The sequence below is a fragment of the Scardinius erythrophthalmus genome, assembly GCF_964197995.2.
Source record: "Scardinius erythrophthalmus genome assembly, chromosome: 10".
In the NCBI taxonomy this organism is placed as follows: domain Eukaryota; kingdom Metazoa; phylum Chordata; class Actinopteri; order Cypriniformes; family Leuciscidae; genus Scardinius; species Scardinius erythrophthalmus.
Window position 1 is genome coordinate 8,254,164 of NC_138230.1, and position 288,358 is coordinate 8,542,521.

Genomic DNA, 288,358 nt, shown 5'->3' on the forward strand with positions numbered 1-288,358 from the left:
GAGAAGAGAAGAGAAGAGAAGAGAAGAGAAGAGAAGAGAAGAGAAGAGAAGAGAAGAGAAGAGAAGAGAAGAACGAGAAGAGAAGAGAAGAGAAGAGAAGAACGAGAAGAGAAGAGAAGAGAAGAGAAGAGAAGAGAAGAGAAGAGAAGAGAAGAGAAGAGAAGAGAAGAGAAGAGAAGAGAAGAGAAGAGAAGAGAAGAGAAGAGAAGAGAAGAGAAGAGTTTCCTCCTCATCTGCCTCCCCCTGCTGGACACTTGACACACTACACTAAACTGAGCTGGAGGTTAGAGCTTAAGTCATATATATAAGAATTTAAAAAAATAATATTAACTCATTTTGTACTAATTGCATTTAGAATGAAACTTTGGAGTCATTTCTGTTCCACATTGTAGGCTGTTTTTGTTTTACAGTTGAGTCATTAGCACAGGGGTTTTCTATCGTTTAGATGCCACACACAGTGGACCCCCGAACATGACCATCCTCATGTGAGGGACATTTAAAAGGCATCTATCTTTTATTAAAATAAATAAATAAATACATTGAAAAATGTATATTATTAATATAAAATAAGTTTCTATTGTCACACACACACATGCACACACACATATAAAATGGGCCATCAGGTAAAATGGGCCATTTAAGGTTTGGGGGTCCCAGCCCCTCTGGAATTTAGAGCCAATGACTGCAAAGGATTTCAAACTGTTGTCATGACTGTATTTGACAAGTAACAGGTGATTTAATTGGTTTATGGTTGCTGTGGTGGGCGGGGCAGTTATTCAAATCAAGACTGCACCAGAAAGCTGCATGGTAAGTAGCCTGGCATACCAAATCTAACTAAAATATTATAAGGATGATAAATCTATAAAAAAACAAACATGCACATAAAAAAACTATGCATAATATCTGTCTTGATGGCATCAATCAGAAATAATACTGTTAGTTTGGTATATGAACATATTTTTTGAAAACATTATGTTTTTCTTGGCGGCCCAATTTACCTTAACCCACTGAGGTAAAATGGGCCGCATGGTTTCAGCTAAAATGGGCCATCATCTGTGTCACTCACAAACACACACAAACATGTGATTGAGTGCATGTGTGTGAGTGTGTGTGTGAGGGTGTGTCTGTGTAACTAAATAACTATATTTAATTAAATAATAAGTATTAACATAGTCACATGTTTCCATTAATGTCCCATAATTTTATATATATATATATATATAATATATATATACACACACACACATATTGATACATCATCATCCTTTGCTAAACTCATCTTTAAATATGTTACAATTTAACAGCTAATGCTCACTGTTTTCGTGGCATCTTTCTACATCTTCTTACCCTGCTTAATGCATCTAAGGTATATATTTACATAGATATATGTAAAGCAACCCCAAAATGTATATTTTAATTAAATAGTTATATAGTTACTCACACACACACACCACTGACATTACCACACCAAAATGGACTTTTTTAATTGCACATTTGAATAAGTGGGTTTGCACCCAAAATGTTTTTTTTTTTATGGCACATATGAATATGTTTGTTTAATGCATTTTAAATGTTATGTGGCTATGAACACAATTGTGTTTTAAAATTAAAATTGATGATACATTACTATTTCCCTTTGCAGTTTGACAGGCCCATTTTACCTGAAACTGCTCATGCAAAAAAAGTTGGCACAGCTGATGTTTCAAGAACTGTAGGGCCTAAAAAATTATATTTTATTACATAATTTCAACACAAAATGATCAAAAACAGTCATTATTAATCATAAAAACACATGGAAAAGGCATATATGGTATTGTATTATTGTCCCAAACCATTTACCAAAAAGTGGCCCAATTTAGCTGATATCACCCTATATATAATATATATATATATATATATATATATATATATATATATATATATATATATATATATATATATATATATATATATATATATATATATATATATATATATATATATATATATATATATATATATATATATATACAGTGCTATGCGTAAGTTTAGACACCCATGCTAAAGTTGACTAAAAAGAGGAATAAAAAATCATCTTTTGGAAATTGAACTTAATGCCTTAATTAAAAAAAAAAATAGGAAAAATCCAACCTTTAAGGACACCAATTTTCTTTGTGAATGAATAATGTATCGTAAATAAATAAATGTTCTTCCTTAAAATACCAGGGTGCATAAGTTTGGACACCCCTATGTTAAATTCCCATAGAGGCAGGCAGATTTTTATTTTTAAAGGCCAGTTACTTCATGGATCCAGGATACTATGCATCCTGATAAAGTTCCCTTGGCCTTTGGAATTAAAATAGCCCCACATCATCACATAGCCTTCACCATACCTAGAGACTGGCATGGAGTACTTTCCATAAGATCATCTCTCAATGCAAATCAAACCAGCTATTAGGCTAACTGAAATAAAACCATGCCAATCTCTAGGTATGGTGAAGGCTATGTGATGATGTGGGGCTATTTTAATGGGAGTTTAACATAGGGGTGTCCAGACTTATGCACCCTGTATTTTAAGGAAGAACATTTATTTATTTACGATACATTATTCATTCACAAAGAAAATTGGTGTCCTTAAAGGTTGGATTTTTCCTATTTTTTTTTTAATTAAGGCATTAAGTTCAATTTCCAAAAGATGATTTTTTATTCCTCTTTTTATTTAACTTTAGCATGGGTGTCTAAACTTATGCATAGCACTGTATATGTAAGGAATAATTGACGACAGGCCGTTGAATTATTAGAAAAATAATGCACACCCGAGGTGGTAATGCGGTCACGACGCGAAGCGGAGCCCTGTAGTATATATATTCTACTCACTTCATTTAATTGTAATCTAATTCTTATTTATTTATATTCATCAAATTTTGAACTAATTTAATTTATTTATTAGATTAATAACAAATATTTTTTTTGTAATTTATTTATTTATTTTAATCTTTACATTTATTTTAATAATTCATTTATTTAATTCATTTATTTTCTTATTATTTATTGTTATAAAAAAAAATAAAAAATGATTTAGTTTTTTCCCCCGGGCCCTGATCTGCACACCCAGGGGTGACTCACATAACACACTTCAGCTTCTTCAAGAACATGATCTGCTAAGAAAAGAAGTGCTTCCTTTACAGAGCAGTTACAAATTACTGTCTGCAAGTAACAGGAAGCAAATAAATAGCCAACAAATAATCAAATAGATTTGAGGTAGCATGCACAGTGTGTTCTTCCACGTTCTTTTAAATGCTAATATAATTAAGCTAATAAATAAAGCTATTTACAGAATATTATGTCAAAAAAAAAACTTGACCTTGTGATTTTTCAGCTCTTGTCAAGAGTTCAACTTCACACAACCACCAGAGGGCATCAGTGGCAAACACTGACTCAGAGGACAGCACTACTGAAGAAGAAAAAGAAAACATATATATATATATTAAGGTGTTGTTCTATTACTTTGTTCACCCATTTTCCTAATTTGTATTGTCCTTGTGTTCCCCTCTGAAGGCTCATCATCACGCCCTGATCCTCCAGAGTCAGCACTTCGACGGGATGAAAACTCTTCCTGGGAATGCACTTCTGTGTCATCTTGCCTGCGCTAAGAATCATGGGAGCAAAGTGTCCATCAGTGGTAAATCATCCAATCTGAAGGGCCCTCTGAGCACTAACGCTAACTCATCTTTTTTATAACCTATCAAAACCACATTTATACATTTATGACATTATGAGGACCCACAGAAACCCTGAATTAAACGTATTAACAGAATAAACAGAAATATGATCCTAAAACGTGTGTGAATGTGTTAGGTAGCGCTTTAGCATTTCAGAATCAGAACAAACATTTCATTATAATGATTTCGCACGATTGTTTGAGACTGCAGGTGCGTCCCAGTTCACGTACTCGTGCACTATTCTGTGACGTTTCGTAGTATTAATAGTGCAAGTGTGTTCACACTGAATATTACAAATTGAAAAAGTGCACTTAAGAAACTCTAAATAACAGAAAATAACTACCAGACTCTGATGTTGATTGACAAATAACCTTATAAAGTTCATAAAGTGCATAAGTGCTAGTGTGTCATTTAGGACACAGCTTACATTTTTGTTTGAAAATCTAGTTTAAAATAAAATGAAAATTGGAAGACAGAAACTTTATGGCATCTAATAAAGAATCTGCTCTATTTCATGGTCAATAATCAAATGTCAGGTCAAGTCACCTTTATTTCTATAGCGTTTTATTCAATACAGATTGTTTCGAAGCAGCTTTATAGTGATAACAGGAAAATAACGAGTTCTTTTGGCCTGTAAAGCAGCTCTAAAACACAACAGTGAACAGTCATTAATCAGCTGAAATCAGTTCAGTTCAGATATAAAGCAGCTTTTCATCAGCTAAACTGAGTGCTCATCCAATAATGTCAGTGTAGTCAAATCTGCTGAATATTAAGTGTGAATATTAATGTAACCATATTGTGTCGTCAACCAGAACATCGTAATCATGTTTTGTTCATGTCCGCTCCAGTGCTGCTGTCAAGCAAAATAATAGATATTTTCAAATTCTTCTACAAGTTCCAGTCAACCAGAATACCCTAGCAACCGCCTAGCAACACCATAGCAACCACCCAGAACTCCTTAGCAAACGCCTAGCAACCGCCCAGAATACCCTAGCAACCGCCTAGCAACACCATAGCAACCACCCAGAACTCCCTAGCAACCGCCTAGCAACCACCCAGAATACCCCTAACAACCGCCTAGCAACACCATAGCAACCACTCAGAATACCCTAGCAACCGCCTAGCAACACAATAGCAACCACCCAGAACACCCTAACAACTGCCTAGCAACTCCCTAGCAACCGCCCAGAACACCATAGCAACCGCCTAGTAAAACCCTAGCAACCGTGCCGAATTTTGCCACTGCAAGCACCACTCACGTTTTCTTCAGGAAATGTACATTCTAGTTTAATTTGTAATTTCATTTACTGACATATATAGTGCTATGTATAAGTGAATACACCCATGCTAAAGTTGACTAAAAAGAGGAATAAAAAATCATATTTTGGAAATTGAACTTAATGCCTTAATTTAAAAAATTAGGAAAAATCCAACCTTTAAGGACACCAATTTTCTTTGTGAATGAATAATGTATCGTAAATAAATAAATGTTCTTCCTTAAAATACAGGGTGCATAAGTGAGTACACCCCTATGTTAAATTCCCATAGAGGCAGGCAGATTTTTATTTTTAAGTATTTTTTATTATTTTTTCTTTAGGATACTATGCATCCTGATAAGGTTCCCTTGGCCTCTGGAATTAAAATAGCCCCACATCATCACATAGCCTTCACCATACCTAGAGATTGGCATGGTTTTATTTCAGTTCGCCTAATAGCTAGTTTGATTTGCATTGAGAGATGATCTTATGGAAAGTACCTCATGCCAATCTCTAGGTATGGTGAAGGCTATGTGATGATGTGGGGCTATTTTAATTCCAAAGGCCAAGGGAACTTTATCAGGATGCATAGTATCCTAACATTTTCTTTTTTTAAATACTTAAAAATAAAAATCTGCCTGCCTCTATGGGAATTTAACATAGGGGTGTCCAAACTTATGCACCCTGTATTTTAAGGAAGAACATTTATTTATTTACGATACATTATTCATTCACAAAGAAAATTGGTGTCCTTAAAGGTTGGATTTTTCCTAATTTTTTAAATTAAGGCATTAAGTTCAATTTAAATAAAAATATGATTTTTTATTCCTCTTTTTAGTCAACTTTAGCATGGGTGTATTCACTTATGCATTGCACTGTATATACAACATAATATAAATAATAAGATTTTGACATAGAAGATCAGACCCAGTGGAGAAATAAGAGATAAAAGAAGATGGTGGCTGTAAAGACTGAACCTTTCACAGATTGTAAGAAATAATTCAAATATTCCACGTACATGTACATGAAAACTTAGAAATTGTATTAGTAAAGTAATTGCACTAAAGTTGTTATTGTTATCTAAGAAAATACCGTGTCTATATAAAAATATGCTGCAGGATCTTTTCTAACTTTTCATCATTCTCAGATTTAGCAGACAGAAACTTACAAATGAGGAACACAGTTATGCAGTTAATCAACAATATTTATAGGCTTGCTTTATTATCTTAGGAAACAAACTCAATGTGATGCTATATAAGCTATCGGATTGGATCAAATCTGGAAAAAAAGGATTCTGCAAACAGATTAGATCACAAAATCCAATCTTGGTTTTGATCTGATCAAATCATCAGTTTGTGTTGTTCAAAACTTCTTAGTATGATTGGAATATCAAGATTATGATCCCAGCAGAAGGGTGGATTTCAGGAACAAAAATGTAATAAAACTTTAAAACTTGTCCAAAAAAAACACATTTGCATCATTTAATAGACACACACACATTTCTTATTTTGCTCTTGATTAGTTTTCTTGATTACTTATATGAGAGAATGCAAAAGCATTGAAAAGTTCCACCCCATCTCATAAATTATCCCTCAAAACAAAATATGAACAAGATGTAGGTCACAAATCTAGATTTAGTAATCTGAAAAAGTATCTGGATCAAGGTGATCCAATCCAATTTTGCATTGATAAACCGGTGTTGTGCCGAATTTCAACTCCCTGCGTAATTATTACCCCCCTTGTTAAAGTCAGTACCTGATACTAATCACAACCCCTCCCCCACAACTAATCCTGAAACTACCAATAGGGGGGGAATAATTTGGCGGGGGTCAAAATTCGGCACAACACCGGCACAAAAGTAAGAGGGATTACCTGATCCTGGATAGCACAACATGGGATTTCCAACAACTGGGCCCATGATTTTATTGATTTTTAGTGTTTGTATGAAGTTCTTAAATTCACATAGATTTCATTTCATGTTATTTATATAGCACAAATAAACACAACAGAAGTTGACCACTGTGCTTTACAAGGTAAAAGTCCAGGAAACATGAAAGACGGAGCAAAATAAACCATTAACACGTAATGTAATAATTGAGATTTAGTGAAATGCCTGGTCAAAAAGATAAAACTTTAGCTTACATCTAAACTCATGTAAAGAGGACAGGGATCTCGAGGATAAGCGGAGGCTATTCCATAAACAAACAACATTTTAAAATCAACTCTATGACGCACCGGCAACCAGTTAGGAGACATTAAAATAGGAGTAATATGTTCATGTTTGTGAACCCCAGTTAGGAATCTGGCTGCAGCGTTTTGAACCATTTGAAGCCTTGTAATGGGAAAACTGGGATATTCCTGCATATTAAGATTTACAGTAATCCAGGCAGGATAGAACGAAAGCATGTGTGACTCTTTCAAGCTCTTTAGGTGATAGGAAAGACTTTCCTCTTGATAAAAGCTTCAGGTAAAAACTACTGTGTTTATGTGTTTATCCAGCTTAAGGGAGGAATCCAAAGTAACTCCCAGACTTTTAAACTGTGGGTTTGATGTAGGAGTACAGGTTTGCAATGTTAAAAGTGTTCCTTTCCATTTCCGTACAGAGGGCCCGAACACAATAGCCTCAGTTTTTTTATAATAGCCTTAAAAATGTAAGGACATCCAGGATTTTATGTCGTTTAAACAAGCAAATAAAGGGTTTCTGGGCCTTTTGTGTCTGTGCGCTTGAAAGGCAGATAGATTTAACTCTCCGTGCACTGATAAAAATTATTTTGTGGTGAAGTAAATACTACAGAAAAAAACAATGTAATTTACTAGAAAAAGTTAGTTCAGGCAAGAGTTAAAAAAAATAAGTAAATTCTATATTAGTACTCAATTCAAGCATGTAGAAATGAAAGTGTAAATATCAACTATAAAATTAAGTAAAATTACTCAACTTTTCTGATACTGGTGTTCCCATCATGCACTGGGCCTTAATTGAATAATTAATGAGGTTGATTTTTCACTGTTTTACAGCTGTATTTACACTGTTTTATCATTGCTTTTGTTGTTAGGATTAGTAACGTGCCATTTTGTGACATTTGGAGTTCATTCTCTACTCAAAATGACACATTCAAACACAAAAACGTTCCATCAAATGTTACCGTCATTGTGTATTGTCTAAGTATTGAGGTATCTGCGTTCACATGACGCCTAGGGGTTGCACGACTACTGATTTCTGCGAGTCGATTTCTTATCATAACAATATTCGAGTTACTCGACTACTCGTCCTTCATGCTACTGTAAATGAAAAGACATGAGATAGCTAGATCTTATTAATAAACATTTATTAATTCATAGCCTAATGCAACAATCATATAAGTAAACTCTCAAAACATTATAATTACGACATTTCATTTTTAAATTTGCAGGTAACAGTCTAAAGCCAAATAAATAGCCGTTCTTGCCTTTCATTTCAGACGTCTGCTTCTAGGGGCCGTTCACATATCGCGTCTTTTCCGCGCTCAAGGTCGTTATTTCATATGTAGGCGCGCGGCGAGCGCACTCATAATGAAAGCAACATGTGCGCTAGTTTTTCCAGGCGGGTTTTTCCTTCTCATCTCCAGAAATGTCTAGTAGTAAAGATAATGCAAGGGCTAGAAATAAATTAATCCTTTGCTGAATGATACTTCCTCGTCGTCATCATGCATAGCAACGACAGACGCCACGGGAGCGTGAGCGCTTGTAGGAGACAGCGGGACGGCCGCGCGCGCTTTCCACAAGTTTTTAGACACAATATGTGAACGGCCTCTTGCAGAGTTGGCCAATTACATTATTTTTGCCATCCTTGATGAAATACTTCCACACATCTGACGTGTGGTGTCTGTTGGTGACGTTCGCCATTTTTAATTCATTTATGGTTAATGGACGCTCGAGTAGTCGATTGTTTCCGACAGCGTCGACTAGTGGTTGAAGTAGTCGATCTATCGACTACTCGACTAGTCTATGCAAGCCCTGACGCCTAATGTCTGATCTGTAGATATGCTGTCTTACATATTATCTATTGTATAAATTACTTAAAAATACTTTAAAAGTGTGGTTTAATTCAATATTATATTGTTTGAGTGAAATGTATTGCAAAGGAAACTTCAACTAAATAAATATTACTCAACCTTTTATAGCCAAGTTAAAATGACTTATTTTCCTCGTTACTTTCACTTAACTTGAACTTTAAGTAGAGTTTACTTAATTCCATATGTGAAATTTACTTAAAAAATATGCGTGTGAAATTTACTTTAAAAATATTTGTGCAAAAACTCGCCAAAGAAAAATTAAGTAAATTTTACTTATTGTTTTTTTTCAGTGTGCCTCCTAAAAATGTATCCTAGCGGTAACATGTGTAGTGAAAACAGAGTAGGGGCCAAAATGGAGCCTTGAGGAACGCCACAGGCAAGAGGAGCTACAGATGAAAAAAACTAAGTAAAATGTAATTAATTTTTCTTTGGCAAGTTTTTGCACAAATATTTTTTAAGGAAATTTCACATATGGAATTAAGTAAACTCTACTAAAACAAGTTAAGTGAAAGTAACAAAGAAAATAAGTAATTTTAACTTGGCTAGTAAAAGGTTGAGTAATATTTATTTAGTTGAAGTTTCCTTTGCAATACACTTCACTTAAACAATATAATATTGAATAAAGCCATACTTTTAAAGTATATGCTTTACTTAAAAATACCTAAGTAATTAATGCAATAGATATTGTGTAAGACAGCATATCTACATATTAGACATTAAGCGTCATGTGAACGCAATACTTAGACAATACACAATGACGGTAACATTTGATGGATGTTTGAATGTGTCATTTTGAGTAGAGAATGAACTCCAAATGTCACAAAATGGCACGTTACTAATCCTGAGAACAAAAGCAATGATAAAACAGTGTAAATACAGCTGGAAAACAGTGTAAAATCAATCTCATTAATCACTCAAGGCCCAGTGCATGAACGCTTTCATTTCTACACGCTTGAATTGAGTACTAATATAGAATTTACTTAGTTTTTTTTATTTTATTCTTACCTGAACTTACTTTTTCATGTGAATTACATTGTAGTATTTCATTCAAAATATACAAAATATCATTCAAAACTCTTAATAAAGCAGATTCAGTTATTGTGGTTAATCCTAAAACCAGACTGGAATTTTTCAAGGATACTATTCGCATCAAGGAAACTCTGTAACTGCAGTAAACACAGTTTTCTCAAGGATCTTAGATATAAAAGATACATTTGAAATGGGTCTAAAATTTAATAAATCAGTAGTGTCCATATTTGGCCTTTTCAATATTGGTTTCACCATGGCATGTTCGCAGAGAGCTGGAACAAAACCTGAGAGAAGGCATTTGTTTATGATGGACAAGATCCATGACCCAGCATTGTGAAATATCTTTACCCACAGGGTTAAAAACAGAGTTTAAAATATTAAACAAGATCCCAGGATTGTTTGAGTTTTTAGCTGTTATCTTATTAAATAATGAGACTTAGCTGTTTTAACAGCTTTTTGATATTAAAGACTCCCGTAATATCTCATAGGACACCTAGCTTATCCTTTTCCCATCTGCGCTCTGCTCTTCTGCAAACTTGTCTTAAGTGGCGAGTGTTGCTATCCTGCCAAGGCTCAAATTTATTTTCAATGGTGCAACAGTGTCTAGAGCGTTGGTACACAGAGAATTTAATAAACTCAGTAGCTCATCAATATCTACTGCATTTGCTAGATGTTCAATAGAAAGCACCTGACATTGATGTTCATATTAACTGAATCACATTACAACATGATCCATAACGTTTCACAAATGCATAGACTATTCTGTAGACCCAAATAAGTTGGCAAGAAAATAAATAAATAGGCAAACAGTTGCATTTTTTTTTTTCATTTTTAAGTTTTAAATTCAAAGTTTAAGTAAGCAGAACAGGCAGATTTTTATTTTGTACTCATACATATTAATTTCTCTTAAATTGAAATATTAGAGTAAGCTAAGCTAACTCATACATTTCATTTAAAATGATCATGTAATCTCAATTTAAATATTTGTATTGGTGGAAACTTGGTTTAACTAGTTAATTCAGTGAATGCTAACTTGCTAATTGGTAAAACCACACTTTGAGAACATTATCATAGCATAGCAATTGATGAATAAGTAATGATATACCTGTTCTCCATGATGGTAACCCCCTAAAAAACCCAACATAAACACTTCTAAATTAGCATGGCCAAACATTAAACTCTACTAAATTCCCCACTTAGCATTGATCTTGCACACACACACACACACACACACACACACACACACACACACACACACACACACACACACAAAAACACATTACATAATACTTAATTTTAGCATTTACTCTCCCTTTAGATCATGGCAAAGCATGCTGGGAAATAGAAATCCTAGCCCAGTTTTAGTTCAATTTAAGTCTGTCTAAATTAAAAGAAACAAGTTCATGAGACTCAAAACAGTGAAACAATTCGGATTACTTAAACTCAAAAGAAAAAGAAAGTTATAGCTATACTCATAAATGTTAATTTGATTGAACTAATTTGCTTAATTTAAGTTTACCCTACTCAGGCAAATTATTTTGAACATTAGGGATTACAGTGTCACATTATATCATTGTAAAGCTAACAAGCTTCTTTTTGTTGTTAAATATTTAGCTACAAGCTATACTGGTGCTATATTTATATAAAATAATTGCCACATGGTGTAATATTGTTATGTAGGCTAATCAATGACATTCATGCATTTTTAAGTGTGACTGAAGTGTCTAAATAGTTTTTGGGGCCTGTAAGATCTTGCTACTGCAAATAAACAGACTGCAGTTATTCTAACGATGCGTTTATTTTATTTAACAGTCGTGATGGACTTCAGGGCGCGTATTTGCATTTGTATTTGTGTGTGTGTGTGTGTGTGTGTGTGTGTAGCCGAACTGGGCCGGTGTAGTCGTGTTTCTCCACCCGTTTCCATTCGCCCAACCCCCACATACCACAAGAGCCCGCCCTTCTTCATTCCGAACAACCGAACATGATTACACCCCCTTACGAAACGTCACTCGCGCCGGAGCCGAGCATCATGGGAGTTGTAGTCCCCAGCCGTTAGAAGTAACGGACGCTGCGCGCTTTTGGAACTACGAGCCCCAAACGTCACCACGCCCACAGACGGTCGCCATCCAATCTGAATATGTGGGAGGGGAGCATCCGCCCACAAAAGCCACAGCAATTTTAGTGTGCCTCAAATGCAATTGTGCATCAAAAAAGTGAATTTCGGGAAATGTCGTGAGTGTATTCCGCCGAATAATCTCATACAAATACTTCCGCGACAGATCAAAAAAGAGAGCGAAATAGCCAGGCATGCTGGTTTGGCATTCATAGATATTTAAATGGCAGTGGGTGGGCCCTCGCGCAGACGGAGCTCTCTGACAGACCTGCACATATATCCGCGGAGGGATATTAGTTAATTCCGGATCTAACAGCAGAGATAGGCCCGGTTTCAACGCACACGGGACCGCCGCTGCTCAACCCGATTCACGCGGACTCGCTTGGCATTTTGTGCTCCGTTATTGAAGGGTGTTTTTGCATTGGCACCGCCCTTCCTGGCGGGGTGGGTCCGTGCGTCAGAGCTGCGCCACAGTCCGCGGCCGCTGGAGCAAATAGGCCGTCCTTCTGCTGGGCTTGTTGCCTGCCTTCCACGGCGTCCGGCCTTTTTTCTCTTAAACAACTCCTCTCCGGGTTTTATTAATGCGGAATGAGTGGTACGTACCCTCCCCTCCTTATGCGTCTCCACCCCTTAATTCTCCATGCGTGCGTCTGTGCCATCCATCCATCGATGTCCCCCTACTTTTAAATGGGATCTGCTGTTTATTTGTGCCCATTGATCAGTTTTGGGTGTTGTGCAATGCTTGTAATGGATAGGAAACCTTGCTTTTGGAGATATTGGTGTGTTTAGATGTCCTGGAGGCTTTTGCATTATTATAAAACCTGATCTTTGCATCATGCTTTTTGGTAATGCTGGATGCTTGACAAGTGTAAAATGGCATTGCATTTATTTGAATTGCAACTCCAAAATAGATGTTTGCTTTGTTTTTGACATTTGACTTTTTGCAGATCAAAAGAAGGAAGCCATGGCCACAGATGAGGGGAAAGCCGGTGGAGGTGAAGGGGGTACGAAAGGGAAAAGTTCTGGATCACAGGTATCAGTAAAGTTTCAGTAAAGTGGCCTGTCATTTCTGCACCGAAAGCACTTCCTGATTATTGTAGGGCGCTTGGGTGCACAGTTACACGCACACACACACTGTTCCTGTCTTAACCTGTTATGCTGTGCAATTCTTTGATAAAACATTTGTGAACTGTGTTAGGTAACACTTTTAATCTTTAGTCGGAACAAACATTTCATTATAATGATTTTGCACAAACATACAGTGGAGTCCAAAAGTCTGAGACTGTATTTCTGGTTTGAAATGTAGTTTAAACCCACGAACAAACTGAAAGATGCAAGACATTATGGCATCAAATAATGAATAAAGATGTAAGAATCTGCTCTTATTTATTGGTCACCAATCGACAGCAAAGACATGATATATATATGCAAAAGATATTTTCAAATTCTCGTACATTTTTCACTCTCAAGTATAATATGATGTAATATAATATTCATAACTAAATAAATAATAACTTTTTGTGGAAACAAAGAGAACATGATAATCATGTTCTGATAATGTAAACACTGCTGTTATAATAAAAATAATAATATAAAGTAATTAATACAAATATTTTCAAATTCTTGTACATTTTCACTAAAATACATTTATTTAGTTAATATAAGTTAGATTGTGTATGTATATAATTTAATATACATATATATGTATATAAGTATAAATAAGAAATCACATTTTTGTGACAAAAGAACATGTTTTGTAATGTCAGCTCAAGTATTGCTGTAATTAAAGCAATAATAATAATATAAATAATATAAGCAAGAGATATTTTCAAATTCTTTTACATTTTTCACTCAAGTTTTTTTAAATAATATAAGATAATGTTATATAATGTACATAAATAAATATATTTCATATAATCAAAACATAATCATGTTTTGTTAGTCAGCACTGCTGTTATAATAATAATAATAATATAATATTATTAATATAAGCAAAAATATTTTTAAATTCTTGTATATTTTCACTAAAATATATTTATTTACGTTAACATAAGTAAGATTGTGTATATATATATATATATATATATGTGTGTGTGTATGTATATCTATCTATCTATCTATATATATATATATATATATATTAGTATTAATATGTATAAATAATAAAAAAAAATTGCCAACACAGAACATGGTAATCATGTTTTGTAATTTTACAGTGTTGCTGTAAATATAAATATAAAGCAATAATATAAATAATATTAGCAAAAGACATTTTCCAATTCTTTCCAATTCATTTATCACACACTTATATTTAATTTGTAAAAGTAATATATATATATATATATATATATATATATATAAGAAATATATTATTTGTAATGGAATTTTTTTAGAAGTATTTTCATTAGTGTTTACAGACTTTTGCAACCCACTGTACATTAAAAATTTGTTAGTATGATATGAATAAGTTGGTTTTAACAGAAAAGCCTTTTTGTCATGAAGAGTTTGTTTCTCGAGCCTTTGATCGGGAAGTGAAGAGACTGTGGTTCACACACCCACTTACTCTTCCTGTGAACCCGCCCACATCTGCTGACTCTGACATCTCACTGTGTGTGTTTGTGTGTGTGTGTGTAGGATGCACAACCGTCTCCTCTCGCATTGCTCGCAGCGACGTGCAGTAAAATAGGAGGTGTTGGCAGCGAGGGTCAGGCGAACACACAGCAGCAGATAATAATCGACCCGAACCAGGGTCTCCTTCAGCTCCAGAACCCCACGCAGCAGCTCGAGCTCGTTCCCGCACAGTTGACAGGAAACGGCTGGCAGATCATCGCAACTTCCCCTGCAACTGCAACCAAGGACAACGTTGGCACTAACGTCATCACCAATGAAGGCGCCGCGGGGCGAAAGATCAAGGCCGTCGGCTCGAATAACTCCCCTGGCGCACAGCAACAGCAACAGCAACAGTTTCAGATCATCCAGGTGCAGAATCTGCCGAACTCGTCGGGTGGGATTCAGTATCAGGTCATCCCGCACCTTCAGACCGCGGACGGACAGCAGATCCAAATAAGCCCCAGTAACCCCGCAGCTTTAAGCGTTCAGCCCGAACAGATCCAGCTCATTCCCACCGGAAACAACCAAGCTATTTTGGCCACGCCCCAAAGGACGGGATCCACCAGCATTGTCACTCAGAACCAGACGATCCCGCTTCAAATCAGGCCGTCGTTTCCTCTGCAACTGCAGACCATTCAGGGTACGCAAACGCCTATGGTGACCACGTTACCCATTAACCTTGGCGGTGTGACTTTGGCTCTGCCGGTTATCAATAACGTAGCGGGAGCGGGAGGTTCGGTTCAACTGGTCCAATCAGCCGACGGAAGTATTTCCAATGGAAACCAGCTGATCGCGACGACTGTCACTAGCGCAGCCGAATCCAGTGGAGTTACAACCTGCACGACGACTGCGACGGGCACCGATTCTGTCGTCGTGACCTCTACGGATGGCATGACGTTATCCTCAGCGTCCGTCGGAGCTCCCGAAACCCAGAAGGACAGTCAGTCGGGTGATGCAGACGCGCAGAACTTGGCTCAGTCCAACGGCCTCCAACCTGCATCCGATCAGACTGGCCAAATCCAGCAATTTCAAATCGTGGGGCATCCGGTTCTCCAGCAGATCCAGATCCAGTCGCCCCAGCAGCAGCAGTTAGTCCAGGGCTCCATACAGATCCAGCCCGGCCAGACGTTACAGCCGCTCCAGCAGAACCTCCAGCTTCAGGCCTTCCAGAACCCCACGCAGGTTCTGATCCGGACGCCCACGCTCACCCCGTCAGGGCAGATCAGCTGGCAGACCGTCCAGGTCCAGAATGCAGGGATGCCCCAGCAGCTGACGCTCGCCCCCATGGCGTCGAACGCAGGCGGCGGGACCTACGCTCAGATCGCCCCGCTGACGCTCGGAGGCTCGCCCATCACGCTCACCGCGGCCCAGCTGCCCTCCGGCACCGGCGTGCAGACGGTGAACATCGCAGGTTTGGGCACGGCTGGAGTCCAGGTGCAGGGCGTCCCGCTCACCATCACCGGCGTGCAAGGTAAGGCCCGCGCGTCATGTGACACCTGTTGAAAACAGTATTTGTTCATATTTGTGTATGATATTTGTGTATAATATGTGAAATAAGGAGTGTTTTGATTTAATAATTGGATTCATAATTATATTTGTGTATAATATGTGAAATCAGGAGTGTTTGATTTAATAATTGGATTCATAATTATATTTGTGTATAATATGTGAAATCAGGAGTGTTTGATTTAATAATTGGATTCATAATTATATTTGTGTATAATATGTGAAATCAGGAGTGTTTTGATTTAATAATTGGATTAATAATTATATTGTAATAATTCATATTTAAGTTATTTATTTGGAATTTATCAATTTTAATTTACATTTAAGTTGGAGAATCTCCTTAAAAAATGTTTCCACCCCCAAAACAAATGGAAAAACATATATATAACATATATGTAACGCAACATCTAACACGGAAGCAAGTGAAACCTGTTTTAGGACCGTTTTTTTGCATATATGATAACAAAGCATACTTTCCCTTAAGAATAATTTATATTTATTTATTTTATTATTTTTTTGCATTACAGTAATAAAAAATTAAATAAAATAAAATTTGGGGTGGGGGTGTGCTCTAATTGTCAAGGTAAGACCCGCCCACCTGTGGAGCAGCGCGTCACGTGACACCTTTTGAAAACAGTATTTGTTAATATTTGTGTATAATATGTGAAATCAGGAGTGTTTTTATTAATAATTGGATTAATAATTATATTATGATTAATATTTAAGCTATTTATTTGGAATTTATCGATTTTCATTTAAATTTACGTTGGAGAATCTCATTAAAAAAAAAGTTTCCACCCCAAAAGCAAAGGGAAAAACATACATATAACATATATGTGACGCAACATCTGCATGATATTTGTGTTATGATGTGAAATCAGGAGTGTTTTGATTAATAAATACAGTAGTCAACATTTGAAGTGGATCAAAAAAGTTCATCAAAGTTGTCCTAAGACAAGTACGAGTATTGTTCAAAATTCATGTATAACTTTGATGAAAGGTTTTGATCCACTTCAAATGTTGACTACTGTATATAAGCTATTTATTTGGATTTTTTACATTTTCATTTAAATTTAAGTAAAAAAAAAACGTTTCCACCCCAAACACCAAAAATAAAAATGAAAAATAAAAAATATATATTCTCAATTTGAATAAAAAAAATTAGGACTGTTTTTGCATATATGACAACAAAGCATATTTTCCCTTAAGAATAATTGATAATTATTTATTTATTATTTTTTGCATCACAGTAATAAAAAATAAAATAAAATGTGGGGTGGGGCTGTGCTCTAATTGTCCTAAAAAACAAACATTAAAGCAAAACATTTTTTAATTAAAAAAAAGGCCTAATTCAATTTTCAAAAATATAATTTCATATAATAAATGATCTGGAAATGATTCACGAGCACCAATCAATAAGTTTTGCTATAATTATCAATATGCTTTTAAACATATATCCAAAAAGTAAAATATTTTACTTTTAACTTTGAAGATATTTATACTTTTGTCCATTTTACTGTTTTTGATGTTTAATTTGAAAATGACAGACTCTGTAAACTAGTGGAACAGTAGCATGAAATGCAGTGGTGTGTTTTTCCATAGTCTCTTTATTACTCATGCATTAAAACGGCAAATTAAGGCAATTATGTTTTATAAGTCAGAGTCTGAATGCTGTTTCCAAATCCCCTGTACGGTGTCAGATTTCAGACTCTTTGTTACTGCCCTTTGCATGTTTGGTTCCACCCTGGAAAAGAAAGTTTCGACAGATTTCTCCTGGAAGTGTGTTTTACTCAGGTATCACTGGAACCACCGAGACTCACTCATTTTAGGACACTTGCTTTTTAAGGTCTAAATGAAATCCAAAGCTTCCTTTTTCACTATTTCCCAAACCTTGCAAGAGTTATTCGTATCCATTGACGTTTAGAACAGTTCTTGCAATCAAGCGTTCACAGAGTGATTTAATCAATAGTACTGTTTGTAAACTCCCACAGGTCAGCAGCAGGGTCAAGATGGGGTCAAAGTTCAGTCCACCCCAGTGACGGTCACTGTGGGCAACATCAGCAGCACGACCCTGAACGCTGTGAGCCCAGACCAGATGGGGCAGGTCCAAAGCCCGTCGGACCAGGAGGGTCAGCCCAGCAAGAGGCTGCGCAGGGTGGCCTGCTCCTGCCCGAACTGCAGGGATGGAGAGGGGAGGTACGGCTGGGAATAAAAACAGGGAACAAGGAAAGGAGTGTAAAATGAGAGGGTTAAACTGTAACTCTCGCCAAAATGCAACCTAGGGTCTTTTTGTGGATCTAACCGAGGCAAACTTTCGTTTAAAAGCATAATTAGGTTGGAAACACCACTTTTAAGATTGACCGTATCTTCGTTTTCGGTCAAAATGCCTTTTGAATGGGAGTAAATAGGACACTTCTATGATTGCATCGAAATCGCTATTTTTAAACACTAAGAAGGCTCGACACAACATGAAACTTTGCTCTCAGTGTCACCAGAGGCTCTACACATGAACTCCAGCATTGAGAACATTGTTTGTGTACACAGAGTTTACTAAAAATAAAGATTTTTCTTGTGGTTTCCGTCCGCCGGTATTTTGTCAGTCAAAAATAGTCGATTTCCGAATGCACCGTAACCGGGAGGATGAGTAAAGATGGAAAGCTCCTAAAGCTTAGTTCCATTTAAATTCATGGATAATTTGTAGTTTTGTCGTTTGTGAAAATCAATATTGACCTTGTATTTGAAAAAGGATCCTCATAAGAAGCAATACTAAAATTCTGAGTAAGTTCATTCACATTCGGAGATCGACTATTTTTGACTGACAAAATGCCGGCGGCCGGAAACCACAGCAGCTTCAGTGAGTTGTTCAAAATCTTTCTTTTTAGTAAACTGTGTACACAAACAATGTTCTCAATGCTGGAGTTCATGTGTAGAGCCCCTGGTGATACTTCCAGCACAGTTTCATGTTGTGTCGAGCCTTCTTAGTGTTTTAAAAATAGCGATTTTGATGCTGTCATAGTCGTGCCCCAAGCACTCCCATTCACAAGGCAATTTGAAAATGAAAATACGGTCAAACTTAAAAGTGGCGTTTCCATCCTAATTATGCTTTTAAACGAAAGTTTGCCTCGGTAGAATAGCAAAAAGACCCTAGGTTGCATTTTGGCGAGAGTTGCGCTTTAAAGCAGAGGAACCAAAAGAGATTAAACGGGAGGATTGAAAGAGTTTGAGTGGAAGGTTTTTACCACTCACAGAAAATGTAAAATGTCTTTTTTGGTAACACTTTACAATAAGGTTCATTAGTTAACTACCTTAACATGAACTAAGAATTAACAACACTTCTACAGCATTAATTATTCTTTGTTAATATTAATTTCAACATTTACTAATACATTATTAAAATCAAAGGTTGTAGTTGTTAACATTAGTTAATGGACTGTGAGCTAACATGAACAAATAATGAACAGCTGTATTTTTTTTTAACTAACATTAACAAAGATTAATAAATACTGTAACAAATGTAGTGCTCGTTGTTAGTTCATACATTGACTAATGTTAACTAATGAACCTTATTGTAAAGTGTTACCGTTTTTTTTAGTAGTAAGACTGTACAAAAATGCACACACAAACCTCAAGAGCCTTTTTCAATGGATAAAAAAGTACTTAACTTAATGTTTTTGTGGGTTTCGACAAGGTAACGCATTTTTGAGCATCAGTTCTGTGTATTCCTCTGTTGGGACAGAAACAACAGTGACCCCTCCAAGAAGAAACAGCACGTGTGTCACATGGAGGGTTGCGGGAAGGTGTACGGCAAGACGTCTCACCTGAGGGCTCACCTGCGCTGGCATACGGGAGAGAGACCGTTCGTCTGCAACTGGATCTTCTGCGGGAAACGCTTCACCAGGAGTGACGAGCTTCAGCGGCATCGCAGGACGCACACAGGTGCGCAAACAATCACACACAGGCTGAAACGCACTTCTGCACACACATGCACACAACAGGACGGAAAACATTCACAGCAAACTACAGGCTATATTTCAAAATACTCATCTGCCATCTTATATGGTCATATTTTTTAACTTTTCGTCCCTGTTCACACCTGGTATTAAGATGCGTGTTGGTCCCATACAGAAAAAAAAAATATTGAAATATATTTTAAAGTGTCAAAAATATATGTGGCATATATTCCAAATACATTGAAATATATTTGCCTTGTTGTTCACTTATATTTATCATTTTGAAATATATTCTGAAATATAACAAAAATATATGATGTTAAGTGTGAAATATATTTACATTTATAACATGTAATGTAAAATATATGACAAAATATATGGTCATAAAATGTTTAGCTTGCTAAAGAAGGGTCGAAAATGTGTTTTGATCATAATAATTCCTCTACCTTTTCCCCTATACACAACTGTAGGCTACCATATTTCACTACTGTATTATGACACACAGCTTTAATAAATACTGTGCTTACATTTAAATGACTGCAATGTAAAATGACAGATAGTTGCTTTCCTAGGACTATTAGGCCATATTAGGTGTCACGTACCTAACACTAAGTGCAATTATTAGATTTGTTGTATGAACATATATGTTGTTAATAAATATATTGACATATAAAAATATTCACATATTTAACTAAAATATATTTTCAAAAATATATATATAATATTTACATATATTTAACTAAAATATATTTATTGGGCCAATTTCGAATATTTGCATATATTCCAAAAATATATTTCAAAATATATTCTGAAAATATATTTCAAATATATTTCTTTTGTGTATGGGGTTGATTGGATCACAAGTGGACGACTCTAAATACAGGTGTAAACGGTGGCCTAAAACGTTTTGAGCTTGTCCACTTTCAGAGGTAGTGGAGAACACATTCAACCGGATTGCTTTCGTAGTGTAAACGATCATGTGATCGAATGTGTTCAAACAGCCACAAAAGGCTCTCCGTCTGCTGATCTAATGCGTGAACATTATGGGAAGAGCTTTAGCCAGACGGGATTTAAACTTTGTTGGCTGGAGACCCAAGTTTGGTTTGAAGATGAAAAACGTACCAAGCACAATGTTATCCCACCATTCCTGATTTCTAACACACACTCACTGCGTTCGGCTGGTCTTGCGTCTGTCAGGGCAGAAACGAAAGCTGATGCTCTCCTCATGTTTTTCCGTCATCTCCGGTTGCGCTCACGTGTAAATTGTTCGAGTTTATTTTGTCCATTTGATCAAAAGATCTGAAAAAGCCCATCCATTTACCCACCTGTAGACCCTTCCCTCAAAGAAATCAGGACAGAAGTGGTTGAAAGTGGATAAAAGAGACGCATTAAACACCAGGTGTAAACGGGAATGTCTCTCTCTTATCAACTTGTGATCCGATCGACCAAAACGTATCTTAATACCATGTGTAAACAGGGCCTAAGATGACTTTTAGATGAATTCATTCTGGTATTTGCCTTATTCGTGAAGTATACAGCACATGCTTACAATTTGGCCAAAGCAAGGTATTTTAGCAGGCAGTGGGCTATAATGTTGCTTCCTTTCGGAAAAACATTTGCATGGCAAGCACGAATATGAGGCCTTAAAATGCTGGGAAGGCAGCTCAGTAACAGCTGATATGAAAGTGGTTTATGCTTACAGTTTATGTCTCATTTGCCATAATATCAATATATATTGTAGGGTGGTCCTTATCAAGTCCAATTTTTTTGTGTGCAAAATGTTAGTGTCTTAACCTTTTAAACTGTTCCTTTTAACTTCAAAATTAGAAATATGCAAAAATGTTGACAAAAAACTGATATTTAGAGGTAGCTCAATCATGTGGAAGATTGCCTATGTTAAGCTGTGCGGCGTTATTGTGATATGCAAGTAATATTAAAAGTTGCTGCAAATGAACTACATTTTATTGAAATCAGAGCAACACTGACATGACAACAATGACAACAATCTCAAAAAAAGCACAAAGTTTTCAACAATCCCTCATTTCTGATGCTCAGCAGCCAGTCTGGATAGATCCGTCGGTGATCTTCCAGCACATGAAGGAGAAACTGCAATTGTTCTTCAGAGTGTGTGAGATAGCCATTGTATTCTTGAATCAGAGCCGGCGATCTCTCGGCGTGATCATTGACTACTTTCATTGCATGCATGGTTGCCTGTGCCTCCTGATAATCTGCTTGATTCGGACAAAGTTCCGGGTCAATTTCAAGGAACGTAATGTCATTTTTTAACCCCAAAAAATGTGCTCTAAACCCAAACAATAACCAAGGTGATCATCAATAGAAATATGTATTGACTCCACCAGGAAAGGTAAATCTGCTAAACCGGGTCATGGATGGATTAATTTGGATTTAGTTTCTACAATAAGTAAACTGAGATATGTATCTAAAATACATATTTAGGAATATATGGTGCATTAGATGCTTTTATGGAGATTTTTTGGGAATTTTACTAGCCATGTACAGTACCAAATCAAATGATCTGTTTTTACGAAAATCATGAAAAACTCAGAAAGTTTAAAGCTATTGAGCTACCAGTAATTATTATGTTACTGCCATAAAAATTGGCATGCTGTATTTTCTTATATAAAGGAACAATTTGAAGGGTTAAGAGCATGACAATTGGATACTTTAAAAATAAGGACCACCCTAATATATTGGCAATGAGCCACCCTGATCTAAAGCTATCTGTATTGTATTGCCCTTTTCTGAATAAACCAACGACTGTCTCCGTCCCGATCAGGTGAGAAGAGGTTCGAGTGTCCGGAATGTTCCAAGAGGTTCATGCGCAGCGACCACCTTTCAAAGCACATCAAAACCCACCAGAACAAAAAAGGTGGGGCGGCACTTACCATCATCACCACAGATGAAATGGAGGAAGAGGTGGACGAGGTCCTGGGCTCGCCGAGGATCGTCACCGTGGCGTCGCTCTCGCAGGATTCGAACCCGGCCACGCCCACGACTTCAAACAATTTAGAGGAGGAGTTCGAGTAGTTTTCCCTATCGTCTAAAAAGCACCACGATATTGTTTGTTCTTTTGTTGATATGTTGATTTGTTTATGTTCTTCATTCTTTTTCTATTGACGATGGACAGCTGTTTGAGCGTACTCGATTTTTCATATGGAAGTTTAATACTATCAAATAATCTAAAGAATAATCTAAAGGAAATATGGAAATAGTATGAGCTGTTAAGAGACATAACATGCGCGTTGAACGAAGACGCTTCGAGTAGCACAAGAAGTACTAAAGTTCCCAGACGCTCCTGAAGATGTCGCTATGCACAAAAATGATATTTATCTGTTTTCACAGTGGTTACGGATTAAATATACAGTCGGGGATGAGAATCTTGGAGCTTCACGCATTGGTCTGTGGTTTTGCGTACGATCAGGCTAGAAAGATGAGCAGTGAACAGACCTTTAGTACACGTTTAGAGCCTCAGCACAAGCTTGAAGAGCGACGGCGTCTGTGATTGGAGCGCGTTGCAGAGCGTCAGCCAATCACAGCCTCGCGTACAGAAGACGTGTGATTCAGCGTGTGTTGATTATCAGCAGTCAAACTTTTATGTAGGAGAAATGAGATTATAGAGACGAGCTATATAAAGAAAAGCACATTAGATTTACAAATAATGCATTCCAGTTACGATTTCTTTAGAAAAAAAAGAGAAAGGAAAAGAAGTAGAAGAAAAGAAAAAAAACAATCTAGCTTTCTAAGACATGCTATGTTAAATGAAGGCAATACTATAAAGACAATCTTTGTAAAACCATGTTTACATTACTGAGGGGTAGAAAAGGTTTAAGAAAAACACCTAGAGAAGTTCTCTCTTATCTCAAGTCATATAAACTGTACTCTGATGCCTTAAAAACACTGCAGTACCACTACGTTACGGCTGGGTAGGGGGACGTGGCGCTTCGACTGTGTTTTCAAACACATTCGACCATAGGTGACCGCGTTAATCTTTTTATACACAATGGCGAACACTGTGGCCAGGGAACGAGCGCGATGATCCGCTTCAGCCCTCGTCCGCCCAGGTAAAGATCCTCCCGACCCGTTAATGTGTCCTCCTGTCGCCCGATGACTTTAGTGCGCTCTCCAAAGAGATCTGACCCTGTTACGTGCGCCCAATCCCCTCCAAACCCTCCCTTTGGACCGGTACGGGACGTCTCCAGGTCACGGAAACCATGAAGCCACTTAGATGAGTTTGATGTTCAGAAATCTGTGGTGTGGCGTTCTTCTTCGTGAGGTTTATGTTCTCCCGCTCTCGTTTAGTTTGGTTTGTTTTCATTTCAAACCCATTTTTGGTTCTCACACAACACGAGTACATGCCACCTGTGTGAGTGTGTTTGTGTGTCTAATTTATTATTTATCCTTCTATTAGTATTTGCTAATGTGTATTGTGCGCTGTTAATGCAGTTATGACGTGCTGCATGGTTCATTTCCTCTAACGAGCTCTATTTAGTAACGATTTGCTATTTCTAAACGTGGTCCTTTTAGAAGTAAAACCATGGCTTTTAATTTATCTGAAGTTTCCCACCATGACGTGTTTCAAATGGAGAAAAAAAAAAAGTTTAAAAAGAAATGGTTGAAACCAAACAATTATAAATAGATGTTTTTGGTAATATTTTCTGTGGCGAGCGATTTTCTTTAATCTTTTCTAGTGACACCTCATTTGTAAATCATTTTTCTAAGATGTTCCTTTGTCCTCATGGCATTTGATAATGAATTTTTTTGCCAGGTTAGCCTGAAAGGCTGCAGTTTATTGATATTTTTAAAATAACTTTGTACAAACGTGTTATGTTAATGGGTAAAAAAACAAAAAAGAGGAAAAAGAAAAAAATCTTTGCCTGCATAACACTTGAAATTAAAGTGAGTAATTCTGTCTTAAATATTCCATGTCTATGTCAAATTCTTTATTTCAGTCTGTGGTTTTATTCACATCATGAGCTTTGACCGAATGTAACCTGACTTGCAGTCTTCCTTTCTTGGTAACACTTCACATCACACCAGGGTTAATATTAGCTAACTAAACAATTTCTTAGTTAATATTAAATTCAGCGTTTACTAATACATTATTATGTTAGGACCTGAGCTAACATGATGGATGATTGTATTTTAAAGCAACAAGACCCAAGAAGCTGTGGTTATTTCATAGCCAGAAAGGTTTCGTAAGATAATTCTAATAATAATAATGCTAATAATAACAGTTATTCCGACGTAATGACGTCACAAATGCGAGTATTCGAATTTCGAACTCTATATATTCGGCTTCGAACGCGGCTCGAGTACTCAGGATCAAGGACTGTACCTCCATTTTGTAATTATTGACTAGCATTATCAAAGATGAATAAATAGTCTAACAAGTGTACTGCTCGTTGTTTAGTTTATTAACTGGAAAAGTGTGACCTGTTTCTTTAATAAGTCGGTTAAGTTATAATGTTACTAGTGCTTTTATTTTGTATTAGACATTTGAATAAACTCGATTCAAAAACAGTTGTTTTAGCTAAAGTACGGCATGCCACGCAGCGGCAGCTGATTGACAGGTCATGTGACGCTATACCGATGTAATTCTGAATCTGATCACCGGCACCTGAAGTTCGTCTTTGAGGATCTGTCGAGTGGTGAGTGAAGTCGGTGACAGGAGGGCAGGAGTGAGGAGGAGGATGATGATGATGATGTGTGGAGGTGGTGTCAGGTGGGCGGATCTCTTGTTCTTTTCTTCATTTGATTGACAGCTCTACCTGCAGTGCGCCAGAAAAGGGGAGCTTTTATCCACTTCAACAGCTGCTGTGTGTGTGTGTGTGTGTGTGTGTGTGTGTGTCATACACTCACTCAGTCTGCATCGAGACAGTAACCTGTCTCTACAAAAAATGTTCATGACATGTCTCACCTGGTTTATGTTAATATTTCATACTGTAGGATAAACAAATAATGAGATTCATAGATTCTCTGGTTGGCAATTCATGCCTCTCAGCCTATGGACAGGTTTGCAAAAAAAAAAAATCCATCCATCCATAACAGATAATGTTGAATAGCCAAAGAAGGGCTTTAACAAAAATATATTTTTTAAATGAAAACTTTACATTTAACTTAGGATTTGCCCATTCATTTTGATGAATGGATTCATCTGTTGTATCTGTGCTTAATATAATTTGTCCATGTCAATTTTGGGCAAATATATGTTTATGATATTTAATGTAGGAAGTAAGGCTTTGGATGCCATCTATTATACACTTTACTCCATTCATATACACTCAAATTTCACAACATAAGAAAAAGAACATGTAAAATGTGAAATAAAAGGACCTTTATTAAAAACTCATTTCCAAAAAGTTTTCAGAGAGAAATTGTGCAAATAAGAGAACGTTCAGTAATGTTACAAGCTTTTATGATGTCTCTGTTTAATATGCAAGAGAACAGTGCGATTCATAAAATCAAAAATAAAATCAGAAAAAGCTCAGTATAACATCGTGAAGTATAAGAGAAACTCCTGATTTGCATATCCGTGCTGAACACGTGTTAAACCGTCAGTGTTTCCAGGCCAAACTTTAAAAGTGTCAGGAGTAAAACGTGGAGCAGATTCACATCTGATCAGTGCGTCTCCTTCACTCGGAGGCCAGACCATCCCGCCTCACTCGATGTCCTTCTGTAGACTGCAAGCAGAAACACAAAGCAACATTACCATCCTTCAGACTCACTGTCACTATCATCTGCTAACAGTGTTCTCTGCTATCTACTGTCATCACTGTTATCTGGAGCGACACATCAGACTAATGCTGATGCATAGAGGAAGATACTGATCAAACCACCATGATGAAGTCAGTATGAAATTGCATTCACATTTGACTTCTGCATTGTGAAAGGTCTCAAAGTGAAACAGGATATTCAATGAGGAAAAACACATGTACAGCAGCGCCTGATTTCATCTAGCAGGAATAAACTGCATAGTGAAAATCTGAAATACTGATAAACCAGACTTTCCCAAACTGGGTTAATGAGGGAATTGCAAGTGGTTTAATTTATAAATAATATCATTTATTTGTTTATTATTATATAAGATAATGATTGTTTAAATAAGGAAAATGTAAAGGTCTAAAAATGTATGAATAAACATTTATTAAAACAGAAAAATGTAGGATGGCATTTGATTTTTTAATTTTTTTATTAATTGTGAGGGCGGTTTGTAAGTTTACAAAAAAGCCAATAATTAATGCAGAAAAACGTAAAATCTCAAATTAATAATATTTTATTAAAAAGACGAATTTTTACTATAAATAGGTGTATAATGTGACCTTTAATCAACTTATTAATGCTGCTTATTGCACTTAAACAGTCAAATACACACAAAGTAATGTCAAAATGCAGATCTTGGCGAGTATTCACGTAAACACAGTCAGTTATGTTTTAAGGGAACGTAAACAGTTGAGAAAGAAAACACACGTGTAAAAGTATAATGTATCTGTGCGTCAGGTCTTAAAGTGACAGCAGCCTAATATTCCTGCTGCCAAATTATGAGATAATATTAAAAATATCTATACGGCAGTTTTCCCCATGGTATCAATGTCAAAATTGTGTCCAGTGAAAATTTTGAGTGGCTAATAACTTCCAATAACTGGAATATAATAACTTTTATAACTATAACTTTAAAGGTCCCGTATTATGCCCCTTTTCACAAGATGTAAAATAAGTCTCTGATGTCCCCAGAGTGTGTATGTGAAGTTTCAGCTCAAAATACCCAACAGATCATTTTTTACAGCATGTTTAAATTGTCATTTTTTGGGGCTCAGAAAACGCGCTGTTTTAGTGTGTGCCCTTTAAATGCAAATAAGCTGCTGCTGCTGCACGGCACAGGGGGCGGAGCTTCATGAGCTCGCGCTCAGTCTGTCAGGACAATTTCATCTCATGGAATGATGATAATATCAGAAACTCTCAGTAACGGCGTTCATTTCGAGTCGGACAATAATGCCTACAGAGTCAGAGTGCTGTATAGAGATGGAACAGGTATAGTTTAGTAGTTTAATTATGGTTATTATAACGTATTTGTCATCTGCTTGTATGTATCCATTATTTATTAATAGCCTACAAGTCTGCTGTCTGAATGATGATCAAACATATACTGATGAGTTTAATAAAGTTTATTGTACATCACACAAAAGATGAAGCGTCGGTTTTACTTCAGAAAATCACTGTAAGAGCTGAGTAAACACAGTAAGTTATAAGAAGTGCGCAAGTACATAAACGAATTTCGTTAGAGTTGAGGGAGCAGTCCTGTGGGCGGAGATTAGTCTAAACACGGTTCTAGTGACGTCATTAAAGAAGGAAGTAGAGGGATGTAGTCCAAACGGGCCGTTCGATGTAGTCAACTTCTGTTAAATAAAATATCTCGCTTGGCATTGAACTTTGAGCTTTATAATTTTACAGATATTATTTATACTCTAACAACAACAACATTACACACTAACTAAAGTTTGAAACATGGGATCACGAAGAACGGGACCTTTAATCTATATAACTTGTATAACTATAATAACTATAACTATAATCCAATAACTTTCAATAACTGGAAAACCTCTCGCCACAGTGGCTGGTGAGCAAAAAAGTTAAAGGGATAGTTCACCCAGAAATGAAAATTAGCCCGTGATTTACTCACCCTGAAGCCATCCTAGGTGTGTATGGCATTCTTCTTTCAGACGGACACAATCAGAGTTATATTAAAAATGTCCTGGCTCTTCAAAGCTTTATAATGGGAGTCAATGGATGTATTTTTCCATCAAACCCCATCCATCCGTGATTAAAGTGCTCCACACGGTTCAGGCGGGTTAATAAAGGCCTTCTGAAGTGAAGCGATGCGTTTGTGTAAGAAAAACATCCATATTTAAAAACTTTATCGCCAAAAATACCTAGCTTCCATCAGACGGCCGTACGCATCGATTTACGCCAAACGTACAACGTAATGAAGAACGCGGTTCCCCAGCCCTGTGCGTTTGAACCGCGAGAGGCGTCAATTGCCGTCATTACGTTGTGCATCAAGTTCAAGGGTTACTCTTTTGGCTTAAGTCGACTTGCCGGAAGCTAGTTATTTATGGAAGTAAAATAATGTCAAATGTTTTTGAAATAAAAAGCCTGTTGAATTGCACTACTTGGAAAAAAAATAGGCATTGCATTAACCATGCTTGCATTTTAATGCATTGTATTTTTAGGGCTTGCATTTTTATGGGCTGAAATTCAACATGGTTGAATATTTAAGCTGTGAATATTTCAATTAAAAACATTTCAAACGCATTTTCATTATTAAAAATTCAATAATCCATATTCACCTTTCATATTTCACTTCCAAAATATTCAAACTGTTTAAAAATACAACCTATAATATTCAACAGGCAATTTTCGGTCCATTTTATTTCGCTTTGCAAATTCGCTTCCACAAATTCAGTGGTTCAAATTCGACAGTAAATTCAACGGAACTGCAGGAAAAGCAGTAGATTACCGAGATACTCTCCAGATGCTGTTAGTCAACCTCACCAGCAGGTGGTGCAAAAGCGCTTGTTGTTGACGAAGACCAGCAACAGTTAGAAAAACATCCATATCTTCACTTCAGAAGGCCTTTATTAACCCCCGCAGAGCAGTTTCGAGCACTTTAATCACGGATGGATAGGGTTTGATGATCTTCCAAAAAAAAAAATCCATTGACTCCCATTATAAAGCTTGTATGAGCCAGGACATTTTTAATAGAACTCCGTCTAAAAGAAGAATGTCATACACCTAGGATGGCTTCAGGGTGAGTAAATCATGGGCTAATTTTCATTTTTGGGTGAATATTCCTTTAATGCCAAGCCCTGCTTACAAAATATGTAATAAGTGGATCCATGTGAAAAAACAACAAAACAAACCTCTCCAAGTACTCCTTAACGTTGTCGTGTCCGTAGAATTTGGCTAGTCTGGTGAGAGCCCCGGTGGCGCAGCGTCCGTCACGCTTCCTGCACAGACTGCAGTTACACACTCCTCGACAGATGGGACACTCCCACGTCTGCAGGAAACACAAGCTCATCATCATCATCATCATCATCATCAGCTCAGGCTGGGACAGGTCCAGTTTTTTGTTTTCAAAACGGGTTAATTATTCCATGGTTTCACCATCTGTTACCAAGAGTATTATCTACAGTTTTACATTTTATAAAGAAAGTGCATGCATAAATCTTTTTAATATTATTTGTAATAATTCGAATCAACAATACCACTGGTTCAAAAACTAGGACTTACAGGATCCAGCAGAGCCGTGCGGACGTCTTCTCCGTAGCGGTTTCGTAAGCAGGGGCCGCAGAACTGACCTTTGACCCCCTGGCAGTACATGCCCCTGCATTCCGTCTTGGTGTCGAGGGTCTTCTGACGGCACTGGTGACATGTGCTGCCCTGAGAACGCACGGGTCACATTAATGCATCAGAAACAGACGTGACAGAGGAACAAGGACACAGTGCTGCAACACTCACATTGTCTTTATCAAGGATTTTGTCTTTGGCGCGATCGGCCACGTTCTCCAGCTCTTCTTCGGTGATGTCGTCCGGCATGCGGATGGACTCGCGAGAGCGCCGCCGCTTCTTCTGCTTGGGCCGCACGTCTCCGAGACCCTCCTTCACCTGAAAACCAAACCACAAGACTTCACAAAAACTCAAAATGACAAACTGTGGGGGAGGTTTATGGGGGAATTTTTGGGATTCAGGGAATCACAATGCACCAAAAATACAAAATACACAATTTATCTTCAATGTTTTACCTTAATAATATAAGATACTACATAATAGATTTAAGACGAAATAATACATACAAATATTAGTAATAATAATAATAATTTCTTTTAAAGTGCCCCTATTATGCTTTATTAAAGGTTCCTAATGTTGTTTTGGAGTCTCCTACAACAGGTTTACATGCATCAAAGATCAACACTTCATTTTCTCATAACATATACACTGCAGCACAGTCTCTCTGAATCACGCCTTTCTACTCTGCTCTGATTGGTCAGACGGCCCAGTCTGTTGTGATTGGTCAGAAACATTACCATATCTGAATCTCAGCTCCAGATCTTCCTCAGCACTTGATACACAGAGATGCGAACAGTAACGATGGCGTTGGTTTTTCCGTATCATTTCCAGCACGAGTCTCATTCTGAAGTGCAGAAAGTGGATTCACAGCACAGAACACAGCGTCTTCTCAACATGTGGACAACACGATCCAAACCCTTCCAGTCTCAGCTACAACTGCAGTGTTTGAGGGTCAAAGTAGACGTTGATCGCCGTCAGCCAATGAAGATCATAGGCTGGCATTATGCAAATGTGTGACAGTGTTACGCATGTAACAGGAAGCGAGACTGGAATTACCATAGACAGTAAAAGAAATGGGCACAGCGACCCCATAGACTTCAACGGAGACAAGTGAAGTCAATTAGAAGCACTCACTTCCTGATGGCTGAGTGTCCTGCGCAGACTCAAACGGAGCTTGACGATGTAGATGTGACGTGAGCAACCCGTCTGTCTTCTAGTAGCTGTGCCGAGACAAATCTGAATCATTCCCTTCCGAAACTTGCAGAGACGGAGAGTGTGAGTAGGAGCTGTCCATGAGCAAGGAGCAGGAGCAACTTTATGACTCTATGGGCTTCTCCCTTGACTTTATCAGGCTTTATGCCTCCACGTCCCCCTGATTGCCTGCGAGCTTCTCCTCCTGTCTATACAGTAATCTCTCTACTGTGCGACAGAGAGTTGCGTGGTTATGACGCAATCGTTAGCCTATTTTTACAAAAACTGCTTCTACGGGGCCATATCGTAAGATACAAGGTAATGGAGCCTTTTATACATTTTCGTGTTTCTTTAGAAATAAACAATGGACAAATGGAGTCTTTAAACGCCTCAGATGTAAAGTTATTCGCTGTCAAAGTGACGCCAAAATTAATGGGAGTCAATGGAATGCTAACAGCAGGTGGGGGTCCGCTAATCAATGGCGGCGCCCGGGGAAGCTTCAGTGTTTTCTGAAAGATTACCCCCTTGGGAATTACCGACGACTCGTTTCAGCAGGTCAGAATCGATTCTTTCTTTAGGAGACAATACGTTTATTTATCTGCACTTTGATCTTTAAAACTTTGCAGATATTTTAAATTCACTAACAGCTCTATTACACTGCATGAAGAGTAATATTCGAAAAAGCATATAGGGGCACTTTAAAAGAAAGATAAGTATTATGATTGTTATGGTGCTACACTACATTTAGATGAGTCTGATGGGCTCAGTTGAGTGATTTGTGTCTTGCCTCCATCAGGCGCTTGATGTCGATTTGGACGCTCTGTCTCTTCTGAGGAGCCGGTTTGTCCTCCGCCTCAATCCCAAAATGCTCCGGGGGTCTGGCCTTGCGGCCCGGGTTCCGTCTCTCGCTCTGAACCTCTGAAAAACTGCGCTTTGGGGTGGATGGCTTCTTTTTCTTCTATTTAGGGCACAGAAAATCCATCATTACAAAAAAACAACACATTTTGTGCAGAGAGAATGTCATTTTAAAGCATTGTCTAGTATATTGTGTGCAGTCTGAGCTCGACGGAGGTGTTGCTGCAGGAGATCATGGCTCTTACTGTAGGTGTCGTCTTGGAAGGAAGTTCAGGCAAAGAACTCAAGTCTGCAAAAAGTTTTGCAAGCTGCAAGAAAAGATTGTTTTTAAGTTAACTTAAGATATTTAAAAAAGGTATACAAAAAGAAATTGCATTTATATAAACATTTTATTAAAATGATTAAATATGTTGCTATTTAAAAAAAATATAATTTATTTTATAAATAAATAATAAATAAATGCTACTATATATACAGTATATATATATATATATATATATAATATATAATTAATATTACAATAAAACAATATTACACATTTTAAAACTGCAAAAGAAAATACTTAAAATATTATTATATTAAATATTATGTTACATATACATACACACACACACACATATATATGTGTATGCATGTATATGTACATGTATATGTAACAATATTTAATAAAAAAGCTTTGCAAACTGCAAGAAAAGATTGTTTTTAAGTTAACTTAAGATATTTAAAAAAAGGTATACAAAAAGAAATAGCATTTATATAAACATTTTATATATGCATTTTATATAAACATTAACAATATTATTTATTTTAAATGATTAAATATTATGCTACAATATATATATGGTTTTGAATTTATATTACAATAAAACAATTTATACACTACATATATTTGTAACACTATTTAATATAATAATATTTTAAGTTTTAAAATGTATAATATTTTAAAGTTTTGCAAATGTTTTGAATTAATATAATATTTAAAAATATATATTATTATAAATGAATACCATTGCTTTATTTTCCTGAATGTTTTTGGCCCTTTTGCTCAGGATCTGCATCTCTTCATCTGTCAGTAGACTCTCCACATTGGTCATGTCACCAGAGGGTTTTGATTGGCTCTCTGCACGTTTACTCTCAAATAAAACAAGCTCTTTTGTTCGTTCCGCTTCACGCCGCTTCCTGTTTCCCCCTGAGGGCTTCCTGCTGGTGGGTGGGGTTGTGGGCGGGGCCTCTTTGTTGTCTTTTTTGGTCGTGTTGCGTTTGGGGGCGGGGCCTCTTTTGGGGGCGGGGCCTCTTTTGGCAGGAAACTTGAAAGCAACACACAGTCCAGAGCTGCGTCTCTTTTTAGACGACGGTTCCTCGCCGTCAGAATAAAAGCCGTTGTCGTCACTGTCTTCATCAGAGCTCTGACTCTGCATGTGAAGTGATTTTGTTAGGATTGAATCTGAATATTAATGTTTAAAGAGATGAAGCAAATATTCGGGATTACCACTGGTTTTCTCCAATCACACTCTTCCCTGGAGAAACCCTGGAATTCCCCCTCGCTGTCCGTGTCCATGAAGGCCTGCGCCAGCTCATCCGAGATGTTTTTGGCCCTGAAGCAAACATCCTGCGACGTGAGAGTGACAGAACACATTATTATTCCCGGATTGTGCGAAAACCAACTCAATTATTAATAGAGCTGTTTTGCTGCTACTGCCAAATCATAAGAGATAAACAGCAGGAAGGAGACCTGCCATTTTCTCTAGTAAATTTATATTTCTAATACAAATGCAAAATGCAGATGAATGAGAATTTCATCTAAATCAGACGAGACGTGAACACACAGGAGAAACTGTGTGTGCGAGGTAAAGGAAAGTCTTGGAGTCTAACCCTCGGGATTCCTCACAACAGATGGAGGGTGTCTTGAGACCCACAGCGGTTTATTGTGTTCTGCTTGTGTGAATCACAACAACTCAATTCCCCGGACCATTTGTACAATCAAATCTTGGAAAACTACGATCATCAGGGCGAGAAAAGAACCAGGGTACATATGAAGAGTGCCATCTGAAATTTTCTTCTAGAATGATCATTTTTATCAAGCTCGTATATTTAAGTTCAGTAATTTCACTTAAATGGCAATGAAAATGACCTATTAATTGAACTTAAATATACGAGCTTGATAAAAATGATCATTCTAGAAGAAAATTTCAGATGGGACTTAGAGGCTTTTGCATCTGAACTCTTCATATATTTGAAATGCATTGGTTTTCTAGCACTATATTTTGTTCTAGTCCAGCATTGAGTTGATGTAGGGTTAATTTCAGGGTTTGACCTGTTGCTGTCAGATTTGTAATATTTGAGGCACACACATACACTGTCCTACTTCTGTATTTGCTGCTGATTTCATCAAGTTACAGCCATAATTGTTCAGGTATTGGCGTTTAATTTCAATTAGCCGATTCATTTGGAGTGTTTGACATCAAAGTACAGCAAACTCTGTGCTTTTTTATAACATTAGAATAAAAATAATGTTCTCATAAAGCAAAAATCCCCCTGCAAATCCCCATTAATTGTGTAGGAGATACTAACGTTCTTCCAGGATCCCTTGAATTGGATGCTGTCCTCCGACAGGTCCGTCACATCCAGCTGCTTCGCCTGAAACAAGCATTTTAATGAAGATTAATCATATTATTATTATTATGCATAAAAATGTCAAAGAAGAAAAAATTAATTATTGCGGTTAATTTTACTATATATTACTACTACTAATAATAATAATGCATCAAAATAAGAATGTAATGACTTTGATAATTTGTATGAATATGATATTTGGCCTTGATTATTATAATATTAACTTAAATAAAGTAGACCCTAAGCAATGTAAAGTTCATTTTTTAGTGGTCAGCGCATGCAGTTTATAAACATCAACATCAGTTAAATCACAGTTTTTACTACATTTGCTGATGGTCTGACTCTATTAATATGCATTATGTTTATGTTTTAAATTTAAAGCGATGATCATTGCTACTAACTTTCTGCATGTCACGTTAGCTGTGTGTGTGCAATGCAGTTACTGAACTTTTGTTATCGTCGGTGTTTGTCAATAAGATTAGAAGCACATTTATAAATGGAATTAATCCTTCTCGCTCTTACCTTCAATGACGAACTGCGGGTTTTGATCATTTTAAGAGTGAAAGTGATTTTTCGTGCTTATCAGTGTGTGTGTGTGATTAAAACTCTTTAATGAATGAATGGTTTAAAAAACAACACGAGCGGAGAGGAGGCCGTTTGGAAACGGAGGGGAGACTGTGTGTGGAGTTCATCACTAAAGATACCAGAAGTTCACTTTGAAATCGATGTAGTGACAGAATACGTAATAGACGTTAAATATATAGACATTTAGTAGAGTATATTAAACAAACAAGTCTCCGTTATTTACGTCAATGTGAGAGTTAACTCTACCGCATCCCCCCGCGATCGCGCTTGCGTTCTGAATGGAACAGTCCAGAATGTTTCGCGGGAAATGCCTCATGTGGACACACACATCATTCACACAATGCGTGTGTGTGTGCCGCGGGCTATGAATACAGCTATAAAGTGCATATTGCACCTATGACTGCAGCTAAAGAGAGCATTCGAAGGTCTTTTGAAGATATTATTCTATTAAACATTAATCCAGAGAGCCAGAAAACTAGTCAGTCAGAATATATGGTTAATATGATATCAGCGTTTCTCAAGTCTGGTCGTTTAGCTCCAATCTTGATCAAACTCACCAGCCTAAAACTTTCTAAACTGTTTATGGTATACTGTCTGCAGCCATACATGCTACTTTTGATTGTGAAAATTCAACATTATAGTTTAGCTCACTGTTATAATGCCCAAACATTCTTATGCATATCACTTGATGGCCAAACAATTTGGGAACCTTGGTTATATACGCCCATATACCCAATGCATGTTCTTAAAGTCCCCATGAAATCAAAATTGACAATACTTATTCATACTGTGGTATTCAATATAAAATTTATTTGTGGACATCATTTTTTAAAAATTCATGTGTCCTCATAATCTTTAATTAAAATAACTTCACATATGGCGGGACAACCTGTCACTCATATGAGATCCTGCAATAGCAAATGACAAAGACCATACTTGTGGGGAAAGTGTTACATTTAAAAGGCAGCTATACATTTTTATGTATAAAGTTTTGGTTTCTGCGCATTACAAGTAGCCTAACACAAGTTACGTAATCAGATTATTTTTTAAAGTAGCCTAAAGTAAAGCATTACAAGGAACGCGAGTTAAGTAATCAGATTACTTTTTTTAAGTAGGCTAACTAAAGTAAAGCATTACTTTAAAATGTACTTTTTCAAATAAGTCATGCAAGTTACTTTGTTTTGCCATGTATTGACTGACAGCGATGCAGTAGAGAAATGTAGAGAAAGCGGGAGTAAAGGTGTTGTGTGCGCTGTGTGTGAACATGATGGACATCTCACTTGCACAAAAACAGATTCAATATTCCTCAAAATGAATAAAAAGACCTAGAATATTCTAGCCCTCAGAATATTCAAACCTTTCAATAAAAATGTTAAATAAAACAAATATACTTTATGTATTTAATCTCACTTTATTTACCAATGTCTTTGCTGCTGACATTTCATGATCCAATTCAACCAATAAGCAAAATTGACTTTAGTCAAAAAGACTTTTTTTATTAGCCTATGAAGTAGTGTTGAACTTTCTTCTCCTGCGTCCTAGTCTTCTGCAATCCAGAAAGACAGCACAGCTGGAAGGTTTGTTGAGCGGCGCCCTCTACTGTACAGGTGTGAATGTGCATTTCCTTCAGCCTGAAGCTTGTTCGTTTCACTTTTGGTGTGAAAGAGCCTTTAAATTTGTGTGTGTGTGTGTGTGTGTGTGTGTGTGTGTGTGTGTGTGTGTGTGTGTGTGTGTGTGTGTGTGTGTGTGTGTGTGTGTGTGTGTGTGTGTGTGTGTGAGAGAGAGAATTAATAAAAAAAATAAAAAAAGCAAGCCCATGTGATAAAAGTAATGCAAAAGTAACCTAATGCATTACTTTGCATAAAAAGTAGCCTAAGTAACGCAATTAGTTACTTTTTAGTGTGTAACGTAACCCACTACTTTTAAAAGTAATTTCCCCCAACACTGGTTTCTATTGCATAACATTATTAAGTATTTTAACTCACTATAATTCTGTACTGTTAGTTGTATTATTTATTTAAATCTGTTTTTGTTATTTTTTTAATTTGTTTTAAATATTTTTAATTTAGTTTTTAGTTCTATTTTTTTTTTTTTTATCATAGTTTTGCTTTGTGTTTTCATCCCGTCTCTTTTATCAGGAGTGTGCAGGAAGCTCGTTTTCTGTTGTAAATGAATGAAATGATTAATAAAGTCGTTGGAAGCTAAGCCTCATGTAATCCTGAGTGGTATTGTTGTATCTGACGTGTGATTGCTCTGGTTGGATGCGCGTGTCTCTTCGCCCACAGATAATGCACGTCTCATCCCCCCCACCCCCCATGTTTTCTACTCAATTAGTAGTTAGTGAAGCGCTTTTTCTCGTGTGTCAGCACAAACACCTGCATCCGCATCCGTCCCCCATCAATACTGCTTTATTCCGCAAACCTTCACTTATGCGCTCAGCAAACGGGCGCGCGGATGACAGCGAAATGATACGGTACCGGCGCAATGTGCGCGGGAAATCACAGTGCGCGCGGCCCACCCGCGCAGCGCGCCATCTCACAGTAGGTAGCGGCACATAAAGAAGGAAAATTACCAACAGCTGGTTAAGCTTTGTTTAGCTGCTTTCTTTTGTGTTTTCAAGCACTTGGCACACATAATCAAAGACAAACCAGTGTCTGTGTCACACATACAGCTTCTGCATGTGCGCGCGCTCATTAGTACTAGAGAGACAACAACAAATGAGCTTCTAGTGAGCTACCTACCTAGATAGCTTGAAAGACTGTGTCTCTAGTTGTATTTTGAGGGCAAGAAGCTAACCGAGCAAGCAAGGTTGCGCTGTGTATTATCATAGTGTGTCTCGATTGTTCTCCAGTCACTAACGCACGCTTTATGACTGTATTTCAGGGCCATGAAACCGTTCCTTTAAAAGAGGGGGGAAAAACATGGAATTATAATTCAGTGCAGATACACCTAAGAAAATAAACAACAAAATGAATTAAAAATAAAAATCCATAAAGTATAATACAACAAAAAAGAAAGCAGAGCCCATTAAAATTGAGTCGATGGCGACCCCTAGAGGCTGTTGCGGAGAACTGCTATTTCACAGTATCAAAGAAATATTATAATACTCCAATGGGGGAAATATTAAAATTACCCTACCGTATTATTCTCTTGATTGCCGTTGTTTTTACATTGCATTTGTATGATTTAAAGCACTTTTTATTTGTCTGTTCAAACTGTTGGTTAAATGACTTTAAATGAAAGTAGCACTTGTGTCATGATATAAGAATCTCTCTGTGGTTAAACGAGTTTGGAAAGATTGTATCTTTTGCAATGACTGGTTTGAGTGTGTGTGTGTGTGTGTGTGTGTGTGTGTGTGTGTGTGTGTGTGTGTGTGTGTGTGTGTGTGTGTGTGTGTGTGTGTGTGTGTGTGTGTGTGTGTGTGTGTGTGTGTGTGTGTGTGTGTGTGTCTGTACTTTAGCCTATTGAAAAAAAACAATACAGAACATTAACAATATAAAGCACAATTAGCTAAATAGACCCAGACCGACGAAGAGAAAGAAAACGATAAACATCTACACGCATTTCAATAGTCTCTTTCCCGCAGGTGAACTTCTGCACCTGTCCGTCGTGTGTGGAGCACATGACCGTGACGTCACGGCGAACGCACAGCTTTCAGTTTAATCGTGTTTATGGGAATGAAAACTCCTGCGCACTGAAAATGGGATGTTGTTGTTCCTCTCCCGGGGGAGACGGCGAGGTAAGATTTTATGGATAGGCCTGTTTTTATTTCGCAGGTAAAAAAAATAAGCTCGGAGCAAGACAGTCATGCAAGACAAAGACTTTGACGTTGTTCATTTTCACTGTTTTTAAGATAAGGAAAACTACAGTTGACTATATTAACTATTTCAGTGTCAGTCCAGTAGATTTGTCTTTTTCTTTCACGCCCCAGTTGTTCAGGACACAAGCCTTTCAACTCACTGTATAAGTAGGTCATCTGTGGAGCTTGTCGAAAGAGGAAAGTAAATATGATTATAGTAAACGAAAAGTATATGGAATTATGTCAGAAGGAAGAACGGGTCCCTTACGAAAATGAAGTTTATTCAAGTGTGCTATTAGTATAGGCCTACTTCTTTTAAACTACAAATAAGAAAGTATACTTTCAGTCTACTTTTCATGATGTGACTCCTTTCCCAGAAATATATACTACTTCTCCGAAATATAGGCTAAGATTTCACTGAAGGCTAGGCTGTCAGAAAGGTCCACGTAACCATTTGGCCTATAGCTACTTCCTACTTTATCTTTTGATCGAGATATAGATAAAAACTTATAAAAAGTATAATTAAGTTGCCTATATTCTAATACTTGGCTTGTAGTTGTGCTTACTCTTTTGATTGAGTAGCCTAGCCTATTAAATACTTTATTGATTTATAAAGAAAACAGATAGGCCTATGTCATTACTTCTGAGTAGTTGAATGTGTGCTAGTCCACTGATAGTGTATAGGAATTTACTTCAAATCTGCTGTACTCTTTCCCCGCCACTGACTGAATGTTCCGGCTGTCAGTGTTTTCACTGTTATATGGCAGGGGGCGCTGTTACATCTCTTCTGGAAGAGTACAGAAAACACGTACACAAATAAAATAATAATCAAATGATCATCAAACAACACATTAAAAATAAATACCTAACGTTACCGAATGAAAATATTGAAGATATGAAGTGGAACTGTGAAGCTGTGTGTGTGTTGATGAACTCGATCTACTCCATCTTCATTCTGAATCCCGGACGCAGCCTTTGACTAAAATGCTATTTTCTCAGCTTTATGTTTAAAATGTTTTTTTGTTGTTGTTGTTTTTTAAACGAAACTTACCCACATTCAGTTGTTGATTATGTATGCAAAAAAAAAATTATGCATGAAGCTAGAATAAAAATGTTTTTAAAATGGAAAGAATTAAAGTAGCCTACAGTTAAAGGAATATTTCAAGTATTAAAAATGAATACCCAAATAGGAACATGCTAGTATATTTCAAGTGCAAAACTAATATAGTATGCTGCTAGTTTACTAGTCAATATACTCTCACGTTTGATCGTTTAATAGGCTAGGCCTAAGTCTACTTGTAAGTTTTAGACTTACAAAACATAACATCATACTTATAGTTTACTATTATAAGTTCACTTGTAGACTAGTACAGCTGCAGATAGGACGAGAAACGTATGTGAACTAGTTGAATACTCGAAGTGAGCCAATTCTCTAAAAAGTGAGCCAATTTAGTCTCAAGTATTGAAATGGTACACTTACAAGTATACTTCTTGATATTAGTATACTTACTTAAAAATATTGCTACTTGAACTTTACTTAAGTATAAGCTACTTATTTTTTGTAAGGGGTGTTTATTTCTGTTTGTAATTTGTAACAGAGGTTTCTTAATTTAAGAGTCTTGATGCCATCATATAAGTCTTTCTTTAAGTTATGTACTGTATGTGTTCTCATTCTCTCTTATTTATTTATATATTTATTTATTTTTATTTATTTTTATGTCGTTTTTCCATAACTTACAGAGCGAACCTTTGCTCCAGTCAAACAGTAAAACACAAACAGAATCTGCAAGACAATCTCATCCAGCAGCTAATGGTCAGATCTATCTATCTATCTATCTATCTATCTATCTATCTATCTATCTATCTATCTATCTATCTATCTATCTATCTATCTATCTATCTATCTATCTATCTATCTATCTATCTATCTATCTATCTATCTATCTATCTATCTATCTATCTGTCTGTCTATAATCTCTCTATCTTATATCAGGTGCAGATCAGAAGACCGGCCGGTTTACGGCCCGACATGTTGGAGTGAATGAGCGTTTCAATGACGTTGTAAATATACTTTACTTTTCCGAAATATAGGCTATTGCACTGAAGGCTAGGCTATTTGACTTAAACTGACAGAAAGGTCTACCTAGCCATTTGGCCTATAGCTACAGTACTTGTACTCTATATTTTGTCTTTCTTCAAGTTATGTACGGTATCTGTTCTCATAATTTATTTATTTACTTTTTGTTTAATGTCGTTTTTCCATAACTTACAGAGCGAACCTTTGCTCCAGTCAAACAGTAAAACACAAACAGAATCTGCAAGACAATCATATCCAGCAGCTAATGGTCAGATCTATCTATCTATCTATCTATCTATCTATCTATCTATCTATCTATCTATCTATCTATCTGTCTATCTGTCTATCTGTCTGTCTGTCTGTCTGTCTGTCTGTCTGTCTGTCTGTCTGTCTGTCTATAATCTCTCTATCTTATATCAGGTGCAGATCAGAAGACCGGCCGGTTTACCGCCCGACATGTTGGAGTGAATAAGCTGGATGAGCGCTTCAGTGACGTTGCCGAAACGTTCAACAAACAGCAGGAACACTATGAAACTATGAAGAACATCCTTCAGACTGTTGCAAACCGCTACCAGTGCCCGACTAATGACAGTCTGACTCAGTGCCTGAAGAAGGTCAAGGAGGAACACGGTAAGACCCTCACACACACGGCCTGCAGGGGGCAGAGCACACACACACACACACACACACACACACACACACACACACACACACACACACACACACACACACACACACACACACACACACACACACACACACACACATCAGCATATGATGGAGAACTCATGCATTTCACAAAACACTTATTCATAGTGGACCATTACAAAGAGATTCTCTCTAGGATTAATATGATAATAAAAGTAGCGCATAAGGTTTATGTATTTTATTCATCATTCAGGATCCTGTTTTTGGATGCATGATATTTCACTGGTAATTTTGTATGTGTTACTATGGCTAATACCATGGTATTCTTTAAAGTACACTGGAATACCAAATAAACAGTACTTTTTGATTAAACTTTATGTATTGTATTTACTGTTTATAATTTATAAATGTCTTGTTTTTATTTTATAGTATAGTTATGCATTGAATTATGTATTGTAGTTAGTCATTCAGATTACTCCTTAAGTAAATATGATTTTGGTGTCTACATAACATATTTAATATGTTAATCATAAATGATATCATCATTCCTGTACCGGACACTGAATCTATAACCTTAATTTATAAAGTGACGTCCTTCACTGTTGTTTCCTTTATTATCGAGTACGCTCTTCATTTGAGTCTCACTTCCCCCCCGTTAGGGAACTGCTACATCAGTCTGGAGGTTAAAGGATATGACTTCACTCTGATGGTGAGGTCAGAGGCCGAAATCCCCACCGACCTGAAGATGACGAAAGACAACATCACCGAGCTGAGCAAAGCCACCAAAGCCATCATATCCGTGGCCACTAAACTCCAAGAGATGATCGACTGGCTTCTGAAGGATGAGGACTCCATGACCGCACAGCTGGAATCTACAGATCATAGTCACCAAGACAAGAAAAGGCTGCAGGACAACCTGAAGGAAAACCTCCGAGAGGCACGGAGAGCGAAAGAAACGAGTCCGAAGTACAGGAAGGAGGCCGGGAATCTTCTCAACGAGGCCGCTGTGCTGTCCGGGATCACACCGTGAAATATAGGAAGTATTCTTGTATACAATATGAAGAAACGGACACAATATGTGACCCTGGATCACAAAACCAGTCTCGCACGGGTATATTTGTGGCAATAGCCAACACATTGTATGGGTCAAAATTGTCCATTTTTCTTTTATGCCAAAAATCATTAGGATATTACGTAAAGATCAATTCCATGAAGATATAGTAAATTTCCTAGTGTAAATATATAAAACATTTATTTTTGTGAGTGAATGCAGCACAATGGTGAACATAAATGGACAACTTTAAAGGAGATTTTCTCAATGTATTGATTTTTTTGCTCCCTCAGATTGCAGATTTTCAATAGTTGTATCTCGGCCAAATATTGTCCTATCCTAACAAACCATACATCAATGAAACGCTTGTTTATGCAGCTTTTGTGTGATGTATAAATCTCAATTCTGAACAATTGACCCATGTGACTGGTTGTGTGGTCCAGGGTCACATATATGGTCGGAGGCTTTTGTAAATATTTCAATGTACTTGTGCATTAAGCAGCTGGTGCAGCCGGCTCCATATAAAAACTAAAAAACTAATTATAATCTGTATTGACCACTAAAGCTTACAAATGATTTGATCAGAGCGGTGAAATTAAATTCTAATTTTGAAACCCTGAGACCCTGAGATGTGTTTTCATGGAAGAACCTCATGAATGTAGGAAGATCCTCTTCTGGCTTCACTGCTGTACATGAGCACAGATTCTTCGGCCTGCAGGAAAAAAAAAACCCTGCATTAACACCAGTAAAAGGGGATCCACTTTTTTGAGTCTGAAAAAACTGAGTTTGCTCAAGCGAAGCCCAAACTGACCCGAGTAGCCACTGAAACCGGTTTCGTTCAACAGGCTTCGGTCGTTCTGGAGACCCTGAGATGACGTTCTCTCTTCTGCTGGAGCCATTATAGTTCATCTGGCCTAGAGATTATAAAATACAATACATTAGAAAAATTTAGCATTAAGCTTAGCTCAAGCTGACTTCGTAATTATTCAGTTTTGTGTTTCATAATTCATAAGCTTTTATGGCACTGGATTTTAAAGCAGTTTATCTGCATCACTTCAAAAAATGATTAAAACGTTTATTAAAGGAAAATTTGTTATTTTGAAAAATGTTTTTCTTTAGTCCACACAATGAAAGTCCAATGTTATTTTGCACCCATTGACTTCATTGCAATGACAAAAGAATAATTCAGTTCTGTAGAATAAAAGAAAGTCATACAGGTTTGAAACAACATGAGGGTGTCATTTTTAGGTGAACTACTTTAAATAGTTTTAAACATTTTGAACTTGCCATTTAACTCTTTGTGTGCCGTTCCTGCGCAGAAACACCATAAAAACACATTTAAAACTACCAGTATACAGCTGCCGTTACTGCCAAATCATGCCTTCTAGATTCTTCACTGCTATTAGTGCGCTTTTCATCTGTAGGAAAACAACAACAACAGTCTTTTTACAATTTTTATGAATTCATAACAACATGCAATGACAAAAAAAAATCTCCAAATTTAATTTGAGAAAATCTGACGGAGCTGCAATCACAAATACAGGTAAAGAGGTCACAAACTAAAGTTAACTTCTGACAGGACATACTCTCATATTTACCCCACTGTGTTATAAGTGTCTGTGTCAGACTGCTATGAGAGACGTGACACTCATAACTCTCTTCTTCTCTGTGAATCTCCACACTGATTCTCATCTGAAAGCTCTCGTCATCATTGGGTCTGACTCCAGTAGAGCTGAAGGGTTCAACGCTAGCGTTGTTCAATGTGATCTTCATCTCGATGTGTTTGGGGAAGAAGCCAGTGGCCAGACAGCTCAGATTCAGCTTGCTTCGGTCATGAGGAGCTTCAGAGGCAAACGTGTGAACATCTGGTGCATCTGCAATAAGAAACATCGTGAGCAAAGAATATTACTACATCTAAAAAAAGACACTTGATTCTGAATACAAAGACATGAAACACTAAGTTCAAAAGACTGAAGACATCAGATCAACACATACTGCTTATTGAATTATTAAACATGGATATCCAGTCCATGCAGGTCCTGAGGTATGACTGGACGACCAGTTTGCAAACTCTTTGATTGTTCCACTTCATTTTGGTTTCTTTTGCCTTTGGATTTTCTCCATCCACTGCATCGTGTCAGAATTCAAGGCAATAAAATCCTCTCCATCATATCCGTACTCATCAAACGCTTTTACATTCATCACTGGATCCAGCACACAGCCGACTCTCCTCTGTAGTGTATGGAGGCCTAAAAATCACAGCATATATACAGCAGTTGTATACTGGATAATCATTATCAAACTTTCAGTTTGCCTTATGTAGCACATAAATGTAGGTGTGATACCATGTATAAATAAATTATCATTTACATCATTTAGATTTCAGATGTAGTTGGGTTTATGGTTCACATTATAATTCTTGAATGTGACATACGTTGTAATAACGAATGGCCAACGTGGAGATGCAAGTTTCCCAGGTGCTCTTGATGGCAGAATTCATCACATTAACTAACAAACAAAGTCATTGTACTGTTTGTCATCATTTTTGTCTATAAACATTAGATCTAACAATCCTCTTTTTGTCAAATGTTTACTTGAAAGTGTGCTACCGCTTTTGAAGAAACACATTACACTTGATATAATATTTCATGTTATAGCATTCAGATATTTTATGTGTGACCTAAACGTCCAGTTATTTTGAGGGCCACAGTAAGTCCACACTCATATTACAGGTCTGATCACTGATAAAACAGCTGAACTCAGCAGACTCACCGTCACATTTGGATCTTGTGCAGTTTGCCAGAGTATAAACCAGATGTATAAACCAGTCTTTAGATTCATCAGGTTCTTCAGTGTCTCTCCAGATCTCTGAACTCTGGCGGTCTCTTTTCCAGGTTTGTTCTTCATTACTGTAGTGAGAGATCCGTCTGTCATCATACAGACCCACTGCACTGAACTCAGGACCGGAGGATCCAGCAGGTTTGGAGAGAGCGCTGTAAACATACTGGAGAAGATGTCTCTCTGGAGGAAAATAAAAGCAAGACAAATTATTCTGAAAAGATACTGACAAGCCACATTGATCACTAAGTTACATTGGGCTAAGTTCCCAACCACATTCCTGAAAAAAATATAGCACAGAAAGATAAAGTCGTATCAAACCCTAACGGATTTTCTCCTTCTTCTGTTTATTTTACGGTCCAATCCAGTTTCTCGTAGAAAATTAAACAGAAATGTTCTACCTTTTTCTCTATCTGTACATACCATAGACTGTAAAAAGATTTAAAAAAAGAAAAAGAAAAAGAAAAAAAGTAGGCTATGTACATCATGCACATACACATACACTCAGGGACGGATTGACAATCTGTGCGTTCTGGAAAAGTCCAGAACGGCCGTCCAACCGAGGGCCGTCGGCACAAAAAAAAAAAAAGTCTAATAAAGCAGTATTAACAGCCAACAGCAGGGGCACTAATATGATCACTTATGCTACGTGTAAAAAACAACAACTGAGGAAGAAGAGTCGGCCTATAGCCACTGACATTTTATAAGGCTGCACTTTTAAATTTGCTTACATTATATTTGAATAGCAGTGGTCTCCAACGTGGTGCCTGTGAGTTGCCCGCTAACACATTCTATAAATAGCCCCAACTTGCCGTCGGGGTTCCAGACTTCGAATAAATGGTATAATTTTGCAACCTTTTCAACTAAACGTTTCAATTTGAACTTTTGCCTCTACAAAATTACCCAACTCTCTTTGATTGTACGCTGTCATTTGCGTTGCGTATGAGAAAAATCAAATGGCAAACGCTTAAAAAGCGGAACAAAACTTGTTTGATCTGAGCAGCGCATTATCAGCTCGGCCCAAAAAACAGCGATCGCGGACAAAGCTGATCTCGATCACGCGAACATTATTACACAGAGCTGCGCGATCCACTGAGAAGCATTTCAATTCAGCGCAGAATTCTCTCTCTCTATTATAAACCACAAATGACTATGTGATTTAAGCTTGTAAAAAGCCAGATGAAACAGCGCTGATATTCTCAACATATTGACGCAAAAAATAAATAAATAAATAAATAAATAAAACAGGCGAAACATTGTTCCGAGAACAAACCAGTTAGAAGACATTACACACCAAAACCTATGAATTAACTATTAAAAATGCTGTTATATTAATACAGTTATGTATAAATGTATTAAATGTAATGCAGTAGCCTAATGTTTTTGTTTAGAAGTTATGGCAGTTTATTTTTTTATTTTTTTATTTTTTTCATTTATATTTATACTAAATGTTTGGGCTACTGTTTTTGATAACACGTTCAAGCTTCACCATGTTATGTATAATAAATATTGGAGTATAACAAATAAAAATTCCTTCTAGATGTAGCCCTTGCACACAAAAAGGTTGGAGATCCCTGGTATACAGTAGCCTAACTATATGTTTTATAATTACAAGTTTGTGTAATTTGGGTTACTGTAGCCAGTGACATTTCATTATTTGTATTTTATGGCATTGTACATTTTTTGTTTTTATTTGAAGGCTGAGGCTTCATTAATAAACACAACCCCAATTATCATCATTGGTTTTGAGATGTTACTTGCTGTGAATACCTGTCTGATAGGCTACAGTATTGTGGCATAGCATAGTATCAGGACATCCTGGCTAGTGTCTGTCGCACACGGCTAGAGGCGAATGGCCGGATGATGGGCCTATTTGGGAGAAAGTCCAGGGCTGTTTTTTAGCCCCAGTCCGTCCCTGCATACACTGAAGTAACGTACGCAGACATGTTCGATGTTTTATCCACACGGACCGCTCTGACATCACTCTCTGACATCACTCTCTGACATCACTGTAGTTCAGAGAGATTCAGAGAAAGTGAAACTAACTTGATCAACAACAATATGGACTCCTGAAACGATCAACCTCTTTAAACTACAGAATATTTATTGATCCGTTCAAAGAGTCTTGTGGACACATCTGATCCTCACAGGTAAGAGATAGAAATATAAGAGAGATTGTGCTGAACAGGTTTCTAATGGAAGTGAACTGGTTTAGTAGGTTTATGTCGAACTGGAATAAGGTCAGAACCAGATTTAAGCATATCAAATACTTAACTATTTTAGTTGTTCACTGCACTGAAATGGTATCAGAATTGTATTTAAATATGTCATTTGATTGTTTTTAAAGCAAAGTTTGACGTTTCTGTCATTTTGTCACATGGCAGAAAGACTAAAGAAACAGGAAGTAAATGACCTGCAGATTCACTGAACACAAACCTGCTAAACTGCAGATGAAAATCACATTTATAATAAACTAGATCAAAACTAAACTTGACTATAATGTATTTTGTGAAGAGATATGTATATATATAGCCTATGTTTTGTTGGAAAATATATCACTTGTAGTTAGGGTCAAAAGTTCAGTTGAGTTCTCAAAATAAAAGTTACCAAAAGAGCAGGTCAAAGTTCAGTTCTGTAAGTTAACAAACCAATTTGATATAAATTATAAATTTGACTTGAAATAATATTATGATGAATAAGTAAAACTAAGCCGGACTCGAGGTAAGATTTCATTTAAACCTCAGTGACTAAATACACATTAGGAGCAAATATAGGCTTAGATGTTTCTTATAAGTTCTTTGATCATTCAATAACATTTCTATTCTTGAAAACGAAGAGGGAAGAACAATGGCAGAATCTTCACCAACATCAACACAAGCAAGAAAAACCAGGAGACGGAGTATTGAGTCTACACCTCCATGTAAGTCAATCAACAAAAAATAAAAAAACAAGAAGAATGAATTAGTGCATGAATAACTTTCACTCTTCTCATATAATATTTAATATGTAGTTCAGGAGTGTACAGCAGCAGATAATAAAATCATTTCAAATCAAGATTTCAAATCAATATTGCTCCTTCGTGTATTTATTTATTTGGTACAGTAAGTGTGTGTGTAATGAGCTTCACATTAGGGTTCTGATCAGCTTGTCTGGGTTCATTTTGCAGTAATGACCAGCTGACTGTACATGATCTCTAATATATTTGAGTTTCCTCAAAGACGTCACTCTTTGTCTCTAGACATTCTTTACGTTCAACCAACTTCATGAGGTGCATCATGGGAGTCTTTATAAACAGTATTAAATGAGCCCATTAATAATAATAAGGCTAATAATAATAATAATAATTATTGTTATTTAAGTCCTTCAAGCAAAAGCCATTAAATCAAAAAGTCAAATGTGTTTCCAAACTTTAGACTAGAAGTGAAGGTGATTTATCTTCTTCATTTCTCTCTCCAGCGATGTCTTCCTCCAGCGGTCCACTGACTGAGGAGCTTCAGTGCTCTATATGTCTGGACGTGTTCACTGATCCAGTCAGCACTCCATGTGGACACAACTTCTGCAAGACCTGTCTGAATAAGTGCTGGGACAACAGCCAGACCTGCAACTGTCCATATTGTAAAGAAACATTCAAGCACAGACCTGATCTCAAGATTAACACCACACTCCGAGAGCTCGTAGATCACTATAAAAAGAAAAGTCCTAAGAAAAAAGCTGAAGTTCTGAAAAAAGCTGAAGTTCTGTGTGACTTCTGTGAGGAAAGAAAGCTGAAAGCCCTGAAGTCGTGTCTGGTGTGTCAGATTTCTTACTGTGAAACTCACCTGAAGCCTCATTCGAGAGTGGCAGGTTTAAAGAAACACAAACTGATCAATCCTGTGAGTAATCTGGAGGACTATATATGTCAGAAACATGAGAGACCTCTGGAGCTGTTCTGTAGAGATGATCAGACATGTGTGTGTCCGATCTGCACTCTAACAGACCACAAGAACCACAACACTGTTTCTTTAGAAGAGGAGAGTGAAGAGAAGAAGGTAGAAGTTACTGACAAACTGATTTTAAATGGCTCTTATCATGAGGAAACACATGTTCTTTAATATAAATGAATCAGATATGAAAACATATTGTGTGTTGTTCTCTGTCTGTAGACTCAACTGATGAAGACACAGAAAGACACACAGCAGAAGATCCAGGACAGAATCAAGAAGATTCAAGACGTCAAACACTCAGCAGAAGTCAGAAAAGTGAGTTTAAAATAATTAAATTAAATTAATTTTAATATCTTTCATTGTTTATTGAATTGTTGTATAAAAGCAATGTCACACTCACAGTCACACTGCTGGTCTGAATATTGACACGTCTGTGATTCCCTGATCACTTAGTAAAGTAATAACACATCTCTCCTCAACAACACACATGATTTGAGGAATCATTCAGTGCAAACGGGGCAGAATGAGGGATTTTGAAAACCGGCTAAAAACACTGAAGTATGAGAAATAATAACCCTGATTCTTCTCTTAACAAACGCCACTAATAATGTGTTGATTGTCCTGGTTGAGCAGAGAAACACAGAGAAGGAGAAAGCAGCCCGTGTGGAGCTCTTCACTGATCTCATCCGCTCCATTGAGAGATGTCAGACTGAACTGCTGGAGATGATGGAGGAGCAGCAGAAAGCAGCAGAGAAACAGGAGGAAGAGCTCATTGAAGAGCTGGAGCAGGAGATCACTGAGCTAAAGATGAGAAACACTGAGCTGGAGCAGCTCTCACACACTGAAGATCACCTCCACCTCCTACAGGTCAGTCAACATCTCTCTGATCAATGATAATGCAGTATATGACACCATAACACTCCCCATGCTGAAGGATTTCTCCTCTCTCCTGCTGTAGATTTACTCATCCCTGTGCAGCTCTAGAAACACCAGGAACTGGTCTGAGATCAGTGTGAAGACTGATGAGAGTCTGGAGACTCTGAGGAGAGCTCTGACTAAACTGCAGGACTCTCTACAGGAGAAACTCACACAAACTGGTACAGCAATATCAAACACACCGTACAGATACATATATTTATTATCTTTTAATATCAGTAATTAGGCATAAAAATATCTCAAGTAAAAATTTCATAAAATGTTCACGAAACATTCCCAAAGATGTTCTAAAAAGGAGGAATATTTCGAGCTCAAACACAATAGGAGTTCAGGGATTCTCTAAATATCAGCAGAGAAACATTGATCAGATAAAACATGATGTTGTTAACAATTCTTTAAATATAACCTTAAATCTTGTCTATAATTCACACACATAAACATGTCAAAGATCTGATGGTGTTTTATTGTCATTAGTCTCTACAGAACTGAAGAGGAGACAGCAGTATGCAGGTACAGTGTGCTGTCTGCACTACACTAGATTACATTCAGATACTCACAGCTTCATCACTGACCCACAGTATGATTAAACACTGATTATATATTACAGACATCATCACTAAATAAATGTATTATGAATTTGTGATTTATATTCTCTGTTTTCTCAGTGGATGTGACTCTGGATCCTGATACAGCTCATCCTGAACTCATCCTGTCTGATGATGGAAAACAAGTGAGATGTGGAGACATTAGACAGAAACTCCCAGACAAACCAGAGAGATTTGAACCATGTGTAAGTGTCCTGGGAAAGGAGGGATTCTCCTCAGAGAGATTTTATTTTGAGGTGCAGGTGAAGGGAAAGACTGAATGGGATTTAGGAGTGGTCAGAGAATCCATTAACAGGAAGGGATCGATCACAGCGACTCCCAGTGATGGATACTGGACTGTGTGGCTGATGAATGGGAATGAATATAAAGCCTGTGATGATCCTCTTGTCTCTCTGTGTGTGAGAGTGAAGCCGCAGCGGGTCGGTGTGTTTGTGGATTATGAGGAGGGTCTGGTCTCCTTTTATGATGTGGAGTCCAGCTCTCATCTCTACTCTTTCACTGATCAGTCTTTCACTGGAAAACTCTATCCATATTTTGGCCCGTGCCCTAATGATGGAGGTAAAAACTCAACTCCACTGATCATCACACCTGTCAATTACAATAAATGAATTTACAGCCGTAATATGAAATACACAATGAAAATGATTTATATAATTACAAATCTAAACATGTTTTGCTATATTTTCATAATTTGTTTTTCATTGTTAAAATCTATAATTCTAGCTATAATTGCAAATTATATTGTGAAAGTATAATGCTTGTTTAACTATTTTATTTTCAACTTTTCATAATTATTCATGCCATTGTTTTCTCCCATCTCATCCTGACAAAGTGAAAGTGTCTGTATTTTTTTTTTACATCAAAATCAACCATATTATGATAATATTAATAAATTATCAAAGCTGTGTATAATTGCTGTGATAAAAGCTGTGATAATTCTGTGGTAAATCAGATGGTAATACCTCAATATATATCAGAACTGCATGATTATCATATTCATACACTACACTATGGATCTTCAAAGTATACATAAAAAACACCATGATATTATGATCATGGTAATAACAAAAAAATTGAAAAAGGAGAAGAAGAAGAAGACATTGTAGGTCTATTACCAAGTTACCTGTCAAATGTTTAACCATAAGAATATAATAAAATAATAGACAAATTTCAACACACATCAGATTCATTTAAATGCTCATTTTTTATTGATACAGTTGAAATCATCTTCATATAAAATATAGGACTGTTTAATATCTGATGGTGCTGATATGAAGTAGAGATACAAATATGAAACTTTATAAAAGATATTTCCTTCTTTCAGGACATATAGAGATTATTCTATTAAAGATGCCTATTTATATTGCTGTTTATGTTTAATGTCTTTTGATCTGTATGAAAATTGAGCACAGCTTCTCTTTACAGTAGATAGTGATAATTGAGTGAGTGATTGTTAAGTTCTGATGGTTTTAACAGAGACGGCAAGACAAATGTTCTGTCCACTGAGGTTTAGGACACAAGATGAAACCAAAGACCCCAGAGAACGGCTTTAATGGGACCCGGAGTCTCTCCTGGGACAAAGACACAATTTTCATATTTCCATAAACAGAGTCACTGCATCTAACGGAAGAGTCATGAGAATTTCTTAAACCAATGGCTGCAGATTATGTTTAGAAAGGGGTTTGGAAAGATTATTTCTGCTTTGTGATGTTTTTAATCCTCTTCTTTTATGTAAAGTAGGTCTATTTGTACTTAAAATGTATATGGCTGTCATTAACAAAATGTCAAACCAAGCTGCATTATCATTAAACGTAATTTTAATGCAAAATATGAAAAGACAATGCAGAAAAGCAGAGCGCATGTGGCGGAAGACAAAACTTGTAGTCCATTATAACATCTACAAAGACAGCCTTCATGCTTTCAATATGGAACTAGGCAAAGCTAGAAAGACTTTCTTCTCAAATATTATAAACAGTAATTTAAACAACACACACACTCTTTTTGCTACTGTAGAGAGACTGACAAACCCCCCAAGCCAGATTCCCAGTGAAAGTGCAGTGAGTTTGCTTCTTTCTTCTCTGAGAAAATCAATAATATCAGAAAGGTGATCAGCACATCCTTGAGTTGCCCTGGGGTCAGACAGATCAAACCACCTGAGAAAGTAGTTACTATGTCTGATTTCAAAGAAATTGATGGCAAAATTTTAGAAGAAACCGTACAGCACCTTAAAACATCAACATGCGCTCTTGACACACTTCCCATCATTTTTCAAAAGTGTGTTAAACAGTTTAGAAGCAGATCTTCTAGAAGTGGTAAATGCTTCACTTCTCTCTGGTAGTTTTCCAAACTCCCTGAAAACTGCAGTTGTCAAGCCCCTCCTGAAAAAGAGCAATCTGGATAAGACCATATTAAGCAACTATAGGCCGATCTCAAATCTTCCTTTCATAGGCAAGATCATTGAAAAAGTTGTCTTCAATCAGCTGAACAAATTCTTATGCTCGAATGGATACTTTGACCATTTTCAGTCTGGTTTCCGACCGCACCACAGCACAGAGACAGCGCTCATAAAGATAATAAACGATATTCGCTTAAATACTGATTCAGGCAAACTATCAGTGCTGGTGCTACTCGACCTCAGTGCTGCATTTGACACTGTCGATCATAACATACTTCTGGACAGGCTGGAAAACTGGATGGGGCTTTCTGGGATAGTCCTAAAATGGTTCAGGTCATACTTAGATGGGAGAGGTTATTATGTGAGTATAGGTGACCATAAGTCTGAGTGGACATCCATGACATGCGGAGTCCCTCAAGGCTCAATTCTTGCGCCACTCCTGTTCAACCGGTGTATGCTCCCAATGAGCCAAATAATGAGAAAGAACCAGATCTCTTACCACAGCTATGCAGACGACACACAGCTCTACTTAGCCCGATCGCCTAACGATTACAGCCTCATTCACTCCCTGTGCCAATGCATTGACGAAGTCAGTTGGATGTGTCAAAACTTTCTTCAGTTAAACATAGACAAAACTGAAGTCATTGCATTTGGAAACAAAGATGAAGTTCTCAAGGTGAACGCATACCTTCACTCTAGGGGTCAAACAACTAAAAATCAAGTCAGGAATCTTGGTGTGACACTAGAGTCAGACCTTAGTTTCAGTAGTCATGTCAAAGCAATAACTAAATCAGCATACTATCATCTGAAAAATATTGCAAGAATTAGATGCTTTGTTTCCAGACAAGACTTAGAGAAACTTGTGCATGCTTTCATCACCAGCAGGGTGGATTATTGTAATGGACTCCTCACTGGCCTTCCCAAAAAGACCATAAGACAGTTGCAGCTCATACAGAACGCTGCCGCCAGGATTCTGAGCAGAACCAGAACATATGAACACATCACACCAGTCCTCAGGTCTTTACACTGGCTCCCAGTTAAATTTAGGATTGATTTTAAAGTATTATTACTGGTATATAAATCATTCAATGGCCTAGGACCTCAATATATTGCAGATATGCTCACTGAATATAAACCCAACAGATCACTCAGATCACTAGGATCATATCAGCTAGAAATACCAAGGGTTCACTCTAAGCATGGCGAGTCTGCTTTTAGCTATTATGCCAGCCGCAGCTGGAACCAGCTTCCAGAGGAGATCAGATGTGCTACATTAGTCACTTTCAAATCCAGACTCAAAACACTTCTGTTTAGCTATGCATTTAATGAATGAACACTGTGCCAATGTTCGTCCGACTGTTTGTACTGTTTAATTTTTCTGTTTGTTTTTCTCAACTGTTTTAATTATTCTTATGTCTTTTTATTATTTTAATTTCTTCTATAAAGCACTTTGAATTGCCATTGTGTATGAAATGTGCTATATAAATAAACTTGCCTTGCCTTGCCTTCATTATCACAGACCTTAGCTTTTAAGGAGCTCAGTGTCTCCATCAGCCATCTTTTCCTCTGGATGTGTGTGGAAAGTCTGATCACAGTGATTGTGTCGTTCTTCAAGTATTTTCCTGTTGGATTCAGCAAATCCACACTAAAATTCCTGAACTTCCTGATCTTTGTGCTTCAACATCCTGCAGTGAGAAACCTGGAGTAATTCTGCCATTAATCATTACAAATTACATGTTCCATCGTCATCTTTTAGTTTCACATGCCTTTATTTAAGGTAAAAAAAAAAAAAAACTCTCCGAAATTTGCCATCTGGTAAAAAAGAATAAATTTAAATTAAAATGTAAAAACTTCACATGAAGGGTTTATTCATGATTAGAGATATTAGGGTTGAGTTATATATGCAGGATTTCCATAACCTTATATTCTTATATTAAACTGCATATTTTATCAGACATTTTGTCTCAGAAATGTATATGTACAGTACATAGTTAAAAAAAAGAAAACATAATTTTACTGAACCTCAAATATTTGAAAGTTGTTGTTTATTATGTAACAAACATTTTATGAAAGGAAACACAACACAGGAGCAGTTTTAAAGAAGCCATTCATATGTAAAAATACATCAAACATTTAAAAACAAAGTTAAAATTATTCTTTTGAAAGCAACACAAATAGGAAGCCATCTGTTAAATCATAATTAATATGTGAATATTTCATGTGAGACTTATTAAAAATTAATGGATAAAACACTAATTAATGTGCATTAAAATAGTGCACTGTAAAATTCACTGTTTCATACAAACAACATTTTCTGTCCACATTCTAATGCATTATTACATGATTCAATCCTGTCTCGCTGAACACACACCTCACATATTAACACTCAGTGTGTGTTTTGTTCAAATGTAAGTTTTCATTGAGGAATGTTGCTGTTGGAGGGAATTTAAGGCCTGATGTTAATGCAAACACATGGAAAATTACTCAAACGTAAAATCAAAACTGAGTCACTTTGGCACGAAACACGTTCGGTTCAAATGATTTGAGTTTATCATTTAAACTGTGAAATACATTTACACAATCTAATGTGTTGTTCTAGTTTAGAGATTTTTAACATACAGATTAGGGAGAATGTAACACCTAAATGTATATCATGTATATCATACATGTATAAATGATGTCAAACGTTTCATAAATGTGTTTCTATCACACAGCGCTCTGTTCTTCAGCACATCTACAGAAGCAGTTTTGAATTATTTGGCATTGCAGTTTTTGCAGAGAATCTTTGTCCCGTCGGGGAAGAATCCAGCGCCGACCAGAGACACCGAACACTCAGAACACTTAAAGGGCACCTATGACTCTTTTCACAAGATTTAAAATAAGTCTCTGATGTCCCCAGAGTATGTATGTGAAGTTTTAGCTCAAAATACCCAACAGATAATTTTTTACAGCATGTTTAAATTGTCATTTTTTGGGGCACAGAAAAACACGCTGTTTTAGTGTGTGCCCTTTAAATGCAAATGAGCTGCTGCTGTCCGCACAGGGGGCGGAGCCTCACGAGCTTGCGCTCAGAGCCAGGACAATCTCATCTGATAATATCAGAACAGAAACTCTCAGTTGCGGTGTTCATTTCATTCGGAGTCAGACAATAATGCCCACAGAGCCAGAGAATATATGCTGTATAGAGATAGAACAGGTATAGTTTAGTTTAATTACGGTTAGGCTATAACTTATTTGTCATCTGCTTTTATCCACTATTAAGCCTGCTGTGGCAGACCCTGTCCAAATGATGACCAAAATATGCTGATGAGTTCAGTGAAGCTTATTGTACATCACACAAAAGATGAAGCGTTAGTTTTACTCCAGAGAATCACTATAAGAGCTGAATAAATACAGTATAAGAAGTGCGCATTAAAGTCTTATCCATAAACTCTATCTCTCTCCCTTTCATTGTCATCAACATACACAGCGAAGTACACAAAACACTCGTTACAACCAACCAACAGTAAACAAATATATACACACCTTTTCAGTGGGTGCTTATAAACTGGTAAACTTTATATCGGTAAAACTACTCGATGAGCTGTCATAAAGAGCGCGCTCTCACTTTCATTTCTGCCAGTAATGTTAGTCCTGTCACTCCTCCGGAGAGTGTAAGCTGGATCACAAACAGTACAGATCCATCCTCGAGTAACAACGGGATTAAATGAAGACTGCTTCTTACATCCAACAACAAAACACCTCAATCGCTTAGGAAACATTCTTGTATACAGCGGCTCTGGCGTCGGAGCAATGGCGGACTGTGTCCAGCTCACTCAAGGCGGGGCTATGCTCAAACTGCAGTGTCAATCAACAGTCGTGGGCGGGGCTTGTGCAATTCTACGTCACATTGCATAGATTTTGAGAACAGCTCATTCTGAGACACTTATGATTTATGGGTATTTAAAAAAAAAGCACTGTGTGGATTTTCATCATTATAGGTTGGTTGTGAACACACACTGCCAACACACGTTTATGTTCAAACACCATGTAAAAGTGAATTTGGTATAATAGGTGCCCTTTAAATGAGTAATGAAATACAGGCCAAATTACAGGCATTGTTTGTTAGCCTATAAACTAGCAAATTTTTTATTTTACTTTTTGTATTTGTATTTATACTAAATTTGACTAAACACAATAAAGCCATTCATCAGAAACCATGTGTGTGTAACTTTTTTATTTCACTGTTAATATACATTTAAGGCTGTTCTACAATTGTTTAAACAAGCGTTTCTAAAATAGCCTACATTAAAAAGGGTCTGTAAGGAGGTGATGGTTCAACCTTCCTGGTTCAAAAAAAAGTTTTTTATATATATATTTTTTTAGTATGGTAATTAATGATGCACTCTAACAACGATAACAGTAATTTTGGTGGCTATCATTTGGGGAGAGGCAGAGGGGTTTTGCCATTTAGTGGTCCGTGTACTCCTGGGAAGATGAATGGCATTGATTATGATGCTAACAGAGTACATTTTTCTACTCCAGTGTCTCACGATATGCCACTACTTGAAATGAGCTTATCAGAATCTACTGTAACACTATCTAATGAACAGGTAAAACAACTGAGCTCTGATCTTAAAAGTGAGGGCAGAACATTGCAAAATCGGGACATGGAGCTTGCAGGGTGGTACATTTAGGGAAACTCTCAGGGAAACTATTGAGCCTCCATCTGGAGGAGGGCGATGGTAGGCACATGAGTTCAACCTCCTTTGATAGTGATGACATTGAGTCTGTATATGCTTTCTTTTGTGAAAATGTCCCAAAGTCTAGCAAAGTAATCTTGCAAAACACCATGCACAGCTCAAAGTGAAAGTTTGTTCTACACTAATATTTTAGTGCAGGATAAAGTTGAGTTGAAAGGAATGATGGATACTGGGTCGATGGCGACTATATCAGTGCTGATATAATACCCATGTTAAAACAATCAGGCGTGATGACAGATGACATGCTGGGCCCTGCGGATATTGTTTTAGTGGGTTGTGGGGGTAAACAAACCAGTCCTTTAGGACTATGCGATTTGAAACTTGAAGTTTATGGGTACAAGTTTTTAATCCCAGTCCTGTTTGTTGAAGGACAGATTGATTCCATTGTCTTGGGTACAAATGTGCTTAAGCCACTTATACGACATTTCAAGTCAAAAAATCTGTTTGATGTTATTTAAAAGATTATTGAAGATCTAAAAATATAAGTAGACATAATAGGAAAAAATAACAATTTCAGAAAATGAGCAAATCGTTTTACTTTGGAAAGCATAAAGAATGCCGTTTGTTATTTTACATCCTCTTCAGTCCTTTTGTGTATTTCCTGATGGGTATTTTCCACTAATGAGCCAGTTTCGCAGAGCTAAAAGCACCGTCATGCTTGTGGAGAATCAGTCCGACTCCTCGTGGCTGTTTCTGCTGTGAATATGAATATGAGTGTGTATGAATATTGATCTACAGAGGAGAGGAAAAACAGTCTTGAACACTTTATAACATTTTCATCCATATTTTAAATTTGTAAGTTTTATTATGTAATTAAATCATTAATTTGTTTATGTTAGAATGATTTTGCCTGTTAAATAAATTTACCATTTACCCTTTTTCTAGTTATTATCTGAATGGTTTTTGTTGCAGCATAGAATATAAATAAAAGTTAAATATATGTTGATGATTATCTTAAACCATTTTAATTCTTAAATTGGACTATTGTTTTTTTATCATTGATAGTTTGATTAGAATTAATTATATTTCTGTTTTCTCTTTAATTTGAAAGTTTTAGTAATTTTGATGCCTTTTTGTTACATTTTTATTACAATTTTCTAAAAATGTTTTCCATATCATTTTTATTTATTTATTTTAGTTTAACTAAGTCAAACTAAATAAAAATGAGTAATGTTTAAATGTTTAATATATTTTATTTTATTTAAACCATCCGTTCTCCAGTCACTTTATCCTCTACAGGGCTGTGTGTATTTTATTTCAGTGAACATTTATTTTATTTATTTCTTCTCTTTTTTTTTCTTTTTTTTTAGTTAACTATGAATGAACATGGGTGAATTCAGGTTGATTGAGACACTATTTCCCAGTAAACTCAATGCCAAAAAGTGTCCAAGTCAACCTGAATTTACCCTATATATCATGTACAAGTACCATAGTCTTAATATCTGATACCATTCTCTGCACAATAGACCACCACAGTGTTTTTAGGGCAGAAATTACACGAATCCTTTATAATCCTGTAACAATTGTAGAGATATAGGCTACTTATATAATGCAATGTAGGACAAATCATGCAAAGTGAATTAAACATCACTAAAAAAACACTATGGTAAACCAAATATATCGTTAAAGTAACATGGGACTCAGTACCGTATATTAAAGTATAATATACCATGGTATGTACCGTGGTATCACTATTGTTGTTTGTATGACTGCAATGTTATTTTCCCTTATGATTCGACTCATTTGTATGCATTTTGATGTTTTTTTAAATACTTTAAATTACATTTATATACTTATATAATCTAATTTAGGACACAAAACATGCCTATTCCTTCATTAATTACTCATGGCACATTACTGAATACATTTAACAGTAGTTACAATAGACACAGTCTACCTCGCTAGTGGAAACCGTGTAGCTCCGCCTCCTGGATCATTTGATTGGCTGCTATTTGTGGACGCGACGCTGGGTTTTATATGCTCTTCCGCCATTGGCCCGTGGCGCTGTCAATCGGAAATCCTAACTCTCTCCATGTTAGACTGAAGTGTGTGAAAGTGCTGGTGAAGGTCTCGTATGTGTTCAGATATTTCAGCGCGTTAATGGACTAACTGAGACATAAACGAGACGAGCGGCAGACAGACTGTGCATATAGCATGATAAGTAAGTATGTTTAAAAACTGCCTTCGTTTAAGCTTTGAATGTGTCTCGTGTACATGCACCGATGGCGTGGCGGTTCATCTCATGTGTCTGACTAATCAAACTGACCTGAAAGAAGCAGCTCTGATGGTTAAACTCATTTATGTGTCTTTGCAAACTTCATACGAGCAAGCACAGATGTGGACATGTTAGATGAGAAGGGTTGATGAAGGACAGGCATTGCTTTTGCTGTTTTAAGCAGTTGGCATGCAACACAGTTATGCACGAGCTGTCATTGCTGAATTGTGTGTATGCGCGAGCGTGGAGGTATGCATATGTGTGTGTTTCTGAGTGTATGTATGTATGTATGTATGTGATTGCATGTTTAAATGCTTGTTTGTGTGTATTCATGCATGTATGTGAGTGTTAGTGCTTGCTTGAATGCTTGTGTAGCTTACATGTACATATGTACATAGGTTTGAGTGTCAATGTATGCATTTGAGTGTTTGTGTTACATGTTTGAGTGCTTTGTGTGTGTGTGTGTGTGTGTGTGTGTGTACATGCTCACCTCCATGGTTGTCTGTTACATTTGAGTGTGTATGCATGCATGAGAGTGCGTGAGAGTGTTTGAGTGCTTATTTGTATTTACAGTATGTGTGTGTGTGTGTGTGTGTGTGTGTGTGTGTGTGTGTGTGCATGGATGGATGTGAGCCTTATGCCTGTGCTTGCAGTCGTGTAATGTGAGTTGCACACTCAGCCGGTTTGCTTTCCTTCCCGTCACTGCAGGACAGATGATCAACCTGTTTTTAAAGGAATGAGATTATAAAAGGAAATGACCTCTGTCATATGAGAGAAGCCACTCGTGCAGAGATAAGAGTCCAGCGCGTGTGTGTATAAAACCACAGTCGTGTCCGCTCATTCTCTGACAGCAGATTAGATGCATGCAGATGAGGCTGGTGTTCTTCTGCCATGTACAGATGAGTTCTGCTGTTATCATGGCATGTTCTGTGATCAGATGGAGTAGATGTGAGCAGTGAACATCTCTTTAGTTTCAGGTTCAGTGGTCTCAGCCTCAGATTGCTCGGACACAGCCTGTTTTACTGACCGTCTGATGCGTATTGTGGCCAGAAATGACAAGAGCTGCAAGTGAAATCTCTGTTGAGTCACTGGATTTACTGAGTTTGTGGCATTAAAGATGCTTAGAGATTGAGTTTGAGGCTCTTAGTAGCAAATAAACTATATATTACAGTCTTGACAAAATGACGATTGATTAAAAAGCAAGAAATCTATGTTGATGAGCTGCATATCGATTTTTAAATCCCAAGATTGATCTTTTGGTCTGTGCTGGTTTCAGTTGATGTGTGAACAATTGTGTGAACAATTTAGCAATCGCAATATGCTTTGTGCTTTGTTGATTTTTATATCAAACAAAGTCTCAGCTTTAATGTTATCAAGAAATTCAAGCAATAATTGTTTTAAGAAACTGGAGTAACTGAAATGTCAGTCACATGTAGTCGCTTAGTCAGTGTTTCAACTGCGGAAAGACGTCAATAATACAGCTTGAATATTGCACGTAAAGTTACATTTACCTCAGCCAGTGACCATAAAACTGACAGTAAAATAACTCTAGAGAGGCGCATTTTGATAAATATAGCCTATTTCATATATTTTTACTTAACCTATTAGTGTTGTCTTGTAAATAATCCTTCCTGAAAGCTAGTTTTTATGTTTATATTTTCATATCTCATAGTATAGTTTCATAATATAGGCTAGTTTATATTTTAACAACGAACTGTATAGAAACATAATTTTATAACTAAATATTGATATGAAAACATGAAAATATGTTTGTGTACAACTCAGTGTTGATTATTAGTATATCAAAAAAAAAAATTTGAATAGTTTATTTAATCTTTAATATTACAGTAATGTACCAACTGACAGAGTTCCATAACTTTCCTGTATAGTTTAAAGCATTAGCTAAGAGATTGTTTTTCTTAAAATAATATTGACATTTAGCCCCCGTCCACACTACTGCGTTTTCGTTTAGAAACGGAGAATTAAAACGAATACGATCTCCGTCCACTCCAGCGTTTTAGCTGCGTATTAGAATTGATCTCAGTCCACATTAAAACGATTGAAAACGCGGATCACGTGACCATTCACCAACACTGGACATGCATGTGCGGTGTAAACACAACTTCATTGATAAAATGATCCCACCATGCGCTGGTTCTTCCCGGGTTAACCCAAAACCGACGCTCCATGTACGGTCGATACCGCCGCTGCACACGGGAATTGTCACAGATCGCTCGAATAATAGCTTGCCTCCAGCGCATGTAGGCAGTTTTAGCATTGTAAAATGCAGAATTTACTTGCACAACAGCTGCTAGCAAAGATATACGCCATGGCTGATGACATCCAATCATAGAGCCGAGCGTGAGCCTCTACTATGTCATCGTTTCTAAAGTCCTCCGTTTTGACCCGTCCCTAAAACGCCCTCCGGAGATTCAAAATGAAAAACGGGTCAGCAGCGTTTCTAAACTTCTCCGTTTTGGGTCTCCGTTTTAGCCGTTTTAGTGTGGACGGGAGGTGCAAACGTAGCAAAAGGTCTCCATTTTTAAACGAAAATGCAGTAGTGTGGATGGGGCCTTACTGTCCCTGATAGTATATCTAAACTAGGGCTGGGTGATATGGAAATGCTATTTTCTATTGCGGTTTGCTATGTATTTTCTACTTTTTTTCCCTATTTGGGACCTTTTCAGATATTTCAGTATCGATATTGAAATATTGATATTTTTGACAACAAACAGCCTACACTTTCAGTGCCTCTCCCTATTTTCTCCATGCCAGTCTATTTCTGTGCTATTATTAACCTTTGGATAAACCTGCTCAAAATGGTTCTCGGATTAAACAAACTGTTTAACAAAGTCTCTTCCTGAATTCTTGGGCAGGATAAGCTGTAAATGGGTCCAGGCTTAATGCCGACAGTCAAGAGTATAGCAGTGCGTCACTAGCGCGGAGTGATACTGATCATTGGTTCCTCTTTCACTGTTATCATTCCAGCCTCTGTGGTTTGGATTGTCCTCCCTCGTGCCAGCTCCACGTCTGGCCTTTAAATGGCACTTTATTAAGACTCACGGATGCTTATTAATGTGTGAAGGAGGTCTGGGAAGTTTCATTACTGGTGGATGTCCACTCTCTGGTCTACATGCGTGACCCACGGGCAGTTCATTAATCTGTGGTTCAAATCAATAGGATACAGGAAGTGCAAATATGTAAATGTCAGTGTTTGTAATGTGTTGGAGTGTGTGTGGTGTGATTGGCTCTGACAGCGTCTCCAGGATCCTCGGGGTCCATCGCTTTAGAGCACAAACCCAGAGCTGTCATTAAGAATAACAGCTTTATAAGTGTTTGCAGATATGACAGCTCGCTCGCTCACGGCTCTGAGGAAAATGAGAGATTTGTGCTGCTGCCTTAATAAAATTGACTTTTTCTTTTCCTTCAAGTGCCCCCAATATCTTAATTTCTCATGTGTTTTAGCTATTAACTTTCCAGCCAAGTGACCTAGAAATAATTCTTTTTTTCTCCTGATTAAATGCACGCTGTGATTGCAGTTTCCACTGTACGTGCTTTTATGAGCATTCATCTGATCAGGCTCACGTTTGAGTCAGATAAGGAACAGATGAAGCTAGTCACTGTTTGCGTTTAATATCAGCATAAAGGTGAGGATGCTAAATAAATAGGAAGTGAGTTTGTATCTTTGCAAAAGTTTTGCATGTTTAAATTTGTCATTGCCTATCTGACTTGGTATTCAGGCAATGGAATATATGAAGAGTTCAGATGCAAAAGTCTCTAAGTGCCATCTGAAATTTTCTTCTAGAATGATCATTTTTATCAAGCTTGTATATTTAAGTTCAGTAATTTCACTTAAATGGCAATTAATAGGTAATTTGCATTGCCATGGCATTTAAGTGAAATGACTGAACTTAAATATACAAGCTTGATAAGAATGATCATTCTAGAAGAAAATTTCAGATGGCACTTAGAGGCTTTTGCATCTAACTCTTCATGTGTAATATATATATTTCTCTGTGTGTGTGTATAGTATATAAACACATTTTTATACATATTTGTGTGTGTGTGTGTGTGTATATATATACACACACAAATATTAAGGCAGCAGCACAAATCTCTCATTTTCCTCAGAGCCGTGAGCGAGCGAGCTGTCATATCTGCGAAGAGTTTATAAAGCTGTTCTTCTTAATGACAGCTCTGGGTTTGTGTATGTATGTGCCTGTGTATGTATACACAGGCACACACACAAATAAATATAATATATATAAATATAATAATACACATATATTATGTAAACAGACTTTTATGTTAGATGCGATTAATCACGATTAATCGATTTTACACTCCTACATTTTCTGCTGTTTTGAATCAAGCCTATTGCTGAACCAATACTTCTCCTTATCCAATCATCATATTATTTGGCTCCGATCATCTTCAGACCAGTCTTCACAAAAGCCACAAATTGGATTTTTGGTGTTCGACGTCATTTTCTAGAAAACGTATGTTTACGTAACCTGACCTGCTGATAGGGTTGGGCCGATAGACATTACCATCGTCCATCGCGATGGCTGAAAGACACATTTTCCATGGTGACTGGTCATGCTTGGCACGTGATTCGCCACAGCCAAAATAGCGCTGTATGACAGATGTAGCGCTTTTATTTCTAAATATTAACAAACTTGCTTACCATGTCATCATCTATCTTCTGAGTTTGAAGTTTGTGAGTTTGTTTTGTCGTTTAAAAACCTTTATAAATGATCTTGATGTGTAACGTGAGATGTTTGTTTGGGCCGCATTTCAGAGATTCCTGTCTGTTGGATTTATTAAAGCACGTGAATTCATCAGTTTCTCCCGAAATACATGAAAGTTAGTGGCCGGTGAACTGGGAGAAGAATAGAGTAAACTTTATAGTTACTTACACTGTCTATCTGATATGAATGAAACACGTCGGCAAATAGGCCTATAATTTGAATGGATTGCTATTGCTGCTTCCATAGACACCATTGTGTATTTTACAAACTATAAATGTATTGTTTTGCTATAAATGATATGTATTTAAATGTCTGAAACCTAAAATAAACATTATGTGGTTAAAAACACTGAACAGTTGTGATATATAACAAGCGCTGAGCACGTCCGTCTCAAAATTGATGAGATGTAGAGGAAAATATCTAGTGGAAAATGATAAATGTTACGTTACAGCAACACTTGGACAGATAGCCTAATTACAAGATGACTTGTGTAAATGGACTGCATGGACTAGTTAAAGGGATGGTTGATTATGATTTCGCGTTTTTTTAACTTTAGTTAGCCTGTAATGTTGCTGTTTGAGCATAAACAACATCTGCAAAGTTACAACGCTCAAAATTCAAAGCAAAGGGAGATATTTGCTTTTAAAGAAATTGCTTTTTAAGGACTACAACAAAAGACTGGTAGAGACTACACCACATTCCTCCCGGGTTAGTGACATCACTAAGCCTAAAATTTACATAAACCCCGCCCCCTGAACACGATTTATAGATTATCAAGACAGAATATGTTAATCAATGACTAGAAGATAACTACACATTAGCTTCATAAATTCATCAACTAGCCTAACCATTCAGAAATGTCCTGTTGCTTCTACATGTTGTCACTTCTTCTTGAGTCTCTCCATCATTGTCTGACTCCGGTTTGAACATAAAAGGCTAAAAGTTCTTGAAATTTTCAATGCATGTGTGTGTGAGGTAAAAGGACACAAGCTGTTGAAGCTCCGCCCCCTGTGCCGGGAGCAGCAGCTCATTTGCATTTAAAGGGACAGACACAAAACGGTGCGTTTTTGCTCACCCTCAAAAAGTGACAATTTTAACATGCTATATAAAAATATCTGTGGGGTATTTTGAGCTAAAACTTCACACACACACTCTGGGGACATCAGAGAATTATTTTACATCTTGTGGAAAGGGCATTATACCAGCCCTTTAAAAGAACCGCTAATTTTTAAAAGAACTTTTAAACAAACAGTCAAGAGCGCTACATAAAAGAGTCATAGTCTTGAACTGAAAGCACTCATAGTGGGAGATTAAGGCCTGTGTCGTGGTGTTTCCCAGTTTCAGAGGATGTTGTGAATAATTAGTTTCTGCTTTTAAGCTAAATGCATAGAAACTGGAAGCGGAACATTGTTAGTGTTTGCAGGATTACTCAAGTCATGATGTTTTCCATATGTTCAGTCACATGCATTAGGTGTGGTGCAACCGTTCGTGATTGTCTTTCTTGTCTCATAATGCTTCTGACAGCACACGTTTGTTCTGGTATTACTCAGATGATGTCTGTGTCGTGTGTGAGTTGCATAATTTTCTAAATGGCGTCTGGAGTCCAGCAGCATTAGTGTTTCATAAATGGTGTGATTATATTCTTCTGTGCTATAAAGGTGGATATTGTGCGTCTGTCAGAGTGAATATCGCACAGGGAAAGGAACGTCTCGAGGGTGAGTGAAATGAGTATTTTCACACTTTGTGCAGCTCATTTTTGACGGTAAAATGTAGTTTTATTTTAATAACTGTCTTGAAATGAAAATCTTTTGTGAATTTGTCAGTCTATGAACAATTGACATGGGAGTTCAGTTCTGAAAAAATTACTAGGAAAAATGATTTTGTGTTTCATGGGGGAAAAAAAAATATATAATGTTTTTTTCTTTCTTTTTCCCCCCATGAAACAAAATATTTTTTTCTAGTAATAATTTTCTCAAAATTAACCTGTTAAGTGTGCAAATTTAACAAAAACAGAGAAAAAAGTCTGCATTGACTTGTACTCAACCCCCTTTTTTGTAATATAGTGTCTCAGATTACATTACATTATACATTTTAGGAAGCCATACAATTAGAAAATAATAATAATTTTAGATGATTATTATTATGATTAATGCTATGACAGTAATAGCCTATATATTGTAAAAAAAGCACTGTAAAATAAATGAATATTAGTCGAAATTAATCCATTAAATCTGATGATGTTACATAGAACTTAATAAATTATAATATATTGATATTTAATATTAATATATTTTCTGTCCAATTTAAGTTTTACTTTCAATAAAAGTGTGGTATTTTATTTTATTGGCTTTTTTTAAATTCAGTATCATTCAAATTATTGAATTTCAATAAAAAGTCTAATATACAATTATACAAAAAAAGCAAATTTAAAATAAGAAATAAATATATATTGTTTTACTCAAGTTTTTTTTTAAACTTTACAATCCAAAGTTCAGGCAGACATTTAATCAGTAAAGCAGGTTCAGATATCAGCTGATGCTAATACACCCACATTAACCACATGTGTGCTGATAAATCAGTCCCTTTCCTACTTCGTCTGTCGCCTTCTAGCAGATTATCCTGACTGATCTTTCTCAATTTACGTCAAACTGCAAAGAGGACAAAACTGTAGTGACACGTCTTCTTAAGTCATATGCCATCAGTGATTAATATTCTTGCCTTTGTGAACAGTTTCCATTATCCTTTAAGGTAATGACGCTGCTCTTGGTTTGTTCTGCTGTGGCACGACTGCCGCTGATGCCCTGGCCTAAGTACAACCCGTTTCTCTCTTTGTTGGCTGTCCATTAGTGTGGTACTTTGTATAAGCAGAATAAAAGCTTTTCTAAATGGCAGTAAAAATAATCAATATCCTTTTATCCTCCTCTTGATGTTCAAGGTGGATGAATCCTACCTGAACAACCATCACGACACCTTCTCCACATGAAGAGCGTCGCAGAATACAGTCGAATCAAGTGACAGAGCTAACATGTATTTGAGTTTAAAATAGATAAAAGTCCAGACGATGACTTTGATGCATCAAAGAAAGAAGAAAGAACTTGTCAAACTGTCATGGATTCACAAATTTGTAATGTCTGTAATGCACGAACAGGGTTTATTGGCGACATCTAAGTAATGATACGACGTGGCGTTGATGTAAACAATTTTTGCTTCATACATAGTGTTCAATGCATTTGAGATGGTGAGTCATTTGAAAAGGTTCGAGAAACATCTGATGCATGTTGCATGGAAAAATAGCCCCCTTCAACCTCTTTGAAAGGCTTCACTTCATCTCCAGAAGTCAGGCTGCACGGTTTTGTGAGTTGTGAGGTTCATGACATCCATATATTTGAAAACTGGTTTGAGCGAGAAACCGTTTTTTCTGACACTGTAGCAAGTAACCATTATGTCCTGTTGTGTTTGAAAGAGATTGAAAGTCAAGACAAAGCCGTGAAAACATAGGAGCAGTGTGTGTGTGCTCAGCGGATAGTCCGTTAGAGTGTGTGAGAGAGAGGAACAAACTTGTGTGGTGATGTTTCTTTTTCTTTCAAAATCGGTTAGTTGAGTTGTCTGAATGACTAGGGCTGCACGATTATGACAAAAATAATTGTCGATTATTCCCTTGAAATTGTAATTAATTACGATTATCATAATTTACATTGAATGACGTTTTGAATAGTTTGGCCATGGGACCCGCATGTCCTCATGGTCATCAAGCCGCGACCCACCTTTTTAGAAATTATATAGGCCTATTATAATACATTTGTTTACACACAAATTGTTGACACACACAAGTCCCCCTTTACTTAATATACAAATAAATTGTAAGAATGTGACTAATGCTAATAAATAAACAGTAGGCCTACGAGGTTAAGCTATTAAATAGCAGTCCCACACTAGTTTTTGTTAGCCACCACAGTCATATAAAAATATACTAAATAACCAATAAGTGGCATTTTGGGGTTATGGAAACAATAGTTACCATGGTGATACACAATACTTACAAGAACTGTTAAAGTGAGTGCCGGCTACGTATAACGACTGACAGGACATGAAATTTAGTTTTTCTGAGGTGAGAGACTTTTTATTTCGTATCAAGTTATGAAAATAATGATAGACTAATGAGACTGACATATAGCCTGACAACATCTGATCGTTTTTTTTCCGACATCGTAATCATGGCATCCGTAATCGTAATCGCGATTAGAAGTTTGATTAATTGTGCAGCCCTAGTCTGAGGGAAGTCATGTATAGTTAGCCTCAATATGACTGAACACTGATTGGACATGTTTCTTAATGATAAATGGATGCTAAAAAATTTAGTGTTTTTTTTTTAGTTTAGTTTAGGGTTTTATTTTTAAATTATATGAAAAATACTATAGATTTTTACTTTCGTCCATTTATTTTGTTATAATGCTGTTTAAAAGTTTGGGGTTGGTCATATTCTGTAAATTTTCAGAAAGTCTCTTCTGCACATCAACGCTACATTATCAAAAATACAGTAAAAACAGGAATATTGTGAAATAATATTATAATTTCAAGTAACTTTTCTATTTGAATACATTTGTAAAATGTAATTTATTCCAGTGATCAAAGCTGAATTTTCAGCATCATTACTCCAGTCTTCGGTGTCACATGACCCTTCAGAAATTAGTCTAATATGTTGATTTGCTGCTCATTTTATTATCAGTGTTGCTAACATTTGTGCTGCTTCATATTTTTGTGGATTTTTTTCAGGATTCTTTGGTGAACAGAAAGTTCAAAAGAACAGCATTTATTTGAAATAGTTTAGTGATGCACCGATATGACTTTTTCTTTTGGCCGATACCGATATTTCTTTATAATTGAAAGCCGATAACCGATATATTGGCCGATAACCATTAAAACCCACATCCCAAGATGGGATGTTATTTATTATTTACATACAATTATACACAATTATAATGTTCTTCTCATTATAATTTTATGTAGCCGATATGAAAGACTTGCGCTGCACATGTAGCACTTATCTGGATTTTCCCTCATATTTCAATCAATTTAAAACCATCATGTTGAACAGTGCGCATCTGAAGTGTCTCAGCTGAAGGATACTACTTTATTTATTGGTGTTAATATATTGGACAAATATTTTTATCAGGCCGATAACCATAACATAAAAAATAAACCGATACCAATATGGTTGCCGATAAATCATGCATCCCTAATAATTACTCCCGCCCCCACATTTTGAAAATTAAATAGACAATTTACCCCAAAATGCAAAATCTATCATCATTTACTCACCCAGATTAAATCATACGGGTTTGTACTGACATGAGGGCGAGTAAATGATGATGATTTTCATTTTGTCATTAATTTAAACCGCTAGTCAACCATGCTGACACGTCTATGAAACCCTGCTCAAAACTGGTCCTGGTCCTTGTCGTTCGGTTTCCCTCAATCATTTCCCTGTAGTCCATCAGCCCCCGGAGCTCAAAGTCCGACAAGCCGTGCGTTTCAGGCGGGGGTCCTGCCATTACTGTGGCGTGTGTAGGAGTGGAAGTGTTTTAATTGGCTCTTCTGTGTTTTCATTTAGGTCTGTGGATTTACTGAAGCCGTGTCCTCAGGGTTGTTTCTGATGGGTCACTGCGGGTCACGTTTGCTCTCAGAGGAGGAATCGTGTCAGATCCTGTTAATTCCTTGCTTGTTTCCCTCCCTCTGAAACCCTGCGGTTGTGAATTGTGTGTGTGTGTTTGGTTTAATTGTTTCAGTGGCATGCGTCTGGCAGCACTGGTCGAAGCTTTCCCACACACCCCTCCAAAACACAAACCTCCTGCGCTGTGATTGGCCGTCGTGCCGGCCGGGTCTGCGTGGGTGGGTTGGGCTTAGACGGTTTGAAGCAGGAAATGAAGAAACGTTTGTGCAATGAGAGGAGTCGCTCTGTGGGTGTGCTGGGATATTCCTCAGTCATTCGGACTTCGGACGGTAAGTGCACTCAATATAAAACATGCCGTCTGTCAGGAATTATGAGGAATGTTAGTGTCTATTGTGTGTGTGTTAATGTTTCGAGTCAGCGTATGTGCGGTCATGTGAGTCACACACACTCAACGGCAGACTGAAGTGTGTGCGTTGACTCGAGTTGGTGTTGTCTTGAGTGTTGGGACGTCAAACTAATCTATAGATCTTAATCTTCTCTTATGATTGACAGCTTTGGGTTTCTTCTTGTTAAGGGTCTGTGAAGTAGTGCACTTATCGGCAGGCTTCAAATTTAACATGTCTAAACCAAATACAAATGAGAACGGGTTTATTTCTGAGAACAAGTCACTTTTCATATTTTCTTTGCTGATTTTGTGGTAAAAATCAGGTAAATTTGTTAAACTGAGCTGATAGTACTTCAGTTTTTTTGTAAAAGAAATAAAATCTCAACTTGCTTTTTTCATTGTAAAATATATTTCGCCCAGCTCTAATCTGCTTAATGTGACTAAGGCATGAAGATATTATAAACACTAACATAAAGCTATGTGTATTGTGAAAAGCTCTATACAAATACATTTGAGTTGGTAGATTAAATCATAGTCGGATTATGCAAATGAAAGGGGCGGGGCATGTGAAGAACTCTGTGAATGAAAGTGAAAGGCGTCCCTATCCGGTGCAGTTTTGCGAGTTTCTGTTTGACCTGATCTTATGATTCAAGAGAAAAACTGGCTTAGCAAACACACTGAATCGGAGGATAGTGTTCATGTGCCCGGCCCACGTCATGTTCCTTCTTATGATTGTGAAACCTGTTAGCCGGCGGCTCGCTGTCAGATTTTCTGAGAATGGTGTTTTGTGATTAAATCCTCTTCTGTGAACATCTATCTTTATGCTCTATTGGTCTGTTTCTCTGTTCTGGTTATCGGTCTGAAATGATTTGATCTAGATTGATTCGATTTTAGGCCTGCAGTGGTTTGAGGTTTCTCTATAAATGAAAATCCACACAGCTCATCTTGCAGAAATCTGGGTTGTGGCCAGCGGGTGATGGATGTTTTTAGATCTGGCCATTTCGAAACAGACGCCGCTCTTGTTTTAGATTCTGCCACTCATACGTGCCAACAGAGCGTCTGTTTGATAGACGTGTCATGTGTTACTGTGTGATTTCACTTTTTTTATTTATTTTTAAGACAAACAATGTGACAAAGCAACACAAATAATGGTGAAAAAGTGTTCACACAAAGTGGTGCAAATCTTTGTTAAACTTTGCACTCCTAAATGAATTCATGTGCTTTAGTAAGTCTTACTAAGATGTATTTGATAATTTGCTGTATAATATGTAATATGTTGTTGATTATTATCATGATTCATGATAAACCCTAATATATGTTTAGACACACACACACACACACTCTCTCTCTCTCTCTCTCTCTCTCTCTCTCTCTCTCTCTCTCTCTCTCTCTCTCTCTCTTTATCTCTATCTCTATCTCTCACTCACACACACACACACACACACACACACACACACACACACACACACACACACACAATATTATATATATTTATTATTAACATGATTATTAAAATAAGTAGTTATTTATTTTTATATAGAATTATTATTTCTTTTTTCTTTCTGTTTTTTATTGTCCTCAAGAAAGTCACCTCATTTACTTAAAGGGTTCGTTCACCCAAAAATGAATATTGTAATAATTTGCTCACCCTCATTTCATTCCAAACCCGTATGACTTTCGTTCATCTGAATAAAAGCCTAAATAAAATCTGTGTTCATCTTCATATAAAGCGATCGAGTCTCTTTAGAACATTTGGACTAAACCGCTCAATTCACATGGATTAGTTTTACGATCTCTTTATGAACCTTTTGAAGCATCAAAGTGGTAGTTGCGTATCTGTCAATGGGGGACAGAAATCTTTCAGATTTCATCAAAACGATCTTCTTTTGAGTTCTGAAGATGAACGAAAGTCTTACGGGTTTGAAACGACATGAGGTTGAGTTATTAATCTCAGAATATTTAATTTTGGATGAACTATCCCTTAAACACACATTCCTGGTCTTAAAAAATCCACTGCAACCAAAATGAAGTATGGTATATTTCGCCTTTGAAACAACATTACTTTGCTGCTCATGTCATCAAGGCCTGTCATAACCCCTCCAGTCATTTAGCTCCACTTTTCATGATCCAGTCAGCTCCAGATAGAAAAAAAAATCAAGTTTAATTTCAATATACTGCAGTGCAGAAGTAAAACTGGCATTTTAACATCTCACTTTACTATGGCAGCAACTCTCTCTGAATCCTCCGCTGTTGGCGTGTGTGATGGCAGGTACCGTCTGCGGGACGTGTCGAGGGCTCTCATTAACGTCTCCACACCCCGTGTTCCTCCCTCAGCTCTCAGTGAGACGCAGCAGGGCGCCGTATTTACCTCTCCGTGGGCTTTAATCAGGCCCTGTGCAGTAATTCAAGCATCAACTCTCAGAATTGAGCTCTAATGATATGTTTGTCATGCTGCGGAGTCCAAAAAGCCTCATGTTTCCATCTAATCAGAGGTGTACGCCGACGTCTGTCGCTGGAAGTCCAGTATTTATTGTTTCCATTATGGAGCAATCAGAGTTTAATGCTCATGTAATGGTCTGATTGAGCTCTCTCGATCTCCGGTGCTTCTGCACGATATACTGAACACTGTGGCTGGGCTGAAAATACCCATTTCTTGATTATAATGGATTCTCATTTAGATGAACTGATATCGTTTCTAAAATCCCAAGAGTCGATCTTTTAGTCTATGCTGTTTTCTGTTGAGGGAGGCATTAACAAAACTTCACTAAACATAATTAGCAAATATTGAAAGTCTCGGCTGTCAATTTTAATGTGGCTTGTCAGACACTGTAGAGCCTCAGTTAAAGTGGCACAATGATCTCTTCCTCTTTAATACTAGTTAGTTTTAGAAATAAACATGAATGAACATCAGAAGGTATGTTGAAAGATACAGTACAACTTATTGAAATGTATCACGTCTCATGTAATTGCCCAATCAATGTTTCAATCGTGGAAAGACGTCAATAAAACAATTGTTATGTAACATTACATTTAACTCCGTAAAGCCATTTAATGACTAGTTTAACTCTTTCTCCGCCATTGATGAAATTTCAGTCATTTGTGAGAAAACGCTTCACCGCCATTGAAGGAAATTTTCGTCTTTCCATGTTTTATGCGGTAGGGGGCGCTATTACTCATCTTCTGGAAGAGTACAGAATCTCTGGATCAAAACACAGGCTAAGAAGAAGCAAAAACAAGCGATATCATAAGCAGATGCGTATGTAAAATAACACGATCATCTACATTAAACGGCATATAAATCAAAACTGCCTAATGTTACTGAATGAAACTGACCCAGGATGAGCTGTAGGACTGTGAAGCTTGAGGGGTGTTGATGGACTCCATCTTGCATGTTCAGATATTCATGCAACAGAATATTCTGGGGGTCATGAAACCTTTGTGGAAATTATTAAAAAAGCTGATGGTGGCTGGCAACTTTTTTCAAAAACTGTGGCGGGGAAAGAGTTAATAGTCAGCTATAAAAATAACTAGTGGAGCATTTTGATAAATAATAAATAACAACCTCTAAGAGAGGAAATGAAATATGTTGCACATGTGTCTTGCCAATAAATAGAGGTGTCAGTTCATGACACTTTCTCATCTCTAGTCTCATCTCAATTTTTTTTAAAACCTAAAACACATGGCCTATTATTTATTTCGGTGATCGTTATCTGTGAACGGTATTGGCCAATACTTCTTCCAGTGATGCGATCGAACCCAACACTTCTGATCGGAGCACCCTTACAAATGAAGAATGTTGTTTGGTAAATCACTCGGTTAGAGTCTCAAATGGAGATTTCTGGATCTCCTCTCTCGTCTGAGTCACCGAGTCTTCATGACGCGTCCTATAAATATGTTCCATGAGCGCGGCGCCGGGTCGCTGGCCTGTTCTTCTGTACTTTTAAGCTCTTGGCAGAGACTATTTTTGGTCTGGCTTTTGTAGATGTGCTCAGGGATGCGATGCGCTTGCTTCTGAACCCTCGAGTCTGGTTTGATGCAGGTAAACCAGTCCATTTTACTGTTTCATGATAAGTTCAGCTGGAGAAATAATCTAAAGCACCTTTTTACTGTTGATTATTAAAGGGTTAGTTCACCCAAAAGTTTTTTATGCACCGACGACACATTAAAGATTATGTTTAACTAAATGTCCTGAATCCTGGAAATGTCCTAATCTAAATAAAACCGATGTCACTGTAGTATGGCTTAGTGAGATTATCAAATTGAAAAAGGCTGCAATTTAATTTAATACAAATATGCACATGTATATATGCATTTTACACATTTTACAAACACATTTGTATAATACAATTATAATGTTTTTTTTTTTAAATGAAATATTTTTACAATATTAATATTTATCTGTTTACTATTTTTAATAACTTTTTATATTTATTATTATTATTATTATTATTATTATTATTAATCAGTTTTTTAGGCCAAATTTTGCAGCCCGACAAACAAATACCAGAAAAAAATGTTTTAGAAAATCAGTATTCAATGACTATTTTTGGGTGAACTGCCCTTTTGTTTCTGTGTTTTCAGGTTTAAGATTTTTTTAGCTGAAATTTGAGTTTTTTTTTCTCTGTTCTTGAGCCGGATGTTTGGTGGAAGCACCAGCGCTGGACTGAACCCGAGACGCAGGTCTAATTTCGACACTCAGGCTTGTGGTTTCAGTGGAGAACTGCTTCCTGTTTCCTGTTGCATGGGTAATTCTGCGAGTGGCATCCAGTCAACTTGCTGAAGTTGTTGACTCCTTCTCTTGATACATTATTGCGGGCGTTTTGTATTTGTAATTATTAATTTTGTGTAAATGAGTCCCATCCATCCATCCATCCATCCATCCATCCATCCATCCATCCATCCATCCATCCATCCATCCATCCATCCATCCATCCATCCATCCATCCATCCATCCATCCATCCATCCATCCATCCATCCATCCATCCATCCATCCATCCATCCATCCATCCATCAGCATAGATCCTTGCCGTCCATTTCACTTTTTCCATCCATCCCTTTCACTCTCTCTCTGCATCTCACGGACACACACTTCATTTCCCATCTGTTGGCTTCTAGACTAAATTAATCTGTTTGAATCTGGATTACAGTTCTAGGATCAGTCTAGTAACCGATATCGTCCCTCTGGCTCTACGAGGTCAAAGGTCGCCCATATTTAAATTCCTCAGATGACTCGTCAGGTGATAAACGAGGCCTGTTGATTTAATAATTAACCACTCAAACATTTACATTTCTCCTTTCGGCAGCATCAGCTGTTTCTCCGGCCAGAGTCGACTGTTTAAAATAACTCTTCGGATCATTCGGCCACCATAGAAGGAAACGAGGGTGAAATCCTGAAGCGGAAAGCCCTTCCTGGCACTGACCGCGGTTAATCCAATAGCTTGTGTTAGGGATAAGACATACACACACACGCGCACACACACACACACGCGCACACACACACACACACCCGCTGTGCAACACTTATTAATCCATGACCGGGGAAAGGATGGGTGATTCAGGCTAATCAATAAAGTGTTTACAAAGTGTCTCTCTCTCTCTCTCTCTCTCTCTCTCTCTCTCTCTCTCTCTCTCTCTCTCTCTCTCTCTCTCTCTCTCTCTCTCTCTCTCTCTCTCTCTCTCTCTCTCTCTCTCTCTCTCTCTCTCTCTCTCTCTCTCTCTCTCTCTCTCTCTCTCTCTCTCTCTCTCTCTCTCTCTCTCTGTCTCTCTGTCTCTCTCTGCTGTCGATTGCTCTCGGCACTAATTAAAGAGGTTTTGACTGGGCCGCAAGAGACCGAAGGGAGACACACTCACTGTGAGACGCAGTAGAGGTTTTAAACACACCCGAGTGACTCATGAATGATAAGATGAGGGAACGGACAGAACTTTTGGATAGAGAGACACAACATGAGGAAAAACTGATGACAGTAAGATTGTGTGTCAGAGAGAGAGAGTCCTAGTGGATGGATTTTGTAATCAGGCTCTCAAATCATATAAACTTGGATCGGTGCATCCCTATAAATAACACGTCTAATGCATTTTTCTACTAATCTCATGCCAGAAATGAAGATCACTGCACATATGCCTGTGAAATGTCTTTGGATCGGTCTGAATTCAGCACTTGTTTGTTAAACTTTTTTTAAAGACGTTTTTTCGTGACCATTTGACGTGGTTTTGTAAGGATTTTTTCTCGATAAAGCTGCTTTGAAACTGTACGTTTTGTGAAAAGCACTGTACAAATCAATCAAATATGTGTGTGTGTTTTTGCTTTGCTATATCTTAGCGGCTTAAAATTTCCCCAGAAGTAGATGTGTGTGATAGACCAGTTCAAACACCATTTTCAGCATTTATTTGATCAAAAATACAGTAAAAGCAGCAATATTGTGAAATATTATTACAATTCAAAATAACCATTTTCTGTGTGAATATATAGCAAAATGTCATTTATTCCTGTGATCAAATTAGAATTTTCAGCATAATTTCTCCAGTCTTCAGTGTTTCATTGTTTCTGATTATTATTGTGCTGCTCAATATTTTTGTGGAAACTGTGATAAATTATTTTCAGAATTCTTTTAACTGAGTTTGTGGGGATCCCTGAAGTAAAAACAGCGTCTCTGTGTCTAATTTTGTCCTTGCGTTACGCGTGTTAAACTGATGTTCCTCACCACACGCCGCAATTTCTCACTTCCTCGTTGAGAGCGAGCGAGCGAGCGGGTGAAAGGTTAAAGCCGGAGCAGCGAGACACTGGGGTCACCGTGTGTTCAAGGGTCATGCGTTGCACTTTTGTTGGTTCATTCCACCAAAAATATCATAATTTAGTTCTTCATGACTGTTTTCACTTTCTCTCTCTGACTCTCTTTGAGGTAAACAGGCTGTTTTTGCTACTGTACCGTTAAACTATGTAAATGACCTCTGTTATGATTGGCTAATGTTTGTCTACCACTTCCTCAAGTCTCAAGTTTCTGAATACTGAATGTTAATTATATAAATATGGGCGCTCATAAGTTAATGAACTCATAACTATGTCAAATATGGTGGCAATTATCTGTTTGCAGTTTAGTATCAGTGAATGTTCTGCCACAGCTGCAACATTTTTATTTTAGTATTTAGTATTTTAGTATGGTATTTATTAACTCTTTTTATTTGTATATTTTCAGCTGTCATTTTATTTTATTTTATTAGTTTCATTAGCCTAATTTTAGTACTTTAATTTAAACTTATTTCAGTTTTCTAATTTTCTTTTTTTAAGTTTCTTAATCTAAAATTAATATTTTATTTCAGCTTTATTTCAGTTAAATAAAACTAGTTTTAGTTAATAATAACGACGTTGAGGTGTGTCTACATACTAGTAGCACATCAATTCTGGTTCTTTCATTTCTAAAAAGCAAGACAAATCCTGTTTTTCATTAAACCCGTCGAGGTGTGAAGTGAAGATGTGAGTTTGACGGCTGCTGTTCCTGTGTTTCAGGTTGAGATCTCCTCGCACCAGATGAGGGAAGATGCTGGCCATGGATCAAGGCGTAGTGGAGGAGTGGCTGTCTGAGTATAAGGTACGTCATCTCTGTCTGTCTCTCCTCATCTGTATCACTTCTCTGCGTTTCCCTTGCTTTGACCCCTGTGTGTGTGTGTGTTTCAGACTCTTCCAGAGACGGCCGTCTCCAGCTATGCCGCCTCTCTGAAGGACAAGGGCTCTCTGGTTCCAGCGCTTTACAAAGTTATTCGGGAAAATTACAGTGATGTAAGGCAGTTTCTTCTCCTGTTTGTCCTCAGACTCTATCATTATTGAATGTGTTTTGATGCTTAATAACATATTCTGGGTTCTGTGCCACTTTTCACCATCCAATCAGTTACCAAAAAAGAGTGCTTTTTTTTTTTTTTTTTTTTTTTTTACTCAAAAATGCGTTCAATAATGGAAGCAAAATGCATTACGATCTCCTTTATGTGTTGATTTTAACGAGAGCTGAATGATTTTGGGGGAAAATGATTGGATTTGACAAAAATAAAAATTGCTATTGCTATTTAAAATGTGTTTTTAAGAGTTCTGAGTTTGCTCTGCTTGTACTGTATATAAAAAAATGTTATTACTATTATTATTATTATTAGTGTAAGTAATAGTAATAGTAGTAAATAAATGTAAGAAAATAAGAAGCATATTAATATTGCAATAATACTTTGGTACTGTAGCTTAAAAAATTGAGTATTTAATGAAAATACTAGTTTTATTTTACAATACCTGTAAAATTAATATTTATGTCTTAATTTCTTTATTTTTTGAACATTAATATAGTTAAAGAAAAGTACCTCAAAAGGACAATTTAGGCAACAAAAAATTGTGACAAATAATTTATGCTAGTGCTCGAACAAAAAAAAAAAATTGGGCTGCACAGTTTGACCAAAAAATAATATAGTGACTTATATATCAATGACTATAAAAACCATATTATTATTGTTTTTTTTTTGTAGTAGTTGTAAATAAAAATATTAAAGAAGATAAGAAATATTTTTATATTTCAATAATACTATTGTACTGTAAAATAAAAAAATAGAGTATTTGATTAAAAAAAAATAGTTTTATTTTACAGTCCACATGTAAAATTACAATAATAATATGTATGTCTTAATTTTAAGACAAACTTTAACTTAACTTTCAAACATTAATACAGAAGAAAAAGGTACCTCAAAAGGAGAATTTAGGCAAAAAGTGAGTGACATTTCTTTTTCTCTTGCCTGATTATAAGTGAATTTGTATAAACACATTTCCTGATCTCATATACAAACTCTGGTGCGACATGTTTAAAATAAAATTCACCTGAATATTCTTTTGAAATCAGTTGTGCCAGTGTCTGCCTCTGTGTTGCACAGCTAAAGATGTTTGGTATGGCGCTCGTTTCATTATCACAGTCACGCAGACTGTTGTCACGGCAGCGTCCACATTATGATGATGAGTGACGGAGGTGTTTTCCAGTCGGTTGGGTGTGTCTCCTTCAGGCACAACCGTCAGTCGATACAAGCGTCTTATTGTGTCAGTTCCTCTTTCTGGAAACAGTCCTGCTAATGACATAATCATAGAAACATCTTTTTTTAACCGCAATCAATAACATATTTTTAGACTTCACAAATGTCTGTATGATGTCTGAAAGTTCTAGATAAGAAACATTACATTGTCATTGTGTTTTTAGTTTTTTTTAGCTTTTTGTTCAATGTGCACCTTAGAGCTGCACGATTAATCGCTAAAAGTTTGTGATTTTGATTCACACATCCATCGCGATCTTATTCCTGAATGACAGCGATTCTCCTGTGTCTAATAAATCTCTGACAAAATCACATCATAACATTCAAATTAGTGTTTGCGAGAGCAGTTGTCGTGTGTAGATATGAAACAGCTTTTCAACCACACAGTATTGCTATTTCTGTGCATCTTGTTTTCCATCTTGTTTTCCTTTCTTGCTGGATTGTGATCGATCTGCACTCGTTTGAAGTTGAATAGTCAGGCGGATATCGTTTTTGTGCTTGATTGTAACTTTCGAGTGTCAGGAAACCAGATCCTGAGTCTGCTCTGCTGAAGCGTTACGGTGTTTAATTTCTGAAAATCAGCACCGTCACACCATGTCACAGAAATCTGTGTGTTTCTCTCAGTCCTGCAGATGTCTGAACACTGACTGAAGGACACTACTTTTAGAAACAGCATGACATGTTTTTGCTCTGTTTGTAATCTTTCATCAAAATCTAAAAACCTTCAGCTCTTGAAATGACTTTTTCTGCTGATGTAGTTCTGGGGCCGGTTTCACAAAGATAGACTTTGACTATGGCTTAGATATAGTAGATAGTCAGACTTCAGATAGACATCTAAATCAGACCGTTGCACAAAGCACTAAAGACTCTGACTATCTTAAGTAGGACTACACTACAATGCATTCTGGGTAAAATAAGACACTTTTCAAAACAAAAAACATGGAGGATCGAGTAAGCGCATTCAACCGCTCGCTCAGTGCAGTTTACCCCAGCGGAAAATATGTGTTTGTTGGAGGAGTATAACAGTTAAAAGGACATTTTACTTGGGAAATTTAGCAGAGAATGTAGTAACAAGAAGAAATGTTTAAATTGACCCTTCGCAGGGAGCTTGATTGACAGGTGATCTGACCAATCATACTTCGCCATCCGCCATTTTGTCCGACAAAGCAGTCAGGAGAGTTAGTAGATTAACATGGGAGGATTTGAACTTGAAAAACGGAGTGTACTGACGTCTTTCCGCGGTTAAATCAACATTCCTTCTTATGTTTGTTCATGTTTATTTGATGCTATAAATTAACTAGAAGGAAGAGACGATCGGTTCAAGAGCAGCGAACGGACAGATCTGTCACGACACATTAAAAAGCCACAAAACGGTATTTATTGTTTAAATTTCTTTTAAAAAATGACCAAATTTGAAAGGTGAGACTTTGTTTAATATGTTTAATATCAAACGTAACCGAAAAGTAACCTGGTCTGTCCTGTCTGTCAGCGTGTTGTCAGTCTCCTCTCTGCTCCGCGATGTATTTTTCACTGCGTGAGAACATGGTGTGGCGTGAAAACTGCGTAGCTTGTCGGACATAGCGACAGTAACTAAGGAGGGGCGGGTCTTTGCGAACGGTCAATTATGAGCCATTTTCCCTTTTCTTTTGGCTGTTTGTAATGTAACTGATTGTTTCTGCTGGTTGCCAAGGTAACATAGAGTCTTAGACCTCAGTTAGTCTGGGTGTCTAATTTTTTTGGTCTAAATTAAGTCAGTCTTTATTTGTGTGAAACAGTCTAACTTGCATTAGACTAGTCTATGAGCAAATTTTACACTTGTCTAACACTATAGACCGGTCTAAAATACCTTTGTGAAACCGGCCCCTGGACTACAAGTAGAATGCTCTTTTATGAAGTTACCTCGCTTAAAGGAACATGCAGACTTTTTGGGACTTTATCTTATTCACCGTATCCCCCAGTTAGATAAGTCCATACACACCCTTCTCATCTCCGTGCGTGCCGTAACTCTGTCTGACGCACCCACCGCTAGCCTAGCTTAGCACAAAGACTGGAGGTAAATGGCTCCAGCTAGCATACTGCTCCCAATAAGTGACAAATAACGCCAACATTTTCCTATTTACATGTTGTGATTTGTATAGTCACAGCGTGTACAAATAACAAGGTCACATGACACACAGCCATCTTCTAACCGTATACACACTGGGAACTATATTCTCGGAAGGCGAAGCACTGCTACTTCTGCGGAGTGATTTTTTTTTTTTTTATCATGTTAATTTAAAAATCTTGTATAATATGACTTGCTGTTTTTGTTTGTTTGGTTTTTATTGTATTTATATGATATTTGCATTTTTGTAATTTAATTTTTGCCCATAAAATAGCTTTGAATGCTGACATGGCACTAAATAAAACAATCTGAATCTGCTGATATAACCAAGGCTGTTGTAATATGGTGTATTAACCAGTAATATCATAACCTCTCTGTAGTGAACCAATCAAATGCCCAGTCTACATCATTTCACTCAGGAATGCCACAGTACAGAAGGTGAATACGAGTGCCATTTCATGTCGACTTAAACCCGTCAGCTACTTGCTAAAACTACATTCATTGTTTAATAAAGCTGTTTAATGTCAGTATCGTGTGTAAAACTGATATTCCCAAACCTTTTGGTCAGCTGAACCCTTTTGACCTCAAATATTTACTAGAAGAAGGAGAGTTTTAGGATGTTCACACTTGATTAAAACGAACTCTGGTGTGATTGCTCTGTTAGTGCGGTTCATTTGATTTAGTCCCAGTTTGCTTTTAGAAACATCTGGATCGCCCCTGGTTGTCTGGCTCAGTATAGGTCATAAACCCCGCCCTCTCCATGTAATCGAATGGGATGTGAGCCAAACAAAACAATCAAATTACACTTCAAAAGATGGTTTCTATCATTTCAGGCAGTTTTCATCATGCTGATGTAAGTTTAAGTGTTCCTTTTTTTAAATAAGTTTGGTTTTAGTTAGTTATTTGCTATAAAATGGGGGTGTGGCATCATGATTGACAGCTGTGATTGACAGCTCCTCTGAGTGAAGTAGTCACGGAGGCAACAATGGGCTTTTTTTCTGGATATTGCTATGTGGTTAGTTGTTGTATTTACCTTATTTTATCTTCAGCTGTTCTACAATCAGCAGACATCAAAATTGGAGCAGTCAGGTTGCTTAAAAAGCAGTTTAGCGATTTATTAAAATCTGGGTGAGAGATTTTGTATTTTTTTGCACTGATTTGTAATTGTAATGCATTTGTGTCTCTCAGCTGCTGGAGCCGGTGTGTCATCAGCTGTTCGAGTTTTACCGCAGTGGCGAGCCGCGTCTCCAGCGCTTCACTCTGCAGTTCTTGCCGGAGCTGGTGTGGAGTTACCTGTCCGTCACGGCGTGCCGAGACCCGCACTGCAGCGGCTGCATAGAGGCTCTCCTGCTCGGCATATACAACCTGGTCAGTGCTCCCCTAAACCAATGCATGTTTCACACAGAAACACTTAAAGTTCACTTTTATAAGGTGTTTCAACACAGATGTGTGTCTATACACAACCAGCCTATAATGGTAAAAATGCACCCCCTTTTATTTTTTGTAATCCCCATAAATCAGAAACAGTGTCTCCACATGAGTGGCTCCAGATTTCTCCGCCCATGACTGGTGATGATCTGGGCTACACTTTATTTTAAAGCAACAACATGGAACTTTTCCTCTGCGGTCGCCCTACAGGTTGGAAGCGGAATTGTCCATTACCGCTGTCGTAAAATGATTTACGGTTACTGTTTATGAAGCATGCAGGTTTTTTCATATGGGCAATGATAATATTATTAATCTTCCCCCTTTCATAATTTATACATGTTTAGTAGACTAAACATTTTAACTCAAACATTTGCGATTTGCATGTCGATTGCAATGCTCAAATCTGAACGAGAATGATAGCGATAGCATCCTAACCATCTAAAACTACCATGTTAGTGTTTACTAGCTACCAGATTGATAATTCGCTCATCTACTAGCTGATTCATGAAGATAAATAAATGGAGGACCAGATAGTTTCCGTAACGTAGCCAGGCAGACAACAGATTAGAAAAACTAAAGATAGTATGCAAGCGATTTACAGTTACTTACTAGTTCAACAGCATGACGGCCAAGTCAGCATCGGTCTGGTAACTCTCCTCCTCCATAAGCTAACGCCAGCGAGCAAACGCTCGACCCATATTGATCCTCGTCCTGCCTTTCAGTTTATCACTCTCCCTTTTCCTCTTCCGACTCTACTCCGACAAAACCTTGGACTTCTTACGTTTCGCTGCTGCTTCAGCCATGACGAAAACAGACTTACGAAAACAAACGCGCTGGTTGGCCACATTTGAGGAAGTGGTGGGCGAAGTGACGTATGCCGTAAAGCAGTCGAATTTTGTAGTTCTTTTTGAGCTCTGGTTACTACCCGCACCCCGAAGTTACATAGTGCCAGTAAAAGCGATACAGACCCCGTCAGGCTCTGGCAGACGTCTCATTCAACCTACTGTAAGTCGATGTACTATCACAAGGGTCTTGGAAATATATTATGAAGGTTGAAAAGTTACATGTTGTTACTTTAAGGTGTCATTGTTACAGTGTAATTATATATTTAAGTACTGAGTAATATTAATTAACAGCATGTACTTACTATAGGGTTAGGGTTTGGTTGAGGGTTAGTTGCATATAATTATGCATAATTTACTGTTATTGCTATGGTAAGTACATGTAACGTATGTAACAAGGACACTGTAAAATAAAGTGTTACCGTGATCTGCCCTATTAGCACAGATCCCGTCCTGAGTGAGCCACAGCAGTCCCACATTTCTCGCTGTAGCAGCTGGAGATAGACGATGTCTGTGCCAAAAAAAAAACATTACAAATGTTCTGTTATTGGATGTACCAAACAAACATAAGAGACTCTATTGACTCCCGGGATCTGAGCCACTGAGGACGCAGTGGATGAATTTAATTTATGAAGGAAATGTGCCAAGGAAAGTCGTTAAAGTTTTTTTTTTTTTTTTTTTTTGCGCAAATCATTTTACGCCAGACTGCTTCCAAATGAGGGTCAGTTCAACGCTGGATTTGTGCAAGTTGTTTCTGTGAGATTTTAGATTAACATACTGCAAGGTTTGTGAAATTAAATGTTTTAGATATTCAGAGATTTGTTTAAATAATGTAGATGCGCATTTTCTGAATGTTGACGGTAAATGAGAAAGTATTTTAGCCTGATTGTTTGCCTTTTCTGTTACATAAATAATATAAAAGCAATGCTTTACTTTTTCGCATACCATTTACTTTCTTTGTTTACCAGTTCTGTCTAACAAAGTATTAGATATGACTGACTGAGATCGTAAACTAATGAAGATGGAGAATGTGAGTGAGCGCTGTGTGATCAGGCACTGCCCGTCAAAATAAAAGTCTGGAGCCCGTCAAAATAAAAGTCCCGCTTTCAACACATCGGCCAGTCAGAAAAACTTATCGGCTGATGCTGATTTTTTAAAAAATGGCAAATCTCAGCTGATGTATCGGCCGTGGCGATATATCAGTCGACCACTATTGTTGTTGACGGAGTATCTGAAGCACGAGCTGTAAAGGGTCTGGATAAGGAAAGGTTGCTGGGAGCATCAGCTCATTTGCATATAAAGAGACAAAAATGGTGTGTTTTTGGCAAATTGTGTGTATGGCAAATTTGACAAGCTATAATACATGATCTGTGGGTTATTTTCAGGAGAAACTTCACACACATTCTGGGACATCATAGACTTATATTACATCTTGTGAAAAGAGGCATAATAGGTCACCTTTAATGATCAGTCATTTTATTGATTTGACTGCAATTTGATCTGTATTGTATAAAGGGCTTTAGAAATAAAGGTGACTTGACAGATATTTCAAGTTGAGACCGATTCCTGATTCACTCCCTTAAAGTCACATCAAAAATGGTGTTGTAAATGTCGGCCGGACAGCAACTTCCTCTGGCTTTTCCTGTGAACTTTAGCCATGGATTTTTCCTTAATCAGGAAGTGATGTTTTCCAGCCGGCTGTGAGAAGGGAAGCCAGGCTGTCGGCGAGGTCGGTGGTCTTTCATGGGTTTTACGCCCCGTGAACTCGCCCTCCCTCCTCACTTCGCCCTGAATACCAGAGTAGGTCATCTGTCAATCACAATGCCATCCGGGTGTCAGGGAGCGCTTAATCATCCTGACGCTATCGGCTCTGAAATCGACTGGGACGGCAGCAGGCCGGTGGGCGTCCTGTTTTAGAGACTAACACACACTGAAATCTCACTTGATCTGGTTTGTCTTTACACCTGAAGAACTCCTGAGTCTGGTACAACAGGAACAGTTCTGCAGTTTCATCATGATTCGCTTGCGAAATCTCGTCACATGTGTTTGCGCAAACTCTTGGCACATTCATAATCACTGTTGGAGAGTGTTGAACTTCATACCAACCTAACTACATTTTTTTGTATTGTGACAGTGGCTCTGTTGTTTTTAGAGCAGCTTTTCCAGTTACAAGATACTTTTTCCATCACGTGACATTGCTTTATCATGGTCTTTTTGTTGTTGTACGCAAGCACAGTTTTACAGAAACTGGATCAAGTGCACTAGAATCTCGGTCCCATTTTTAAACAACTTCGATTTTTTTTTTACATACAAATATTGCAAAAGCATCAATACAATACAATACATCAAAAATGTAATAGAATGTAATTTTAGAAATTCAGCTTAGCTTTACTTTTTGTGTACCAGGAAAAAACTATATATATATATATATATATATATATATATATATATATATATATATATATATATATATATATATATATATATATATATATATATATATATATATATATATATATATATATATATATATATATATATATATATATAGGATCAATGATATAAATAATTTTTTTGGGGGGGAAATATTTGTGCAATATACTTTTTTATATATATAAAATAGATACATTTTTAAAATGATCTACATTATTTTTTTGTTGTAAAATACTGCTTTTTATCTGTATCTTATTAAAATTAGATGAGTTTTAATTGAACCAAAACGGTCACTTTAGGCCATTGCAGATTTCTTTTTCGTTTCATTTTCCGACAAAGACAGGAAGCTTTTTTTCAGTGCTAATGTAACAAAATGAAAATGCGGAAGGAAATGCATTAGATGTGTAATTGATGCTTTGTCTGTGTGGTTTATTATTCTGCCAAAGAGACTGATGGGAAATGTTTTAAAGCCTGTTTCATAATCTTGCTAAATGAGTAGTGTTTTCTGGCAAGCTTTTATTGCTATTCTTCATCAACAGCACACAAAATACCAAACAAAAGAGTTTCTCATGATAAATGAACTCATCTATGTGAAATATGATTACTCATAGATGACTTGAAGCGTAATTTAGGTTATGGCCATGCATATATTCAATACGGAAACAATATATTTTTTAGCTTTTGTCATTATAACGCTGGATGTTTGTTTACATGTTCCCTCATGTCTCTGAATCGGATCAGTCCTCATTATTATGATCATGTTTGTTTCAGGAAATCGTTGATAAGGACGGGCAGAGTAAAGTGCTGTCGTTCACCATCCCTTCCTTATCCAAGCCATCAGTTTACCACGAGGTGAGTGAATCAAACGTCCCGATCCTGATCCTCAGATGTTCTCGCTCTGACCGTCTCTGTGTCCCGCCTCCAGCCGTCCTCGTTTGGCTCTCTGGCCTTGACGGAAGGAGCCTTAGCCAATCACGGCTTGAGTCGAGTGGTTTACAGCGGCCCGCACCTGCAGCGAGAGACCTTTACAGCACAGAACAGGTGCGGACGCATCAAATATTCATATTGCGCTCCATGCTTTTATTTTAGTCATCCATTTTTAATCAGCTAATGAGTGCTGGGGAGGGGGTTTAACCTTTAACCTTGGGAGGGGGTTAAAGTGGATTTAATTATGCATTTCTGCCTCTAATTTGATGATGATGATGGTGGTGGTGGTCATGTGTTTTGCAGGTTTGAAGTCCTGACGTTTCTGCTGCTGTGTTATAATGCGGCTCTGAGCTACATGACCAGTTCATCCCTGCAGTCTCTGTGTCAGCTCAGCTCCAGGTTTGACACGTGACACACACTGAGGAGTTAAAAAACAGTTTAGTCCTTAAAGGAGAACTCCGGTCAATGTTAACATTGAGCTCATTTTTTTGTACATTTGGAGTGTTGTCAATACAGAGAACAACGACAAAAATCGGTGTTGCCTACACCGAGTTATTCTATTTTTAAAATTTGCACCCTGTTGACTTCAATGGGGCAAGTACTAAATCACTCACATGACCTGTGCACTTGTAATGACACATCAAGGATGTTAAGAGGCTAAAAGCAGGTTTAGTACTTGCCCCATTGAAGTCAACAGGGTGCAAATTTTAAAAATAGAATAACTCGGTGTAGGCAACACCGATTTTTGTCGTTGTTCTCTGTACTGACAGCACTCCAAATGTACAAAAAAATGAGCTCAATGTTAAAATTGACCGGAGTTCTCCTTTAAAAAACACCATGATAACATTCAATCGGGTTTTATTTCATTATGGTCCCTGAGGGTTGTGATGGACTGAGACATGGGCACAGAGTTTGGTAGGAATGCGTCTGAAATGTCCTCATATACTTTTGAGCAATTTCCTTAACACCAACATTTCGAGTATGATCAAGATTATATGTTTCACTGCTTTAATTGGCAGGTTAATAATTTGGCTGATATTTGACATTGACACACGAATATCAACATTGGCCAATCTTAATTTAGCTGAATAAGTGAATCCGTTTTGTATCAGTTTCCAAATTTAACTCATTTAAATAATAATAATGTATCCATTACCAAGCCTGTTGGTAGACAGATAAATATTGATTTTTGTTTTTGTATTTTAACTTTTATGAAATTATGAAATTGTGAATTTTATTTTTTATTTAGTTAAATAATTTCACTTATTTATTTATTACCCATTGCCAAGGCTGTCGGTAAATATATGTTGGATATAAATAATGCATTTAAATAAATGAATACATACATGCATAAATAATGCATTTAAATAAATAAATACATATTTATTTATTTATTTATTTATTTAAATGCATTTTTTATATAAATATATTATATTATTGTTATATTATGTATTAAATATTTTATTTTTATTTATTTTGAATAAATACATCTGTAATTGTTAATATTTTTATTTATTTAAATAAATTATTATTATTCATGTTGGTAAATATATAATGCATATAAAATTGTATTTATTCATTTATTTGTTTAAATATATATTATTATTATTATAGTATATATTCAATATTTTTATTTTTGTTTTTATTAATAAATAAATTTATATATTTTTTCATTTGTAATAATTATATATTTTATTTAAGTACGTTTTTATTTATTATTCATGTATTATTTATTTATTTTTATTTGCATTATTTAAATGAATAAATATTAATTAATATAAGGGTTCATTTAATTTCACCTAGTTTACATTCAATTTATTTATTGCTGTTAATTTGTTTTTTATATATCATGTAAATCATATCGATTTCTAGATCCTCTCTAGATTTCCAAACCCCATTAGTCAAGTCAAGGAAGACCGCAGGCTTTCTCTCCTCGTTCAGTGTGGTCACAGTCTCTGTTGGCACGCTGTTCAGATCTGCTTTGGTCAGGCCCTCAGGTCAGGTGTTTGTGTGGATAATGCGTCTCTTCATCTCAAATCCTCCCATGATCCTCTCTGTTTCCAATCACCCTGATCCTCTTATAGACCTGAACCTGAGTGGACTCAGACCTGCGATTGGTCTTTTCCCACAGTGATTTAAGCCGCGTCATCCAGTGAGAGATGATCACATGACTGATTATTTAACCAATCAGCTAATGTTAACACAGATCCTTTCCCTGGACTGCAGGTCAAAGGTCTCGTCACATTCCCTCATGGGCCGGATCATCATAGTGATGAATCTAAGCCAGTGGTTGACCAACAGGGGCTTTTTATTGGCCGATAGAAAGCAGTGAGACCAACATAATGTTCATTTGAGTTAATTTGAGTCTGTTTGCTGATGTGTTCTTCTCTCTTCAGAGTGTCTATCTGTGGTTATCCAAGGCAACAGTTGCGGCGGTATAAAGGCATCAGCGCGCGGCTCATGGTCACGTCAGAGTTCCTGGTGCAGCTCATCACGGGGATCCATTTTGCACTGTGAGTGGTTCAAAGCTGAAGCCTGTGTCCTACCAAACCTGTTATCAGACAAGTGTTTCTGGGAGTGACCTCACGTCTCAGCTGACTACGCCCATGTCATCATCACGTTTGTCTAATGGGGCGTGGCATCTGCCAATTATCAGCTCAGTTTGGCTTAAGAATAAGGTGTTCCCTTTTGTATCAGTTCCAACATTCAGAAATAGTTATTTATACTTTTTTTTTTTAAAGTTATTTTTCCTACTTTATCATTTTGTTCCAGTCCTCTATACCTTGATATTGTTTCTTTTTTCTGAAGGATCTTTTTGAAGGATGTTTGGACTCTTGATTTCACTCTTGTTTAGAAAAATATTCTTCAAAAATGAATTGTCCAGTCAATAATCATTTGCATTTGGCTGATTTAAAAATAAAGTTTTCCCTTTTGTGTCAGTTCCCAAATTTTAGAAATAGTTATTTAAAATTTTTTTAATGTTATGTTTAAAAATAAAAAACTACTGTAATTTTGTTCCAACACTTTGATTTATTTATTATTATTTATTTATTTTTTCATAATTCTTTTCTTGGAAACATATAAAGAATTTTTTAAAGGCTCTTGACAGATGTGGTCACCCTTGTATGGATAAATATTCCATATATTACTTTTTCTGTATACAGTATTTGGCCATTATTTAGCCATTTTGAGATTGTCGACATCTGCCGATAATCATTTCCATTTGGCAGATTAAAAATAATAAATTATCCTCGTTTGTTCCGATGATGAAATAACAGCATATGGGTTTAGATTGAGATGAGGGTGAGTAGATGAGGACAGAGATGTTGTCTTTGATCGTGTGTGTGTGTGTGTGTGTGTGTGTGTGTGTGTGTGCAGGTGTAACGGTGAAGTGGACCTGGGCTCCAAGGCTCTGGATGATGTGCTGTACCGGTCTCAGCTGGAGCTCTTCCCAGAAGCCCTGCTGGTGGGTTTCAGATCCCTCACGCTTGAGCAAAGCTAATCCAGCTAAAGCTCCGCAGATTACCAACATTTCTGAAATTCATTCACTGATCCCGTTAGAAACAAACACTTACAACACCACAAAAACAGGCTATAGACCAGGAATTAGTTCTATTTAGGGAGTAAATATTTACTCTCACAGGGATTTGATAATGAGCCTTTACTAAAATTAAATGAAATATGTATTAAATAATATATATATATAATGTATATGCAAAATTGGAATGGATGGATAATTTGCAACTGTCTAAAATAAATGAAATCTGTCTTTATAATAAATTACATTTAAAAAAATTAAATTGTATATTTATTTAAAGTAATTTTATGATGATTTATAATAATTTAGAGTTTCTAATTACATAACATTTGCAATTTGCAAAATTGTATATTATATATATAATATATTCATATACATTTATTATATGTGATTCATAACAATGTTGCAACTGTTTTTTAATTTGCAACTATATCTAATTATCTATAGTTGTTATGAATCATATATTATAATTAATTTTAAACAAAAAACATAAAATTGTATATTTATAGTTTTATACATTTATTAAAAGTAATTTTATTATTTATAACAATTTACAGTTGCAATTTACTTAAGTTAACTAGCAAAATTGTCTATAATGTGTGTGTAAAACCAATATATATACCATGCATTACGTTATAATATATTGTTTTAGATAAAAAAAAATGAACATGTCACATTACACCGTTTTAATGGAATATCCAATAATGCATTGAATTGTCATTGATGCATCTGTGCATTTTTACGCCACTAATAATATGTACCGTAGAAGATCTGTGTGCATGGCTACATATAGAGAGATTTATCTTTCGTCCTTGATGTTTCTCAGGTGGGAAACGCCATCAAATCGTCTCTTCACGGCGCTACTCTGAAGTCCAATAAAGAGGGAACTCGGTCTATCCAGGTGGAGATCACTCCCACCGCCTCTCGGATCTCCAGGAACGCCGTGACCAGCCTGTCAATCCGAGGCCATCGCTGGAAACGCCACGGTGAGGATGAGTTGCCATGGTGACTCACACTTCCTGAAACCGCTGACGGATTCGATGCCCTAGTATTAAAACTCTCCGGGGGTTTTTCCCACACACCCTGATGTTTCGACGTCTCGGGCCGGAACGGGATTCCTGCTCACATGTCAGCGGGTCATAGATCGTAATAATGTGGTATTTGGCAGTTTTTCAGCTTCCTCATCCCGACGCCACGCCATCTGACTAATTAGTGCTCAGGCGTTTCAGAGTTAATGACGGCTTTCTGTTTGTCAGCCACAATTAAGCAGCAAACGCACTCATTAGTGCTGTTGGCCAAGGCAAGCGTCATCGCTGCTAGAGATTTGAAGCCCTAACCCTAAATTTGACACTTTTAGTGTTTTAAATCGCCCCGTCAAATCATTTGTGCCTCAAAGCATAATATGGCTTCTTTCTTAATTATTTCTTAAACTATAATATTAGTTTTACTGATTTGAGTCTCTTTGTTTTTAACTTGGATTAACATTTACAATAGCTGTGTATTAGAACTAGTATAAACTGATAGTTTATCTTAATAATAATATTAAAAGTATATATATATTAATAAATATGTTGTACTATAATGTACAATATATAATAACTGAATTTTAATTATTAAATATTAAAATTAAAAATGTATTTTATAATATAATTTATAAATATTTTTTCATGATTCATGATTATAAACTTAATTGTAATATTTTATTTTAAAAAATATTTAATTAAATAATTGTTTATAATATTTCAATTATTATCAAATAATATAATTAATATTTTAGTTAAATATAATAATTATAATTTATTATAACAATATCATTTAATTATAATTAATAATTAATGATAGTAGTTGTATATTTATATTATAACACTGTCATTTAATTATAAATTTATAATAATAATAATATAATTCAAAATGTGAAGTGCATTTTGAGAGTCGCTTTCATTTCATTGTCATGTGTCCATACTTATCATATTATTTTGAACTGTTTATGTTTGTCTTGAGATGTTTCAGATTTTATTTCCATGTACGTCTCATCACGTCACCCATCATGCATGTATCCGTGTGTGTGTGTGTGTGTGTGTGTCTCAGAGTCTCAGGAGGACAGTGTAGACTCCCCTGACTCCTGCCCGACGGGGCCCATCCCTGAGATTAGCGTAACGGGGGTCAGCGGGGAACGACTGGCCAACGGAGAGGCTCTTCGCTGCAGGACGGAGGGGGAGGCGCTAGGGGGCGCCACTGAGGTGGGGGTCGACCCTAGAGGTCAAGAGGTCAGGAGGCAGAAGTCCGTGCGGAAGCACCTAGAGGACGGGACGCCCTCCGCGGGGCGGGTTCAGCTCTAGAGCCCCACCCCCCCACCCCTCGTCCCACACACCCCCCCCTCTCCCCTCGGGCCCAGAGGTACTTGGTGTGGGAGGAGCGTCTTCATAAGCGTGTTCATTATTTAAGATATGTAAACCCTGAAGAGTATCAGCCAGCAACTTTTTCTGGAAGGAATGTGTCTGGGTCAAAGGTGAAGCTCGATCCACAGCATTAGTGGCATACTCTATTGTCTATTAATCTATAAAAAAAAAAAAAAAAAAAAAAAAATATATATATATATATGAAGAGTTCAGATGCAAAAGCCTCTAAGTGCCATCTGAAATCTTCTTCTAGAATGATCATTTTTATCAAGTTCGTATATTTAAGTTACCGGTAAGTAATTTCACTTAAATGACAATTAATAGGTAATTTGCATTGCCATTTAAGTGAAATTGCTGAACTTAAATATACAAGCTTGATAAAAATGATCAAGACGGCACTTAGAGGCTTTTGCATCTGAACTCTTCATATATATATATATATATATATATATATATATATATATATATATATATACAATTCTATATATTTTTATACATGCAATTTATTACTTGAAGAACTGTGTATTTACATTTTTGGTGCATTGCATATATATTTTCAAACAATATGCATGTAAAATAAAAAATGTATTTCTATATTATAATTTTTATTACAATTTTATATATGTATATGTGTATATATATATATATATATATATATATATATATATATATATATATATATATATATATATATATATATATATATATATATATATATATATATATATATATATATATATATATATATATATATATAATTTAACATTTATGTATTAAATTATATATTGTAATTAGATACAATTTTATAATTACATTTGTTATTATGAATTCATTATTTAAATACATTTTTATTATATTAAAACAAATTTTGTAATTAGATATAATTATAATTAGGTTTATTATTATTATTATTATTGATTTATTATAAAATGATATATAGTAATTAGGTACAATTATTATAAGTTAGTATATTTTTATTATTATTAATGTATTATTTAAATAAATATGTATTATGTACTACATTATATATTGTAAAGAGATACAGTTATACTTGTTTATTATAATTATTATAAAATGTATTATTAATTCAAATACATATTTATTATTGATTTATTAATTTATTTTTCACTTAGGGACAAATTAAAATGTGTTGTTGTGGTGACTGACATTACATCACAAGCGTTGTGGATCGTGCTTCTCTTGATCCTGGAATATTCCTGAAATCCTCTCCTCAACTTTGTGAATGTCCCTGTTTATTATGTTATGTCCTAACACTCTTAACGCTCTTGCGTCTGTTTCTGTCGCATTCACCAACTCGTCCCATATCTCTGCCTTATTCTCCATCCGATCAAACCTCCCGAACTCACAGCTAACCAGTCATGGAAATGACCCGCGCTGCTTCATCCCGCCCGGCTCACTCAATCTCTGCTGCTTTCAGAAAAGCCATTTATGAAACCTCCTTTTCCCACTTATCCACACTTATCCACTGGGTTGCCAAGGGAGACGACCTCCCTTTAGATGCCGAGAAACGAGACAAGACTGACAGGAAATGATGTGATATAACCATCAGTGGTTATATTTCATGGACATTAGAGCTGATAAGTGTGTCCATTATCAATATGGTTGCCATATATTGTGCATCCCAACAGAAAACATCGGAACTTCCTGTCAGTCTGTTCCTTCTCTTCTAGTCTTGTTGCACACTTCCTTCCTTCTCCCCGGTCCTGCCAACAGCTCCCTCTGCTGAAACACCTGCTCTTGTTTCCCTGAAGACTCTTGAAGAGGGACATGTGTAGAGTTTGAGCTCTAGTGTTGTGTTTCCTCATCCGTCTGTCCTGATAACACTCTGAAATCTGATTTCTTCCGGTAAAACGCATGTTCTGGAAACATTCATGTGCTTTCTACATCCCTCATATCTAATGCTATGTGATGTCTGATGATGATTACAGAGATTTCGCTTTACAAATCCTGAATCGTTGCTAAATTCATCCGGGTTAGTCTCATGAAAACTGTCTAGAATTATGTGGGTCATATTTCAAAGTTTTCTCCCTTTTAGTTAAGCACTTAATTAAGCAAATTACCCCCTAAATTCGCATTACTATTATATAATCTAATGCTTATTAGTGTAATGTGAAAAAAACATTTGTGAAGTAGAATTGTGCATGTAATAGTATTACAGTTACATAATTTTTTATTACATTAAGAATGAGTTTAGTGTTTCCTTATTACAGCAGGTTTTTCTGAGATTAAAAGTTGATATTTCAATAATTTAACAACACATTCGCATGTCTCTGATGTTGGTTAATGGTCACATGACATGCAGGGAAACTAAATATTTCATCTTTTCAAGTAGGTGTTTTGTATTGATTGAAATTAATTTAATTTCACATTTTTTTAATCTCCACGAACTGCACTTTAGGAAACGGTAATGTGAGTTTTAGGGGAAAATGAACTTAATTTTGACATATAAGTATATATTTAAGTATGTACTGTATGTTAGATTACATGTTACACATTTTTATTTGACTTTGACTTTGACTTGAATGAAAAATCTGGAGGATTTTTTTTCCTTTTGATTTTTGGGGTGAAATATGACCAAGATATTTCTTTGTGAGATTCAACCTATTATATATTGATAATATACACATGTATAATATAAAAATATAACATATATGTTAGTGTTTTAATTACGCAGCCCTGCATCTTAAAAAAAGAAATTCTGCTGATTTGCAATAAGGCCTAAAATTAGTTTAAAAATATCAATAAAAAGGTTCCATCACAGTTTTTTTTTTATAAAAATATGTAAAATATTAGTTTTACAAAACAAGAATTAAGATTATTATTTTTTTTTATTTTAGGGTAAAGGTTTCATTTGTTAACGTTAATGTATTACCTAACATGAACTAACCATGAGTAATACATTTGTTACTGTATTTCTTAATCTTTGTTAACGTTAGGTAATACAAATATAACTGTTCATTGTTTGTTCATGTTAATATAACTAATTTTAACACGTACAACTTTTGATTTTATTAGTAAATGTTGAAATTAACATTAACAGATGTCAAAAATCAGCTGAGAATTGAACAAATAGTTGTAGCTTGACTCATTTTTCTGGTGGTTAAGAGATAATCCAAGACGACTTCACTTCACAAATGCTAGTCGGAAGCAAAAATGCATATATTTTGTTATACAGAGCAAAAAAAAAACACTTTTTGCGATCAGCAGCACCTCAAAATGAGTAGGAAACAGTTGAATGAGATGCGGGGCAACTCTAGGAAGAGCTCTTCTAACTGTGTGTTGTGTTGCGGCGCAGACGCAGTGGATCTGGGTTCCCCGGATGAGCTGACGGAGATCGCGGAGGTGGACGAGGGAATCTGCACCCAGGCGGCGGGAGCTCAGGGCCAGGCCAGCCCCCCCACCATCGTCATCAGCAACAGCGGGGGCGGAGCCTCGGTCGCCAAGCCCACGGGGAAGGGTCTGCGTCGCCTGACGGGCAGATCCAGCAAAGACAAGGAGAAGGAGAAGGACATGGATCAGCTCACGCGCAAGCAGGCGGCCGTCCGCGCCATGAGCGAGAACCTGGAGCTCCTGTCACTCAAACGCCTGACGCTGACGGCCAGCCAATCGGTGCCCAAGAGCGGCTCGCTCAGCCTGTCGCGCACCGCCAGCGCCGTCTTCTCGCGCTCGTTCGAGCAGGTCAGCAACGTGTTCTCCGGCGGAAACCAGTCGTCCAGCCGCGCGTCCAGTCCCACGGCCAATCACGCTCCTGACGGGGACGAGGGCGTGGCCTATTCTGAGCACTTAAGCCCCGCCCACCAGCATCGGCAGCGCTCGCCCACCATCAGTATCCACGTGACCTCTGACCTGTGACCCTTTGACTACAGTAATGCGACTCTAACACACACAGGCACAAAACTGCACCTTACGGGAAAGTCGGTCTGTTTCTAGTTTTTTGTTGTTGTGTGTAATTACCAAAGTCATGTATTTTTGAAGTAAGTGTTTTTAAAGCAAACTTTAACTTTTTTCCCAGTTTGTTCTTCAAGGTATGAAGTGGATCCATGAAGTTTACATGCGATTACGAGCTGTGTTGTGTATTTTTTAAAATGCGTTTGAGATCACACACACTGAACCGTGTGTGGTTGGAATTTACGTGTGCGTTCGCAGCTCACACGTCTTCTGCAGTTTCCCCCCTGCTCTTGTATCCCAGCATGCACTGGGCTTGAACCGAAGCCATCATTTCACACTGTTTCCATGGGAATTTGGACGCTCGATTACAAAACCCAGAGTGGAAAATCTGGTGGAATAAGACACCGAAACAAAACTGTGGTCGTCTACATTCGTTTACATGGTTTTTCATGCGGTATTTGAAAAGCAATATGCTTATTGTTTGACTTGCTGTGTGTGAGGATGCGCGAGGCCATAAGAGATGCATTATGGGAGTTCAGCAACTGATGTCATGCTTTCAATGCAAAGCACTACGGCAGAGACCCATGAAACAGTGTGATTATAAGCCAGAAATCATTTCTTGATATAAAAATGAAAGAGAAATCAGTGTTTTTTTTATTTTCTTGGACTAATTATAGCATTGTTTTCTTTCTTTTTAATTGGTGCATCACCTGTGCTGTTGCATCAATATTTGTCTGGTTTTATTATGATTATATTTTGGAAGACATCTCACTGGAAGTGTTTTTGAAGACATATTTTTCTGGTCATAATGGTTTGTGCTTTTAATTTGAAGTGGGTCATCAATAACAGTGGTCGTGTCCGTATTCAGATTATTTTGAGAATGTGAATATTTTCTTGTGAACTGTAAATATTATTGTACTAAAGTCCTTTTTTTTTCGCCTTTCATCAACAAAATAACATGGTTTCAGTCTCTGAAAATAAAGATTTCTATTTCAGCATGCCTCTAGATTTTTATATAGTTAATGATGTTTTTTGAATCAACTTTTAATGACAATAGATTTATTCCTTCTGAACAGTTTTGAGATTAAATGATTGAACAAAAGTGATGTGTGAATTTATTTTGTATTCAAATTAAATGTCTGTTTGTTAACAACGGGTTGTGTACATAATTTAAATTTTTAGGGTTGGAAAGTTCATGTTTTGATTATTTAATTTGATACTTGTTATAATTCATGCATTTATTTAGTTCTTTGTATTTTTCCCCAAAAACATCTTAATCTTTCATCATAAATATATAGTCCAATTGATCTGAAACGTTCAATATAAATTCAAAATTGCTTTCAAATAATAGATAATCTGACTGGGATTCAGTTATTTTATTTATCTGTCATCAGTCAGTAATTCAACTAAATTATCAAAATGCGTATATTTACAATACATTATACAATTTAGCGTTTTTAAAATAAATAAATATGCCTAATAAAATCTCTAAACTCTCTTTACTGATGACCAAATTGCCAAACGGCAACACACAAGTGAACAATGATATTGAAATAATAGTATATCTTACAAAGTTACTTCACACAGCTCAAAACAATAATGTAAGCTGCATATAATTCACTTAGAACATGTCGATGTTAAGATAAATAAACAATCTAGCATCACAATTATGTCCCTCCAGTTACATTTAGCATATCACATGTAAATAGTTCTCAAACTGATCAAAATGCACATAATCTTGTACCTGCTGGTGTCTCGTTGTCCCTTGTGTGGCCACTAGGTGTCACTGTTCCGCCTTTTTGCGACTGTCGCAAATCAGTTACCACAGGAACGCCACCGCTGCGCACTTTACGGCATACACGTGGTTCCGGCGGTCTTCTGTGCCCTTCACTGCTCCACATCGGACCCAGAGACGATATTTGATCGAATCTGAGTGAAATCATGACCAAACTGAGCAAAGAGAGCAAGCAGCGGCTGCAGCAGGTGTTCCAGTGCGGCCAGTTCGTGATCCGCTGGGGCTTCATCCCCACTGTGCTTTATCTGGGTCAGTAAACTGCGCGAGCGCGCAAATCATGTGTGTTTAACTTACATACTGTATGTCAAGGGCTTATTCATCATTTGTGTTTATTTGAGGCATATGATAAGTTTTTGACACACACAAACACACAGTGTGAAGACTGGAGTAATGAAATGAAAAGTTCTAATTGTTATGCTTTTATAAGCGATACGATTTTACTTTACGGACCCTCTTCATATCTAGAAAAGATTAAGATAAAGATTTGACGGTGACTTGGACTAGCAGACAACACTGATCTCCCTAGCAACCGGCTGGAAAACCATAGCAACGCTCCCAGCACCGTAGCAACCACCTAGCAACGCCCTACACACTATTATACAACCTAGCAACCACATGTCAACGCTCTGTCCACAACCCTAGCTTTGTGGTGTTGAGTTGTAAGAAAGTCTTCATTGTGATTAATGTTTAATATTAAATGTTGGTAAATTTAAATGCTTATTTTCACATTATTTGTGGACCACAAAAGCAGTCACATGGGTCAATTTTTTTAAATTGAGATTTATACATAATCTGAAAGGTAAATAATAAGCTTTCCATTGATGTATGGTTTGTTAGGATAGGACAATATTGGTCGAGATACAACTATTTGTAAATCTGGAATCTGAGGGTGCAAAAAAATCTAAACATTGAGAAAATCTCCTTTAAAGTTGTCCATTTATGTTCGTGATTGTGCTGCATTCACTCACACAAATACATGTTTTATATATTTACGCTAGGAAATTTACAAAATATCTTCATGGAACATGATCTTTACTTAATATCCTAATGATTTTTGGCATAAAAGAAAAATCAATAATTTTGACCCATACAATGTATTGTTGGCTATTGCCACAAATATACCTATGCGACATGTGACAGGTTTTGTGATCCAGACAGAGTCACATTTATGCAAATTGAAACATTTGAAAACAGATGATGTGCATTTTACATTGACAAAGCTGATGGTAAATCTAGGGTGATTACAAAACACCACTTCTGTTGGCCAATCAGGTGTAGTTACAGGCCAGTGCTGATAATCCAAAAGAGTATGTTTTATTATATTTCTATATTGACCTATTAATTGGCCTTGCTGATTTATAATTAAATTTTTTCATGCTATTTTTCTGTTTTGAAAGCATTTGAGACAGTTTTGATATTTGCATGTCTGCAGATATCAGTTAATTAAAAAGAGATACAGTCTGCTCATTAATTAATTATAACTAATATTTGCAGATTTGTAAACTGAACATCTTACATCTGGAATTACTTATTGGTTTACCATGTGTTATGTTGATATAATGCTTATTAGCGATACCGATATCTCAGATAGACCAATTAATGGCTTGATTTTTGTCGGGTTTGAGATGATCGGCATTGGCAGATTTGGAAAGACGTGACGTTTTGGGTTGAACTTTCCCTTTAAATCTCATCATATATTGGGTGTATAGCATCCTACTATTTCCTGGAAATGTCATTAAGGAAGGTTTCACGTCGCTGCAGGACGGTTCAGTTCGTCAGGATAAAGGGCTTCTGGGATTTGTGTGTTGATAATACAGAGTGACTGCATCATTTCTGATAATAATGTATTTTTTTCATGTGTGGGGTCATTGAGTGCCAGAACACGCATCACTTCCTGCAGCTGTGATTGACAGTGTGTGATGCTCCGTCATGATTGTGTTCTTCAGCAGACGTGACGGGCGTTTGGGTCAGCAGGGTTCAGAGGGCGTCTTCGTCCTACAACTTCATCATGGTTAAATGTAAAATGAGGAAATGTTAATGAGGCTTTAGGGACTCTTTGATTGATTCGTGCACTTCTTGTTCCACAAAAATTTGCGTCTGTAATATTTTTGGCCTGATGGGAGACGTTTAGAGACAAATGAGATGCAAAAGGAAGTTGTAGCTTTCTGCGTGTCGGCTAAACTGCCTCGCACGGAAAAGCCCCACGAGTCTGAACATTAGCATTTTCAGAGGACATCATAAGCCTGCTAGATAAGACAGATTATACATAATATTACATATAATGGAATAAATATTTTTAGAATAAACAGCTATTGTAAAAAATAGTAACTTCACTTAAATGGCATTGAAAATTACCTTAAAGAACTTAAATATACAAGCTTGATAAAAATGACCATTCTAGAAGAAAATTTCAGATGGCACTTAGAGGCTTTTGCATCTGAACTCTTCACATATAAAGGTAACACTTTGTTTTACAGTGTCCTTGTTACATATGTTACATGTACTAGTAATAACAGTAGATTATGCATAATTACATAAAACTAACCCTAATCCAAACCCTAATCCTACCCGAACCCTATAGTACATACAGTGAGGAAAATAAGTATTTGAACACCCTGCTATTTTGCAAGTTCTCCCACTTAGAAATCATGGAGGGGTCTGAAATTGTCATCGTAGGTGCATGTCCACTATGAGAGACATAATCTAAAAAAAAAATCCAGAAATCACAATGTATGATTTTTTAACTATTTATTTGTATGAAACAGCTGCAAATAAGTATTTGAACACCTGAGGAAATCAATGTTAATATTTGGTACAGTAGCCTTTGTTTGCAATTACAGAGGTCAAATGTTTCCTGTAGTTTTTCACCAGGTTTGCACACACTGCAGGAGGGATTTTGGCCCACTCCTCCACACAGATCTTCTCTAGATCAGTCAGGTTTCTGGGCTGTCACTGAGAAACACGGAGTTTGAGTTCCCTCCAAAGATTCTCTATTGGGTTTAGGTCTGGAGACTGGCTAGGCCACGCCAGAACCTTGATATGCTTCTTACAGAGCCACTCCTTGGTTATCCTGGCTGTGTGCTTCGGGTCATTGTCATGTTGGAAGACCCAGCCTCGACCCATCTTCAATGCTCTAACTGAGGGAAGGAGGTTGTTCTCCAAAATCTCGCAATACATGGCCCCGGTCATCCTCTCCTTAATACAGTGCAGTCGCCCTGTCCCATGTGCAGAAAAACACCCCCAAAGCATGATGCTACCACCCCCATGCTTCACAGTAGGGATGGTGTTCTTGGGATGGTACTCATCATTCTTCTTCCTCCAAACACGTTTAGTGGAATTATGACCAAAAAGTTCTATTTTGGTCTCATCTGACCACATGACTTTCTCCCATGACTCCTCTGGATCATCCAAATGGTCATTGGCAAACTTAAGACGGGCCTTGACATGTGCTGGTTTAAGCAGGGGAACCTTCCGTGCCATGCATGATTTCAAACCATGACGTCTTAGTGTATTACCAACAGTAACCTTGGAAACGGTGGTCCCAGCTCTTTTCAGGTCATTGACCAGCTCCTCCCGTGTAGTTCTGGGCTGATTTCTCACCTTTCTTAGGATCATTGAGACCCCACGAGGTGAGATCTTGCATGGAGCCCCAGTCCGAGGGAGATTGACAGTCATGTTTAGCTTCTTCCATTTTCTAATGATTGCTCCAACAGTGGACCTTTTTTCACCAAGCTGCTTGGCAATTTCCCCGTAGCCCTTTCCAGCCTTGTGGAGGTGTACAATTTTGTCTCTAGTGTCTTTGGACAGCTCTTTGGTCTTGGCCATGTTAGTAGTTGGATTCTTACTGATTGTATGGGGTGGACAGGTGTCTTTATGCAGCTAACGACCTCAAACAGGTGCATCTAATTTAGGATAATAAATGGAGTGGAGGTGGACATTTTAAAGGCAGACTAACAGGTCTTTGAGGGTCAGAATTCTAGCTGATAGACAGGTGTTCAAATACTTATTTGCAGCTGTATCATACAAATAAATAGTTAAAAAATCATATATTGTGATATCTGGATTTTTTTTTTTGATTATGTCTCTCACAGTGGACATGCACCTACGATGAAAATTTCAGACCCCTCCATGATTTCCAAGTGGGAGAACTTGCAAAATAGCAGGGCGTTCAAATACTTATTTTACTCACTGTACATGTACTTGCTTAATATTACTCAGTCAGTACTTAAATATATAATTACACTGTAACAATGACACCTTAAAATAAAGTGTAACCTCACACACACATACAGGGGTTGGACAGTGAAACTAAAACACCTGGTTTTAGACCTCAGTAAAATGTTAGTACGGCGTAGGGTTTCCTTTTGCGGCCAGTACAGCATCGGTTCGTCTCTGGAACGACAGACACAAGTCCTTCACAGCGTCCAGAGGGATTTTGAGGAGGACCTGACCCGGGTGCATAAGTTTGGACACCCCTATGTTAAATTCCCATAGAGGCAGGCAGATTTTTATTTTTAAAGGCTAGTTACTTCATGGATCCAGGATACTATGCATCCTGATAAGTTCCCTTGGCCTCTGGAATTAAAATAGCCCCACATCATCACATAGCCTTCACCATACCTAGAGATTGGCATGGTTTTATTTCAGCTAGCCTAATAGCTGGTTTGATTTGCATTGAGAGATGATCTTATGGAAAGTACCTCATGCCAATCTCTAGGTATGGTGAAGGCTATGTGATGTGGGGCTATTTTAATATATCTGATCAGAAAGACACAATTAGGTCTCTATAATAAATAATAAACCACTTCACGATAACATAAGAGGTTCTTAAAGACCTCACAGTTGACCGATCAGAACTATCCAAGATAACTGTGTAATAATGAAATATGAAAAGCAAAAGAGGATGGACATTTTTCAAAAATATTGCATTCGAATATTCGGGCTCATAAAAATCGAATAATCGAATATTTGTTTATTTAAATTATGTTTATATATATATATATATATATTTTTTTTTTTAAAGTTTGTCACCATTTCCGAACAAGCTTACGATTAGGCAATATACACAACAAGCTGTTATTTCTTGATAACAGACCGCTGCAAAGTATAACCATAGACCGTAATAGAAATGGACTCAGCGACCCCATAGACTTCAACGGAGACAAGTGAAGTCAATTAGAAGCACTCACTTCCTGATGGCTGAGCGTACTGCGCAGACTCAAACTGAGCTTGATGACGTAGATGTGACGTGAGCAACCTGCCTGTCTTCTAGTAGCTGTGCCGAGACAAATCTGAATTATTCCCTTCCGAATCTTGCAGAGACGGAGAGCGTGAGTAGGAGCTGTCCATGAGCTAGGAGAGGGAGCAACTTTATGACTCTCTATGGGCTTCTCCCTTGACTTTATCGGACTTTATGCCTCCACGTCCCCCCAATTGCCTGCGAGCTTCTCCGCCTGTCTCTACGGTAAAGGCTGATTTATACTTCTGCGTCGGACCTACGCCGGAGCCTCTACGCTGTAGGCAACACGTTGGTTTTCACTTATACTTCTGTGTTGTTGTCCGCGTTGACGCGCGCAGATGGAGCATGTGAAACCCGAGGGAGCGGTCCAAGCAGACCAATCACAGCGCTTGCGTCCGATTAGAGTTGACGCGTTGTTACATTTTTGGAGAGGTGCACGTCAGGCTACGCCGAAGGGTACGCGCGCTACACACAGCCTACGACGTAGCTACGGCGTAAGTTCGATGCAGAAGTATAAATTGGGCTTAATTTCTCTACTGTGCGACAGAGAGTCGCGTGGTTATAACGCAGTCGTCAGCTTATTTTTACAAAAACTGCTTATGCGGGGCCATAGTGTAAGATACAAGGTAATGGAGCCTTTTATACATTGTCGTAGCCTGGCAAGCCAGACCTACATCAAGATGTTGGGTCTGGCAACTCACCATAGACACGACTCAATCCGAGGGGCGGGATAAACGGCTGTCTTTCAAATTCCCTCTGCACGCAATAGGACAGCGCTTCAACCAACCAAAGCGTTTTCCCAACAGCGGAGCTAACATCAGTTGATAGATTCAACTTTTGAATGTGGCCGGCAAAACTACGAACACATCTTCCTTTTTTAAGAATGACTTAAGTGACGTTCTATGCTCTTTTCTCAAAGAAAAACTTAACTCCAAGTTCTCCAGAGTTTCGCGGAGTTCGAAAGACTGTTTGCCAGCAGCAGCCGCCATTCTTTGTTTTCAAGTAGCAGGGAACCGTCGCAACTCTTTTGTCATTATGTTAAGCCCGCCCCGCCTACTCTATACACGATGTGATTGGCCTGACCCAATTTAGGTTTTTACAGCTCCGAAAGTCAACGGAGAGTTGCTAGACTACCCTGGCTGCAAAATACATTTAGGCTAACATTGTCGTGTTTCTTTAGAAATAAACAATGGACAAATGGAGTCTTTAAACGCCTCAGATGTAAAGTTATTCGCTGTCAAAGTGACGCCAAAATGAATGGGAGTCAATGGAATGCTAACAGCAGGTGATGGCTTGCTAACCAATGGCGGCGCCCGGGGATGGTACGCTTTTCTGGGTGCTGGATTACCCCCCTGAGTATAACCAGAGACAATTTATATAAGAGACATGCCACTTCCTCAATCCTCAATACAACTATATAAGGAAAACCCGTAACGGCAAAGATGGCGGTTGTATGCACATGTCACGCCCCTCCCGCTGGAAAGCCAATCATCTGCTTTTAACAGTCAAGCCGGGAAACATTTAAGCCTATCGTCTGGTTCCACTGACGCATGCGCACAGTTGAGGTTTTGCGACAGCGGAGACGAACCCTTGCGCATGCGTAGTAAAAGTATAACCTGTGGGGAAAAAGGCATTTTAAAACTTATTTTGGGGCAAAGTCATCAAACTTTTTCAGCAATTTTTTTTATTTATCATATTTTACTGCTGTTTCTATACATGCAGTTTTTATGTCCCGGTGACCAGTGAAAGTGCAGTTCTGACTCTCTGCCCATTCATTTAGATAGGAGCCTGGTCTTGTTAGTCCGAAATAGCTGCCCGGAGGCGTTGCCAAGATGGCGGCCGAGTGGCACGACTTGCCTAAAAGGACTTTGGTATAACACACCGTTGCCATGAAAAACAGAGCGTTGCTATGGACGCAGGATTCTAACCGTAGAGACAGACTATTTTCATTAACGGAAGCAATACAATCGTTTTTAAATCAATAAACTCCTTTTTATAACAACCGCCTCGCTCTACATTATCCCTTACATAACAGACCGCATTCTACATTAGAATTCAACCAAGCCATGTAATAAAGTAAGATAATTTTCATAATTCCAAACTTCGCGAGGCATAGACAACATTATGTGAGAAAACAAACAAATTGTTAAACTCGCTCCACAGCGCCACCCAGTGCATTTACTTATAACTGCGAGTTAGCGCTTGGGATCCACATAGATTTACTGCATTTAACTTTTACAGCCAGCAAAGCAACGTAGTAAAATTCGAGTAGTATTTTATTTTTCGAATAATAATTACAGATCGAATATTCGTACACACCCCTACAAAAGACTGCAGTGAAGATTGCATGCAGAGGTTTTGTCATTCTTTTTCCACACAGCTATTTCAAAGCGTGTTGCACAATAAAAGAAATGGAGATGAATCAGCTCTGACGTCTGAAATCTTTGGGATCGCGTATGTATGGATGATGCTTTTGTTGTGTCAGTCAGACCATTATTGAATGAAAATGGGAAGAAAGTTCCTGCAACCCAGGACTTTTAGTTCTCTCCGCTCCGGATCTCATACGGATGTGAGGTGGTTTCATGATGCCACTCGAGTCGACTCACTGAAGAGCTTCTCTGCGAGTTTCTGAGAACTGAGTAATCCAGACTTGCGAGAGAGAGAGAGTGCTGATGTCATCCTCAAACTCTAATGTAATGCCTTGAAAATATTGCCAAATATCGTCCTATTTATCAGCCTGCATTCTGTCATTTGATTTTTTCCATATACATGATGACACTGGTCACATCTCACTAGTTTGTCGAATCCAAAATCTACTGACGTCCATCTTGATAATGTCATTTTTTTTTTTAATTGAGTGATAATGTCATTTTTTCCCCCCAGCTATTTTGTGTATCTTTTGTCATTAAAGTACATTTTGCATATATCAGCATTATATCAAATGTCACCTGCTCTATAGATCAGTGATCTCGCAAGCTGTCACATTTTTTTTTTTGCATTTCACCCCAAAATTCTAAATAAATTGCTTTAAGAAATCCTTTTTCCTTTTTTTCTTTTCGTTGCATTGACAAACAAATTTTCTCCTCAAATTCTCATTATCTTGCAAATGTAAAACATTTAATTGTCGTTACTGTTATGCAAACTTGTATTAAATTGTAAATGATTCATACATAATTGTATAATTTTCTGCTCAATTGGTCTATATTATTTTTGCTTTTATGCTGATTAAAAAAAACAGTATTACAGTTAAGAGAATTATTATTGATGATAAAGGGAATTACAAAAACTAATTTTGTTGTGTGTGTATATATACCATTCTATGGAAGCTTGTTTCCGCCACTGAATAAAACATTTTAAAAGATAATTGCGACTTTTTATCTCACAATTGCGAGTTTACATCTCGCAATTCTGACTTTATTTCTCAGAATTGCGAGATATAAAGTCAGAATTGCGTGAAATAAAGTCAGAATTCTGAGATATAAAGTCAGAATTCTGAGATATAAATTCAGAATTGCGAGATATAAAGGCGCAATTGCGTCTTATAAAGTCAGAATTCTGACTTTTTTTCTCGCAATTGCGACTTTATAACACATAATTGCGAGTTTATATCTTGCAATTCTGACATCTTTTCTCAGAATTCTGAGATATAAAGTCAGAATTGCGTGATATAAAGTCCAATTCTAAGGGGAAAAAAAAGACGGACTTTTTTTTTTTTTACCTTAGAATAGTTTATATCTCACAATTCTGACTTTATAACACGCAATTGCGACTTTATATCATGCAATTCTGACTTTATATCTCCCAATTGCGTGATATAAAGTCAGAATTCTGAGATATAAAGTCAGAATTGCGTGATATAAAGTCGCAATTGCGAGAAAAAAAGTCTGAATTCTGACTTTATAACACGCAATTGTGACTTTATTTCACGCAATTCTGACTTTATATCTCGCAATTCTGAGAAATAAAGTCAGAATTGCGAGATGTAAACTCGCAATTGTGAGATAAAAAGTCGCAATTATCTTTTTTTTTTTTTTTTTTGTGGCGGAAACAAGCTTCCATACCATTCGTATATAAACACTACAGTTCAAAAATGTGGGATTGGTAAGATTTTTTTTTAATGTTTTTGAAAGAGTCTCTTCTGCTCAATCATTTTTAAAGCAATAAAATAATTACATTTAAAAAAACAACTCAATTTAATATTTTTTTCTTTTATTTGTATTTATTTGTGAAATGTGACCCGGAGCAGTTACCATGATATTCACTTGGAAGATCAGCGTTTACCACTGAGTGTTTACGCTAATGAATCTCTTCCATATTTCCATGGACACTTATTTACAGTTATTTACCGGCATTTCTTTATTTCCCAGGATTCAAACGGGGAGCCGATCCAGGGATGCCTGAACCCACAGTCCTGAGGTGAGTTGTGTGAGTCGGACACGTGAAGCTCGCAGTGTTTCGCCACAGAGAGCTGAAGAAGATGTTACTGTTTCTTTCAGTTTGCTTTGGGGATGAAGACGCTCCCGGCAGCCACTACAGACCACTCCGGATCCTCCCACTGGGGTCTCGGGACACTGACTGCTTGGATCAGAACGTTATGCTGGGATGTAAATACTCGGCTGTCTCATCCACCCTCTATTTTTCTTTTTTCTTTTGTTTTGCTTCTTCTTCTATCTAAAACATTGTCTTGAGAAACACACACACAATGTAACTGGATTGTCTTTGTTGTTTTTATTTTGAACAATCATTGTAAACAATCACAGGATGTGCTCAACATTCAGTTTCAAATAAATTAGACATGTTTAATAAATATTTATCATCACAGTTTTACAGTGTTGTACAAATAAAACAACAGACACATAAATATTACATTTATAAATATCAGCGTTGTACCAACAAGAATGCATCAACATAAACGTTCAATAAGTTAAAAGTACAGACTCTTAAATAATAAATTATCATTCCCTGAATCGAATACTGCGATGGTCAATAAATTAGTTCTTGTCTGAGATCCAGGGGCCGGGTCTCTTGCTGTCTTTCCCCCGGTGTCCACCCTTCCTTTTGCTCATGAAACTGATGGCTCTGCATGTGTCGATCATGACGCTGGTGTAGTTGAACAGGATGGAGTGGACGGTGGCCTTGCGTGTCCATGCGGATCTGACCGACAGAGGAGCGCTGGAGATCGGATCCACCTGTCCTTCACCCACCTGGAGCTGGAGGTGGAAAGAAACGTTAAATACGTGTAAATGCATTTGCTTATTGTAAAGTGTTACCAAAACCTCAACTTTTATCAGTCATTTTAAAACTGTAAACTGTAAATGATGTCTAAAATAACGCCCAAGCCTCTTGGATAGGACATGTGGACGGCAGATGTTGAGTGTGTGTGTGTGTGTGTACCTGGCTGTTAATGGCCTCCAGCAGTCGTTTGGTCCCGTGTTTGATGTCGTTCACCAGGGTTGAGGTCAGATTTTCCTTCTCGATGTAGTTCCAGTTCTCTTTATACCACGTCAGGACACTGTAAATGCGGCCCAGACACCTTTCCTGAAACATTCATGAGGGGAGATTCTTCAGAAAATCACATTAAAACATTTCTGTCATGACAACTCTCTGAGTGTTTGGCATGTTAATGGATATGTTGATATGTTTAGTCTTTGTGGAATAGATCTGCTACGCTAATACACACACGACGCGCTGCTGTGAGCAAGTAAGATGGGTAATTCATGTATGCTATATTACAGCATACATGAATTACCCATAGCAGATCTATACAGGTGGAGCTGGGGATGGGGTAGGGTTTCTGAAGCTGCACTGCTAAGGCAAATGCTGACCAATAACTGAAGGTTGAGCAGCGAGCTCATTGGCTACTGATACAGCAGCAACCAATCGGATTGAGTTAAGGACCGATCGGCCTGCATCATCTAGAGTTTCATGACAGAACTTTATTTATTACATGTGCTGAATAAAGAGATCTGACCTGCATCTTAACTTTTGACTGCATTTAGTTTGTGTAAAGATATCAACTTGATTTTGTACGTTACCGTTTCACAAGGTGGCGATTTTGCATTGTGATTTTTCGGAAACATACAGTTTTTAGAAGAAATAAAAGTTTAATTAGTGTGGCTTAAGCTGAGTTTATGAATTAGATCATACTGATTTGCCAAAATGTAAAATAGTAACGAATTGCCATGAGAGTGTGTTGACGGATAATGGCCGTTTTTGTAGGGAAGGTGAGACCAGCTTTGTATATATTTGTAATAAAGCTACTCAGATAATGAAAATATGTTTTATAAAAGAAAAAATAATTCCATTATTTAAAAAAAATCTCTCCTTTTAATTCCATTATAGCCAATCATAAATGTTTGTGGAAAAATTCTGTTCTATAAAATACTTGGCTTGATCGTAATGATGATGGACTCATCACAAATGCCATCAAGGTAACACAAAATACCAGTCAAACGTTTGAACGCATCTACTCATTTATTTTCCACAGTTATGACCAAAACTATGAAATAACACACTGTAAAAATTGTTATGGTTGATAAGTTATGACAACAGATGTTTTTTACATCGCTTTAACTTATTAAAGTTAAGCAATTTTCAACTTTTTATAAGTTATACAAGATTCAACTCATTTTTAAAGGCAGTTTAACATAATTTAAGTTGAAATGACTTAAACATCCAAGGTGATTGTACTTAATTTAAGGTAGTAACTTTTTTTTTTTTTTTACAGTGCTCTCATAGAAATATTAGGATTATATAGTGACTAGGGGACAGAACAGTTTCCTTAATGAAAGAATCAGCCCTGATAAATCAAGCATGATAATGTTCTTACTGTGCTGAAGTTTCTGGACAGACAGCCGTCAGAAGGTTTGAGGAGAGGCGTGCTGACCCTGACTCCTTCATACGCCGTCATATTCTCAGTTTCTCTGAAATCTCTCTCAAACTGCGGGTGGAAGAACACAAAGTTAGGTGAAGACAGTCAGCAGTGCAACACACCTTTGTTTAATTCTGTATTCAAAAGCACCTGTTCGTCACGAAGCGTCTTCACGTCCTTGTGTAGATCTCTTGCCATCAGATCCCATTTCTGCCGGTCGTTCAGAAGACTCTTCACGTCCACGTCCTGAACCTCATCTCCAGAAGTTTCAGATAATTCCCCCATGCTGCTGTACGGGGGCACTGCGTCCACGAGACGCATGAACACTGCCAGTGTGGCAGACAGGAAGAGCACTTTGTCTGCAGAGAAAAGTGAGAGAGAGAAAGTGAAAAGATGTGTGTGACAGCACATCAGGATGTCCGTTCGGGCTAACGCTTCCACTTACTCAGAGCTGACGGCATAGTGATTGCGAAAGTTTGTGTGATGTCTTCAAGCAATCTCGGGAGAGACTTCTCAACAACACTTCTCAAGTGGTTTTTATACACAGGCTTCAGGAGTTTCCACGTTTTAACCCGCCTTTTAAAGATTTTTCATCATTTTGGGGGAAATCTGCCTTTATTCTAATTTTCATAAATGCACATTTTTATTTTTACTTTCTCCCCCTCTAAACTTATAGGTTTCCACAAGTTTTTTTTTTTTTTTTAAATGATTGAGACAAGGCTTAGGTTTTATTTTTCTGAATATCTGTATAGGTACAGAGACCTGGACAATGGGGCATGTTGTCACAATGATAACCTCACTGTAATAATATCGACACTCACTGAAAAAAAAATACAATTCACTTGGTTGTTTTAGTCATTTCAACTTAAATGACATTAAACTGACTGAAAAAAAAATTGAATCTTGTATAACTTATAAAAAAGAAAATTGCTTAACTTATTTTGATGAGTTAAAGCAATGCACAAACATATGTTGTCATAACTTATTGATCATATAATGTTTCACAGTGCTGATATAAGAATTTTTAAAATGCACAATTTTGAATTAGTAATTAAGATCTATTATGCATTACGAGCTATTAAAAATTTGGGAATCCATAAAGTGACTATTTTGAACAAACAACTGTTAGAGAAATCAAACATTTGTGACTAAACGTCTTAGTTACTGAGATACAGACATTGTGACAACTTGCCCCAGGCTCTGCTTAAATACATCAAGCTGCTTGATTGGAATCGATGGTTCCATGAAGAACCTTTAAAGGATTAGTTCACTTTCAAAAAATGTTTTGCTGATAATTTACTCACCCCGATTTCATCCAAGATATCCATGTCTTTCTTTCTTCAGTCGTAAAGAAATTAAGGTTTTTGAGGAAAACATTCCAGGATTTTTCTCCATTTAATGGACTTCAGTGGCAACCAACTATACCAATGTTCAAAGAAGGTTCAAATGTCCGTCTCAAAGTCTCTACATGATCCCAGTCGAGAAATAAGGGTCTTATCTAGGGTGATGACGCAATGCGTGGCACATCTCAGAGATGGTACACGACGAGCATTTGTGGTTAAAAAGTATATATATATGTATTTAGAAAATGACTGATCGTTTCGCTAGGTAAGACCCATATTTCTCGACTGGGATCATGTAGAGACTTTGAGACGGACATTTGAACCTTCTTTGAACATTGGTATAGTTGGTTGCCACTGAAGTCCATTAAATGGAGAAAAATCCTGGAATGTTTTCCTCAAAAAACTTAATTTCTTTTCGACTGAAGAAAGAAAGACATGGATATCTTGGATGACATCAGGGTGAGTAAATTATCAGCAAAAATTTTTTGAAAGTGAACTAATCCTTTAATATCCATGGAATCTTTCCATTCCACAAAAGGTTCTTTAGAGTGGAAAAAGATTCTTTAGTTTTATTCAAGATGTTCTTCACACTGAGAAAAAAATATTCTTTTAAGAACTGATCACTGAATAGTTCTTTGGGGAACCAAAAATGCTTATCGCATCGCTGAAAAATAAAACATTTTTGGAACCTTTTATTTTTTAAAAGTGTATATTAATTCTCTCTGGTTGTTTTTTTAAGTTTGCAGCTGTATGTCATAATTTATGTCACCAGCATCTGAGTTTGAATTATTATTTATATTATATAGTTTCAGATTCTCTTAGTTTCTTTTATTGTAATTTTAAGGAAGCCAGTATCCATCAAAAATGAAGGGGTTTGCAAATAAAAGAAATGAAAGTAAACCGTAGCGTGTGTGTCTCGGTCTTTTCCTTCTTTCTTTCTTTCTTCTTCCTTCTTCATTTTGAATTCTGCTTTTTTTAAGTGATCTCATTCTGTAATCTATTGGTTGTATATATTAGTTTAATGTGGTGGGGGTTGATTGGGCCTCGAGTCGGTAAGACCGCACGCCTCCGGTTAATATGCATGATGATAGTGGCTTGTGAAACAGAGGATTCCCCTTCAGAAGGAGGGAAAAATAGTGTGAAGCTGAGGAGATTTTAAGACTGAGTGTGGGTGAGGATATTTCAAGTAATGGTGGAAGTTTCCTGGGTTTGCTTTGGCAAGAGGGGACAAAAAATATGCCCTACTTTTATTAAATAAAGTCTTATTTCTGGGTCTGTGGGGTTTTGTTAAAATCTGGATATTTGCTTTGTTAAACTTGAAACTATGCTACTTAGTCTTTTTTTAATTCATTTTTTTATACAGTTTCCCAATATTTTTATGGGGCCAGTTAAGCTTTTATTTTTATTATTTTCAGTTTTCATTTTAATTTTAGTTTAAGTTTTAGTAATTTTGTTTTGTACTTTGTTTTTATTTTTTAATATTTCTATAGGCCTATAGCTTTATTTTTCATCTTATTTCAGTACTTGCCAAGGCAACATTTCTCATTTTCATGAAATATTTTTTCTCTAATATTTATATTTTATTTTTCAATTACTGAAATGATTTAACAGTTAGTTGACATTAACATTGATGTATATACTTATACTATATATGTGTGTATCTATCTATCTATCTATCTATCTATACATATATGTATATATGTGTGTGTGTGTGTGTGTGTGTGTATATATATATATATATATATATATATATATATATATATATATATATATATATAAATATAATATATATATATTTTTTTTATTATTTTTTTTTTTTTAACTTGTCTCTCAGGTAATATTCCTTGTACCATTTCCTGTGTTGCCATTTTACTGTGTTTATTTCCATCATTGTATCAGTGGGTGGTAATAGATGAGAAATGTGCAGTTTTGCACCATCGAGTAGTGAACATTTCTTTTCATAGTTCGTTTACCACAGTAGTAAAAGCGGCCTACAGCGGAAACCACTTTTTCATGTTGTTGAGGTGTGATCAGTGATTCTGCAGAGATAACACGGGTCTTTGCATTACGATAATTCCACGAATGTTTGTGTTATCAACGGATGAAACGTTAAAGTGTTTCTTTTCTGAGAATTACTATCAGAATATTCTCCCTTGACCTTACATTCCACACAACCAATTTATCAGGTACTGGATCTGAAAATTAATTACGTTTATATAATGACTTAAACAGATCTTCAGATGTGGAGATTTTGCTCTTACACTTGATTTTGTTTTTCCAAGTCCTGTTAAAAATACTTATGCAGCATAAACTTCCCTTCGCTTGTTGGTGCTGGTTTGATGTCGTTCACTAACGAAACCAAACTGGTGGCGCTGGTTGACCAACCTGGTTGACCAACTTAAAGAGCAACAGGATCTTGTTGGTTAAGATGATTATCTCATGTGGTCTTGATGGTTTAGAAGGTTGGGGAGGCAAGTTTTTGTACAAGCCTGGCACATCCAAAACGCAACATACACTGGAGAGAGAATGAGTAAAACCTATTTATAGGTTATTTCACTCAAAATCTGAGAGATTCTTTGCTCTCTTAGTTGGCATTTGTTGTGAAAACAAAAGGGTTTTCACAGAAATGCTTATGAAACTATAGATGTGCACTAGAGATATTTTCACATTTATGCTAAGACCTTTTTCCACAGAAATTCAGCATCTGATATGTGATTGTGTGGGTGTTTTTTGAGATGCTTTTTGGTTTCCGAAACTCTGGGTTTTTTATTACTGCCATACAATGGTGATCACTGACAACACCGAATGTGAGTGCCAAGAGTGCCATGCCTCCACCACAAACAGCACTGAGGAATGTGAATCAGACCCCAATACTCCAAAACTAGACCACCAATTACACTTTATATGAGGGCTTTTAAACTGAGCAACTTTAGATTTTCCGGCTTGAGCAAATACCAGCTTCATCCTGCCTCCATGAGTGTCATATCAAAGAGCCTATGATCTCTTCCGGTGCTATGAAGAAACAGTTTAAAGGTCAAGCCACAATGTCTAAGTTTTGCTGAGCTAAGCATTTTCTCCATTAATTGCCACAGCAGAAACTCACTGTCACTTTTACTCATATTCATGCTGCATTTTACATCTGCATGTTATCAATACAGGGTAGTGCAATCGCTGCTCATTCATTCTGCTGAAAGGGATAGTTCACCCTAAATTATCAATGTTTATTTGTGAATAGAAGCCCAAATTCAGTCTGTTCATCATATAAAGCGATCAAGTATTTTCAGAAAATTTGGACTAAACCACTCTATTCAAATGGATTAGTTTTACTGTCACTTTATGAACTTTCTGAAGTGTCGAAGTGTCAGTTTCGTGAACTGTCAATGGAGGGTAGGAAAAGCTCTCAGATTTCATCAAAAAGATCTTCATTTGTGTTCCCAAGATGAATGAAAGACTTATGGGTTTGGAACGGCATGAGGATGAGTAATTAATGACAGAATTTTCAGTGAATTCTGTGAATTTTAGGGTGAACTATCCCTTTAATGAAGACTAGCCTACAGCTAGCAAGATGTGAGATGATTGAGGAATCGGACATTTGTAGTCCTATATTGCAAAGGTTTTAGCAACTTTTGTAAAAAAAAAAAAAAAAAAAAAAAAAACAGTGGCTTTTAAATTCTTATTTGAGGTTTGTTGTTGTAGAACCGCCAAAAGGATTGTTGTTCGCGCGCAGTAAAGGAGGTAACCATAGCAACAGCAGATCAGCCGTTGGAGCGCTTGCCTTTTGGATCAGTATCTGACAGGTACATCGATAAACCATAAGTAGGCTGGTAGGCTACTTTTATATCTAAAAAGTGTAAAACATCTTTAAGATAACTAACTTTGGGTGTGAAAAGACGATTTGGGCTCTGCCAAACGAGTTTATAATTAGCGAAAGCTAAGACGTAGGCTATAGCCTACCGAAGGTCGATGTTCACTCGCCGAGCCAGATCACTAATCGCGAAGGGCTGGATAAGACCAGCGTGGGGAAAATACGACATTTTGCCAAATATTTTGCCAAATCTTTAGGGTAAGATTGGGGAGATTTTCTCTGGTTTTTGGTGGCTTCCCCTCAGATCTGCTCCACAGAGAAAATTCGGTGGATTCTCCCTCCCTGAGGGTATATTAGTAAATATCTAGGTTTGGCTGGTGGGTAATTGACTTTCAAATTAAATTTACCACAATTTCTTTCTTTCTTTCTTTCTTTCTTTCTTTCTTTCTTTCTTTCTTTCTTTCTTTCTTTCTTTCTTTCTTTCTTTCTTTCTTTCTTTCTTTCTTTCTTTCTTTCTTTCTTTCTTTCTTTCTTTATTCCAAGAACTTTAATTCTGGAACTTCTTTATTCCATTATTTCTTTGTGACTACAAAACTATATGTATAATGTAAATGATGGCATAGGGCCTACTTACGGAAAGTTATGGTACGGTTTTGTATGCTATTTTATATTTTATGCAGAGAATCGATTCTTGAGTTTGTTTGAACAGGACATTTTACCTTATGAGTCCGAATAAACAGAATTCTCTAATGCAACCACTAGATGCCAGTAAAACGTTTCTTAACAGTAATGTCCAGTTGAGCTTCCAGATTGTTTTAAACATAATTGCACTTATTATGCTTTTTAAAGTTTAAAACCTAACTTTAATTTTACCTTTGACCTTTTGTTGGTCCTGGAACAATATTTTTGTCAAAACATCAACTAAAATCAGCTCTAAGCAAAATCCGTCTGATTCATGGCAAAGATGCTGACCCGGAACATTTTCTGTGTGTTGGTACCAGAACTCCTCTCCTCTCCTTTCCTTTTTCTTAGTCCTGGAGGTTGTGTTCTGTTCGAGAGCCATGGGCATTCTTCAATATTTAATCAAGGGTGTGTTTGAAGATCTCTGTCTGTGTGTGAGAGCAGTAACTGGAGAGGAGACGGTTTAAGATGAAAGGCTTTCTTCACTCTCTTATTCTCAGTCTTGCTTCCACACGCAGACGTCTCAGCATCACACAGGCCTCCCACAGTTTGTTCGCTGACTGAGGCATGTTTCGCATGAAACTAGAGCACTTTCTCAATCTAGTAAGTTCTAATGTGATTGGATGACTTCACACAGCTTCCAAGAGCGAAGGCCCATGGGGTTTTTCTTCAGTCTGTCTGGGGAAAAAAAGTTGTGTTTACCCAGGGTGAAATATTTCAAGGATGAAATGGTTCCTGGATTTTCATTTAACAATATCATTAGCTGTAAAAGTACATAATATAGTAAAAATGTCCCCTGTAAATTTTAAGCTAACTTAAAAAAAAAAAAAATGTAGGATGTATTATAGTTAAAAATTATGTATAACATTATTTTACATTGTATGGACAGTTGATGTGAATAATTTTTTTTCCACTGTTTTCATGAAAAAATATTTTAATATTTTAAAAATAAGTACTTCTAAATGTTCATGAAGAGGAAGAAAAATACAATTTTGTTTTTGAGGAATATCATGAAATGTCATAGGCAAAGACAAAACAATAGGCAAACTATATTCTAGACATTAAAATATATATGTGTCCTTTTCAAATATATAAATTTTAACCTAAAGTTTCTTTTTCAGGTCCATTTGTCATATGGTAAGGTAACTTACAGTTTTTCCATTTACAGTAATTTGTGATGATGTTTTACAGTAGATCGCAGCGGTCTCCTCCCATCAGGACTCTGAACACACACCGTGTAACAGCGTGGCATTAAACGACCCTGCCATCACACACTCGGAGCTCGTGTCATTAGATCACATGATATCAGTGCTGAGGAGATGTGTAAATACTTCAGCGGAGGGATTACACTGAGTGTTTTTAATCATGATAAGCGTTTTCTAAGAATAGACTCTGTGTCTGAATGCAGTCGAACATAACAACAGAATAACATGCAGATTATTCTCCCATAAGGGACATTGATTTTGTTAACAAATACGTTCTTGATTAGATGCGCACATGCCATCAAAAAGTGAAGTGTGTAATTTGTGTACCACAAACAGAATCGCAAAAATGATTGTTTCCCAAAGAATCCTAATGGGATCAAATGCAAATCCGATAAAATTATTCCATAATAGGATATACTGTAGGAGAAATATTAAAAGTATATATTTTAGGGCTGTAAAATCGATTAATCGCATCTAACATAAAAGTCTGTGTTTACATAATGTGTGTATATAATATTATATTTATATAGCCTATATTATATATATTTCTCTGCGTGTCTGTGTATATATACATATACGCATATATATATATATATATATATATATATACACACACACACACACACACACACAGTATATATGTATAAATATATGTGTGTGTGTATATACAGTGCACCCACACACATGCACAGATATATATATGATATATATATAAATATAATAATATATAAACATATATTATGTAAACTTTTCTGGTAGATGCGATTAATCGATTTTACAGCCCTAATATATTCGAATATATAATATTTAATATAAATATTTTAATATAAAAATCAAATAAAATATATTTTAACATAATATTTATAAAACGAATTTTATAATAATATCACTTTTGTTCCCATTAGGACCTTTTAGTTCACACAATGGAGGCTGATCAGTGTTATACTATAGGTATGTTAGTATATTTATTATAATTAATAATTAAGTTTAATTAATAGTTTGAGTTTCTGTTAAAGTTTTAGTAATTTTGTCATTTTTATTAGTTGGTTAGTTTTTGTTTTTTAATGTCTATTTATTTTCTGAATTTTTATTTCAGTTTTAGTTTTAGCTTTAGTAGCCTACATCAAGTTGAATGAATAAAAATTAGAAATGATTCCTTGGCAACTAGCTGAAAATGAAATAAAACCCTTTTTTATGTTGTATTAACTATTACTTTCCATAATGTTTATTTTATTTAAAGTAACAAAAATTTGTTTTTTATGGTTTTAGTTGTCTGTAATAACCCTGGCCAGACCTGACTGAACACTTTTGATGAGGCTTTTTGTCTGGAGATCAAGTTCAGCATCCAGAGCATCTCCTCGTATCCTAATGGTAACAATTCTTTTTCCAATTTATTCCAGATTTCGGTTTTATTTTTTATGTTACAAATTCCCATAGAATTTCCAGTGGAATCCTGTACATATTCCTTAGAGGTTTTTTGTTGTTGTTTTTTTTCCCTCCATGTCATCAGATTGTTAATGTCTGTCTCTCTCTGCAGACCTTCGAGACTGAACACCTGCTTTGAATGTGCTGCCCAGCTTCCCATGTGGCTTTCTTGTCATCTAACACCTCTGTGTTACACCTGAAATTAGAGCACAGAGAGACACACCCACAACACACACATCACCCCCCAATGAACTCCACTGGGACACACACACACACACACACACACACACGTGTCCTCCAGGCATATGCTCCATTCAGCCGTATAGAGGTGATCTTTCATTTTGACAGATCATCAGCTATTCTTTCATGCGAGATGTGGAGATACTGGTTTGCCGAGCACGACCATTCGCTTTTAACGTCTTCATACAGTCGACAGTGAGGAACAGCCGCTTTGCTGCCGAGTCTAATCTCAGATTAGACGACGGCTTTTTTTCCAAAGTTGCTTATTCTGAAAGCGTCCTGAAGATTTTATCTGGCTAAAAGGGGGTGGCACTGTTTCTGGCCCATCATGCATTTGTGAGCAGCCAGGACGCCTGCCAACTTGTGTCACGCTGGCTGTGGGTGTTGATGGATAACAACCTAAGGTGTCCGTCATCAAACACATGCCAAAGCACACTGCAAAATCAAAGGCCGACTTCTGATCTGATCTCTACGGAAAAAATGGCCTCAACATCCAAAAAATGATTTGTAACTGACAAACAGTATCTATCAATAACTCCATCACACATTGCAGGAGAAACACCATGGGCCAGATTTACTTAACAGGGCAAATTAGCATGAGAGCGCAACTCCAAAAAAGCTCAGATGGAAGTGGAAATTTCTGGTGATTTACAGACGACGTGCAAATTAAAGAGCAGACGCAGCTGGATCATTTCCATAATGACCAACACAATCTACAAATTAGCATCTGGTTTAATACATGCTTTTTTGGCCGGTAAATAATAGCGGAAATACCAGTAAATTGACCAGCAAACCTTAGTAAATCACATTTAAATACTCTGAAAGGGAAACTCCTACATAAGGTTAGCCCCAGAAATAACCCTGTCCACATGTTTCACTGTGTGTCTTAAGTAAATCCTGACAGTGTTTTTTTAACACCAAATGAGGGTTTGCATTGGCTCAAGCTGTTGGTAAATCTGGCCTCTTGTGTTTTGCACAGAATCAGGGACTGTATGAACACCAGTCTTAAGAGACAAACGGCCTGATCAATACTTTAACACGCCGTAATGTACCGTCGCAAGAAACAACACAGACCTGAAAATCAAATCAGATTTATTGATGTGAACTTCTGAATGTTGATATTGATTTCACACTGATTCGTTTATTCAGACAAATGGGTCATAGAAGACTCTGTCCTTTAGATGCTAAGGACACATCTCTTTAAATGTGCAATAATACTGTCAATCTGGAGCAAAATTCATGTTTATTAAAATATAAAACTAATAATTTAGTAGATTTCAGTTTGTCACACATTAAAGAAACGCCAAACAATGAGCCTTACAAAATAATACTTAATCTCTGCTGAAATCTGTATTGTTTAATTGAATTGTTAACCATGGATTTATAACTTAAATCTAAAGATTAGAGATGGTCTAATGCAATGAATTCTCAGTGATTGTTAGCACGTGCGAATGGAAGTCTGATATTCATTGTGGGCCAGTCAGAAGATTTTAAATGATTCTGAGCGTCTCATTGATTTGGACCAGCTGGGAAAAATCGTTTTGGCTCGACTGTCTCTTAGAAAACACAGGGTAAGAATTATGTTAATGGGGACTATTTGAGGCCGCCAAATCAGTAAACTGCAGCACAAAATAATATTAATTACAACGACACATTGATCAATGGATCTTTAGTGCTAAAGTTTCATATCGGTGCAATAAAAGATGGGATATGTTTCCGGTACATGTGCATATTCATCTTCAGTATTTTTACATTTTAATGAAGGCAATATTTGGCCCATTTATCTTTTACTGAAATAAACACGTGTAAATGTGGGTATTCATATTTAACAAAATTGTCCCTCAAAGTTAAATTGGACAAAACCTCCTTTTTTCAGTTGGACAAAAAAGATCAATGGATAAACTAAATTATTATTTTTTTCATTACTAAATAACTTTTTAATATTATTAATTGTTATTAGTCCTGAAACCAATGCAACTCACGAGTGATGTCATGTATGGTTGCGTTGTCATTGGTCTTTAAGATTCAATGTCCAATCTCTGCAAACTGCTGTATTCTTGTCCACATGTTTCACTGTGTAACAGTTCTTGACATATGATTTGATTGGTGGGAAGGACAAACTCCCTGACATGCCAATTACCTATAAATGCTAAGGTGCAAGTATTATACAGCTATTGAACATCTAAATGATAAGGTATCATGAATGATACTGTGATGATGGGGAAAATGTTGAGATTTCCAAGATCTCATGACTTTTATCTCCAACATGTTTATGGTTCTTTTCATTATTTCTCAATTATATAGGAAAGCAATGATGGTTCATATTTAGAATATTTATATTATCAATAACACAACGTAGAGACACTCACATGCCCCCATGGCCACTTTATTATCACTTAAAATGAGGCATAAAATTACAATTTAAATAAAAGTACAATTCCTGACAATGGGGAAAGCCACACGTTGCCAATGTCTGTCTTAATAAAGGCTTGATTTTGGTGACATATTTCCAGACAGAATGTTAAAAGACCACAGACTTAGCAGTTAGGAAAAATACAGTTTAATGGTTCAAAAGTGGAACTTGTTACCTAATCAGTAGCCTATGTTCTGTCCTCATAACGCGTGATTACTTTGGAAGCGATTATTCTCAGAAGTTGGCTATAATGCAACCTGCCTTTGGGCATGTTCCTCTTCCATGATTCTCACGTGAAGTAAATATGGCCTAATGCATTTTAGTCCAAGTTTTCTTTTAGGTGCATGTTTCATATTAATGCAGATGTGTTTTTGAATGTCCTCGTTTAGCCAGCGATGTGAGTGCATTTGTATGTGAGTGTCTCCAGAACGTCCGTGTGCGTGCGTGTGTGTCAGTGCGTGTGTGCACGAGCGTGTGTGTGATCGCTGGGTGGAGCAGCAGTGTTCGGCAGGTCTCTCGTCTCCTCTCTCGGTTGAGCGGCTCATTGCGGCGGCTGGAGATCCATCGAGCGGCGGCAGAATGTGGTTCCGTTGTCCGTGCGCGTAAAGAGCAGGTGGAGGAGGATGATGGAGGAATCCGACAGCCTCCCCTGTCCCGCGGAGGACGGGCTCCTGTCGAGCTGGAGATGGAACAGAACCGCCAGGGATCAGGTCCAGATCAAGCAGAAGATCAGAGATCTGCCCGGATTATTAAAACACGGACTGAACCTGCGCAAAAAGAGCGTGAGTTACCAATGCATGATGAAGGATGTGTGTTTTCAGCATCAATACACCACCCATATCCACCACCATCACTAACATTATAATGTGCATGAACAACCTGACGTTATGAGAAAACGTGGTTGATGCGTCTTGTCAATGCATTAATGTGTTTATCCAAATGTCATTGATTATGAAGGAGAGGCTGTAATGTTTTTTTTTTTTTTTTTTTTTTTTTTTTTCTTCAGTCGTGGTATCTAAGGAAACAGAGATCCACATACACACAGTCAGGTACACAAACACACACCGGCTGTAACTTCCAAAAATGAAAAAGGAAAATGTTCTATGGCTCGTATTTGCTGAATTTGATTAATATTCAATGCAATATTGCACTTATTAATAGTTCAGGCAAAGTACAAATACATACGCTTTGCTACTGCTGTAAAATCATAAATTAATGCCTGATCATTGAGAAAATGGTAATTTTTGTTTACGTATTTTTTTCACATTGGTGACTCATATCAATTTACCATAATTTTACTGTGGTAACAATAACAGGTAGAAACTGGTTACCATTGAAATGTTGTAATGACAGAATGATATTTTTAAAGCCTGCATAATATGTCAATGAGGGTGTTGACAAAAAAAAAAAAGTATGATTTTTTTTTTTTTTTTTTTTTTTTGGACATGCTGCTATGGTATTACTGTGGTATTTGGACACTGCCATGTATTTCTTGAAATGCATTGTGTACCGTGTAAATACCATGCTGTATCGTGTAAGAGTGAACTGTAGGAAAATAGGCAGCTGATCGGCTATTTGTTGTATGAATATTGTTCTGCGGTTGTGTAATATAGTCGGAATATTGCATAATGTGATATTTTTAAAGGTTGTTGTTATTTAAAAAATACTCACTTTACAAAGGTTCTATTATGACATCATACTACAAGTGTCTATGATTCTAATTAGAACCTTTATTTTTTAAGAGTGACCATGTAAATATATGGTATTTAGTCAAGTATTGAACATTAGGTGCCATGGTCTCAGATACCATCATTTAACCATAGTACCATCACAGTAGGTTTTTGTGGACTGTAAGGAAAGAGCTGATATATATTCTGTTTATACACTCCTGGCATGACAGAGGGGCTATTCAGAGCTTCAGAGGGTTGAAGACAGGAATTGTTTTGCTGGTTTGTGTGTGTGGGTGAATATCTCTCATTTGTGTAAGGCCTGATTAATCATGAGGATGAGAGGAAAATCCACAGTGATCAATGAAGACTTTTGTAACTCTAACATTTTAAGAAATGTAGCATTTGAATTGTATTCAGTAACTTGTTGTTAAAAGACAGCACAAACATCGCTTGGTTCTACAGTGTTTCATCTCTTCGTCTCTGATGTGTTTTACCGTGAGGGTTCTTACGCCTTCGAACAGAATGTTTGGTTCGGGCTCATTTGACTCAAGTCATGCGCCCCGGGGTGATTAGAGAATTAAAAAATGAAAGCCTCATTAGCACTAAATGAGAAACAAATATTACAGTCGTGACATTTGTTTCGTTGTGTGCTGCACTGACAACAGCTTCTGGAGCATCAGTTCACCAGGTTCTTCTGCGGTAACATACGAAATACAATTAAAAAATAAAGGTTTCATGAAGGCTTTAACAGCCGATGCTAAAGGAAGACCTTTTAGGCTGTGTTTACACTTCTAGTTCAGTTTGCTTGGTTTGTTTAGTCTGGACCAACAACATTTTGGGGGGGATTTTTAACACCAAACCTAAAGATGCCGAACCTAAAGGCATAGGGACACGTTCACAACCTGATTGGTCGGCTTTTATGACATATATATTGAGACGGAACTTACCAAACATCCAAAACAATGCTGTGTTCTGGGATAAATGTGCTCGTTGTATGTGCGTAGCCTACATGTGACAGTATTTTGACCAGCTGAGAACTCGTGAAGAGATTATAAAATGTGTAAAGGAGTCAAAACAGCAGGCAGGAATCCCTCCGTCACACACACAAACATAGATCTGTTTTTGTGAAGTCTGTACTGTAACTGTGATGGGCAACATCGCGACTATGAGGAGAAAAAAACAGGTGTGCTTGAGCATTCTGTCCTTTTTAGGGTCACATCTTGTGACATCACGTCCTGTTTTTGGTTCGGATGGCAGCGTTCACATATCACATGATATTTAGATGAAGCGCACTAACAGAGTAATCGCATTAGGGTTCGTTTTAATCGAACCGAACATGCCAAGTGTGAACACAAACTTAATGTGACCAGGACCTAAAGTTAACACTCGCCAAGCGCCAAATGTGAGTAAAAATCGGTAATGAGTTGGACGGTAACATTTTTAGGAAATCTAACAATGCAAAATTGTGAGAATGTGAACAAACGTGAACAAACGTGAACGACGCTCGGGATGGTTGACACTGACAGTGCAGTGTTGCATCGTCACGATAGTTTAAGCCTCGCCAATTTAAGAATTCAAGCACAAGAAGATGCGAAAGGGAACTCAATTCGTTTCTCGTACGCTGTGTGAGAAGTTTTCCGTGTGCAAACATCCGAAGCGTCTCAGACAGCACATGAATACTGAATTGAGCTCTGCTTCATGTCTTGTGTTTGAACAGACATTTTCAAACTAAATTCTTGGCAAGTACCCTTGTAAACATAGTCAGGTGTGTCTTAACTGAACGTAAACAGTTGAGAAATAAAACGCAAGTGTAACAGATCATTGGATTAGCTCTTAAAGTGACAGCAGCCTAATATGTATCATGTTGTTAATGTTAATGCCTTGAACAGAGGAATGGCTTTTTAAAACCAGCCCTGGTGATGTGACAATTCTCTGATGGGGAAGCTGCTCTTAATTCTAAGTCCTCATGCTGTGTGTGTGTGTGTGTGTGTGTGTGTGTGTGTGTGTGTGTGTGTGTGTGTGTGTGTGTGTGTGTGTGTGTGTGTGTGTGTGTGAGAGCCTCTGGATGTAATGAAATCTTAACGAGAAAGACAAGGCTTGTTTGATGTCTCCATCTTGCAGTGCACTCATCCAGAGCGACAGATTTATCCACAAGCCATGCAAGAGAGAGGTGCATGAGCGTGTGTGTGTGTGTGTGTGTGTGTGTGTGTGTGTGTGTGTGTGTGTGTGTGTGTTTGTGTGTGAGCGCTCTAATCTGAGAGTAATCCATTTCTGACACATAATGACACACAGACTCACTGCACTCTGGATCAGTGTGCACTACATAGTGAGTCAGGATGCTTGCATCCTTTCCCGTGTTTTGTTTCCCGTCTGTTCTCTTTCCCTCTCTTCATCTTACTCACCTTCTGTATAACATTTCTCCTCTGTCTTCTTCTTCAGCCCCTCTCCTTCATGCATTTGTAAATACTCTCCCTCATCTCTCTCTCTCTCTCTCTCCCTCACTCTCCCTCTCTTCTAGAAGGAGATTGAAATGTTGCTAATGAATAAAAGTGTTTGTGAGTGTATGTGTGATACAAAACTAAACTGCATGCATGTTTTTTAGGAAATGTAAAATTTAAGTGTTTGCATAATTAGCCACCACAATCCTAGCATGCAATAAGTGGTTGTCAGGGTGTTGCTAGGGGGCTCTAGAGTCTAGAGGCTGCTAGGGAGTTGTGTGGTCTGGGAAGTTACTAGGTTGTTGCTAGCTTGTTGCATTGTAGGTGGTTGCATGAGTTTTTTTTTTTTTTTTTTTTTTTTTGGCGGGCTTGTATTCTGGCAAGCCAAGTGTACCATATAACATATTTCATACACAGTGGTAATTCAAAGTGCTGCTTTAAGTAGACATGATAAAGTGAAATAAAATGCACATACATATTTTCAAGTATACAGAATAAAAAATGTATTTAAAAAATAATACAGTTCAGTAAACAGTAAGACAGTGCTCATTCAAGGACTGTAGCTTCAGTTGCTAGGATGTCCTGGGTGTTCTAAGACTAAGTGGTTGCTAGGGTAATTTGGGTAGTTGCTAGGATGTCCTGGGTGTTCTAACACTAAGTGGTCGCTAGGGCATTGCTACATGATTGCTTGGGTATTCTGGGTGGTTGCTAGGTGGTTGCTAGGGTGTTAAAGGGTGGTTGCTGGGATGTCCAGGGTAGTTGCTAGGGTGTCCTGGGTGGGCGCCAGGGTGGTAGTGTATTTAATCAGTTGCTGGGATGTTCTGGGTGGTTGCTAGGGTGGTCTGGATATTCTAAGTGGTTGCTAAGGTGGTTGTGTTCTAATTGGTTGCTGGGGTGTTCTGGGTGGTTTCTATGGTGTTCTAGGTTTTCTAATTGGTTGCTGGGGTGTTCTGGGTGGTTGCTAGGGTATTCGTGTTCTAATTGGTTGCTGGGGTGTCCTGGGTGGTTGCTAGCGTGTTCGTGTTCTAATTAGTTACTGGGATGTCCTGGGTGGTTGCTAGCGTGTTCGTGTTCTAATTGGCTGCTGGGATGTCCTAGGTGGTCGCTAGGTTGTTCGTTTTCTAATAGGTTCATGGGGTGATCTGAGTGGTTGCTAGGGTTTTCTAAGTGGTTTCTGGGATGTCCTGGGTGGTTACTTGGGTGTTTGTGTTCTATTTGGTTGCTAGGATAGTCTGGGTGTCCTGGGTGGTTGCTAGGGTATTCGTGTTCTAATTGGTTGCTGGGGTGTTCTAATTGGTTACCTGGGTAGTTGATAGGTCATTGTAAGGTGATTGCATAAAAAGTAATTCATGTCTGGAGCACAAATGGTGTGAGGTGAGCTGTGCACAAAAGTTTAATACTTCAGGTTAAGGGTTTGTTCAAATGACATTGAGAAGATAGGGATCATTTTGTGATTTATGAGCCGCAAAGGATGAGAAAGGTGATTTCATTGAAAGATTTTAAGTATGCATGAAGGACAAGAACGTCCCTTTTTATCTAAAAAACCTTTTCCACCTCATGCTTTTGCTTATCTCTGTGGCCCGTCTGCTCCATCTCCTATCCGAGCCAAACAGAGTTCAGCTCCTAGATCTCCAACAGCAAATCAATACAGTAAATCTGATACACACGCCGTCTTCAGAGCCCAGTCAAAACAAAGCCAACAAGCGTGCGCTCGGCCCCTGGAGAGATTCGTCTGCAGAGAGACAAACGCTTGCTGATAGCAGTCTGTCTGTGGACACCTGCAGGTCAGCTCGCGTCACGGAAAGCCACAGTCTCGGCCGATACCATCATCTCAGGCATTCTCAGGAATTTCAAACAATATTCAGCCATATCAACAGATGAATCTATTTCTATTTTCTATTTAGTTCTTTGATGTTCAACATGATAGCAGAATGGTAATGTTGTATCTTCCTGATCTGTTAGTCTAAACGGCCTGGTTTGAGTGTTTGTGAAACCTGTTTGGAAATATTAATTTGTGGTTGAACAGACGTCTAACACTGAGTGTTGAAGTTAAGCGTTTGAATGATTCCTCAAATCTCTTGTCTTGTTGAGGAGGTGTGCTGTTACTTTACCAAGCTCTTAGACTGATGGATTGTAAAACAGGCTGAAGATTCCCATAGACTTGCATAGATATTAAAAAAAAAAATATTGCACAGATGCATCACTAATTTATTGTGACACGCTTACCTTCAGAGTTGCATTGCCATATGATTTTAATGCATTTTAATGCTTTTTAAGAGATGCTCATATTCAATGTGTCCTTATTCTATGACTTACATTTTTTATTGATAGATTTAAATTGAATCTTAAAGGGGTGGTTGATTATGATTTCACTTTTCTAACTTTAGTTAGTGTGTAATGTTGCTGTTTGAGCATAAACAACATCTGCAAAGTTATATCGCTCAAAGTTCAAAGCAAAGGGAGAGATTTGCTTTTAAAGAAATCACTTTTTAAGGACTACAACAAACGGCTGGTAGGGACTACACCACATTCCTCCAGGGTTAGTGACATCACCAACCCTAAAATTTACATAAACCCCGCCCCCAGAACACGATTTATAGATTATCAAGACAGAATATGATAATCAATGACTAGAAGATAACTACGCATACGTTACATAAATTCATCAACTAACCTTTCAGAAATGTCCTGTTGCTTCTACATGTTGTCACTTCTTCTTGAGTCTCTACATCATTGTCATCTGAACATAAAAGGCTAAAAGTTTTAGAAATTTTCAGTGCATGTCTGTGTGAGGTATAAGCTCCGCCCCCTGTGCCGGCAGCAGCAGCTCATTTGCATTTAAAGAGACAGACACAAAACGGTGTGTTTTTGCTTTATAAAAACACAACTTTAACATGCTATATAAAAATATCTGTGTGGTGTTTTGAGCTAAAACTTCACATACACACTCTGGGGACATCAGATAATTATTTTACACCTTGTGAAAAGGACATTATACCACCCCTTTTAACACATTATCCAGATACGTTACACTAGCAACGTTCATAGTTCGTTTCAGAAGAGCGTAGGAGGAGGATCCGAAACCCACCAATAATAATACCAGTCCCGTGTTTCTTTGGAATATCCCGGACGAGCCCCCAGATCTGTATATAGATGCATTATCCAGAGAAACTCATTTAATTTGGACCAGTAAGCAACCACCTAGAAAACCCGAAACCACAAGCATAACGTTTATTTTGGAAGGTTAAAATGTTCTGCGGTGACGTCAGGCTGTAAAACCTTTTTGATCTAGTTGAAATGTTTATTTTTAATGTTTTAAAGTTTAGCTTTATTGCTCAACAGATCTGAGATTGGACCAGCCACTAGACCTGAGTGACCCAGATTACACAATGGAAATAAAGAAATAATATGACTGTGACTACATGCAGTTAACTTAAATAAGACAATACACACATGTAGAAGAGAAAAATTACCACGCAATCTGAAATATCTTTATGTATTCTGTTGAGCTCTTGTATAATCGGACAATGGAGACACAAGATAAAAGATTGGCTTGTAAAAGAATACGACACACAGAAGAGCGAATGTGGGCCACTCCAGACCGATAAAACTCCTTCTGATCAAAGTTCTGATCGTTATAATGAGGATCAAAGTCTTTGTTCCAGCTCTGTCCACTGATCCGGCTCTTCCTCGTTTAAGGAGCTCTCGATATGAAGGCCCGACACTGAGAGTTTGTCCAAATAAAACCTAACAAGCCTTCTTTCTAACAGAACGTCACTTTACCGAAGCCCGTTCCAGGCTGACGTGATCACATGACTGCGCATGTCTGATATAAACTTATGTCATGCTGAGAGAGCATTATTAAGTAGAAGTGGAATGTCATTAAGTCCCTCATGTCATACACTGTGCGCCTGCAAAGAGGTTAAGCATTCACAATCAAAAAAGTACCATGGTATTACCCTGGGTCAGTGTTATTTTAGTATTTTTTAAATGCTATTATAATATTTATTAATATTTAGTGCTTTCGAATTGATTAATCACAATTAATAGCATCTAACATAAATGTTTATATATGTATATATATATATATATATATATATATATATATATATATATATATATATACACACACAAATTGATTTAAAGTTTTAATTTTAGTAATTGTTTTTTTTTTTTTGTAATTGTTATTAGTTTTTTATACAGAATTATTTAGCCTTTTCTATTTAGCCTTATTTAATTTTTTCTGTTTTAATTTTTTTTTATATAACATATTATTTACAATCTATTTATAAATGATTTTAATTTAATTTTATTTAATTTAATTTTATTTTATTTAATTTTAATTACCGAAAATGTTATAGTGACACGTTGTCTGTGCATTACCATGTTTTATCTGGATGTTTATTATGGCAATGGCATGTTTGTTTGTTTTTTGCATATGAGACATTGTACTGTAGTATTCTTTCAAGTACCATGGAGTAAACACAATGGTATATGCATGTGGAAGTAATTTAGTACCGTAGTATATATCAAAATACCCAAAGGTTTGAACCCATTCACCTTTCAATGCACACCTAAAGGTTACCACACAATTTGCATGATGTATCATTGTGCAGTGTCAAAACGAAACATGACGAAAGATGCATCAAGTTGTACAACATCAAAGGCACATCATGACATCCAGAAACATGGCAGAATGTCACATTTGAGATGGGATTACCTTGTAAAATCACATTTCTATGACTATCTGCAGCGCTTTTCATGTGAAGGTCACGCCAGTGTTTGAACATTCAGAACATTTCAGCTGTGTTTGAAGGTTGTGAACATAATGTTCATTATGTTCAAGTGTTCTTGTGTTGAGTTTAACCTATTTATTTTTCTCTCTTTATGATTGTGTAGCAGTCGCCTGACACCATCCCGGGACCCAGCACCGGCGTCACACCCAAACCCAAGGTAAGAAACGGCAACCTAAAGCTGAAATCGGTGAGGAGCTGGGACAGTTTTCCATGGTCCACCCTGAATATTATTATTGAGAATCATATTCCATATGAAAGAAAAATGTTTCTCCTAAGACAGTAATGAGATTAAATGGAGTGCAAAAGTAGACTTTCCTTTAGGAATTTCAGAAGATATATCTCAGACTGAAGTCAGAGTTCTCGAAATAAATATTTCTAATCAAATTCATCCAAGACCAAGAATGTCAATGCATCATTTGAAGGGTCCTTATGTGCATTTTACACAGGCAAGCACATCATTTTCTGCAGAAAATCTAGTTTGCTCCTATTTTTTTCTTGTAGGACATTTTTGGAGACACGTTTGAGATTAAATTGATACAGTAATTTTTTATATACTTATATACTTTTATATTTGATATACTATTATAGTACTAATTAAAATTTTAATTAGCTTTTATTTTCAAGTTTAAGTTTTAGTAATTTTGTTGTGTTTTGGCATTTTTATTCATTTTTTTGATTTTTCTATATTTCTGATTAACACTAATTCATTTATCCATCCATCCATCCATCCATCCATCCATCCATCCATCCATCCATCGTGTTATCTGTCTATCTACCATATTATTTATATACTGTTATAATATTTATTCATATTTTGTATTAGATTTTGATATATTTTCACTTTTCATCGTGATTTAAGTTTTAGTAATTTTGTTTTGTGCTTTTGACATTTTTACTAGTTTTTTAATATTTGTTATGTAGCTTCAATTTTTTTATTTCATTTTTAATTTGAGTAATTTGAGTACTTTTAAGCCAATTGTTTCACTTTTAGTTTTGGTTAATAACACTGCAGTAAACATCTGAGCATTACATTCCCCTTGAAAGCGTCTCACACACACACACACACATGATGTTGTCAGTGGTGTGAGTTCTGTGATGTTAATCTGTGGATCTTCTCATGCGATTGTTCTCATCTCATTAGAATGGCTGAAGCTTCTTTTAATCCGCGCTTGAGCTCTGCTAAATGCTCAAGCTAACGTCTAATCGCCCGTGTGCAGCGCTGATGGGTGTGTGTACAAAAGAACATACATCAGATACGGGATCAAACACATGAACGAGACAAAGCGCCTCTATAGGCCCTTCTGCTTTACAGATCACCACAGAACAATGAAAAAGTTATGAATATAGATGATTATCACTGAATAGAGATCATGATCTTTATCTGTTTTGTTTTTTTCAGTGAGCCCAGAATTTATTAAAGCAATAAGCCACAAGAGAACGAGCATTACCATGTAACATAATCCGCCGCAGTTAAATCAAAAGTCCAATCAGAACTTTTGATTTTTAATGTAGAGTTTTGACCAATGAGATTCCACTGTGGGCGGGACTATCTTGTATATGACATCATATAAATGGAATCCAAGCAACTAGCCAATGGACTAGTTGTGTTAGGACCAATAATGAGATAATGAGCTAATAATGAGAGCTTGTTGCTTTATCCCACCTGGTTTTACAGTGATTTTACCTCAGCAATGGGTGTACTTAAGCATATTGCAAAGCCAGGTCCCTATACACTCACCTAAAGGATTATTAGGAACACCATACTAATACTGTGTTTGACCCCCTTTCGCCTTCAGAACTGCCTTAATTCTACGTGGCATTGATTCAACAAGGTGCTGAAAGCATTCTTTAGAAATGTTGGCCCATATTGATAGGATAGCATCTTGCAGTTGATGGAGATTTGTGGGATGCACATCCAGGGCACGAAGCTCCCGTTCCACCACATCCCAAAGATGCTCTATTGGGTTGAGATCTGGTGACTGTGGGGGCCATTTTAGTACAGTGAACTCATTGTCATGTTCAAGAAACCAATTTGAAAAGATTCGAGCTTTGTGACATGGTGCATTATCCTGCTGGAAGTAGCCATCAGAGGATGGGTACATGGTGGTCATAAAGGGATGGACATGGTCAGAAACAATGCTCAGGTAGGCCGTGGCATTTAAACGATGCCCAATTGGCACTAAGGGGCCTAAAGTGTGCCAAGAAAACATCCCCCACACCATTACACCACCACCACCAGCCTGCACAGTGGTAACAAGGCATGATGGATCCATGTTCTCATTCTGTTTACGCCAAATTCTGACTCTACCATCTGAATGTCTCAACAGAAATCGAGACTCATCAGACCAGGCAACATTTTTCTAGTCTTCAACTGTCCAATTTTGGTGAGCTCGTGCAAATTGTAGCCTCTTTTTCCTATTTGTAGTGGAGATGAGTGGTACCCGGTGGGGTCTTCTGCTGTTGTAGCCCATCCGCCTCAAGGTTGTGCGTGTTGTGGCTTCACAAATGCTTTGCTGCATACCTCGGTTGTAACGAGTGGTTATTTCAGTCAAAGTTGCTCTTCTATCAGCTTGAATCAGTCGGCCCATTCTCCTCTGACCTCTAGCATCAACAAGGCATTTTCGCCCACAGGACTGCCGCATACTGGATGTTTTTCCCTTTTCACACCATTCTTTGTAAACCCTAGAAATGGTTGTGCGTGAAAATCCCAGTAACTGAGCATATTGTGAAATACTCAGACCGGCCCGTCTGGCACCAACAACCATGCCATGCTCAAAATTGCTTAAATCACCTTTCCTTCTCATTCTGACATTCAGTTTGGAGTTCAGGAGATTGTCTTGACCAGGACCACACCCCTAAATGCATTGAAGCAACTGCCATGTGATTGGTTGATTAGATAATTGCATTAATGAGAAATTGAACAGGTGTTCCTAATAATCCTTTAGGTGAGTGTAATTTAGATATTTTGGTCAAATTATTATAAAGCACAGCCTTATTGCTTTAATAAAGTTCAATAAATGTTCAATAAATAGCGAAATGTATTAATACTAATAATCAAACAGTTTTTTAATATCCATTTAGAATTGAGTCTTTTGTGGGTCAAATGTCACGACCTGTGGTCATGACCTCTGACCTCATACGGGGCATCTGTGTGCTGAAGGTGTCGCTATGGATTCTGACAGTGTTATTAAACACGATCAATAATGCTGAAGGTGCTTTTGAGTGGATCAGAGAGGCCAGTGTTGTATTGATTAAAGTGAGTCGAGAGAGAGACAGATGGAACGAGAGGTTTAGGAGGAAGCGTTATGATATCAGATATGCAAACTGTGGATGTCAGCAGAAATACACACACATACACACGCCAGTCACTGTGTCACTGTGTATATGTAGGTCAAATGTGGCTGAGGTTGTATTGCACTGGATATTCTACTTGTGTATTTTTAGTAATCAAGCTAAACACACACACACACGCACACACACACACACACTGGTTTCCATTTTTTATGGGGACTTTCCAGAGACATAGGCTAATGATTTTTGTACTGTACAAAATGTATATTCTATCCCCTAACCCTAAACCAACCCATCACAGAAAACTTTATGCACTTTTTCATAAAAAAATCACTTAGTGTGATTTATAAGCTGTTTTCCTCATGGGGACCCCCAAAAAATGTCCCCACAAGGACAAAGATTTTGGTCATTTTTGTGGGGACATTTTGTCCTCATAACGTAGAGTTTAACAGGACACACACACAGACACACACACGTATGTTTAATCTACGTAAACTTAATCAAAACACACACATTCACATAACAAAACACACTAACATGAATAAAAACACCCCACAGGACAAATATATTGCTCAATTCTTCTTCTTATTGCTCAACAGACTTAAGTTTTCAATTATGATTCATTTAAGTAACTTAGTCTTGAATAATTCCTTATTGCGTTTCTTAGGACATAAAAACAGACACAAAAGAGTCCATCGTTATTGTGCAGTAAAATCTACGAAATCAATCTGGACAGAGGCTTAGATCATTCGTGGAAATGTAGCTTTTAAACACAGTTTGAGACATCATTCATCAGATCTATTCTGCATCTCTAGAAGAGACTCTTGTGAGATTTTCCCAGGAAAAAACATCTGAGAAGCAGGAGCCTCTTTTATTGCTGTCTAGCTGAGATTTTAAAGAGATTTTATTTGTGCATTTTTCATTCCTGTGGATGTCATTATATTTCTGATTATTTTTTAGCAACAAGCATCCACGCTACACCACATCAACTCTTCATAATAATGTGCAATCTCTCTTCCTGACAGACGTGTTCACAGAGCTTTCCCTGCGCTGGACGAGCTCTGAGAAACGTGTTTCTGTCTCACGGGCCGTATCCAGCCAAAGACAAGATCCACCTCGCTCGCATCATCAGGTGACACTTTCATACACACTTTATTCAAAGATTTGTTCAAGCTTTACATTTGATCAGAAACTGTATTCAGCAATGACCCGTTAAAATGATCAAAAGTGACAGTAAAGACATTCATAATGAAACAAAGGATTTTTTATTTCAAATAAATGCTTTCTGTTCATCAAGAAAAAAGTTTCCACAAAAATATGAAGCAGCACGACTGTTTTCAACATTGATAATAATCATAAATGTTTCTTGATCAGCAAATCATCATATTAGAGGATCATGTGACACTGAAGACTGGAGTAATGATGCTGAAAATGCAGCTTTGATCACAGGAATAAATTACACTTTACTATATATTCACATAGAAAACAGTTATTTTAAATTGTGATAATATTTCACAATATTACAGTTTTACTGTATTTTCGATCTAATAAATGCAGCCTTGGTGAGCAGAAGAGACTTCTTTCAGAAACATCATCCTAAACTTCGACGTGCTGTACCAGTTGAACTGTGGTTGTGTGATATAACTTGTGTGATCGTTACAATCATGTTCATCAAACGCAGGATCAATGTAAAAGAGGGTTAAAGAGTGTTTGAGGGTCATCGTGTGTGTGTGTGGACGGTTGGGCTGAATCATCAGATGTCCATTATGGCTCTGGCAGATGGCCGCTGTCCAAACTTCACTCTGATTGGATAAAATCGTCCCGTCTGAAGGTGGAGTGTGAGTGTCTGACAGAACAACACAGAATCAGGGAGCTTTACATGCTTTTGAAGAATACACTCCAGATGAAGCCAATGGAAATGAGCTTGACTTAAAAATGCAAATCAGCGACGGCGTGATAATGTTACGCGGCATATCATAGCAAAGCAAATGCAAGAGAGTGTTGCAGTGATTTGAACACACTTTTGCATTTTCTTCTTTTTATTTTTAACCCCCTCCATTCACTAGAGACTGCCTTTCATGATCCAGTCAATTGCTGCCTTTTATTTGGAAATACTGTACTTCACATTACAGAACTAAAATGGGTTGCAAACACTGTTTTATGTGGATTTTAAAGGGTGCACAAAGCAAAACAGTGACAGCAGCAATATGATTAAAACACTCAATACTCAAAAATAATTGCTTTTATTAAATCCCAATGAGCAATATTTTGTCCGCAAAGTGATGTTGTCCATTTAGCAGATCTGCAGGCCGTTTATGGACGTCATGCAACATTGCAAAGCATTTTTTATTGGATTACTCCTCTGGGAAAATTGATTTATTGTGTTGATTCCCTACAAAAGTGCATCCGTTTTTAGACTATTAAGGAATAATGGGTCCTAAATATATTATTTCATTTTTATTTTATATTTTATATTTTATGATTTTATGATTTTCTCCATGAAAATAGCTAAAGAATCTGGTATAGTGTTAAAAAAGTGTGTGTGTGTGTGTGTGTGTGTGTGTGTGTGTGTGTGTGTGTGTGTGTGTGTGTGTGTGTGTGTGTGTGTGTGTGTGTGTGTGTGTGTGTGTGTGTGTCGGCTTTAATGCTGTTCATCCAATTGGAATTTAGAGTCGTTTTATAATTCTGTTTTGTGTTTTATTCTGCAAATGAAGGGACACTGCCGTCCAAAAGTTTGGGGTTTTGAAAGAAGTCTTTTCTGCTCACCAAGGCTGATTAAAAAACAGTAAAAACAGCAATAATGTGAAATATTATTGCAATTTAAAATAACTGTTTTCCCTCAATTTTCAGCATCATAACTCCAGTCTTCAGTGTCACAGGATCCTTCAGAAATCATTCTAATATGATGATTTGCTGCTCAAGAAAAATGTCTGATTATTATCAATATTGAAAAGAGTCGTGCTGTTGCTTCATATTTTTGTGAAAACTTTTTGTGAAAAAAGAAAATTCAAACCAACAGCATTTATTTTAAATATTATTTTTTTATGACATTATAAATGTCATTTTTGATCAGTTTAATGTGTCTAAATATAAGTATTAAATTATTTAAGCAATCTTCCTGACTGCACACTTTTGAGCAGCGAGAGTAACGTGTGTGTGTGTGTGTGTGCGTGCAGGAGGAGTTATGTCGGAGTGGAGCTGGTCCAGTGGCTCCTGGAACAGTGTGTGTCGGTTCAGTGCCGGTTAATGGCGTCCCGTGTCTGGCAGGTGCTTCTGGAGCTGGGGATCCTGCACTCAGGTAACACACACCACTATAGACTATTATAGGGCTCAATTTTAATTTTCGTTAAAGGTTTAGTCATTTTGTTGTGTTTTTTTTACATTTTTTTTGGTCCCACTTTATATTATGTGTCTTTAACTACTATGTACTTTCATTTAAATTAAACATTTAATGCAATGCATGAATAATGCGTAATACTATTTTTATTTTATTTTATATGAAATATGTATTATCCAAAACATGTTTTACTCTAAAACGTTGAGGAAAATCAAAGCCATAAATCTAAACAAGTTGATATCTCAAAAAATGTAGCTAAGTATTCAGTCAGATTTTGTTTGGGTGCAGTACCAAACGTTTCCACTTGATGAAATTCGTTTCCCATTCATTTCCAATGCGGCCATTTCTGACCATGAACAGTACAAGTGTGACTTTCTTTTTCAGGACTAATTAACCTTTTTGAACCATGTCCATAATCGATCAAAAATGACCGAACAGCACCATAGGGTTATTTCATTTTTAATTTTAATTACATTTTATGAATTAAGCAGCTTGTAAATATACTTTATCAGTAGAAAAAAAAATTCAATTACAATTCAATTAAAAATGAAGGTATTAAGCAATCATTTAAGACATTTTCCTTATATACCGACCGTACAATCTTGAGCACACTGCGTGAAATACTGTATCCCTAACACTTTCAAGTGTGAAGAATCAACTTTAATAGCAAATTGAGTTGTTCAGCCGTGATGTAAATTTGTAGGTCACCCCAGAAGGCTCATTCACCGTGGATTCCCTCTGGAATTTCTAATGGGTTTTTTAGGGAATCATTTTACAAATTCCACTGGGAAAATTGTAATTCCGTAGGACTATAAACTTGGAACGGCTCTACATCAACCACACACACATCACATCATACTCGTACATGGTTGAAGGAAGAACAAGAAGATCAAGATTAAGTTTCAAAAGTCTTTAATAATCCACTTTGAAGGGCAAACAAAACACAACCTCTAACATAGACGTGACCGGACAGATGAACACTGTAAAGGCTGCAACTTATGAAATAATGACAAACATCTCGATGACAACTAAAGTGTGGCGGGAAACTGACCAAAGGAACACATGTGACTGAAAATAATAAACACGGCACCGTTTTCAACTAAAAACCTAAATCTTTTAATGCGTTTTGGTCGTTCATTTACACGACAACGGCGTTTTTTGTTGCCTGAAAATGCAAATTTTTGAAAACGGGTTTCAAAGTGCAAGTCTCAAAACGGTCTCTATATAAACAACAAAAATGCGAATCTTTGAAGACGATGACGTCATGCACATGCGTATTACGTGTTCGATCTAGTGTTTCATCGCCATCTACTGGCCTGGCAGCAGAATACAGCATTTTTAGTCGTTTTCGCGGATCCGTGTGAATGTGGATCGCTTCGACAATGGTGTCGTCTGTACGCGAGGAAAACTCAAAGGAAAAACATCTAAGTTTTAAGCATATCGCTGTCATGTAAACGTACCCTTAAAATCCATGAAAATTAAACTAACTAAACAGAACCGTGACACACACACTGAAAAAAATTTGGATGCAGAAACAATATTCACTTTTCTAATTTTCACAGAAATTGCTATTAAATGTAACAATTAATTACAAAAAAACATTGAAATTCTTAAGTAGAAAAACTGAAATAGTATTTTCTTTACTGCAATAATAGTTTAAAATATATTTTTGCATTGCACGCTGAAAATAGCTCTCTGTCTTCCCTTCAGTGGACCAGCGGCTGGTCTTTGAGGACTCGAACACGTACTATCAGTTCTCGTTTGAGGAGTGTGACGCTCAGGGCTGTGAGTTTCGCAACGAGGAGGAATGGCAGAACGGTGTCCGTCTTCTTCTGCAGCTCGTCCCCTACGTCCAGTTCAGGGTCGTCAGTCCGTAAGTACAGCCATCATGCATGTGACATGTTAATGTGCTCAGTCAGTCAATATGTACAGAATGCTACTGTACTACTCATGTTAAGTTTGCCTGTACTGTATATTGTGTGCAGTATGTAAACTTTCTATATGCACAGAAATCCAGGATAAACGTGCAGTATTCAGATAGTTGTCATTGTCTCATATCATGTATTATTTAAAGAAATAGTATGCAGTATATACTGTGCAGTGCACTTGTCTCCTTGTGTCCGTCTGTTTGATTTGGATGCATCAGGAAACCGATTGTTCTCTTGACCTTTTGATTTGGTTTTTCCTTGTTAATCCTGTTTAACCACAAATCCTTCTCAGGAAGCAGGAAATAAAATATGTGTGTGTGTTTGCTTTGTGTGAGAGTATATAGGCTCATGTATATGAGCTTTAGAGGGGTATTTATGCTTTGTACAGAGACATCATCTTTGCTAATCATGTTATTGATCATTTGTTTGATTTTGTTATAAGACTGATCAAAAGTTTGGTTCAGTAAGATTATTTTTTAAAAACCTTTCTTACTATCAATGTTAAAAACAGTTGAAAACACTCACTCTTAAGGCCCGTTCACACCAAGGACGATAACTATAAAGATAACGATAAAGATATAATTCTAAAAATCGTTCTCCATATTAAAGAATAACAGAGTTCACACCACAACTATAACGATAAAGATATGAGGAACAATATCGTTGGGATCACTTTCAGAACGATTTTTTTTCAGCTGTCAAACGATAAAACACTGACAGCCAATCAGAATCCATTCTAATTTAAAGGGCGCGCGCGCGTGCTTAGAATAAAAAGACTGTTATCGTTCGTTGGTGTGGACGCATATATAGTTATCTTTGTCTTTATCTTTATAGTTATCGTGCTTGGTGTGAACGGCCCTTTGTTCATCAAGGATGCATCAAATTGATCAAATTTATAATGTTACAAAATATTCTGTTTCAAATAAATGCTGCTCTTTTGAACTTTCTATTCATCAAAGATAGATATTTCTTAATATTACTATTTTCGCTGTCTTTTTTTAATAAATTAGCCTTGATGAGCATAAGAGACTACAGAGCATAAGAGATTTTAAAAACATCCTACCGACCCCAAACTTTTGAATGGTGTTGTATTTCTGTATATTACTATAATAAAAGAGTTTCTACAGGTGATGATTTTATTAAAGAGGTTCAGGTGGCTGGTTTCTGTTCCCCTCCTCCTTCAAAATCCCAGTTTAGCTCCAGGACTCGAGGCCTTTGACATCAAAAACAAAAGATGTGTGTCCTTTTTAGAAGAATATAAGCTCACGGTCAACATTGTTTTCCCCTGTAGTCCACGACCCGATCAGAACAAACCCGCGGCCAGCGTTTGGGTCATTCACTCAACCTCAATTCGATTGAACTAAGCTGTGTGTAGATTAAAGCTTTTGATTGGCTTAAACATGTCTTTGCGAAAGATGATGGGATTGAGAACGTGTCCATCCTCTAATGCTTTCATCGCTTCAAGTGTGTCTGCGGCGAGATTTGATTCAGGCCGTTCTGTTAGCAGTGAAGGACGAGGTTGATATCGCAGAGAGATGTGAACTGCAAGATTCAATTTGAACGGACAGCTGATGTCATTTTCAGGAAGGTGAACATGAGATGGCGTCCCGTGTCCACCGCAGCGTTTTCCCCCTCGCTGACGGAATTGGAAGTGACACGGTTTGGCCTCGGTGACACCAGACGGGCGAGCTGTTTGATCCCGTTCGGCTTCACAGAGCTTCGCTTCGACCCCAATCAGCCAGAATCTCTTCGCCCCCTCGTTCCTCATCCGAGAGTGTATTAAACCAGAAATGAGATCCTCACGCAATAGCCAACCAAATGAGATCAAACGAAAAAAAGAAACTCATGCAAGTTTGCTGATATTACCCCGAACAGCCTCACGGCAAAAGAAATTCTAGTTTGCCCGAGTTTCTGACTGAGATTGCTTTCTGAACTGAACGTGATGAGGAAAAAATACTGTACACTGCAGAATAATGAGAAAGAAAAATGAAAAGACAACATGTCTTTTATTGTGCTGTCACTGGCTGCATGCAGAAAACACAAACATCACGACCAGAGCAGTTCGATTCATCCACGAATCACTCTCATGAGCATTGCTTTAATGAATCATCAATAACACTCAAGGAATCGATTTGGATCAGACTAATGAATTAAAGGGATAATTCGCCCAAAAATGTAAATTCTGTCATTAATATCTCATGTCTCGTTCCAAACCCGTAAGACTTTCGTTCATCTTCAGAACACAAATGAAGATCTTTTTGATGAAATCTGAGAGATTTCTGTCCCTCCATTGACAGATACGCAACTACCAGTTTCACGCTTCAAAAAGTTCATAAAGAGATCATAAAAGAGATCATTTTCCCCCAAATACTTCTGAATGGTTACACTGTGGGGAAAAATTGGTGTAGAAACAATTTTCACTGAGATATTGCTATTAAATTTCACAATTGATTACAAAGAAACTGAAAATAATAAAAATTCTAAAGTGGAAAGACTTAAATAGTGTTGTCTTGTAAAACCTGCTCCAATAATGTTTATTTACATCTGTGTAGTTACAGTATTGACTAGACTGGTTCGGTTATTATTCTGTAGAAACAATTTAGTTATTGACACTGTTGTATTGTTTTTGGCACACATGGCTTTTATTATATACCAGAGCGAAAGATGCAACATGTAAAAAAAGATGGTCAAATGAGTCTGACTTTTGTGTGAATGTGATTGTGGTTTCTGGTGATTTGTGTGGTGCTGGTCTCAAAAAGCCCTGAAGCTACAGGAAGAGGACGGCTTTTAGCCAAGATTGTTTGGATACAGCCTCTCTTTCAGCCACCCACACGCACACACACACACGCACACACACCTCGTGCCGCACGGCTCATTTGCATGTTATTTGAATTTTATCTTCATCTCTGGTGAAACTAGTAATGGTTCTGTGGGCTGAATGAGCGTGCATTTGCGTACAGTATGTGTGTGTGTGTGTGTTTATGTCTACATTTGCCTGTGTGCATTTGAGTGTGTATATTTGAGCGTGTCTGTGTTCGCATGCATGTGTGTGTGTGTGTGTGTGTGTGTGAATTGTCCTCTCGTGCAAGCGTGCCTGACTCATTTAGAAGTCGCCGTCATTACGAATCACTCGTGGAGGTAGAAAGAGAGAGAGAGACGAGGAGGAGAGATGTGTCGTGTGATGAAAGCGTGTCACTCGTGTGATGAATGGACTGACGGTGGAGGAGAAGGAGGGAAACTTTGGCCCACTTCTCAAACTCACTGTCCCAGTTTAAGCTGTGTTATATGGTAGGATGTGCTGGAGATTTCCTCTTTACAACTGTTTTGTCCCAGATTATAGCAGTTTTCAGTTTGTTCTGCTCATGTCGTGGTTTATACATGCACAATCTGCTCTAAAAATGCACTTTTTAAATCCCCAAAGAGCCATATAGCTTATGCATAAACACTATTTAGTAACGGTAAAATGTTTTGAAGAACATATAATGAAAAATCAAGAGCTTTAATTCAATTATTAAAGAACAGTATAGTAACTCAAGAACCCTAAGCCGCCAAAAATTATTTTTATTTTGAAGTGTAAGTGTGGGGTGGGGATTTGATCATTAAAAATGGCTTATTTTTGCATGCATGCTTTTTAAACTTCCTATACCACATGCCAAAAACACAGTCTGAGCTTGATGTGCGTCTTGGAGTATCATGTGTAATGCAGTGCACCACCAGCAGGAGGCAGTAGAGAGCAGAGAGGGCTTTGAGTGTGCTTGGAATGATGGCATACTGTTTTTTTTTTTCTTCCAGTATGCAATATGTTAACTGTGCACAGTATGTGCATTTTCTGTTGGCATGCATGGAATACCATAGACATACATTACAACATTTGCCAAAAAGTGCACACTTCATCCCACAATGCATTGCACTCGCCTTGACCTTCCATTTGCAAAGTGACGAGTTAAGCAAAATCAACCACATTTTTTAAAATGACCGTTTCCTGATTGATTATTTGATCATATTGCCAACAATTTAGGTAATTTTACACATAAATGGATTAAAAAGCACATTAACAGGATGCACTCTCTGAATTTACATTCACGATATAATATTTATTAATTGCACACTATACAGTACACTAGTATTCACAGATAGGTACACTGTATAAAATGATTTTTAAAGTTGTAAACAAATATTATTGGAGTGTCTTTTACAAGAAGATACTTTCTACTTGAAAATATCATGTTTATTTCAATGTGTTACGTTCCGTAGTGCAAATTTACTAGTAAATTACGAGTAAAAACTGTTTCTATACCAGTTTTTTCCAGTGTAGTACACTAGTATTCATGTCCCAAATGATGCCCTTGCCATCGTCTTCCTTCAAGTCCTCAATCTGGTGTGATAACAGCGTTTAGCCTGTCAGTAGGAATCCACATCAGTGCACACTGGCCACAGTTGTGTGTCGAGGGCACTTCTGAAAGCTGGGACACACATCGAGTGCGCCATTTGGGACAGGGCCTGTTTTGAACATGACATCTGCTTCTTGTCTTACAGAACATCACTGTCACAGAGGTCAGCTCTCACGAGACAGCCTTGCATTGTCACTTCAGAGGTGTTTTATCAAGTGTGTGTGTTCTCTTGCAGACCCGAGGAAGACCCCGACAGAAAGCGTGATATCTGCAGTGAGATTCTCCAGATGAAGGCTCTGGAGAGACTCACGTCCACGGTAAGTGTGTGTGTGTTTGCTGACCCTTGTGCCAGATCCCTGACTCCATGTCTGCAGTCCCCTGGTGTGTGTAAATATCCACTCCAGCCTGAAAGAATCTCATCCATCACACGGACACACGTCTGACACCAGCGGACAGAGAAACCATCCATTTAACTAAGCGCTCGCTCTCCAACAAACACCATCGCTGTCAGGCTTTTTACATTATTCAGGGCTTCCAGGATTTCTACCTGGAAATCTTAATTTTAGAATTTTGAAAATATTATGGAATTAAAAAAAAACTTAAGTCATGAGATGTACATTTAATTTTTTAAGGGATTTTTTTTCTATAAACTAAATAGTTTTTACTTAAAATAAGTATATTTTAAATATATATTTAAAATATACGTCATATATATATATATTACATTTTATTTTTATAGTTCTAGAAATATTTTAATACATTATACAGTATATATATATATATATATATGTATATATATATATATATATATATATATATACAGTATATATATAAATATATATATATATAGTTAAAATATACATATTTTAAGTAAAAACTATTTAGTTTATAGAAAAAAATGCCTTAAAGAAATGAAATATTACATTTTAATTTTTTATAGTTCTAGAAATATTTTAATACATTATACAGTATATATATGTATATATATATATATATATATATATATATATATATATATATTTAAAATATACATATTTTAAGTAAAACTATTTAGTTTATAGAAAAAAAATCCCTTAAAGAAATGAAATATTACATTTTATTTTTATAGTTCTAGAAATATTTTAATACATTATACAGTATATATATATAATGTATTAACTTGAAAAATGTAATCTCTCTCTCTCTCTCTCTCTCTCTCTCTCTCTATATATATATATATATATATATATATAAATAGTAAAACATATAAACATAAGTAAAACATAATATTTAAAAAATATACAGTGCTATGCATAAGTTTAGACACCCATGCTAAAGTTGACTAAAAAGAGGAATAAAAAATCATCTTTTGGAAATTGAACTTAATGCCTTAATTTAAAAAAGTGGGAAAAATCCAACCTTTAAGGACACCAATTTTCTTTGTGAATGAATAATGTATCGTAAATAAATAAATGTTCTTCCTTAAAATACAGGGTGCATAAGTTTGGACACCCCTATGTTAAATTCCCATAGAGGCAGGCAGATTTTTATTTTTAAAGGCCAGTTACTTCATGGATCCAGGATACTATGCATCCTGATAAAGTTCCCTTGGCCTCTGGAATTAAAATAGCCCCACATCATCACATAGCCTTCACCATACCTAGAGATTGGCATGGTTTTATTTCAGTTAGCCTAATAGCTGGTTTGATTTGCATTGAGAGATGATCTTATGGAAAGTACCTCATGCCAATCTCTAGGTATGGTGAAGGCTATGTGATGATGTGGGACTATTTTAATTCCAAAATTGGTGTCCTTAAAGGTTGGATTTTTCCTAATTTTTTTAATTAAGGCATTAAGTTCAATTTCCAAAAGATGATTTTTTATTCCTCTTTTTAGTCAACTTTAGCATGGGTCATCATAACGCATTTCCCAAAAAACATTGCAAATTAAATTTTTCGCCTTCACTTGTAAAATAAAGCTTCTTTATTGGCATCTTAAGTTTCCATGAAGATCCTTTAACATCCATGGATCCTTTCCAGTCCACAAAAGGTGCTTTAGATTATTAAAATGTTCTTCACACTAAGAAAAAATAGTTATTTTAAGAAAAGTTCTTAGTCGAACCCAAAAGTGAACTTTGCAATCTTTATTTTTAAGTGTTTTATAAGCTACACTGATGAAAAGGTCCGGATGAAAACTTTTAAAGCAGCTATAGAGACATGAAATCAACATATTTTATATAAACTGAGACATTAAACACATAAAAACAGCCAGTAGACTGTGTGAATTAGTGGTTAAAGATCAAACTGGTAGGCCCGAGTCACTAAACATAGAGGCAATTCCCTCTTTACTGTAAATGTTGAATCAGTCTCCAAACGAGGCGAATCCACACAGCTGTCCTCCGCTATCCCATGAGTCTCTGCTGTCTGAGTCTGGCTGCTTTGGGATTCTTTTTGTGTTTTTAACAGCCGTGGATTTGCTGTGCTCTAGAGATCTTCACACACTCACACAGGCTCATCGTCTGCTTTCTGTTCTCGCTGCGGGTGAAAGATGAGCTCATTTGCATGTAGAATAAAGTAAAGACGCTGTTCTCTTGTGCTTTAACCGGATTACAGTCAAAAACTGATGTGTTTTACTACAGGTGCAGAATGAACTTGCTGCTGCTCTCGCAAGAAAAGCCAAGAAATCAAGTAAGACGCTTTTATATTCATATAGGGATCATATCTGACTGTTTTGTCAAGGTTTTTACTCCCATAATTAATAGTTTTTAATGACCATTTTCCACCATTTCTCTGATATTCCTGCTCCGCCTTAAGAATCATCCTGTGTTGTGATTGGCTAACGAGTTTGTATATGAAATGACTGTCAGTCCATTTAGTTTGTGATGCTCTGGGTTCAGTAACAGTGGATGCTGATCATCAAAAAGTCATTGCTGGTGTGTAAAGGGGATGTTAATGTTCATTCATGTGTTTTTCATGTTTAATACAAGTGTTTTTGTAGTTATTTTCAGTCTTTTTCAGTTCTGAAACTGTGTTTTTGTAGTATAACAACAGCTTTATTTCAGAAGGTTTACAATTATTCATGATATGACCCTTTGATGTTATTTTTTTAGATACGATTTTACAGCAAGATTTGCATAGTTGTTCAGATGGTCAATGCGTTGCGAATGTATTTGTGTTTTCACATTTGTGCTGCTCTTACTCCAGTGTCAGAAGACGAAAGCTCAGAGACATCAGACAGCTCTCCACAAGAAGCCCCGAAACCCACTGAAGACAAAAGCAAGGTGAACACACACACATGCACACACACACATTCACACACACACACACACACACACGCGCACACACACACACACACACGCACGCACACATGCACGCACACAGACGCACATGCTAGCACACACACACACACACACACACACACACACACACACACACATACATAAACACACACACATAAACACACACACATACACACTCTCACATACACGCACACACACGCACATACTCACTCACGCAAACACACGCACACAGACACGCATGCTCACACACACACAGACGCACATGCTAGCATACACACACGCATGCACACAGACGCACATGCTAGCACACACACACATAAACACACTCACTCACACATACACACTCTCACATACACATACTCACTATAAAACTTTACCATAAATACATACATACACAAACAAGCTGTATTAGGCTGCTTGTATCATCACTTTAGACATGCTCAAAGTTCATAATTTTCAGTGTTTGTATGATTGCACAGGAATTGCTTGCAGCGGCTTTAACTACGATGTTTTTCCGTGGACAGTCAATCGGCCATTTTTAGCCTCAGTAAAGCCCCTGATGTTTTTCCATGCTAGAATTACATGGAAAACGGAGGCAGACGTTGTGTCTGTATAGCGTATATTATATATAACAATATAGCGACGGATGAATCACATTAGTTTGCTTGGTTGCTTTTTATTCAGCATGCTTCATTTTAACATGCTACCATATATAATGCAACAGTCATTCCCGTCATACATAATACAGCGTGCCATGAGTCATAAATAAAAAGTAACAGGCAGATAAATGAACAGTATCATTAATAATGTACTAGATTTTCTCAGCAAAAAGCACATAAGGGATGTAGAGAGGTGCAGGAGTGACATCGGCTAATTCACCGCTGGTTCCTTTCAGACTTTACTTTGCGGTTTTATAATGGGGTTTTCGATTTATGTGTAAAATAGAGCCCGTGGTGAACATAACTTGACAATACTTTGACGTTTTGTTCTACAACTTATTTTGAGTTAGACTTCCAGGTTCTGCCGTCACACCTGCACCTCTCATCGTCTCAAAATAACCCCTGATGTGAAGTAGCTGTGGACATGTAGTATTAATATTGAGTTTAAATTATTTTATTATTTATTACATGAAACCATCACAGCTGTGTAGGAAAATTAAAGGGTTAGTTCACCCAAAAATGAAAATTCTGTCAGTAATTAGTAATTACTCTCCCTCATGTTGTTCCAAACCCTTCGTTCATCTTCAGAACACAAATTAAGATATTTTTGATGAAATCTGAGAGCTGTCTCACTCCTCCATAGACTTCTCTGTTATTGAAACTTCCCGGCCCAGAAAGTTAGTAAAGACGATGTTTAAAATAGTCTACAGTGTCTAATAGTCTAATAGTGACTACAGTGGCTCAACCATAAGTTTATCAAGCGACGAGAATACTTTAGTGTAACAGCGCAACGCTTCTGGGTTGTACGTCAGAACGTAGGCTCACTATTGGCCGATGCTGGTCATGTGTGTGATGCGTGTGATGCTGGCCAATAGTGAGCCTACGTTCTGACGTACAACCCAGAAGCGCTGCGCTGTTACAGTACGTGAACTCACTCAGAGGCACACACAGAGGAACATTTAGAGAGTTAAATAAAGTCGTTATTTTTGTTTTGTTTTTGTGCACAAAAAGTATTCTCGTCGCTTGATAAACTTATGGTTGAGCCACTGTAGTGACTTGGACTATTTTAAACATTGTCTTTACAAACATTTCGGTAAAGTTTCAATTACCTAGCAGCCTATGGAGGAGTGAGACAGAATCAAAAACATCTTCATTTGTGTTCTGAAGATGAACGAAAGTCTTAAGGGGTTGGAACAACATGAGGGAGAGTGATTACTGACAGAACTGTCATTGACTGTCAACTGTCAGGTGAACTAACCCTTTAAGTGCCGAAATCATGCTAGCAAATTTTAGCAACATGCTAATTCATGCTAGCAATGTGCTAAAACATGCTAGCAACATGTTAAAATATAATATAAGCATGCTTAATCATAGCAATGTGCTCTACTGCTCACCATGGCTGCATTTTACATTAAAAACATTATTATTGTGATGTATTATTACAATTTAAAATAACGGTTTTCTATGTGAATATATTGTAAAATTTTATTTATTCCTGTGATCAAAGCTGAATTTTCATCATCATTACTCCAGTCTTCAGTGTCACATGATCCTTCAGAAATCATTCTGATATGATTTGCTGCTCAAGAAAAAAATCTGATTATTATCAATGTTAAAAAACACTTTTTGCTGTTTGTAAATTGTACTAATATTTTACAATATTGGAATTTTTTACTGTATTTTTACCATTTTTACTGTATCAAATAAATGCAGCCTTGGTGAGCAGAAGAGACTTCTATCAAAAACATTAAAAAATCATAATTGTTCCAAACTGACATGTGGTGTTTTCCCAAAAATAACCTATGAAAGGAGATTCAAAGAGTCACAGATTGACGTTTCGCTTTTCACACGGTTATATTCTCGTTCAGACATTCGCCGCCGTGTTTGAAGAGACACGAGATTACATGTGCGATCTTGTTTTTTTCATAAAGCGTGTGTGAGGGAGTGGGCAGCAGTCGAGGCCCGTCGGCATCTTCAGACGGTGGAAACCTCTTTCTCCAGATCTAAATGATTCATGGGTCGGATCTCAGTGGCCACACACACACCCAGGAGAACACTCTAATGGTCTTGTGTAACGTCTGATGTGTTGTTGTCCGACAGGAAGTTCGTTGAGAGTGTTGTGGTCGGTTTGCATCACCATATCAACCTAATGAAGTTCACAGGGAGACGTTGTGTGTGTGTGTGTGTGTGTGTGTGTGTGTGTGTGTGTAGTGAAGCAGGGTAAGATCTGATTAGTTCTCCTCTGTGGTTTCCATCAACCCAGAGTCTGGACGCTCATTAGCTCATAATTACAGTCAAGGTAATAACAGCTCTCTTTATCTTCCTGCCGTCTTTAGTTTCGTCTGTCAGCTCTATAGATTCAGTTGTAGTCTCAACTCAATATACATTCGCTGAAGACAATACGAGCCGTTTGCAGGATATACTTGCTTCCCCGACAGCTTCAGTATGTCTTACAGAACTGAAGTATTATAATGCGATTCATGCGCTTTCGTATAGTCTGAGATGAATGTTGTGGCCATTGTGCTGTTGCATTACTTCTTTACAGTTTACACACAGATGTTATTGGTATGATTATTGTGATATTAAATATTATGTTGAAACAATTAGTTTTAATTAGTTTCTTTAATAATTTTTTTATTATTACTTTATTAATTCAATTTAATGTTGTTTTCATGTTTTCATCTTTTGTGGCATTAGTTCATTACAGGGATGCACAAGGGTATTATTGTGTGTTATTGTTATTGTCATATTAAGTATTATGTAAAAAAATAATTGTATTGTTAATACATGTATTTTTTTAAGATAAATAATTATGAATTGAATGAATTATTTTTAATGAATTAATTCCTTAAATTATATTAGATTATCATTTTATTTTTCAATATTATAATTTTTCCAGATAAACTCTTGTTTTCATTTTCTATTATTGCATTTTTTTTTACAGTTTATGCAAAGATATTAATGCTATTATTATATTGTATATTAGAATATTTGAATTATTATATTTTTATTATTATTTTAGGTTTAAATGCCATAGAGACAGCTATTATATTGCTGTATTAATTCGTTAGTTTATGTATCGTAATTATTATTTTTTACAATTTATTATTATTTTTGTTTAATTATATTTTCTGATTAATTTGATCTGTTTTTAAATGCATAAAGAGGTTTCACTTTCATGCAGTATTGCAGTGCATTTCAGATAAACTCTTGAGTTTTCATTTTCACAGAAAAGGGAAGGAAAAATTTGAGTCGGAAAACGTGAGTGCAGATGAAAGTTGTCTTCAGTAGCAATGCAGTGCAACACTAATACTGGAGTGTTTGTGTCAGGCGTCAGGCTTTGGGTTTATGGCTCGAGTTTGAGAGCTAACATGATTTCCTTTAGCTAACACAACTAATTATCATGGGTTAGATCTTAAACTTCCTCTTTGAAGTAGCTGCTCCCCTAATTGCTGTGTGGGAGTGTGTGTTTGGTCACGTGATCTTTGTGAATGAATATTTGAGCTTCACGGTTACCTCAGTGTAACTGGGCTAAAGGAGCGCAGAGTTTATCATGTCATATTCATGAGGACGAGCACCAGCTCGCGCTTTTTCCGTCTCTGTTGTTCTGAATGGCAGAGATGTTTTTACAGCAGTGTGTGTGTGTGTGTGTGTGTGTGTGTGTGTGTGTGTGTGTGTGTGTGTGTGTGTGTGTGTGTGTGTGTGTGTGTGTGTGTGTGTGTGTGTGTGTGTGTGTGTGTGTGTGTGTGTGTGTTTGCTTTGGTCCTGCCTGCGCCGGTCTGGGATGGTTTTGTGTGTCAGGGGTATTGTGGGACGGTGGTTTACCTCAGAGGAAACACACGGCGTGGTTTCAGCCAATCCAAACACAGCGCTGAGTAAATAACTGTGATGATAACTGACCGTCCCTCGCTAGTGAGCGCTGGTGTGTTCAGGGAAGCCTTTATCTGCTCGTGATAGAGCACATGTGTGCTTCAAAAAGACCATTGTTCTTTCTCAGTACATCTGCTTTCTGAGGAAGCTGCTCTCTGCCACGGAAGAAAACTAGTAAAAGAGAACTGGCAGAATTTGCCACTTTATTGCAAGTTTACATCTTGCAAATCTGACTTCTTTTCTCTCAAATCTGACTTCTTTTCTGGTGATTTAGACTTTTTTTCTTGTGATTTAGTAGCCTGGTTAAAACCAGACCATTTTCAGTAGTAACTGAGTTATGGTCTGGCAAAGCTTCATTAATAACTCATTTCCAAAGGGGCGTCACCAACGGACGTCGCTCAAATGCCTCTGGGCGCAATTGGCTAGACCTAAAACCAATCAGAGCGATCGTCATCGTGTAAAGCCCGCCTCAACGTTTCTGATTGGTGCCACGATTTGGACGGATTAGAAATGGGCTTAAATGGGCTCTTTGCCAGACCACTTGCAGAGCAAATCTAAATTTGCCGGAAGTTTGTCTGGGTTTTTCCAGGCTAGTGATTTAGACTTTTTTCTTGTAATTTAGACTTTTTTCTTGTAATTTAGACTTTTTTGGTGATTTAGACTTTTTTCTTGTAATTTAGACTTTTTTCTGTTGATTTAGACTTTTTTTTCTTCTGATTTAGACTTTTCTGGTGATTTAGACTTTTTCTTGTGATTTAGACTTTTTTCTGGTGATTTAGACTTTTTTCTTGTAATTTAGACTTTTTTCTGTTGATTTAGACTTTTTTTTCTTCTGATTTAGACTTTTCTGGTGATTTAGACTTTTTCTTGTGATTTAGACTTTTTTGGTGATTTAGACTTTTTTCTTGTAATTTAGACTTTTTTCTGGTGATTTAGACTTTTTCTTGTGATTTAGACTTTTTTCTGGTGATTTAGACTTTTTGTCTTGTGATTTAGACTTTTTGTCTTGTGATTTAGACTTTTTTTCTTGTGATTTAGACTTTTTCTGGTGATTTAGACTTTTTGTCTTGTGATTTAGACTTTTTTTCTTGTGATTTAGACTTTTTTTCTTGTGATTTAGACTTTTTCTGGTGATTTAGACTTTTTTCTGTTGATTTAGACTTTTTTTCTGGTGATTCTGACTTCTTTTCTGGTGATTTAGACTTTTTTTCTGGTGATTCTGACTTCTTTTCTGGTGATTTAGACTTTTTTCTTGTGATTCTGTGGAATAAAATAAGTTTAGGGTCAGTAATGATTTATTTTATTGAAATAAATTAATACTTTTATTCAGCAAGGATGCATTAAACTGATCAAAAGTGGCTGCAAATACATTAATAATGTTACAAAATAATTATATTTCAAATATTTGCTGTTCTTATGAACTTTCTGTCCTAAAATATGAAGCAGCACGACTGTTTTCAACATTGATATTATCATAAATGTTTCTTGAGCAGCAAATCATATTAGAATGATTTCTGAAGGATCATGTGACACTGAAGACTGGAGTAATGATGCTGAAAATTCAGCTTTGATCACAGGAATAAATTATATTTAAAATATATTCACATAGAAAACAGTTATTTTAAATAGTAAAAATATTTTACATTATTGCTCTTTTACTGTATCTTGGATCAAATATTACTCAAAAACATAAAATAAATAAATCTTACTACCCTGAATCCCTTAACCTAGTGGAAATGAATTTAAATACAAAGTATGATTGAATGTACTGTATATGCAGTCATTCCTCTAGCCCCGCCTCATTATGGGCGGAGCCACACAGACACGCCCCTCTCTCTCTTTCAAACACACTCTCACATGCGTTTAGAGTTTCTTCCAGAGGAAACTTCCCACAGTCAGGATGAAGGAGAGCATGGATCCTGCGGTTCACACACAGTAGTTCCCGGCCGTGTCTGGACTCGATCTGGAGTGTGTGTGTGATGTCGTGGGGTTGTGGATTAAAGTATCTGTTTTCTCTGCCTCCGGTTCTCCAGCAGGCGGGCGTCTGCTCTCTCCGAGCTCCAGATGACTTCTCCCGCCTGGAGATGGTCCAGCGGCTGGCCAAAGACGGGTATCGCTTCCTTCAGAACCAGAACTACCGGCTCCCGGACCGCTCCGCACAGGTAGACCAGCGCTCGCTCTGACCTGCATCTGTCGGCATAGCAACAGCAGGTCAGGGGTCAGATTAGGAGGTCACCATATGCACTTGTTGAAGTGTTTTTAAAACACCTTCAGAGTCCCGTTTTCTAAAGCTCATGGGTAATGCACTCTTTTTAATAAAGTCACAGGAGAGCAATTTTAAGTTACATAAAGAAAGCCATATAGACTGACGGATCATTTTCATATTTAAGTCTCTGATCATTTTTAATTTTTAGGATTTTGGCACCATTATAGCTAAATAATAATTAGACTACAGAATAAATATATAATAATAATTAAGAATATTTTACTATTAATATCTATAATTAGATACAGTTATATTAGCCTATTAATATTGTTATTATTATTATTATTTACAAATTTACATTGCAAAATAAAATAATTACAATATTATTATTATTATGATTAATAATAATCATAATAATAATAAATACAATATGGTACAGTTATATTATCATTGTTGTTGTTATTATTTAAACAAATGTATTCATACAAATTTGTTTTGCAAAATAAATAATTGCTATTTATTTGCAATAAAATTTATATGAATATGCTATATATATATTATTATTATTTACACCACTGTTTTAATGCACATTTATTTTCCAAAAATAAATAATTTCAACATATATTTCTTTCTTTTTAAGCTTAAAACTGTTAAGCTTAAAATGCTACACATTTCTCACTACTGAAGTCAGTTTATCTGTGAACGTTCAGTGGCACTGGTTAAAAAAATATTAGTCAGATTGATTATTAGTCTCAAAGAACCTGTATTGAAAAGCCAACAGCAAAACTTTCCATATCTCCAGCAGGGATAAATCCTGGAAGAAGCTTTGTTTTAAGAGTGTGAGATGGTTGTTGGCTCTTCATGTCTGCTCTGATGTGTGTGTTTGACCCGTGTGAGAGTGGTTAGTGAATCCTAGCGTAGCGTGAAGCTCACTGACGGCGTCTGTGAGGATGGAGCTCAGTTTGTCAGAGTCCCTCTGAAGTGATTAACACTGTGTTCACTTCTGAGTGAACTACCCCTCAGACAGGCTCACTCTCTGCTGTGCTCACTTCTGAGTGAACTACCCCTCAGACAGGCTCATTCTCTGCTGTGTTCACTTCTGAGTGAACTACCCCTCAGACAGGCTCATTCTCTGCTGTGTTCACTTCTGAGTGAACTACCCCCCAGACAAGCTCATTCTCTGCTGTGTTCACTTCTGAGTGAACTACCCCTCAGACAGGCTCATTCTCTGCTGTGTTCACTTCTGAGTGAACTACCCCTCAGACAGGCTCATTCTCTGCTGTGTTCACTTCTGAGTGGACTACCCCTCAGACAGGCTCATTCGCTGCTGTGTTCACTTCTGAGTGAACTACCCCTCAGACAGGCTCATTCTCTGCTGTGTTCACTTCTGAGTGAACTACCCCTCAGACAGGCTCATTCTCTGCTGTGTTCACTTCTGAGTGAACTACCCCTCAGACAGGCTCATTCTCTGCTGTGTTCACTTCTGAGTGAACTACCCCTCAGACAGGCTCACTCTCTGCTGTGCTCACTTCTGAGTGAACTACCCCTCAGACAGGCTCACTCTCTGCTGTGTTCACTTAGTGAACTACCCCTCAGACAGGCTCATTCTCTGCTGTGCTCACTTCTGAGTGAACTACCCCTCAGACAGGCTCACTCTCTGCTGTGTTCACTTCTGAGTGAACTACCCCTCAGACAGGCTCATTCTCTGCTGTGTTCACTTCTGAGTGAACTACCCCACAGACAGGCTCATTCTCTGCTGTGTTCACTTCTGAGTGAACTACCCCTCAGACAGGCTCATTCTCTGCTGTGTTCACTTCTGAGTGAACTACTGTTCCCCCCAGACAAGCTCATTCTCTGCTGTGTTCACTTCTGAGTGAACTACCCCTCAGACAGGCTCATTCTCTGCTGTGTTCACTTCTGAGTGAACTACCCCTCAGACAGGCTCACTCTCTGCTGTGCTCACTTCTGAGTGAACTACCCCTCAGACAGGCTCACTCTCTGCTGTGTTCACTTAGTGAACTACCCCTCAGACAGGCTCACTCTCTGCTGTGCTCACTTCTGAGTGAACTACCCCTCAGACAGGCTCACTCTCTGCTGTGTTCACTTCTGAGTGAACTACCCCTCAGACAGGCTCATTCTCTGCTGTGTTCACTTCTGAGTGAACTACCCCACAGACAGGCTCATTCTCTGCTGTGTTCACTTCTGAGTGAACTACCCCTCAGACAGGCTCATTCTCTGCTGTGTTCACTTCTGAGTGAACTACCCCACAGACAGGCTCATTCTCTGCTGTGTTCACTTCTGAGTGAACTACTGTTCCCCCCAGACAAGCTCATTCTCTGCTGTGTTCACTTCTGAGTGAACTACCCCTCAGACAGGCTCATTCTCTGCTGTGTTCACTTCTGAGTGAACTACCCCTCAGACAGGCTCATTCTCTGCTGTGTTCACTTCTGAGTGAACTACTGTCCCCCCCAGACAAGCTCATTCTCTGCTGTGTTCACTTCTGAGTGAACTACCCCTCAGACAGGCTCATTCTCTGCTGTGCTCACTTCTGAGTGAACTACCCCTCAGACAGGCTCATTCTCTGCTGTGTTCACTTCTGAGTGAACTACCCCTCAGACAGGCTCATTCTCTGCTGTGTTCACTTCTGAGTGAACTACCCCTCAGACAGGCTCATTCGCTGCTATGTTCACTTCTGAGTGAACTACCCCTCAGACAGGCTCATTCGCTGCTATGTTCACTTCTGAGTGAACTACCCCTCAGACAGGCTCATTCTCTGCTGTGTTCACTTCTGAGTGAACTACCCCTCAGACAGGCTCATTCTCTGCTGTGTTCACTTCTGAGTGAACTACCCCTCAGACAGGCTCATTCTCTGCTGTTTTTACATATGCATCAGGGTTGAGCATTCATCTTTTAGATTAACAAAAGTTACGGCTCAGATTTTTGTCTGTAATGTGAGTTTAAGCTTGCAACAAACTCCCTGAGCTAAGAAAACCGTCCATTTTATATGTGATCATTTAAAAACGTAACATTATAATTATAAATAACGAATCACCACTAAGACTTAAGGGGTTTGTTGCATCTTGAAAGTATTTCTGACTAAATCCCTGGGTAAATGCATACTTTTCATGATCCAATCAACTCCTGATGGATAAAATCAAGCCCCGCCCCCTTTCCCCCTAATTTTTTTTTCTTCCTCTCAGAGATGCATCATATCAAGGAAATAAAATGGATTGTAAATGTCATTTCGTTGTGAAAGTACAGACTAGAAGTTGTATTTATAAGCGTTTTCCTAATCGGCATAAGGTGTTGTTGATGCATTAACCTCTTCAGGGTTTAAAACCATAACCGTGCTGCCTCTGGTGTCACTAGCGGTCACTAATCACACCGCTGAAGGTGTGGCGATCTCACTTCCTGTCATTGAGCCACAGTTGCCATGGTGACAGTGTATGACTACAGGCACAACGCAATTGAAGGAAGAATACAATGCAACAATAAATAATAAACTGGTAAATTATTTTAAATGCTATATTTCAATTGCAGTGTTATTTTAGTAAAATTGATAAACTATTATACTATTTATTAATATTTTGAATTTGCTTTTATATTTATATTTTCAGTTTCCGTTTTAATTTAAGTTTTAGTAATTTTGTTATGTTTTTGTAAGTTTTATTAGTTTTTGTTTTCTTTAATATTCCTATTTAGCTTGAGTGAACTTTCATTTTAGTTTAGCAATTTTAGTAGCTCTGAAACTTTATTAATTCATTTTTTTTTTAAGTTTGTCTTTTATCTAATATTTATATTTTATCTTTATTTCACTTTGTAAAAAAATATTATATAAATACTAAAAGACAATTTAAAGTCATTACAGTATTTTGTAAAATGAGAAAAGTATCAAATAGACAGACAAAATAATTGTGTAAGAAAGAAATATTTTATTTGATTCAACATAGAATTTATTACACATAAATGTTTAGTTTTTTTTCAGAGGATGCATCTGTATTGATACATTTACAGACCAAAACAGTTCTGTTGCCAACATTCTTTAAAATTTTAATATAAAATATCTTTAATTGTATGTTCTGCAAAAGAAAGAAAGTCATACGGGTTTGAAACGACACAAGGGTAAATGTATTGCAAATGTAAATAAACAAAACTTTCATTTTTGGGCAAAGTATCCCCAAAATATGAAATGATTATTATTATTAATGAAATGAAACTCTGAATAAGAAACTAAAACTGTTAGTAGGTGGCTGTAAATGTCTACACGAGTAAGTCATTGAATCATCCATTCATTCATTCGATTCGTTCAAACGGCTGATTCATTCAGGAATGAAGTAAATGGCTCTCTTTAAGAATGAATCATTGAATCGTTGGTTCACCCGATTGATTCACTCAAACGCGGATTCATTCAGAAATGAAACACCGCTTTGGTGCTCATAGACACAACTCTCCTTTTAATATTTTCATTGGCAAAATTTAGCGAAAACAGACAATATTATGTCTAAAATATAACTTATACTTATAACTCACAATATTAACTTCTTACTTAATGAACTGTCGAATAAAATCAATATCACATTTGCACTCAAGCTATTCGGGACAAAAACAGCACTCGTGTGATATTGCTTAACTATATCATGACATCAAATTGATTATTGATTCCTTCATTTTATAGTTAAGTGGCACTCCTCGCCTTCCATTACACACATTGTCGGCTGCAAAAATGCCCCCAAAAAAAGTTTACATTGGACAGAAGTGTTGCATTGTTTCTTTTCCCTGTTCATGAGCTTATGTTTTTATCACAGACTCCAGAGAGGCCTTACGTAAGCCAGGGTGAAGTCTGGAGACACACACATTCGTTCATACATCTATTTCCTAAAGGAATCTTTATACAGCTTTTGTAATCAAATCATTTCCAGAGTTATATAATGGGATTTCCTTTTCCAGATCCCGTATAGAGACCAAGGGTCGTGCTGCGACCTAAGGTGGAGTTTGTGTGTGTGTGTGTGTGTGTGTGTGTGTGTGTGTGTGTGTGTGTGTTTGGGGTGTTTTGGTCCTGTTTCATTGTTTAGAGTAAAGATCGTGGTCTTTGGTTTTTCCAGGAACATGGGAGTTTTCTGTGCAACTTTTTGGTATAATTAAGGAAACAAAGCAGCGCACACTATCGTACTCGATCACACACACTAACACAGGAAAGGAACACAGAGTGCTTCCTCTCGCCTTGGCTTTCCTCTGTGCTCTGCGTCAGCGAGGTCTCGGGACTGGATCTCCACCCAGCGTGAGAACCGACCTCAGCCGAGGTGGAGACGCTGCTTAAACACACACTTCTGCTTGATAACTGTCATTACTGACGCCTGTAGTCTAACACACCTGCGCGTGTCCTCCCTCATCAGCTCATTTGGGGGGGGGGGATATTATTACGATTCAGACTGACCATTTTCAGGTGTGTGAATCGATTAATTGCGATTAATCGCATCCAAAATAAAAGTTTGTGTTTACATAATATATGTGTGTGTACTGTGCCTAATTATTTTGTATATATAAATACACACACATGCATGTATATATTTTAGAAAAATGTGTTATTTATATTTATAAAATATTTAGATTTATTTATAATACAAATATATATATTATATATATATTTTATATAAATATATATATATATTTATATAATATATATATATATATATACAGTATATATGCGCAACTATTTCTTAAATATATGCATGTATGTATATGTACAAAATAGTTATGCACAGTACACACACATATTATTTTATCACAAACTTTTATTTTGGATGCGATTAATCGCGATTAATGAATGATGATGAATAGAAAGTTCAAAAGAACAGCGTTTACTAGAAATTGAATCTTTTGTAACATTATAAATTGATTTACTGTCACTTGTAATCAATTTAATGCATCCTTGTTGAATAAAAGTATGATTTTTTCTTAAAATATTTTAAAAATAAAACACTAAAAACTAAAATAAATTGCATATAGTGGACAGTATGAAAAAAGTACTAAAAAATTACTAAAATATTGATTACATTTAACACTGTTATTATATTATTAGAGTTTTTCTGTGCAAACCATGAGGTCAAACGTTACATCAGCTGATGTTCAAAAAGGAACATGTTTGGAAAAGAAAGTTTTCAGGAGCCGAAGAAGTAGAAGTAGAGCACTTTATAAAATGCACACACTGAATGCAATGCAAGATGCTTTGAATAAAAGCGTCTGTAAAATGCATAAACGTAAGCGCGAGAGAAACAATAAAGCAGGGAGAGGCTTGGGTGGTTTGGTGGAGATCAGATGATGCTGTAATATCCCGGAGAACGAGGGATGGGGTTTTCCAACAGGAAGGTCTGGGTTCATCTGTCTACTGTAATCTGATGTGGTTATGACATAATCTGGTTTAGCTGATGGTTCTGGGTGAGCACTGAACCCTCATTACATCTGAAATACTGTACTCTGATTGGTCAATCTCATCATTCTGTGGTCAAATATGATGGCATTCTGACGCCAAACTGACATTTTATGACCACATTCATCATCACATGCTCTGAAAGCATACTTTACTTATTATTTTATCAGTATGTGCCTGCAGATCCTGTGAGAAACGTTCACAATGTTCCCGAAGCACATTCACCTCTTTCGTTCTTCTGTTACGTAACGCTCTCACTGCCAGCTTGATTATAAAAATATATTTTTTCCATGAGCAGACAAGGCTTTTATGGCCAAAATCTGTGTGCATAGCTGACATTGAAATGCAGTGTGTGTTCAGTGTGTCCGTACTCGTTCCTCAGTGCATTAACTCCCCCGAGAGACGCGGGCTGATTTTGGAAAGGCTCGAGAGGAACACGGGACGCAGCAGATAAACTATTTGTTATCGTTTGCATCACTAACATTTTTCCCAGCCGCATCTGGCCTGGTGTTTGTTAATGTAGGTGTTTTTCCGTGGAACTGCAGGAAAATCCTATTAATGTTGCTTTTTCTAAACACATTTGCAGGGAGAAGCGGCGCAGGCTCCATCTGATAGCAGCGCTTGTTTTGGAGTGATTAGGGAATGTTTGGGAAACATTCCATGTTTGTTCCGGATTGAATTATTTGTGGTCAGACTGGGGAGTATTTTTGGAATGTTCAGACGTTTTATTTTGGAATGCCAATTCCGGTTAAGTAACAGCGAAAACTGACCTTGACTAAGAGGTCAGAGGTCATGTTTTGGACCCCACGGGTCCGTCCGTCCGTCTGAGTGCAGATAATCCATGCGTTTCCCTTCCCGTGGTCTGGTGATTGACAGGCGGCTCCTGCGGCGTCCCAGCATCCCTCACTCTACGGGAGAGCGGGTGAAATGACCAATCATCAGTCAGAGTCTCTGAGGCCCGAGACAGGCGGCGTTCTCTCCGCTGAAGGTCGTTCAGGGATGGAAGCGTTGTGTGTGTGTGTGTGTGTGTGTGTGTGTGTGTGTGTGTGTGTGTCTGTGAGTTTCAACTGCTAATGGATTTAGTATATTTTAGTGAACATGTTCCGGAACATTTCGTCCTGTGTTCGGATGCCTGTGGGCAGTTTCACCACGGTTATGTCGATAGCATTGTACCGTTGTCATGTACTGGGGTCAGTGTGTGTCTGAGCACTGATATTTCTTACATTTCCATGGATTTTGACCCGATAAATGGCTTGCGCACAGCTTTCTTTCTCGAGTTGATGTTGAGGAAAGGAAGTTGGGTTGGGAAAAGATTGAAAGACTTGTTCTCTTTTTAAAATAGCTAACATTCAGTTCACATTTATTTGTATAGCCCTTTTCACAATACTTATCGTTTCAAAGCAGCTTCTACATTACAACTAATAGTGTTTAGTTTACATATTCTCATTTCGGTAGCACTTTATTTTACAGTCCTGTTCCCCATGTACATACTTTATGCTTATTATAGTAATTGCAATAACTGGGTAATAACTTTGCACTAACACTGAACCTATCCCTAGTTACCTTATATTACCCAGTACTTTCTTAGGTAAATTCACTGTAAGTACACGTACTGTACAATAAAGTGCAACCCTATTTTTGTACAAAATTGTGTTCAACTTTGTACACACTCACACACACTCACAGGCAGTTTGTTCAGATGACCTGCTTTGAAGTCCTGCATTGGCGCATGTCATCACCTGTGTGACTCCGCCCCCTGCTCGCAGACACCCCGTGTGGGCGGAGCTTATGATCTCACTCACCTGTAAAGGTGCTCAGGCAATGAGTGAGTCATTTCAGCGGACACACGCTTGCCACACACACCGCCACACACACCGCCACACACATCTGTCTGATAAAAGCCCTGTTTAAAGCTGTGACTCAAACAGCAGATGTTCATACTGATGACACCACATTTAAAGACACCTGGACTGATATCATATTGAAAATTACCTGCAGTCATTGTGATTTATTAACACAGAAAACTGATATAGCTAAAAATGTATTCAATATTTATATTTGTGTGTTTGCTCTGAAATTACATTACAAAGGCTTTTTTTCAGAGCAGAATCATTTCAGGAACAACCTGTGAAATATGATCACTACCTTTCCTATGATTGGGGTCAAAAGTTTTTTTGTTGTTGTTGTTGTTGTTGTTGAAAGAAATGAATACGTTTATTCAACAATGAAGCATTAAATTGATCATAAGTGACAGTAAAGACATTTTTAATGTTGCAAGAGATTATATTTTAAATAAATGCTGTGCTTTTGAACTTTCTATTTCATGGTTTCCACAAAAATATGAAGCAGCACGAATGTTTTCAACACAGATAATAATCAGAAATGTTTCTTGAGCAGCAAATCAGCATATTAAAATAATTAAATATCATTCATCCTTGTGTGAAGTAAAACCTGTTTGGAAAATATTGTGATTATTTTAAAAGATATTTCTATCCCTCCGTGTTTTATTTTTTGCAGTAAACTTTATTTTTTACTAAGAATAATGTGCATTGATGAATCAGATATTCACTTCTTGATTTTATAGCAAAATTACTGCGATCATATGTGGTTATTCAAGATGCCATCCAGCCTTATTTCAGAGTAGAACATGTTTAAAAAAAATAGTATTTAGTATATAGGCTAGTGTTTAAAGTATTCACACCTGCAGGCATCAAGACTATAATAAGAGCTGGATTTCACACACAAAACCATCCGATGCGACGGAATGCATCTGAATGTGTGTATTGAGTTCACACCTGTGAATCCGGCAGGTGTGTGTGTGTCTGTGTCTGTGTGTGTGTGTGAGACATTTCAGATTTTCTTAATCCTTTTCCTGCCTTTCATCTTTCTCAAACGCTGCTGTCCAGACACGTCTAAAAGTGCAAACACACACACACACGTTCAAATTACTCTGTTATTTAGAGTGGGCTAAAACAGGAACAGGCTGTATTGATGAAGCTTTTCTGTGTGTTTGATTTTGGGTTTTTTCCAAGTGGCACACAACCACAATACTCAGACTATTTTTGCATTATTTACAGCGTGCATTTCAAATATGAGCAAATCCTTCCAATTTTCGTGTTATTCTGCTGTATGAATGTGACTGTAATGACTCTGGTTTCTCCCTAATGACGAGCTACTTAATTGAAACAGAGAGAGAGAGTTTGAGCAAGCAGAAACTTGTCGGATTTGATGACAGAAATACACGTCGTGATTATATTTGCATGCAAACCTGATTGGTTTTGATCACACCCTTTGTTTTTGGATAGCTTGAGTCTGTTTTTACAGTTTGCGTAGTTTGTGACTGAATGATTTGTGAATGAATGTCATTCCAAACTTGTTTAACTGTCTTTCATGAATCATGAAATGAGAATGTATGAAGAATATCTGAACTGCTCTTTTCAATATAACTTGCCACCAATGTCCAGAAATGACAAGAAAGTATCGTAAAAAACAACATTAAACTAATTCAAATGACTTGTGCGCTATATTCCAAGCCTTTTGAAGTTAAAAATGCCACATTTAAAAGTTAAAAGTGATTTATAAAAATGTAAGTTTAGGTCAAACAAGTCTAAATTGAAGCCGCTGTTCACTAAAGATCTTGATATTCGCCCTAGTTTTTCTTGGCATGTTCATGAGAGAAGTATTAATGAATAATTGAATGTTTGAATGTCAAATGATTCAGTTCACATAGCCGGTCTTAATGATAACAGAATTCACATTTGAGAGAACTCTTCCTGAACTATTATGCCTAAGTAAGAAAACCCTGTGTTTTGATGTGTAATTGTGTGTTCTCTTCATGGATCAGTACGTGATGGTGTGTGTGTTGATCTCTCAGGCGCAGGGGGAAAGTGTGGTGCGTGTGTGTCTGAAGGAGAGGGGCCAGGACGTGCTGGTTCTCCAGCGAGTCCCATCAGATCCTGCGTCTCCACAATCGGCCGGAGTCAAAGATGACGACGGTGATAAGAGGTGAGGCCACGCCCCCTTCTCTGACCCCTCCCCTTCTGTTTACATATCATAAGCACTTTCATCCTCCAATCAGAGTCTTCCTCTCTCTTCCTAACGCATTCCTGATGTTCGCTTCCTCATTACGCTGTCAGCAGGGCTTTTGACAAGCCATAAACCTGCGTGTGCATGTAAACACACTTGTCGAGTGTTTTGTGCTGCACAGAGTTTGTCTGCAGGTCGTCCAGCATCACACGGGGGAGTCGGTCCTCTCTCCAGCCCTGACACGGACTCCTGCGCTGGGCATGACGCGGCACACGTGTCCCTGCTGGAATGGACGGCAAGACTTTTGTAAAACTCAGACCCGTCACTCTAGTGCAAGCAGAAGAGGATGATGATGATGATGATGAGGAATATTGGAAATCCAGCAACAGTCTGGAGGATGAAGATGAAATACCCACGTTTAATATTCCTCATTTTCGCTTCATTGACGATGATGAGGATGATGAAGATGAGGATGATGATTATGTGATAAACAGACAGCGGTGGAGCGGCTCTTGTTCTACGTGTTCCTCCTCTGATGAAGAGTACCCATGCGATTCTTCTTCTTCTGCTCTGTCCGACAGGTACGTGGTGGTGTCCGGGACGCCCCACAAGATCCTGGAGCACCTGCTGAGTGACCTGCGTCTGGACGAGCACCAGGGGGCGGCGGAGGGCAAGGAGGCGGGTGAGCGACTCCAGACACATCACTGGGGGAATTTAGGATTTGCATTTCACCTGTGTAATCTGAAGCCTTCTGATGTGAAACTGAGTATTCAGTGGAAATAATGTAGTTTTATTCATCAATAGTTAGTTATATATATATATATATATACATACACATAATTTAACAATTATATGATATTTATACTTAATTTATATATATATATATGTATGTGTGTGTATATATGTATATATTTAATATATATGCTGTATATATATTTTTTTTTTTTGAATATTATATTTTATATTTTAATATATACAGTATTAAGTGTTTATATCACACACACACACACACACACACACACACACACACACACACACACACACACACACAGACACAGACACATATATATATATATATATAATTTGTAATATTTAATATTTATTTAATATAATATGACTGAACAATCGATTGATATAGTTACTTAACGGATATATATACAAAACTTGTTTTGTTTTTTTGTTCCAAATAACTTTAAAAAGAGTTTTTCCCATTAAGCTATTAAATCTACATTTTTAATTCTACTATTTTTGTATTCATATGAATTATAAATGTCATATAATTGTTAAATATTATTTATATATTTATTATTTATATTATAAATATATTTATATTATTTAAAATATAATTTTATATATATATATATATGTATAATTTGTAATATTTTATATGTATTTAAATATAATATGACTGAACGATCGATTAATATAATCACTTAACGAATATATATATATATATACTGAATGTATATATATATGTTCCAAGTAAGTGCAAAAAAGTTTTTCCCCCATTAAGCTACATGAATAAATATCTATAGCAATACTCCTTGTGGTTTAATTATGGCATTCTCTTACCAACCTAAACTAGTTGCTGAATAACATTGGGTTTAATGTTGTAACAGTAGCAGCAACAAGTGAGAAATATTACTCTTACATCATTTCCTGTGATCTTCGTGGTCATTGGTCAGATCCGATCTCATATAAAGCATTCCAGCTGTCAGTTATTTCACAGCGTGGCGTGTCAGAACAACTCCAGAAATGAATGTTTCTGGAATGCTTTGTGTCTTAATGCCGACAGGGTTTTCTTTTGCTTTCTGTTGTGTAGAGTGTGTGTGCCTCCAGGTGTGTGTGCTCTCTGAAGAGACGCCGCTGCGTGTGAAGCCGAGTTTCTGAGGCGGGTTTGAAGTTCTGCCTGCAAAACCGATTGATTTGCGCCGAGTGTTGGTTACAGTTACTCTTTTTATTATTGCAAAAGCATAATTATTCATGAGTGCATTTACACACACTGCGATGTTTGCAGGCGAAGGGCTGATAGCATGTGTGTGTTTAGTTTCTGCAGGTCAGATTCCCAGTCTCTAGAGTCTAGTGTTCGACTGGAAAAGACCCTCTCTGAGACATCCGGAGTGATATATAACATCTTTTTTATATGAAAGAAGTTTAAACATCTTCACTGAGAGTTTTTAATATTTGCATTTAATCAAAGACACCAAATGAGGAGAAAGATGCTGTGGGATGGTGTGAGGTGAGGAAGAACAGAGAACAGCAACAAGATAATGAGTTTTTCTGTGTGTGTGCATGTTTGTGCATGCGTATATTGTGTGTGAGTGTAATTCAATGACCCTTGTGTGGTGAATAACACACCCATAGGCGATAAATTAGCCTCACAGTGCAGTGCATCCTGGGTAATTACCGGTGTGTTGGCAGCTGTGTTTAGCATTAAAATGTACGTCACGCTGCTAAGGAGAGAGAAAGGCTTTTTACCTTTTGTAAATGCCAACAGTCTCACTATTTCCTCCCGGATCACTGCAGACGTGTGTGTTTTGGTGGTAGTTTCTCATTAGACGCCCAGTCGCCTTCAGATACTGGTGTTAGACTGACCCGACTCGCCGTGCTCCGCCTAGAGCGGTGTAAAATGTCAAACGCTGTATCATTTCTCCAGACTCTGAGTCAGTGTTTGTGTTCAGACCTGCGTCAGTGTTCAGTGATAATTGTTCAGAGACTTCATGAGAAGTCGTGTTACTGCTTTCCCGGCGGGAAACCAGCAGTTCAGAGAAGCACAAGCATCAGTGGTATTTTTAGGAGAGAGAGGTGTGAATTTAATCATTATGACTATGAATGAGGCAAAAATCCAGTTGCTTTTGCTTTCTTGGGTGTTGCAAACTCATATTTGAATTAAAGGAGAGCTTTTAATGGTCAGTCTGACTGCAAGAACTAAACATTGAACCATCTCCATATGGGGGTATTAAAAAATAGCTATATATACAGAACCGATAATAGGGCTGCACAATATATCGAAATTATCAAAATATCGCAAATGTATATATCGCAATTTGCATATCGCAACTGCTTGCAATAACTGGGGACATGAACAAAAGACGAAGAGAAAATCACTCACTGCTCTTGGCTGAATAACTTTTGTAGCTTTAATAAGAATCAGGATATATATACTTAATTCATAGTGAAAACTAAGCAGTGTTTTATTTTTACATTTGATTATTCAGTTTCTGTTGTTAAATAAACCTAATGTAGGATAACCTGAACCCCTAAACCCTGTGTTTTACACTGATGTTAAAATAACACTTCTTATACAGTAAAACACTGATGTTCACTTTCAGAAGCTGTAGGGATGTTTTCTCGTCACAAAAAGAATGTGGAACACGTATGTAAGGTTATATAATTTTAAATATATTTTAAAGATAATTTAAGTGTATTTTATACACTTTAAGCATTATCGTATATCGCATTATTTAATGAGCTATCACATATCACACTTTTCTTCAATATCGTGCAGCCCTAACCGATAATCTAAATCTGCTTTTTAATCGTTTCGGTAACAATGTAGAATTTTTATTCAAAAGTTAGTCATTAGGGATGCACGATATATCAGCCACCATATCGGTATCAGCCGATATATGTACATTTTTAAAGTTATCGTATCGACCCGATAAGAAAATGTTGCCGATGTATTAAAGCCGATAAATAATGGATTATTTCTTTCAAATGCGCAGTGTGCATTATGATGGTTTTGAATTGCTTGAAATATGATTGGAATCACTTCAAAAAGGAAAATACATTCAAGTGCAACATGTGCAGCGCAAGTCTGTCATATAGGTTACATAAAATTATAATGAGAATTATAATAATTATAATTATAATTGTGTGCTTGGGACATGGTTTTTAATGGTGAGACTTTGTTTTTTGTAATCATGCTCTCAAAAATTATATACAAATTTGGATTCAGGTTTATCGGCCAATAAATCGGTTATTGGCTTTCAAATATAAAGAATTATCGGTTATCGTATCAGCCAAAAATTTTATTTCAGTGCATCCCTACCTTCACTTGACGAGAAGAACGACAACAGTTCCCTTTCGTGGTCACTCCGAGTTACGTCGGATGACGACGATTGGGGTTTCGCTTAGAAGCCTATCACCTTCGAGTATATAAAACGAGCCAATGGCAATGAAATGCCATGGGTCTGCGGAATTTGCATAGCGTAACTCCACCCGCCGCAGGGGGTATATAAGGAAGTGCGCTGGCAACATGCAGATATGTTTTCGCTTCGGAGCCGAGAACTTCTCCACTCCTGCAAGCCAAATATTCTGAGTTATTCTTCTCATTCCCTTCGAGACGAGCGAACTCTCCGGTGTTGGTGTGACGGCGATTTCAGCGAGTGCTCACTACCCTGCTGATCTGCTCAGTGATCTGACAGATAGTGTGTTTCTCCCTGTTCGCTTCAACATTCGCGGAGTTTTTCCTCTCACAAAAAGAGCATTGCACGCGGCACGTCTTTTTAAAGATGCCTCGCCCGTGCACTTCTGGTTGCGGTCGCGACATATTCTTTTCTGATGGGCACAATCTCTGCTTAGCGTGTTTGGGCGTTGATCACGCTAAAGCAGCGTTTGTGGATGACTCATGTTCCCATTGCGGGAACATGACCATCTCCATGCTGCGGTCGAGACTCAATGAGCTCGTCAGAGCGAGAGTCCCCTCATCCACACCCCGATCTACGGTCTCCCCAGGAGGCTGTACTTCGGCTGGTGGCCAGGGTGACCTGAGGGTGACTGTGTGGGACATACCGCCGACACGTCCACGGTCCACACACCCCTCTTCAGCATCGGTACCCGCGAGTGTCCAAACCGAGACCGCTGGTCCCTCTACGGAGGCCCCGCGCGTTTCGTTTGGCGATCCAGAAGAGGATACGATGTCGATCGCTGCATCACGAGGTGGGCGTGAGTCCTCGGGAAGTGAGGATTCGGCTGTGTTGCCGCCCTCGGGCGTGCCAGCATTGCCCGAGTCTGATCCCGAGCTGACTGCCATGCTTTCCCGGGCAGCCGCGGCCATTGGATTAGAGTGGTCCCCGCCACCAGATCCGGTGCGCTCGCGGCTGGATGATTGGTTTTTGGGAGCGGCCGCTGACACCCGTCGCCGCCCAACCCCAATACCATTCTTCCCGGAAGTGCATGAGGAAGTCACGCGGTCCTGGAAGGCTCCCATGTCTTCCCGCGATCGTTCGTCGGCTTTCTCCGCCTTTCCTCCCCTCGATAGAGCTGATGCTTGTGGGTACACTGGGATTCCCACGGTTGAACGTTCTGTCGCGATGCAGCTGTGTCCGGCAAGCGCTTCATCACGTGGTGATCCAAAGCACCCGTCCAAAGCCTGTAGATTCTCGTCTACCATGGTGGCGAAGTCTTACAGAGCGGCGGGACAGGCAGCTGCCTCTTTGCATGCCATGGCCATCTTACAGGTCTACCAGGCCAAGATGCTCCGTGATATGCACGAGGGTAGGACAGACCCAGGGCTCTTTGATGAGCTGCGTGCCGCCACCGACCTCGCTCTCTGGGCGACGAAGGTGACCGCGCGCTCCCTGGGTTTGGTGATGTCCACAGCTGTGGTCCAGGAGCGACATCTCTGGCTGAACCTGGCCGATATGCGTGAGCCCGAGCGGACTCGTCTGCTTGACGCTCCCATATCCCAGGCCGGCCTTTTCGGCGGTGCAGTCGAGGACTTTGCCCAACAGTTCTCGACTGCCCAGAAGCAGACTGAGGCGATTAAGCACATTCTGCCCCGACGCTCCGCTGCTCAGCCGTCGGCACAGAATCCTCAGCCTGCTCGCCGCCGAGGGCGCCCTCCCGCGGCTCCCGCCCCTCCCGCACGGCCCCAGCAGCAGCCTTCATCTGGGCCGCGTCGTGGAGGAAGCCGTAGGAAGGCGCCACAGCCCTCTCCAGCCCCGCAGCCCGCTAAACGCCAGGCTAAGCGGCGCTCCTGAGACGGGCAGCTCAGGATTGGCTTTCCTTTCTGTCCAGGAGGTGGTAGCAGGGCCACTCCTTCCCCCGGTGGAGGGCCGGGGGAGAATCTTTTGTTCTCCACTCCCCGCTGCTCGTCCCACGACGGGCAGCACCCTAATGTGGTTGAAGACAGAATCGAATTCCCCAATCCTGAGCCCACAGAGCCCGAGGGCCACAGTGCGCGCCACCCTCGGGTCCCGCCACTGCCGCCCTCCTCTGTCCCAGAGGTGCGGGATGACAGCACGCGCCGCCCACGGGCCACGCTCCTCTCATCCCCCTCTGTCGCCAGACCCCTGCCAGAGCACGCCCCCGTGGGACGCGCGCCCTCCCCTGGCCTCCTCTGGCAGGACGCGGTTAATGACCGTGCCCCCGCACAGGGCCGCTATGCCACCCTCGCCGGTGCCGGTCATTCCGCCTCGCTGCCCCACCGACGGTACGTCTGTGGTTCGTATGACCCCCCTGGTGCAATTTCTGGAGGCCTGGCTAGAGCTTCCCAGACTGTCCCGCTGGGTCGCGAGAACCATCAGGCTCGGCTACGCGATTCAGTTCGCGCGATCTCCTCCCCGCTTCAGGGGAGTCCGCTTCACTATGGTCGGTGGCAATGCCCCTGTCATGAGAGCGGAGGTCGCCACCCTGCTGGCGAAGGGTGCGATCGAGATTGTCCCTCCAGCCGAAATGAAGTCCGGCTTCTACAGCCCTTACTTCATTGTACCCAAGAAGTCCGGTGGGTTACGGCCAATCCTCGACCTGCGCGTCTTGAACCGCTCCCTTCACAGGCTGCCGTTCAAGATGCTAACGGCCAAACACATCCTCCAGTGTGTACGGCCGCAGGATTGGTTTGCAGCGATCGACCTGAAGGACGCCTACTTCCATGTCTCCATTTTACCTCGACACAGACCGTTTCTACGGTTTGCTTTCGAGGGGCAGGCTTACCAGTACGCGGTTATCCCTTTCGGGCTAGCCCTGTCTCCTCGCGTCTTTACGAAGGTCGTCGAGGCAGCCCTTGTTCTCCTCCGGGAACACGGGGTTCGCATCCTGAACTATCTCGACGACTGGCTGATCCTAGCTCACTCTCGAGACCAGGTTTGCGAACACAGGGACCTAGTGCTCCGGCACCTAGCTCGTCTGGGCCTTCGGGTCAACTGGGAGAAGAGCAAACTCTGCCCCGTGCAGAGGATCTCTTTTCTCGGTATGGAGATCAACTCGGTCGCCATGTGCGCGCAGCTTACGAGCGAGCGCGCGCAGTCACTGCTGACTTGTCTTTGTCAGTTCGAGGGCAAGAGTGCGGTTCCACTGAAACTTTTTCAGAGGCTCCTGGGGCATATGGCATCCGCAGCCGCAGTAACGCCACTGGGATTGCTTCATATGAGACCGCTTCAGCTTTGGCTTCGCGATCGAGTCCCGAGGTGGGCATGGCAACACGGCACGCTCCAAGTCCCAGTGACTCCAGCCTGCCGTCAGACCTTCACCCCGTGGGCGAACCTCAGTTTTCTACGGGCCGGAGTGCCCTTAGAACGAGTTTCCCGGCATGTTGTTGTATCAACAGATGCCTCCAACACGGGCTGGGGCGCCATGTGCAATGGTCATGCTGCCGCGGGCTCCTGGACAGGACCCCAGCGCCTTTGGCATGTCAATTGCCTCGAGTTGCTGGCTGTACGTCTCGCCCTGCACCGCTTCCATGCGCTGCTCAGGGGTCAGCACGTACTAGTCCGATCAGACAATACCGCAACAGTAGCGTACATCAACCATCAAGGTGGTCTACGCTCCCGCCGTATGTCGCAACTCGCTCGCCACCTCCTCATATGGAGTCAGAAGCATCTGAGGTCGCTTCGAGCCATTTATATCCCGGGACACCTGAACCAGGCGGCCGACGAGCTGTCTCGAGTTCGGCCTCTCGCTGGAGAATGGCGACTCCATCCCCGGACGGTTCAGCTGATTTGGGATCAGTTCGGCGACGCACAGGTAGACCTGTTTGCCTCCCACGACTCGTCCCATTGCGACCTGTTTTATTCCCTGACTGAGGGCACGCTCGGCACGGATGCACTGGCGCACAGCTGGCCGCGGGGCCTACGCAAGTATGCGTTTCCCCCAGTGAGCCTTCTTGCGCAGACCTTGCGCAAGATCAGGGAGGACGAGGAGCAGGTCATTCTGGTTGCCCCGTATTGGCCCAACCGGACCTGGTTCTCCGAACTAGTACTCCTCGCGACAGCACCTCCCTGGCCAATCCCTCTGAGGAAGGACCTCCTTTCTCAGGGACGGGGCACCTTATGGCACCCTCGTCCCGATCTTTGGAACCTCCACGTGTGGCTCCTGGACGGGACGAGGCAGGTTTGAGTACCCTACCACCTGCGGTGGTGGCTACCATCACTTCCGCTAGAGCATCGTCCACGAGACATGCCTATGCGTTGAAGTGGAACCTCTTCGTCAACTGGTGTTCTTCTAAACATCAAGAACCCACGAAATGCCCGATCAGTGTCGTGCTTTCCTTCCTGCAAGAAGGGTTGGAGCGAAGGCTGTCTCCCTCCACCCTGAAAGTGTATGTTGCCGCCATTGCCGCACATCACGAAGCAGTTGATGGTAAGTCTCTGGGAAAGCACGACCTGATCGTCAGGTTCCTGAGGGGAGCGAGGAGACTAAATCCTCCTCGTCCTCCCCTCGTTCCCTCTTGGGACCTCTCAGTGGTTCTAACTGCCCTGCAGAGTGCTCCATTTAAGCCTTTGCAATCAGTGGAGCTTAAGTTCCTGTCAATGAAGACAGCGCTCCTGGTTGCATTGGCCTCCATCAAGAGGGTAGGGGACCTGCAGGCATTTTCGGTTGACGAAGCGTGCCTGGAATTTGGGCCGGCTGACTCTCACGTGATCCTGAGACCCCGGCTTGGATATGTGCCCAAGGTTCCTACCACACCCTTTCGAGACCAGGTAGTGAACCTGCAAGCGCTGCCCTTGGAGGAGGCAGACCCAGCCTTGGCACTGCTCTGTCCAGTACGCGCCCTCCGTGCTTACGTAGACAGAACGCGGCGTTTCAGGACCTCAGACCAGCTCTTTGTCTGTCATGGTGGGAAGCTGAAGGGAAAGGCTCTCTCAAAGCAAAGGTTATCTCACTGGATAGTGGATACCATTGCTTTGGCATACCAGCAGCAAGGTCGTCCGTGCCCCCTTGGTGTGAAAGCCCACTCCACACGTAGTGTGGCTTCCTCTTGGGCTCTAGCGCATGGCGCATCGCTATCAGACATTTGTAGAGCTGCAGGCTGGGCGACACCCAACACATTCGCGAGATTCTATAATCTCCGCGTAGAGCCAGTTTCTTCTCATGTACTCGCTTCAACCAGCCGGTGCTAGATTCTGCTCAGGTGTCTTCGCTTGCTCGCCATTCCTCTCCACGGACGGGATACGTGCGATATTTCTCTCAGGTGAGTCTGATAAGCTCTGAGTTTCCTCCAGCACTGGTGATGTCAACGCCTGACTTATGCCATTTTGCCATAACGCAGCTTTTGCGCTTGACTAGGTGCCTCCATGTGCATGGTTCCCCCTCTGGGCAACCCCCACATGTGTATTCCACTGTAAGTCTCCTTGTGAGCGTGTGTCTTTCCCTTGGCAAGCCACCTTGCCACCCCTGGGGTTTAAAATTCCACCTGCGGCTGGACAGCCCAGTGATTCTCCATATGCATCCCTCTGGGTCATATGTGTATTCTAAGTCCCCCCCCATCAATGGCTGGGCATGATTGCATATTTCTCTCTGAGATATGCTTCCCAGTGTACCTTGGTATCCCTGTGTTAAGTAGGACTCCTTCGTTCGTGCTAGTCTCACAACAGGGAGCTCAGACTTACGCAGGGCACTGGAAGACAGCCGAGGTGGCGTGATTAGACTGGAACCCCAATCGTCGTCATCTGACGTAACTCGGAGTGACCACGAAAGGGAACGTCTCGGTTACGGATGTAACCCTCGTTCCCTGAGTGGGAACGGAGACGTTACGTCTTCCTGCCACTTCCGCTGTACCGCTGAAAAACGCCTGGGTCCAGTCTCGACTCCTCAGCGAAGACATATCTGCATGTTGCCAGCGCACTTCCTTATATACCCCCTGCGGCGGGCGGAGTTACGCTATGCAAATTCCGCAGACCCATGGCATTTCATTGCCATTGGCTCGTTTTATATACTCGAAGGTGATAGGCTTCTAAGCGAAACCCCAATCGTCGTCATCCGACGTAACGTCTCCGTTCCCACTCAGGGAACGAGGGTTACATCCGTAACCGAGACGTTTTTTCAGTATTTTACACAATATTTTCTCAAAATTAAAAACGCTTTTGTTATTTATATTGTTAAATTTATTTAATATTGTAATGTATTTTTTTTGGGTACTGTCTATACAATTTCTACCAGTGTTGAAAAACAATAAAAGAATTATAAGTATATTTTGTATAATATTTTGAAATTTTCTTTGCAAGTGGGTTGAATTTATTATCAGTATTTTACACAATATCTGCTCAAAATAAAACAGTATTTATATAAAAAAAGTTATTTACATTTTTATATTCATTTAATATTTAAATTTTTTAGAGTTAGTAAAAATGTTAATAAAATGTTATTTTGAAAAATTGAAACATATTTAGTTTATATATATATATATATATATATATACATAAAAGTGATAATTGATAATTGTGATAAATGATTTATGATGATCCTGACAGAAAATGTTTTCATTTGCGGAATGAATATTTTTATTTTGTTAAGATCATCATAAATCATCTAAATTCTGGCAGTTTTTCAAAAGATTTACATATCACAAATACGTTAGTTTTTAGTATGAAATGAATTCCATATAGTACGCGATTGGCTAACTGTGCTAGAAGCGTCTAAAGACAGTTTGAGTTGAGTTAGACAAAGTGATCAAACGTTTGGTTTTGACTGTGACCTCTCTGAAAGTCACTGTATAATTCACACATTTCATCCCTCCTGCGTCTTCTGACTCTTATTCGGGTCTGTCTCTCAGCAGTCGGTGAAAATAGAGCGATGGATTGTGGGCCGGCGTTCTGTTAGCACAGGCATTCGATGATAAAAATGGAAATGAATATTTATCAGCAGACGCAGAGAAGACAAACAGAAAGGATGAAGGGAGATGAAGAAGGGGTTTGTGGGTTTTAGAGGAATGCAGTGCAGAAAGTCTTTGTGGTTTGAATATTTTAAAATAGATTTCATTACTGCCAGTAAAATTTCTACCAGTATTACATAATATTTACTCTATTTTTTTTTTAACTCTTTATATATATATATATATATATATATATATATATATATATATATATATATATATATATATATAATGTTTTTTTTCTTATTTAAGGCTGTCTATATCTATGTATATATTAAATAGTAAGAAAAAAATAGATTATTTAGGACTGTGAGAAAATATTTACACAATATTTACTCAAAATTAAAATAGTTTCTGTTATTTATATTGTTATATGTATGTAATATTGTAATGTTTTTTGTTTTTTTGGTAATGTCAATACAATTTCTTCCAGTGTTTAAAAACAACAATAAAATAATTATATTTTGTATAATATTTTGAAATTTTCTTTGCAAGTGGGTTGAATTTATTGTAATCTCTATCAGTATTTTACACAATATCTACTCAAAATAAAACAGTATTTATAAATATATATATATATATATATATATATATATATATATATATATATATATATATATATATATATATATATATATATATATATATATATATATATATATATATATATATATATATATATATATAAAGTAACATGACACATTTCCTCAACAAGAAACTCTATGGTTCAGTGCGTAGCGTCAGGTGTTTGTTCAAATCACTAACCCCTAGTATGAGCACTAGTAATAGTGACGCCTGCCTCATCAAACAGCACTAATTAACCCCACGCTCATGAATCTCATTAAAGTTCTCATTAAACATGCCTTCCAGGAGAGTGCACTGTAGATCAGCTGACGGTCTGCTTAATTGTGCTAATATCTGCTGATGATGGGAACAGCATTAATCTATCTGGATGCGGTGGTCCATCATGTGTTACTGTGCGTTTGTCTTTCAGAAATGCTTCTGGACGACTTCTTGTTGACGTATCTGGTCTTCATGTCCACCAGTGAGCTCTGCCAAGCCCTGCTGGGACAATATCCTTCCCCATCACTGCAGCGTGCTCACAAAAACACTCACTGTAGCATGCTTCTGAAATGCCAGATGCAGATATATTGTTTATGTTGTATAGTTAATCAGTATAGCCTTGCTATAGTCGCACATAAAGGCCTGAAGTGTGTGTGTGTGGATTCAGTTGATGTGGTTTGCACAGAGAGTCTGTTGTGGGTCTTTAACCAGATCTCACCTACTGTACCAAGCGTTCCCGAGGGAAGGAGGAAGGAAAGGAGGCCCTCTTCAGGAAGAGGAAGGTCCTGCACCTGGTCTCCCAGTGGAGCACGCTCTACAAGGACTTCCTGCGAGAGGAGGAGAACGTCAAACTCTTCATGAAGGTGATGATAACACTGATATATTCCATGTATAATATTAATGAGTGGAATCTGTGTGGTGGAAGTATTACGGATGTGATTTAAAAACTGGGTAAACCGTCTGTCTTCTGCTGCTGTTGGTGTGTTGGTTTCAATATTGGTCATCTAATGCGTTTTCAAAAGCAGATACGAAAGCTGCATGACCAATGACCACTGACCAATGTAATGCTGATCATTTAACTAAAGCTAAGAGGTGAAAAATCACGTATAAAAAGTTATATTACAAAATATTTATTCAACATTTATATATATATATATATATATATATATATATATATATATATATATATATATATATATATATAATATAAAAAAAAAATTCAAGACTGCCGGTGAAATTGCTACCAATTTTACACAATATTTACTAAAAAAAACACATTTAATATTTTTACATTTATGCAATATTTTGATATTTAAAATAGTCTGTCTGTAAAAGTTCTACAAGTTGATTTACACAATATTTACTCAAATTATTGTATATATATTTATTTAATATTTTAAATATTTTTTAAGACTGTCAGTAGAATTTCTACCTGTATTTTACATATTTACTCAAAATTCATTAAAATTATATCTGTTATATTTTAATATTTAAAAATATTTTTTACACAACCACAAGTTTTTTACACAATATGTACTCAAATTAAAAACGATTTTGCATTTATGTTTTTATATTTATATAAAAGACTGTCAGTAAAATATCTACCTTTTATTTAACATATTTACGCAAAATTTTAAAATATTTCATAGACTGTCAGTAAAATTATATTTATATAATATTTTAATATTTAAAATATATTTATTCAAGTCTATCTGTAAAAAGTTTTTACACACTATTTACTCAAAATTTTAAATATTTTGTATAAATAATAATAATATTTTATATTTGTATATTTATATAATATTTCTGAGAAAATTTCTACCTGGATTTTACATATTTACTCAAAACAATAAAAAAATGTAACATTATATTTATGTAATATTTTAATATTTTATAAAAAGTGTCAAGGCTGTCAGTAACTATAAGAAGCGTTTAGTTGCCTGAACCTGCAGTGAAATGTGTTGTGATGATCTGTGATTGTGTTAAACTCTCACTCTGTGTGTTTGCTAGTTTAGTTTAGCGCCGGTGACTCACACACTCACGGCTTCTCCTCGGGGATCGTCTCGGCCTCATGTCAGGACTTGAGTGTGTTTAATGGCTTTTCACATGTTTAGTCCAGAAAACATCTTTTCTCCCTTCTGCTCGTCGCTCAAGGCCGCATGCAGATGAAAACACTTCAGAAAACACACTTCAGGCGTCATTAAAAGCACTAACCATGTGTTCTCTGAAACTGAGTGTTTGTGAAGTACGTAGAGGTTTTTGTGTGTCGATGTTTCAAAGATTTCAGTCTGTCATCTTCAGGAGATTAGAGACACACACACACACACACACACACACACACACACACACACACACACACACACGCAGCACAAATGTACATCTTGTTCTTACCTGCTTTTGTCTCCACCCACTCACACACACGCTCACGCAGTGTTTCCATGGCAACCGTAGTGTCATTGCAGTGACGAGGATGTTTCACGGTCGCCGTATAGATCATTACATGGAGCGTTTCCCAGGTGATAGTTGCCTGGTAACAGGCAGAATTGGGGGGGGTGATGGGTCAGACACACTCACAGCGGACGCTCCATGTTACCGGCTCAGTTACACACACGACACACACCACGCTCAAAAACATTCACATTCCATCAAACGCTAAGAACAGATGAGAACAGACGCACATGATGCTGCTGAGACACTCTGCGTGTGTGTGTGTGTGTGTGTGTGTGTGTGTGTGTGTGTGTGTGTGTGTGTGTGTGTGTGTGTGTGTGTGTGTGTGTGTGTGTGTGTGTGTGTGTGTGTGTGCATGAATGTGGATGTAGGTGCTGTTGTTTTACAGCATTGAAACAGTAAAAGTACATTGTTTCCTCACTGTATCTGTGTACTGACATTAGCCAGCATGCATTGAGGGAGTGTACACCATTATAACATACATTCCCAGTGCATGCTGGGTAATAAATCTTCCCTTTACTGCCCAGCATGGATGCAAGGTCAAGTGCCCTTGCAAAAACACACAGTCTCTCATATACACACATTCGGTCGTCACCCAGACGTGTTTTCCTACAGAGTTCTGCTTATATACATATTTATAAATATATATATATATATATATATTTTTTTTTTTTTTTTTTTTTTTTTTTACCTGTAACTGGCAGTATTATAACAAAAAATTGTTACTTGAAATACAGCTGAAATAAAACTAAATATAAATATTAGATCAAAATATTAAAATGAAAGAACTTAAAAAAAAATAAAAAAAATAAAACTAATATAAATCATAAAAGGACATAACAAAATTACTAAAACCTGAACTAAAATTAAAATAAAAACTAAAAGTATAAAAATAAAAGCTAATTCAAAACATTTATAAATTCTATAATAGTATATAAATAGTACTAAAATATCACTGGTAACTGTTGAGTAGATGTTTATTTAATGATATGGAATTTTCTGGTATATTCAATGTGCAATGGCCATATATTTAAATCTTTAAAATGAAATCTTATTCAAGTATTTAAGAAAGAATATATGATAGAGTTGTTATTGATTTTTGTTGTTGTTGCATTTTGTATTATGTTATTACTTAATATAGTATATCATCATAGTAGGCGGTTCTGCTGTTGAAGTATTATCATCCAAATGGGAAACGTGATTGGCTGATTCTGAAAATTAAAAATGGCCAAACATCCACTAATCGATCAATCCACTAATATAACTGTATGGTGTGTTCCTGCAGTCTCTGTATCGATACGTGCTGGAGGACGTTTATGAGTTCCCCACGCTGGAGAAGGACCTGAAGGAGTTCCAGAAGCTTCTGCGCCGGAGACAGTGAGTCGCACATGTGGCATTTTTTATTTTAATTGAGACATCTTGAGTAGTGAAGATCACTTGATCTTAATTTTGACAGATGTGGCCCTTACAAGTAAAGCGAATGCAGATGAACACACACACACACACACATCCCGTGGCTCTCTTTGAGCTCCTTACGTTCGTCAGTTCATCAGCTTAGCCTCAGTGAATTGAGCTTAGCATGGACACGTTCCCGTTTGGGCCGGATCCTCCCGCTGCTCATCCTCGGGGTTTGGCAGGCGCATGTCCGTAATCCCGCTAAATGAGGTGCCGGACTCGGAGGTGTAGTTATGACTGCCGTGAGGGGCGGAGTTACGCTATGCTCACTCTGATTGGCTTCCCGAGCGGCAGAAGGGTAATTGGGCGTATTGTCTCAAACTGTGCTCATATTTGGAAATAAAAGTCAGAGATCTCAGTATGGACTCAAACACTTCTCAAATTAATTTGAATGTGTCTCCTGGACAGTAATCAGATTAAATTTAGACTTTTTTTTCTCTCTCTCTCTCTCTTTGTGTGCTCTATCTCTCTTCAAAAGAGATCTCGATAATGTCTCAAACTGTGCTCAGATTTTTCAGTAAAAGTCAGTGATGTCAGTATGAACTCAAACACTTCTCATCAAGTACATTTGAATATCTTTAATATCTCAATTATTTGTCCAGGAGAGCAATGTAATCAGATTTGTTTGAGTTTTCCTACTTTTGACCCAAGAAACACACACCAATAGTCTCACGTCTCTTTTAAAGTTTCAGAAAACATCTCAATAATGATTCAGATTGTTCTCAGATTGGCTTAAAACACCAAATTCTGCAATCCAAAGTCAAAGACAAAGACCAATCTGAGCTGTTTAACTCCTGTTTAACTTAATTAATCTGAGCTGTACATTCATTTGTAGCTCTATCTATACTCTAACGGTATGACAATAACTGCTTCATTTGTGTCTATTTTCATTTCTTTTATTGGAGTTTGGGAGAAACATTTGAGACAAAATTGATATTTGAGTTTCCTGAGCTCTAAAGGAGCAACTTCTGAACCCAATCATCTTATACTTTTGTGATCCTGGACCACAAAACCAGTCACATGGGTCAGATTTATGAAATTGAGATTTATACATCATATGAAAGTTGAATAAACAAGATTTCCATAGATGTATGGTTTGTTAGGATAGGACAATATTCAATATTCGAGATACAACTGTTTGAAAATCTGGAATCTGAGGGAGCAAAAAAATCAAAACATTGAGAAAATCTCCTTTCAAGTTGTGCATTTATGTTCGTGATTGTGCTGCATTCACTCACAAAAATACATGTTTTATATATTTACGGTTGGAAATTTACTAAATATCTTCAAGGGTCACATTTGTCACAGGAAAAAAAATAATAAAGTGAGCGTTTTATTCTCCTCAGAAAGGTTTTGTGTTGAAATGAGGGATGAGAAAATGATTCCTGCTCTTTTCCTGTTAAAACAAAACTTCTCCCAGACACAGTGATGATTTTGGCTTCCGGTGAGAGCTTCACTCTTCAGATAGATGGATGTAGAGCGAGAGAGGAGTCTCACAGGAGACAGCTGGCCCACACGTCTCTGACAGAAGTGTTGAATCTCCTGTCTCTCAGTTCTCTATCCACTGTCAGACTCACAGTTCAACAGACATGCATGTCTCCTAATGTGTCTCTAAGTTATTTCTCCCTGTTTTCCCTCAGTACGATGGACGACTATTCTCCACACCAAAAGGTGAGAGATGAAATTGTGAAAAAAAAGACCAAAAAATGAAAATGATAACCCTGGTTGGTATTGTGAGTAAAGACACGAGGCGTCTGTCGTTCCAGAGTAAAGCGCTGTACCCGCAGCTGAGCCTGAAGGAGAACTGTGTTCCTCTCCGCGGGTCTCCAGTCGACACCAGAGACGGTAATCAGTCCTCTCGTGCTGTGGGATTCGTTTCTGCACGCATTTAACAGAACATACTGTACACCCACATAGTTTAGGTGTTAATGTCTCTGACAGTGCTTGAAAAATAATACATTTAAATATATAAACTCTACGTTTTTGGGATAAATGTCATGAGGAAAGTAATTAATTCAAATTAGGTGAAAACTATATATCTGTCTGTTATATACACACACACACATGTACACACACACACACACACACACACACACACACACACACACGCTGTGTGTGTTAGTAGCCGAGTTGTATCATTTCTCCCGACACTGCTGGCGTTCTTACTGAGCATTATCAACGTGTTTTCTTTTAGAACTTCCTTTTTCTAGATAGAACTTCCTGTTTCGAATGCGCATGCGTCGCGTCTGAGCGCGTTGTTGTCTTTGGAGCTCCATCGATTGATTTATAATTCTTGATTTCTCTTTAAACTCACTTACAACGAACATTTTCTACTTTTCCTCACCTCATAGTTATAACGCGGATTGTTGAGCAGACGCGTCTCAAGCCTTGTGATCCAACGCTGGATACTCTTATAGGTTACGTCCGTGGATCACGGCTGAACGCGTCTTCTCCGCACTCATTTAAGTTACAAACAAACATTTTTCACCTATCGTGCGTCTACTCTACACCCGTACCACTGAAAAGACGGATTATATCCAAGACTTAAGCCATAAATTAGTATTAATATTGATAGCATCACTGGTAGCGTCGTTGCTAACTTAACTTACTGTCCATCTGTTAAAATGGCGAATATATCAAATGTAAGTAGTCTACCTTTTGGTGCAGGTGAGGACACATTTGAGCTGCACGCGGTGCAGTCTGAGCTGGAAGCTGTTGAGAAACAGATCCACGACCTTTTAGTAAGAAAAGCCGAGCTGATAGACCGGCGTTTGGCTCTCGAAACATCGCGCGCCGAGGCACACAAATCAGAGATTAATGTTACTAACCCGCTGACTCCGACCTCGTCTACTCCGTGCGTTCCTCAACATCGGTCCCGAACGTCGAGGTCGCGATCAGCCATGGTCTCGTTCACCCCGGCTCCAACATGCCATCACGAAGCCTGGATTTTTCCGCAGCGGAAGTCGCGAGTCAGGTCTAGACCAAGAAAACTCTCTCCGACCCTCCCGGTTTTCGAGATATCCACACAAAACCGCTTCTCCCCTCTTCGCGAAACAGAACGCGATGCTGTGATCATCGGCGATTCCATCGTTCGACACGTACACGTTACGTTAAATAAAAGTAAGGTGCATAGTCACTGCTTTCCTGGTGCTCGTGTTTCCGAAGTCGCTGCTCACGTTCCCGAGATTCTGAACGAGCGCGTCGGAACCGTTGTCCTGCACGCGGGAGGGGCCGACATCAGACTGCGCCAGACGGAAGTTTTGAAGAAAGACTTCAGGAATCTGATCGATACGGTACGCAGCACATCGCCTGATATAACGATTATTGTGTCAGGACCGCTTCCCACGTACCGACTAGGTCATGAAAAGTTTAGTAGATTATTTGCGCTTAATGAATGGTTAATGTCATGGTGCAATGAGCAGAAACTTCTCTTTGTAAATAATTGGAATCTGTTTTGGGAGCGTCCTAGGCTTTACCGTGCTGATGGCTTACACCCAAACAGATTCGGATCGGATCTTCTGTCAGATAACATCTCCAAAATGTTAAATACCTTTTGACTAGTAAACAAAAGTCCAAATCATAGTCTCTGCTGCACCAATTTAACTGATATAAATAGTGTAGAACATTGCATAGAAACTGTGTCTATTCCTCGTTTAGTGAGATCAAATCATAAATCTACTGCAGGATCTAGAAAAAATCTAATTGTTATTAAACCAGAAAATATTGCTATTGGTAATCAAAAACAATTTTTAAAGCTAGGTCTTTTAAACATTAGATCACTCACACCTAAGGCAGTTATTGTAAATGAAATAGTCACAGATAATAGCTTCGATGTACTTTGCCTTACTGAAACCTGGCTTAAACCAAATGATTATTTCGGTTTAAATGAGTCTACTCCTCCTGGATACTTCTATAAGCATGAGCCCCGTCTGAATGGTCGTGGCGGCGGTGTTGCAACAATCTATAGAGATTTTCTCAATGTTACTCAGAAAACGGGTTATAAGTTTATTTCATTTGAAGTACTTGTACTAAATGTTACGCTCTTAGATGATAGAAAAACATCCCTATTATCTCTAGCCTTGGCTACCGTATATAGATTGCCTGGGCCTTACGCTGATTTCCTAAAAGAGTTTGCAGATTTTCTCTCAGACCTATTAGTTAACTTCGATAAAGCATTAATTGTTGGAGACTTTAATATCCATGTAGATAATCAAAATGATGCGTTAGGGGCTGCGTTTACTGATTTATTAAACTCCTTTGGGGTCAAGCAAAACATTACCGGACCGACTCATCGATTTAATCATACACTCGATTTAATTATATCACATGGAACCGATCCAACCGATATAGATATCATTCCACAAAGTGACGATGTCACTGACCATTACATGGTAACTTGCATATTACGTACTCCTGTAATATATCATGCTGCGCCGCGTTATCGATTAGGCAGAACAATCCTTCCATCCACCATAGATAATTTTTCAAACAGCTTATCGGATCTGTCTCAGCTGCTCAGTGAACCCAAACAAACAGATGAACTTGAGGAATTAACTAGCACTATGAGCACCATTCTCTCTGGATCATTGGATATTGTTGCGCCCATTAGATTAAAAAAGGTCAGAGAGAAAAGTAAAGCACCATGGTACAACAGTACTACGCGTGTTCTAAAGAGAGAAACCCGTAATTTAGAGCGTAAATGGAAACAAACCAACTTAGAGGTCTTTAGAATCGCATGGAAAGACAGTATGTCACGTTATAAAAAGGCCCTAAAAGCGGCCAGGGCTGAGCATCTACGCAAACTAATAGAAAACAACCATAACAATCCTAAGTTCTTATTTAACACCGTGGCGAGACTAACCAATAAACAGATGACTCCTGAACAAAATATTCCATTACAGTTTAGTAGTAATGATTTCATGAAGTTCTTCACTGAGAAAATAGAAAACATCAGAACCACAATTGTAAACGTTCAATCCTCAATCGCGCCTTATAATTCAGCCTCGATTATCACCCCGCAAGAACAATTACAGTGCTTTTCAACTATAGAACAAAAAGAGTTAAATAAATTTATAATTTCCTCTAAAACAACAACATGTTTATTAGATCCCATACCAACTAAACTATTGAAAGAAGTGTTACCTGTAGTGGAAGAGCCTCTCCTCAATATTATTAACTCGTCTTTATCTTTAGGTCATGTTCCAAGAACATTTAAATTGGCAGTTATAAAACCTCTCATTAAGAAACCACAATTAGATCCGAATAATCTAGTAAATTATAGACCCATTTCAAATCTACCTTTTATGTCTAAAATACTAGAAAAAGTTGTGTCCGCTCAACTGGGCTCTTTCTTACAAGAAAATGACACCTATGAAAAGTTTCAGTCTGGATTCAGGCCGCATCATAGCACTGAAACTGCGCTCGTTAAAATCACAAATGATTTACTTTTAGCTTCTGACCAAGGCTGTATCTCAATATTAGTTTTACTTGATCTTAGTGCTGCGTTCGATACTATAGATCATACAATACTCTTAGATCGACTACAAAATTATACTGGTGTTCAAGGACAAGCATTAAGCTGGTTTAGATCGTATTTATCTGACCGCTACCATTTTGTTTATTTAAATGGAGAAAAATCTATCATAACTCCAGTAAACTATGGAGTGCCGCAGGGATCTGTGTTAGGCCCTCTATTATTCTCAATATATATGCTGCCACTTGGAAATATTATAAGGAAACATGGAATTAGTTTCCATTGTTATGCTGATGACACTCAAATCTATATTTCATCACGGCCAGATGAAAACGCTAAATTATCCAAATTGACAGAGTGTGTTAAAGATATAAAAGATTGGATGACGCATAATTTTCTTTTATTAAATCCAGACAAGACAGAGGTACTACTTATCGGTTCAAAAAACCACCCACAAAACCTCTCACAATACAACTTTAACATAGTAGGATGTCCTGTTACTTCATCCTCTACAGTAAAAGACCTGGGTGTTATATTAGACTGCAACCTGTCTTTTGAAAATCATATTTCATATGTTACAAGAACAGCCTTTTTCCACCTTAGAAACATTGCTAAGCTACGTAATATGCTATCAGTTTCTGACGCAGAAAAGTTAGTTCATGCATTCATGACCTCGAGACTAGATTACTGTAATGCGTTATTAGCCGGTTGTCCTGCATCCTTAATAAACAAGCTACAGTTAGTCCAAAATGCCGCCGCTAGAGTTCTAACTAGATCAAGAAAATATGATCATATAACACCGATTTTATCATCCCTACATTGGTTACCTATAAAGTCCCGTATTAATTACAAGGTATTGCTACTGACTTATAAAGCCCTAAACGGCTTAGCTCCAGTCTATTTAACCGATCTTCTATCGCCCTATAATCCATCGCGCTCTTTAAGATCACTAAATTCGAGGCTTTTGGTCATACCTAGGATATCCAGATCCACCAAAGGAGGGAGAGCATTTTCACATTTAGCACCAAAACTCTGGAATAGTCTTCCGGATACTGTTCGTTGCTCAGACTCACTCTCCCAGTTTAAAACTAGATTAAAGACGCATCTCTTCAGCCAGGCATTCATATAATACTTTTAATCCTACAGTTAAATCCGACCTCTAGTTCATAAACGCCAGAGGAGAACTGGCCCCCGACTGAGCCCGGGTTCTCCCAAGGTTTTTTTTTCTCCATTAGGTCACCTGATGGAGTTTTTCGGTTCCTTGCCACTGTTGCCTTTGGCTTGCTCAGTTGGGGATATTTGGGGATATTTAATTGAATTAATCAATCAACGATACTATTGATCAGCATTACCGAACGTAGACGTTCCACTAGAAACAAACATTGATGTATTGTTCTAATTTATTACTGTGAAGCTGCTTTGATACAACCTGTGTTGTGAAAAGCGCTATATAAATAAACTTGACTTGACTTGACTTGACACACACACACACACACACACACACACACACACACACACACACACACACACACACACAGACAGACACACACACACACATACACAGACAAACACACACACATAGACACACACACATACACACACACTCACACGTACACACACACACACACACACAGACACACACACGTGTACACACACACACACACACACACACACTCACACGGGGACACACACACACACACACACACACACACAGACACACACACACACACACACACACACACACAGACACACACACATGTACACACACAGACACACACACACACACTCACACGGACACACACACACACATATATGAATATGAATAATATATTAATTTTCTTTTCTTTTTAATTTCTGTTTTGATTGTAGGGTAAAACCTGACCTATTTGTATTTAATTTATTTATATAAATATTTATTTTTATATTTTGTATATCATTTTGCATATTAAATTATGTTAAATTTATATATTTTTGCTTTGCAGTATAGATAATTGTCAATGAAAAAAAGTCATATATAACAAAATTGTCTTTGTGCAAAAATATATTTATTATATATAATATTTTAATCATTTTAATGCAACATAATGTAAATCAAAATAAAATACAGTAACAGATTTTTTTGAGAAAAACAGTAATAGTACTTCATTTTATTTTTCACAAATATAAACGTATTAAAATATAAATGTAAATAAAGTATAATTGATTAAAAATTTTAGATTAACAACTAAATTTTCTTTATGGAAAAACATATTTAAATAAATAATAATATTTAAATAATATTTTTAATATAATATATGCATGTAAAAGGAATATAATTGAATATAAAAATATAAATGTAACTGCTTCATCTTTTGACTTTGGGGTGAAATGAATCCAGACATATTTCTGACAGTGTTCATGAGATTCACTGATTAAAGTGACTGAATAACCAGTTCTCTCTCTCTCTCTGTGTGTGTGTGTGTGTCAGTGATGTGTCGTGTGTACGTGAGCTGTGACTCGTATCTCAGCATGCGTGTGAAGCCTTCAGTCGTGGCTCAGGAGCTTCTGCACATCGTGGCTCAGCGGATGGACAGATCTGAAGACGACATGATGCTGACGGTCCAGACGTACAGTGGAGGTTCATACACACACACACACACGACTCAGACAGAACCGTAAACACATCTACACACACACATTCACTCTCTCCTCTCTTTCTCTCCTGTGTCACAGAGCAGCGTGTCCTTCAGCCTCACGACAGTATTTACCCCGAGTCTCTGGTGGCGCCGGGCAGACTGATCGCCTGTCGGAGAGACCTCAGCGAGATCCTGGTAGAACAACTCTCAACTTTACTCTGTATTTGTGTTCGACCAATTAACTATCAAAGTAAAAACAATATTAAAAGAAAAATGCATATACATATCAAATATGTGACCCTGGACCACAAAACCAGTCACAAGGGTATTAAATATAAATATAGATTTATACAGTACATAATCTGAAAGCTGAATACATAAGTACACAGAGTACACAGCTGTATACTTATAAATACATATCAGCACATATTCTTAAATATCACTGAACATATACATACATACCTATAAATATATGTACTAACCCCCACTTAAAACACTTTACACTTTTCCCAGTCCATTTTGAAAGCACTTTTTTCATCTTTAGAGTTCTTCCATAACCAGGATTTCTTCAATAATTCTGCCAATTCCTAGTAGTTTTATAGTTTTTTTGCAAGCCACAAGAATACATACATATTAGGAACTATGCCTTTAATATTTTCCATGAGTAAAAACACAGAGGTTCTGAGTGTTCTTCTGTGACGGTGTGTGTGTGTGTGTGTGTGTGTGTGTGTGTGTGTGTGTGTGTGTGTGTGTGTGTCTCAGCCGCCTCTGACTGAATGTCCTGAGCTGGGACAGAAGCCGGTCAGACTGCTGGGGATCAACACGTGGGACGTCGCTGTGGCTCTCACCAACTTCGAGTGGAATCTCTTCAACTCCATCCATGAGGTGAAGCTTCTGTCACAGCAGGACATGTTCACATGAACCCGTAAACATGACTTCTGTTAGTTGTTGAAGTGGAACGAGTTGAAATGATCGTCTGCGGGCCAGAGATGCTGTCCGTAGAGCTTATGTTGTTTTTAATCTTAAACCTCAATGACTAATACTTATGATGGCATTCATATTTGTTAAACGTTCTTATGTCCTTTAAACATTGAGCTCATATTGGAGTTTTTACAATGTTCTGCTTTAAAAGAACATCCTTTAATCATTTACACAATAACTCTTCCAAAAACATTCCCATAACGAAATGGAATGTTTAAAATGTTTTTAAGATATTACACTCCCGTTCAGAGGTTTGGGGACGATAGGAATTGTTAATGTTTTTTAAAGAGTTTCTCCTGCTCACCAAAGCTCCATTTATTTGATCAAAAATACAGTAAAAACAGTACAATTATGAAATATTATTACAATTTCAAAATATCTGTTTTCTATTTGAATATATTGTAAGATGTAATTTATTCCTGTGATCAAAGCTGAATTTACAGCATCATTACTTCAGTCTTCAGTGTCACATGATCCTTCAGAAATCATTATAATATGCTTACATTTATTATTATCAATATTGAAAATGAATCAATGGTTGTGCTGCTTCATATCTTTTTGGGAAACCGTGATACATTTTTTTCCAAGATTCTTTGATGAATAGAAAGTTGAAAAGAACAGCATTTACCTAAAATAGAAATCTTTTGTAACATTATAAAAGTCTTTACTGTCACTTTTGATTAATTGAATGCGTCCTTGCTGAATAAACGTATTAATTTCTTTAAAAAAAATCGTACTGACCCCAAACTTTTGAAAGATATTGCACATTTGCTGTTTTAAAGCACACGTGGACACATGTATCAGCAGATGAGGAGCCTGTGTGATGATGCTCTCTCTCTCTCTCTCTCTCTCAGCAAGAGCTGATCTTCTACACGTTCAGTCGTCAGGCCAGCACTGGCCACACGGTGGCGCTAGAGTTCCTGCTGCAGCGCTGTAACGAGGTCCAGCAGTGGGTGATGTCAGAGGTGCTGCTGTGCCCCTCGCTCGGGAAACGAGTCCAGCTGCTCAAGAAGTTCATCAAGATCGCAGCTCAGTGAGTCTCCGCTCCGAGTGTGTTCCGGCTTTAGAGTCAGGATCCACGTCTGTACTCAAGTGTTAAATACAGGTTATTGCACAGACATAAATCAGAACGCACACTGGAATATGCAGCTTTGCTTTGATCAACCAGTACTGCTTTTTACGACTGATAATGATTTTTTTTTTTATCTTTAATAAAATCTTATATTAAAAATGTAAAACATTTTATTAGTTTAGTTTATATTTTATTATTAAAACAATATAATACTGTTTTATGACATATAGTGATTGGTTTTAAATGTAATATAATAATATTAAAATATTAAAACATATTTTAGTTTATATTTTATTATTAAAAATAATATTGGATTTTATGACAGATAGTCAGATACTGATTGTTTTTGTTTGATAAAATAATATTGATTTATTTAATATATTAAATATTTTATTAGTTTAGTTTGTTTTATCATTACAACAATAATTCCAACTTTTTCCTGACAGATACTGATTACTCATGTGTTTAATAAAAAATATTGATATATTAAAATATTAAATTTTATTTAATTATTTTAGTTTATATTTTAAAATATAATAATAATTTTTGAGGCATATATGGGTTATTCTTGTTTATATATTCTTGTTGATATATTACAAATATATAGAAAAATGCTGCTTTTTATGACAGACAGATTATTTTTGTTTAATGAAGTAATATAAAACATAAAAAAATAATATATATATATATATATTAGTTTATGTTGTTATTTGATTACAAGAATACAATATTTTATATTATTATAATTTCCAATATTTTTTGTTGTTGTAATTGCTGTTTGCTGTTTTTTTGCAATCTAAATGTTTGCATATTTATTTGTTTGCAAATGTATTATAGTTTTCTAATTGTTTCTGACTTGAGAATGAGTTAATGGTATTTAAGTTATAAAGTTACCAAAATACCATAACCAAAAATACTTTACCTGCTGTTTGTCAAACTCAAAAAAATCTAGATATGATTAAGATTCCATAAACCAAAGTTTGTCAGTGTCTGTTTTTACCCGTCAGTGTGTGTGTGTGTGTGTGTGTGTGTGTGTGTGTGTGTGTGTGTGTGTGTGTGTGTGTGTGTGTGTCACATGCATCGCTTCTCAGTGAACAGACTGTGTGAACAGATTATGTGCGGTTAACATCTTTATTAGTCAGTCAGAGAGGTTCTGGTATGATGTTTTATTCTGTGTGGGTGTTTAAACTCTCTGTGTCTGGAAGGCAGCGACTGACTCGTGTGTGTGTGTGTGTGTGTGTGTGTGTGTGTGTTTCAGCTGTAAAGCGCACAGGAACCTGAACTCCTCGTTTGCCATCATCATGGGTTTAAACACCGCAGCCGTCAGCCGGCTCAACCAGACGTGGGAGGTAAAACACTTCACACACTTCTACACATGCTCACCCTGCACTAACCAGCTGTGATGATGATGACACTAGTTTACCTTACAAACAATTGGTCTCTCCATGCGAACAGTGAACAGAGGCAAAATCACAGAATATACAATGTTTAATACAGTTTGGACCAACCAGCACAACATGAGAAAAATAGAAATCAATGAACTATAGAGATTTGAGGATTCATCGCTGGTTGCTCTGGTTTGAACACAGTTTAAGGGTGAACGAGTTAACAATACAAAAGTCAGCATGAAACCGAAGCTGCAATCGTCTTTTCTGCCCTATTGGATCAAGAACAAATGTGGGCGGGGCTTGATTTTGTCCTTTTGGAATTGATTGGATGGTTGTGGTTTGCTATTGGCTGATCTCATGTGAGTGACAGGTTGCCCCACCCACATCATCAGAGAAGAGAAGAGATGCAAGAGGGAGGATAAAGTGATTCGGATTCAAGATCGGCACATGAATTTAAAAAATAATGATGTGCACGGATAAATCATTTATAATAAACACTGAAATACTCCATTAAAATAAGAATTGTCCATTTTGATTTGATGGTGACTTTAAACAAGATGACGACTTTCCTGCTCATCAGTTTCTGTCGCTCTCTTTCCTGCAGAAAGTTCCCGGGAAATTCAAGAAGCTTTTCTCTGAACTTGAGCTGTTGACGGTACGTCAAACCCAGTCACATAAACATAAAACAAACATAAATATGGTTGATTTTGATTCCATGTCAACTTTATGATCATAAAGAGATTCATCCGTCTTCTTCCTCAGGATCCATCCATGAATCACAAAGCTTACAGAGACGCTTTCAAGAAGATGAAGCCGCCCAAAATCCCCTTCATGCCTCTGCTGCTCAAAGGTACAGGAGGCCACATACTCACATACACCACACTCATATACGCCACACACACATACATCGCATGGCCAGTGATTTGTTTCTTGGTCTCGTGATGTTGTGATCTCTGTTGGTTTTCAGATATCACCTTCATCCATGAGGGGAACAAAACATTTCATGATAATCTGGTGAATTTCGAGAAGCTGGTGAGTGTCCGTGATTGACAGGCTTCAGATGTGTTATCTTCACTGAGATGTGTTGTTGATGTGTGTGTGTGTGTGTGTGTGTGTGTGTGTGTGTGTGTGTGTGTGTGTGTGTGTGTGTGTGTGTGTGTGTGTGTGTGTGTGTGTGTGTTTTCAGCACATGATAGCCGACACCGTCCGACTCATTCGCCACTGTCAGACTGATCAGACAGGTCAGTGTTTCCTCCTCGAGTGTCCAATCACAAACATCATTTACACATGTCATGTTTTACTAATCAAAATGAAAGCATCACATGGTTGATATTCCATAAGGTGTGATTAATATAAACACACATTATACATTAATATCAGGGATTTTAAGTGATTTTTTTTGGGCATTCTGAGCAGAAACTGTATTTTTATGCAGATGTTTTGCTAAATAATATTTGCTAAATGTAATTAAAAAAAAAAAACTTGGGTCTTTGGTTTAGTGAAAAATTATCAGAACAAAATAGCATTATTAACCAGTTACCAGTTTACTATTTTAGTTCCTGGTTTTGTTCCTTGAACTATTTCTAATCTCTGGTTATATACTGTATATTAATAAATATATATAATATTTCAGTTATTATAATAGTATCGGCCAATCTTAGTGTTTGTATTATTCTGATTATATTATTAAAACAGTACAAATTTATCAGCTATCATATTGGTGATGATCAGCCATAAAAATACGCATACTACAAGAATACAATATTTTATATTTTTTATCATTTTCAATATTTTTTGTTTTTGTAATTGCTATGTTTGCTGTTTTTTGTTACAATCTAAAAAAAAATTGTTTTAGAAAGTTTTCTGATTGGTTCTGACTTGAGAATGAATTAATTTTATTTAAAATTATAAAGAGCAACTACAAAACCAAAATATCAACCAAATCATAGCCAAAATACTTTACATTTCTTATATCTAGATATATACTGTATATTAATAAATATATACAATATTTGAGTTATTATAATAGTATCGGCCAATCTTAGTGTTTTATATCATTATTATTCTGATTATTAAAACAGTACAAATTTATCATATTGGTGATCATAAAAAATATGCATTTACATTATAAAGTAAATAAAAGGTTTTATATAATATATATATACACTCACCTAAAGGATTATTAGGAACACCATACTAATACTGTGTTTGACCTCCTTTCGCCTTCAGAACTGCCTTAATTCTACATGGCATTGATTCAACAAGGTGCTGAAAGCATTCTTTAGAAATGTTGGCCCATATTGATAGGATAGCATCTTGCAGTTGATGGAGATTTGTGGGATGCACATCCAGGGCACGAAGCTCCCGTTCCACCACATCCCAAAGATGCTCTATTGGGTTGAGATCTGGTGACTGTGGGGGCCATTTTAGTACAGTGAACTCATTGTCATGTTCAAGAAACCAATCTGAAATGATTCGAGCTTTGTGACATGGTGCATTATCCTGCTGGAAGTAGCCATCAGAGGATGGGTACATGGTGGTCATAAAGGGATGGACATGGTCAGAAACGATGCTCAGGTAGGCTGTCGCATTTAAACGATGCCCAACTGGCACTAAGGGGCCTAAAGTGTGCCAAGAAAACATCCCCCACACCATTACACCACCACCACCAGCCTGCACAGTGGTAACAAGGCATGATGGATCCATGTTCTCATTCTGTTTACGCCAAATTCTGACTCTACCATCTGAATGTCTCAACAGAAATCGAGACTCATCAGACCAGGCAACATTTTTCCAGTCTTCAACTGTCCAATTTCGGTGAGCTCGTGCAAATTGTAGCCTCTTTTTCCTATTTGTAGTGGAGATGAGTGGTACCTGGTGGGGTCTTCTACTGTTGTAGCCCATCCGCCTCAAGGTTGTGCGTGTTGTGGCTTCACAAATGCTTTGCTGCATACCTCGGTTGTAACGAGTGGTTATTTCAGTCAAAGTTGCTCTTCTATCAGCTTGAATCAGTCGGCCCATTCTCCTCTGACCTCTAGCATCAACAAGGCATTTTCGCCCAGAGGACTGCCGCATACTGGATGTTTTTCCCTTTTCACACCATTCTTTGTAAACCCTAGAAATGGTTGTGCGTGAAAATCCCAGTAACTGAGCAGATTGTGAAATACTCAGACCGGCCCGTCTGGCACCAACAACCATGCCATGCTCAAAATTGGTTAAATCACCTTTCTTTCCCATTCTGACATTCAGTTTGGAGTTCAGGAGATTGTCTTGAACAGGACCACACCCCTAAATGCATTGAAGCAACTGCCATGTGATTGGTTGATTAGATAATTGCATTAATGAGAAATTGAACAGGTGTTCCTAATAATCCTTTAGGTGAGTGTATATATATATATATACTACACTGCTAATTATTAGCTGTCTGTATCACGCAAAATGTCTGTACTGATGCATTGATAATTAAGTTGTAATTAATATCTCAGGTCAGCGTCTCTCTCTTCATTAGAACTGAGGAGAATAAGTCCGTTAACTCCATTGATTTCTCCTCTTCCCAGGAAACGAGCTTTCCCCGTGTGACAGCGCTGAGGTGCGATCCAGTGTCCATTACCTTCACATCATTGACAATCAGCAGACTCTGTTTGAACTGTCCCACAGACTGGAGCCGCGCGTCTGAGAGAGAGCGCTCACACGCACACACACACACACACACACACCGATTCCAGCTCCCAGCACTGTCTGAACGGACACTGATAGTGGATATTAGTGTGTTTCCTCCTCCGTCACAGAGCTCTTTCACAGCCGGATGAGTGAGAACACAGTCCATCAGGACATCAGTCTGCCTGAACACACACAGCCTGTGTTCTCTAGATGTGAATAAATCTTTATTTCTTAATGTCAAAAATAGATCATCGAGAAGTCGATAAAAGCTTGTTTTCCTGTCCACAGGAGAAGCGTAAACTTTTCAGCGATGTTTTGTTGTAATGTTACCAGCATTCTGGACCATATTTATAGGCTATATCAATTTATTACTTAGACAGTTAGGGCTGGGCGATATTTTAATATTTTGATTTTAAATATATATATATATATATATATATATATATATATATATATATATATATATATATATATATATATAATATATAAATATAATTTTTTTCAGCCTTTTGAACATGTTCGGTATTTATTAGTATTTATATATTTGCTCTGAAATAGATTTGAAGGCTGATTTCTTTTAGTAATTTCAACCAAATAGAAACTATTGCCAGTTTGATTTAAAATGTTTAATGCAAGAAGAAAAATACAGTAAAAATCAAGAAAAAACAACACATGTATAAATATTAAAAGCAATATTAACGTATAAAAGACTGAGACTTGAGATTTGAATCAGTTCGACTGATTCATGGAGAAGAATCAGAGAAGAAACTCAATGGCCAAATAAAATCATCACAATGTTGCTTCATTTTATAAATATGTGATATTTTATAAACAAAGCGTATATCGCCCGGCCCTACAGTGTAAACTCAGACTGAACGAACAAACACAACTGGTGTCAAAGGTCATGATGATGTCATATAGGGCCAAGTACTCACTTTATACTGAATCTTGTAATGATGATGTTGAGTTATTGTTTCATATTATTTAATGTTTCCAGTTTGAGCTCAGTCCAGATGTGACACAGCCAGTCTTTCCCACGACACGCCCGTGACTGAAGCTTTTCTGAAGTGTAATTTCTACAGTGACCTGACAGTATTATTTCACATCATTATTTCTTGGTCCGTTCGGTGGTCGAGGCTCTTGAAGATGTTCGTTTCGTGCAGTTTTTGCCCTTCACTCGCTCTCGTTTGGATACAGTCGTTTATATTCGCAGTACTGAAGCTCTGGTGTGAAACTCGTTTCAGTTTTAACGAGATTTTAAAGTGACATGCATGCATATTGTATTTGCACTTACATCTTTGTTTGTACATTATCGTGTAAGAATGTATATACGTTTGTAAATGTAAAGAAAAATAAGTTGGTCATTTGCAAAAACACGTTTCTGTGCCAAGCACTATTATGGGAGAGCGATGCAATATGAGAGGATTTTAATATTGTGAAATGTTTTATAAAAGCCTTGAACCCCGATCTGTTCTGACGTGATGCGATCCAGTGCACAGAACAAAACTACTTCTAAAGTGGGATTTGATGTCAAAATCTGAGTTGATTACATCACTTGATTTCTCGATTTGTTTGATTAAAGGGAATTATGGATTTGTAAATGAAGAGCTCAGGAAAGAGTTCGAGTTATTAGGCCACAGATGTCTGAATCTGAGCTTCATCTGTTTCCACACTGACACATTTTGTTCACAGACGTGCGAACATCTCACCTGAACGTCCTGTGATAGACGACACAGAGCTTTTGTTGATATATATCTATAGCACTTGTGTTATTTTGTGTTTGACGGGATGTTTCCAGATGTGCAGAACAGATAGAGATGATGATGATAAAACATTGGCTGTCCGATGATTTGGTGAATCTCACAAAAAATGTCAGGAGTCATACATGAGGAATGAAAAACATCCTTTTATTTTATTTATTGTTTACATTTATTTTATTTTATCAAATTATATTCAGTACAACAAATACTACCATGATGTATGCTTCAAAATTTAAATACGTTTTAGTTTTTTTTTATTATTATTTGCAGTAAGAGAACATTTTTTAATTAGGTACTTAAAACCTATTTAATTTTATTTATGTGATTATAAAATAGTATGAATCATATTTATGCAGTTTTGAACTTTTTTTGTTATATATACAGTATATATATATATATATATATATATATATATATATATATATATATATATTTTTTTTTTTTTTTTTTTTACATTTTGGGGTGAAATATGACCTACAAGTTAATCATCTAATTTTTTTACCTGAAGACTGGTCATAACTTTAAGTAAGTAACATAATGAAGTAGACTGGACTAGCCCTAACTAATTTGGTCAGACTAGATCTCCAGATCGAGTCTTAACTTGGTCATTTCTGACAGTTTTTGTGAGATTCTCTCGGGTAAATGAAGTATTTTGAGGTTTGCTGTTCTCCTAAAGCTTGTGGATTGTGGCTGATCTTGTGCTGGAATGGATTTGAATAGAGAAGAAACTGGACTGACCTGCCGTCGCCAAAAGCAGGACAGAAAGCCACTGAGATTATGAACATTTATGGGGTGTTGTTGTAATCTGCAAATGTAAATATAGATATGCTCTGAATATAAGACTTAATGTTAAAAAAAACAGAGATTCAAAGCAATATATTTACAGTCTGTTGCTATAGAAACCACACACGTCTTTTCTATAACCTGCATTTTTACAATAATGTTTAAAGGCAAATGTCAATAAAAGATTTATGTAACATTACATGCTGTCTTTAATTACTGTAATTATTATTTTCTATTTTCTGAATTCTGTCATTAATTCCACTGTCTTTTGTTTGCATAATCCAGATTTATTTATGTTTAAGAATAATGCTTCTGGTCCTTTATTAATCACTAGTTCATACAAGGTGTAAAGGAGCATGTTTTAGCCTGAAAACAGCAATGAACACTTTAAATATTGAGCAAAAATGTTTAATCATTGTCACAGCACAACCTCAGCACAACCTCACCACACACACACACACACACACACACACACACACACACACACACACACACACACACACACACAGAGAGAGAGAGTCTGGTTTACTATCTTTAAAAGACAAAAAAAAGTATCACAGAATGACCCCATGTGACACGTGTCGGTGTCGTATAGTGTTCTGGGGGTGTTCAACAGTTTCTTTAAGTAGGAAGAAGGGAAAAGCTATAATTAAAGAAGCTTGCAATCGGATATGGCAATGAAATTGGAAAAACTGTAAAACTGGAAGACAATTGTTTTAATATACAAAACATGGTAAGACAAAGTAAAATTATACAAAACTTAAGTAGGGAAGATCAGATAATTTTATTAAGACTAAAGATGGGCCATACAAAACTTAACTCAATAGGAAAACACAGTACAGGATAATGTGAAATATGCCAAGTGAAGTTGATCATGTGTTGTTATTTTGTCCTAAACAGGAAAGGAATGAACTACAAAGAGAACTACAGAACATATGCAATGAATTTACAATCTGCAATTTATTAAACGTAAAACAAGGATCTGGTCAAATAATAAAGAATAAAATTAATTAAGAATAGTGGACTTAAAGGGTAACTAAACCCTAAGCCAACTTTTTTTAGTTAATGATCTGTAAGAATGGGGCTTTATTAGTGCTGTTCATTAATTCGAGTAACTTTTTTTGACATTTGGGTATAAAGTGTTTTAATTCTACAATATATGGTGTAAAAAGGTCTGAGTGCTGCCCTCTTCAGGTTGAACGGTGGCTACTGCAGTTGAATTTTCCTATTGGATGTTCGCGGTACTGCGTGACATAAGCAGGTTCCAGCTCACCACATATTCCAATATAGAACGTGCGTGAAAAAAATATACATCCACAAAAAACAATTCACATGCGCAAAATAAAAGTATATATTCATAAAATACATTTCACAAATGCAAAACAGAATTCATAGATAAACAACGGTGCACAAAAACCTTTGAATGTTTAAAATGTACGAGTTTATCCTTGAATGTGAATGTGCAAATCATCATTCACGTGTGAATCGCCTTGGATTTGTGTGTGTGTCATAGACTGCAAAAATAGGTGTGTGTGTGTGTGTGTGTGTGTGTTTTTGAGACTTTCCTGGCAGCGAACTCCTCCTACACAGATGAGTCATACTCTTTAGCCAATCAGATTTAAGCTCATCTATCGACCAATCGGTATCACGTGAGGGCGGGCCTACCTGCAATGGGCCAAACATTAGACATGGTAACTTGGTAATAGACCTACAATGTCTTCTTCTTCTTCGTCTTCTTCTTCTTCTTCTTCTTCTTCTTCTTCTTCTTCTTCTTCTTCTTCTTCTTCTTCTTTGTCTTCATCTTCTTCTTCTTCATCTTCTTCTTCTTCTACTTTGTCGTCTTCTTCTACTTTGTCTTCTTCTTCTACTTTGTCTTCTTCTTCGTCTTCTTCTTCGTCTTTGTCTTCTTCTTCTTCTTTTACTTTGTCGTCTTCTTCTTCGTCTTCTACTTTGTCTTCTTCTTCTACTTTGTCTTCTTCTCTTTTTACATTTTTTGTTGGTGTTTTGAAGATCCATAGTGTTGTGTATGAATATGGTAATAATCATACAGTGATATATATTGAGGAATTAACATCTGATTTACCTCAGTATTATCACAGATCATTTTGTAATTGAAATGGTAGACACAGCTTTGATATACTTTATCAATTTTATCATATTTTGGTTTATTTTGATGTATATAAAAACAAAAATACAGACACTTTCACTTTGTCAGGTTGAGATGGGAGAAAACAATGGCATGAATAATTATGAAAAGTTGAAAATAAAATTGTTAAACAAGCATTATATTTTCACAATATAATTTGAAATTATAGCTAGAATTATAGATTTTAACAATTTATAAATTTAACAACAAATTATGAGAATATAGCAAAACGTTTAGATTTGTAATTATATAAATCATTTTCATTGTGTATTTCATATTAGGGCTGTAAATTCATTTATTGTAATTGACAGGTGTGATGATCAGTGGAGTTGAGTTTTTACCTCCATCATTATTGCACGGGCTAAAATATGGATAGAGTTTCCCAGTGAAAGACTGATCAGTGAAAGAGTAGAGATGAGAGCTGGACTCCACATCATAAAAGGAGACCAGACCCTCCTCATAATCCACAAACACACCGACCCGCTGCGGCTTCACTCTCACACGCAGAGAGACAAGAGGATCCTCACAGGCTTTATATTTATTCCCATTCCTCAGAATCACAGTCCAGTATCCATTACTGGGACTCGATGTGATCGCTCCCTTCCTGTTAATGGATTCTCTGACCACTCCTAAATCCCAGTCAGTCTTTCCCTTCACCTGCACCTCAAAATAAAATCTCCCTGAGGAGAATCCCTCCTTTCCCAGGACACATATATAGTTATCAAATCTCTCTGGTTTGTCTGGGAGTTTCTGTCTAATGTCTCCACATCTCACTTGTTTTCCATCATCAGACAGGATGAGAGCAGGATGAGCTGTATCAGGATCCAGAGTCACATCCACTGAGAAAACAGAGAATATAAATCACAAATTCATAATACATTTATTTAGTGATGATGTGTGTAATATGTAATCAGTGTTTAATCATACTGTCGGTCAGTGATGAAGCTGTGAGTATCTGAATGTAATCTAGTGTAGTGCAGACAGCACACTGTACCTGCATACTGCTGTCTCCTCTTCAGTTCTGTAGAGACTAATGACAATAAAACACCATCAGATCTTTGACATGTTTATGTGTGGAATTATAGACAAGATTTAAGGTTATATTTAAAGAATTGTGAACAACATCATGTTTTATCTGATCAATGTGTCTCTGCTGATATTTAGAGAATCAATATGTTATTTTTGTGGCTAATGTTATTCATCTCAATATTTCATCATACTGTATTTTTGGAGTGCAAACAAGCTAAAAAAGGAATAAAAAAAACTTTAACGATTTTAAAGTTTAAGCTTTAGGCCTGATATAATGAAGGATAAAATGTATACCTCTTAAACCTATAATGCCTATTAATTAGATTTTCTTAAAAACATGTGATGATAATGAGACACAAACACATGATCACACACTTCTCTTATTTCAGCTTTAACAGACTCATTCTTCATTACTGATATTAAAAGATGATAAATATATGTATCTGTACGGTGTGTTTGATATTGCTGTACCAGTTTGCGTGAGTTTCTCCTGTAGAGAGTCCTGCAGTTTAGTCAGAGCTCTCCTCAGAGTCTCCAGACTCTCATCAGTCTTCACACTGATCTCAGACCAGTTCCTGGTGTTTCTAGAGCTGCACAGGGATGAGTAAATCTACAGCAGGAGAGAGGAGAAATCCTTCAGCATGGGGAGTGTTATGGTGTCATATACTGCATTATCATTGATCAGAGAGGTGTTGACTGACCTGTAGGAGGTGGAGGTGATCTTCAGTGTGTGAGAGCTGCTCCAGCTCAGTGTTTCTCATCTTTAGCTCAGTGATCTCCTGCTCCAGCTCTTCAATGAGCTCTTCCTCCTGTTTCTCTGCTGCTTTCTGCTGCTCCTCCATCATCTCCAGCAGTTCAGTCTGACATCTCTCAATGGAGCGGATGAGATCAGTGAAGAGCTCCACATGGGCTGCTTTATCCTTCTCTGTGTTTCTCTGCTCAACCAGGACAATCAACACATTATTAGTGGCGTTTGTTAAGAGAAGAATCAGTGTTATTATTTCTCATACTTCAGTGTTTTAGGCGGTTTTCAAAATCCCTCATTCTGCCCCGTTTGCACTGAATGATTCCTCAAATCATGTGTGTTGTTGAGGAGAGATGTGTTATTACTTTACTAAGTGATCAGGGAATCACAGACGTGTCGATATTCAGACCAGCAGTGTGACTGTGAGTGTGAAACTGCTTTTATACAACAATTCAATAAACAATGAAAGATATTAAAATTCATTTAATTAAATTATTGTAAACTCACTTTTCTGACTTCTGCTGAGTGTTTGACGTCTTGAATCTTCTTGATTCTGTCCTGGATCTTCTGCTGTGTGTCTTTCTGTGTCTTCATCAGTTGAGTCTATAGACAGAGAACAACACACAATATGTTTTCATAATCGATTCATTTATATTAAAGAACGTGATTCCTCATGATAAGAGCCATTTAAAATCAGTTTGTCAGTAACTTTTACCTTCTTCTCTTCACTCTCCTCTTCTAAAGAAACAGTGTTGTGGTTCTTGTGGTCTGTTAGAGTGCAGATCGGACACACACATGTCTGATCATCTCTACAGAACAGCTCCAGAGGTCTCTCATGTTTCTGACATATATAGTCCTCCAGATTACTCACAGGATTGATCAGTTTGTGTTTCTTTAAACCTGCCACTCTCGAATGAGGCTCCAGGTGAGTTTCACAGTAAGAGCTCTGACACACCAGACACGACTTCAGGGCTTTCAGCTTTCTTTCCTCACAGACGTCACACAGAACTTCAGCTTTTTTCAGAACTTCAGCTTTTTTCTCAGGACTTTTCTTTTTACAGTGATCTACAACTTCTCGGAGTGTGGTGTTAATCTTGAGATCAGGTCTGTGCTTGAATGTTTCTTTACAATATGGACAGTTGCAGGTCTGGCTGTTGTCCCAGCACTTATTCAGACAGGTCTTGCAGAAGTTGTGTCCACATGGAGTGCTGACTGGATCAGTGAACACGTCCAGACATATAGAGCACTGAAGCTCCTCAGTCAGTGGACCGCTGGAGGAAGACATCGCTGGAGAGAGAAATGATGAAGATAAATCACCTACACTTCTAGTCTAAAGTTTGGAAACACATTTGACTTTTTGATTTAATGGCTTTTGCTTGAAGGACTTAAATAACAATAATTATTATTATTATTAGCCTTATTATTATAAATGGGCTCATTTAATACTGTTTATAAAGAATCCCATGATGCACCTCATGAAGTTGGTTGAATGTAAAGAATGTCTAGAGACAAAGAGTGACGTCTTTGAGGAAACTCAAATATATGAGAGATCATGTACAGTCAGCTGGTCATTACTGCAAAATGAACCCAGACAAGCTGATCAGAACCCTAATGTGAAGCTCATTACACACACACTTACTGTACCAAATAAATAAATACACTAGGAGCAATATTGATTTGAAATCTTGATTTGACATGATTTTATTATCTGCTGCTGTACACTCCTGAACTACATATTAAATATTATATGAGAAGAGTGAAAGTTATTCATGCACTAATTCATTCTTCTTGTTTTTTATGTTTTGTGTATTGACTTACTTGGAGGTGTATCCCCAATACTCCGTCTCCTGGTTTTTCTTGCTTGTGTTGATGTTGGTGAAGATTCTGCCATTGTTCTTCCCTCTTCGTTTTCAAGAATAGAAATGTTATTGAATGATCAAAGAACTTATAAGAAACATCTAAGCCTATATTTGCTCCTAATGTGTATTTAGTCACTGAGGTTTAAATGAAATCTTACCTCGAGTCCGGCTTAGTTTTACTTATTCATCATAATATTATTTCAAGTCAAATTTATAATTTATATCAAACTGGTTAAAATGAATGTAAGAATTTATAGTGAGGGAAACACAATAATTCATTTTAAATTCAGTAAGAAACTCATAAACTTACAGAACTGAACTTTGACCTGCTCTTTTGATAACTTTTTTTTTAAAGTACTAAACTAAAGTACAAAGTACAAGTGATATATTTTCCAACAAAACTATATATATATATATATATATATATATATATATATATATATATATACATCTCTTCACAAAATACATTATATAGTCAAGTGTAGTTTTGATCTAGTTTATTATAAAAGTGATTTTCATCTGCAGTTTAGCAGGTTTGTGTTCAGTGAATCTGCAGGTCATTTACTTCCGGTTTCTTTAGTCTTTCTGCCATGTGACAAAATGACAGAAACGTCAAACTTTGCTTTACAAACAATCAAATGGCATATTTAAATACAATTCTGATACCATTTCAGTGCAGTGAACAACTAAAATAGTTGAGTATTTGATATGCTTAAACCTGGTTCTGTTCAACTTATTCCAGTTCGACATAAACCTACTAAACCAGTTCACTTCCATTAGAAACCTGTTCAGCACAATCTCTCTTATATTTCTATCTCTTACCTGTGAGGATCAGATGTGTCCACAAGACTCTTTGAACGGATCAATAAATATTCTGTAGTTTAAAGAGGTTGATCGTTTCAGGAGTCCATATTGTTGTCGATCAAGTTAGTTTCACTTTCTCTGAATCTCTCTGAACTACAGTGATGTCAGAGAGTGATGTCAGAGCTCCTCCTACATGTATTTCATGTGTTGTCTAACGGTATCCATCGATGGAAAGATGTTTTTGTTAGGTACTGTATATGCCTCAAATATTAAAAAATATAATGTTGATTTGTTCTCTGATATTGAAAATGAAAGTAAGAAAAAGATGTCATGATCTTGAAATGATTCTAGGTGGGGACTTTAATATTGTCCCAGATGTTCAGATGGATAGAATTCCTATTCCAATAAGATCATCTACAGGCGATTCAGAGCTATCTATATTCTGTGATAATTTAGGGGTAATAGATATATGGAGATATAAACACACACATTTGAAAGAGGACACATGGAGTAATAGGGATACATCTAAACAGTCAAGAATCGATCTTTGGTTAATTTCTAATTCATTAGAACAAAATACAAACAGAGTATCAATCGAACCATCGATATTGTCTGATCACAAAATGATTTATCTTCTCATTAAAAGGAATAACAAAACTTCATATAAAATCTCTAAGACTTATTGGAAACTAAAAATAAATTATTGGAAATTGATAGTTTTCAACATGAAATTAAGAAGATAATACAAACATATTGGAATCAAGCTAAGCGAACTAACTTATACTGTAAAAATTGGGAGTTTATGAAGTTTCAGATTAGATTTAGTGCAATTGATAAAGGCAAAGAAGTTGCAAAGTCTAACAAGTCAAAGGAAGAGGAAATCATTAGAGCTATTTGTAACATCACTAATAATAATACTGATGGGAATTCTAATTGGTCAATTAATCTGCAGGCTGAGTTAGATAAATTATATATAATCAAGGCAAAAGGAACATTAGTTAGATCACAAAGACGTTGGTTAGAGGAAGGGGAAACTAATTCCAGATACTTTTATAATTTGGAGAAAAGGAATGGAGAGTAAACATCTATTAGAAAGCTTAATATTAATGGCCATGAAACACAGGACTCTATTATTATTTCAAAATATGTCTCAAATGTTTATGGTAAACTATATTCCAGCAGTGCATGTTCTGTAGACACAATAGATTATTTTTTTAAAGCCCCTAAAACATAATATAGATCGTATCGATGGAGAATTTAAAGCTCTTTGATAAGGAAGTTTCCCTTTTAGAGATAAGAACAGCTATAAAAACTTAAATTAAACAAGTCCCCGGTAATGATGTAGACGATCTAGCTGAATTTCTGTTAATGGTCTTTAAAGAATCTATTGATCAGGGGTTTTGCCCTCCATGACACAAGGTCTAATATCCTTAATTCCAAAGCCTGATAAAGATCTATTATCACTTGATAATTGGCGACCTATTACCTTAATTAATAATGACAGTAAAATTATTGCTTCCATATTCACTGAAATGTTAAAGTTAGGATTAGAATTTATTATTGATGAGGCGCAGTCAGGTTTTATAAAAAGAAAGACATATTTGTAATAATATTTGTATATTATTATATAATAAGACTTGTATTAGATATTATAGATTATACTGAAATTATCAATAAATAGTTTTAATCTGTTTGTCGATTTTTACAAGGCCTTCGATACAATTGAACATGGCTTTATTTTTATAACTCTTAATTTTTCGGATTTGGGAACAAATTTCAAAAAGTAATCATAACCCTATATAATAAGATTAATAACTCTGTAAAATTGGCATATGGAACTTCTCATAGATTCAGAATGAAAATGATTTGACAGCGCTGCTCTATTAGTCCATCGCTTTTTTTGTTGGCTACACAAATTATGGCCATTCATATTAAGAAAGACATTTTTCGTGGTATCAAAATAGAAGATACAGAAATGAAATGCACACAATGAGCTGATGACGCCACTCTTTTCTTAAGAGACTGAAGCTGAATAAGCAATGAAGTGTCTGCAGTTATTTTCATCTGTATCTGGTCTTTCCCTAAATATTAATAAATGTGAGCTTATGGCTCTGTGACTTTACCGCAGTATGCAATATTCCCGTGAAAGAAGTTGTCAAATATTTGGGTATTAAGATATCATAAAATGAGGAAGTCAGGAATGAGTTAAACTTTACTCCCATCATTCAATCATTTGAAAAGAAACTGAACTCTTGGCTGATGAGAGATCTCTCTTTCACTGGTCGTGTGTTATTGGTTAAAGCTAAGGGTTTGTCCAGGTTGCTTTATAATGCTCAAGTGTTAGATGCCCCCCACCCCCCATAATTTTTCCCCCATAAATGAACCATCTGGAATAACAGATTTATAAGGGTTAGAAACAAATCAATATTTTTTTGAGAATTGGTTTGAAAAGGGAATTATTTGAGTTAAACAGCTGATCAAAAAGGATTGTGTTTTATACAATTATACTGAGTTTGTTCATATTTATAACTTTTCAGTTGACCCTGTCCAATATCTTTTGGTTTGACATGCAATTCCCAAGGAAATGTTGAGATTATTAGAAGGTCATAATAATTATTCTCTACAAACAACAGTAGAAGAATTTACTTCTTGTATTAAGTTGCAGGGCAAGGATTTCACAAGTTCTGGATGTAATAATACTTTTCTGCGTTCCCTTCTTCAGTCTAAATGTACTTGTTGTTACTCACTGGAATTCTTTATTTAAAAACGTATTGATTGGAGTAAAGTTCGGATGACTCCTCATTAGTATTGCATCACAAACAAAGTGAAAGAGGTTTCATATAACATTTACCATCGAGTTTACCCAGTTAAGTCACTTGTGGTACAGCGTTTTAAAGTGAACATGGAAGATAAATTGTTTGTTAAATTTCCCCTGAGACTATTAACCATCTGTTTTGGGAGTGTCCCAGACCCAAATGTTTCGGGAAGAACTCAGTAATTACTTGCAAAGAAAAGTTATGATTCTTGTTAACTTTGAAGAAATTAATGTTATGTTGAAATGTTTTTCAATTGAGGGTGATAAAAATATTTTGTTTAGATTTGATTTAATTGTTATAATTGCCCGTTATATTCATAAAGTCAAATGGAATGGAAAAATAGCCTAGCAAATGTTGAACATTTTAAAATTGATGTCAAAAATATATTTAGAAACAATATCCAAAAGTAAAAACCTAAAAGCTAGGAAAACTACACAGCTGTTTGACAGATACAAGTGTTTTCTGTAAAACGCCTTCCTTTTCTCTTTTCCTTTTTTTTTTTTCTTCTTTACCCCTGACATGTACCTATATGGTTATATGTACTCTTGTATGTAAAGTTTTGTTCTTCTTAAATAAAACCTTTAATATGTTGCACATTTCTATTTTAAAATGAAGAAGCAGTATTTTTCTGAAGTCTCCAGTAGAGGCCGCCATTCTCTCACAGTGAAGCTGTTATCAGTTATACACCTTCTTCCTACAGGCCCCATGATGCTTTGCGCAGCAGTAACTTCCGTTAAACTGTTAACAATCAGTGAAAGGCTCGCTCTAGAAAAGTGTACAAAATATTTTTTTTAATTTGGAAAAAAAGGAATTATGAATTATCCTCCCTCTCTAAACTTAAAATTAATGACCAGATGTGTGAAGACCAAAATCTTATATCGCGACATGTTGTTGACTTTTATCAAAAGTTATATGCTACTACTAACACTGAAAGTGTAGATAACACTGACTTATTTAGGCCTATTAAAGGTATTGAAAAAGACATTAGAGGTATTGATGAGGGATTTAAATCAATTTGTGACCAGAGGATCAGATTAGCAGAGGTTCAAAGGTGTATTGGCTCCCTTAAAGACAATAAGTCTCCTGGTAGTGATGGTTTGATAAATGAATTTTACAAAACATTTGGTGAAAGTTTAGCCCCATTTTTAGTTGCAGTGTTTGAAGAAGCCATAGACAAAGGAGAATTACCACCCACCCTTCGTCAAGGCCTTATTAAATTAATTCCTAAACCTAAGAAAGATAAATTAAGTATCGAAAATTGGAGACCAATTAGTTTATTAAATAATGATGCAAAGATATTTGCAATGATCTTTGCCAAAAGATTAAAATTAGGATTAGATGATCTTATTGGGGAGGAACAATCTGGTTTTATGCCTGGGAGAAATATTTGTAATAACATCCGTTTAGTTTTGGACATGATTGACTTTAATGATTATATTTCAGATGATAGTTTTGTTTTATTTGTCGATTTTTATAAAGCTTTTGACACGATTAGTCATCAGTTTATGTTTAAGGCTATACATGTTTTTGGTTTTGGAGACAGATTTTTGAGAGCAGTCAATACACTTTATAAAGATTGTAATAGCTCTGTTGGTCTGGCCCATGGCACAACCCCAAGATTTAACATCCATCGAGGTATAAGACAAGGGTGCCCTCTGAGTCCCTTTTTATTTCTTCTTGTTACTGAAATTATGTCTGTACACATTAAAAAAAGTTCATTTAAGGGCATCACGGCAGTAGATAGAGAATTTAAATTATCACAACTTGCAGATGATACAGCAATTTTTCTAGCTAATGAATATGAAGTTCCAAAAGTGGTTCAGTGTATAGAGATGTTTTCAAAAGTATCGGGACTTAAAATTAACTTAAGTAAGTCGGTGTTATTACCATTGAAGGAATGCAATATGTTGTCAATAAATAATATCCCTGTGAAGAGTACCTTCACATATTTGGGCATTGTTATTGATAAAAATGAAAAATCCCGTAACAACTTAAACTTTGACCCAATAGTTGAGCAAATAACATTTTTTTTTTACATGTGGTTAATGAGGGATCTTTCTTTAAATGGCAGAGTTTTACTGTCCAAAGCTGAAGGGATATCACGAGCTGTTTATGTGTCTCTGGCTTTGGGAATGCCTACTACAGTTTTTAAAAAACTAGATAAAATTCTTTTCAATTTCATCTGGAGAAATAAGTGTCATTATCTTAAAAAAGAGGTATTATTAAAAAAAAGCACAGAGATTCAAAGCAATATATTTACAGTTTGTTTCTATAGAAACCACACACATCTTTTCCATAACCTGCATTTAATGTTTAAAGGCAAATGTCAATAAAAGATTTATGTAACATTACATGCTGTCTTAAATTGAATTATTGTTATTATTATTTTTATTTTGTGAATTATCTCTCATTAATTCCACTGTCTTTTGTTTGCATAATCCAGATTTATTTATGTTTAAGAATAATGCTTCTGGGTCTAATATGCAAATTCTAATATGAAAATTCAAAATGCCGGTAACCGGAAGTGCCAAAATAAAAGCTTGAGGAGGTCAGTGTGTATTTATAACATGGTTTATAGTATCAAATAACGAATAAAAACCATCTCATCCGAGGAAATGGACTCTTGGACATGGATTATCGTGATAATAACTACCTAAAATAATAAACACGTTTGGAGAAACTGTATTTGAAGAGTAGGCTAGTGTCACTTTTATGAAAAGTGGGGGACTTATGACCTGTAGCCATAATAGCCAGCCACGAGGGGGCTCACTAATCTTGATCTTTCATACAGATCAAAAGACATTAAACATAAACAGCAATATAAATAGGCATCTTTAATAGAATAATCTCTACTATGTCCTGATAGAAGGAAAATATTTTTTATAAGGTTTAATTTTATAAGATAGGCCTACTCTTTTATACGATTTCATATTTGTATCTCTACTTCATATCAGCACTATCAGATATTTAACAGTCCTATATTTTATTTGAAGATGTATATAACTGTATCAATAAAAAATGAGCATTTAAATAAATCTGATGTGTGTTGAAATTTGTCTATTATTCTATTCTATTGTTATGGTTAAACAAACCTAGTTTTACCATGGGGCAAACATTAGACATGGTAACTTGGTAACATACCTACAATGTGTTCTTCTTCTTCTTCTTCTTCTTCTTCTTTTCATTTTTTGTTTTTACCATGATCATAATATCATGGTGTTTTGAAGTGTTGTGTATGAATATGGTAATAATCATACAGTGATATATATTGAGGAGTTAACATCTGATTTACCACAGTATTATCACAGATCATTTTGTAATTGAAATGGTAGAAACAGCTTTGATATACTTTATCAATTTTATCATAGTTTGGTTTATTTTGATGTATATAAAAACAAAAATACAGACACTTTCACTTTGTCAGGTTGAGATGGGAGAAAACAATGGCATGAATAATTATGAAATGTTGAAAATAAATGTGTTAAACAAGCATTATATTTTCACAATATATTTGCAATTATAGCTAGAATTATAGATCTGAACAATGAAAAACAAATTATGAAAATATAGCAAAACATGTTTAGATTTGTAATTATATAATTCATTTTCATTGTGTATTTCATATTATGGCAGAAAATTCATTTATTGTGTTTGACAGGTGTGATGATCAGTGGAGTTGAGTTTTTACCTCCAGCCTTACGGCACGGGCTAAAATATGGATAGAGTTTCCCAGTGAAAGACTGATCAGTGAAAGAGTAGAGATGAGAGCTGGACTCCACATCATAAAAGGAGACCAGACCCTCCTCATAATCCACAAACACACCGACCCGCTGCGGCTTCACTCTCACACACAGAGAGACAGGAGGATCATCACTGGTTTCAAATTCATTCTCATTCATCAGCCACACAGTCCAGCATCCATCACTGGGACTCGCTGTGAGCACTCCCTTCCTGTCAATGGATTCTCTGACCACTCCTAAAGTCCATTCAGTCTTTCCCTTCACTTGCACCTCAAAATAAAATCTCCCTGAGGAGAATCCCTCTTTTCCCAAGACACTTGCATATACATCAAATCTCTCTGGTTTGTCTGGGAGTTTCTGTAAAATGTCTCCATGTCTCACATCTTTTCCATCATCAGACAGGATGAGATTAGGATTAGCTGTATCAGGATCCAGAGTCACATCCACTGAGAAAACAGAGAATATAAATCACAAATTCACAATACAGATATTTAGTGATGATGTTTGTAATATGTAATCAGTGTTTAATCATACTGTCGGTCAGTGATGAAGCTGTGAGTATCTGAATGTAATCTAGTGTAGTGCAGACAGCACACTGTACCTGCATACTGCTGTCTCCTCTTCAGTTCTGTAGAGACACATGTCAATAAAACACCATCAGATCTTTGACATGTTTATGTGTGGAATTATAGACAAGATTTAAGGTTATATTTAAATAATTGTGAACAACATCATGTTTTATCTGATCAATGTTTCTCTGCTGATATTTAGAGAATCCCTGAACTCCTATTGTGTTTGAGCTCGAAATATTCCTCCTTTTTAGAGCATCTTCGGGAATGTTTTGTGAACATTTTATGAAATTTTTATTTTAGATATTTTTATGCCTAATGTTATTAATCTCAGTTTTGGAGTGTATTAGTGTTGTGGTTATTCAGCAAAGACAACACTATAAAAAATAACCTTAGAGAAAGTGAAAATGAAGCCCAGCACTGCGAAGCTGTTTGAACAGGTCAGAAATATTCCTCTAAAAAAGAACAAATCTGCATCTTAAGTTCATGATGTCTATGATTTGATTTTCTTCTGCTAAACTGATTTTATCTGACACATAATCACAACATTTAGATGAACCGCTGAAAAGACTGAAAATGGCAGAAAATTAATGTTTCTTTCTGTTGTTTCTCATCTAAAAGTGTTCACAGATTTACTAAAGCCTCAAGGTTCTGGTTACAGTGATGAAGCTTCTAGTACAAGATGAATTTACTGCATGTTTCCTGAAATTAGAGATGAATATGACCTGCTCTCTTCAAGAAGAACTGTGATGATAATGAGACACACACACATGATCACACACTTCTCTTATTTCAGCTTTAACAGACTCATTCTTCATTACTGATATTAAAAGATGATAAATATATGTATCTGTACGGTGTATTTGATATTGCTGTACCAGTTAGCGTGAGTTTCTCCTGTAGAGAGTCCTGCAGTTTAGTCAGAGCTCTCCTCAGAGTCTCCAGACTCTCATCAGTCTTCACACTGATCTCAGACCAGTTCCTGGTGTTTCTAGAGCTGCACAGGGATGAGTAAATCTACAGCAGGAGAGAGGAGAAATCCTTCAGCATGGGGAGTGTTATGGTGTCATATACTGCATTATCATTGATCACAGAGATGTTGACTGACCTGTAGGAGGTGGAGGTGATCTTCAGTGTGTGAGAGCTGCTCCAGCTCAGTGTTTCTCATCTTTAGCTCAGTGATCTCCTGCTCCAGCTCTTCAATGAGCTCTTCCTCCTGTTTCTCTGCTGCTTTCTGCTGCTCCTCCATCATCTCCAGCAGTTCAGTCTGACATCTCTCAATGGAGCGGATGAGATCAGTGAAGAGCTCCACACGGGCTGCTTTCTCCTTCTCTGTGTTTCTCTGCTCAACCAGGACAATCAACACATTATTAGTGGCGTTTGTTAAGAGAAGAATCAGTGTTATTATTTCTCATACTTCAGTGTTTTAGGCGGTTTTCAAAATCCCTCATTCTGCCCCGTTTGCACTGAATGATTCCTCAAATCATGTGTGTTGTTGAGGAGAGATGTGTTATTACTTTACTAAGTGATCAGGGAATCACAGACGTGTCGATATTCAGACCAGCAGTGTGACTGTGAGTGTGAAATTGCTTTTATACAGCAATTCAATAAACAATGATAGATATTAAAATTAATTTAATTGAATTATTTTAAACTCACTTTTCTGACTTTTGCTGAGTGTTTGACGTCTTGAATCTTCTTGATTCTGTCCTGGATCATCTGCTGTGTGTCTTTCTGTGTCTTCATCAGTTGAGTCTATAGACAGAAAACAACACACAATATGTTTTCATAACTGATTCATTTATATTAAAGAACATGTTATAGGCCGGGAGCCAGGTCCACTCCATCACAAGTTGACAAAAGACAAAAAAATGTCTGTCCGCCTGACACATTGTCATCAAAAGTTATCATTTTCTAGCATTTTATTATATATATCACTGCCTCAAATGTACATGGAAAACTTCCCAAGTTTATAAGCTTCAATTTAAGTCAAAGATGACCTTTCTATCTAGAGGATTATAGCTGGTATAACCAACGTTCTTCACTGTACCTCAAATCGGAGAAAACAGAACTTTCAAGCATTACCATTCCATATGGGTTCCATAAGTCCACAAAGTCCTAGCAACACAAGGAATAAAGATGACCCTAGTGTGCAGTCTGTTATCAAAAGGCCAACCTTCAATAGAGTAAATGTTAGTAACCTTCTGTACAGGTAAACATTCTTTACAGCCAAATGGCGAAACTAAAATACAGCTCAAACATAAAATAGAAAACAGTTATTTATTTAACTTTTTGCTGCTTATCCATGCTGTACTTCAACTACTGGTCATGTTAGTGTATTGTATTGGTGTAGAATATAAACTCTCAATCATCATGTTCCTCCTCTTCCTCCTCTTCATCTATATTCGTATGGATTTCATCAGTCAAATAATCTTCATCTGTTTCATGCTCTCCATGATGGTGACCTCAAAAGAAAACATTTTCAATAAGACATCAACATCTAAACCTCTGTTAATTCTCAATAAAAACTTCTGTAGACGTGTGACAGAAAATAAAGTCCGTCTGGTTTGTAATATAGTAATATTTATATTCTACACTAATACAATACACTAACATGACCAGCCATTGAAGTACAGCATGGATAAGCAGCAAAAAGATCTAAGAACCAAATAAATGTTTTCTATTTTACATTTGAGTTGTATTTTAGTTCCTATATCGGTCGGTCACTCTCTACGTACGTCGTGACCGACTGAGAGGAATCTCGCTAGAGAGGCCAATCTACTTCAGGTGAAACTAAAACGAGCCAATACACATTGGCATGCAATCATTTGCATTAGCTGTTCAGCCCAGCCAAGCGTGCCGCACAAGCCCTGAAAAGTGAAGCCAAAACATCTCGATCGCCCCCCGGTGACTGGTCCTAGTATACTTTAGGTCATAAACCCCGCCTCCCCGTTTTATTCAATGGGACGTGAGACCAACTAAACAATTAAATTACACTTCAAATATCTTTTTTACAAAGGTGGTTTCTTTCATTTGCTGTCGTTTTTGTCACGCTGATGTAAGTTCAAGTGTCTGTTTCAAAAATAAGTTGGTTTTATTACGAAGTAGTCACTGAAGCACCAACGGACATTTTTTTCGGGATCTTCGGAGGACTGAGGAGATTGTATTTACTTTATTTTAACAAGCCTCTTGTCGTACTGCAATCAATTTTTAAAAAAGTGTGCAGAATCCACTCTCCCTGAGTGCATTCTGCGAGAGTGAGGGCGGAGCGTTGATTTCGCGGCTTTACTTCCTGCTCACTACTGCGCAGGTCTGGTCCCAAGATCGCTACTGCGCAGACTCAAGTTCCAATATGTCAGCGCCATATCGGGACACTGGCGGCTTCAGTTCTCATCAATGGAAGAGAGCGAAGTGGCGTCGTCCATCTTTTTTTACAGTCTATGAGCCCTGCAGGGTGGGATTTAATGAGCAGAAGGTGCGATTGCATTTCAGTTTTTTGCTTCGGAGCCAAGCACTTCGATGTGTTCTACATATCTTCAAGGAGATTGTTAAACTGAGTGAGCTTCTTCTTCTTCGGACCTCTCCACACTGGTGCGGGTGACACAGCAAAGCAGCGTGAGCGGTCTTTTTTCTCTCTCTTTCTTTTCTTTTTGTTTTTGTTTTGACTTGAGCAAACAAAAGCTGTTCTCACAGCTGGTAAGGTGCGCTTGAGAGCACTCAAAGGCCGTTTTCACAGCTGGTAAGACCAGCGAGGAGAGAGAGCGCACAAACAGTTGCACATTCCTGTCTGTGTTCGCAGTGACCACTCCCCTGCATGCTTCAGCACTAACGAGAGCAGTCCCTAAAAGAACTTACACAGATAGAACTCGTCTTTATAAAGATGACATTCTATCTGTGCGTTTCTGTGAATGCGGTCATTACCTGGGATCGTGGGATGGCACCTTTTACTGCCAGAAATCGTTCCGGTGGCTCCTCCTCCCTCACCACTCTTGATGGCGGGGCGACTAAGGGATACAAGCGTATCCCGTCAGTGGAGCGGGCCGTTGCTATGCAGCTGTGCCCTAACTCCACTTGGCGCGGAGAACTGTGTCTCCCTTCCCGGGCCTGTAAGTACTTGTCAGACCTAACCGGCAAGGCTTACGTGTGGGGAAGCCGCCTCTGCCGTGCACGCCATGGCGTTGCTGCAGGTCCATCAGGCCAAGGCACTGAAGGAACTGCACGAGGGTGGTCACAACCCACAAGTTCTCGAGGAACTTCGTCCCCCCCTGCCCGTCCAGGCCCCCGCCAAGCAGGGCTGTAAAGCCAAGAGCAAGCGGCCCTAGGACGGGCGACCCGGAGATGGATCGAGCCATCTACTCCACTATAGTGAGAGCAGCCAATGCCCAAGTCTTGTGAGCGGAGATCGCAGTCCTACTGGCTAAGGATGCGATAGAGCCGGTCCCTCCAGCCAATATGAGGTCAGGGCACTACAGTCCCTACTTCATTGTACCCAAGAAAGGTGGTGGGTTCAAAATGCTCACGCAGAAACGCATTTTCAAATGCATCCGTCCCCTAGATTGGTTTGCAGCGATCGACCTGAAGGACGCATACTTTCATGTCTTGATTCTTCCTCGACACAGGCCATTTCTGTGATTTGCGTTCGAGGGTCGAGCATATCAGTACAAGGTCCTGCCCTTCGGGCTGTCCCTGTCTCCCCGTGTCTTCACGAAAGTCACGGAGGGGGCCCTTGTTCCCATGAGAGAACAGGGCGTGCACATCCTCAACTATTTCGACGACTGGCTCATATTAGCACACTCTCGAGATCAGTTATGCGAACACAGAGAACTCGCGGTCAGGCACCTCAGCCAGTTGGGTCTTCCGGTCAACTGGGAGAAGAGCAAACTCGCCCCCATGCAGAGGATCTCTTTTCTCGGTATGGAGTTTAATTCGGTCGCACAGACAGCGCGCCTCACAGAGCAACGCGCTCATTCGGTGCTGAACTGCTTGAACACCTTCAAAGGCAGGACGCCGGTCCCACTGGAATTCATTCATTCACCGGTAGTGGCAGCAGCAGTAACTCCGCTCGGGCTGTTCCATATGAGACTGCTTCAGCACTGGCTTCATGGCCGAGTCCCGAGATGGGCGTGGCATCATGGCACTCACTGGGTGACAATCACACTGGCGTGCCAGCAGACCTTCAGCCCATGGTCAGACCCCTCGTTCCTGCGGGCAGGAGTCCCCTTGGAACAGGTGTCCAGGCATGCTGTGGTGTTCACAGACACCTCTGCCACCGGCTGGGGTGCCACGTACAATGGGCATGCAGTGTCAGGGGTGTGGACGGTAGAGATGCGCGGATGGGCTATTATTTCATCCGCAACCGCATCACAAAAATCATCATCCGTTCGCCATCCAGCCTCACCAACGTTTTTGACCAATTTTCAAAACCGCACCCGCCCGCCATCCGTTGATTTGTGTATACATATATTTTTCATTTGATTGGTTCAACCGCCCGCCACCCGCCCGAATTTAATTAAAATATTATTTTTCGTCACGTCATCCGCCCAATCCGCGGTTTATCCGCGGAGTCCACGGCTGTAACCGCCAACCGCGCATCTCTAGTGGACGGGCCCTCAACTGCATTGGCACATCAACTGCCTCGAGTTGCTAGCAGTACGTCCTGCTCTGAGCCGCTTAAAGAGGCCGCTACAGGGCAGAGACATGCTGGTCCGTATGGACAACACTGCAACCATTGCGTACATCAACCGACAAGGTGGTCTACGCTCTCGTCGCATGTCTCAACTCACCCACCATCTCCTCCTCTAGAGTCAGAAGCATCTGAGGTCATTTCGAGCCATGTATGTCCCCGGTGTGCTCAACCGTGTAGCCGACGAGCTATCACGAGCTGTGCTCCCGGAAGAATGGCAGCTCCACCTCCAGGCAGTTCAGCTGATCTGGAGAGAGCTCTGGGAGGCTCAGGTAGACCTGTTTGCCTCCTCAGAGACCTCCCACTGCCAGCTGTTTTACTCCCTGACTGAGGGAACACTCGGCACGGATGCACTGGCACACAGCTGGCCCCGGGGCCTCCGCAAACAGACCCTCCGGGGCACAGACCCTGTGCAAAGTCAGGGAGGACGAGGAGCAGGTCCTTCTGGTGACCCCCTATTGGCCCACCCAGACATGGTTCCCAGAACTCATGCTCCTCGTGACAGTCCCTCCCTGGCCTATTCCTCTGAGGAAGGACCTTCTGACTCAGAGACGGGGCACCCTATGGCACCCGCTTCCAGACCTCTGGAAACTCCATCTCTGGTTCTAGGTGACTTACCCCCAGAGGTACTTAACACCATCACTTCTGCACGGGTGCCGTCCACGAGACGTGTGCCTTGAAGTGGAACCTTACGTCGAGTGGTTTTCTTCTCGCCGAGAGGACCCCCGAAGATGTTCGATAGGGTCCGTGCTTTCCTTCTTGCAGCAAGGGTTGCAGCGAAGGCTGTCTCCCTCCACCCTCAAAGTACATGCTGCCGCTATTTCAGATTATCACGACCACATAGATGGCAAATCAGTTGAAAACCACGGCCTGGTCGCCAGGTTCCTTAGGGGGGCGAGACGGTTAAACCCTCCATACCCTCTTGGGACCTTTCCCTGGTGCTTCAAGCTCTTCAGGATGCTCCCTTTGAGTCTTTGCAGTCAGCAGACTTAAAGCTTCTCTCTTTGAAGACTTTGCTGCTGATTGCACTGGCCTCTATCAAAAGGGTAGGGGGCCTGCAAGCATTTTCGGTCGACGAATCGTGCCTAGAGTTCGGGCCTGGTGACAACCATGTTGTACTGAGACCCCGGCCTGGCTATGTGCCCAAGGTTCCTACCACTCCCTTCAGAGATCAGGTGTTAGGCTGGGTTCCATATGTGTGACCTTACAGGGATTCCATATGTGTATACTTCCACGGCTGCTCCTAATCGAAGCCCTGTGTCTTTCCCTTGGGCTAAGTTACCCAATATTCATATGCAGTACAACCTTCGGGCTAGTCCATATGTATTTTTCCACATAACTCCCTCGAAGAAAGTGGCTTCCGCAGCGTTCCCCTTCCATAGAAAGGGCACGCTTTCCCAGTGTTATCCAATAATCTCACTGTATGGGTTATCACGGAACAACAGTGACAGATACGCTCTGTGTAAGCCCTTTCCTATCGTCCGTCCAGGCAAGAAGGGGTACAGGCTTACACCGGGCACTGGATGGGGTGCAGCAGCTGTGGCGTTTTGGTAGGGATTCCTATCAGTCGGTAACGACGTTCGTCTCCTTTCCGAGACGTTTCGCCATTTGGCTGTAAAGAATGTTTACCTGTACAGAATGTTACTAACGTTTACTCTATTGAAGGTTGGCTTTTTGATAACAGACTGCACACTAGGGTCATGTTTATTCCTTGTGTTGCTAGGACTTTGTGGACTTTAATGAATCTCACATTTGGTTAATTGATTTTGTGTGAATGTACCCTATGTTGCACCCTGACCCCAGTCCTCCTAGGGCAGGGCTATTCAATTCAATCATCTCCATCTGGCCCAAAGGCACCCCAACCTCCCTCCGCCTCTTCTCCTGGCGGTGTGGCTACATTTGGTTAGATATGCGAGTGGCCGTAGTGACGCGTGCAGCTATACGTCTATACGCACTGTGCTTACCATGAGCACTCCGACTAACCTGAGAAACGTTTTCAGTCCGAATATTTCAGCAGTTATTATGTGTGTCCTGTATTTCTGTCGACCTAACCAGCGATACCAATCATTTGTGAATAGTGCGAATCTTTTGTTCGATCTTTGGTTCAATTATTTCCTTTACATGAATTGGCCAAATGCGCTTGCATAATGGGCTGAAACGATTCAGATTCGTTCAACCGCTCCGTCACTGAATCATCTGAAGCTGTTTCTCAGTCAGTAACAACAAATATAGAACAAATAGCACTGTTTTCAGTTTAGTTTCAGTTCAACTTGCAGTTTAGTTTACATTAAACTGCGCAGCACCGCCCAGTGGATAACGGAATGCAAGTTTAAAGGAGTTCTGTTTACTCCCGGTTCTGGACACTATTATTAAACAGCATTGCGACATCCAGTGAGAAGTTGTTCAATTCGACACTCCTCTGTTACAGACCACAAATCACTCGATGATTTAACTAGTTTTAAATCAGATGAAGCAGCCTCAACATTCCCAACATGACTGATGAGGTAAACAGCAGAAACAATGTGCCATGAATGAAGTTAGAAGACTTTAAATCCCCTAATCACCAGCTTTACAAACATTTACAATGAATGTACTGTAGTAATTTACTATGGTTTGGGTAGAAATGTGGATGGGGTGGTCATTATCAACTTGTGATGGCCCAAGGTATAAGATAATAGGAAATAATAGTGAAAAAAAGGTAGCAAAAACATCCTGAGGAGTGGACCTGGCTCCCGGCCTATTATTCGTTATGATAAGAGCCATTTAAAATCAGTTTGTCAGTAACTTCTACCTTCTTCTCTTCACTTTCCTCTTCTATAGAAACAGTGTTGTGGTTCTTGTGGTCTGTTACAGTGCAGATCGGACACACACATGTCTGATCATCTCTACAGAACAGCTCCAGAGGTCTCTCATGTTTCTGACATATATAGTCCTCCAGATTACTCACAGGATAAATCAGTTTGTGTTTCTTTAAACCTGCCATTCTCAAATGAGGCTCCAGGTGAGTTTCACAGTAAGAGCTCTGACACACCAGACACGACTTCAGGGCTTTCAGCTTTCTTTCCTCACAGACGTCACACAGAACTTCAGCTTTTTTCAGAACTTCAGCTTTTTTCTCAGGACTTTTCTTTTTATAGTGAACTACAACTTCTCGGAGTGTGGTGTTAATCTTGAGATCAGGTCTGTGCTTGAATGTTTCTTTACAATATGGACAGTTGCAGGTCTGGCTGTTGTCCCAGCACTTATTCAGACAGGTCTTGCAGAAGTTGTGTCCACATGGAGTGCTGACTGGATCAGTGAACACGTCCAGACATATAGAGCACTGAAGCTCCTCAGTCAGTGGACCGCTGGAGGAAGACATCCCTGGAGAGAGAAATGATGAAGATAAATCACCTTCACTACTAATCTAAAGTTTGGAAACACATTTGACTTTTTGATTTAATGGCTTTTGCTTGAAGGACTTAAATAACAATAATTATTATTATTATTAGCCTTATTATTATAAATGGGCTCATTTAATACTGTTTATAAAGAATCCCATGATGCACCTCATGAAGTTGGTTGAATGTAAAGAATGTCTAGAGACAAAGAGTGACGTCTTTGATGAAACTCAAATATATGAGAGATCATGTACAGTCAGCTGGTCATTACTGCAAAATGAACCCAGACAAGCTGATCAGAACCCTAATGTGAAGCTCATTACACACACACTTACTGTACCAAATAAATAAATACACTAGGAGCAATATTGATTTGAAATCTTGATTTGAAATGATTTTATTATCTGCTGCTGTACACTCCTGAACTACATATTAAATATTATATTAGAAGAGTGAAAGTTAAATATAAGAGTTTCATAAAAACAATCATTCTAGGTGGAAATTTCAGATGGCATTTAGAGGTTTTTGCATCTGAACTCATATATATATATATACATCTCTTCACAAAATACATTATAGTCAAGAGTAGTTTTAATCTAGTTTATTATAAAAGTGATTTTCATCTGCAGTTTAGCAGGTTTGTGTTCAGTGAATCTGCAGGTCATTTACTTCCTGTTTCTTTAGTCTTTCTGCCATGTGACAAAATGACAGAAACACCAAACTTTGTTTTACAACCAATCAAATGGCATATTTAAATACAATTCTGATGCCATTTCAGTGAACAACTAAAATAGTTATGTATTTGATATGCTTAAACCTGGTTCTGTTCAACTTATTCCACTCTATCTCTTACCTGTGAGGATCAGATGTGTCCACAAGACTCTTTGAACGGATCAATAAATATTCTGTAGTTTAAAGAGGTTGATCGTTTCAGGAGTCCATATTGTTGTCGATCAAGTTAGTTTCACTTTCTCTGAATCTCTCTGAACTACAGTGATGTCAGAGAGTGATGTCAGAGCTCCTCCTACATGTATTTCATGTGTTGTCTAACGGTATCCATTGATGGGAAAATGTTTTTGTTAAGTACTGTATATGCCTCAAATATTAAAAAATATAATGTTGATTTGTTCTCTGATATTGAAAATGAAAGTAAGAAAAAGATGTCATGATCTTGAAATGATTCTAGGTGGGGACTTTAATATTGTCCCAGATGTTCAGATGGATAGAATTCCTATTCCAATAAGATCATCTACAGGCGATTCAGAGCTATCTATATTCTGTGATAATTTAGGGGTAATTGATATATGGAGATATAAACACCCACATTTGAAAGAGTACACATGGAGTAATAGGGATACATCTAAACAGTCAAGAATCGATCTTTGGTTAATTTCTAATTCATTAGAACAAAATACAAACAGAGTATCAATTGAACCATCGATATTGTCTGATCACAAAATGATTTATCTTCTCATTAAAAGGAATAATAAAAAACATATGTGACCCTGGACCACAAAACCAGTCTTATGGGTATTTTTTTTTAATTGAGATTTATACTTTATCTGAAAGCTGAATACATAATATTTCCATTGATGTATGGTTTGTTAGGATAGGACAATATTTGGCCGAGATACAACTATTTGAATATCTGGAATCTGAGGGTACAGAAAAATCGAAATATTGAGAAATTCGCCTTTAAAGTTGTCCATTTCTATTGGCAATAGTGCTGCATCCATTCACAAAAATAAATGTTTTATATATTTAAGGTGGGAAATTTACAAAATATCTTCATGGAACATGATCTTTACTTAATATCCTAATGATTTTTGACATAAAAGAAAAATCTATAATTTTGACCCATACAATGTTTTGTTGGCTATTGCCACAAATATACCTGTGCAACATAATACTGGTTTTGTGATCCAGGGTCACATATTATAATCTCTAAGACTTATTGGAAACTAAAAATAAATTATTGGAAATTGATAGTTTTCAACATGAAATTAAGAAGATAATACAAACATATCAAGCTAAGCGAACAAATATATAGTGTAAAAATTGGGCGTTTATGAAGTTTCAGATTAGATTTAGTGCAATTGATAAAGGCAAGTAAGCTGCAAAGTCTAACAAGTCAAAGGAAGAGGAAATCATTAGAGCTATCACTAACATCACTAACAATAATTCTGATGGGAATTCTAATGTGTCAATGAATCTGCAGGCTGAGTTAGATCAATTATATAATCAAGGCAAAAGGAACATTAGTTAGATCACAAAGACGTTGGTTAGAGGAAGGGGAAACTAATTCCAGATACTTTTATAATTTGGAGAAAAGGAATGGAGAGTATACATCTAAAGCTTAATATTAATGGCCATGAAACACAGGACTCTATTATTATTTCAAAATACGTCTCAAATGTTTATGGTAAACTATATTCCAGCAGTGCATGTTCTGTAGACACAATATATGATTTTTTAAAGCCCCTAAAACATAATATAGATCGTATCGATGGAGAATTTAAAGCTCTTTGATAAGGAAGTTTCCCTTTTAGAGATAAGAACAGCTATAAAAACTTAAATTAAACAAGTCCCCGGTAATGATGTAGACGATCTAGCTGAATTTCTGTTAATGGTCTTTAAAGAATCTATTGATCAGGGGTTTTGCCCTCCATGACACAAGGTCTAATATCCTTAATTCCAAAGCCTGATAAAGATCTATTATCACTTGATTAATACCTTACCTTAATTAATAATGACAGTGAAATGATTGCTTCCATATTCGCTGAAATGTTAAAGTTAGGATTATAAATATTATTGATGAGGTGCAGTCAGGTTTTATAAAAACAAAGACATATTTGTAATAATATTTGTATATTATTATATAAGACTTGTATTAGATATTATAGATTATACTGAAATTATCAATGAAAATTGTTTTATTCTGTTTGTCGATTTTTACAAGGTCTTCGATACAATTGAACATGGCTTTATTTTTATAACTCTTAATTTTTCGGATTTGGGAACAAATTTCAAAAAGTAATCATAACCCTATATAATAAGATTAATAACTCTGTCAAATTGGCATATGGAACTTCTCATTTGAAATTAAAAGGATTTGACAGCGCTGCCCTATTAGTCCATTGCTTTTTTTGTTGGCTACACAAATTATGGCCATTCATATTAAGAAAGACATTTTTCGTGGTATCAAAATAGAAGATACAGAAATGAAATGCACACAATGAGCTGATGACGCCACTCTTTTCTTAAGAGACTGAAGCTGAATAAGCAATGAAGTGTCTGCAGTTATTTTCATCTGTATCTGGTCTTTCCCTAAATATTAATAAATGTGAGCTTATGGCTCTAGGTTCCTGTGACTTTACCGCAGTATGCAATATTCCCGTGAAAGAAGTTGTCAAATATTTGGGTATTAAGATATCATAAAATGAGGAAGTCAGGAATGAGTTAAACTTTACTCCCATCATTCAATCATTTGAAAAGAAACTGAACTCTTGGCTGATGAGAGATCTCTCTTTCACTGGTCGTGTGTTATTGGTTAAAGCTGAGGGTTTGTCCAGGTTGGTTTATAATGCTCAAGTGTTAGATGTCAATAGATGTCAATAGTTAGATGAAAATATTTGTGGGTCAAAAATTGTTTTGGATTTTAAGACCTCTAACATGATATTTAAAATAAAATGATTTAAAAAAAAAATAAGCAAAGTATATGGTTTACAGTAGCTCATTTTCTTTCAAAAAGTGTAGGTATACAGTATAATTGATTGTGAAATGTGATTTTTTTGTTAACAAAATACCCATTAAACTTGCAAGTTTCCACAAACAAGCATTACTCTCATGGACTCGTGTGTATAGTCATAATTTTCCCCAATATGTATCATCTGGAATAACAGATTTATAAGGGTTAGAAACAAATCAATATTTTTTTGAGAATTGGTTTGAAAAGGGAATTATTTGAGTTAAACAGCTGATCAAAAAGGATGGTGTTTCATACAATTATACTGAGTTTGTTCATATTTATAACTTTTCAGTTGATCCTGTCCAATATCTTTTGGTTTTACATGCAATTCCCAAATTCATTTTGAGATTATTAGAAGATCATAATAATCATTCTCTACAAACAACAGTAGAAGAATTTACTTCTTGTATTAAGTTGCAGGGCAAGGATTTCACAAGTTCTGGATGTAATAATACTTTTCTGCGTTTCCTTCTTTAATCTAAATGTAAACTTGTTGTTACTCACTGGAATTCTCTATTTATAAAGCGTTTTGATTGGAGTAAAGTTTGGATGACACCTCATTAGCACAAACAAAGTGAAAGAGGTTTCATATAACATTTTTCATGGAGTTTACCCAGTTAAGTCACTTATAGCGTTTTAAAGTGAACATGGAAGATATTTGTGCTTTTTGTTAAATTTCCCCTGAGACTATTAACCATCTATTTTGGGAGTGTCCCAAGACTCAAATATTTTGGAAAGAACTCAGTAATTACTTGCAAAGAAAAGTTATAATTCTTGTTAACTTTGAAGAAATTGATGTTATGTTGAAATGTTTTTTTTTTGTTGTTGTTTTTTTATTGAGGGTGATAAAAATCTTTTGTTTATATTTGATTTAATATTTTGATTTATATTTGATTGTTATAATTGCCCGTTACTATATTCATAAAGTCAAATGGAATGGAAAAATAGCCTACCAAATTTTAAACATTTTAAAATTGATGTTAAAAAATATTTAGAAACAATATCCAAAAGTAAAAACCTAAAAGCTAGGAAAACTACACAGCTGTTTGACAGGTGTTTTGACAAGTGTTTTCTGCAAAACGGCTTCCTTTTCTCTTTTTTTCTTCTTCTTTACCCCTGATATGTATGGTTATATGTACTCTTGTATGTAAAGTTTTGTTCTTCTAAAATAAAACCTTTAATGTGTTGCACATTAATTTTAAAATGAAGAAGCAGTATTTTTCTGAAGTCTCCAGTAGAGGCCGCCATTCTCTCACAGTGAAGCTGTTATCAGTTATACACCTTCTTCCTACAGGCCCCATGATGCTTTGCGCAGCAGTGACTTCCATTAAAGCAGAGAATGGCTGTTTCTCAATTCCAAGAACGCAGAGAACGGACTTGTGTTCTCGTGGAGACCGGTCTTGCCAAGCTTCCTTGGAAGAACGAACTCGGAACCGGCCACAATGACTTCTGGGACACCAGGCGAGTACTAGCTCAAGTCTGCATTCGATGCATCCTCGGTATCAAGAACATATCCGGGTTCTTTCATGCGTCCTCTGTACTTGCGTTCTTGAGAATTGGGTCTGAACTTCGACGGTTATGATGACGTAAAACGAGAACACAAGGACGCAAGATCGCTGAAGAACGCATATTGAGAAACACCCGTTCTTCAGCGATCTTGCGTCCTTGTGTTCTCGTTTTACGTCATCATAACCGTCGAAGTTCAGACCCAATTCTCAAGAACGCAAGTACAGAGGACGCATGAAAGAACCCGGATGTGTTCTTGATACCGAGGATGCATCGAATGCAGACTTGAGCTAGTACTCGCCTGGTGTCCCAGAAGTCATTGCGGCCGGTTTCGAGTTCGTTCTTCCAAGGAAGCTTGGCAAGACCGGTCTCCACGAGAACACAAGTCCGTTCTCTGCGTTCTTGGAATTGAGAAACAGCCCCAATGTCTAATATGGCGAGAAGTCTCACTCTCACTACACTTCCGGCTTCTGAACTGGTTGCAGTTCCACTCTGATTCCATATGAGGGCGCTCACAGGACAAGTGCAGAATGAATGGAGGTCAATGAATGACGGTCAATGGCGCGAGGATTTGTCTGGTTGTGATCATTTTGAACGGCCGTCTCATGAGGGCTTTATTCAGGTGTCTCAGATCTAAAATAGGTCTTAACGCTCCGTCCTTCTTGGGTACGAGGAAGTAGCGGCTATAAAAGCCAGACTCGCTCAGAGAAGGATGAACCTGTTCTATAGCCCCTTTGCGCAGCAGCTTCGCTATTTCTGCTTGAAGCAGGTGCGCTGCTTCTGAACTCACTTTCGTCTCCATCTGCGCTAGAAAGCGCAGGGGGCGACGAGCGAATTGAAGCGAATAGCCGTGTTTTATAGTACTCAGCACCCATTCTGACGCGCCCTGAATAGCTTCCCATGCTTTTGCATGCATAGCTAGGGGTCGAATGGTCTCTGGGTTCAGATCGCCGCGCTGCGCGGGATGGGGAACCTGTATCAGAGAGGATGGAGCGGCACACGCGCCGCTGGTGCTCGAACACGGGGGCTGGTAAACAGTGTTGGCCGGCTGTACAGCGTTCGGTAGCTCGGCCCCAGAGGATGGAGCGCGATTTGCTGTCAAACACCCCTGGCGCGAGAGCGGCGTGGGGGTTATTATGTCTAAAAGTGAGTGCGCGTGCTCGTGAGCGGGCGCAGAGTTTACACTTATAACACGGCCAGTGTTTGGGAGCTTTAGAGGCTCTGTGACCCGAGGTAACTGAATGGCAGAGTGAGCAGCGGGTAGGTGTGAGCACAGAGTTGTGGGCACATTTACTACACTTAGTACTCGAGCGGCTTGTGTCCGCTTTATGAGAGAGCGCTCTGGGCGCGTTACCATGGGGACCATGTTTGTGTGAAGCAGTGAGCACATGGGAGTGGGCACATTTTCTACACTTATGACACCTTCGGCCAGAGCCGGAATGTTTGTGAGCTTTAGAGGATCTGCAACCCGGGGTAACTGTGTGACAGAGCGGGCAGCAGCTAGGTGTGAGCACAGAGTTGTGGGCACATTTACTACACTTAGTACTCAAGCGGCTTGTGTCCGCTTTATGAGAGTGCGCTCTGTGAGCGTTACCGGGGAGACCATGTTTGTGTGTAGCAGTGAGCACATGGGAGTGGGCACATTTTCTACACTTGTAACACCATCGGCGTTATAGAGCAAATGCTTTGATGGCTCATATGTTTAGACGCTCATAAATACTCAAGCACCATCCTGTGAGATGCGGGTTCGCTTTCTGTATGTAAGAAAGCTGGCCGCGAGCTCGGAGAAGACAGCAGAAAAAAGTTTTTCTGCCGGCAGAGCCGGATTCGAACACGGGTCTCTGGTGCGGAAGCCTAATGTTCTGCCACTGAGCCACAGGGGCACACATGAGCTTCCAGTCAGTGCGAGCATATGACCGAGCGGCGTGTTTCGTTTCGGCATTAGTTTGCAGGCGCGCGTGTATTAAAACAGGCTCGTTCACTGCAGTATTAGTATTTCCAGCCGCCTGAACTTAGAGGGGACTGAGAAATATTCGAGAATTGGAGGTAGTCCGGCCTAGGCGGGACGAAAACACTCCCTCTTCCTCCTTTTGCCGTTGCTCGTGACGTCCGCTCTGATCTCCTTTGAGAACGGCGCAGTTGCGCGGCTCGAACAAAGGGAGAGAGAGCGGGAAGATGTCATCATGTGCTGTGACATCGTTTGTTTGCAGGCGTGCGTGTTATAAAAACAGGCTCGTTTACTGCAATATAGATATTTCTAGTCGCCTGAGCTTAGGAGGGGACTGAGAAATGTGTGAGAAACGGAGGTGGCCGGTGAGTGACGCGCGCGACCGAGACACGGGGTAGCTTTCTTATAACGTAAAGGAAGCCAGCCCGTGACAGTCTACTTCTGACATCCCTTGTGAGCGGCGCCTTGCGCGGCTCGAACAGAGGGGGAGAGGGCGTGCGTCAGCCGGGGGTTAGCTTTTTTGTAACGTAAAGGAAGCTATAGCCCGTGACCGTCCGTTCTGACATCCCTTGTGAGCGGCGCCATTTGCGCGGCTTGACAGAGCTGGACTGCTTCATCCCCTGAGGCGACGGCAGTGCGGGCGAAGCCGGCCGCTGCGCGTCGGGAGGTGGGGGGAGAAGGAGATAGCGAGGCTCGCGGGAGGGGCTCCGGCGAGCGCTCAGCTGTCATAACCGGCTCGGAAGGCCTTTGAGAGCGGCGTTTCTTCTTACGCGGCCCGGGAGAGGCAGCCGGAGAAGGGGGAGGATCATTAAACATGGCGAGTCGAGCCCGCAGGGTCGACATTGGCAAATCCTCACACTGTTCGCAGCCGCCTGAGGAAAGGGCGAGGGCTGCGTGTCGAAGCCCAGGCAGAGAGCGCAGATACATGGCGGTCTCTGTCTCTGAGCGTGGCTCTGCATGAGCCACAGGATGAGCGAGGCATTTGAAACAACGCCTCGCGCTCTTTTAGATGCAAAGTGTGTCGCGGGGCGAACACACAAACACACACAACACAGAGCAATAAAGGATATATTCGCCAGATAGCGAAGCAGGCAGGGAAAGCTCAAGGCGGCGAAGGCGGCCGGCTTCCTCAGTCTGAGATCCTCGGCGTGCTGGTCGCTTGATTCGACGGCGGCTTCCTCAGAGAGCAGCGATGCGGAGCGCTTCGCTGAAAAGACAGAAATCAGAGAAGCAGCCTCCGAGCCCTGTTTATATACGCTAAGCCACACCCCTTTTCGCGGGCTGTGACGCATTAAGCGCGCCAAGCGCGCTCATTGGTCGTGACGTCACGCCAAGGGCTCAGCGGTAGGCTGCTGCAGTTGGCGCAGGGCAGCCAATGGGCACGCTAGTAAGCTTGCCCTAGGTCTGCAGGCTGCCGCACTGCGTTGACAAGATTATAAAAATTAAGGATAATTTTTGGCTTCAGTATCTCGAGAAAGAAAGGCTTTCCCGTAGCGTAGCAACTACGCAATACGAGAGAACCTCTCGTAAGAGAACTATAGCGCCACCCAGTGAACATTATCTACAGTAATGCTGTAGCACAGAGGCCTCAGAGAATCTTAAAGTTCACACAAAAATAATAATTCTGTCATCATTTACTCTCCCCAAACCTGTATGAGTTTCTTTACTGTGACTGGTTTACTTTAAAGAGATCAAGTTTTCTACTCTTTCTCTCAGGACACAGAACAATGTGAAAAGACCAGAATATGTGACTAGCTTTCTATATATATTTTTTCCTTAAAAACAATGACCTTATTTTATTACTATCTACTGTAAAAAGAAGCTGTGCTCAATTTTCATACAGATCAAAAGACATTAAACATAAACAGCAATATAAATAGGCATTTTTAATATAATAATCTCTACTATGTCCTGATAGAAGGAAAATCTTTTTTATAAGGTTTAATTTTATAAGATAGGCCTACTCTTTTATACGGTTTCATATTTGTATCTTTACTTCATATCAGCACCATCAGATATTTAACAGTCCTATATTTGATTTGAAGATGTATATAACTGTATCAATAAAAAATGAGCATTTAAATGAATCTGATGTGTGTTGAAATTTGTCTATTTTTCTATTATATTCTTATGGTTAAACAAACCTAGTTTTACCATGGGGCAAACATTAGACATGATATCTTGGTAATAGACCTACAATGTCTTCTTCTTCTTCTTTTTTATTTTTTTGTTTTTACCATGAACATAATATCATGATGTTTTGAAGATCCATAGTGTTGTGTATGAATATGGTAATAATCATACAGTGATATATATTGAGGAATTAACATCTGATTTACTTCAGTATTATCACAGATCATTTTGTAATTGAAATGGTAGAAACAGCTTTGATATACTTTATTAATGTTATCATTGTTTGGTTTATTTTGATGTATATAAAAACAAAAATACAGACACTTTCACTTTGTCAGGTTGAGATGGGAGAAAACAATGGCAGGAATAATTATGAAAGCATTATATTTTCACAATATAATTTGCAATTATAGCTAGAAATGATAGATTTTAACAATGAAAACCAAATTATGAAAATATAGCAAAACATGTTTAGATTTGTAATTATATAAATAATTTTCATTGTGTATTTCATACTACGGGAGAAAATTCATTTACTGTAATTGACAGGAGTGATGATCAGTGGAGTTGAGTTTTTACCTCCATCATTACGGCACGGGCAAAAATATGGAAAGAGTTTCCCAGTGAAAGACTGATCAGTGAAAGAGTAGAGATGAGAGCTGGACTCCACATCATAAAAGGAGACCAGACCCTCCTCATAATCCACAAACACACCGACCCGCTGCGGCTTCACTCTCACACACAGAGAGACATCAGGACCAGCACCGGCCCAATATTCATTCTCATTCCTCAGAGCCACAGTCCAGTATCCATTACTGGGGTTCAGTTTGATCGCTCCCTTCCTGTTAATGGATTCTCTGACCACTCCTAAATCCCAGTCAGTCTTTCCCTTCACCTGCACCTCAAAATAAAATCTCCCTGAGGAGAATCCCTCCTTTCCCAGGACACATATATAGTTATCAAATCTCTCTGGTTTGTCTGGGAGTTTCTGTCTAATGTCTCCACATCTCACTTGTTTTCCATCATCAGACAGGATGAGATATGGATGAGCTGTATCAGGATCCAGAGTCACATCCACTGAGAAAACAGAGAATATAAATCACAACTTAATACAGATATTTAGTGATGATGTGTGTAATATGTAATCAGTGTTTAATCATACTGTCGGTCAGTGATGAAGCTGTGAGTATCTGAATGTAATCTAGTGTAGTGCAGACAGCACACTGTACCTGCATACTGCTGTCTCCTCTTCAGTTCTGTAGAGACTAATGACAATAAAACATCATCAGATCTTTGACATGTTTATGTGTGGAATTTTAGACAACAAGATTTAAGGTTATATTTAAAGAATTGTGTGCAACATCATGTTTTATCTGATCAATGTTTCTCTGCTGATATTTAGAGAATCAATATGTTATTTTTGTAACTAGTGTTATTCATCTCAATATTTCATCAAACTGTATTTCTGGAGTGCAAACAAGCTAAAAAAGGATTAAAAAAAACTTTTACGATTTTAAAGTTTAAGCTTTAGGCCTGATATAATGAAGGATAAAATGTATACCTCTTAAACCTATAATGCCTATTAATTAGATTTTCTTAAAAACATTTAAAAATCTTGATTAAATAATTTGATCTGATGTGCATTCCCAAAATGTAGACGCAGAAATAATAAATAATGTTTCTGAGTAGTTTCTCATCTAAAAGTGTTCACAGATTTACTAAAGCCTCAAGGTTCTGGTTACAGTGATGAAGCTTCTAGTACAAGATGAATTTACTGCAAGTTTTCTGAAATTAGAGATGAATATGAATATGACCTGCTCTCTTCAAGAAGAACTGTGATGATAATGAGACTCAAACACATGATCACACACTTCTCTTATTTCAGCTTTAACAGACTCATTCTTCATTACTGATATTAAAAGATGATAAATATATGTATCTGTACGGTGTATTTGATATTGCTGTACCAGTTAGCGTGAGTTTCTCCTGTAGAGAGTCCTGCAGTTTAGTCAGAGCTCTCCTCAGAGTCTCCAGACTCTCATCAGTCTTCACACTGATCTCAGACCAGTTCCTGGTGTTTCTAGAGCTGCACAGGGATGAGTAAATCTACAGCAGGAGAGAGGAGAAATCCTTCAGCATGGGGAGTGTTATGGTGTCATATACTGCATTATCATTGATCAGAGAGATGTTGACTGACCTGTAGGAGGTGGAGGTGATCTTCAGTGTGTGAGAGCTGCTCCAGCTCAGTGTTTCTCATCTTTAGCTCAGTGATCTCCTGCTCCAGCTCTTCAATGAGCACTTCCTCCTGTTTCTCTGCTGCTTTCTGCTGCTCCTCCATCATCTCCAGCAGTTCAGTATAACATATCTAAAGAAAGATTCAGTATAACTCTTGATCATATTTCAGTGTGTTTGGGAGTTTTTTTCTTTGTTTAATTTGCACCGTTTGGACTGAATAATTCCTCAAATCATGTGCCTTGTAGAGCAGAGTTATGTTGTCACTTTAAGTGATCAGAATAACAACTAATGAAATGACAGCAATCACAATTAGCACTTTTATACAACAATTCACTAAACAAAAATGTAATATTCATTAACTTACGTTATAGACACAATATTGACAGTTATGCATACTTCATCTATTTTTGCTTCAACAAAAAAATTTCCAAACAAAACCACAGAAGAAACAATTGTTGAACATATCTGAGCAACACTAACAGGTGTTTATGCGGTTCTTTCTTTCTTTTAAACAAGTCGGTAGACCAAATGAATTAAAATCGATGTCTCTCTCATAAACAGTCACTTTTTGCCATAATGGTGTATCAATGTAACCTGCAGAAAGAGTGACTGTACAGTCCACAGCACTAATATACAGACTTAAGGCTGGTTTATACTTCTGCATCGGACCTACGCCAGAGCCTCTACGCTGTAGACTACACGTTGGTTTTCATTTATACTTCAGCATCATTGTTGACACGCAATTACACTTGCAGAGGGAGCATGTGAAACCCGAGGGAGGGGTTCTAGCAGACCAATCACAGCGCTTGCGTCTGCGTAGAGTTGACGCGTTGTTACATTTTGGAGAGGTGCGCATCAGGGTACGCTGAAGGGTACGCGCACTACACACAGCAGACGTATAGCTACGGCGTGAGTTCGACACAGAAGTTTAAATTGGGCTTGACTAACAGACTGTCGAACAAACACAGACAAGAGTGATGCAAACAAAAAAAATCCCCCAAAACTAACTGATGAAATAAATATTTAAGAAAACTGAATTACATAATTTAACTTAGGCTACCTTTCTGACTTCTGCTGAGTGTTTGACGTCTTGAATCTTCTTGATTCTGTCCTGGATCATCTGCTGTGTGTCTTTCTGTGTCTTCATCAGTTGAGTCTATAGACAGAGAACAACACACAATATGTTTTCATAACTGATTCATTTATATCAAAGAACATGTGACTCCTCATGATAAGAGACATTTAAAATCAGTTTGTCAGTAACTTTTACCTTCTTCTCTTCACTCTCCTCTTCTAAAGAAACAGTGTTGTGGTTCTTGTGATCTCCTTCAGTGCAGAACAGACACACGATAGTCTGATCATCTCTACAGAACAGCTCCAGAGGTCTCTCATGTTTCTGACATATATAGTCCTCCAGATTACTCACAGGATTGATCAGTTTGTGTTTCTTTAAACCTGCCACTCTCGAATGAGGCTCCAGGTGAGTTTCACAGTAAGAGCTCTGACACACCAGACACGACTTCAGGGCTTTCAGCTTTCTTTCCTCACAGACGTCACACAGAACTTCAGCTTTTTTCAGAACTTCAGCTTTTTTCTCAGGACTTTTCTTTTTATAGTGATCTACGAGCTCTCGGAGTGTGGTGTTAATCTTGAGATCAGGTCTGTGCTTGAATGTTTCTTTACAATATGGACAGTTGCAGGTCTGGCTGTTGTCCCAGCACTTATTCAGACAGGTCTTGCAGAAGTTGTGTCTACATGGAGTGGCGACTGGATCAGTGAACACGTCCAGACATATAGAGCACTGAAGCTCCTCAGTCAGTGGACCGCTGGAGGAAGATATCGCTGGAGAGAGAAATGATGAAGATAAATCACCTGCATTAGTTTAAAGTCAAAATCTTATTGAGAGAATGTTAATAATCTGCAGAGTTTAATTCTAAACAATGCATGGCTATTTTCAAGATAAAAATATATGATAGATTTGAGGGGGTTATTGACTCACATGGAGGAATATCCAAACTCCCTCTCCTTTCTCGTTTTTTTGTTGATGGTGGGAAAGATTCTGTCATTGCTCTTCACCTCTTCATGCCTTTTCAAGGCAAAAGAAAATAACAACAACAACAACAACAACAGAATAATCTTAAATAGGAAATGTTGTTTACATTAAAGGACAAGTACAGATAACCCCCCAGATAACCTCAGTGTTTTTCCACCGCGGAAAGAGGTAAATAAAACAGCTCGAGAACAATAATGTTACATTTAGCCTACCTCAAAATGAGCTACATGGGAGAAGTTTTTATATGAGCACTATATTACATATTTATTATATTTTTGTGATGATACAGAGACGGATGCAAATGCAAGTAAAACGGTTTATTGGAGCTTTGTAGAAGATAACAACAGGTCAGAGGACAAAACACTCAGGTGACAAATGACGCAGGGACTTCGACGGGCAACCCGGTGTTGGCGTGCGGTGATCGGCGTGCGCAGGAATCCAGGGAACAACAATCCAAACGAAGATGAAGCACAATGAAGATAATCCACAGGAGGAAGGTGAGAGAAGCACACTGGAACAGGACACAACACCGGGGAAGCCACAACAATCTGACAACATGAGACAGTGATCACTGAACATATAAAGGGAAAGGGAATTGAATTTAAAGCTGGCGCTAATAATCAGCCTGAGATTGGATAACCACACCCACACCCACACACACACACACACACACAAGAGGGAGACAGTGGATTCATGAACCGTGACCGTGCAGGAAAAATACGTGGCTGGAAACCTAAACTACATTCAAACTGAGAGAGGCCAGTAGATGACACTGGAAACGAATTATGGGCGTACTCCACCATTGAGATTTGCTGACTCCAGGAGGAAGGATTCCTAGAAACCAAACATCGCAACACTCTTTCCAAATCTTGGTTGTCTCTCTCGGTTTGGCCATTGCTTTGGGGATGAAACCCTGAAGACAGACTGACACTCGCTCCCAGTAACTCACAAAATTCTTGCCAAAATTTGGACACAAATTGGGGCCCCCTGTCAGAAACCATGTCCATCGGGAGGCCATGTAAGCGAAAGACGTGATCTACGACATTCACCGCTGTCTCCTTGGCAGAGGGTAATTTAGGTAAGGGAATTAAATGAGCCGCCTTCGAGAACCGGTCCACAACGGTCAAAACGACTTGCCCCTTTGTAATAAAATCTAGCGCAATGTGGGATCAGGGTCTCGAAGGGACAGACAGCGGTTGGAGTAACCCATCTGGGGGTCGATTGGACGTCTTACCAGTGGCACAAACCGAGCAAGTCAAGAACAATGGAACAATGCCCCCACTGAATGACGTCGGACAGATATCCCTCCGGCACAAATAATCGATTCGGCGGCCAAACTGGGGCGGAGGCGTTACCCCTTCTAAGGCCGTTTTGACCTTCGATTCGACCTCCCATGTGTGTGTGGAGACAAATAGGGTCTCGGATAAAATGCACTCGGGAGTGGACGGGCATTCGGACAGGCCAAAAATATGAGATAAAGAATCGGGTTTAATGTTTTTGGAACCCAGGTGGTACGAAAAGTTAAAACGTCCGAAAAAAAGCCCACCGAGCCTGCCTGGAGTTGAGTCTTTTGGCGGTTCTGATATATTCTAGATTCTTGTGATCGGTCCAAACAATAAAAGGTACCCCCGACCCTTCTAACCAATGACGCCATTCTTCCAATGCTAACTTGACTGCCATCAACTCTCTGTTACGAATGTCATAGTTACGTTCGGCAGGTGATAAACGATGGGACAAAAACGAACAAGGATGCATCTTGTCATCTGTGGGAACGTTGGGAAAGCACTGCACCTACCCCCACCTCTGACGTATCAACCTCCACCACGAACTGACGTGAAGGATCAGGGGCAATGAGGATGGGAGCCGAAATAAAGCGGTTCTTGAATTTGGCGAATACAGCCTCGGCTGTATCGGACCACCTGAACGTTGTTCTGGGGGAGGTCGAGGCGGTCAGAGGCGCGGCTAGTTGGCTGAAGTTGCGAATAAAACACATGTAAAAATTGGCGAATCCCAGAAACCTCTGTTGGGCCTTACGGGAATCTGGACTTGGCCAATCTACCACAGCCTTAACCTTGTCAGGATCCATACGAACTCCCTCAGATGAGACGATGTAACCTAGGAACGGAACAGACTGTGCATTAAAAACGCATTTCTCCGCCTTGACAAAAAGCCCATTCTCTAACAACCTCTGAAGCACTCTTCTGACGTGCTGAACGTGTTCCTGGAGAGAAGACGAAAAAATCAATATGTCATCCAGGTAGACATAAATGAACTGATCAACCATGTCTCTCAGCACGTCATTGACGAGTGCCTGGAAAACCGCTGGGGAGTTGGACAGCCCAAAAGGCATAACCAAATGATCAAAATGCCCCCTGGGGGTGTTAAACGCGGTTTTCCATTCATCCCCCTTCCTTATGCGAACCAAATGATAGGCATTACATAAATCCAATTTTGTGAACACGGATGCTCCCTGTAACCTCTCAAAAGCTGAAGACATCAACGGCAAAGGATAAGTATTCTTTACCGTGATGTCGTTCAACCTTCGGTAATCAATGCAAGGTCGCAGAGAACCATCCTTCTTCCCCACAAAAAAGAACCCTGTCCCCGCTGGAGAAGAGGAAGGGACGAATGAACCCGGATGCCAGAGAATCAGAAATATATTTCTCCATAGCCACCCTCTCTGGGACAGAAAGCGAATATAACTTGCCCTTAGGCGGAGACTCACCTGGCAGTAAATCTATAGCACAGTCATAGGGACAATGGGGAGGAAGAGAAGCAGCACGGGACTTACTGAACACTTCCTTCAGGTCGAGGTACTCCGCGGTCACGTTAGACAAATCCACTGCCTCCTCCTGAAACACAGAACCAGACACAGACGAACAAGCAGACACTAAACAGGACTCATGACACTTGTTACTCCATGTGGATATGGAATTATGACCCCAGTCGACTCTGGGGTTGTGTTGAGTGAGCCAGGGGTGACCAAGAACCACGGGTGCAAGTGGTGAGTCCATGAGGAGAAATGATATTGTCTCAGTGTGATTGCCAGATGTGATGAGTTATGTGGTGTGAGAAATATTGGGAAGTTCTTGTCCATTGAGAGCATTGACAGATATCTTGTGCATGAGTGAGGTGATAGGAATCTGGAGTCTGTGAGCGAGTTTATAAAATTACCTTCTGCTCCAGAGTCCAGTAAGGCTTGAGTGTTGTGCGTAAGGGTTGCCCATCTCAGTCTTACCAGGAGGAGGGTCGATGATGAGGTCTTCTCGGCGGAGATCCCACCCGATAGTAGCCTCACAGTTACTACCGGGTTTGATCTTTTACCGAGCAGGAGTGGATGAAGTGACCCACTCTGCCACAGTACAGGCAGAGTCCTTGGGATCTCCGCCTTTCCCTCTCCTCCCGGGAAAGCCGAGCTCTCCCCACCTGCATGGGCTCGTGATCGAAAACTTAGCTGACCGTGTTCCCGCCGCTGGTACGCGAGTCATCCATGCCGTACTGAGGTCAGTTCGGGCGTGCTTGTTGAACAATGCTAGTTTCACTAGTCCATTCAAATTCCTGGGAAGTCCAGAATGTAAATCTCCTTTTGAATACGGTCAGCCAGCCCATGCAGGAACATGTCCATGCGGAACTGGATGGAATATTCAGACACCGAGCCATCTCCTTGGCGAAGGTCTGTGAGTAGTCAGACCGCCTCCCTACCCCCCACCGCACAATCGAAGACCCTTCTCATCTCCTCAGGGAGTGCCTGGAATGAGGCGCAGCATGGATCCTGGTTCTCCCACACAGCCGTTCCCCAAAGAGACGTTTTACCCGACAGCAATGTGAGTACAAATGCTACCTTCGACTGTTCACGGTTGAAAGTCTGTGGCTGCAGCGAAAAATGCATGGAGAACCTAGTGAGAAAGGCTCTGCTGTAGTCAGGTTCACCTGAATAACGCTCTGGTGTCGGTAGTCGTGGCTCTGGCTGGGAATCCGGCTCTGGTGGATGGGTTGAACGGGTGGTGTGGGTGGCACAGCGGGAGCCCTTAGAAGTTGAAGTTGTTGGGTGAGCTTGGACACCTGCGCCACAAGTGCTTGTACCGCCCGACCTGTGTTAGAGATGCTCTCCTCTTGCTGATCCATTCTTGTGATACTGTGTGAAATGAATTCACTCAAACTGGTTGAACTCGCTGCATCCATGATGTGGTCAGATCGTTCTGTGATGATACAGAGACTTTTAATTGAGTAAACTTAATACATTTCTTATGCGTGTTAAATATTAATAATATTGATTTTATTTAAAGGGTTAGTTCACCCAAAAATGAAAATTCTGTCAGTAATTACTCACCCTCATGTTGTTCCAACCATGTAAGTCTTTCGTTCATCTTCGGAACACAAATTAAGATATTTTTGATGAAATCTGACAGAATTTTGACTCCTCCATAGGCTTCCAGTGTGACCGAAACTCACCGGCCCAGAATAGTTATTAAAACATCGTTAAAATAGTCCAAGTAACTACAGTGGCACTACATTAAGTTTATCATGCGACGACAATACTTTTTGTGCGGAAAAACAACAAAAATAACGACTTTATCCAACTATTAGTGTTCCTCAATGTGGGCCTCTGACGAGAGTTCACGGGAGCGCCAGGACGCATGCGCGAGAACTGAGCTTAAATACTCCCAAGGAGCGAGCAGTCAGTAACAAGTAGTAGTAGAAGAAGAACGCCGTAAGCTCAGTTCTCGCGCATGCGTCCTGGCGCTCCCGTGAACTCTCGTCAGAGGCCCACATTGAGGAACACTAATAGTTGGATAAAGTCGTTATTTTTGTTGTTTTTCCGCACAAACAGTATTGTCGTCGCATGATAAACTTAATGTAGTTTCATCTATGGCTGATTATACAGTATATAACCATGATTGACTGCAGGCATAGGGCTTGACTTAGGACAAGATAAGAGCAAGAGCATGAGTGAAGTACAGCCTTACACTGATTGATAAACTGCACTGTGTTTTATACATGTCCATGCTGGACATTCATATTAAATGAGTATTATATTCCAGTGTTTTTATATCATGAAAATCTATGGCTTTAGTTGTATGTAGGACATATATGACATAATATGATTAAAAATACATTAATATTATGCAATTTATATATGTGGTTTTTGCAGCATATATGTCCCTTACAATATTCTGTTGGAACATATAAGAATCACAGGTGTTTTTAGCAAACCTTTTCCATATGAGTGGACTGGGGCTAAAAAACATGGGCTTTCTCCCAAATAGGCCCATCATCCTGCCATTCGCCCCTAGCCGTGCACGACCGACACTATAGCCAGGATGTCCTGATACTACACTGTAAAAAGTGAACAACTGGATCAACTTAAAAAATTACTTCAATTGGTAACACCTAAAGAAATTAAGTTTTCTCAACTTAAATTATCACGTTTTTCACGATAAAACGTGATAATTTAAGTTGAGAAAACTTAATTTCTTTAGGTGTTACCAATTGAAGTAATTTTTTTAAGTTGATCCAACTGTTCACTTTTTACAGTGTATGCCACAATACTGTAGCATATCAGACAAGCAAGTAACATCTCAAAACCAATGATGATAATTGGGGTTGTGTTTATTAATGCAGCCTCAGCCTTCAAATAAAAACAAAAAATTTGTACAATGCCATTACATCTGCATTGAAACTATAATACAAATAATGAAATGTCACTGGCCAGAAACCCCCAAATTACACAAACTTGTAATTATAAAACATGTAGTTACTATATACCAGGGGTCTCCAACCTTTTTGTGCGAGGGCTATACCTCAAGGGATGAAATAATCTAGAAGGGCAACTTATTTGTTATACTCAAAAATATTTATTATACATAACATGGTGGTGCTTTTTACTTTACCTTTACTTTTAATTTTTTTTTTTTTTTTTTTTTTACTTTTCATCATCATATGCGAAATAATAAAATATATTGATATTCTGGTTCAGACTTACAAGCGTTTTAAAAAAAGTCAACAATTCCAGAAAAATTATGAAAATATATATTGATTTTTTATTCTCTATAAACGTATTGTATATTATCAAAACAGTAGCACAAATATTTAGTATTATAAATGCAAAATAGATAAACTGCCATAACTTCTAAACAAAAACATTACTGCATTACATTTAATAGCTTCATGACTATATATAAAAGCATTTTTAATATGAATATATACAGGCACATTTCTGCCAAAAAAAGTTTGTTTTACTACAGTTTTACTACAGTAAAGTTGTGGGGTGAAATGTTTTCTAACTGGTTTGTTCTTGGAACAATGTTTCGCCTGTTTTTTTGCGCTGTTTCATCTGTCTTTTAACTAACTTAAATCACATAGTCATCTGTGGATTTATAATAGAGATAGAGAATTCTGCGCTGAATTGAAATGCTTCTCAGTGGATCGCGCATCTCTATGTTCGCGTGATCGAGATCAGCCCTGCTTGCTTTGGCCGTGCACAGATCAAACAAGTTTCGTTTCGCTTTTTTTGAGCGTTTCCCATTTGATGTTTCTCATACGCAACGCAAATGACAGCGTATAATCAAAGAGAGTTGGGTAATTCAGTGGCAACAGTGCAAATGTTTAGTTGCACCGGCACGCCTGGAGCCCCGATTTACAACTGCAGATCGCTACTGGCACGGCGCAGAGCCATAGAGAGAAAGAGTTGCGACACTCCCATAGACCTCCATTGTAAATAATGGCAGTAGCACCTCAATGCAGTACACAAGATCCGAGGGGAGGAGTCGGATCTTATATAAGGGGTGGAGATTGGTAGGTTTAGGGGTGGAGATGGGTAGGTTTAGGGGTGGGTTTAGGGATCAGGGGGTGGAGACGGGTAGGTTTAGGTATATGTAAGGTGGGAGGAGTTGGATTTTATCCAACTCCTCCCCCTGGATTTTATGCTCTAATGGCGGCGCTTTTAACCGACTACTTCCGGGATTTGAAGATCTGAATAGTTCCAAACACTGTCGTTTTGGCGTTGGACACCATTCACTTACATTGCTGCGCGTCGAGTTGTTCCAGAGTTAAGTTGTTGAAATATCGACCTCTTTTGAATTGTCAACTTTCTATATTGTATCAGAGGCCCTTTGCGATGCTTATACTGGTCTTCATTTGTAAATGCACAGCTTAATTATTTATATTTTATGTTGGTTGTTTCAACCAATTTTCAGCCATCCACAGCCTGCTAGTGCGACTTCATCAGCTGTGACAGTAAGAGTTCGGTAATGAATCACTACTACCTTTATAGCAACTTTTATTTTATTTTAATTTTTTGGGATATACTAACTTTTCATTATGTTTTATTGTCTTGAGTGAAGCGGCTTGTGAGAACAATGCTGGACCTCTAGGATTGTTATGGCCATCACCAGTCCTGTCTGTTTCATGGATCACCTGCCCTGGTTTTTGTTTTTCTTGTTCACACAAGCACACATTTTTGTTGTCTGTCATTGTTTAATAAAAAATATTTACGCGAACTCTGTACGGACGGACCGCCACGGCAGACCTCTTTGTGTGATCACGAAGGTAGGCTGATGGCTGAATCAAAATTTATAAGCAAAATCACGGGAATCAATAGCCTAATACAGCCCAGTTGTGCTAAAATAAATATCATTAGACTTCCATCATCAGATGAATGATAAGGAAAAGTTAAGTTAGAGCCGCTAAAGCCACTACTACCCATGCGAACATGAACACTAAGCTTTTCCCTCCAAAAATATAGCCTAAAACTTATCTCCAAATGCAAAACTGATATTAAAAATGCAATAACAGCTGAAAAAGTACTTGGGTGTGTGTTTTATTTTATATTTACCGTTCAATAATGCAATCGCTGCTGTCTGTCCCATAGAAGAAAATGACAGCCAGCGTATGTTTTGGAACTATTGGGGCTTACATGAACCACGTGACAGCCATAGCGGCGACATCAAAGAGTGTCGCAACTCTTTCTCTCTATGGCTCTGGCACGGCGGGCAACTCACAGGCTCCACGCGGGATACCAGGTGCCCGCGGCCACCACGTTGGAGACCACTGCTATATAGCCGACTATAACTTATAACTATTCAAATATAATGTAAGTGTGGCATCGAAAAGGTGAGTTTCGTTATTCTGGACTCAATTATAATTACAACACCGACTACGCCACCCTGGGAATTTCACCCAGGTAAATTATGGTCCAATAAGGACACACAGGTTCGTTCCCACAAAGACACAGCAGAGACGTGAATACAGAAAATAACAATAATACTTTATTATAATAACTAGACTAAAAGCTTGACACACACACACACACACACACACACACACACACACACACACACACACACACACACACACACACACACACTTCCATACACCAGGGGTTAATGTGGCTTCAGAATCAAAACTAAAGAAAAATAACAAAAATCAAAAATAACAAGTCGGATGGCAAGGAGAAATAACAAACCTACCCAATTCCATTTCACTACAAGCACTTCAAACGTACAGTAATGTACTCACTTCACCACAAGCACACGTGCATTCAAGTGACAGGGAATTCAAAAGACTCAAATCACTCAGTGAACAAGGGTACCCATTAACTTGGACCTAGAGTGGTCAGCACTCCTCAGCCGATCCAACAAAGTTAACAAAATCAATGTCAAATTGTCACAAATCAATAAACAAGAAAAAAAGTACAATAATCAAAATGATCAAATCAACAGACAAGAAAAGAAAAATACAAGTTGATCAACAAAATACAAAACAAAAACAACAAAATAACAGATGCAAATCACATTACACCTTGTCCATTAACAACACACACACACACACACACACACACACACACACACACACACAGGATGCATTTAAAATCACGCAAACTCACAACTTATTTCTCACGCTCGCACACTCGTACATATACACGCTCACACACACTTCCAACAATAAACAGCACACTCAAACACTCACATCAACTTTGAATTCATCCACACAACCATACAAACCCCACAGACACAATCTTCCAGTTGAAACAGTGCGGAGGTGGCCAAACGGCCACACGGATTAATACTCGGGTCTCACAATCTCCCGATGTCAAGTTCACTTGATGTGGACAGGTCAAGCAGGCGCAGTTGAGTTGAGGCAAGACGGAACGTCACGGCAACGCACAACGACAGTAGTCTATTCAAGACAACGAAGGCAAAGACCAAACAGGAAGGAAGGGGAAGCCCGGTCACAGTCCCAATCAGCTGTCATCACACGGACATATTACCGGCTCTTGGCCTCTTTAGCTACAACAGAGGGGAACACGATATAACAAATCCTTTCGCGGATATCCACCCATTAAATCAAATCATTTACCCACCTGATTATTAACAAATCAGCCCTTCCAACGTCAGACCACGATAGATAAACAGCCCAGGATGCATACTAAAACAACAGAATGCATATAGCCAACAGCTCGCCCAACACAAAAATATTTATTTCTTCATGGTAACATACCCAAATAGGCCTACTGCGTGGCACAGCTCGAAGATCCCCATAAGGGAATAACTCGAAAGAACAGCGTCCAAGTTTGCAGCAGTCAACGCACGCCAACAACGCAATAGCTTCCTTATACACACTCACGCACCTATAGCGCACCTGCATCTAGGTGATTACCATTCATTTGTACTAGGGTTGTACCAAAATTAACGAGGCAGCTATGACTACTACATAAGCAAATTTAAAAGTGCAATAGCTAGGTAAGCCTTATAAAACTAACGTTCTGTCAGTGGCTAGGCCGACTCTTCTTCCTCAGTTGTTGTTTTTTAGCATATAGCCTAACGTATCGTAGCCTATCAGTGCCCCTGCTGTTGGCTGTTCACAGTTCATATTGCTTTATTAGACTTTTTCTTCTGGACTTTTCCAGAACGCACAGATTGTCAGTCCGTCCCTGCCCTTTACATTTCCTTTCTCATATGGTGATATGAAATAATCAAAATGACAAATAAATCACACGTGTAGCCCCGCCGCGATCTGCAGACTGCAGCCAGGTCCTTCTCCAGAGGTTTGTTAGTGTCTGTGTAAGGGTCATATCCTATTTCTTATGGCTTTATGTCGTGTGACTAAAATTAAAGAAAGCCCAAACTTGGCTTGACAAGCAATCAAATGACATATTTAAATATAATTCTGATAGCTTCCATTTCAGTGCAGTGAACAACTAAAATAGTTGAGTGAGTTTTTGACATAATTAAACCCTCGGTCCAGTTGCATATAAAACTATTATGTTAAGACTGTCTAAAGAATTAAATAGCAGTCATCACTGTTACTTTTCGGTTTTACACCAATCTACGTTTTTATGTACTGACTTTAAAAAGTTATGAACAGTCTTAAAGAAAAATGTGTATTAACTTTGATAAACTAAGGACTAGCGGTTTATGCAAACGGCGCCTGGTTCTGTTCAACTTTTTCCAGTTCGACATAAACCTACTAAACCAGTTCACTTCCATTAGAAACCTGTTCAGCACAATCTCTCTTATATTTCTATCTCTTACCTGTGAGGATCAGATGTGTCCACAAGACTCTTTGAACGGATCAATAAATATTCTGTAGTTTAAAGAGGTTGATCGTTTCAGGAGTCCATATTGTTGTCGATCAAGTTAGTTTCACTTTCTCTGAATCTCTCTCTGAACTACAGTGATGTCAGAGAGTGATGTCAGAGAGTGATGTCAGAGCTCCTCCTACATGTATTTCATGTGTTATCCATCGATGGGAAAATGTTTTTGTTAGGTAGCCTACTGTATGCCTCACATATTAAAACATATAAAGTTGATTTGTTCTCTGATATTTAAAATGAGATTAACAAAGTAAGAGAAAGATTTCATGATCTTGAAATGATTCTAGGTGGGGACTTTAATATTGTCCCAGATGTTAAGATGGATAGAATTCCTATTCCAATAAGATCATCTACAGGCGATTCAGAGCTATCTATATTCTGTGATAATTTAGGGGCAGTGTTGGGAATGTTACTTTAAAAAAAGTAATTAGTTATAGTTACTCACTACTTGTTCCAAAAAGTAACTGAGTTAGTAACTGAATTACTCTATAATAAAAGTAACTCGTTACCAGGGAAAGTAACTATTTGCGTTACTGTTAAAAAAAAAAGTTGCTATATGTCAAAGAATTTGGAAACACTTTGCAGTTTGAATGTCCTGTATAAACAAAATTACAGAGTATGTTTTTATGTTTTCACTGTTCGATCGCGTCCGTGCCTCACACAAAAACACACACACACGAGCGCGCGCGCGCACACAAATGTAAACACTTTGCGACTTTTCGATCGCGCCCGCGCCTCTCTCCCTCTCACACACACACACCACATTCCAGTATTCCAATCTTTAAAGGAGAACTCTGCAACTCTAGCGAACTCTAGTCACTTCTTCGCTGATTTTTCCTTTTGTTGTCGCATGTTTTCCCCACGAGCTCCCCCTACAGCTGTGGGGGGGGCGTATATTTCACAACACGGTCGTAAAAAACTCACTTGCGGAGGCCTCCTCCCCCTCTCTACCGCTGCTCATGTGCGTTTGTTTTGATCGGAGCAAGCCAACTGCATCGTGTGGAGCTATGTCTACCGAGGTGGGTAATCTGGTAATACATCATACATGCGTGTGTGTTTATGTCGAATTGCCGTAAAGCAATTCGTGTTTCGCGCTCGTTCTCGTTCTCATTCTCGCTTCTCACAAGACTTCCAATTTCTATCTTGCCGGGACGGTAGTCCCCAAGTTGCAAGGTTGGTTTTCCGCCTGGAAACGCTGGGGGGAGCGGGGAAAGTCACCAATATCACCAGAACAGGTTGTTTAACCATCCAAATGATTTCTAGACAGTTTTATTAAGTTAAAAAAGTTACCAAGTTCTCCTTTAAATCGCAGCCTGCTCCAGAGCCATGTTCAGAGCTAAGGCGGGGATACAGATAAAGAACCCGCGTATCTAACAGTAGTTCCGCATTACATTAATTAATTTGCACGCGAGTTTTATTTATTTTTATACCGTGTATTCTCCGTGTGTATTCATGCACCGAACCGTGACGCCCGTACCGTTTCGGTTCAATACGAATACATGTACCGTTCCACCCCTAGTTCTTGCCTTTGTTTGACCTCAATGAACTTGAAGTATAGGCTATCTCCACCTTGAAAATGCCAACTTTTCACAGTAGCACCTCAATGCAGTACACAAGATCCGGGGGGAGGAGTCGGATCTTGTATAAGGGGTGGAGATTGGTAGGTTTAGGGGTGGAGATGGGTAGGTTTAGGGGTGGGTTTAGGGATCAGGGGGTGGAGATTGGTAGGTTTAGGTATGTAAGGTGGGAGGAGTTGGATCTGGATCCGACTCCTCCCCGTGGATTTCATGTTCTGCATTGAGGACCATCTCACTTTTCATCGGATTGTTCCTGACTCGCCATCTCTGCTGCTTCATCAAATCTCTGTTTAGCTTGTTTGTGTTTGTGTGTGTGTGTGTGTGTGTGTGTGTGTGTGTGTGTGTGTGTGTGTGTGTGTGTGTGTGTGTGTGTGTGTGTGTGTGTGTGTGTTTGTGTGTGTGTGTGTGTGTGTGTGTGTGTGTGTGTGTGCTGGCAAGTGTGTAAAAACACTGCGACTCCGGCGACTCAAAACGGGGGTTGGAGGTAACGGAACAAAAAAAAAAAAAATGACACTGCCTATAGCTTCTGGGGCAGCTCCAGAGAATTTTTAACGCATGTGCTGAGGGGGTGCTAGATCATTGACGAGGTGCTAGATCATGCGCAAAACTTGGCCACTAAATATTTAATATTCAATTATTTTAATGATCACAATTAAAGTTTTAATTTTATTAAATTGAACAAGCGCAACATTCAGCATTCAATCAAATATTCTAAAAGATGTATAGGCTATTATTAATAATAATGTTATTTCAACATAATATCTCGTTATTTCGACATAATATTTGTGCGTGCAACAAGCAAGATGTGCATTTGTTAATCCGGTGAGGCGTGTATTAATTTTCATTAATAAACTAGTGTTTTCTGACAGTGTCAGCTACAAAGATGAAGTTGACGATCGCCATATATGAACGCGCGTTATGCGCCTATAGAGAGAAATGCACATAATGGATTAACATAGGCTAATCAGAGAGTAGCCTTTTTCTTTTCGTTTTGAATTATTTCGTTTAAAGACATTTTAAGCTTTGTGTATTTGATGTATTTCTCATGTCTGTGTGAGGCATACACTGAGTTTCGTTAAAGGGTTACTTCAGGATTTAGCATTAAGCTTTGTATTAGTAGAAAACCTGTAGTATTTTCGAATTACCATGCTTTCCCCCCTCATATCCCCCTGAGAGGAGAGATTTATGTATTTTTTGTCTGGAAAAAATCCTCCGATGACGCAAAAATCGTCATTTTGCGTCATCGGAGGATTTTCTGTCCAGAGGCTAAAGACTACAGCCAGTAGATGGCGTTGTTCCGCATGTTTTCAACCCGCCCATACAGGGTGGGATCTCACTCACAGAATGTACACAGTATCAGCCGTCTTTCTTTGGAAGCTAAGCTGGCAGGCTCTTGTTCTGTGGAGAAAGCTGAATAATAGGAGAAAGCTGAGTAAGTAGGGGTTACCATCTTCATTTTTCCGGACTTGTCCGGCGGGCGAGACTGTTAAAAATGTCCGGGATTCGGCTTTTGCGTTCTGCGGTCGCCATTCATTGTTTACATGCACACCTCTCGTTTCAATCTAACTGAATTAATTCCGATCGGTGAATCTGACTGTAGTGTTTACATGAACGCTAAACAAGTGATCGGTTGATGTGCGTTTTAATATTGCTAAGAAAATTCCCGCTCCTCCGTGAGAGATGCGAGACCCGGCGCGTCTCAGTAATGAAGCCACCGGCCTCGCGCCGTTCTCCCGCGGCCGTCAGCCTCGTCCTGCTCGCCACAGTAAACATGATGAATGGCGACTGTAGAACGCAAAAGCCGAATCCCGGACATTTTGGGTCTCTAAATCCCTGGCAAACTCATCACTTACTTAGGCTAGCCTTGTTGTTTTCAACTGTGCTCTCTAACCGGTAGGCGTGGCCTCCTAAGGCAGCGAAGCAAGTGCATTCTGGGAGTTGTTGTCTTTCATCCACATAAGCCAAAAATACATTTTCTGGCTTTTCTCAGTCTAGAAAGCTCCAAATTCAAAAATTTCTCCACATTTCTTCTACTTAAATGACCTATTTTAAATACACATTCATCTTCCCAGAGGTGAAGTATCCCTTTAAGTTAGGATGAGATGCGCTCCAGTTAACGTGCAATGACCGCGCGGGCGCCTCCATGATTATTTTCTGTTATATTTGCTTCTTAAATCCAGGCAGTTGGTTGATGAAAAATTTATTAAAATTAAGATACAATTTATACAAAACGAAATTCACTTTAAAGAAACGCTTTCTACAAAACAAAACATAATGAAGTGGTCAACATCATGTCTGACCCACTCGTCTCATATTGCGCATCCTATCTTACTCGTGCTGTTCACTTTTCATAAATCAACATAGATGAAAAAAACATAATATTTTTACAAATATGAAACTAAATGCGCTTATTTAATGGCTACAACAGTATAGTAGGCCTACATACTCTCTATTTGTACAAATTGCTGCACAGTGCACATTCATTTAATTCTGAATTTTGCACTCACAAGTTGAAAGGCATTTGTTCAAATCAAATTCACGGATAATTGTGCGTACATTTATTAATCATTATGATACTAAAATCATAACAAAGTAGGCTATGCTATGTACAAAAAATCAGATGAGCCCAGAATATGAACGCAATTACACGTTAAGTATTTCCTCCCATAAGAACGCTTAATGTGGTTTAATGCAGATTAGAATGTCCCCTTATTATGTCGAAATAACGAGATATTATGTCGACACTACTGTGTCCACCTTCTCCACATTCTTGATCAGCTGAAACGATTTTTGCATGTTTGGGATCTGACTAGCCAGCGAATTTGAAAAAGTTAAGCAAACTTTGCTGTCTTTTTGACATTTCATCGACATTTGACGTCATTTTTGACATCGAGGCTAACAGCAATCTCAAAACGCATCGAAAATGCAAACAAGATTTTTGTAGAACTTCAATGGGGAATACAGACTAACCAGACAAATAACAACATTGAACACTAAAAAAATAATAAATAAATTAGCCTTGTGTAATTTAGACAATTCATTTTCCATAGTGACACAGGAGGTGCCTGATCCAATAAAAAAGGTTCCGGATCCAACGTCGGAGGTGACGGAACATGTTCCGGCGTTTTCCGGCTCAAATTAAGCCCTGGCTTAATTAACTCACCTCCTCACTAGCCGTGAGAGTGCGAGCCAGGGGTGCGTTCGGATTACACAGTTTATCAGAGAATGTCTAATAGAGTTTATTCAATCAATGCATAACGCACCGCATTTAACGTCCAGTAATGTTAATGGCGTTGTAACGACGGGAAAAGTAATTAGTTAGATTACCCCGTTACTGAAAAAATAACGTCGTTACCTAACGCCGTTCTTTTAAACGGCGTTATTCCAAACAGTTTACCAGACATAGCACTCACAAAGAACACATTTTAACCAAGTAAACTAAATAAAACAAAATTATATTAAAACTATAAAGCGCCACCCAGTGAACATTATCTACAGTAACGCTCAGAGAATCTTAAAGTAATAGCTCACACAAAATAATAGTAATTCTGTCATCATAATTTACTCTCCCCAAACCTGTATGAGTTTCTTTACTGTGACTGGTTTACTTTAAAGAGATAAAGTTTTCTACTCTTTCTCTCAGGACACATAACAAATATGTGACTTTCTTTCTTCTTTTCCATCAAAACAATGACCTTATTTTATCACTGTATTGTAAAAAGAAGCTGTGCTCAATTTTCATACAGATCAATAGACATTAAACATAAACAGCAATATAAATAGGCATCTTTAATAGAATAATCTCTATGTCCTGATAGAAGGAAAATATTTTTTATAAATTTTCATATTTATCTCTACTTCATATCAGCACCTTCAGATATTTAACAGTCCTATATTTGAAGATGTATATAACTGTCTCAATAAAAAATGAGCATTTAAATGAATCTGATGTGTGTTGAAATTTGTCTATTATTCTATTCTATTCTATTGTTATGGTTAAACATTTGACATGGTAACTTGATAATAGACCTACAATGTTTTCTTCTTCTTCTCCTTTTTTATTTTTTTTTTTGTTATTACCATGATCATAATATCATGGTGCTTTTATGTGTTCTACTTTGAAGATCCATAGTGTAGTGTATGAATATGGTAATCATACAGTTCTGATAAATATTGAGGTATTACCATCTGATTTACCACAGTATTATCACAGCTTTTATCACAGCAATTAGACACAGCTTTGATTATTTATTAATGTTATCAGCTAGAATTATAGATTTTCACAATGAAAAACAAATGATGAAAAAATAGCAAAATATGTTTAGATTTTGAATTATATAAATCATTTTCATTGTGTACATTCAATTGGTGTGATGATCAGTGGAGTTGAGTTTTTACCTCCAGCATTATTGCACGGGCCAAAATATGGATGGAGTTTCCCAGTGAAAGACTGATCAGTGAAAGAGTAGAGATGAGAGCTGGACTCCACATCATAAAAGGAGACCAGACCCTCCTCATAATCCACAAACACACCGACCCGCTGCGGCTTCACTCTCACACACAGAGAGACAGAAGGACCAGCACAGGCTTTATATTCATTCCCATTCCTCAGCCACACAGTCCAGTATCCATTACTGGGAGACAGTGTGATCAATCCCTTCCTGTTAATGGATTCTCTGGCCACTCCTAAAGTCCAGTCAGTCTTTCCCTTCACCTGCACCTCAAAATAAAATCTCCCTGAGGAGAATCCCTCCTTTCCCAGGACATTTGCACAGTGATCAAATCTCTCTGGTTTGTCTGGGAGTTTCTGTGTAATGTCTCCATGTCTCACTTGTTTTCCATCATCAGACAGGATGAGAGCAGGATGAGCTGTATCAGGATCCAGAGTCACATCCACTGAGAAAACAGAGAATATAAATCACAAATTCACAATACAGATATATAGTGATGATGTGTGTAATATGTAATCAGTGTTTAATCATACTGTCGGTCAGTGATGAAGCTGTGAGTATCTGAATGTAATCTAGTGTAGTGCAGACAGCACACTGTACCTGCATACTGCTGTCTCCTCTTCAGTTCTGTAGAGACTAATGACAATAAAACACCATCAGATCTTTGACATGTTTATGTGTGGAATTATAGACAAGATTTAAGGTTATATTTAAAGAATTGTGTACAACATCATGTTTTATCTGATCAATGTGTCTCTGCTGATATTTAGAGAATCAATATGTTATTTTTGTGGCTAGTGTTATTCATCTCAATATTTCATCATACTGTATTTTTGGAGTGCAAACAAGCTAAAAAAGGAATAAAAAAAACTTTAACGATTTTAAAGTTTAAGCTTTAGGCCTGATATAATGAAGGATAAAATGTACCTCTCAAACCCATAATGCCTATTAATTAGATTTTCTTAAAAACATGTGATGATAATGAGACACAAACACATGATCACACACTTCTCTTATTTCAGCTTTAACAGACTCATTCTTCATTACTGATATTAAAAGATGATAAATATATGTATCTGTACAGTGTATTTGATATTGCTGTACCAGTTTGCGTGAGTTTCTCCTGTAGAGAGTCCTGCAGTTTAGTCAGAGCTCTCCTCAGAGTCTCCAGACTCTCATCAGTCTTCACACTGATCTCAGACCAGTTCCTGATGTTTCTAGAGCTGCACAGGGATGAGTAAATCTACAGCAGGAGAGAGGAGAAATCCTTCAGCATGGGGAGTGTTATGGTGTCATATACTGCATTATCATTGATCAGAGAGATGTTGACTGACCTGTAGGAGGTGGAGGTGATCTTCAGTGTGTGAGAGCTGCTCCAGCTCAGTGTTTCTCATCTTTAGCTCAGTGATCTCCTGCTCCAGCTCTTCAATGAGCTCTTGCTCCTGTTTCTCTGCTGCTTTCTGCTGCTCCTCCATCATCTCCAGCAGTTCAGTCTGACATCTCTCAATGGAGCGGATGAGATCAGTGAAGAGCTCCACACGGGCTGCTTTCTCCTTCTCTGTGTTTCTCTGCTCAACCAGGACAATCAACACATTATTAGTGGCGTTTGTTAAGAGAAGAATCAGTGTTATTATTTCTCATACTTCAGTGTTTTAGGCGGTTTTCAAAATCCCTCATTCTGCCCCGTTTGCACTGAATGATTCCTCAAATCATGTGTGTTGTTGAGGAGAGATGTGTTATTACTTTACTAAGTGATCAGGGAATCACAGACGTGTCGATATTCAGACCAGCAGTGTGACTGTGAGTGTGAAATTTCTTTTATACAACAATTCAATAAACAATGATAGATATTAAAATTCTCACTTTTCTGACTTCTGCTGAGTGTTTGACGTCTTGAATCTTCTTGATTCTGTCCTGGATCTTCTGCTGTGTGTCTTTCTGTGTCTTCATCAGTTGAGTCTATAGACAGAGAACAACACACAATATGTTTTCATAACTGATTCATTTATATTAAAGAACAAGTGTTTCCTCATGATAAGAGCCATTTAAAATCAGTTTGTCAGTAACTTCTACCTTCTTCTCTTCACTCTCCTCTTCTAAAGAAACAGTGTTGTGGTTCCTGTGGTCTCCGTCAGTGCAGGACAGACACACACATGTCTGATCATCTCTACAGAACAGCTCCAGAGGTCTCTCATGTTTCTGACATATATAGTCCTCCAGATTACTCACAGGATTCATCAGTTTGTGTTTCTTTAAACCTGCCACTCTCAGATGACGCTCCAGGTGAGTTTCACAGTAAGAGCTCTGACACACCAGACACGACTTCAGGGCTTTCAGCTTTCTTTCCTCGCAGAAGTCACACAGAACTTCAGCTTTTTTCAGAACTTCAGCTTTTTTCTCAGGACTTTTCTTTTTATAGTGATCTACAACTTCTCGGAGTGTGGTGTTAATCTTGAGATCAGGTCTGTGCTTGAATGTTTCTTTACAATATGGACAGTTGCAGGTCCGGCTGTTGTCCCAGCACTTATTCAGACAGGTCTTGCAGAAGTTGTGTCCACATGGAGTGCTGACTGGATCAGTGAACACGTCCAGACATATAGAGCACTGAAGCTCCTCAGTCAGTGGACCGCTGGAGGAAGACATCGCTGGAGAGAGAAATTAAGAAGATAAATCACCTACACTTCTAGTCTCAAGTTTGGACACACTTGATACACACACTCAATTTAAGTTTCTTATAATATTAAAATATATTGTGGCGAGCAGGACGAGGCCGGTGGCGTGATTGATAGGCTAATAAGCGACACCTGCGCGACGCACCAGGCTCGTATATTTACAGCTCTCCATAAAATATATTATATGGCCAAGAGTAATTTTCATCTTAATAATGTTTAATGTAAATGTGATTTTCATCTGCAGTTTAGAGGTTTTGTGTTCAGTCTGTCTGCGGGTCATTTAGCCTACTGTTTCTTTAGTCGTTACGTTTTGTGACAAAATGACAGAAACGCCCATCTTTGTATCAAAAACAATCAAATGGCATATTTAAATATAATTCTGATACCATTTCAGTGAACAACTAACATAGTTGAGTATTTGATATGCTTAAACCTGGTTCTGTTCAACTTATTCCAGTTCGACATAAACCTATAAACCAGTTCACTTCCATTAGAAACCTGTTCAGCACAATCTCTCTTATATTTCTATCTCTTACCTGTGAGGATCAGATGTGTCCACAAGACTCTTTGAACGGATCAATAAATATTCTGTAGTTTAAAGAGGTTGATCGTTTCAGGAGTCCATATTGTTGTTGATCAAGTTAGTTTCACTTTCTCTGAATCTCTCTGAACTACAGTGATGTCAGAGCTCCTGTATTCACACATTAACATATTAAAATTAAGAAGCAGTATTTTTCCGAAGTCTCCAGTAGATGCCGCCATTCTCTCGCCCCTAATTTCCACCATCTGCGGAACGGCGGCGGAGTCAATAGGTTTCCATTAAATAGTCCAGGCAAAGTAACTCATTTTGGAGCCAAAAATAGAACTAATTGTAAAATATTTTTTTTCAGCATAGATCATTTCTATGAGGTGTCCAGAACAACATACTAAAAGTCCTAAGAAATTCTAGTTGAGGAAATATGTTAAATTCTCATCAATCCGAGATGTGCCAATAAGGCCAGGCAATACACCCCAATGGGGCTATTTTTTTCCTTTACTCCTATCAAAATGAAACTTTACACAATGTTAGTACCCATGAAAAGTAAAAAAATTTGTATTACAAGTTTCTTTGAAAATTAATTTGAATATGCAAATGAGCTATACACTAATCAAATATAGGCTACCCAAAATACACCCGCATAGGCTTAATTTTTTACTTTACTCCTACCACAGTAAAATTTTACACAGTGAAAGTCTACAAGAAAAGTAAAACATTTTGTATTAGAAGATTCTTCTTCTAGAAAATGAATTTGAATATGCAAATGAGCTCAACACTAGGCCTAATTGACTTATGGCCAAGAAACAATAAAGTAACAAGTAGAAAAAACAGGGGCCAAATAACTAACACATTCATGTCCATTCAGTAAGTTAACCTATGCATAAACACGATAAATTTGAAGTCACTTGCCACACTTACCTGGGTCACTTGCCACAAAAAGACTTAAATTGACCTTAAGAATTGATTGCACAATCTTGCCTCCAGTTGCTTTCTAAAATTTTTTTTTTTTTTTTTTTTTTTTGTGAACAAGCCTTACCTAATGACATTCCTCCACAGATAACATCAGAAGAATGTCAGAATAGCCACCTTAGTCATTAGTAACATGGTGAGATTAAATTTTGGGCTGGTAGATTTACAAATGATTGGTATTGTTTGTAAGATTACGAGATTACAGGCAGAAGTCATTCTTACCAACTAAACGTTCACTCTCACACAGAAGACAGATGAAAAAACGGATAGACACACTTTCCAGACATTACAGCTCTTAAAATAATTTTGCCAGACACCAAAACTGCTTCTCTTTTCGTAGTTACTAGCAAGTACTTCAGACCAGGCGGGCCACACATCAGACTTCCACCGTTTGTAAAGTAGCTTTGCAGTGTTATGAGAAGCTAGCAACAGCAATACAGGTTAGTTAAAGAAAAAAGAAAAAACACCAAAAAAGAACCTCCCCTGTTGTTGCTACCTTGTCGTGGTGGGGAGGCTTGTGTGCCTCTGTGACCCTGAAGACTATACCGGCGGGGGTTATACCCCTGGAAGGTACTACCAAGCCAGGCAGTTTTCAGGTTAGAGGCCAGTCTAAAAGCAGCATTGCCATCACCCATTGGCAGTAGGATGATTGGATGAAGATTGGGCCAATGTATTTGTCATACATATGAATGGTGTTTCTGCCTATGCAAATTAGGACATATTCAATAAGTGTGGCGCTCATGTGCATATTCAAATTCATTTCAAAAGAAACTTGTAATACAAAAAAAGTTACTTTTCATGTATACTTTTACTATGTAAAGTTTTATTGTGGTAGGACTAAAGGAAAAAGTGTATTTTGGGCATATTTGATTAGTGTATAGCTCATTTGCATATTAAAATTCATTTTCAAAGAAACTTGTAATACAAAAATGTTTACTTTTCATGGGTACTTTCATTGTGTAAAGTTTCATTTTGATAGGAGTAAAGGGAAAAAAAACAGCCCCATTGGGGTGTATTGTTGCCTGGCCTTATTGGCACATCTCGGATTGATGAGAATTGAACATATTTCCTCAACTACGATTTCTTAGGACTTTTAGTATGTTGTTCTGGACACCTCATAGAAAAGATCTAAGCTGCAAAAAATTATTTTACAATTAGTCTGTCGTAAAACGCTATTTTGCCTGGACTAAAACTCAATATGTATTTTCACTGCCTGCGGAACGGCTGTGATCCGCAGCCCTCCGGAGCAGATACGCAGAGCTTCTACTTTTGCCAGATGCTGGAGAGCTACACAGCAATTCAGTACATATCGCGCGATCATATGTGAATTCGCGTGATCTCAGCTGTCAGTCATGGACGTATAGCCGTTCCGCAACAAATCCGGTCCTGGTGGGTATTGAAGGACGGCGGAGCACGGAGGTTGGTACCATGATGCTGATCATCAACTTTCTCTGTCAGCTCAGGCTTTGAACCTGAGTTTAGGAGTTTAGGTGTGACATCAGTAGCGAACAGCCAATCACATGCTGAGAAAGAGTGAAACTGCGATTAATTTCTAGTGAGAGAAGCATCGTCATTCACTTTCACTCTCTTCTGCAGAATGCGGCTGGAGTACGGAGGCTGCTCGAGGCACGAGGAATGTTGTGTTTGTTGCGGCTGTAAGAAGCCCATCGGCGGACAGTCGTTCATCCCAGATAAGAGCGAGTTTTACTGTGTGCCCTGTTACGAGGGACGAGGAGGGTTTTGAAAAGTCAGAAGAATTGTTCATTTTGTTGTGGTAGTGAGTTATTTTAGCAGTAGAGAGACATTAGCAGAGAAGCTCGAGAGGAGGGATTTATACAAACCAGTAGTTGGGTCATATATAGTAATTCCGTGACCGTGGAGAGGGAAGGTTCGTTTCTCACTGGATTTGTCATCTATAAAGGTTAAAGAAAAAAATTAGTCGGGGTGCCCCTCACAAAAATGTGGGGAAATTTTTTTAAGGGCCCTATATCCAAAATGGCTGCCGTCAGCCAAGCTGGAAATGAACTTTTTAATGGTTTTGGCCACAGTTCTGCATAATACATGGTTTCTGAGGCTATTTGGGTCATGCAATTCATAAATGAAGTAGATTTATTGATTTGACCTATTTTTGACCTTCAAATTCAAGATGGCCACCAATTTTTGGCTCTTTAAGGCGAGACACTATAGTGAATAGGGTACATTTTTTAACTTGCAGATATCACCATGAAACTTTGCCAGTTGATTACTCGCATGAATAGGAGGAAAAAATGTATTGCAAGTTTTCTGTAATTTTTTGTTTAAATATGCTAATCAGGCTATATCTAATTAAATATGCGCTAATTTGCATATATTTTGAAGTGACGAATCTGACCATTGAAAAAAACAAGGTTCAAAATTATTTGTGCATTTTGTTGATATATTCAATGAAAAGACATTACAAGATACATTACAAGAATATCTCCTTTTGAACCCTGTAAATCAGAAAATACTGCCAATAGCCTTAAATTCATTTCGGCCCTATTTTTAGCCATAAAATGTCATATAAATCAGGCCAAGAATGATGCATCAACAAATCCCTCTGGACAAACCACAATATAGTTGCGAATACAACTGTAAAGTTTGGTGTATGTATATTCACCCATAAAAAACAAAGGAGATTATTTAGCTTGGAGTTGTTTTTTATTAACATTTTAACAAAAAGACTCTTCATCTGAATCTGTTGAATCTCCACACTGACTCCTCTCATCATCACTGATATTCTCATCTGAGCAGTCATGAGGTGTGAGCTGCTGGGGCAAGGGGGCAGGGTGTTACGCACTGGGGTGCGTTTCCCGAAAGCATCGTTGGCCAACTATGGTCGCAAGTTCCGTCGTTACCAATAGAGTTCAATGGACATTGCGATGAACTTGCGACCATAGTTGGCCAACGATGCTTTCGGGAAACGCACCCCTGGTCGACACTTTCCATTCACTAGCTCCCAGCCGTGACCAATGGGAGAAGGATGCTCTTGCAGGTTGTAATGGAGCTGGCAATATGTAAGGTAGTTTGTCCTTTCCATACTTAAACATAACATACAAGTTGCATAAACCATGTTTTTTTTTGTTTTTGTTTTTTCATTTATAAAAAGCTCAACAGCCCCAGTCTCCATTCACTTTCATTATGTCTATAAGAACTTCTTTTGTTACACAGAAGTAAGCAATATAAGTTTGCAACAACATTGAGTAAATCATCTTTAGCAGAACAACGCAGTAAAAAAAAAATCCATAAAAAACTGAAAAGTTCTGTTTACAGTAAAGTTTACAGACTTTTATATTAGCCATACATCACAACACAATGCAATGCATAAATCAAAATACGGGTAAAACACCTGTGAAACATCGATACGGAATATTCCATCATTAACACATTGTGCCATATTTTTATTACACTTTTCTTAGAGTGCATCCTTATCAATGTTTATTAACAATTTAAATGATGTTCATATGAAATGATGATAATGTTGTTATAGAGATTTTAGAAACGGCTGCTCAAAATGAAACTCCTCTCAATGTTTTTGTCAGGTTTTGGAGAAGGGAAGTACGTGTCGTTTGAGGATCGTCAGTGGCATCAGTCGTGTTTTAAGTGTTCTGAGTGTTCGGTGTCTCTGGTCGGCGCTGGATTCTTCCCCGACGGGACAAAGATTCTCTGCAAAAACTGCAATGCCAAATAATTCAAAACTGCTTCTGTAGATGTGCTGAAGAACAGAGCGCTGTGTGATAGACACACATTTATAAAACGTTTGACATCATTTATACATGTATGATATACATGATATACATTTTAGGTGTTACATTCTCCCAAATCTGTATGTTAAAAATCTCTAAACAATAACAATACATTAGATTGTGTAAATGTATTTCACAGTTTAAATGATAAACTCAAATCATTTGAACCGAACGTGTTTCGTGCCAAAGTGACTCAGTTTTGATTTTACGTTTGAGTAATTTTCCATGTGTTTGCATTAACATCAGGCCTTTAAATTCCCTCCAACAGCAACATTCCTCAATGAAACTTACATCTGAACAAAACACACACTGAGTGTTAATATGTGAGGTGTGTGTTCAACGAGACAGGATTGAATCATGTAATAATGTATTAGAATGTGGACAGAAAATGTTGTTTGTATTAAACAGTGAATTTTACAGTGCACTATTTTAATGCACATGAATTAGTGTTTTATCCATTCATTTTTAATAAGTCTCACATGAAATATTCACGTATTATTATGATTTAACAGATGGCTTCCTATTTGTGTTGCTTTCAAAAGAATACTTTTAACTTTGTTTTTAAATGTTTGATGTATTTTTACATATGAATGGCTTCTGTAAAACTGCTCCTGTGTTGTGTTTCCTTTCATTAAATGTTTGTTACATAATAAACAACAATTTTCAGATATTTGAGGTTCAGTAAAATTATGTTTTCTATTTTTTTTTAAACTATACATGTACATATACATTTCTGAGACAAAATGTCTGATAAAATATGCAGTTTAATATAAGAATATAAGGTTATGGAAATCCTGCATAGCCTATATAACTCAACCTAACATCTCTAATCATGAATAAACCCTTCATGTGAAGTTTTTCAGTTTTAATTTAAATGTACTCGTTTTTACCAGATGCCAAATTCAGACAGTTTTTTTTTTTTACCTTAAATAAAGGCATGTAAAACTAAAAGATGACGATGGAACATGTAATTTGTAATGACTGATGGCAGAATTACAGGTTTCTCACTGCAGGATGTTGAAGCACAAAGATCAGGAAGCTCAGGAACTTTAGTGTGGATTTGCTGAATCCAACAGGCAAATACTTGAAGAACGACACAATCACTGATCAGACTTTCCACACACATCCAGTGGGAAAGATGGACTGATGGAGACACTGAGTTCCTTAAAAGCTAAGTTCTGTGATAATGAAGTTTAATGATAATGCAGCTTATTGGTTTGACATTTTGTTAATGACAGCCATATACATTTTAAGTACAAATAGACCTACTTTACATAAAATATGAGGATTAAAAACATCACAAAGCAGAAATAATCTTTCCAAACCCCTTTATAAACATAATCTGCAGCCATTGGTTTAAGAAATTCTCATGACTCTTCCGTTAGATGCAGTCGACTCTGTTTATGGAAATATGAAAATTGTGTCTTTGTCTCAGGAGAGACTCCGGGTCCATTAAAGCCGTTCTCTGGGGTCTTTGGTTTCATCTAGTGTCCTAAACCTCAGTGGACAGAACATTTGTTCTGCCGTCTCTGTTAAAACCATCAGAACTTAACAATCACTCAATCCATCATGTGTTAAATACTGCAACACACACTCAATACACAAACAGTGCATTAAATGTGGATCCAATATATTCATCCATTAATGAGTGGTGCAGGCATCATTATTAATCATCATTAGGACTAAAGATGCACAATCAAAAATTATTTACCAGACATAGCACTCACAAAGAACATATTTCAACCAAGTAAAGTAAATAAAAAAAAATCACTAAACAAATTAAATTAAAACTATATAGCGCCCAGTGAACATTATCTACAGTAATGCTGTAGCACAGAGGCCTCAGAGAATCTTAAAGTGATTTTTCACACAAAAATAATAATTCTGTCATAATTTATGAGTTTCTTTACTGTGACTGATTTACTTTAAAGAGATCAAGTTTTCTACTCTTTCTCTCAGGACACAGAACAATGTGAAAAGACCAGAATATGTGACTAGCTTTCTACATTCCTTTTCCTCAAAACGATGACCTTATTTTATCACTATCTACTGTATAGAAAATAGAAAAAGCCACCGCTCATCCATCAATGAAGTCTTATAGTGAGGTGCTGCCAGGGCTGGACTGGGACAAAAAATCGGCCCGGGCATTTTGGGCCAGACCGGCCCACTATATGATCATAAACACCACCCATCTTTGCAGGCCCTTAATTATATGCATACCAACTCCTATTCATTAAAACCACTAATGCCATGTAATGAGTGAGTAGGAACGAGTGAGAGTTAACAGATGAAATAAGTAAAAATGTGACATTTATTAATACAGTTGAACTATACTACACAGTGATGAATCCTGAAACAAGCTATAAGCTGCATTGGCATAGCAATACCAGTGTTTCTTACAGGATTTTTGGTAAAACTGTGGTGGGTGGACCTCGGTTTTCCAGGGGGGTTCGGGGGCATGCCCCCCCCCGTGAGAAAATTTTGTGCATTTTAATGTTAAATTCATCAATCTGGTGCACTTTGAGAGTTCAAAATGAAAAGCTCCACCCCATATTCAGTGTGCAAATTAAACAAAGAAAAATTCAAACCTCTTTTAGTTACAGTGTCTATTTACATTACATCTACTACATAATAATAGTTATAATATTAATCCAATGACAGTAATAGCCATATTTTTGTAAAACAAATGCACTAAAAAATAAAGGAAACTTTCATAATTAGTGTTGTACCAATTTCTATACTTGAAAGAGATAAGCACATGATCTTTTATTTTGACGCAAACTGCATCAAGCTTTTATTTTGGCAGAAAACATGGTTTACAAACACCTCTCATTAAATTTCTATTGAATTGCAGTAATCGTCAACTATGCAGATGTGGAAATAATCTGTAACTGGGTTATGGGTTCCTACACTCATGATATCATGGCTTAATAAGTGTTTTGAAAGTAGTTCCCTTTCGAACGGTCACTTCGTATTGCGTAGCTATACGCAGTGGGGAAACTCCTTTTCCTCGATTTACTGAAGCTTTTATTTAAAACGCATTTGCAGCTGCACAGCTAGCACATTGAGCGTGGCTCGCTCATAGGCTGTGCTGCAGCAACTGCTTAAACCAATGGCGCGGGCGCCTCAGACAGGCCACCAATGAACAACATTGTATGTCAGAGCTCCCAAAGGGGGCGTGGCCTTAGTCTATATCAGAGCCCCGCATTCGCCATTATAGCAGATTTCACTCCTTCAGCGACAACTGCATGTCTCTGACCGATACTGCAAGCTTCGCCGTAGAACAAGCCCTTCAGCCTGAGCGAGCATTTTCAGCGGACTACGCACTCAAGCCGTTTTCCCCCTGACGCCGTCTCACCTGTGGCTATCCGGCGACGACGACGATCATATCCTTTTAATTATGCCTGTTTCATCCTGCGCCACGTGCGGACTCAAGCTGCACGAGGCTGATGGACACGCGAGCTGCATTTCCTGCCTGGGAGCTGCCCACGCGGAAAATGCGCTCTCCGCCGGCGGATGTGAGGCCTGCGAAAGCATGCCGATCTCCGTGCTGCGCACCCGGCTAGCTCTCTTACGAGACGGCGATGCCGCGTCACCCGCCCTTCCCTTCCCGGCACTACTTAAGCCGCGGAAGAAGAAGCGCCGCAGCCAAAGGCCCCCCGAGACCATGGAGATAAGCGAAAGCACGCCGGCCGTGTCCCCGCGTGCCTCGCCTTCTCCAGAGACGACGCCCTCACCGGTTTTCTTCGAGGGAGACCTGCGCCCCCCCCACCACGTGGCGGGCCTTGTCTCCTTCGGAGGATCGGGCGAACACGACGACAGCCTGTCGATTACTGCGTCTGAGGAGGAATGGCCGGGCTCTCTCGACCCCGCCAAAGCTTCTGAGGCATCAGGCAGTTTTTCAGCGACCAGGACTAACTCCGACGCCAAAATGCTTCGGATCCTGACTAAGGCTGTCACGGACCTCGACCTCGAGTGGGCCTCGCCCGAGGAGCCGCCCCGTAGTCGGCTGGATGGCTGGTTTCTCTCGGGGCGCCAACAGGCCCCACGTCACAAACCAGCGCCATTTTTTCCCGAGGTCCACGAGGAGCTGACTAAGGCGTGGCGAGCACCCTACTCAGCACGGGTGGGTTCATCGGTTTCCGCGACACTCTCTTCAGTGGACGGTGCAGCGGAAAAGGGCTATGAGTCTTTGCCGCCCCTCGAGGAGGCTGTGGCAGCTCATTTGTGCCCGAACACGGCGGCTAGCTGGCGAGCTAGAGCTACCCACCCCAACAAGCCGTGTAGAGCTACATCAGCCCTCGCCGGACGCGCGTATTCCGCCTCTGGCCAGGCTGCATCAGCTCTACACACCATGGCCGTGCTTCAAGTTTACCAGGCCAAGCTCCTCCAGTCCATGGACGAGACTGGCCCGGATCCGGAAGCCTTCAGCGATCTGAGGAGCGCTACGGACCTAGCCTTGCGTGCTACGAAGGCTACAGCACAGGCCATAGGTAAGAGTATGGCTAGCTTGGTAGTGCTAGAGCGCCACCTTTGGCTGAATCTGACGGAGATCAGGGAGACGGACAAGACACGTTTCCTCGACGCCCCCGTGTCCAGCTCCGGCCTCTTCGGCCCGGCGGTCAAAGGGTTTTCGGAGAGATTCACCGAGGCACAGAAGGCGTCCCAGGCAATGCGACACTTCCTGCCGAAACGCTCTAGCTCGGCGTCCAAGACCAAGCCAGCCTCTTCGCCGCAACCGGTCAGACCGGCAAAGCAGGTATCTCAGCCCCGCCCTGCGGCTGATACCTTCCGCCAGCCGAGACCGACAAAGCGCTACCCGATGCCCCGGCGCCAAGGCCCGCGGCCCAGCGCTGTGAGTGAACCGGTTCCGCCGAAGTCATCCTAGCAAGGATGAAGCGAGAGGGCTCGTGTCTCGCACTAGCCGGACCACCCTCAAAAAGACCCGCTATACTTCCCACAGCTCCCTGTTTAGTTCAGGCGGCTGGGGATTTTATTATTGGAAACAGGCCCGCAGCAGTGAGCGCGCCTCTACAAACAAACGCCGTTTTCACGGCGACCCAAATAAAGCACAAAAAGAGCATGTTTCACAAACACAACCCATGGTTTCACGGTCCCCCTACACTAGGTGGCCCCCTCCATGTTGTAAGAATGACTTCCCCACAAGCAAAAGTTGGTACAGTCACTCAAACACTCGATATGTGCACAAATCACAATGTAAAGGTAGAGAGTCCCCACAGTGTAGGCGACTCATCCCATTCAGTGGTTCAATCCCTAGCCACACGGGTGCAGGCCTGGCAAGCCATCCCCGGTGTGTCGAGTTGGGTCATAAACATTATAAAGCGAGGTTACTCGCTCCAATTCGCTCGCAGACCCCCAAAATTTCAGGCGGTAGTCGAGTCTTCAGTGAGAAGCAGCGTGGGTCACGTGCTTCGCGCCGAAGTACAGAATTTGTTAGCAAAAGGGGCGATAGAATTAATCCCTCCAGCGCAAACATATTCAGGGTTTTACAGCCGTTATTTTCTAATTCCGAAAAAGACGGCGGTCTCAGACCCATACTAGATTTGAGACATTTGAACAAAGCTCTCATGAGACGGCCGTTCAAAATGTTGACTATCAAACACATCCTAGCGCAAATTCGCCCTGGAGACTGGTTTGTAACAATGGATCTGAAAGACGCGTACTTTCATACTCAGATAAACCCTCGTCACAGGCCATTTTTGAGATTCGCCTTCGAGGGTCAAGCCTATCAGTACACGGTCCTGCCCTTCGGCCTGTCCCTGGCACCCCGTATGTTATATCTTTGTCTTTATATAACACAATGATAAGCGGAGACGATTGCAGTGTTGATTCACTTCTGTTTACTTGGGAACTCTGTCTTCCTCATGTTTTACACAACATACAAAAGGGGGTGAGCTAGAGCGCCCTCTAGTGCAAAGGCATATTTAGTGCATATATCACATATTCCTCCCCACATAGTAACATTGTTACATAGACACTTAATAAGAACATGAACAGTGTAACCTTTTTTTTTTTTTACATCTCTCCCTCTATATATATTACTATATAACATGTTTGACACAATCATACTCCTGTCTAACACAGTACTTAGAGTAATGCCAAAAATATAGAACATTTGTGATTGAACACTATCATCATTCAGTGAACTGTGTTGTACTTATTCTTTTAACTAACCTCAGTGCCATGACTGTCAAAATTACTACAAAGAATCAACTTTTACCACCAAGGTAAACCTTAAGGGCTAAACCGTATCGGGGGCTTAATGGCACGTTCCGGGTATCTCCTCGACTCTTTGTGTGGAGTGCGTAACACTTCACCTGTTTCACTTGGGAATGAATCAACAGGTTGTGCTGACCCAGTCTGGATTGGATCGAGACTAGGCGGTGAAGTTTCTTCTGACCTGGGATATTCACAAGGATCTGTCAGATTCCCCTCAGGATCCTCAATGACCTCAGGTCCCGTCTCATTTCCGTTGTTACAGTCAGTTAGACGTGCCAACATCTGATCAACGTGACGTCTCCAGTGAACTGAAAGTCCCACATCGACAGTGTATGATACAGGGCCTGTCTTTGCTGAAACAACACCAGGTGTCCACTTCTTTCCCCTCCGATAATCACGCACCCATACTTTGTCACCCACAGAAAATGTTCTGTCTTTAGCATGCACTTCACGTTGCTGGCACAGTTGGATTTGTGCTTTTTCCACCACAGAGGCAACATTAGGCTTTAACAAATCCAAGCGAGAACGCAACCTGCGGTGGGTGCAAAGGCATATTTAGTGCATATATCACACCGTACATTCACAAAGTGTATGGAGGCAGCGCTCTCTCCCCAGAGACATCAGGGAGTGCGCGTGCTGAATTATCTCGACGACTGGCTGGTGCTAGCACAATCGAGAGCAGAGCTGGTAGCTCACAGAGATTTGATTCTCGGCCATTTGAAATGCCTGGGTCTCACAATCAATGTTGCCAAAAGCAAACTGACACCCAGCCAGACTGTAGTTTTTCTGGGCACAGTTTTAGACTCAGTGGAGATGACAGCGCGGCTCACACGAGAGCGCGCGCTCGCAGTGCAGACGCTAGCAGCCTCGTTCAGAGCGCGAGAGCGCGCGCCCCTGAAAAAATTTCAGAAACTTCTCGGCCTCATGGCAGCAGCATCGCCAGTACTCTGTATGGGATTACTGTGCATGCGCCCGCTGCAACACTGGCTGAAACGCCGTGTGCCAACCTATGCATGGCAGTCCGGCAGCCTGCACATCATGGTGTATTACGGTTGTATAAGAGCCCTGATTCCCTGGCGAGCTCAGGACTGGTACATCAAGGGTGTGACCATGGGAGTAGTTTCCAGAAGGAAAGTAGTGTTTACAGATGCATCCAACCTAGGTTGGGGTGCTCTGCACGAGGGTAAGCCTGTCTCCGGCCTCTGGTCGAGCACGGAGCAGAGCTTACACATCAACTGTCTGGAAATGAAAGCGGTTGGTTTGGCCCTGAAAGCATTACTAACAAACCTAAAAGGCCACCATGTCCTGGTCCGCACGGACAACATGTCAGTGGTGGCCTATATAAATCGCCAGGGCGGCATCAGGTCAGGCAGCCTGTATGCCCTAGCGAGAGAACTCCTTATATGGGCACAGAGCAATCTGCGCTCTTTGAGAGCAATGCATATCCCGGGCGTTCAGAATCTGGGCGCGGATATGCTCTCACGGGGCAACACTCCCCCAGGCGAGTGGTCCCTAAACCCTCAGACGGTTCGTCTGATATGGAGTGTGTTCGGAGAGGCCGAAATAGACCTTTTTGCCTCGAGATCCAACACTCATTGCAAGATGTTCTTCTCGAAGAGCAGGGATGCGTTGACCCATCGTTGGCCCAATCGCCCCCTATATGCTTTTCCCCCTGTCTCGATGATTCCACAAGTCATAAAGAGGGTCAGGGAGAGCGGGTGCCCAGTCCTGCTGGTGGCCCCTCTCTGGAGATCCAGACCGTGGTTTCCGGAGCTGATTCAGTTATCAGACACAGTCCCTTGGCCTGTTCCGACGAGGAAAGACCTCCTCTCCCAGGCGAAAGGAACGATATGGCATCCGCGTCCCGATTTATGGGCCCTCCATGTGTGGCCCCTAAACGGGTACCCGGGGACCTTCCAAGGAAGGTCCTAAACACTATCTCTGAAGCCAGGGCCCCGTCTACTAGGCGCCTATATGCTTTGAAATGGTCAGTGTTTTCCAGCTGGTGCTCGAAAAACTGTCTGGACCCAGAGTCATGTGAGGTAGATACAATATTATCCTTCCTGCAGGAGCTGTTGGATGCGGGCCGCTCCCCGTCCACGCTCAAAGAGTATGTGGCAGCTATTGCAGCGCATCATGCCCCGATAGCTGGACAGTCGATAGGAAGGGATGATTTGGTGGTGCGGTTTTTGAAGGGTGCTAGGAGGATTAACCCCTCCAGGCCCCCTTCTGTGCCCCTATGGGACCTCTCCAGGGTCTTAGGGGCCTTAAAGGGCCCACCATTTGAACCGCTACAGTCGGTTGATTTGAAACCTCTCTCGCTAAAGACTGCTCTCCTGCTGGCACTGGCATCTATCAAGCGAGTAGGGGATCTGCAGGCGCTCTCTGTGAGCCCTTCATGTTTGGAGTTTGGCCCAGGTGACTCTAAGGTCGTCCTCAAACCCAGACATGGTTATGTGCCTAAAGTGCTTTCAACTCCGTTTAAAGCACAGGTCATTACGTTATTAGCCCTTCCCCCCTCTGCCGAAGATGGGGAGGTGAATCTTCTGTGTCCTGTCAGGGCACTGAGAATTTATCTAGAGCGTTCTGCGTCTTTCAGGCAGTCAGAACAGCTATTTGTCTGCTTTGGTGGCCGATCCAAAGGCGATCCAGTCACCAAGCAAAGGCTGTCTAGATGGATTGTGGATGCTATATCTATGGCTTATACTTCAATGGGTCAGGTTTGCCCCATAGGTATTAAAGCCCATTCGACTAGAGGCATGGCTTCTTCGTGGGCTTGGTCATCTGGTTTTCCTATTCAGGATATTTGTGATGCGGCCAGCTGGTCCTCGCCTTCCACATTTATGAAATTCTATAATATGGAAGTTCCTTCTCTGCATGCGAAGGTGCTTTCAGTATGATGAAGACCCGGCAGTGCCCGGTCTTCTCTACAGTGTACTGTGCATAATCATTCACATATATATAAAACCCGCTTGCTGGTTAATTTCTAATTTACTAAATAGCCCGACGGTGTCCGGGTTCATTAGTATATTGGGTTGGTATTGATACCGACATATATATTTTATAAGGCCCGACGGTGTCTGGTCTATATATATAAATATATTTTATATGGTTCGGACTTGTTGAGCTCAGGGGTCCTGAGTTCAGTGGCAACCAGTTACTGTTGGTGCGGCGTTTTGCATGGCGTCCCCACTGCGTATAGCTACGCAATACGAAGTGACCGTTCGAAAGGGAACTACTCAGTTACTATCGTAACCTCAGTTCCCTGAGATAGGGAACGAGTATTGCGTAGCCGGCCGCACTATAGTAACCTGATGAGTTGTCGCTTCAGTCGAGGAACCTGCTATAATGGCGAATGCGGGGCTCTGATATACACTAAGGCCACGCCCCCTTTGGGAGCTCTGACGTACAATGTTGTTCATTGGTGGCCTGTCTGAGGCGCCCGCGCCATTGGTTTAAGCAGTTGCTGCAGCACAGCCTATGAGCGAGCCACGCTCAATGTGCTAGCTGTGCAGCTGCAAATGCGTTTTAAATAAAAGCTTCAGTAAATCGAGGAAAAGGAGTTTCCCCACTGCGTATAGCTACGCAATACTCGTTCCCTATCTCAGGGAACTGAGGTTACGATAGTAACCGAGTAGTTCTGCCTACCGCAGGCTCTACACGTTCTCATCTCTCTCCTGATCCTCCGTCCTCACTATCATCATCTGCCGCTGGAGCTGATAAAGGTCAGAAAACATATATTTTGACACATAAAGTGTCTGCTTTAAGGGCCTGTTTATATTTTTTCACGCTATTTATCTGCACATTCCTTGCGTTTCTTCATCTATTTTGACAGATACACACTGACACTGCTGCACGCTCGCTCACTCGTTTAAAGTTGTGATTGGGCCAGCCCAGTGTCAATCAAGGAAAGAACCAATTGGCCGCTGATCTACGTGTTTCATGGGCTGGTCTGACAAAATAAACTAACACTGACTTTTTTTGACCAACGCATTACACCGGGACAAACCCAGCGCCGCCAATTAAGCAAAACAAAACAAAACGAATGGGCCGCCGATGTACAAATTTTATGGGCCGTTAAAAAAAAAAAAAAAAATAATAATAATAAAAATTATGTATTTATGAGATGTATCGGCCCAAAAAGCACGTCGGCCCACCGGGAAAATGCCCGGTATGCCCAATGGCCAGTCCAGCCGTGGGTGCTGCTAAACTAAATAATCATAGAAAATAGTACAAATACAGCAGCCGCACACTCAAAAACTGTGCAAGATCAATTTATTAGCAAGCTTTCGGTCTTGCGACCTTCTTCAGGCATAGAAACAAAGTGAATGTGGCCATACAAAAGGGCTCATACAAAGATCCACAAGAGCCTTATAGAGCCAAAAGGTCGACCCATTGTGGCTTCTAATGATTCCCTTTTGGAACCCTTGTCTAACTATGTGGATCATTATATTAAGCCGTATGTTTCTAAACTTCCATCCTACATCAAGGACTCAACTGATGTCATTAATAAAATCTCAGAAATTAAAGATCTACCTGGTGATATTTTTCTGGTCACATTAGATGTAGAAAGCCTCTATACAAATATACCCCATGAACGAGGATTAGAGGCCTTAGGTTTTTACCTCCAAGATCGCACTGATTTCCCCCCCAGTGAATTCATTTGTGAATTGGCCTCTCTAGTCCTTAAGCTAAATTACTTTTCTTTTGTAGGGGAGTTTTATTTACAGCTAAAAGGCACATCTATAGGCTCCACCTTCGCTCCAGACTTTGCCAATTTATATATGGGTATGTTTGAGTGTAACTTTGTCTTCAATCTTGACAGGAACCCCTTTTGTCAAAAAATTCTTAAGTGGTACAGATATCTTGATGATATATTCTGTCTTTTTCAAGGGAAAAGGGAAGAACTCTTAGAGTTTGTGTCTTTTTTGAATGGTGTCTATGCTGATTTAAAATTCTCAACTGAATATGATATACAACGTGTATTTTTTCTTGACATGTGGATTGAGTTAAAGGATGGAGGCCTCATTACCACACTTTATAGGAAACCCACTGACCGTAACACCTTCCTTTTGGCAAGTAGTGCCCATCCTAAAGCCTTGAAAAATGGCTTACCTAAGAGTCAGTTTTATAGACTGAGGCGCATATGCCATTCTGATGAAGATTACATAGAAAAGTCTTTGGAAATGAAACAAAGGTTTCTAGAAAGGGGTTATTCTGCTCAGTGTGTTGAGGACGCCCATCAGGCTGCCCTTTCGAAATCAAGACAGATCTTATTGACAAAAAGTATCCAGAAAGAAAACAATTTTTCAGTAACCTGTATTACCACCTATACCCCTCAGGCTCACATGCTTAAGAGTACCATCCTTAAATATTGGCACATTTTGACCTCAGACCCAGCTCTTATTCAACATTTCAAAGATCCACCCCTTTTTGTTTACAAAAGGGGGCAAACCTACGAAATAAATTGATAAGAGCCAATATATTACCAAGTCCCAGACAGACACTTTTAGCTCCCCTCAAACATGGAAATTACCCTTGTGGTAACTGTGCCCAGTGCCACAATACGTGGAAAACAAACACTTTCACACATCCTAGAACAGGGAATTCTTTTCCAGTAAGAGGGATTATCACATGCAACACTAAAAATGTTGTATATATGCTTAAATGCACGTGTGATATGATCTATATTGGTAAAACTATTCGCCCTCTGAAGCAAAGAATTAGTGAACACAAAAGTTCAATAAGACGAAATGATATGAATTATCCTGTTGCCCGCCATTTTAATAACCATTCACATCCTCTATCCTCCCTCAGGTTTCAGGGAATAGAACAGGTTACTTCTCAGAGAGGAGGTGATGTTGACAGGCGACTATGTCAGAGAGAGCTGTATTGGATCTATATGTTAGAAGCTCTACAACCACTGGGTCTTAATGAGGAGTTTGATATGAGCGTGTTCCTTTAATCTCATCACTATAGACTATTATATGCTTCATGATGGTTACAGCCTGATATTTGCATAGAATAGTGGTTTCTTTCTATTTGTGTTGATGCAGGGTTATCATGTAATGTATTTTTCTATTTTTCTATTTGAAGTTTTGATGTAATTTATGTGTTTTTTTGTTTTTTTTGTTTTTGTTTTCAGTAGACCATGTACCTAAGGCTATACTTGATATAGGCTATGTTGAACTACATTTCCCATGTTCCCTATTCCTGTAGCCTTAGCTATGTCAACACAGGTGTCTGGCATTATGCAATTAGGAGAGGTGATTGGCAAGAGCCCTTTTGTATGGCCACATTCACTTTGTTTGTATGCCTGAAGAAGGTCGCAAGACCGAAAGCTTGCTAATAAATTGATCTTGCACAGTTTTTGAGTGTGCGGCTGCTGTATTTGTACTAATCACTATCTACTGTAAAAAGAAGCTGTGCTCAATTTTCATACAGATCAAAAGACATTAAACATAAACAGCAATATAAATAGGCATCTTTAATAGAATAATCTCTACTATGTCCTGATAGAAGGAAATATCTTTTCTGCAGTTTCATATTTGTATCTCTACTTCATATCAGCACCATCAGATATTTAACAGTCCTATATTTTATTTGAAGATGTATATAACTGTATCAATAATAAAAAAAATAGCATTTAAATAATTCTGATGTGTGTTGAAATTTGTCTATTATTCCATTCTTATGGTTAAACATTTGACATGGTAACTTGGTAATAGACCTACAATGTCTTCTTCTTCTTCTTCTCCTTTTAATTTTTTTTGTTATTACCATGATCATAATATCATGGTGTTTTTTATGTATACTTTGAAGATCCATAGTGTAGTGTATGAATATGGTAATCATGCAGTTCTGATATATATTGAAGTATTAGGCTACCATCTGATTTACCAGAGTATTATCACAGCTTTTATCACAGCAATTAGACACAGCTTTGATAATTTATTAATACTGGGAGGAGACCCCGGGGAAGAGGACAGGCTGGAGAGACTATGTCTCCCGGCTGGCCTGGGAACGCCTCGGTGTTCCCCCGGAAGAGCTGGAGGAAGTGTCTAGGGAGAGGGAAGTCTGGGCATCTCTGCTTAGACTGCTGCCCCCGCGACCCGGCCCCGGAAAAGATTTATGTATGTATTATCATAATATGGTTGATTTTTATGTAAAAAAAAAAATCCCCATTTACACTGCATGGTTCAAGTGACCCAATTCCGATTTTTTCCTCTCATTTGGCACAGATCGGATATGACCAGTGAACGTGTAAGCAGGAAAAAACCGCTTGGATTCCGATTTTCTCAGATCGGATTCAGGCCTCATTCATATGTGGTAATAAATCGGATATGAATCGGATACGTGCATTTGCGTGTGCCATGTAAGCAGACAAATCGGATATTCCCCAGTAAATGCGAGTCGTACGTCATTAAAAAAGGGACGTCAACTCAGGTGGACACCACCAACTGCGATCACATGACTTATTAATGGTGCGATGGAGGACGAAGGCTCAACACAGTGGAGTATTTTTTTCTCCGCCTTACGAGAGCAATGTTTTGCTGATTTTTGAAAATAGTGCGGAAAGCAAAACACTGGATAATTAGAGATGCACGGATGAGCTCCAACGTCACCCGAATCCGCAGCCAAAAACAAATCATCCACCCGCACCAATAATTTTCTCTGATTTAAGTATTCGTACCCGATGGTCAAATTATGTATTCGTATGTGTTGTTACGCGTGAGGATAGCTAATCGTCACCTTCAACAGCGGACTCGACGGTTGATGCGCGCATCTAATATGAATGAGCGCTGCTTTTAAATGAACATTTCTTTAAAACAAAATGTATTTGACAGAATTTAATTTTCTTAATGGCATAAACAGGCTTTACTCCCTTGAAACTTAACTGGAATGGAACATACTCATATTTTAGAGAATGTAGTTAATATTTTCGTTAATAATGATTTATCATATCCACTCGCGACCCACCCGAAATTAATCAGAATGTTATTTTTATACTTGACCCGCCTGTTCCGCGGATTATCCACAGAGCCCCCGCAGATATGACCGCGATCCGCGCATCACTATAATAATTTTGTCTGCTTCTGCATCCATTGCATATCGAGCTGTTTTACTTCATTTTCCGGGCCAGAACGTCTACATTTGGTTATTTTGGTAGTGTATAGTGTAAATGCAAATATCGGATACGGGTCACTTTTAAAAGATGATGTAAGCGGGTCGTCAAAAAAAAAAATCGCCTCGGTTACGTCTGTAACCTCGGTTCCCTGAAGAGGGAACGAGCGTTGCGTCGAGTTTGATGCTATCGGAACGCTTTGCGTGATGATGTCTTGAAGCACATGTAAAATCAGTCCAATGGCGTGGCGGAGCGTCAGATGCGGGTGACGTCACGTACCAGGAAACTATAAAGCCTGCTTGAAAACAGAGAGCGACAGCTTCGTAAAAAGTCTGAAGTAGCCGCTGACAGGCATGAAGGAGATATGGCAAGGTGACGCAACACTCGTTCCCTCTTCAGGGAACCGAGGTTACAGACGTAACCGAGGCATTCCCTTTCAAGGGAACTCGCGTTGCGTCGAGTTTGACGCTATGGGAACGTCTATACCAACGCCACCATAGCTACGAATGTCTGTCCTGTGTGAAATCAAGTGAGCAGCACTAGGAAGACAGAACATGAGACTCTGGTGTAGAGTCCAAATCCAGAGAGTAGAACCTGACGAATGTGTGCGGTGAGGACCAGCCTGCCGCATCACAAACGTCCAGTAAGGAAATTCCTGATATAAGGGCCTTGGAGGCCGCCATACTCCTAGTAGAGTGCGACCGGACAGCCATAGGAGAAGGCTGTCCGGCTGCTTCATAAGCAAGCGAAATAGCCTCAACCACCCACTTGCTCATCCTTTGCTTAGACACTGGAGATCCCTTGTTAGGGGACCCAAAGCACACAAATAATTGATCACTTTTACGCCACAGGGCAGCTCTGTGGACATAAGCGTCTAATGCCCGGACTGGGCAAAGCAAATTATTAGTCTCCTGGTCCGCATTCTGAAAGGGAGGAGGACAGAAGGCCTGCAATATAATAGGTCTGGCCACGTTAGGGACCTTGGGGATATAGCCCGGTCTTGGATGCAGAAAAGCTTTCACCATACCCGGAGCAAACTCCAAGCATGACGGGGCAACCGACAGTGCTTGGAGGTCCCCTATCCTCTTAAGAGAGGAAATGGCTAGGAGGAACAGAGCTTTCAATGTTAAAAACTTCTCAGGAACCTCCTCAATAGGCTCAAAGGGGGCCAGGGAAAGGCCTTGCAGCGCAATGGACAAATCCCACGGTGGCACCCTAGAGCGAACTGCAGGCCTCAGCCTCCAGGTGCCACGAAGGAAACGAGATACCAGAGGGTCCTTCCCCACAGACATTCCACCCAAAGGAATGTGGTAAGCACCTATGGCCGCCACATAAACCTTTAAAGTGGACGGGGTCAGACCTGCAGCGAACCGTTCTTGCAGGAACTCCAGCACTGTACCAACTGGGCAGTGAACTGGGTCCAACCGACGGTCACTACACCAAGAAGTGAAAACTCTCCACTTCAGGGCATAAAGTTTCCTCGTGGAGGGAGCTCTGGACTGTAGAATGGTCTCAACAACCTCAGTTGAGAGACCTGACTCTATGAGCTGGGCCCCCTCAGAGGCCAACCCACAGGTTCCACAGTTCTGGCCGAGGGTGAAATTTCGAGCCCTCCGCCTGGGACAGAAGGTCCCTCCTGACGGGTAGCTCCAGAGGAGGCCAGTCGAGGAGCGACACAAGATCGGGAAACCATACTCTGCCCTGCCAGCGCGGGGCTATAAGAAGCAGGCAAACCCGGTCCCTGCGAACTCTCTCCAGAACTCCCGGGAGCAGAGCAACTGGGGGAAAAGCGTACAGACGTAGCCTCGGCCACTTCTGCACCATAGCATCCAGTCCCAGAGGAGCTGGATGCGTGAGGGAGAACCAAAGTGGACAGTGAGACGTCTCTCGAGACGCAAACAGATCCACTTGTGCTTGGCCGAACTCCCTCCACATCAGCTCTACCACCTCGGGGTGGAGCCTCCATTCCCCGGGCCTCAGCCCCTGTCTCGACAGAGTGTCTGCTCCTAAATTCTGGACCCCGGGGATGTAGGCTGCCCTGAGAGACAGCAACTTCCCCTGGGACCACAAGAGGATATGGCGTGCCAGATTGGATAATGGGCGCGAGCGCAAACCCCCTTGGTGATTTATATAGGCGACTACCGAAGTGTTGTCCGTATGTACTAGCACATGGTGTCCCCTGAGATCTGTGATAAAGCTCCTCAGAGCCCGGAAGACAGCTAACATCTCTAGGCGATTGATATGCCAGGAACGATGATGGTCTTCCCACAGACCTTGAGATGAGCGACCCTCTAGGATCGCTCCCCAGCCCGTGAGGGAAGCATCCGTCCTTAGCAGTTTGCGACGACAAGGAGCTCCCAGCACTGGGCCTTGGGACAGGAACCAAGGTTTCTTCCACATAACCAAGGCACGTAGGCATCGCCGCGTGACCTTGATTGTGCGAAATGGGTTGCCCCTCGGGGAAAACCCCCTGGTCCTGAGCCACCACTGCAGGGGCCTCATGTGTAGCAGTCCAAAAGGTATCATGTTGAAAGCTGCTGCCATGAGACCCAACAGTCTCTGGAACTGTTTGACAGTGAGTAGCTGGCCTAGCTTTACACTTTTCACAGCTGCAAGGATAGATTCTATGCGTGACAGTGACAGGCGTGCCTGCATCGACACTGAATCCCAAACCACGCCTAAGAAAGTGGTCCTCTGAAGTGGAGAAAGCACACTCTTCTTTGCGTTCAGCCGTAACCCCAACTCCTTCATATGGGCGAGAACAACATCTCGATGTTGAACCGCCATCTGATGCGACTGAGCTAAAATCAACCAATCGTCGATGTAATTCATGATGCGAATACCCTGGAGGCGCAGAGGCGCCAGAGCTGCATCCACGCATTTGGTGAAAGTGCGGGGTGATAAAGCTAGGCCGAATGGAAGAACTCGATATTGGTATGCTTTGCCCCCGAAAGCAAACCTCAGGAACTTCCAATGACACGGACGGATGGAAATATGGAAATATGCGTCCTTGAGGTCTATCGTGACAAACCAGTCCTCGGACCTGATCTGTGGCACGATTTGTCTCAATGTTAACATTTTGAACTTGAGTTGCATGACTGACTCGTTCAGAACTCGAAGATCTAAAATGGGACGCAATCCCCCGTCCTTTTTTGGAACTATGACGTACCGGCTGTAGAACCCGGTTTCCCTGTTGGAGGGAGGTACATATTCTATGGCCCCTTTCTCTAACAGAGTGTTTACTTCCTGTTCCATAACCAGAACCTGCTCGGGGCCCACCACTGTGGGTAGAACCCCCATAAACCGAGGTGGGCGTTTCTTGAATTGTATTTGATACCCTTTTTCCACGGTCTGCAGGACCCAACGAGAAACATTTGACAGTAGCTTCCACGCTGTCAAAGATTCTACTAGAGGTACCAGTCTCTCGAGACTGGTTTCTGGATTTTGTTGCTGTTGAGTAGTCGGCTCGTCGCCCTGTAGTGGCGCACCGGCAGGGAATGACTGAACGGACTGCTCTAACACCCTCCTCAGAGGGGGCGGGCATCCCGAGGCCACTACGTTTCCGGGTGGCCCTTGAGATATGTGCTCGCCGGAGACCGCTGCGCCCTGAAACACCGGAGGTGGCAGGGTTGGCAGAACGGTCCCCTGAGGGTCAGTGCTCTTTTTAGATGATTTCAGTGCTCTTTTTAGATGAGTGAGGCTGCTCCCGCTCAGGAGCCTCATGAAAAGATCAGTGGGGGAGAAGTTTTTGCAAAGCAGCTGCCTGCTTAGATGCTTCCTGAAGCTTATCAACAGCAGCAGAAACAGCGTTGCCGAAGAGACCATGCGTAGAAACAGGAGAATCTAACAGAACATTTTTCTCTTTGTCTTTAATATCACTGAGGTTGAGCCACAGATGCCTCTCAGTGGCCACCAGGGCTGCCATAGACCGCCCGATTGATTTAGCGGTCTCCTTGGTGGCCCTGAGAGACAGATCTGTGGCTCTGCGTAGTTCAGCAACAGCCTCAGGACTAATACCCCCGCCCTCATCCAAATCACTCAATAATTCAGCCTGATAAGCCTGCAGCAGTGACATAGTATGAAGACACGCTGCAGCCTGACCAGAAGCTGAATAAGCCTTACCCACCAGAGAAGATGTTACTCTGAGGGGCTTATTAGGCAACGCCGGAGCTTTTAGTGAAGATGCCGTCGCTGGAGAGAGATAGCTCGCAAGCGTCTCTTCCACCTTCGGCATCTCCCCATAACCATGCTCTTTATACCCAGATATAGCAGAATAATTTGTGGTTTGTGAATTAAAAACTCTATGAGAAACTGGTTTCTCCCACGATCTCAACACCTCGTGTGGAGATCGGGGAAAAACGGCAGATTTCGGCGTTGTGGTTGTGCACGTGAGGGCAGGAAGCGTTCGTCAAGTTTACTTTTTGAACGAACGTCCTGTTTATCAGATGGCCATTCAATACATAATCTATCAACTGCTCTCGTCACTACATCCAGCAATTCTTCAAATGCATGAGACTGAGGTGGGGCTACCTCAGACTCAGCCTCAACACTAACAACATCCAGTTCCTCAGAACTGGACAATTGCAGTGTTTGTTCTATCATCGGGGCGGAAGAAACCGCAGCGCGTGCTTCCGAACCCTGATGACAGACATCGGGTCTATCAGGTAAGGGCTGAGATAGGGCAGAGCCCGTCTCAGACCCCGCTGATAGATCCATTTGCGAACCCCAGGACTGAGATCGCTGCTGTGCCTCGGCAGCAGCGGGACCCGAGCCCTGGGGAACGCGAGCTTCCCGGAAGAAACTCAGCCGGGATCGGAGCGAGCACAGATTTCACATAGAGCGCTACTGAAGACACAGAAGCTGTCGCTCTCTGTTTTCAAGCAGGCTTTATAGTTTCCTGGTACGTGACGTCACCCGCATCTGACGCTCCGCCACGCCATTGGACTGATTTTACATGTGCTTCAAGACATCATCACGCAAAGCGTTCCCATAGCGTCAAACTCGACGCAACGCGAGTTCCCTTGAAAGGGAACGGATATAGTCAGCAAATTGGAATTGGGCATCAAGACCTGCAGTGTAAATGCAGCCTTTGTCAGGTTGAGATGGGAGAAAACAACAATTTGCAATTATAGCTAGAAATTATAGATTTTAACAATGAAAAACAAATGATGAAAAAATAGCAAAACATGTTTAGATTTTAAATTATATAAATCATTTTCATTGTGTATTTCATATTAGGGCTGTAAATTCATTTATTGTAATTGACAGGTGTGATGATCAGTGGAGTTGAGTTTTTACCTCCAGCATTAATGCACGGGTTAAAATATGGATAGAGTTTCCCAGTGAAAGACTGATCAGTGAAAGAGTAGAGATGAGAGCTGGACTCCACATCATAAAAGGAGACCAGACCCTCCTCATAATCCACAAACACACCGACCCGCTGCGGCTTCACTCTCACACACAGAGAGACAGCAGGATCAGCACAGGCCAAATATTCATTCTCATTCAACAGAACCACAGTCCAGTATCCATTACTGGGAGTCAGTGTTATCACTCCCTTCCTGTTAATGGATTCTCTGGCCACTCCTAAATACCATTCAGTCTTTCCCTTCACGTGCACCTCAAAATAAAATCTCCCTGAGGAGAATCCCTCCTTTCCCAGGACACAGTGACATTCATCAAATCTCTCTGGTTTGTCTGGGAGTTTCTGCTCAATGTCTCCACATCTCACTTGTTTTTCATCATCAGACAGGATGAGTTCAGGATGAGCTGTATCAGGATCCAGAGTCACATCCACTGAGAAAACAGAGAATATAAAACACAACTTGATACAGATATTTATTGATGATTTTTGTAATATGTAATCAATGTTTAATCATACTGTCAGTCAGTGATGAAGCTGTGAGTATCTGAATGTAATCTAGTGTAGTGCAGACAGCACACTGTACCTGCATACTGCTGTCTCCTCTTCAGTTCTGTAGAGACTAATGACAATAAAACACCATCAGATCTTTGACATGTTTATGTGTGGAATTATAGACAAGATTTAAAGGGGTCATATAATGGTACATGCACTTTTACAAGTTGATTGTACTGAAATGTGTGTTGGCAGTGCCTGTACACAACCATCATAAAATGATAAAAATCCATCCAGTGGTTTTTTTAATCTTCTTATATGTTTTCCCCCATCTCAAATCAAGCCGTTCGACCGTGTGACGTCACAAAATCAACGCCCCTCCCACGATTGTTGATTGACAGCAGCGTTTCAACACAGACCCGCCCTCGCTAGTGAGCGAGCTGTCAATCATAGTCTGCGCGGTCATTGTTGATACGCTGGAGCACTGTCTATGAGCAGAATGGCGTCTAAGCGATTGTGGTGTTCTGTTCTTGGGTGTAACAAGGCACACAGCATCATTTTGATGTTCCTAAATCTGAACCGCTGAAGACGCAGTGGCTGAGCTTGTTTTCGAAGGGAATATTCCCCACGATCAACGTCAATGCTTTCATGTTTGCACGAATCATTTCACACACCAGACTGCTTTACAAACGAGTGTCAGTTAAGCTGGTTTTGCTAAGAAGCTGCTCCTGAAAAAAGGATCAGTACCAACTATTCGTGTTCCTGCTGCACCTCCAGAAGAAGAAGTGAGTGTAACCTTTTATTAACCTTTATATTAATATTTATATTAATCTTTGCAAATCGCTAGCACGCTTCACGATGAATGAGGCTAAGGTTTACACTCAGGGTACATTACGGCATGTTTTCTATGTACGACGTTCTCAATATAATTCATAATCCCACGTTTATAATGAACAACGCGTTATGGTTATTGTGTTATTGTGTTACAAACGGTGTACGCACAGAACAGAGGGCCGGGTTGAGCAAAGCTCATTATCATTTAAAGACACATGCTGTTTTTGACCAGGTAAAATGAGTGTTTTCTTACAATACTAATGAGAATTTTTAATTAAAGTATTTTTAATTTAAAAAAAACTTTTAATTTAGACCCTAAAGAATCATATTAGCTTGTACAAAATGGCATTATATGACCCCTTTAAGGTTATATTTAAAGAATTGTGTACAACATCATGTTTTATCTGATCAATGTTTCTCTGCTGATATTTAGAGAATCCCTGAACTCCTATTGTGTTTGAGCTCGAAATATTCCTCCTTTTTAGAACACCTTTGGGAATGTTTTGTGAAATTTTTACTTTAAATATTTATGCCTAATTACTGATATTAAAAGATGGTAAATATCTGTAAATATGTATCTGTACGGTGTGTTTGATATTGCTGTACCAGTTTGCGTGAGTTTCTCCTGTAGAGAGTCCTGCAGTTTAGTCAGAGCTCTCCTCAGAGTCTCCAGACTCTCATCAGTCTTCACACTGATCTCAGACCAGTTCCTGGTGTTTCTAGAGCTGCACAGGGATGAGTAAATCTACAGCAGGAGAGAGGAGAAATCCTTCAGCATGGGGAGTGTTATGGTGTCATATACTGCATTATCATTGATCAGAGAGATGTTGACTGACCTGTAGGAGGTGGAGGTGATCTTCAGTGTGTGAGAGCTGCTCCAGCTCAGTGTTTCTCATCTTTAGCTCAGTGATCTCCTGCTCCAGCTCTTCAATGAGCACTTCCTCCTGTTTCTCTGCTGCTTTCTGCTGCTCCTCCATCATCTCCAGCAGTTCAGTCTGACATCTCTCAATGGAGCGGATGAGATCAGTGAAGAGCTCCTCACGGGCTGCTTTATCCTTCTCTGTGTTTCTCTGCTCAACCAGGACAATCAACACATTATTAGTGGCGTTTGTTAAGAGAAGAATCAGTGTTATTATTTCTCATACTTCAGTGTTTTAGGCGTTTTTCAAAATCCCTCATTCTGCCCCGTTTGCACTGAATGATTCCTCAAATCATGTGTGTTGTTGAGGAGAGATGTGTTATTACTTTACTAAGTGATCAGGGAATCACAGACGTGTCAATATTCAGACCAGCAGTGTGACTGTGAGTGAGAAATTGCTTTTATACAACAATTCAATAAACAATAATAAATATTAAAATTAATTTAATTGAATTATTTTAAACTCACTTTTCTGACTTCTGCTGAGAGTTTGACGTCTTGAATCTTCTTGATTCTGTCCTGGATCATCTGCTGTGTGTCTTTCTGTGTCTTCATCAGTTGAGTCTATAGACAGAGAACAACACACAATATGTTTTCATAACTGATTCATTTATATTAAAGAACATGTGATTCCTCATGATAGGAGCCATTTAAAATCAGTTTGTCAGTAATTTCTACCTTCTTCTCTTCACTTTCCTCTTCTAAAGAAACAGTGTTGTGGTTCTTGTGGTCTTTCAAAGCACACATCGGACACACACACGTCTGATCATCTCTACAGAACAGCTCCAGAGGTCTCTCATGTTTCTGACATATATAGTCCTCCAGATTACTCACAGGATTGATCAGTTTGTGTTTCTTTAAACCTGCCACTCTCGAATGAGGCTCCAGGTGAGTTTCACAGTAAGAGCTCTGACACACCAGACACGACTTCAGGGCTTTCAGCTTTCTTTCCTCACAGAAGTCACACAGAACTTCAGCTTTTTTCAGAACTTCAGTTTTTTTCTCAGGACTTTTCTTTTTATAGTGATCTACGAGCTCTCGGAGTGTGGTGTTAATCTTGAGATCAGGTCTGTGCTTGAATGTTTCTTTACAATATGGACAGTTGCAGGTCCGGCTGTTGTCCCAGCACTTATTCAGACAGGACTTGCAGAAGTTGTGTCCACATGGAGTGCTGACTGGATCAGTGAACACGTCCAGACATATAGAGCACTGAAGCTCCTCAGTCAGTGGACCGCTGGAGGAAGACATCGCTGGAGAGAGAAATGATGAAGATAAATCACCTGCATTAGTTTAAAGTCAAAATCTTGTTGAGAGAATGTCCAGAATGTGCAGAGCTTAATTCTAACCAATGTGAGGCTATTTTCAAGATAAAATATGAGATAGATTTGAGTGGGTTATTGACTCACATGGAGGATCACTCATACTCCCTCTCCTTTCTTGTTTTTTTGTTGATGGTGGGAAAGATTCTGCCATTTTTTCACCTCTTTATACCTTTTCAAGGCAAAAAAACAACAACAGAATAATCTTAAATTGGAAATAATGTTTACATTAAAGGACAGCACAGATAACCTTTTCCCCAAAATTAACATAAATTTTGTATGGCCAAGAGACATTTAATTTTAATTTAAGTAAATGTGATTTTCAGCTGCAGTTAATTTGAAATTAAATAGTTTATTAAAACTATAAACAATTCTGATACCATTTCAGCAAGTTTTTCTGTCAGTGTCTGTATAAGGGTCATTCATGCTTTCTGTTTCTTTAGTCTTTATGTCATGTGACAAAAATAAAGAAAGCCCAAACTTTGTATCACAACCAATCAAAAGACATTAAATACAATTCTGATAGCTACCATTTCAGTACAGTAAACAACTGGTTGAGTGAGTATTTGACATGATTAAACCCTCGGGGAAGTTGCATAAACAACTATTATGTTAAGACTGTCTAAAGAACTAAATCAGTTATTTAGGGGTTACCGGTCTTACTTTTCGGTATCAAATTAGATCAGTCAACGTTTTCATGTAACTGACTTAAAAAAGTTATGAACAGTCTTAAAGAAAAACATTTGATTAACTTGTAAGACAAGTCTTAGCAGTTAATGCAAACAGACCCTGGTTCTGTTCAACTTTTGTTCGACATAAACCTACTAAACCAGATCACTTCCATTAGAAACCTGTTCAGCACAATCTCTCTTATATTTCTATCTCTTACCTGTGAGGATCACATGTGTCCACAAGACTCTTTGAACGGATCAATGAATATTCTGTAGTTTAAAGAGGTTGATCGTTTCAGGCGTCCATATTGTTGTTGATCAAGGTTCACTTTCTCTGAATCTCTCTGAACTACAGTGATGTCAGAGCTCGACATGTGTGAAAGGGTCAAAGATTACAAAATCAGTGTAAGAACTTCATTTCCTGCTAAAACAAAAGCTGAGATAAAATTTACCCTGCAATAAAGCAATTAAGCAATAAAACACACCCTGGACAGAAGATCGCAAAGAAAGAGCACAGGACATTGTCTTGTCCAAACTTATCTCCTTGTTGCGTCCCCCCTCTCCTTCCTCAAGTCACTAAAAGTTCACTGAGATTGTCTATATATCACATATGATGTATCTTGTGAATCTATTGTTTTTCCTTTTCATGTTTGGTATCATTTTAAAGGGACACTAGGTAACTTTTTTACCTTAACTGAACAGCTTTGGAGTCAGTGGAATGGTTATATTACTTATTTCGGGTTGAATGGCGGTGGTTTCGCACCCCCCTGGTGCCCGAGAGCGGAAAAAACTCACTTGCAACTTTGGGCCGGCGGGTCGGCGTCAGGAAGTATCGCGTGATATCAGGTCTCGCGATGTAACGAATTGCTTGACGGCACTGCACACGTACACGCCCCCATTCAAGCACCGGATAGCTATAAGCGAAGGGCAATGATAGATTGAGTTATGGCTGAGCCTGTAAAAAAGAAGCAGAAAGCTAGGAAATCTTTGTCGGAGGACCAACGAAAGAGGAAACGGGAGACTGACCGAGCAAGAAGTCAGACTCGAGTAAATATTGGACCGGCTTTTTCAGAATGGCGAGAACTGAGAGAAACAGAATCCTGCAAAACGGATGCTGACCTTCTTGCTGTTGCACTTGTAAGTATCTTTGGAATAAACTGTGTTTAATATTTAAATTTCAAGTAATTGTGACCTCAGGATGTTTGCTATTGTCTGTAAAGGTTTTTATTATGATCGCTGTCTGTTAGGGGCTTACTAGTACGCTAGATACTATAGCTTTGATGTTAGCATTGTCATTAGCAAACACGTTTGATATCTGTAGTTGTTTGACCGTTCCTCTGTAGGTTTTATTTGTGTAACTTGCACTTTTATTTTATGTCACTAGGCCAACGCGTCTGATAATAGGAAATAAACATGTTGCACATATCATGATCGAGCTAGAAAAAACGTTCTGATGTTTTCTTAGACAAGCAAAGGTAAACCATCATTCTACCAGATGAACTTATAGACCTTGCTAATATAACTTTAGACAAATATTAACCTCCGATATATATATTTTTTATGCTCATGCCCACTCTCCCAAAAACAAACAAACACGAAAGCAGTAGTTCGCCTTGTTCATATCGTTCGTTCCCGGTAAAAATACTAACGTTAGTATGCATGACAACACAATTAAAAAAAAAAATCGCCATCAGTTGGAAATAAAATATTGCTTTACTTGCCTCGGTAGACATAACTGGTTTTGAAATAGCCGTTCCTCTGCTCAGCTGGGTTGACAGCTGATCAGCTGGGTTGCTCGTGGCGAGGGGGGAGGGACAACAGTTCGTTTTTACGACAGTGTGTTTGAAAGCATTTACTACCAGACACTAGGGGGGGCTTCGTAGAGAAAAAACACTCAGACTTGCCTGGTGTCCCTTTAAATGTCTCAGTGCGATTGATAAAATGGTCTTAATTTCATTGCAGTCATTGGAATAATGAGAAAGATTGAGAACCTAGGAGAATCCTGTTCTCCTCTCTGGGTGATGTCTCTTCAAGATATCTCCCCTCTCCCCCGAAACCAGGTGTTACTCCCTGGGGAACTTGATTTGACCCAAAACAACTCTAAAAAATATTGGTATAACCCTTTGTTCTGGTCTGGGTATTTAAGGGTAGGTGACAGAGCAGTCGGTGGGAACCTGTAGCCATGAAGATCCCCATTCAGTGCTGTTTCAGTGTTTTCCCATTGGAACACACTCACACACCACTGTGTGTCTCTGTCAGGAATGCATTGCTTACTTTTAGAGTCATCTTGGAGTAATTGATTTCATGTATTTATTATTTCTGAATTGGCTTTTAATCATTTACTTGTGTAATTGACATGATACATTTTTACCTGACAAATAAATGTTACATCCTGATTTATTGAAGTTATCTGAAATCATTATTTTAGTAGATAATGAGCTGGTGCTACCGCAGCTCTGTGTCCAGGATAGGTCAAACTAAAGGCGCATATATGAACGGAGCAAGTTGTATGGAAGTGGTTAAATAAACTACACTTTTTTTTTGTATGAGTGAGCAGTAGACAACCGACTTAGGAGGAATTAGCAAACCCTGCATCCACTGACTAAAGTCAGAACTGACGAGTTTGTGTACGTGAGATCCACGTAAACCCGGGGCGTGAGACTCTGTGCGGCATTGGGTCCATAATGAAAGAATAATTGAAAATATGTATACTCAGAATAATCAAAGATCTATAAATTAAATCATAATCAATATTTATGATTATTTTCTATTAAGAAACACAATCTAAATTTGATTATCATTTGAAATTGGAGTCAGAGTAAGCGTAGAGCTAAAGTAATATTGAAACTAAAATTCTAATAAATAAAGTGAACTTCACACTGGAGCGCTGAAAAGACATACACGCATTATACCTTCACCCAGACCGCTGGACTCCGTCTTTGAGCCAATGGGTGGTCTTTACACTCTCATATCATATCTCATATTTTTATGGGATGGCTCTGAGAGGCACAGCTATGATTTTACAAAATCCAAATTAAAAGGTTTATAATGTCTTGAACAAAAGAAAGTAAAATGAGTTTCTTCTACAAAGATTTATCTCAGTGTTTGAACAACTAAATGGTTTTAATAACATTTATCAAGATGCTTACATAGTCCAGTTTTTAATTCAAGATTTGGCCACCAAACAATACATTGTGTCAGTTTTATTCAAAACAATATGGTAAAACAATTAAATAAATAATAATGACATGACCAATTTTTTACATTAGGACTACACAAGTTTAACAAAAAAGTGATGGATATCCAAAAGCAAGAGGCAATGGTTTGGATCCACTGATGCATCATCTATGTAACGTAATAAATAAAAAGATTCCAGCATTATGATGGATGTGTTTGCAATCTATATCATGCAATAACAGGATCTGAATCCAACAGAGACTACAAATCACATGAGAGCTTCACTACGGTCAGGACAGAAGCAAACACAAGTGGAGAAAAGCAGGAGAAGATCCAGACGTTCTGGACCGGAGAGAATCAGGATTGACTGAAGAGGTTTGGTTTGTGTGAATGTCTGTGAGTGAGACTGAGGGGATCCGTTAGGCCGAGTAATCCTGCAGAATCACACAAATCACACTATTACACTCTGGAGAAAAAGATGAGCTAATATGTGAGTAGCTGGCCTAGCTTTACACTTTTCACAGCTGCAAGGATAGATTCTATGCGTGACAGTGACAGGCGTGCCTGCATCGACACTGAATCCCAAACCACGCCTAAGAAAGTGGTCCTCTGAAGTGGAGAAAGCACACTCTTCTTTGCGTTCAGCCGTAACCCCAACTCCTTCATATGGGCGAGAACAACATCTCGATGTTGAACCGCCATCTGATGCGACTGAGCTAAAATCAACCAATCGTCGATGTAATTCATGATGCGAATACCCTGGAGGCGCAGAGGCGCCAGAGCTGCATCCACGCATTTGGTGAAAGTGCGGGGTGATAAAGCTAGGCCGAATGGAAGAACTCGATATTGGTATGCTTTGCCCCCGAAAGCAAACCTCAGGAACTTCCAATGACACGGACGGATGGAAATATGGAAATATGCGTCCTTGAGGTCTATCGTGACAAACCAGTCCTCGGACCTGATCTGTGGCACGATTTGTCTCAATGTTAACATTTTGAACTTGAGTTGCATGACTGACTCGTTCAGAACTCGAAGATCTAAAATGGGACGCAATCCCCCGTCCTTTTTTGGAACTATGACGTACCGGCTGTAGAACCCGGTTTCCCTGTTGGAGGGAGGTACATATTCTATGGCCCCTTTCT

The 288,358-nt window shown here is 38.6% G+C and overlaps 12 protein-coding genes and 1 long non-coding RNA gene across 26 annotated transcripts; 6 read left to right on the top strand and 7 right to left on the bottom strand.

Moving 5' to 3' along the window:
• The first annotated feature begins 12,194 nt into the window (after positions 1–12,194).
• Positions 12,195–25,155, top strand: sp4 (sp4 transcription factor). 2 transcript variants are annotated; one of them, XM_081376643.1, is made up of 6 exons: positions 12,195–12,746; positions 13,099–13,184; positions 14,786–16,232; positions 18,259–18,463; positions 20,004–20,203; positions 23,015–25,155. In XM_081376643.1, the coding sequence occupies exons 1-6, from the start codon at positions 12,740–12,742 to the stop codon at positions 23,263–23,265; spliced, it is 2,196 nt and encodes a 731-aa protein (XP_081232769.1). In that variant the 5' UTR covers positions 12,195–12,739; the 3' UTR covers positions 23,266–25,155. The 2 variants fall into 2 exon arrangements, with proteins under 2 accessions (XP_081232769.1, XP_081232770.1); XM_081376644.1 differs by lacking the exon at positions 12,195–12,746 and adding an exon at positions 12,777–12,930 and having other exon boundaries at positions 23,015–25,152.
• Positions 25,156–26,419: 1,264 nt separating this feature from the next.
• On the bottom strand, positions 26,420–36,176 carry cdca7b (cell division cycle associated 7b). 4 transcript variants are annotated; one of them, XM_081376170.1, is made up of 10 exons: positions 35,764–36,176; positions 35,200–35,265; positions 34,118–34,237; positions 33,636–34,040; positions 32,874–32,936; positions 32,561–32,731; positions 30,754–30,900; positions 30,526–30,675; positions 30,156–30,292; positions 26,420–26,918 (listed from the first exon to the last, which is right to left on the bottom strand). In XM_081376170.1, exons 1-10 carry the CDS (start codon positions 35,791–35,793, stop codon positions 26,897–26,899), a joined length of 1,311 nt encoding a protein of 436 aa, XP_081232296.1. In that variant the 5' UTR covers positions 35,794–36,176; the 3' UTR covers positions 26,420–26,896. The 4 variants fall into 4 exon arrangements, with proteins under 4 accessions (XP_081232296.1, XP_081232297.1, XP_081232299.1 ...); XM_081376171.1 differs by having other exon boundaries at positions 26,550–26,918; positions 32,561–32,728; positions 35,764–35,859; XM_081376173.1 differs by having other exon boundaries at positions 26,550–26,918; positions 35,690–35,770.
• Positions 36,177–41,873: 5,697 nt separating this feature from the next.
• LOC308696844 (uncharacterized protein) lies at positions 41,874–44,020 on the top strand (the record flags this gene model as incomplete). Its single annotated transcript, XM_081375747.1, has 3 exons — positions 41,874–41,970; positions 42,123–42,332; positions 43,010–44,020. The coding sequence occupies 3 exons, from the start codon at positions 41,874–41,876 to the stop codon at positions 43,378–43,380; spliced, it is 678 nt and encodes a 225-aa protein (XP_081231873.1). The 3' UTR covers positions 43,381–44,020.
• Positions 44,021–48,077: 4,057 nt separating this feature from the next.
• LOC308697507 (E3 ubiquitin-protein ligase TRIM39-like) lies at positions 48,078–53,527 on the top strand. 3 transcript variants are annotated; one of them, XM_081376807.1, is made up of 8 exons: positions 48,078–48,389; positions 49,076–49,159; positions 49,696–50,267; positions 50,382–50,477; positions 50,796–51,029; positions 51,121–51,259; positions 51,573–51,608; positions 51,764–53,527. In XM_081376807.1, exons 2-8 carry the CDS (start codon positions 49,087–49,089, stop codon positions 52,309–52,311), a joined length of 1,698 nt encoding a protein of 565 aa, XP_081232933.1. In that variant the 5' UTR covers positions 48,078–48,389; positions 49,076–49,086; the 3' UTR covers positions 52,312–53,527. The 3 variants fall into 3 exon arrangements, with proteins under 3 accessions (XP_081232933.1, XP_081232934.1, XP_081232935.1); XM_081376808.1 differs by lacking the exon at positions 49,076–49,159 and having other exon boundaries at positions 48,248–48,389; positions 51,764–53,064; XM_081376809.1 differs by lacking the exon at positions 49,076–49,159 and having other exon boundaries at positions 48,261–48,389; positions 51,582–51,608; positions 51,764–53,064.
• A 7,313-nt stretch (positions 53,528–60,840) lies between these two features.
• On the top strand, positions 60,841–99,639 carry hycc1 (hyccin PI4KA lipid kinase complex subunit 1). 5 transcript variants are annotated; one of them, XR_014030990.1, is made up of 13 exons: positions 60,844–61,001; positions 71,418–71,806; positions 79,368–79,449; positions 79,536–79,637; positions 84,204–84,383; positions 88,490–88,570; positions 88,644–88,759; positions 88,949–89,044; positions 91,042–91,158; positions 92,024–92,111; positions 93,010–93,169; positions 94,272–94,580; positions 97,899–99,639. XR_014030990.1 is itself a non-coding variant. In XM_081377130.1 (11 exons), exons 2-11 carry the CDS (start codon positions 79,399–79,401, stop codon positions 98,453–98,455), a joined length of 1,548 nt encoding a protein of 515 aa, XP_081233256.1. In that variant the 5' UTR covers positions 60,841–61,001; positions 79,368–79,398; the 3' UTR covers positions 98,456–99,633. The 5 variants fall into 5 exon arrangements, 2 of the variants coding, with proteins under 2 accessions (XP_081233256.1, XP_081233257.1); XR_014030991.1 differs by lacking the exon at positions 60,844–61,001 and adding an exon at positions 67,193–67,521; XR_014030989.1 differs by lacking the exon at positions 71,418–71,806 and having other exon boundaries at positions 60,841–61,001.
• Positions 99,640–100,332: 693 nt separating this feature from the next.
• tomm7 (translocase of outer mitochondrial membrane 7 homolog (yeast)) lies at positions 100,333–110,344 on the top strand. Its single transcript, XM_081377669.1, has 3 exons — positions 100,333–100,535; positions 109,893–109,941; positions 110,022–110,344. The coding sequence occupies exons 1-3, from the start codon at positions 100,433–100,435 to the stop codon at positions 110,035–110,037; spliced, it is 168 nt and encodes a 55-aa protein (XP_081233795.1). The 5' UTR covers positions 100,333–100,432; the 3' UTR covers positions 110,038–110,344.
• il6 (interleukin 6 (interferon, beta 2)) lies at positions 110,261–112,922 on the bottom strand. 2 transcript variants are annotated; one of them, XM_081377668.1, is made up of 5 exons: positions 112,842–112,903; positions 112,547–112,755; positions 112,355–112,465; positions 110,920–111,063; positions 110,261–110,735 (listed from the first exon to the last, which is right to left on the bottom strand). In XM_081377668.1, the coding sequence occupies exons 1-5, from the start codon at positions 112,855–112,857 to the stop codon at positions 110,517–110,519; spliced, it is 699 nt and encodes a 232-aa protein (XP_081233794.1). In that variant the 5' UTR covers positions 112,858–112,903; the 3' UTR covers positions 110,261–110,516. The 2 variants fall into 2 exon arrangements, with proteins under 2 accessions (XP_081233794.1, XP_081233793.1); XM_081377667.1 differs by having other exon boundaries at positions 112,547–112,922.
• An 11,209-nt stretch (positions 112,923–124,131) lies between these two features.
• Positions 124,132–196,999, top strand: rapgef5a (Rap guanine nucleotide exchange factor (GEF) 5a; the record flags this gene model as incomplete). The annotated part of the gene is made up of 27 exons (XM_081375748.1): positions 124,132–124,290; positions 132,516–132,569; positions 136,729–136,835; positions 138,880–139,001; positions 140,751–140,913; positions 145,595–145,676; positions 147,977–148,025; positions 148,542–148,618; positions 151,164–151,201; positions 155,072–155,327; positions 165,673–165,803; positions 166,091–166,506; positions 177,911–178,012; positions 178,192–178,343; positions 181,214–181,305; positions 183,024–183,054; positions 183,150–183,228; positions 189,324–189,473; positions 189,569–189,666; positions 190,234–190,356; positions 191,307–191,485; positions 192,783–192,873; positions 193,517–193,567; positions 193,675–193,762; positions 193,880–193,944; positions 194,099–194,153; positions 196,470–196,999. 27 exons carry the CDS (start codon positions 124,132–124,134, stop codon positions 196,586–196,588), a joined length of 3,129 nt encoding a protein of 1,042 aa, XP_081231874.1. The 3' UTR covers positions 196,589–196,999.
• A 4,249-nt stretch (positions 197,000–201,248) lies between these two features.
• LOC308697508 (E3 ubiquitin-protein ligase TRIM39-like) lies at positions 201,249–205,848 on the bottom strand. Its single transcript, XM_081376810.1, has 8 exons — positions 205,717–205,848; positions 204,854–204,937; positions 203,751–204,322; positions 203,543–203,638; positions 202,992–203,225; positions 202,762–202,900; positions 202,256–202,291; positions 201,249–202,100 (listed from the first exon to the last, which is right to left on the bottom strand). The coding sequence occupies exons 2-8, from the start codon at positions 204,924–204,926 to the stop codon at positions 201,553–201,555; spliced, it is 1,698 nt and encodes a 565-aa protein (XP_081232936.1). The 5' UTR covers positions 204,927–204,937; positions 205,717–205,848; the 3' UTR covers positions 201,249–201,552.
• Positions 205,849–211,856: 6,008 nt separating this feature from the next.
• Positions 211,857–222,871, bottom strand: LOC308697512 (E3 ubiquitin-protein ligase TRIM39-like). Of its 2 annotated transcripts, none has more exons than XM_081376818.1 (7): positions 222,740–222,871; positions 221,298–221,869; positions 214,483–214,578; positions 213,932–214,165; positions 213,702–213,840; positions 212,856–212,882; positions 211,857–212,700 (listed from the first exon to the last, which is right to left on the bottom strand). In XM_081376818.1, exons 2-7 carry the CDS (start codon positions 221,865–221,867, stop codon positions 212,153–212,155), a joined length of 1,614 nt encoding a protein of 537 aa, XP_081232944.1. In that variant the 5' UTR covers positions 221,868–221,869; positions 222,740–222,871; the 3' UTR covers positions 211,857–212,152. The 2 variants fall into 2 exon arrangements, with proteins under 2 accessions (XP_081232944.1, XP_081232945.1); XM_081376819.1 differs by having other exon boundaries at positions 211,862–212,700; positions 221,454–221,869; positions 222,740–222,861.
• Positions 222,872–231,470: 8,599 nt separating this feature from the next.
• Positions 231,471–255,471, bottom strand: LOC308696846 (uncharacterized protein). Its single transcript, XM_081375749.1, has 17 exons — positions 255,340–255,471; positions 254,205–254,776; positions 253,995–254,090; positions 253,466–253,699; positions 253,236–253,374; positions 252,732–252,767; positions 252,040–252,576; positions 251,866–251,868; positions 239,440–239,708; positions 238,684–238,826; positions 235,456–235,526; positions 234,727–235,298; positions 234,517–234,612; positions 233,419–233,586; positions 233,189–233,327; positions 232,451–232,486; positions 231,471–232,298 (listed from the first exon to the last, which is right to left on the bottom strand). The coding sequence occupies exons 2-17, from the start codon at positions 254,772–254,774 to the stop codon at positions 231,751–231,753; spliced, it is 3,657 nt and encodes a 1,218-aa protein (XP_081231875.1). The 5' UTR covers positions 254,775–254,776; positions 255,340–255,471; the 3' UTR covers positions 231,471–231,750.
• Positions 243,756–246,175, bottom strand: LOC308697539. Its single transcript, XR_014030950.1, has 3 exons — positions 246,042–246,175; positions 244,871–244,935; positions 243,756–244,796 (listed from the first exon to the last, which is right to left on the bottom strand). It is a non-coding gene; the product is annotated as an uncharacterized lncRNA (long non-coding RNA).
• A 24,124-nt stretch (positions 255,472–279,595) lies between the features above and the next one.
• On the bottom strand, positions 279,596–283,522 carry LOC308697517 (E3 ubiquitin-protein ligase TRIM39-like; the record flags this gene model as incomplete). 2 transcript variants are annotated; one of them, XM_081376831.1, is made up of 7 exons in its annotated part: positions 279,596–280,235; positions 280,388–280,414; positions 281,737–281,875; positions 281,967–282,200; positions 282,518–282,613; positions 282,728–283,299; positions 283,456–283,522. In XM_081376831.1, the coding sequence occupies 7 exons, from the start codon at positions 283,520–283,522 to the stop codon at positions 279,688–279,690; spliced, it is 1,683 nt and encodes a 560-aa protein (XP_081232957.1). In that variant the 3' UTR covers positions 279,596–279,687. The 2 variants fall into 2 exon arrangements, with proteins under 2 accessions (XP_081232957.1, XP_081232956.1); XM_081376830.1 differs by having other exon boundaries at positions 280,388–280,423.
• Between the last annotated feature and the right edge of the window lie 4,836 nt (positions 283,523–288,358).

Excerpts from the sequence above, each read along its gene's own strand:
- LOC308697507 (XM_081376807.1), top strand. The coding sequence starts at position 49,087 with ATGGCAGAATCTTCACCAACATCAACACAAGCAAGAAAAACCAGGAGA. Across the intron at positions 51,030-51,120 it reads ATCACCTCCACCTCCTACAG|ATTTACTCATCCCTGTGCAG; the intron begins GTCAGTCAACAT and ends CTCCTGCTGTAG. Across the intron at positions 51,260-51,572 it reads GGAGAAACTCACACAAACTG|TCTCTACAGAACTGAAGAGG; the intron begins GTACAGCAATAT and ends TATTGTCATTAG.
- cdca7b (XM_081376170.1), bottom strand. The coding sequence starts at position 35,793 with ATGATCAAAACCCGCAGTTCGTCATTGAAG. Across the intron at positions 34,041-34,117 it reads GTGATTGGAGAAAACCAGTG|AGTCAGAGCTCTGATGAAGA; the intron begins GTAATCCCGAAT and ends CTTCACATGCAG. Across the intron at positions 30,901-32,560 it reads ACATCAAGCGCCTGATGGAG|GTGAAGGAGGGTCTCGGAGA; the intron begins GCAAGACACAAA and ends TTTGGTTTTCAG.
- il6 (XM_081377667.1), bottom strand. The coding sequence starts at position 112,807 with ATGTGCTGTCACACACATCTTTTCACTTTCTCTCTCTCACTTTTCTCT. Across the intron at positions 111,064-112,354 it reads TGTCCAGAAACTTCAGCACA|GAAAGGTGTCTGGGCCGCAT; the intron begins GTAAGAACATTA and ends TGAATGTTTCAG. Across the intron at positions 110,736-110,919 it reads TGGAGGCCATTAACAGCCAG|CTCCAGGTGGGTGAAGGACA; the intron begins GTACACACACAC and ends TTCCACCTCCAG.
- LOC308697508 (XM_081376810.1), bottom strand. The coding sequence starts at position 204,926 with ATGGCAGAATCTTCACCAACATCAACACAAGCAAGAAAAACCAGGAGA. Across the intron at positions 204,323-204,853 it reads TATTGGGGATACACCTCCAA|CGATGTCTTCCTCCAGCGGT; the intron begins GTAAGTCAATAC and ends TTCTCTCTCCAG. Across the intron at positions 203,226-203,542 it reads ACTCAGCAGAAGTCAGAAAA|AGAAACACAGAGAAGGATAA; the intron begins GTGAGTTTACAA and ends CTGGTTGAGCAG.
- sp4 (XM_081376643.1), top strand. Across the intron at positions 13,185-14,785 it reads GGAAAAGTTCTGGATCACAG|GATGCACAACCGTCTCCTCT; the intron begins GTATCAGTAAAG and ends GTGTGTGTGTAG. Across the intron at positions 16,233-18,258 it reads CACCATCACCGGCGTGCAAG|GTCAGCAGCAGGGTCAAGAT; the intron begins GTAAGGCCCGCG and ends AAACTCCCACAG.
- LOC308696846 (XM_081375749.1), bottom strand. The coding sequence starts at position 254,774 with ATGTCTTCCTCCAGCGGTCCACTGACTGAGGAGCTTCAGTGCTCTATA. Across the intron at positions 234,613-234,726 it reads AGGAGAGTGAAGAGAAGAAG|ACTCAACTGATGAAGACACA; the intron begins GTAAAAGTTACT and ends CTCTGTCTATAG. Across the intron at positions 233,587-234,516 it reads ACTCAGCAGAAGTCAGAAAG|ATATGTTATACTGAACTGCT; the intron begins GTAGCCTAAGTT and ends ATCTTTCTTTAG.
- LOC308697512 (XM_081376818.1), bottom strand. The coding sequence starts at position 221,867 with ATGTCTTCCTCCAGCGGTCCACTGACTGAGGAGCTTCAGTGCTCTATA. Across the intron at positions 214,579-221,297 it reads AGGAAAGTGAAGAGAAGAAG|ACTCAACTGATGAAGACACA; the intron begins GTAGAAGTTACT and ends TTCTGTCTATAG. Across the intron at positions 214,166-214,482 it reads ACTCAGCAAAAGTCAGAAAA|AGAAACACAGAGAAGGAGAA; the intron begins GTGAGTTTAAAA and ends CTGGTTGAGCAG.
- hycc1 (XM_081377130.1), top strand. The coding sequence starts at position 79,399 with ATGCTGGCCATGGATCAAGGCGTAGTGGAGGAGTGGCTGTCTGAGTAT. Across the intron at positions 79,638-84,203 it reads TTCGGGAAAATTACAGTGAT|CTGCTGGAGCCGGTGTGTCA; the intron begins GTAAGGCAGTTT and ends TGTGTCTCTCAG. Across the intron at positions 89,045-91,041 it reads CTGTGTCAGCTCAGCTCCAG|AGTGTCTATCTGTGGTTATC; the intron begins GTTTGACACGTG and ends TTCTCTCTTCAG.
- tomm7 (XM_081377669.1), top strand. The coding sequence starts at position 100,433 with ATGACCAAACTGAGCAAAGAGAGCAAGCAGCGGCTGCAGCAGGTGTTC. Across the intron at positions 100,536-109,892 it reads CCCCACTGTGCTTTATCTGG|GATTCAAACGGGGAGCCGAT; the intron begins GTCAGTAAACTG and ends TTTATTTCCCAG.